The 228,325-nt window shown below is 42.8% G+C and overlaps 9 protein-coding genes and 1 long non-coding RNA gene across 17 annotated transcripts; 3 read left to right on the top strand and 7 right to left on the bottom strand.

Moving 5' to 3' along the window:
- The first annotated feature begins 25,293 nt into the window (after positions 1-25,293).
- On the top strand, positions 25,294-33,166 carry LOC110492236 (tripartite motif-containing protein 16-like). The gene is made up of 8 exons (XM_021566375.2): positions 25,294-26,145; positions 28,232-28,327; positions 28,656-28,889; positions 31,288-31,438; positions 31,598-31,657; positions 31,737-31,799; positions 31,935-31,988; positions 32,104-33,166. Exons 1-8 carry the CDS (start codon positions 25,531-25,533, stop codon positions 32,670-32,672), a joined length of 1,842 nt encoding a protein of 613 aa, XP_021422050.2. The 5' UTR covers positions 25,294-25,530; the 3' UTR covers positions 32,673-33,166.
- Positions 33,167-33,217: 51 nt separating this feature from the next.
- On the bottom strand, positions 33,218-59,155 carry plekhm2 (pleckstrin homology domain containing, family M (with RUN domain) member 2). 3 transcript variants are annotated; one of them, XM_021566373.2, is made up of 21 exons: positions 58,417-59,155; positions 57,231-57,337; positions 57,003-57,112; positions 56,466-56,565; positions 56,274-56,361; positions 55,858-56,023; positions 55,335-55,388; positions 53,357-53,636; positions 45,122-45,994; positions 44,612-44,681; positions 43,961-44,051; positions 42,117-42,181; positions 41,294-41,382; positions 40,889-41,021; positions 40,374-40,564; positions 39,397-39,462; positions 38,900-39,059; positions 37,864-38,043; positions 36,891-37,007; positions 36,589-36,733; positions 33,218-36,047 (listed from the first exon to the last, which is right to left on the bottom strand). In XM_021566373.2, exons 1-20 carry the CDS (start codon positions 58,474-58,476, stop codon positions 36,596-36,598), a joined length of 3,138 nt encoding a protein of 1,045 aa, XP_021422048.2. In that variant the 5' UTR covers positions 58,477-59,155; the 3' UTR covers positions 33,218-36,047; positions 36,589-36,595. The 3 variants fall into 3 exon arrangements, with proteins under 3 accessions (XP_021422048.2, XP_021422047.2, XP_021422049.2); XM_021566372.2 differs by having other exon boundaries at positions 33,218-36,733; XM_021566374.2 differs by lacking the exon at positions 55,335-55,388 and having other exon boundaries at positions 33,218-36,733.
- A 199-nt stretch (positions 59,156-59,354) lies between these two features.
- On the bottom strand, positions 59,355-64,621 carry ddost (dolichyl-diphosphooligosaccharide--protein glycosyltransferase subunit (non-catalytic)). The gene is made up of 11 exons (XM_021566378.2): positions 64,303-64,621; positions 63,646-63,756; positions 63,454-63,540; positions 63,242-63,345; positions 62,946-63,040; positions 62,742-62,835; positions 62,459-62,607; positions 62,174-62,321; positions 61,885-62,005; positions 60,003-60,109; positions 59,355-59,876 (listed from the first exon to the last, which is right to left on the bottom strand). Exons 1-11 carry the CDS (start codon positions 64,535-64,537, stop codon positions 59,727-59,729), a joined length of 1,401 nt encoding a protein of 466 aa, XP_021422053.2. The 5' UTR covers positions 64,538-64,621; the 3' UTR covers positions 59,355-59,726.
- Positions 64,622-64,939: 318 nt separating this feature from the next.
- zbtb17 (zinc finger and BTB domain containing 17) lies at positions 64,940-73,571 on the bottom strand. The gene is made up of 15 exons (XM_021566379.2): positions 73,378-73,571; positions 71,525-71,745; positions 71,090-71,266; positions 70,577-70,894; positions 70,400-70,489; positions 69,937-70,196; positions 69,576-69,718; positions 68,900-69,200; positions 68,676-68,763; positions 68,251-68,367; positions 67,951-68,071; positions 67,743-67,873; positions 67,058-67,330; positions 66,779-66,868; positions 64,940-66,524 (listed from the first exon to the last, which is right to left on the bottom strand). The coding sequence occupies exons 2-15, from the start codon at positions 71,727-71,729 to the stop codon at positions 66,160-66,162; spliced, it is 2,679 nt and encodes an 892-aa protein (XP_021422054.2). The 5' UTR covers positions 71,730-71,745; positions 73,378-73,571; the 3' UTR covers positions 64,940-66,159.
- An 887-nt stretch (positions 73,572-74,458) lies between these two features.
- Positions 74,459-76,504, bottom strand: hspb7 (heat shock protein family, member 7 (cardiovascular)). Its single transcript, XM_021566380.2, has 3 exons — positions 76,082-76,504; positions 75,087-75,220; positions 74,459-74,953 (listed from the first exon to the last, which is right to left on the bottom strand). Exons 1-3 carry the CDS (start codon positions 76,245-76,247, stop codon positions 74,774-74,776), a joined length of 480 nt encoding a protein of 159 aa, XP_021422055.1. The 5' UTR covers positions 76,248-76,504; the 3' UTR covers positions 74,459-74,773.
- A 4,101-nt stretch (positions 76,505-80,605) lies between these two features.
- On the top strand, positions 80,606-102,874 carry clcnk (chloride channel K). 2 transcript variants are annotated; one of them, XM_021566381.2, is made up of 19 exons: positions 80,609-81,111; positions 82,559-82,690; positions 82,891-83,019; positions 83,664-83,803; positions 83,948-84,025; positions 84,112-84,187; positions 84,428-84,553; positions 85,110-85,194; positions 92,572-92,673; positions 92,790-92,874; positions 93,031-93,192; positions 93,932-94,001; positions 94,290-94,400; positions 94,776-94,992; positions 95,330-95,463; positions 96,166-96,236; positions 96,367-96,447; positions 96,586-96,672; positions 101,214-102,874. In XM_021566381.2, exons 1-19 carry the CDS (start codon positions 80,946-80,948, stop codon positions 101,250-101,252), a joined length of 2,091 nt encoding a protein of 696 aa, XP_021422056.1. In that variant the 5' UTR covers positions 80,609-80,945; the 3' UTR covers positions 101,253-102,874. The 2 variants fall into 2 exon arrangements, with proteins under 2 accessions (XP_036803097.1, XP_021422056.1); XM_036947202.1 differs by lacking the exons at positions 96,367-96,447; positions 96,586-96,672 and having other exon boundaries at positions 80,606-81,111.
- Positions 102,677-114,157, bottom strand: fam131c (family with sequence similarity 131 member C). The gene is made up of 6 exons (XM_021566382.2): positions 113,856-114,157; positions 107,274-107,329; positions 106,095-106,185; positions 105,025-105,207; positions 103,512-103,610; positions 102,677-103,311 (listed from the first exon to the last, which is right to left on the bottom strand). Exons 1-6 carry the CDS (start codon positions 113,884-113,886, stop codon positions 103,037-103,039), a joined length of 735 nt encoding a protein of 244 aa, XP_021422057.1. The 5' UTR covers positions 113,887-114,157; the 3' UTR covers positions 102,677-103,036.
- A 9,888-nt stretch (positions 114,158-124,045) lies between these two features.
- LOC110492242 (ephrin type-A receptor 2) lies at positions 124,046-156,102 on the bottom strand. Its single transcript, XM_021566383.2, has 17 exons — positions 155,892-156,102; positions 155,047-155,126; positions 153,222-153,873; positions 141,099-141,254; positions 140,488-140,847; positions 140,142-140,269; positions 139,692-139,863; positions 133,165-133,264; positions 132,504-132,559; positions 132,267-132,392; positions 131,383-131,568; positions 131,168-131,229; positions 130,822-131,031; positions 130,472-130,621; positions 129,527-129,720; positions 128,503-128,658; positions 124,046-127,194 (listed from the first exon to the last, which is right to left on the bottom strand). The coding sequence occupies exons 1-17, from the start codon at positions 155,971-155,973 to the stop codon at positions 127,086-127,088; spliced, it is 2,979 nt and encodes a 992-aa protein (XP_021422058.2). The 5' UTR covers positions 155,974-156,102; the 3' UTR covers positions 124,046-127,085.
- LOC110492243 lies at positions 136,332-137,982 on the top strand. Its single transcript, XR_002468980.2, has 3 exons — positions 136,332-136,485; positions 136,606-136,749; positions 136,872-137,982. It is a non-coding gene; the product is annotated as an uncharacterized LOC110492243 (long non-coding RNA).
- Positions 156,103-171,170: 15,068 nt separating the features above from the next.
- Positions 171,171-220,489, bottom strand: spen (spen family transcriptional repressor). 5 transcript variants are annotated; one of them, XM_021566386.2, is made up of 15 exons: positions 220,076-220,489; positions 210,968-211,288; positions 203,801-204,394; positions 191,939-192,096; positions 190,921-191,136; positions 190,617-190,768; positions 190,375-190,500; positions 190,130-190,243; positions 182,733-182,846; positions 182,503-182,603; positions 174,581-182,399; positions 174,071-174,409; positions 173,717-173,911; positions 173,360-173,518; positions 171,171-173,181 (listed from the first exon to the last, which is right to left on the bottom strand). In XM_021566386.2, exons 1-15 carry the CDS (start codon positions 220,156-220,158, stop codon positions 173,050-173,052), a joined length of 10,623 nt encoding a protein of 3,540 aa, XP_021422061.2. In that variant the 5' UTR covers positions 220,159-220,489; the 3' UTR covers positions 171,171-173,049. The 5 variants fall into 5 exon arrangements, with proteins under 5 accessions (XP_021422061.2, XP_021422062.2, XP_021422060.2 ...); XM_021566387.2 differs by having other exon boundaries at positions 190,936-191,136; positions 191,939-192,099; positions 220,076-220,488; XM_021566385.2 differs by having other exon boundaries at positions 191,939-192,099; positions 220,076-220,488.
- Positions 220,490-228,325: the final 7,836 nt, after the last annotated feature.

Consider the following 228,325-nt stretch of genomic DNA (forward strand, 5'->3'; position numbering starts at 1 on the left):
AGCAAAAGATGAACGCTACAGCGGTAGAGAAAGAGAGAGAGAAAGAGAGAATGAGGGGTGAGAGAGCGATAGAAAGGAGGAAAGAGAAGTCGCCGAAGGCCACAGGAATATTTCAGAAGGGTGGGTAGGAGCAGAGGGGAGAGAATTAATTAACAGAACACCTGTCTCTCTCTGACTCCTAATAAATCAGAGGGATTTCATCTGGCTGGAGTTCTCCATTTCTGAGGGGAGTTTACGTTTCTGAGGGCGTGGGGAGGAAAGGGGAGCAGATAACAACAAAGTTCTCTGGCATCTTGAACTTGAATTTATTTCAGATTGACACCTTATTGGTTCTGTATCTCATTCATCCAACCAGAGTTATTTTCCAACATTTGAAATGCAAAACAGCTTGCGCAAAACGTGTTACACTTGTAGAAAGACTTCAATCGTATAGTACAGTACCAACAAGATAAGCAACAAGATTCCCAATATGTTCCAGGTCTATCTCATTACAAATATAGAGTGATAGTGTAGAAAAAACGGGACCAGTTTCACATATGTAAGTATACCTATGTGTATATATATACATTACAAGATCATCCATTTAGATGGCATAGCAGTTCAGACGTATTTTTGTCCTCGTCCTGTCGTGTCCCGTATATATATATATTTACAACTTTTTTTTCACATACATTTTTAATTTTCCAAAAACTCATCTTCAGAACACTCTCCTGCAATCCGTTTCACCAATTTATATTTATATAAAAAAGTATTATTTACCTCAGATCTGTGATCCTCCGAGAGGCTAGCCAGAAATTAGCCAGAAGCTAGCCGGGAGCTAGCCAGAAGCTGGTCCAGAAGCTACTCTGAAGCTGGTTCAGGGGCTAGTTCAGAAGCTAGTTAGCTTATTTACTGGCTAATCGTTGGTACTCAGCTGACCACGGTTTGTGGTCATCGGCTGTCCTTTGGCTCGAGAATCTATCGCCAGTTTTGTACGGCGCGGTGCAGCGCAGCGCGGCTCGGAGCGGAACATATCGGACCAATTTTTCTCTCCATGTCCCTGGATTTCGGCCGCTGGCTCTGGACGTCCATGCCTGGATCTCGCAGCTAGCTAGCTGCTATCCGTGTGACTATCGGCTTTCGTCGATTCCGGAACTAACATCAATTGTTCCGGAGCTAGCCAGCTGAAGAGTTCCATCAATCACTCCTGGGCTGCAGTCATCTATCCGGACCCGTTTTGCTGCCTACGCGGAGCCCCACCGGGCCTTCACGGCTAGACTGCCGACGTTGTCTACCCGAGGGAACTGTCCGGCTGGCTTCTCCGGCGCAATGTTGCCTGGGCGCACATCTGCGGCCTGCTAGCCGTTTGCTATCTTATCGGCTGCTATCTGAATAGACAATCGGACAATTTTTATTTTATTTTTATTTATTGATTTATTTTTCTTCTTGGGCCTCTATAACTATATCTATTGTTTTTATTTTTGTTGTTGTTGTGTGATTTGGATTCATCCCCTCTACCACACGGAAACCCACTAATCTACTGACGGAACGCAAGAGTTGGCTAATAACAGACCTCCATCTTATGCTAGCTTGCTCCTATGCTAGCTGTCTAAATCGCCGTGACCCCCAACCAACCTCTCCACTCACTGGACCCTTTTGATCACTCGACTGAGCATGCCTCTCCTTCATGTCAATATGCCTTGTCCATTGCTGTTCTGGTTAGTGTTTATTGGCTTATTTCACTGTAGAGCCTCTAGTCCTGCTCATTATACCTTATCCAACCTATTAGTTCCACCACCCACACATGCAATGACATCTACTGGTTTCAATGATGTTTCTAGAGACAATATCTCTCTCTTCATCACTCAATACCTAGGTTTACCTCCACTGTATTCACATCCTACCTTACCTTTGTCTGTACATTATACCTTGATGCTATTTTATCGCCCCCAGAAACCTCCTTTTACTCTCTGTTCCAGACGTTCTAAACGACCAATTCTTATTGCTTTTAGCCGCACCCTTATTCTACTACTACTCTGTTCATCTGGCGATGTAGAGGTGAATCCAGGCCCTGCAGTGCCTAGCTCCACTCCTATTCCCCAGGCGCTCTCTTTTGACGACTTCTGTAACCGTAATAGCCTTGGTTTCATGCATGTTAACATTAGAAGCCTCCTCCCTAAGTTTGTTCTATTCACTGCTTTAGCACACTCTGCCAACCCGGATGTTCTAGCTGTGTCTGAATCCTGGCTTAGGAAGACCACCAAAAATTCAGACATTTTAATTCCAAACTACAACATTTTCAGACAAGATAGAACTGCCAAAGGGGGCGGTGTTGCAATCTACTACAAAGATAGCCTGCAGAGTTCTGTCCTACTATCCAGGTCTGTACCCAAACAATTTGAACTTCTACTTTTAAAAATCCACTTCTCTAAAAACAAGTCTCTCACCGTTGCCGCCTGCTATAGACCACCCTCTGCCCCCAGCTGTGCTCTGGACACCATATGTGAACTGATTGCCCCCCATCTATCTTCAGAGCTTGTGCTGCTAGGCGACCTAAACTGGAACATGCTTAACACCCCAGCCATCCTACAATCTAAACTTGATGCCCTCAATCTCACACAAATTATCAATGAACCTACCAGGTACCTCCCCAATGCCTTAAACACGGGCACCCTCCTAGATATCATCCTAACCAACTTCCCCTCTAAATACACCTCTGCTGTCTTCAACCAAGATCTCAGCGATCACTGCCTCATTGCCTGCATCCGTAACGGGTCAGCGGTCAAACGACCTCCTCTCATCACTGTAAACCGCTCCCTGAAACACTTCAGCGAGCAGGCCTTTCTAATCGACCTGGCCGGGGTATCCTGGAAGGATATTGACCTCATCCCGTCAGTAGAGGATGCCTGGATATTTTTTTTCTTCCTAACCATCTTAAATAAACATGCCCCATTCAAGAAATTTAGAACCAGGAACAGATATAGCCCTTGGTTCTCCCCAGACCTGACTGCCCTTAACCAACACAAAAACATCCTATGGCGTTCTGCATTAGCATCGAACAGCCCCCGTGATATGCAGCTGTTCAGGGAAGCTAGAAACCATTATACACAGGCAGTTAGAAAAGCCAAGGCTAGCTTTTTCAAGCAGAAATTTGCTTCTTGCAACACTAACTCAAAAAAGTTCTGGGACACTGTAAAGTCCATGGAGAATAAGAACACCTCCTCCCAGCTGCCCACTGCACTGAAGATAGGAAACACTGTCACCACTGATAAATCCACCATAATTGAACATTTCAATAAGCATTTTTCTACTGCTGGCCATGCTTTCCACCTGGCTACTCCTACCCCTGTCAACAGCACTGCACCCCCAACAGCAACTCGCCCAAGCCATCCCCATTTCTCCTTCTCCCAAATCCATTCAGCTGATGTTCTGAAAGAGCTGCAAAATCTGGACCCTACAAATCAGCCGGGCTAGACAATCTGGACCCTTTCTTTCTAAAATTATCTGCCGAAATTGTTGCCACCCCTATTACTAGCCTGTTCAACCTCTCTTTCGTGTCGTCTGAGATTCCCAAAGATTGGAAAGCAGCTGCGGTCATCCCCCTCTTCAAAGGGGGGGACACTCTTGACCCAAACTGCTACAGACCTATATCTATCCTACCATGCCTTTCTAAGGTCTTCGAAAGCCAAGTCAACAAACAGATTACCGACCATTTTGAATCTCACCATACCTTCTCTGCTATGCAATCTGGTTTCAGAGCTGGTCATGGGTGCACCTCAGCCACGCTCAAGGTCCTAAACGATATCTTAACTGCCATCGATAAGAAACATTACTGTGCAGCCGTATTCATTGATCTGGCCAAGGCTTTCGACTCTGTCAATCACCACATCCTCATCGGCAGACTCAACAGCCTTGGTTTCTCAAATGATTGCCTCGCCTGGTTCACCAACTACTTCTCTGATAGAGTTCAGTGTGTCAAATCGTAGGGCCTGTTGTCCGGACCTCTGGCAGTCTCTATGGGGGTGCCACAGGGTTCAATTCTTGGACCGACTCTCTTCTCTGTATACATCAAAGAGGTCGCTCTTGCTGCTGGTGAGTCGCTGATCCACCTCTACGCAGACGACACCATTCTGTATACTTCCGGCCCTTCTTTGGACACTGTGTTAACAACCCTCCAGGCAAGCTTCAATGCCATACAACTCTCCTTCCGTGGCCTCCAATTGCTCTTAAATACAAGTAAAACTAAATGCATGCTCTTCAACCGATCCCTACCTGCACCTACCCGCCGTCCAACATCACTACTCTGGACGGCTCTGACTTAGAATACGTGGACAACTACAAATACTTAGGTGTCTGGTTAGACTGTAAACTCTCCTCCCAGACCCATATCAAACATCTCCAATCCAAAGTTAAATCTAGAATTGGCTTCCTATTTCGCAACAAAGCATCCTTCACTCATGCTGCCAAACATACCCTTGTAAAACTGACCATCCTACCAATCCTCGACTTTGGCGATGTCATTTACAAAATAGCCTCCAATACCCTACTCAACAAATTGGATGCAGTCTATCACAGTGCAATCCGTTTTGTCACCAAAGCCCCATATACTACCCACCATTGCGACCTGTACGCTCTCGTTGGCTGGCCCTCGCTTCATACTCGTCGCCAAACCCACTGGCTCCATGTCATCTACAAGACCCTGCTAGGTAAAGTCCCCCCTTATCTCAGCTCGCTGGTCACCATAGCATCTCCCACCTGTAGCACACGCTCCAGCAGGTATCTCTCTCTAGTCACCCCCAAAACCAATTCTTTCTTTGGGCGCCTCTCTTTCCAGTTCTCTGCTGCCAATGACTGGAACGAACTACAAAAATCTCTGAAACTGGAAACACTTATCTCCCTCACTAGCTTTAAGCACCAACTGTCAGAGCAGCTCACAGATTACTGCACCTGTACATAGCCCACCTATAATTTAGCCCAAACAACTACCTCTTTCCCAACTGTATTTAATTTATTTATTTATTTTGCTCCTTTGCACCCCATTCTTTTTATTTGTACTTTGCACATTCTTCCATTGCAAAACTACCATTCCAGTGTTTTACTTGCTATATTGTATTTACCTTGCCACCATGGCCTTTTTTGCCTTTACCTCCCTTCTCACCTCATTTGCTCACATTGTATATAGACTTGTTTATACTGTATTATTGACTGTATGTTTGTTTTACTCCATGTGTAACTCTGTGTCGTTGTATCTGTCGAACTGCTTTGCTTTATCTTGGCCAGGTCGCAATTGTAAATGAGAACTTGTTCTCAACTTGCCTACCTGGTTAAATAAAGGTAAAATAAAATAAAATAAATACATTTAACAAAGTGAGAACATCACAAATCATCATAGTTGAAGGACAGAAATCAAGTCATTAGCTCATAGAAAAGCAACAAAAACGTAACAACACAAACCAACTCTCACATATTGTAAACCAGGTGCAAACCACAATATTACCTGCAAAAGGCCTGTGTAGTAACACAGCTAATTCAACTAATCAAAGTCTTAATGAAAGACTATGGCAAATTGATCATTTGAATCAGGTGTGTTACCACTTGGCTGGAACAAACACCTGCAACCACACCGGTCCTTTGCAGATACGTTTGGCCACCCCTGCTGTAAACAAACATAAAAACTGACCATAGTGGATAGACAGAGAGCCATCAGGGAAACAAATTAATTGATGGGACCTGAAATGCAAAAGAGTCTCTTTTATCTCACTCTACCTCTCCTCCCTTCACCTCCCCATCGGTTCCGCTTCTTTTGGAAAATAAGTTATGCACTGCAGTCCTAACTCATGTTGCCAAAGGACGCGTCGCTTGCTTTGAGACATACAGTACAGTTTGGACGGGGAGAGAAAATATGGGTACAGCTTTGGTTAGAAAAATCGTAGCACACAAAAGCAGACAGACGGTAGACCCAAACAGACAGACGGTGGACACTTAGAGCAAGCACCTATCATGTTATGTTACTGAGTTACAGCATTAAACTCGTTTTACGAGACATCTTTAATGGATTGATTAACTTTACTCTAAAATATTATATATGCAGTGCCAGTCAAAAGTTTGGACACACCTACTCATTCAAGGGTTTTTCTTTATTTTTACTATTTTCTACATTGTAGAATAATAGTGAAGACATCAAAACTATGAAATAACACATATGGAATCATGTAGTAACCAAAAAAGTGTTAAACAAAGAGATTATTTTTAAAGCGATTCTTGTTCAACAAGAGATTCTTTGCATACTCTTGGCATTCTCTCAACCAGCTTCATGAGGTAGTCACCTGGAATGCATTTCAATTAACAGGTGTGTCTTGATAAAAGTTCATTTGTGGAATTTCTTTCCTTCTTAATGCGTTTGAGCCAAACAGTCGTGTTGTGACAAGGTAGGGGTGGTACACAGAAGATAGCTCTATTTTGTAAAAGACCAAGTCCATATTATGGAAAGAACAGCTCAAATAAGCAAAGAGAAATGACAGTCCATCATTACTTTAAGATGCTGAAATATTTCAAGAACTTTGAACGTTTCTTCAAGTGCAGTTGCAAAAACCATCAAGTTCTGTTATGAAACTGACTCTCAATGAGAACCACCACAGGAAAGGAAGACCCAGAGTTACCTCTGCTGCAGAGGATATGTTCATAAGAGTTACCAGCCTCAGAAACTGCTGACCAAATAAATGCTTCACAGAGTTCAAGTAACAGACACATCTCAACATCAACTGTTCAGAGGAGACTGTTTATTTAGAATTCAAGGCACACTTAACCAGCATGGCTACCACAGCATTCTGCAACGATACGCCATCTCATCTGGTTTGCACTTAGTGGGACTATAATTTGTTTGGGCTGCAATCTGAGGTGCAGTTAACTCTTATTAACTTATCCTCTGCAGCAGAGGTAACTCTAGCGCTTGATGGTTTTAGAGACTGCACTTTCCAAATTGACTGACCTTCATGTCTTAAAGTAATGATGGACTGTCGTTTCTCTTTGCTTATTTGAGCTGTTCTTTCCATAATATTAACTTGGTATTTTACTAAATAGGGCTGTCTTCTGTATAGCCCCCTACCTTGTCACAACACAACTGATTGGCTCAAATCCATTAAGGAGGAAAGAAATTCCACAAATTAACTTTCAATAAGGCACACCTGTTAATTGAAATGCATTCCAGGTGACTACCTTATGAAGCTAGTTGAGAGAATGCCAAGAGTGTGCAAAGCTGTCATCAAGGCAAAGGGTGGCTACTTTGAAGAATCAACAATATAAAATATATTTTAATTTGTTTAACACTTTTTTGGTTACTACATGATTCCATATATGCTATTTCATAGTTTTGATGTTTTCACTATTATTCTACAATGTAGAAAATAGTCAAAATAAAGAAAAACCCTGGAATGAGTCGGTGTGTCCAAACTTTTGACTGGTACTGTATATATATTACTTAGAAGCTTAACAGACTGCATCAGGGAGAATTTCTACTCACCCCATCCAGGACGTTCACGACAAGAAACAAAACTCCCACAATGGCACCGTCAGAACACGGGGACGCACACCCACCACCACACCATTTAAAGGACCACAACGAGAAACAATGGGTAAGCAAGCACCAGTCTTGTGCTGATGGGATGCGAAGAGAGAGAAAGAGGCTACACATGCCATGGGAAAATACTTATGGATGCAATAACTTAGGTTAAGGTTATATGGGTCTGGCTTTGAACACTTTAGCATTTCTATCACCATATTATGACCGTTGTAGTGAGCCCAGTCTTTAAACATTGTGCATATGTTTTTATTGAGTCTGAATCACAGAGCAAACAGGCTAGCTGCTGCTGACTTGAGCAGTGCAATGTTAGAGTTAAGGCTCAGGGGTCTTTGTGTGTGTGTGTGTGTGTGTGTGTGTGTGTGTGTGTGTGTGTGTGTGTGTGTGTGAGGGGGCTATGAAGTCTATAATAGGATATAAAGTCTGGAATTCATTTATGAAGATCAAATCGGTTTCTGTAATAATGTAATATGTAACTTATTAACACCACTGCTTGCACTACTTATACAGCAGCTTTAGAATCAATCAATTCATGTCTCTCTCTGGTTTCACCGCCCTTAATACTCCAGGAAATGTACACTGGATCCAATGGGATACTGCTGTGACCCAAGTGGCACCCTATTCCATATATAGTGCACTACTTTGACCGGATCCCTATGGGCACCCTTTCCAAAGGTAGTGCACCAAATAGGGAATAGGGTGCCAATTTAAATCCTTAATGACTCACTTTATGTGTGTGTAGTTTCAAATGAACAGGAGCCCTAGCTAATGAGTAACCACTAATATAACAGGGATACAACTGAACCGAAGGAGGAAAAGGGTGTTATACATACGCAATAAGTCACGATGGGGTGTGGTATATGGTGTGGTATATGGCCAATATACCATGGCTAGGGCTGTTCTTAGGCACAACGTTATTTAAACAGGGTAAGTCATGACAAAGGACAACACATTTTGTTTTGCAATAACAACCTGACCACCACAATGATTCTTTGCAGGAAAGCAGTGGGTGTGTGGTGAGGGTGTGTGAGCATCGCCATGTTCCACTGACCTGGGCTGGAGGCCGGGGCACGCTGACTCACCAAAAGGGCATCCTGATTGTCAGCCAGGGCCTGCTTAGCCAAGTAGCGCTCTCTCTTCATCTTCAGCTCCAGAGACATCTGGCACCATCCAGTCTATCGCTTGCAGGAAGAAAAACACTACAAGCTGGAGAGAGGGATGGAGGGAAAAGAGCATACATTGGGGGTGACAGGAAGGTAAATAAGGATAAATAGATAGTGAGACAGAGGGATGGAAAAGAAGACAGGGTGAAATTAGACAGAAACCTCAGTGGAAGAAGAGGGATTCCGAGGAGAGTAGTATCAATAGAGTAAAGGTGATAAAATATAAAATAGTAAAATACCATTGGAAAGCCTGGGAGGCAAAGATTAGCAAGCTTCAAATGATCACAGGTACAAAATAACATACACATGTAGTAGATAAGGGGGTAGGACAGAACAAGTAATGAATAGAAAGACGGATAGGGCACAGTATAAGGAGAGAATGCAAAAGGCGCAGGTTAAATAGAGGAGCAAGTAGAAAGCAAACAATGACAGAGACAGACAGTCAGTTCCTTGCATACCTCGAAAGCGATGATGAAGCCTAACCTTACAGCCAGGAGTTCCCAGTAAACCAGAGTGTAATTTCCATTGTTGTCCCTAAAGGCTTTATATCTACAGGCAACACATTCATGGTTGTCAACAACAGGTCAGGATTGTCAACATCACCAATTCTGCCCTCTACTGGAAAGACTTGAGATGAAATGTGAAACATGCTAAACAAGGGAGTTTGGTATAAATATCCTAATATTAGCATTTGTTGGCAGTGGCTAGTCTAACAAAACTAAAGTGTGGATTGCAGTTACTCCTTTTCCATAGACCGCTGTCAAGCTACGGAATCACATATCTAAACATTTCAATGAACTATGCCTTAAAGTATATACAACAGCTATACTATATCTACTATAGTGTGTTCCAGTGTGTATTTATGATCATTATTACCTGCACATGGGATGGCTGGTGGAGCTGGGTGGAGCATAGGCCAGAGTGAAATGAACAAATCAGTTCAGATTGTTGTCAAACTTTTACTGGTAAAGCAGTCGCGGTAAGAAACCTGATGTGAAGGCAATCAAGAAAGCCTGAAAGGGGTAGATTGACATACAAAAGCATTTTAGATGGTACAGTAAATTAAAATGAACAGAAATTATAAAAACACTACATAATCATATTATAATCCTTTCAATATACTGCTTAAAAGGACATTACAAAATGTAAGGTTATCAGATGTTTTCAGACAAAATATTTCCAGACCAATTTTGGAATTGAAAGAAATACAGCACACTGGTGATGAGGTCATCACTACACGACTCACATTGATTTTTTAATTTTCCCTTTATTTATACAGGTTTCTCTCACTGAGATAACATCTCTTTTCCAAGAGAGACCTGGTCCAATAGCAGCAGTGTCACGTTCTGACTTTAGTTCTTTTAACATGTCTTTGTTTTAGCATGGTCAGGGCGTGAATTGGGTGGGTTGTCTATGTTCCTTTTTCTATGTTTTGGGATTTCTGTGTTTGGCCTGGTATGGTTCTCAATCAGAGGCAGCTGTTTATCATTGTCCCTGATTGAGAACCATATTTAGGTAGCCTGGTTTCACTTTTGAGTTGTGGGTGATTATTTTCCGTGTTAGTGTTTGTTACCACACGGGACCGTTTAGTTTGTTTCACTTTGTTATTTTGTATTTCTGTAGTGTTCAGTTTGTCTTATTAAAATGGACACATACCACGCTGCAAATTGGTCCGACCTCTCTTACTCCTCATCAGAGGAAGACGACAAACGTTACAGAATCACCCACCACCAAAGGACCAAGCAGCATGGTAACGGGCAGCAGCCGAAAGTGCAACTCCTGGACATGGGAGGAGATTTTGGATGGCAAGGGACCCTGGGTACAGCTGGGAGAATACCGCCGCCCCAAGGCTGAGCTGGAGGCAGCGAAAGCAGAGAGGCGGTGGTATGAGGAGGCAGCACTGCAGCGCGGCTGGAAGCCCGAGAGGCAGCCCCAAAAATGTATTGGGGGGGAGCACACGGGGAGTGTGGCGAAGTCAGGTAGGAGACCTGCGCCAACTCCCCGTGCTTACCGTGGAGAAAGAGGGACCGGGCAGTCATCGTGTTATGCCGTGAGACGCACGGTGTCCCTGGTGCGCAGGCATAGCCCGGTGCGACACCTAGCAGCGCCTCGTATCGGCCGGGCTAGAGTGGGCATCGAGCCAGGTGCCATGAAGCCGGCTCAGCGCATCTGGACTCCAGTGCATCTCCTCGGGCCGGGTACATGGCACCAGCCTTACGCATGGTGTCCCCAATTCGCCAGCACAGCCCGAGGTGCGGCGAGGTGGAATAGCCCGCACTGGCCTGGCTACGGGGAGCATTCAACCAGGTAAGGTTGGGCAGGCTCGGTGCTCGAGAGCTCCAGTGCGCCTTCACGGTCCGGTCTATCCGGTGCCACCTCCACGCACCAGCCCTCCGGTGGCAGCCCTCCGCACCAGGCTGTCTCTCCGTCTCCTTTCTACAGGTGCTCCCGCCTGCTCAGCGCTGTCAGAGTCTTCTTCCTGGCAAGCGCTGCCAGAGTCTCCCGTCTGTCCTGAGCTGCCGGAGTCTCCCGTCTGTCCTGAGCTGCCGGAGTCTCCCGTCTGTCCTGAGCTGCCGGAGTCTCCCGTCTGTCCTGAGCTGCCGGAGTCTCCCGTCTGTCCTGAGCTGCCGGAGCCGCCCGTCTATCCTGAGCTGCCGGTCTGCCCGGAGCTGCCGGAGCCGCCGGTCTTTCCTGAGCCGCCGGACAGCCAGGAGCTGCCGGAGCCTCCGGTCAGCCAAGAGCTGCCGGAATCGCCCTTTACTCCGGAGCTGCCAGAGTCTCCCGCCTGTCCGGTGTTGCCGGAATCTCCCGTCCATTCGAGACCTGTGGCTTGGGTCCTCAGTCCAAGGTCAGTGGCGAGGGTCGCCGCCTTAGAGGCCACGGAGGTGGGTAAAGAGGCGGAGAAGGACTATGGTGGAGTGGGGTCCACGTCCCGCACCAGAGCCGCCACCGCGGACAGACACCCACCCAGACCCTCCCCTATAGGTTTAGGTTTTGCAGCCGGAGTCCGCACCTTTGGGGGGGGGGGGGGGGGGGGGGGGGGGGGGGGATACTGTCACGTTCTGACCTTAGTTCTTTTATTATGTATTTGTTTTAGTATGGTCAGGGCGTGAGTTGGGTGGGTTGTCTATGTTCCTTTTTCTATGTTTTGGGATTTCTTTGTTTGGCCTGGTATGGTTCTCAATCAGAGGCAGCTGTTTATCATTGTCCCTGATTGAGAACCATATTTAGGTAGCCTGGTTTCACTTTTGAGTTGTGGGTGATTCTTTTTTTGTATTTTTGTAGTGTTCAGTTTGTCTTATTAAAATGGACACTTACCATGCTGCAAATTGGTTCGACCTCTCTTACTCCTCATCAGAGGAAGACGACGAACGTTACAAGCAGAGGGAACAACGTTTCAGACAAAACAACTTACATACACTAAAACAACAGTAAACAAAACTATGAAACACACATACAGTACAACAAAAACATTTTACGTTAAAAACATGAAAGTCTTGACTAAAAACAGCTGGCCTAAAAACAATTACACTCTTCTATGATATATACATCGATCAAGTGTTTAAACTCCACCAATGATACTAGATCATCAAATTTTTAAATGTTCAGGAGAGAATTCCAGAACCACGGAGCTAAGTAACAAACTATTTCTACCATGACCTGTTCTAATTTTTGGTACTGTTAGAAGCAAATCAGAATGGGACTGTAATCAATATTTATTTACCGACTTGACTAAAAAAAAGAACATAGATAAATTGCATTTTACCCAATATGGCCTCATAAATCAGTGTATACCAGTGTTTAAGCCTACGCAAGGTCAATGACGACCAGCCAACAGCGCTGTAGAGATCACAATGATGTGTTAGACATTTTTGATTTGTAATGAACTTGAGGGCTGCACGATACACTGAATCAAGTGATCTCAGGGTGGTGGTTGAGGCTTGTATATATAACATCACTAAAATCTAAAACCGCCATTAATGTACATCATACCAGCTCCTTCCTGGCCTCAAAAGAAAAACAACTCTTATGCCGGTAATAAAAACCTATTTTCAGCTTGAGCTTCCTTATCATGTTCTCTACATGCACAGTGAAGCTCAGCTTAGCTTATCAACCCACACACCCAAATATTTGTACACTTTAACTTGCTCTATAGTATGTCCAGCCAATGTAGCAATGACATGATTAGTAACATGCTAGGCATTTGAAAATACCATGCATTTTGTTTTACCTGAATTTAGAACCAGCTTTAAATCATACAGATTCTGTTGTATGATGTTAAATGATCTTTGGGCATTTTCAAAAGATAAACTACTACCACTTGAATAAAGAACAGTATCATCTGAATAAAAATGAACAGCCGCTGTTTCAATAAGATTCCCAATGTTGTTGATATACAAAATGAACAACAGTGGGCCCAAAATTGAACCTTGCGGAACACCTGAGCACACCTCTATGGACTCAGATTTACAACCATCCGCCATTACACATTGTGTACAATTTGATTGGTTTATAAATTACCTATCTAGAGCATGACCAGTAATTCCACAACATTTTAACCTTTCCACTAACACAGCATGGTCCACGGTGTCAAAAGCCATTGACAAATTAATAAAAGACACACACACACAATGTAACTTCTTATCAAGAGCACAGTGGATGTCATTTAAAATCTTCAATGTTGCTGAAACAGTGCTGTGGCCAGATCTAAAACCTGATTGCATTCCATTTAAGATGTTTTCTTGGAAGTAGACCTTTAGCTGCCTACTAACTAAAGGACTCCAGTACCTTTGACAGTACAGACAATTTTGATATGGGTCGACAGTTGTCAAGTAGGGTTACGAAGGACACGAAGAGAGTAAAACTTAGTGTCTTACCATGATGATCATGATGACCATGGTGCAAGTGAGAATGCGGGACAGCCGGGCCTTGTCTGGGAAGTAGGGCTCTTTCACTCCCGTCACAGGGTTGTGCTCCATGGGGTCTGAAATTGACACCCTTGATAAAGATTAGCAATAATGACATATATATATATATATATATATATATATATAAACCTGTTGGATGCATTTGCAGTAAGTTTTGGTTGTGTTTGATGTGCCCAATAGAAATGCTAAATAATATATTGTGTCATTTTGGAGTCCCTTTTGTTGTAAATAAGAATACTTTATGAACACTTCTACATTAATGTGGATGCTAGCATGATTACAGATAATCCTGAATGAACTGTGAATAATGATGAGTGAGAAAGTAAAAGGGTCAAAGATCATACCCCAAAGACATGCTAATCTCTCACTATTACCAATAACAGGGGAGGTTTTCATCTTTTGGGAGTGTGACCTTTTGACTCTCTCATTATTCACAATTTATTCAGGGTGATCCATGATCATGGTAGCATCCACATTCTCATTTCCAATAAAAGTTACTCCAAAATGACACGATACACTATTTACCATTCATTTCTATTAAGCACAAAATAATCTGAAACAACCAAAACTAACTGAAAATGTATCCAACAAGTTTGGAGAGTCACGAGCTTTTTATAGTCATTACGTGCTGGGAATATTGGACCAAATACTAAACTTTTGACTAGTTCTATAAACGAATCTTTAGGGGTGTCAATCATTTTGACCCCTACCTTTTTGAGAAAAAAAGTATTACATGTTAAACTAATTCTCTTTCTCTGAACAATTGTATTAGTATGAAATCATTTAATTTCCCAAATGTTTTTAGCATACAATATACTGTAGCTCAGTATTTGAATTATTTATTTTATACAGTCATTATTGCTCATCTTTATCAAGATCGTCAATAACTTCGACCCCACTGTATGTAAGCACAGCAGTCGTCTCCATATCTGTGAACTATACTACAATAAAACTGATGTGACCAGTACTGTATGTGACCAGTTATTTGAAATGAGGCAAAAAAAAAATATATTTCACCTTTATTTAACCAGGTAGGCCAGTTGGGAACAAGATCTCATTTACAACTGTGACTTGGCCAAGATAAAGCAAAGCAGTGCGACACAAACAACAACACAGAGTTACAAATGGAATAAACAAACTCACAGTCAATAACACAATAGGAAAACAAAAACTGGGAGGTAAAATTTGGGAGGTAAGGCAATAAATAGGCCGTAATGGCGAAGTAATTACAATTTAAACACTGGAGGGATAGATGTGACTTGATGTGCAGAAGATGAATGTGCAAGTAGAGATACTGGGATGAAAAGGAGCAAAAAATAAATAAATAACAATATGGGGATAAGGTAGTTGGGTGGGCTATTTACAGATGGGCTATGTACAGCTCTGACAACTGATGCTTAAAGTTAGTAAGGGAGATATGAGTCTCCAGCTTCAGTGATTTGTGCAATTCGTTCCAGTCATTGACAGCAGAGAACTGGAAGGAAAAGCGGCCAAAGAGGAATAGGCTTTGGGGGTGACCAGTGAAATATACCTGCTGGAGCGTGTGCTAAGGGTGGGTAATGCTATGGTGACCTGTGAGCTGAGATAAGGCGAAGCTTTACCTAGCAAAGACTTATAGATGACCTGGAGCCAGTGGGTTTGGCGACGAATATGAAGCGAGAGCCAGCCAACGAGAGCATACAGGTTGCAGTGGTGGGCAGTGTATGAGGCTTTGGTGACAAAACGGATGGAACTGTGATAGACTGCATCCAAGTTGCTGAGTAGAGCGTTGGAGGCTATTTTGTAAATGACATCGCCGAAGTCAAGGATCGGTAGGATAGTCGGTTGTCTAGCCCAGCTGATTTGTACGGGTCCAGATTTTGCAACTCTTTCAGAACATCAGTTACCTGGATTTGGGTGAAGGAGAAATGGGGGAAGTTTGGGTAAGTTGCTGTGGGGGGTGCAGGGCTGTTGACCGTGGTTGGGGTAGCCAGGTGGAAAGCACGGCCAGCTGTAGAAAAATGCTTATTGAAATTCTCAATTATCGTGGATTTATCGGTGGTGACAGTGTTTCCTAGCCTCAGTGCAGTGGGCAGCTGGGAGGAGGTGCTCTTATTCTCCATGGACTTCACAGTGTCCCAGAACTGTTTAGAGTTTGTGCTACAGGATGCAAATTTCTGTTTGAAAAAGCTAGCCTTTGCTTTCCTAACTGTGTATATTGGTTCCTAATTTGATGCTAATGCAGTACGCCACAGGATGATTTTGTACTGGTCAAGGGCAGTCAGGTCTGGAGTGAACCAAGGGCTATATCTGTTCCTGGTTCTAAATTTTTTGAATGGGGCATGCTTATTTAAGATGGTGAGGAAAGCACTTTTAAAGAATAACCAGGCATCCTCTATTGATGGAATGTGATCAATATTCTTCCAGGTCGTTAGAAAGGCCTGCTCGCTGAAGTGTTTTAGGGAGCGGTTGACAGTGTTGAGGGGTGGTCGCTTGACCGCAGACCCATTACGGACACAGGTTGAAGACAGCAGAGATGTATTTAGAGAGCAGGTTGGTCAGGATGATATCTATGAGCATGCCAGTGTTTACAGATTTGGGATTGTACCTGGTAGGTTCATTGATCATTTGTGTGAGATTGAGGGCATCTAGCTTAGACTGTAGGACAGCCGGGGTGTTAAGCATGTCCCAGTTTAGGTCACCTAACAGTACGAGCTTTGAAGATAGATGGGGAGAAATCAATTCACATATGGTGTCCAGGGCACAGCTGGGGACAGAAGGTGGTCTATAACAAGCGGCAATGGTGAGAGACTTGTTTCTGGAAAGGTGGATTTTTAGAAGTAGAAGCTCGAATTGTTTGGGCACAGACCTGAATAGTATGACAGAACTCTGCAGGCTGTCTCTGCAGTAGATTGCATTTCCACCCCATTTGGCAGTTCTATCTATCTTGTCGGAAAGTGTTATAGTTAGGGATGGAAATGTCAGGATTTTTGGTGGCCTTCCTAAGCCAGGATTCAGACACGACTAGGACATCCGAGTTGGCAGAGTGTGCTAAAGCAGTGAGTAAAACAAACTTAGGGAGGAGGCTTCTAATGTTAACATGCATGAAACCAAGGATTTTATGGTTACAGAAATCAACAAATGAGAGCGCCTGGGGAATGGGAGTTGAGCAAGGCACTGCAGGACCTGGATTAACCTCTACATCACCAGAGGAACAGAGGAGGAGTAGGATAAGGGTACGGCTAAAAGCTATAAGGACGGGTCGTCTAGTGCGTTCAGAACAGAGAGTAAAGGGAACAGGTTTCTGGGCGTGGAAGAATAGATTCAAGGCATAATGTACAGACAAGGGTATGGTAGGATGTGAATACAGTGGAGGTAAACCTAGGCATTGTGTGATGATGAGAGAGAATTTGTCTCTAGCGACATAATTTAGAACAGGTGAGGTCACCGCATGTGTGGGAGGTGAAACAAAATGGCTAGATAAGGCATATTGAGCCTCTACAGTGAAATAAGACAATAATCACTAACCAAAACAGCAATGGACAAGACATATTGACATTAGGGAGAGGCATGCGTAGCCGAGTGATCATAGGGACCAGTTGGAGGCTAGGCGAGCTGGAGACACGGCGATTCAGACAGCTAGCGGGCCGGGGATAGCAGAAGGGCCTTAGGGGGGACGTCGCGACAGAAGAAAGTCTGTTGTAGCTCCCTCGGACGGTTACGTCCGCAGACCAGTCGTGTTGGATAGGCAGGGCTCCATGTCGGCAGTAAAAGGGTCCAGGCCAATTGGCGAAATAGGCATTGTAGCCCAAGAAATTGGCTGATGGTCCTCTTCAGCTAGCAGTCCGATATGCTCTAGACAGCTAGCGGGCCACGGCCAGCAGGCTAGCGGATGGGCTTTCAGCGAACGTCGCGACGGAGGAGCCTGTTGACACTCCTCGGGCGGATCATGTCGGTGAACCAGTCGTGGTGGAATCGTCAGGGCTCCATGTCGGCAGTAAAAGGGGTCCAGGCCAATTGGCAAAATATGTTTTGTAGCGCAAGGAGTGGCTGATGGACCTCTTAAGCTAGCCGGGGGCTGGGCCTAGCACGAGGCTAGTTCCAGGCTCACTGGTGCTTGCTTCGGGACAGAGATGTTAGCCAGGTGGGTAGCCACTTGGATAGCAGCTAGCTAGCTGCGATGATCCAGGTGAAAAGGTTCAGAGCTTGCGGTAGGAAACCAGAGATGGAGAAAGAGCAGTCCGGTAAGCTCTGGGTTGAAACGTGCTGTGCAGACTGGCAGGAGTTGACCAGCCTAAGGTTAGCTGATGACTGCTAACCGTTGAGCTCTGTTTTTACAGTATGTATGGTAACACATCACAGAATTACAAAAGTATAGAAATTGAAATGAATGAAAGTCCTTTAATGAATTGGCTCTAATCCAGACCATGCAGTCCATGCAGTCCCAGTGTTGAGCCAGGGTGGCCATCTTACGTTTTCAGTACTCCAGTAAGGTGACTGCCCAGAATGACATGAACACACTGAAGAAAACTGTCCAGGGTGGTCAAACAGGTAGCCCACCTGCCAACACAGACACACCACATGTATTTACATGTTTTATTTTACCAGTTAAGTTGACTGATAACACATTCTAATTTAAAGCAACAACCTGTTACAGAGGAGAGGAATGATTAGGTGGCCATGATGGTATGAGTGTCAGATTGGGAAATTAGCCAGGACACCGGGGTTAACACCCCTACTCTTACGATAAGTGCCATGGGATCTTTAGTGACCACAGAGACGGCACCCTAAACACATCCGCCTGCCATCTATGGATTTAGTAGTAGTGGGACGGCTAAGCTAAAATATCCATAAAGATTGTTCATTAATGTGATAAAAGCAACACATTTGGCATAGAGGTGAATGTATGTATTCTGAAAAGATTTAGATAAGCACATCAGACAGTCACTCATACCTTGTTACTTCCTATTAAATATAGCTTGTTTGAGTTGGGTTGATGCCTCCGAACATTAGGAGCGTACTTCCTAAACTGGATTACATCAAAATCTGGGCTATGCAGATGAATCCGGACATTCTGGTATTGACTGAAACTTGGATCTCTGGGGACATTCTGAACTCTGATATTTTATATTGAGTGTTATAATGTGTTCAGAGCTGACAAACATTTCGCTGTCTCTATACTGAAAACCATTTCCCTTCCCCAAATAGTTTTGCTGCTATATTTAAGCCTTTGTCTGGGGAAAAATCTAACTATTATAGGGGTCTACCATCCTCCCCCCACTAACGTTTATGCACTCGAGGAGTTAACTAGTTTATTAAATCAGAAGTTATTACCCTGGGTGACCTAAATTATGATTGGGATTTTCAGGCTTCAGACAGACAATCTAAACGATGTGTAATTATCTAAACCTAACCCAGCTGGTGACTACGCCTACACGGCCCAACCCTAAAGATCCTTCAAAGTCAACTCTGATTGATCTTATCCTAACGAATACACCAGAGAAATATGTTTCTACTGGTGTCTTCACCCAAGACATTAGTGATTATTGCCCGGTTGTTTGTGTCAGAGATGTGAGAATAAAAAAAAAACGAAGCCTTGTCACATCACAAAGAGGAACTTTAAAAACTTTTTTACATTATCTTTATTTCATTGACCTTGATTGTATTTCCTATCCCTGAACCTGATTTAGCTTTGAACCTTTTTGCAGATGTCTTCAATATTTTTAAATAATCATGCTCTCTTCAAAAAATGGAGGGTTAAAGGTAGATCGAATGACTGGTACACTTCAGAATTATCAGAAGTCCTTCATAAAAGAGACAATGCTTGGGTCAAGGTCAGGAACACAAGTTTAGGCCTTGACTGGCATGCTTTAAGCAACTGAGGAATCATTTTGTAAGACAAATCAAAAAGTCTCAAATCTGATTATGTAACCAACCGGTCTTTCAGATTGTAATGGGAACCCTGCTAAATTCAGGAAAACTGTCAAATTCCTGATGGGTTCTACTTCCTCCTCTCTGCCACAACAAATTAGTTGGCATCATTACGGAAAGAATGCAATCAATTGAGGTATTTAATCACCATTTTATTTCAGCGGGATCCATCTTTGTAAGAACTTCTAAGCTTATTCACAATGATAGTGTTCCACTTTTTGGGACCTACTATCTTCACTATTTAAACACCATCCGTCAATTTGTTAAAAATTGTAAACTTAATCTATATACAGATGTTACTATTATGTATGCTATTGCCCCGACTGTTGATCGGGATGTGTCAAAACTATAGTCTGTCATGCCTGCACCCGCTGTTCCCCCCTGGCGCTCGAGGGCAACAGGCTCATCAGCATTACGCACTCCTGCCACCATCATTTCGCACACCTGCCTTTCCACGTCACGCGCATCAGCGTATTATTGGACTCAATCACCTGTTTATTACCTCCTATATTTGTCAGTTCCCCATCTCTGCTCCCCGCTGCTGCATTGATTGTCGAATGTCGTTGTTTTGCCCGTGTGCCGACACTGTGCCTGTCTTGTTTCATGTCTGTTCTTCATTAAATGTTGACTCCCCGTACCTGCTTCTGGTCTCTGGCGTCGGTCCTTACAGAGTCAGATTTTATAGCTATGCAGGAATCCCTTTCTGATTTACAACTTGTGCTTAATACAGGCAAAACAAAATACATGTTGTTTTCAAACTCTCGTAAGAATGTTAAAGATGAACTACATTACTACTAGTCATTAGAGGGTTCTCCAATCGAACATGTTTCTGTCAATATAAATACTATAGGCATTTGGATTGATATGGATTTGACATTTATAAAACATAGATGAGCTGGTTAAGAAGCTAAGATTTAAAGTTGTTATTTTTCTACAGAAACAGATTGTGCCTTTCTCTAAGCAGTAGGAAGCAGGTTATTCAGTCAACCTTTTTATCTGTTCTTGATTATGGTGATATTATTTATTAAAAGGGCAGCTGTTTAAACCTTTGGATGCCATCTACCATAGTGCCCGTGGTTTTGTTGACAGGTGACAGTTTTGATCTTCATCACTGCATCCTGTATCAAAAGGCTGGCTGGACTTCGCTAAAGACCCATAGATCTCTATATTACTCCCTTTTTGTTTACTAGGCCCTACTTCATAATTTCTGTCTTACCTAACTTTGCTGTTGAAGTATAGACACCAGGGTTGTGTAATCAGTTCACAGGATTGGATAACTCGAGGTTCCTTGGGTCTCCACCGAGCTAGGTAGATCTGCTTTTAGTTTTAATGCACCGTATTCCTGGAACTAAATTCTAAATACATTTCATCTTGATGTTCTGGTTTCGTTTCGGCAATTTAGAGTATTGATTGGGGACTCATTTGTGGAGTAACTGTTTTTCTGGGTGATTTGATGTTTTATATATAGTTATAGTTTGGGCATATACAGGGCACATTTGTAAAGGAGACCTAGGTCTAAATATAAACAGTACAGTACCTTAGCCATGGGGCAGATATCAGACATGTTCCAGGGCTTGCAGGTCTTACAGAGAGGACACATCAGGTAGCTGTTCCCACAGCTACAGATCTCCTTGCTGTGGACAGTCAGGCACAGAATCACATACACAATTCACCACTCAAAAGTAGTGAAGTGAGTGCAATTTCAGACACATTTGAATTATTATTATCCGTTGATTGCTTGCTACAGAGTACATCATCAAAAGCTCTCTGGCTTTTATACAGTACAGTGATTGATATTACTAAACCACAATGAACATGAAGAGTTACACTAATGTCTTTGGGCCTGTAAGAGACTCAATGCTTTTCTTCCTTTAATCTTTAGACTCCCTATCTTTATGGCCTGGTAAATTGACTGAGTCCCCACCAAGCCATCAAACACTGGTCCCGAGAAAGTATTATCTCGTGGACAGATTCTGAGTGTAAATAAACGACGAGAAAACAAGTGACAAAGTTATGCACACATTTAACTACTGGGTAACGGAGATGACTGAGAAAACAATGGTCAGCAGTTGCCATGGAAACACATGGGAGACACAGGGAACATTGACAAGACATGGTAGCTCAGTTAGAAGAGCATGTTGTTTAAAACGCCAGTTCAATGCCTGGGATCGCCCATACGTAAAATGTATGCACGCATTACTTTAAGTTGCTTTGGATAAAAGTGTCTGCTAAATGGCATATAGTATATTATTATTTTCCCCCTGACACACGCATAGACGGACACACAAGCGCACACACACACGTTTTCACTCTCTCACACACCTTACTTCCTGGTCGAGGTTTGATGGTCAAACAGTGGGTGCGTTAGAGCGCATAGTTTGAGTGTTGCAGGGAAGCTAAAACATATGTTCATATTCCTGTGTTGTACAGAAGTTTAAAACATGGTTTACCACTATTATTGATGTGTGGATATGTATCATGTGTAATATATTTCCTAAATGTTTTTGTTGACCTTTTTCATGCCTTTATTGCAGTTAATTGTCAATTATGTAATTGGTATAGTTTGTGATGCATTCTGGGTGATGTTACTATAAGACACACACACAGCGAAGCAATGCATTATGTCCTAAGACTGGTACGTCTAAGACTGGTACTGGTAACTCAATTGAGCCTGTACATTTGCAGAGCAGAGCAGAGCAGCTCACAGATTACTGCACCTGTACATAGCCCACCTATAATTTAGCCCTATCAACTACCTCTTTCCCAACTGTATTTAATTTATTTATTTATTTTGCTCCTTTGCACCCCATTATTTTTATTTCTACTTTGCACATTCTTCCATTGCAAAACTACCATTCCAGTGTTTTACTTGCTATATTGTATTTACCTTGCCACCAAGGCCTTTTTTGCCTTTACCTCCCTTCTCACCTCATTTGCTCACATTGTATATAGACTTGTTTATACTTTATTATTGACTGTATGTTTGTTTTACTCCTGTGTTGTTGTATCTGTCGAACTGCTTTGCTTTATCTTGGCCAGGTCGCAATTGTAAATGAGAACTTGTTCTCAACTTGCCTACCTGGTTAAATAAAGGTAAAATAAATAAAAATAAAAAAAAAGAGCTCCAGACTGCGACTTACACTAGGCCACTCTGTTCCTCAAATTATACCGTAATTATATTGTAATAGCACCCCTTTGAGTGTTCTTTTGGTCTCGATTTGTAGTAAAGATAATTATAATAAGAGCTCTGTACAGTTTTCAAACCATGAACATTGATTACAGGCAAAGAAATGAATGTGTTAGAAAAGCATTGTAAGTGACTGAGTTTCAGGACTCATGCAGGAGTGTTGGTGCCCTCGGACCAAGCCTACAGAGAGGACCAAAGAGACAAGCGGGACCAATACTGCCTCTGGTTGAGCTCATCTGGACACACCTCATACTCTGGCAGCTCAAAGGGGCCCTGAGACACACACACAGGGATTCCCAGTTTGGGATTGGGATTCCCAATCACGCCCGGTTGTGATACAGCCTGGATTCGAACCAGGGTGGATCCTTGTGACGCTAAGGCCTGCTGGTGGCCTGCTGGTGGCCTGCTGGTGGCCGAAGATGCAGTGCCTTAGACCGCTGCGCCACTTGGGAGCCCCACTTCTCCATCTAGGTACTCACTTCTCCATCTAGGTACTCACTTCTCCATTTGACTTGCGAAAGGCACAAGTGTAGTAGTCCAGTGGCCTGCTGGTGGCCTGCTGGTGGCCTGCTGGTGGCCTGCTGGTGGCCTGCTGGTGGCCTGCTGGTGGCCTGCTGGGCACGGACTCAGCCATGATGCTGGGAATGCATAGCTTCCGAAGGATCCAGTCAGACGTATCGAAGTCTGGGTTTGGTTGAGCCTGATACACAAAACCAATGTTCTTCATAACACACCATAGTATTGGGATTACCGTATTCTATACTACTGTATTTGGTATTAGCACTCTTAGAATGAGCTCCTCTGCGTAATAAACCAACACATCCCAGGGTGCGCTAAGTTTCAGATAATGGATGGATTTTTTCCTCGCTCACTGTCTCCTCCTAATGCCCAAAAAATCATTACATTACAGAACAGTCACAAAATAATGAATTATTTAGTACAGTATGCCACATAAGCATTATTAGACTGACCATAGAACTGTCAGAGCATTAACATTAAGGAGCAATTGTCCTCTCTACGATAACATGCAAATATAATGTTATTGGGTAGGAAGACTAGATCTAACTACTTGTTGAGCTAGGTGATCTAGTGTACATCAAATGTACATCATATGTTACCTTTTCCAGCAGCAGGCCGGTATTCTGCAGGTTTTGGGTGAATTTGTCCCTCCATCGAGCCTTTTCTCCATTCAGACCTGCTTCTCTCCTCCTCTGGCCCTCCCCCGACCTCCCTGACTGCTGGTCTCCAATCTCCCCCTCTTTTGGGAGCGACACTTTCTCTGTTTCACCTCCCACACTAGAACAAAGTCTGATTCAGGTTCAGCCAGACAAAGACACGAGTTAGAATTTGATTGGTGGCATTTTCTTTATATTATCTGTTACCAAGAATCTGGACCAACTCAGTGGGCCTGTGGTTAGTGTTCACCCTGAGATTGGAAGGTTGGGAGTTCGATCTCCGGACGAGTCATACCAAAGTATGACTGCAAAAATGGGATCCAATGCATCTCTGCTTAGCACTCAGCATTAAGGAGATAGATTGGGGTTAATGAAGAGGAAGAATGGATTTGGTATTCCAGCAAGAGATGGAGGAGTGGAGCAGGGAAAGGAAATGATAATACTACCTCAGTGGCGAGGGGGCTGGGAATGGGAGGGAAGAGTGTGTGGATCTGCAGTAATCTCTGCCTTCTCTCCTCTCTCTCTGCATCATTCTCTCCTCCCTCCACAGGGACAGAGCTGAACAGAATGGTATACCGCAATCCTCCCAGCCAAAAAGAAGCAGAGTTTTTCTCCATCCCTTTCAGCAGAGGAAACATGGACATGCCCTTACACCAGTAAATAATGTAACACCTACTCAGTAAGATTTTAAAGGGTAGGGAGAGGACCAGCATTATCTTAGGGGTGGTGAATGCTGTAGGGCATATGAGAGGGGAGGGGAGTTTTCTGATCTTCCTGTCGGAGTGTATTGCCCCAGTCTTCATTAACACACACAATGTGTGTATTGGTTCTCTTACTGGCACATACTCATGAATAATTAATATTACCAATAGAAGAAGCCCAGCCCTTTCAGCTTGGCCACACCTCTCTCACAGCCAAGTCACTTATCGGTATTGCCAAATGTGCCAATACACCAGTACATAGATACGGTCTTAACATAAGGGACCAGGGTGGGGCTTTGTTAGTTGGATTGGGATAGATTTTTCATGCCTGAAAACTGCAGAGATGTTCTGATTCAGAAGAACACACGTGCTTCTTGGTTTTTGTTTTCCATCTGCTGCTTTTCATCTCTACCCCTCCCCCATTACCGCAGTCACAACATAGGGAGAGAGAGAGAGAGGTGGAAGGGGGTTGGGGTAGTGTGAAATATTAACAATCGCCAGAGAGGGGTTATAAAGCTGAGCTTCTAGGAAGCTTCTAGATTTGAGAGGGGGGTGGGAGGAGGAGAGAAGGGGAGACAGTGTCAATGCCACTCATGCCGGGACTCCTGCTTTTACAAGAGGAGGAACAACAGATCCTTTGTGCTCATTAAAACATGACACCAACCACTAGCCAAGAATGAGGAAACAAGCCAAAGCTTACACAGTACAACTGCATTCTAAAAGTGATGCGTGCATTCTCATGTGTCAGAAGGAGTTCCTTGTTTCCAGTAAGTTTAAAACTGGTTCATCACTCAGGAGTTCTGAATGTTACAAGCTGCCACACTTCTTGATAGGTAACATTAGTCACAAAACTTCATGCTGAACCAGTGTTATAAAACAACAGTATTTTTTTTTTTATACACTTGGACGAAATGGCCTCTAAGCTGTGGACAAAGGAGGAAATTAGCTGTCCAGTCTGTTTGAACACCCTAACAGAGCCTACAACTCTTCCATGTGGACACAACTTCTGCCTGGACTGTATCAAAAAATGCTGGGATGAGAGTGGTAGTATCAGCAGCAGAAGCAACGCGGTTTCCTGCTGTCCTTACTGTCGAGAGACATTCAGATTGCGCCCCACACTGACTAAGAACTCAATACTGGAAAATATGGTGGAGAAGCTAAAGATGACTTTACTCGATACCTCTCCTGGGTATCCGTACGATGGGCCTGAAGACGTGGTGTGTGACGTGTGTACTCTTCTAGGGTCCAGGAGGAAGGCAAAGGCTGTGAGGTCCTGTCGGGAGTGTAAGCTGTCCTACTGCCAGTCTCACCTTAGAGCCCACCTGGATATCCTTCTGTTACAGAAGCACACTCTGGTGGGTGTGGTGGCCAAGGAGCTGCAACTGGAGAAGCTGTGTCCCCAGCATGACAAACCGCTGGACATGTACTGCAGACTTGAGAGGAGGTGTATCTGTTCTCTGTGTGCAGTTGAGGAACACAAAAGCCACGAAACTGTCTCCGCTGAGACTGAACAGGCCAAGAAACAGGTGGGTTTTCATATCCAAAGGACATTCGATAAATATTGTAAGTGAGCTTCTAGACTTGAGAAAGGGATAGGGGGAGGATAGGGAGAGGGGTAGACAGTGTCAGTGCCACTCATGCTGGGTCTCATGCTTTTACAAAAAAGGAGGAACGATAGATCCTTTGTGCGCATTAAAAAAAAACTACGAGGTCATCTTTTCTATAGTTACCATGACACCAAACACGAGACAACAATGAAGAAACTAGCAAAAACGTACACCGTACAACTGCATTCTAAAAGTGTTGCATGCATTCTCGTGTCAGAAGGAGCTCTTATTTCCAGTAAGTCTCAAACTGGTTCATCCCTCATGAGTCCTGAATGTTACACTTCCTGATAGGTAACATTAGTCACAAAACTTCATGCTGAACCGGTGTTATAAAACAACATTATTTATAAAAAAATGTATACACTGTGACAAAATGGTCTCTAAGCCGTGGACAAGGGAGGACATCAGCTGTCCAGTCTGTTTGAACACCCTGACATCTTCCATGTCGACACAACTTCTGCCTCGACTGCATCAGAAAATGCTTGGATGAGAGTGGTAGTATCAGCAGCAGCAACGAAGATTCCTTCTGTCCTTACTGTCGAGAGACATTCTGCAGGTGCCCCACACTAAGAACACAATGCTGGAAAAGATGGTGGAGAAGCTAAAGTAGATTACTTTGCTCGACTGAAGACGTGGTGTGCACTCGTGTAGAGGCTGGGAGGAAGGCAAAGTCTGTCAAGGCCCGTCGGGGGTGTAAGCTGTCCTACTGCCAGTCTCACCTTAGAGTCCACCTGGATAACCATCTGTTACAGAAGCACCAGGGATGCAAACTGCTGAGAGCCCAAAAAGGTCACTGAAACATGCAAAAAATCCCTGCTTGGGGGAAATGCAGGTTAACTAATTAAACTAAAAATAATATGATTTACATGATCAGTCTGTGTGTAAAATAAAAAGTGGTTAATGTGAACCTAACTCACAGCTGAAAAAAATGTAAAGAAAGCAATCCAATGTTGTTTGTTGCCTAGACTTTACTGCAATTGAGAAAGAACAATACACAAATATTGCAGTTAGCCATGACATTCTTTATAATAGAACGCTTGTGACCACACGCATCTAAATATTGCACTATGGGAATATATATATATTTTTTTTAAGTAGAAATAGAATTAAACAAATATACTTTCTATTTTTGCTCTATAATAGTGGCCACTAGACATCGATCAAGTGCACAAAACTACATGTGTGCAGAAATAACGTTCACTGAGTAAAAAATGTAATAATCCCATTCACACCCAAGTGTTACTGTCAAGTTCAACACAAAAGCAATATCTTTGGGCTACACTGCAAATTATTACATTGTACACTTTCTGCCTATGGACATCTGTTCTACAATGTGCCAGCATTCTTTGTTGGAATAATTGATCTCTTTCAGGCAGAGAGTACAGCTGGCATACCCCTTCTTATCCACTGTATTGAAAAAGTGAGAAAGAGGGAAAGTCTATGGTGTTCCTTTCACCTCTATGGTGACATCCATCTTAAGCCAGGCCCAGCTCCAGCTACACTTGTTTAATAACAAGCAATGCCCAATTTTCACCTAATTATCTCATTCTGAAAATTAACCATATACTGTAGAGGGAAAACATTTGTTCACAGTAGTTTGTTTGTTAGCTAACTATAACTAGTTAAAATTTCACACAGATTGCCAAGGTCCAGTAAGCAACTAACGTTAACGCTTTATAACTTGAGGAACGGCAAGGGGTCATAGCGAATTGTCAATTGTCAAGCAGCAGGTGGGTTTTCATTTGTATGTGGATAATTAGATAAATATTGTCAGTGAGTAGCTCCATGAACAAGACCTCTAGATATGCACAAGTGTAACATTTAAAGTAAATTAAAGTATGATCTGTTGGAACGAGAGTGGTAGGTGTTGGACAGTATGCAATGTTTTGAATACAGTTCTAACTCAAACCTACTGTTCTTAGGTCAGTGTGGCCTACCATATTGCATGTTGGAGTGAGAATTATTATGGCCTTCTTAACTGAAATGTATGGGTTTGTTCCTTAAGGCACTGTTGGCAGTGGAACAGATCAAATCCAACAGTAAACTCCAGATGAAAGAGGAGCTGCTGACACAACTGGGAGAGGCTGCGGGATCTCTTAAAGTGAGTTACAAAAAAGTAGTTAACATTACTGAGCCACCATTCAGTTTGCCACCCTTCGGCATGCTGTGCCAGTGGAGGCTCGTCCAGGCAGGAGGATGGTCCTCCTCATTAACGTACCCTATGTTCCAAAATAGAGCCTTGATGATGACATAAAATTATTGACTAAACAACTAGGATGCTGTCGACTAAACAGAATATGACATGTAGGTTCCCATTCTCATACTAACATACCACTTAGAATGCATGCCCGGACCATTGCTAAGTAGTACTATGGTAGAGTGGATATTGGAATAGAGCCCATGTTTGACTGTACTCCCACTCCCTGTAGGGATTTGCACAAGCTGCAGTGGAGGTCAGTGACATGATCTTCGTTGAGCTGATCCACTCCCTAGAAAAGAGGAGAGCAGAGGTGAGGGACTCGATCAAAGATAGGGAGAAGACTCTGGCTGCTCAGGCAGCAAGAGCAGAGACACGACTGAGACAGGACATAACAACACTGCAAAGGAGAAACAGCGATCTGGAGAAACTCGCCCAAACACAAGACAGAATACTCTTTCTCCAGGTAACTTCCATTTGGGACACACACACATGCCATCCCCCAGGTGGTAGTGCCAACCGGGTCTCAATGCTGAGCCAAGTCTTTATAAGCTGACAGGTGCACACAATTAATGCTGCATTTAGATGGTATAAGGTAGAAAGCAAACAGGATGACATTGTTTTCAATGAGAATATGACGGTAAATGCCGTTGAGGCTGGCGGTGAATGGCGTCAGCAGCCACGGTAGACGGGAGTTGCCGCCGGAGTTAAAATATTTCAACATCTGCCTTAGCGTTGTTTTCTGCTGGGTGTTGATTTGCACTGTTTAAGGGAAATCACCATAGCAACGCGTACCGTCACGCTGGCTTGCTTTTGCCGCCACCTTCTCTTGTTTTCTTGTCCCCCATGCTGACTGTATGATGGTTTTTGCATCACTCATCTAAACACAGCCTCAGTCAGTTTTCCAGCTGGAAAAGCTGTGCGGCTGCTGGTTCTATGGGCATATTATATTGTACATATTTATGTTTCGTCACCATCTGAACAAATAATAATCAGCTTGGACTGACCGACCAACAGGTCAAGAAAGAGCTGGCCCTGGGCCTAAAGTAAAGTGGCAGTCTCATGGGTGCATATACAGTCATGGCTAAAAGTTTTGAGAATGACACAAATATTAATTTCCACGAAGTTTGCTGCTTCAGTGTCTTTAGGTATTTTGTCAGATGTAATTATACAGTATTCCATAGTAACAAGCATTTCATACGCGTCAAAGGCTTTTATTGACAATTACATGAAGTTGATGCAAAGAGTCAATATTTGCAGTGTTGACTCTTCTTTTTCAAGACCTCTGCAATCCGCCCTGGCATGCTGTCAATTAATTTCTGGGCCATATTCTGACTTGGCAGCCCATTCTTGCATAATCAATGCTTGGAGTTTGTCAGAATTTGTGGGTTTTTGTTTGTCCACCTGCCTCTTGAGGATTGACCACAAGTTCTCAATGGGATTAAGGTCTGGGGATTTTCCTGGCCACGGACCCAAAATATTGATGTTTTGTTCCACGAGCCACTTAGTTATCACTTTTGCCTTATGGCAAGGTGCTCCTTCGTGCTGGAACAGGCATTGTTCGTCACCAAACTGTTCCTGGATGGTTGAGAGAAGTTGCTCTCGAAGGATGCGTTGGTACCATTCTTTATTCATGGCTGTGTTCTTAGGCAAAATTGTGAGTGAGCCCACTCCCTTGGCTGAGAAGCAACCCCACTCATGAATGGTCTCAGGATGCTTTACTGTAGGCATGACACAGGACTGATGGTTAGCGCTTATCTTGTCTTCTCGGGACAAGCTTTTTTTTCCGGATCCCCCAAAGAATCGGAAAGGGGATTCATCAGAGAAAATTACTTTACCCCAGTCCTCAGCAGTCCAATCCCTGTACCTTTTGCAGAATATCAGTCTGTACCTGATGTTTTTCCTGGAGAGAAGTGGCTTCTTTGCTGCCCTTCTTGACACCAGGCCATCCTCCAAAAGTCTTTGCCTCCCTTTGTGTTCAGATGCACTTACATCTGCCTGCTGCCATTCCTGAGCAAGCTCTGTACTGGTGGTGCCCCAATCCCGCAGCTGAATCAACTTTAGGAGACGGTCCTGGCGCTTGCTGGACTTTCTTGGGCACCCTGAAGCCTTCTTCACAACAATTGAACCGCTCTCCTTGAAGTTCTTGATGATCCGATAAATGGTTGATTTAGGTGCAATCTTACTGGCAGCAATATCCTTGCCTGTGAAGGCCCTTTTTGTTCAAAGCAATGATGACGGCACGTGTTTCCTTGCAGGCAACCATGGTTGACAGAGGAAGAATTGATTCCAAGCACCACCCTCCTTTTGAAGCGTCCAGTCTGTTATTCGAACTCAATCAGCATGACAGAGTGATCTCCAGCCTTGTCAACACTCACACCTGTGTTAACGAGAGAATCACTGACATGATGTCAGCTGGTCCTTTTGTGGCAGGGCTGAAATTCAGTGGAAATGTTTTTTGGGGATTCCGTTCATTTGCATGGCAAAGAGGGACTTTGCAATTAATTGCAATTCATCTGATCACTCTTCATAACATTCTGGAGTGTTTGCAAATTGCCATCATTCAAACTGAGGCAGCAGACTTTGTGAAAATGTATATTTGTGTCATTCTCAAAACTTTTGGCCACGACTGTACATTCAATACCTCGTCACGCACGTTTACTTCTCACATTTATGCACACATCAAATTAGGTTACAGACAGTTAACTAAGACCCCTAGACTTAGTGAGTGCAACGATATTAGCAGGCCAGTTATTGGTTTCGTAACAGTACATAATAAGGAAGGTATGAGACCAAAAACTGAAATTATACCAAAAGAAGAAAAAAAAAAAACGGATTGATTAATGCTTCTCTGGTCTCTGTAGAGGTGGCAACCCATCAGCCTGCTGCCGGATTGTGAACCTAGTGTTATCAGTGAAAGACATTCATTTGGAGCTGTGATGTCAATTATCACTGAATTCAAGGAGCTGCTTAAGGACATGAATGTTGACTTCTTAGAAAAGATTAAACAAGCAGGTTAGTAAGGTAACTTAAACGTTTTACATGTGAAATTGGTGGCAGCGGTGAGATTTTCTTCAGTCTGTGAATGAAGGAGGGTTCTGTTTAAATGGAAAGATAATACAAGAATACAAACTTACAATAACCTATTTGGGCATTTCTTGATCCTCTTTGCAGTTGCAAATGTGGACATTTTGGAATCTCCAATACCTATGACCAAACCTCAGGGCAGGCAAGGTAAGATATTTGCCTCTATAGTCCTTTTTCCTGCACACCAAAAATGAAAATGAAATGGATTTTCCACTTTTTCTTCAAGTGAGAAGAGCCCATTCTGAATGCCAGCCAATGCCACCGGTGCGATTGCAAAAAGCATGGAGCAGTAAGTGCATCCTTATTTTCGTTGCAGAATATTATTTAATGAATGTTATTATTAAATGTGGACCCTAAGGTAGTGTCTCTACAACTAGTCGAATGCCCAATCTGTTAACTAAAATACTAACACTCGTCTCTCCAGTGAGCAGAGATTTCACATTTGGAATTCCAAAGACCAGACCCGACTTCTTACACTGTGAGTCATTGTGACAGAGTTATGGCTTTGTATGTACAGTAAGGCTAGTTTTAACAAGAAGGAATGTGAACGAGAATAACCTGAACAGTGAAGACTGTTGTCTCTTTTTGTTCAGATGCTTTTCAACTCACTCTAGACACTGATACAGCACACCGCAACTTGTGCTTCTCTGACCAGAACCGCAAGGTGACTCTGGTCAAGTCCAGAGGTCAATCCAGGACCAGGTCACGTCTCCCGAAGACCTTTGACTTCTGGGAACAAGTGCTGTGCTGGGAGGGCTTGACCGGTGCCCGTTACTACTGGGAGGCAGATTGGAGAGGCAAAGGAGTGTTCATTGGAGTGACCTATGAGAGCATTCAGAGGGGAGGCAGGGAACTAGCGTGTGGCCTGGGGTACAATGTAAAGTCATGGAGCTTACAGTGCTCTGACACCAGTTACTCAGCATGGCACGATAACATTGAAACCAAGATCACTGCCAAGGTCTCATCCCCTAGAATAGGGGTTTATTTAGATCACAAAGCAGGAACTCTGTCTTTTTACAGCATCTCTGACTCCTCCATGATTCTGCTCCATAGTTTTTTGTCAGAGGACTTCTCAGAGCCACTGTATCCTGGTTTTGGTGTTGGGGTACAATCCTCGTTGATACTTTGCCAATTGGGGAGACAACGACAATTGAGGACATAGACATGCCAATCACTCTTTGCAACTGACTTGTAAGATTGTTTCACATATTATTAGGCTATTTTGCATTCAGAACTACAATGATCCCAATCTGTAATGTATCAAAGTTTTGTATCAAGCTGCTCAGTGCCATATTTGTTATCCTTAGCTATCCAATCTTTTCTGATCTACAAGTTCAAAGGGGTTATGGGGGCTTCTGGACATGGTATCCCTCATGGTGTTGATCACAAGAATGCTTTAGTAGTAACCACAGTTAATAACTGTTACATTCCGGTACATAGATACATGGGATTTAGATAGCGCTTCCAAAGACCCTAAAAAAGGTGCCTTATATTAATTTCAAAGAAACTAAAATCCAAACAAAAACACAGCTAAATTAAACCGAAGCAAAACAGGAAACCAAAAAAAGGCTGCTGAGAGAATAGTCTAGTCCTTACTCTCCATAGTCATAGTTACAAGCCAGGCATCCACAGACGGCAGGGACTTTGTTCAATAACTTAGAACACCCGTGTTAAGGTCATTAAAACAAAGACTAGTTGTTGAAAAGCTATGGTTTGAATTTCTTTATTCATGTTGTTCTATTCACAAGGTTTTTTGTACATTCGTTATTAGCAATATAAAAACACTAAATACGTGCAGGTTTTAGTGTGATGATCACAGGTTATCATACAATAGAGCAATCCCATTAGTTTCATACATTTCAAATAAAAAAAGACAGCTAAACACAATACGAAGAATATATATAGATATAAAAACAAACGTAAAAACAATTTTATTTTCACAAGTAGTCAATCAAAAGAAGTAATCCACCATTGGCCAGCAATGTCCAACATTTAAATTACTGTTCATAAAGACAAACTTCACTTAACTCTGGATATGAATCCAAGATGCTTCATATTTCCTTTCCTCAATCAAATATTGACAAACCTTTCAAATACTTAAGTATCGCAATTGTACATTTCTCTAGAACATAATTTAACATTCTTACTTCCATTGAGCTCTCTAACTCCACTGCTTAGAAAACTAAGGGATAAGTACCAACAAAATAAAAGGGATATAAAATAGCGGAAGTCAGTTGAAACTAAAATGTAGGACATGGTTTCTCTGGCTTGAGGTGTTGGGTCTTTTCTGCATGGGATCTAGGCTACTACATTTAAATTATTTGTAACATTTCTAACCTGAGAAGCAAAATTCTGGGATGTCGGCTTCCCACGCCTACAGAAACAGTAGAATAGAGGCAAGACCACGTGGCACTTAAAATGCTCAAAGCAGAGAATGTTTAGTAATTACGCCTATTACTATAATGCAATTTGAGGACAGGGAACACACACATTGTGTATTCACAACCCAGCAAATTAATTTCACTGATTTTTAATCATGTTCGATTAGAAGCCAGCAGCAGTATAAGGCCACATTCAAGAGTAGTACTTTATTTGGTCAAAACAGGGCCTGAGGTCATTATCACCAATCAAATGAAGGTAATGAAAAAGGACGCGATTATTAGGAGCAACAGGCAATTAAACTGAAAGCCTCCAGAAACCTTCTCCTGATGATTGAAGTAAATTCCACAGTAACAGAGTGATCCTGAGACTCAAGATTTTTCACTTTAAAAAAATCTATGGTGAACAAAAAATTGATTGCAAAATTAAACAAACCATAACGACGACTTTTAAAAATGTTGATTGAAAATTTGACAAACACATTTACTGTTCAAGTAGATGTGTTTTTGTCAAATGTTCTGTGGAAATAGTTCAAAGTAGTCCTTGTGCAGAGTTGTATGGTTTGTTTAACTTTGCTATCACTGGTTTTTTGTTTGGCATACATTTTAAAGTCTTAGCATCACTCTGCCCTTGAGCAATTTCAGGATAGCCATGGCATTGGATAAATTCCCCTCTTGTCAACAGTAACACAAAAATCTTACTTTCACATAACATAATTAGCTACATTATCAAACAAATTAATGTGAGGATTTGCATTTAATTATGTGGGGGATACATTGTAAGGGGTAAATTGGATTAATGCAATGTCAAATCATATGAATAAAGTAGTGTAATCTCTAGTCAAACTGCTTTTTATTTATTTACTAATGCATATGGACTGGTTGTACTATAACTACTGGACTAAAAGCAATGGTCTGTCATTGCGCAACAGAGTCTCCAGAGCAATAAAACTACAGGTTGTGCAATAAAGTAGGGATGCACTGATGCCTCCACCTGTTGTAGAACATTGACATATCCCACATCTTGACCAGGCCACTTGCAACACATACAATGCAATGACAGACACTCCCCTCAAAGGATAGAGGTGTGTGCCAAATGACTAGAACAAACCACGCAAAATAAAAGCAAATATATCCCCTTTATAAATTGCATACAATTAGACTCGCATAACAAGTCGTGTTACAAATGAACAACTATTTGCTCCCATTTGTGCTTATATTTAAAAGCAGCACTGAACATGAACTTCGCACAGAACCCCAATGAACTTATCAATACCCTCAAATAAAATCACCACGGCTGAAACACAAAAGCAATGTGCAATCTCGCATTCAACAGCAAGTTACTCTCTCCTCTCATCCTTTTTGTTAAAAGTGTATCCATGCTAGGTTGAGACCATTCTCCGCTCTGATACTTTAATATTAACTTTGACCATCCAACCCGACATTACTAAAAGGTGGAAAACCCAATGGTAAACCAAGATGGCCGACCAAGGCAAGAGATGAGTGCTGTAACTAATAGTGTATGCCACTTCAAGTGACTGAAGAATAACTATCACAACCTTTGCATGGGAGAGAAGGGTTTTGTTTGAGGTATTTGACAACAGACAAACCTATAAAAGACTAAATCAATGTAGGTCTGGATTCATGGAGAGATGGGCAATGTACATTTGCGTAAGGATTGATAAAAATACAATACTATAATTCAATACTATACCGTGTTTTACATACGCACTAGACATGTAGTGTGTTGGTTAAGGTTCAAAAGAACCTCATATATGTGAGTGAACGTCTTATTCTATAACGAGTGCACCTCCTCCCCTGACGGCCGACTCAACGAGAAGAGGAAAGTCAAGCAGAACGTACATACATACATACATACATACATACATATAGGGCTGGCACAACTACTGTGTAATTGTGTAACTGACGATTACGGATGAAGACAATGATGAAAATAAAATAACAGTAAAAAATATGTATATATATATTTTTTACATTGAATGAGCCGACTGAAGACAGGACCACAGGCATTGTGCAGTTGAGTCCCTTTCAGAGGTAACATGGACTCTTTACAACATGATGAAACTTTGTTGCTCCTTGCTGAAAGAAGCAAGACGTTTTAGCAACAGTCTTTAGTTGCCTAGGCAATGACCCCATCTCTGCAGCAGCAGCACGTGCAGTAAGGAGCGAAGGAGAGGAGAAAATGAGTGTTTAAAAAAAAAATTATATAAAAAACATTTTGCTACTCAAACGATTAAAACAGTGACCAGTCATTTGCCTGACCAATAACCGTCATCCAAAATGCCATGACTGTCACAGCCCTACATACATATTTGTGAAGGCCAGGAGTGTGAACGGAGATTCAAACTGCTGTGTCTCGCAACATCCCATGAAGACACATCCTCATATGCTTAACTTACCGTATACTCTTCATAATGTAGACACAACAGAGAGTGCGTTTCCCTCTATCTATATGGCTGTTGTCATAATTATATGTAACAGGTTTGGTGTGAATTCCATTCAAACTCAGTCACCCAGTTGAAATTAAATTTGACAATTGAACAAATCCACATAGAAAATAATGGTATATTTTTTGCAGAATTGCAGAATTGCAGAATTGATAACATTTGAATGAAATTGACTACGACCATGTGTAGAGTAGGAATAGATAGGAGTGTTAGTGAAAGCCTGTCCATCCACCTGTCTGTCAGCACCAGGGCTCTCTCTGGGCACGTCCCCGGGCCAGGCTGTCACTTCTCTGCCAGGCACTCCTCATCAGAGCCAAGGCCTCGCCACAATGCTTCTGCACCGACGGCTCTGACACCCTCCTACGAGGCAGACACACCTGGATCACAAGAAAAGAGGGTTGAAAAGAAAGTGCGAGACAAAGAGAGCAAGAGAGGGACAGAGACACAGGGAAATCATGTTATTGAGCTGATCCTTTTTTACTGTTATCCTTGCCTGTCTCAAACCCCTTCCTCTTCGATCCTTCTCTCCCTTACCTGGAAAATGTCTCTCCAGGCACTCTCTAGCGCCTCCAGCAGGCGGTCTCTCTCCTCACATCCGCTGAAGTACAACACCCAGGGAGGCAGGAACTGAGCCCTGTCCACTGCAAACTCCTATATACAGAGATAATAATAATAATATAATAATTATGGCAAGAGCAATACAGACAAAGGCAATGCTACCAAATACTAATTGAGTGTATGTAAACTTCTGACCCACTGGGAATGTGATGAAAGAAATTAAAGCTGAAATAAATCTTTGACATTTCATTCTTAAAATAAAGTGGTGATCCTAACTGAGCTAAGACAGGGAATTTTTACTAGGATTAAATGTCAGGAATTGTGAAAAACAGTTTAAATGTATTTGGCTAAGGTGTATGTATGTATTCTCGGCCCTCACTAGCATGAAAACTAAATACAGGCACAGACTGTGTGCGGAAAATTAAATAAGACTGAGACTATCTCCAATACAACCCAACATTGCAAAGTTATGAGCATCATTTCAAGCACACCCTTCTCATTAACCTGTGGTGAGTTATTCACAATTTTCGATTAACAAATAAGGTTTTATATGGAAGATGGTTAAATAAAGAGCAAAATTATTGATTATTATTATATTATTATTTGTGCCCTGGTCCTATAAGAGCTTGTGACTTCACACGAGCCGAATTGTGACAAAAACTCAGTGTGTGTGTGTGGGGCAGGCTTACAATGATGGCAAAAAAACAACATTTGAAAGTGTGCTGACCCTGGTGCTAGAGGGGGTAGACAGCTGGAGGTTGAACGTTTGAAGGGGTACGGGACTACAAACAAAGTTTGGGAACCACTGATCTACAAGATTCTTCATATAATTAAAATGCTTTTATAGTGGTGGCATGTTCAATAGAACAAATTCAATTTTAATTGAGACAAAGAGAAAAGACTAGAGGGCACAGGCAAGTGAGGACAAGGCAGGCGTGAAGGGACTCACAACAACACAGTATTCTTTGTCGTCCTCCAGACTGACAGCAGTGACATCAGAGAGATCAGCTCCGCCCAGCGAGCGGAAGAAGCTAGTCTGGCAGTCCTGGTGGCATGTCAGCAGCTTCCTGTCTGTCACCACCAGGCAACAAGGAATACACGGTGTGGGGGCCACGCCCTGGGGGATCACCTGAAGACAGAAGGGAGGTTTAAAGAATAAAAACAGCTATGGTGGGGGGTGATATAGGGAAACCAGTCTAATTTATTGATAAAATACAGATATACTTAACCTATGTACTTCAGAGCTACTGTTAAAACGACAGGTTTTTTTCTGGACCAAAATCTGGCTTAGGTGGTGGGCATGGCAGGGTTGTGGCCAATGATGCAGTTTTAGATGCCCTCCTGTTGGCTGCAAAATGTATCTTTTAAAGCAAATTTCCTGCAATTTTTCAGATCTTTCCATGGGGCCGAGAGAAAATGTGCTATTTTAAAGCTAATTTCCTGCAATTCTACAAATTTTGCCATGGCTTATGCTATCCCGAGTGACTCAACATAAAATCAATGACAAAAATATTGTTCGTTCTCAAAGATCTTTTTGAAAAAGTATATTAGGTCCATTATGATTTCGACATACTTTATATCGTTTTAATCGTTTAAGTTTACACTGAAAACCTTTTTCTATCCCGGAAATGTTTATATAAAAAAAGATTGGACATAGACGGTACAAAAACAACAACAATTCTATGTAGAAAAACCATGAACTAAATGAAAACAAACATATTTCTGATTTAAAAATCAGAGAAAGATCCCTTGTCTGCAGTGAATCTTTGATTGAACCTGGAGGAACTGAACTCAATGTTGGGAGATAGGGAATGACATGGTGTGGGACAGTTCATGCAAAAATATGTTTTTAATCTAGTAGGGTTTTCTTCCCCTCATGGCTATAGCATGGCAAAATCTGCATGGTCAGCCATGCTCACTCTCATTATTCTCACGGTGCAGTGTGCATGTGTGTCAGAGTGCAGCGTGTGTGTGTATGCCCTCACCCCTTTGGAGACAGACTGGCAGAGCACCAGCATCCAGTCGGCCATGTCTCCCTCATTATCGGCGCTCAGCTCCAGAGGAGGCCGCTCTGTCAGGATCACCTGGAAGGCATGAGGCTGCTCTGTGCTGTTGGAGCGCCGGCAACCTCCACAGTACTCACCCCTGAGAGAGCGAGGAAGGGTGGGAGAGAGCACACAGAAGATGGTCAAACAATGAAAATAGGAAAAGTCAATAGCCTACTATTTACAAAAAATATATATATTTTCATAGCGATAGATACCCGACTATGGGTATCGACTATGGGTCATCAAATTATGACTTTGGAAAATTCAGCAAAATAAGTGCAATCACCTACGTTTGAACCCAGTGCATTTGTCCAAACAACTTGATCCATAAAAGCGCTAGGCACAGATCCATTCCCTTGTGGAAATAATCCCTTCATAAACAGACACAACACACATGTTGGAGGATGAGCAGTAACACGGCGTGCATGCCTTACCCCATAGTGATGGACATTAGTGGTGTCCCATCAGTCTTCTCTGTATACTGGTAGAGAACCCCTTTGCTGAACAAGGACAAGAGGAACACATACTGAAATATATTTAAGCAATAAGGCTCAAGGGGGTGTGGTATATGGACAATATACTACGGCTAAGCTGTTAGCCCCCCAAACCCATGAGGTGCCTTATTACCATCTTAAAAAGGTTACCAATGTAATTAGAACAGTAAATAAGTAGTTTTGCTTCATACCCGTGGTATATGGCCTCATATACCATGGCTTTCAGCCAATCAGCATCCAGGGCTTGAACAACCCAGTTTATAATCTTGCTTTGAGCACAATGAAATGTGCAAATGTATAATTATATTATTACATTGAATATTGCAGTTACATTAAAATAAGAACAGGAATGTGTTACTGTAGCTGTGCTTCAACCTGTTCAAGTAAAGTTACACATTACATTCTATAACAAACGTAATAGAAGGCAGATATATCAGTAACACTTCCTGGAAAACGCATCCAGGTACAATGCTTTATTACTTGTTATAAGCAATTCCGAGCCTGTATGATGTCTTATTATATGGGTTTATTAAAGGTGCAATATGTAGCTTTATGGGCAACCCAACCAAATTCACACAGAAATGTGAGTTATAGATCCGTCATTCTCATTGAAAGTCTTATAAGCGATAGATCTGTTTTATGGGTGTTATGTTTATGCTTACCGTCCTTAACTTTTGTTTTTGCGTCTTTTTTTACTTTCGATTTTGTACACTAGCTTCAAACAGCTAAAGATACAATATTTTTGGTTATTGAAAATATATTACACAGAGGTTTAGACGTTACAATGATTCTCTACACTGCTTGTTTCATCACATAAACAGAAATTAGGCAATCAGTTTAGAACTTTAGCAACCAGGCAATGGCAGAGTGATTTCAGCATATTGTTCCTCTAAAAGCCTATGACTGCCAATACATACCTCAGTACGAGGTAACAGCTCTTCCACAGCTCCTTGCCCAGGTAGGTGGTGCATGCTCTGTAGAGTAGGGGGCCCTCTTTAGTGCTGGACGAGTCCCCAGCGCCCACCAGGGCTGTCTGGGTGGCCAGAGTCACATCCATGGGGTCCTCCCAGTGAATCAAAGAATACAGGCGAATGATCACTTGAGATACCTACACAGACACAACGCATCATTACACAAGTGTATCCCTTGTCTATTACACATTGTTGTACATGTGTTGAGCATACTGATTGAGTTGGTGATGTCTGTGGCTAGTCATAGCTATGCCTATAACCACTCCATCAGATCCATGATTGATGAGAGTTAAGTGTGTATTGTAATGTGATTCCAATCAAAATAAGACTTCATTTCATGAGAGCATAAAATCAGTATACAGGCATTCTTTCAAAATGAAATGTCTTTATTTGTATATTTTAGAAATGAAGGATGTGTGCAGGCCCAGCTAAGTGAGACAGCAAAAATTGGTGGTCCTCACCTCACAGTGGGACTCCTGGGAGACAAACTTGGTGAGGGCCAGTTTCTCCATGGTGGCGTCAGTCAGCACAGAGGGGTAGGGGGGCTCCCTGCACCCCTTTATCATGGCCGACGTCAGGGCTGCCAAAAAACATCTGGGGAAGAGAGAGAAAGAAAGAAAAAAGAGGATGGTGGGTTAGAAGAGAGGGGGAGGGATAAAGAGTAACTTATTCTGCTTCTCTTCTCCTTCATTCGTACTGATATGGAAACATAAGCGAGAGCATGCCAACTAGGAAGTTGCTTTCCACAGTCCAGTCCTTTAGAATTAGCACAGATGGAGGAAAGGAGATGGGGAGAGGAAGCCATTTTAGACTGTGGAGATGACGCCAGGGAGAAGGAGGGAGAGCAGATTAGAGGAGGCACTCACACAGTAAGCGATGAGTCGGCCGTGTCCAGGAGGAACTGCCGTCTTCTGTTGGTGCACACCAGCAGGAATGTCTGCTGGTCCAAGCCCACCTGAGAGACGGACAGGGACAATAACACAGCACAACTTAGTGGACTGGACATTGACAATAATTTCCTTCTTGTCGTTTTCCCTTCTTCTGTCCATCAGCTTTTTAGGTGGAGGCAATGTGCAATATAAAAGTAATCTTTTCATTTTTTTAGACTTCCAGTCACTTCCCCAGAGTCAGTTCATCGGACTCTGGGGAAGTAAATAAAAGGCCCTCATAGCCAAAATCCCAAAGTATCCCTTCAAGGCATCTTTCATGCACTTCCCTCATACAGTCCAAAGTACTTCATAAAATGATATGGTGGCATCAACACTATTTGGAAAATGAAACTCATTACAAGACTCTAGTCCATAAACTAAGCGTTGGGATTTTACTTTTGGTAAATTGCTACCGCTGCACATATGTCTATGAAGGATCTACTACAATTTGCATTTGAACATTTGAATGACAGAAAGTCACAGTCAACAGTTTTCAAATTGGTTGCAAGATTGCCGGCCATCTTGGAATTCCCATAAACAATGACTGGAACAACGCGAATCTAGTAAACTCATCATGAACCATCTGACCTCATGAACATTGTGACACTGTGACCCTGAAGCTAAACATTGACCAAGACAACCCTAAAGCTAAAACTTGAAGAAAAAGTATTGTGTCCTTGCAGCCATTCGACATTACAAGAAACAATTCACAGACAATCCTGACACTAGACAACATATCCCAGCAGTATAGACAACTTACAGAGACAAAGTCCAACTCATTGTAAGAGATGGCATCCTCTACTGTATAGGGCTTTTCCGCTGCACCTGAAAGAGCAAGAGAGAGAGAGAGTGTTTAAGTGTGGGATGAACAGACAGACAGCTACAGTGCATTCGGAAAGTATTCAGACCCCTTGACTTTTTCCACATCTTGTTACGTTACAGCCTAATTCTAAAATTGATTACAATACCCCATAATGACAAAGCAAAAACTACTGAAATATCACATTTACACAAGTCAGAGCAAAATATTTATATTTAATGGCTGCCTTTTGACATTGCTTGTCACGCTCTGTCCTATCTATCTACAGTGCATTTGGAAAGTACTCAGTACTTTGTTGCAATTACAGCCTTGAGTGTTCTTGGCACACCTGTATTTGGGAAGTTTCTCCCATTCTTCTCTGCAGATCCTCTCAAGCTGTGTCAGGTTTCATGGGGAGCGTTGCTGCACAGCCATCTTCAGTTCTCTCCAGAGATGTTAGATCAGGTTCAAGTGTGGGCTCAGGCTGGGCCACTCAAGGACAATAAGAGACTTGTCCCGAAGCCACTCCTGCGTTGTCTTGGATGTGTGCTTAGGGTCGTTGTCTTGTTGGAAGGAACCTTTGCCCCAGCCTGAGGTCCTGAGCGCTCTGGAACAGGTTTTCATTAAGGAGCTCTCTGTATTTGCTCTGTTCATCTTTCCCTCAACCCTGACTAGTCTCCCAGTCCCTGCCGCTGAAAAACATCCCCACAGCATGATGCTGCCACCACAATTCTTCACCCTAGGGATGATGCCAGGTTTCCTCTAGACGTGATGCTTGGCATTCAGGCCAAAGAGTTTAATCTTGGTTTCATCAGACCAGAGAATCTTGTTTCTCATGGTCTGAGGGTCTTTTAAGTGCCTTTTGGCAAACTCCAAGTGGGCTGTCAGGTGTCTTTTACTGAGGAGTGGCTTCCATCTGGCCACTCTACCATAAAGGCCTGACTGGTGGAGTGCTGCAGATGGTTGTCCTTCTGGAAGATTCTCCCATCTCCACAGAGGAACTCTGGAGCTCTGTCAGAGTAACCATTGGGTTCTTGGTCACCTCCCTGAACAAGGTCTTTCTCCCCGATTGGTCAGTATGGCTGGGCCGCCAGCTCTAGCCAGTGTCTTGGTGTTTCCAAACATCTTCAATTTAAGAATGATGGTCACTGTGTTTTTGGGGACCTTCAATCGTGTAGAAATGTTTTGGTACCCTTCCCCAGATCTGTCCCTCAACAGAATCCTGTCTTGAAGCTCTACGGACAATTCCTTTGACCTCATGGCTTGGTTTTTGCTCTGACATGCACTGTCAAAAGTGGGAACTTAAATAGACAGGTGTGCCTTCCCAAATCATGTCCAATCAATTAAATTTACCACAGGTGGACTCCAATCAAGTTGTAGAAACACCAAGGATGATCAATGGAAACAGGATGCACCTGAACTCAATTTTGAGTCTCATAGCAAAGGGTCTGAATACTTGTGTAAATAAGGTATTTCTGTTTCTTATTTTTAATACATTCTGCAAATTTTCTAAAAAACGTTTTTCATTATGGGGTATTGTGTAGATTGATGAGAAAAAAAATGTATTTAATCAATTTTAGAATAAGGCTGTAATGTCACAAAATGTGTAAAAGTCAAGTGGTCTGAATAGTTTCCATATGCACTGTAGATAGATAGGATAGAGCATGACAAGCAAAGTCAAAGGCAGCCATTAAATATAAATGTAATGACCATCACACAAAGACAGAGAGACAGAGAGAGCGAGAGATAGATAGAAACAGTAAGAAAGAGAGTATCTGAGAGCGTGATGAGCAGTAAACCCTCACCTTTCCTCAGCAGGTAGATGTAACAGTCAGTCAGCAGCAGGTAGAGAGGCTGCAAGTCCCCCTCCATGTGACCCGTGCTCATCCTCACCATCTGGGAACAGACAGAACTAAACACTCAGGACTGCACCGCTCCCGAGTGGCACAGCGGTCTAAGGCACTGCATCTCAGTGCTAGAGGCGTCACTGCAGACCCTGGTTCGAATCCAGGCTGTATCACAACCGGCCATGATTGGGAGTCCCATAGGGTGGCGCACAACTGGCCCAGCGTCATCCGGGTTAGGGTTTGGCCGTCATTGTAAACAATAATTTGTTCTTAACCGACTTGCCTAGTTAAAAAAAGGTTCATATAAACTCTAAATATACACTGCAAAGCATACTAATAGTACTTGTTTATTCACCAATACATTTGAATAATTTTTCCCCAGTTATGTATTCAGAATGGACATGGTTGTGGCAGCGTCCCGATTCTCAATGCTTCTCCTAGTGTGCACACTCCCTTTTAAGGATTTAAATGCTTTGGATTGGAGGGAAGCATCTAATATTGTTAAATCCATGACAGGGAGGGTTTAAATCCAATGATAAATGCTCAAATTATCATAATGTATGCCCCCCCCCCCCCAACATAATATACCACAGTGAAACAGAGGCTTACCTTGAAGAGCTGCTCCTCATTCTCTCTGAAGACGTGGATCATGAGCAGCAGCAGGTGATTGTTGTCCACCCTGAAACGGCCACACAGAATCAGCACACCACTGTGGCTAAAGTATTGCCAAAAAAGATATACTTAAAAAGGTCCATTGTGTAATTTGGTGTGCGACCTGACTGATTTCAGATAGAAATGTGAATTATACATCTTTCATTATGATTGCTTCCCCTCCTCCGTAAGTTTCATTTTACTCATATCAGCTTCATACAGCAATATTATAAAACTATATTTCTGGTTATTAAAAATGTTTTTCTTAGCGGTTTAGATGGTACAATGATTCTCTACACTATACATTGCTTGTTATGTCACAACCTGAAATCAGACGGACATTAAAACATTTTAGAAACCAGAAATCTAAATTCGAAACCAGAAAGCTATATTTGACATATTGCACCATGAAAAAAAAGGTTTCATTCATGGTTCACCTAAAATTGTGTTAAGTAACCCTCAACTCACTTAAATTCTGCAGGATGAGAGTTTTCCGTTGGACTGAGCCTGTCCTCTTCCGTCTCCTCTTCAGTTTCTCCAGCAGCCAATCCATTCTCAACCATTACTGCCTCATCCTTTTCCTCCTCATCATGCTCTTCCTCCTCTAGGGAGGGGTCCTGTCCTGGCGGTGCCTCTGCCTCAACTTCATGGCCACCAAGAAGAGCCTGTGACTGGCCATGCCCTGCAGTGTCATGGTGGCCACTACGCAGGGCAGCAGCATCTGGACTGTGGGGGGTAAAGCAGTAAAAGTCTGCAGGAGCCGGGGGGGCCTGCAGGAAGTTGGGACTCGGGGCCAGAGCAGGGCGCAGCAGGGGGGGGTCCCTGGCTTCCGGGTCAGGCGGCTCACCCATCGAATCCCCTCGAAAGGGCTGCTGCCCCGGGGGCTGCGGGTTGGCTTCAAGGCTGGTGGAGGAGGGCCTTCTGGGGAGGGAACTCTGCTGGGTTTTCACCCCCTCCTCTTCTTCTTCTTCCTCTCCAGCTGGTCGCCCCCAGGTCTTCTCCCCATCCAGAGCACCGTTGAGCCGGTCCATGACGTCACGTAGGGGCTGGCCAACGCTGTCCATGGAGGTGTCTGTCATCTCCGGCAGCCGCAGGAGGCCCTCTGACTCTTCCTCCTCCCCTGTCTCCCTCCTGCTGCTCCTCCTCGCCGTCTCGGCCCCCCCTGAGCCCTGCGGCAACCCCACAGTGGGGCTCCAGGTGTCTCCTTCTGGTCCCTCACATCCAGCCGGGGCTCTATTGTCTGCCTCCGCCTGCTCGAAGGCCACATTGTTCTGGTCACCGCTCACTGTGGAGCTTTTCACGCTACAGCGCTTCTTGGATGGCTTCCTTCGTCTGGCCATCCTGGTGGAAAAGAAACAACCACGTCATAATGGGTAGTTCATGTGTACTCTTCCTGGGCCCATTGTATAAATTAACAAATCACATTTTCCAAGCCATAGAGCTACAAGGCTTGCTGACCTGTATGTGTGTGCCAATAAAACAAATCAAATATTTATTTGTCACATGAGCCAAATACAACCTGACAGTGAAATTTGGGATGCACTGATATGGCATTTTTAGCCGATACGCATATTTTCCTTGCCCCCCAAAAAGCGATACCAATAACAGATATGAAAGATTTTTGCGGCCTTTTAAGCATTCTAGTACAGTTAAAAAGTTCTCACACACACAGCGGACTAAGGCACTGCATCTCAGGGAAAAAAGCTCACTACAGTCCCTGGTTCGAATCCAGACTGTATCACATCCGGCCGTGGTTGGGAGTCTCGTAGGTCGGCGCACAATTGGCCCAGCATCGTCCGGGTTTGGCCAGGGTAGGCCGTCATTGTAAATAAGAAATTGTTCTTAACTGACTCGCCTAGTTAAATAAAAAAGGTCATAAACACACACACACACACACACACACACACACACACACACACACACAAGCATGGTGGCGACACAGTAGAGGCTTAGAGAGAATGGCACCGAATCGCTTGTTCACAGCCTCGAGTACTTTGTAAGTTTTAACCCCACGGTCTGTGTCGGCAGTTTTGTTGAGCAGACGTTTAAATGCCACGACAGAGGGTATCACGTCTGCTGCATACGTAGTTGATCAGCTTATTTCTCGAGTCAGGTGTTTGGAGCTAGGAGTATGTGTTACGGTTTTCTTCTATCGAAAGAGAGGCGGACCAACATGCAGCGTGGTAATTTTGATACATGTTTAATAACGAATAAACACGAACAATTCAAAACAAGAAACGTAACGCGAAAACCGAAACAGCCTATACTGGTGCAAACTAACACAGAGACAGGAACAATCACCCACGAAACACTCAAAGAATATGGCTGCCTAAATATGGTTCCCAATCAGAGACAACGATAAACACCTGCCTCTGATTGAGAACCACTCCAGACAGCCATAGACTATACTAGATAACCCTACTATAATACAATCCCAATACCTACAAAAAAAATAAAAAAGATAAAACACACCACATAATAAACCCATGGCCTGACCAAAATAATAATAAGACTAGGGCGTGACAGAACCCCCCCCCCCCCCCCAAGGTGCGGACTCCCGGCCGCACACCTAAATCCATAGGGGAGGGTCCGGGTGGGCGTCTGTCCACGGTGGCGGCTCCGGCGCGGGACGTGGACCCCACTCCAACAAAGTCTTAGTCCCCTTGTATCGCGTCCTTTGATTGGCGACCCTCGCCGCCGACCTTGGCCTAGTAACCCTCACCAAGGTCCCCACTGGACTGAGGGGCAGCTCGGGACTGAGGGGCAGCTCGGCACTGAGGGGCAGCTCGGCACTGAGGGGCAGCTCGGCACTGAGGGGCAGCTCGGCACTGAGAGGAAGCTCGGCACTGAGAGGAAGCTCGGCACTGAGAGGAAGCTCGGCACTGAGAGGAAGCTCGGCAATGAGAGGAAGCTCGGCAATGATAGGAAGCTCGGCAATGAGAGGAAGCTCGGCAATGAGAGGAAGCTCAGGCAGGTAAATGGCACTGGCAGATCCTGGCTGACTGGCAGTTCTGGTAGATTCTGGCTGACTGGCGGATCCTGGCTGAATGGTGGATCCTAGCGGATCTGGAAGATCCTGGCTGACTGGCGGATCCTGGCAGACCGGCGGCTCTGGCTGCTCCATGCTGACCGGCGGCTCTGGCTGCTCCATGCTGACCGGCGGCTCTGGCTGCTCCATGCTGACCGGCGGCTCTGGCAGCTCCATGCTGACCGGCGGCTCTGGCTGCTCCATGCTGACCGGCGGCTCTGGCTGCTCCATGCTGACCGGCGGCTCTGGCTGCTCCATGCTGACCGGCGGCTCTGGCTGCTCCATGCTGACCGGCGGCTTCTTGCAGACTGGCAGCACTGGCGGCTTCTTGCAGACTGGCAGCACTGGCGGCTTCTTGCAGACTGGCAGCACTGGCGGCTTCTTGCAGACTGGCAGCACTGGCGGCTTCTTGCAGACTGGCAGCACTGGCGGCTTCTTGCAGACTGGCAGCTCTTTGCAGACTGGCAGCTCTGGCGGCTCCTTGCAGACTGGCAGCTCTGGCAGCTCCTTGCAGACTGGCAGCTCCTTGCAGACTGGCAGCTCCTTGCAGACTGGCAGCTCTGGCTGCTCCTTACAGACTGACAGCTCTGGCTGCTCCTTACAGACTGACAGCGCTGAACAGGCAGGAGACTCCAGCAGCGCTGGAGAGGAGGAAGGCTCAGGCAGCGCTAAACAGGCGGGAGACTCCGGCAGCGCTGGAGAGGAGAAAGGCTCTGACAGCGCTAAACAGGCGGGAGACTCCGGCAGCGCTGGAGAGGAGGAAGGCTCCGACAGCGCTAAACAGGCATGAGACTCCGACAGCGCTGGAGAGGAGGAAGGCTCTGGCAGCGCTGGACAGGCGAGGCGCACTGTAGGCCTGATGCGTGGTGCTGGCACTGGTGGTACTGGGCCGAGGACACGCACAGGAAGCCTGGTGCGGGGAGCTGCCACCGGAGGGTTGATGCGTGGAGGTGGTACTGGATTGACCGGAGCGTGCAGGCGCACTGGAGCTCTTGAGCACCGAGCCTGCCCAACCTTACCTGGCTCGATGCCCACTCTAGCCCGGCCGATACGAGGAGCTGGTATGTAACGCACCGGGCTATGCACCCGCACTGGAGACACCGTGCGCACCACAGCATAACACGGTGCCTGCCCGGTCTCTCTAGCCCCCCGGTAAGCACAGGAAGTTTGCGCAGGTCTCCTACCTGGCGTAGCCATACTCCCTGTGAGCCTCCCCCAAGAAACAAACATACAGTCAATAACAGAGTAGAAAAATAAGTCTATATACAATGTGAGCAAATGAGGTGAGATAAGGTAAAGGCAAAAAAAAAAGCCACGGTGGCGAAGTAAATACAATATAGCAAGTAAAACACTGGAATGGTAGATTTGCAGTGGAAACATGTGCAAAGTAGAGATAGAAATAATGGGGGTGCAAAGGAGCAAAATAAATAAATAAATACAGTAGGGGGAGAGGTAGTTGTTTGGGCTAAATTATAGATGGGCTATGTACAGGTGCAGTAATCTGTGAGCTGCTCTGACAGCTGGTGCTTAAAGCTAGTGAGAGAGATAAGTGTTTCCAGTTTCAGAGATTTGTGTAGTTCGTTCCAGTCATTGGCAGCAGAGGACTGGAAGGAGAGGCGGCCAAAGGAAGAATTGGTTTTGGGGGTGACCAGAGAGATATACCTGCTGGAGTGCGTGCTACAGGTGGGTGCTGCTATGGTGACCAGCGAGCTGAGATAAGGGGGGACTTTACCTAGCAGGGTCTTGTAGATGACATGGAGCCAGTGGGTTTGGCGACGAGTATGAAGCAAGGGCCAGCCAACGAGAGCGTACAGGTCGCAGTGGTGGGTAGTATATGGGGCTTTGGTGACAAAACTGACGGCACTGTGATAGACTGTATCCAATTTATTGAGTAGGGTATTGGAGGCTATTTGCTAAATGACATCGCCGAAGTCGAGGATCGGTAGGATGGTCAGTTTTACAAGGGTATGTTTGGCAGCCAATTCTAGTTTTAACTTTGGATTGGAGATGTTTGATGTGAGTCTGGAAGGAGAGTTTACAGTCTAACCAGACACCTAGGTATTTGTAGTTATCCACATATTCTAAGTCAGAACCGCCCAGAGTAGTGATGTTGGATGGGCAGGCAGGTGCAGGCAGCAATCGGTTTGAAGAGCATGCATTTAGTTTTAACTTGTATTTAAGAGCAATTGGAGGCCACGGAAGGAGAGTTGTATGGCATTGAAGCTCGTCTGGAGGGTTGTTAACACAGTGTCCAAAGAAGGGCCAGAAGTAAACAGAATGGTGTCGTCTGCTTAGAGGTGGATCAGAGAATCACCAGCAGCAAGAGCGACATCATTGATGTATACAGAGAAGAGAGTCGGTCCAAGAATTGAACCCAGACGCACCCCCATAGAGACTGCCAGAGGCCCGGACAACAGGCCCTACGATTTGACACACTGAACTCTATCAGAGAAGTAGTTGGTGAACCAGGCGAGGCAATCATTTGAGAAACCAAGGCTATCGAGTCTGCCGATGAGGATGTGGTGATTGACAGAGTCGAAAGCCTTGGCCAGATCAATGAATACAGCTGCACAGTATTGTTTTTTATCGATGGCGATTAAGATATCGTTTAGGACCTTGGGCGTGGCTGAGGTGCACCCATGACCAGCTCTGAAACCAGATTGCATAGCGGAGAAGGTATGGTGGGATTGGAAATGGTCGGTAATCTGTTTGTTGACTTGGCTTTCGAAGACCTTAGAAAGGCAGGGTAGGATATATATACAGTGGGGCAAAAAAGTATTTAGTCAGCCACCAATTGTGCAAGTTCTCCCACTTAAAAAGATGAGAGGCCTGTAATTTTCATCATAGGTACACTTCAACTATGACAGACAAAATGAGAAAACATTTTTTAAGGAATGTATTTGCAAATTATGGTGAAAAATAAGTATTTGGTCACCTACAAACAAGCAAAATTTCTGGCTCTCACAGACCTTCTTTAAGAGGCTCCCCTGTCCTCCACTCGTTACCTGTATTAATGGCACCTGTTTGAACTTGTTATCAGTATAAAAGACACCTGTCCACAACCTCAAACAGTCACACTCCAAACTCCACTATGTACCGGTGCCCGACCAGTCGACGAAAGCCAACATCATCCACGACAGAGAACGGTTGATTGTCAAGGGCAATGAATTCCATTATCTTTGCGTTAAATGGAATTCGACTTTGAGTTGTCTCGCTGAAATGTTCTTATTCTTTCAAATGACTGCTCAACTTGAACTTCTTTAGTTGTTGGAAGTGTGTGCTTAGTATTTCTCTGCTTTTGTTCTGTGTAGCCCTGTACTTTTTGTGGCGTCATTAGGTCATCTACCTACGCTGTATAGGGATGCACGTCAGCTTTGACATCGGGTCGATGCCGATGTTGCCATTTTTAGCTAATATCTTCCGATTCCGATATGCTCACCGATAAATCGTGCATCCCTAAGTGAAATGCTTACTTACAAGCCTTAACCAACAATGCAGTTAAGAAAAATAAGTGTTAAGAAAGTATTTACTAAAATAAACTGAAGTAAAAAGAAAATGGAAAAATAACAAATAATTAAAGAGCAACAGTAGCAAGGCTATATACAGGGGGTACCGGTACAGAGTCAATGTGTGGGGGCACAGGTTGTTTGAGGTAATATGTAGGTAGAGGTAAAGTGAAAATGCATAGCTAATAAACAGAGAGTAGTAGCAGCGTACAAATGGGGAGGGAACAATGCAAATAGTCTGGGTTGCCATTTGATTAGCTGTTTAGGAGTCTTATGGCTTAGGGGTAGAAGCTTTTTGGACCTAGACTTGGCGCTCTGGTACCGCTTGCCATGCGGTACCTGACTAGGGTGGCTGGAGGCTTTGGCAATTTTTAGAGCCTTCCTCTGACACCGCCTGGTATAAAGGTCCTGGATGACAGGAAGCTTGGCCCGAGTAATGCACTGTGCGTACGCATTACCCTCTGCAGTGCATTCCGGTCGGAAGCCGAGCAGTTGCCATACCAGACAGTGATGCAACCATGCTCTCGATGGTGCAGCTGTAGAACTTTTTGAGGATTTGAGGACCCATGCCACATCTTTTCAGTCTCAGTCTCCTGAGGAGGAATAGGTGTTGTCGTGCCCTCTTCTCGACTGTCTTGGTATATTTGGACCATGATAGTTCATTGGTGATGTGGACACCAAGGAACTTGAAGATCTCAACCTACTCCACTACAGCCATGTCAATGAGAATGAGGACGTGCTCAGTTCTCCTTTTCCTGTAGTCCACAATCATCTCCTTTGTCTTGATCACGTTGAGGGAGAGGTTTTTATCCTGGCACCACACTGCCAGGTCTCTGACCTCCTCCCTATAGGCTGTCTCATCGTTGTCGGTGATCAGGCCTACCACTGTCGTGTCGGCTGCAAACTTGGTGTTGGGAGTCGTGCTTGGCCATGCAATTATGGGTGAACAGGGAGTACAGGGGGACACTGAGCACGCACCCCTGATGGGCCTCTGTGTTGAGGATCGTGTACTGATGTGGTGTACTCCTCAATGTCATCGGAAGAATCCCAGAACATATTCCTAGTCTGTGCTAGCAAAACAGTCCTGTAGTTTAGCATCTGCATCATTTGACCACTTCTGTATTAAGTGAGTCACTGGTACTTCTTGTTTTAGTTATTGCTTGTAAATAGGTTTCAGGAGGATATAATTATGGTCAGATTTGCTAAATGGAGGGCGAGGGAGAGCTTTGTACGCGTCTCTGTGTGTGGAGTAATGGTGGTCTAGAGTTTTTTTATTTTTCTCTGGTTGCACATGTAACATGCTGGTAGAAATTAGGTAAAACTGATTTTAGTTTCCCTGCATTAAAGTCCCTGGCCACTAGGAGCGCCGCCTCTGGATTAGAATTTTCTTGTTTGCTTATGGCCTTATACAGCTTGTTGAGTGTGGTCTTAGTGCCAGCAACAGTTTATGGTGGTAAATAGACAGCTACGAAAAATATAGATGAACTGTTAAATGAAACAGTGTGGTCTACAGTAAATAGTGTGGTCTACAGCTTATCATGACATACTCTACCTCAGGCGAGCAAAACCTCGAGACTTCTTTAATATTAAGTACTTGGTACTTCGTGCACCAGCTGTTATTTACAAATAGACACTGACCACCACCCCTTGTCTTACCGGAGGCAGCTGTTCTATCTTGCCGATGTACTGAAAACCCAGCTAGATGTATGTTATCTATGTCGTCGTTCAGCCACGACTGAAACATAAGTTATTACAGTTTTTAATGTCCCGTTGGTAGGATAGTCTTGATTGGAGCTCATCCAATTTATTTTTAAATGATTGCACGTTGGCTAATAGTGGGTAGGGGTGCCTTGTAAGGATCCAACGTTTAGTTGATAATCCGCCTCTAATGACAAGGCACCCCGACCTACGTCCCCGATATTTCCGTCTCTTCTTCATGCGAATGACAGGGATTTGGGCCTTGTCGGGTGTCCGAGGGCTTTGTTGATCTGATAACTTTAGCTTACAGACATCGAGATTAAGTGATAATGTGCCAATTGGATTCAACAACTCCAAGCTCTGTGTTGAGGCTGAGAAAAGTATGGGTAACATAAAAGGATAACCACCTAACTAGGCTAATTCCCATGTAGTTTAAGCCACAGAGGCTAATGTTCGGGGTGTGTGCTGTACCTGATAACCTCTAGCTCGTTGCTGATGCTCTCCATGTCGTCCCTGGTGTCGTGGTGGCAGCTGGCTGTGTGGACGGGTGTAATGTCAGCCGAGGTGTTGGTGTCCGAGTACTCGTTGAAGGGGTTGTGTCTGAAGGTGGGGCTGCGGGGCGGTGGCGGCGGCGTTCCCCTCACTGTGATGACGGCAGCGGCTGCCCGGAGAATCACAGAATCACTGAAGACCGTCTGAGGGTCTGAGGCATTTGAGCGAGGACAGCTGACTGGGTCGGTGAGGTCACCCTCTATGGAGGGACACACACACAGTCAAATGAATAGACGAACAGTCACACGTACAGTATGCCACAGGCTACTGAACACACTCTGGGTGTAAATGAATGAGAATAGATACTGGTGCTTTGGCTGGGACAGGGGTGAGAAGGTCACACAGGCAGAAAGACAGACATAAGCGACAAAGGCCTTGGCTAAACCATCCTACCATAGCTTACTGTACAATATAGTTGATAAAGCATACATAAGGGCACAAGTGTTTATTAAATTGATTTAGGATGTTTCATTATCTGTTCAAATTAGGTGCCTAATTGATATTGTTGAAGTCAATCAATGCAACATACCAGGACTTGCTTGGAGAAATTATACTTAAATTAAACTAGTTAGCCTATGTCAAGTGAATGAATGCAGTGCCACATGCTAATGTTGGTGACAAAAGCTATAAAGGCTGGGTTAAACCTAGACCAAATACATGCATTCCAATGTTTCCACAAAGAGAAAGAGAGAATATTCCACATATATGCCAGTAGATACCAGACAGAGTGAGTACCATTTCATTAGGCAATGCAGCTCTCATTAGTAATATTCCACATCAATGCTGCATTAGCTTTAGGATCACATCTTCAAAGAGAAACATGTTGCGTGATTCATTAAAACATGATCGTCAACGTCTAACAATTCACCAGTGCATAGACATTTCTACTTAGAAAATAACTTACCTGGCCATAAATCGTATTAAATGTTGGCAATAGTGCCACATCATAATTTATTGCATAAAGTTGAGCACAAAATGCCCCTAAAATTATATATACATAAAAAATGTTAACATCTAGGCATCATTATGATATTCCTCCTGTTGTACTCTACAAATGTAATGATATTTGCCAGCAGCATACCACCCTGCATACCACTGCTGGCTTGCTTCTGAAGCTAAGCAGGGTTGGTCCTGGATGGGAGACCAGATGCTGCTGGAAGTGGTGTTGGAGGGCCAGTAGGAGGCACTCTTTCCTCTGGTCTAAAAAAAATATATCCCAATACCCCAGGGCAGGGATTGGGGACACTGCCCTGTGTAGGGTGCCGTCTTTTGGATGGGACGTTAAACGGGTGTCCTGACTCTCTGAGGTCATTAAAGATCCCATGGCACTTATCGTAAGAGTAGGGGTGTTAACCCCAGTGTCCTGGCTAAATTCCCAATCTGGCCCTCAAACCATCACGGTCACCTAATAATCCCCAGCTTACAATTGGCTCATTCATCCCCCTCCTCTCCCCTGTAACTATTCCCCAGGTCGTTGCTGCAAATGAGAACGTGTTCTCAGTCAACTTACCTGGTAAAATAACGGAAAAATAAATATTAAGGAGTGATGCTTGATTCAGTAGTGTCTTCAAAGAGAAGTGTAAAAGCATTACCAATCCATTTAGCCTACTTCCCAAGAAACTAGCAGTAGATTAATCAAAAGCCCTTTGATTCCTTTCTCTACCATTCCCTCTTAGCATTAGCTAGCTGCTTGTTCTTTATCAGTATTGATATTGCAATTAAGATACTCCAATTAAACCACTGGCTACACAAACACACAGAGGACCAGCATGCATTCAGCACACACAGTGGGATGGCGGACATGCATGATGCTGTGAGACGGGCAAGGGGGTGGCAGGAGAGGTGAGGACGGAGACAGAGAGGGAGGGAGGATAGGGGACGGGTAACCATGTCCCACCTTCCCAGTCTGCACTTGGCTGCAACACGGGGAAGATGTCACCGAAATCATAATCTAAAAAAGGAGGGATAAGACTCAACATTAGAACAGGAAGGCCTGAGAGAGAAGAGACAATGGCACACACTGAAAACATGACATATGAGAGAAATATGATACACATATGATGATAACAGACACAGGTATGGCAAGGCAGACAGAAAACTACAATTAAAAAAAATTAAGACTCGATGGTTTGTGGAAAGTGATGAGAGATACTGTATGAGAACATTCACACCATACTGTGTTGGGTGCTCAATGAAAATCCCTTCAATGTGAGCACTAGACTATTATTTCTACGTAATAACCCATGAACGGGTTAACCTGATCGATCCAACATCAGCTTCAACACCCCATTACTCGACACACCGGCCTATGAATTAGGCTAATGGACCGCATAACACGGAGTGGGTGGAGACTGAAACCAAGGTAGAGAAAGAGAAAGCAAGAAAGAGAAAGCAAGAAAGAGGAAGGTGGAGCCCCTGACCTTCACTGGACGGGGCGATGGCGCTGTCATCCCATTCCAGGTTGGTGGAGGTGAAAGAGTGCAGGGACAGGCTGTCTGAGCTTGGGAGACGCTCCTCAAAGTCCAGAAGGTTATGGGGCTTGTAGTACTCCGGCATGTAGGGGGCCACGTCCAAGTAGGGGACATCCTAACACCCAGAAAACAAAACAATGGAGGTTTGAGAGTGTTGTTGATATTACATTATACATGTCTCTTTATTGACTGAATTATTTATTGGGTTTTACGCACCAACCATGTACTCTGTTTACATTCTTTGGTTAAGCCAAGTTGTACCTTCTTTTGTTACAATAAAGCCTGAACATTGAACTGTTGGACTTTTGTAAATTAGGGGTATTGATGTGAATTCTAATGGTTTCAAACAACGGTTTAATACTGACCAACTCCAGATCAAAGCGAATGAACTCCAGTCCCGACACCAAAGTGAGAAAGAGCGTGAGGTGATCATGGCTGCATACCAATGCATTTCTGGGGGAGAGATTCAAAGCAAATGGTGTATTTACAATAAGGAGACTAGCTACACGCATTAGTCAAAAGGAATAATATGATGCTCTTTAGGTCAGAAGACTCACTTGAAGTAATACTTCTGCAGCAATCCTTGGTTCTCTTGGAAGAGACGGAGGTAGCTTTCTAAGGAGCTCTCACTCAGTGCTAGGTATAACCAGGCACGACCTGCACAGAAACACAACAGAAAAATAATTGCTCAGTACGAGGGACATGGGTATAAGTAGATCATTTTTACAAGCACCCTCTATTCTTTCTTTCCTGTCTGAACTTGCAAATAAGTCAAACAAGTATACCTACAAAGAAACCCCTCTGTAAAAAGAGAAACAAACATGTGCAAACCACAGTGGTAATTACTGTAATCCTGACCTCAAATAACAGCAGTCTTGTGCTACATTTCTGGCATGTGACACAAGAGGAACTTACATTTGCCAAACCACTAACAAATGTCATTCACATTATGACAGTAAATGGGAGTGTATGAATTTATTTACAGAAATGGCATGTATTCGTGTTTACTACTATGAAATGTTTGTCTCTTAAGTTGCCCACAAGACTGATGTGAATGTGTGCGTAAGATGTGGTGAAAATTATTGTGTTCTTACTTCGCCCAAGGTTGGTTGCTATGTGCTGGAGCTCGTCTATCTGCCGGACCGCTTCCCTGCGGGTGAAGTGTAGAACCAGGACCCAATAACCTGAGGAGATATCCTGCAGCCTGCAATGCACAAAACAGGAGAGTTGAAGAACATAGTTCAAAACGTACAATCACAGACAATGTCAGAGTTAGGATGTATCAAAGTACTGAGAAGATTGGTCTCTCTCAGTCTCCTTACCCATAGAGCAGTGCATGGTCGAGGTGCTCACACAGCCGCTGTAGGACCCGGTCGTGATTCCGAATGGCTGGGGTTTCATCTTCACAGGCAGCAAAGTAACTCTGCAACTGCAGTCAGTGCACAAAACAGGTGGAACTGATTGATGTGAGTAGGCCCACAGCCAAACTAGAAATATGGTGATTTCTTCCCTAGTCATGAGACCCTGAGAGGAGTACGCCATGCATCAAATATTGACAGCTGACAAGCATGATTGTGCAACGTCTGTCTGAGGATACAGTATAGGCTTTGATGGAAGTATGGAGCCTGAAATTGGTTAAATGCTACAGTATATCTGATCCCCTAAATGGTATTACCATGACTAACTTAAATTAATCAGACTTTTGTGCGTCACCTCAGAAATGACCAGTTAAACAGCACTGACTGAATATACTGGAATGTAGAAATGTAATAAATTCCAGTCCCCTGATGGTAACGTGACCACGAGACAGACTGGGGACAGGAATTAACCAAATATAGGCAGAAGATGATTTGAATATCATATCAGGCAAGGTCTATAAAGCAGTGGTAGTCTGGCACAGCACAAATACTTTGGAAGGAAGGGACTCAATGTTACCACACTGCACAGGTTTATGCAAAGGGTGAATGTCAACATTCAAACAGGGTTCAGCCTAATTTATGAAGACACCTAGAAGTCAAATACTGAATGTAAATGTTTTCACAGTACTCATGTTAATCTGAAGCAAGTTTATTGAAATGTGTTTGGAAAATTAGCAACAATATGTTGTCCTTCAAATAGACCTAGCTAGCTACCCAAGGGTTGCTGATTCGACCATGACAAAGAATTTTAAAAGCAAGTTTATTACGTGACAGTATCGATATGCGGCATAGTTTTCACCAGACATTGAATGTCTCGACCAACCAATACAATACTAGTGACGTTAGCTAGTAAACAAAACACCCATGTTGATATACTTAATCCATATTTGTTAGCTAACTAAACAATGTTCAAGGACCTTACAGTCATCAACTGTTTTCTTTCATGAACCAGGCCTACTTATCCTAGCATGCGTTTATTTTTACGCCTGCTACGTAACTTAGGGTAATACTCATGTTTAGTCTTCAAACAAGTTAGCTAATCATGCTAGCATGAAGAATGTGTGCTTACGAGACATAATATCAAACTTACCTTCTTGACAGACAAAGAAATGTTTTCCAATATTCGGTCCTTGACTTTAAGTTGATCCATCACTGGTCTCCTTGGCTGCCTGCAGCTGTCAGCTGATTCACAGAAGTCTCGATGTGGTCTGTTGATGTTCTCAAAGCTAGACAACTGATAGCTAAGCTAGCTAGCCATTATTATTTAATGCTGGTACAGTAATTGGCTAGCACACAACATAAACCATCAAGCAAGCAGCTGGCTAGGTAACGATAACGTTACCGTATTAACGTTTCCGTAGTTAAACTAGCACACAAGACAGTGGCAAGTGCTAGCTACTAACGTTGACTAGTTTCCTAGCTGACGTTAGCTAGCTACGGTCTCAATACTAGCCTCGGAAACGCTTCGAATGACTATTCAACTAAACTGGCTAACAAGTTAGCTTGCTAGCTATCTAGCCAACGCGTTACCTTAGCGCTAGAGAATGAATCTCCCGCTGTCATAGGTTGCGTACAGTTTCGGTGTAGCTAGCTACCCAGTATTTTAATATCAGAATTGTCCTTTAATATATACACTTCTTCAAACTTACTTTTACTTTAGATAAACTTATCATTGTGAAATTGCGAGACCATGAGCAAGTTCAGGCCCAATGTTTAGTCTAGTGGAGGAATAAGTTCTTGACAATGATAAGCTCAGCAGCTAGCGATTCCAAGTTCTACGTCACTAACCGCCTGTCAATGAGCTCGTGACACACCAACAAAATTGTTGTAGACAGATGTGGGAACGGATATATTTTCGCAAAAAAATGTAATATATGTTCTGCCCTGTCCTGCTACAGGATATGTTATCGACTAATGTCATGTCAACATTTTATTGTAGCTTTCAAGGACTTGTTTAACTTTCTAGTAGTTTAAAATATGTTAGGCTTACCACAGAAACAGATTTTATAAGACAACTAAAATATTCAGTGCATTTCCATATCAATGTGTTTTTAATTCTCGTACAAGTGGGTGGGGGAAAAAAACAAATTCATGGAATATTTCCAAACAAGTGCTTCACCTGATATTGAGATCTGGACGCAACAACATCCAATTCCCAACTTAATTTTAGAATGCTCACAGATAATTTAAGTGATTATTTTATACATGAACGTTTTTTTTTTTTTGTACAAAAGCTGAGTAAGTTGGCCTGCAAAGCCCTAATTAAATGCCCCCACAACCAATATAGAAGCAACAATTACAATTGTCAACTCTTTTTGCAGGTTCTGACAGACAATTTAAGCAACCAAGAACCTTCACCCCCATTATCTACCAGCCCTCCCCTAATACACATGTATCACCCTAGTCTGACTTCTCCTTTTCTTTCATGTGAAGGAAGACTATGCTGAAGACAAAGAGTCCTCCCATCATAGAGAAGACACTGGCATAGTAAGGAAACGCAGAGGGGATGAAGCGGTCATACTGGGTGTGCTGCAGGGGTCGCACCGACACCTATGGAGAGGATGTATACATTAGCAAATGAGCCTCTTACAGTTCAGGACTATATTATGTTGTTTTCTTATAGGGTGATAGGTACCTTCCATTACAAAACATGTTTTAATGTAACAGTTCCCTCACCTGAGTGGAGGAGTACAGGTGTGTGTAGCCTAGCCTGTTATAGTCCACCTTGAACTGGAACACTCCATACACGTCAGGCAACTTAAACTGGACGCTGTACTTATCTCCTGTTAATTAAGGGGAAAAAAAATAAAAAAATAAAATAAACTAACATTTCAAATCAATTTGTATTAGTTACATGATTCGTAAACAGGGGCAGACTAACAGTGAAATGCTTACTTACGAGCCCTTCCCATCAATGCAGAAATAACATGAATAAATACACAATGAGTAACGATAACTTGGCACCAGTACCGAGTCAATGCGCAGGGGTATGAGGTAGATATGTACACATAGTTAGGGATAAAGTTACTAGGCAACAGGATGGATAAAACAGTAACAGCAGCATATGTGAGCAGTCAAAAGAGTTAGTGCAAAAAGTGTCAATGCAGATAGTCCATTGTAGATATTGGTTAACTATTTAGCAGTCTTATGACTTGGGGGTAGAAGCTGTTCAGGGTCCTGTTGGTTCCAGACTCTATGTATCGGTAGCAGAGAGAACAGTCTGACTAGGGAGGCTGGAGTCTGAATTTTTTGGGCTTTCCTCTAACACCACCAGAGGAAGGCCTTAAGAGGTCCTGGAAGGCAGGGAGCTTGGCCCACGCACTAACCTCTGTAGTGCCTTGCAGTCGGATGCCAAGCAATTGCCATATCAAGCAATGATGCAGCCAGTCAAGATGCAGCTGTAGAACTTTGAAAGTTTAAAGATGCACACTTTTGAATACAATTCTTTGATTTGGGTTATTGGAAAACTATTCTGGCTCGTGAGAAATACAACAAAAAAGAATTATGGAAATAATAATGGAAAAAGATTCATGTCCAACGTTCCCTCTATTTTTTTTGCCAGCACTGAGCATATTTCAGGTCTGTTGAGCAGAAACTTGAATGTTGTGAACATTTTGTGCAACGTCCGGCATGCGTTTACACTGAGCCTGTACCCACTAAGTTACCATTTTAACAGTAGCAAATTAAGCTACAGTGGCTATTTGATCATAATGTAAGTCTATCAGAATGGCCTACCATAAAAATAAAAAAATAAATGGAGAAAAGGCATCCCATAACATTTTCACATGAAAAAACAGCTATTCTATGACAGCCTACAGTAGCCGCCAATGTGTGGCGTTCAATATAGGCCTACATTCCATGAGACTTTTTAAAAACTTTATGCAGAGCTTGACATTAACCTTTTTAGCCACTTGTCCTTCAGACAAGTATGTGACTGAAAATGTATTGTATGATGCAAGAAACCACCTTATTCATTATTCCCATAACATTATATTAGAGAAGACAAAAATGTATGCTACCCTCTGCCCATTAGATTCTTCAAGCCCGTCTCAAAATACAATACTGCCCCTCTTAACCTGACTTACTTTTCAAAGATGGCTAGAAATGTACACATTTCATGCATTTTGTTGGCAGCAATCACTCCATTGCGGACCAAAAACTAGCTATAACTGGGATAATAACCTACTAACAAGCAAAGAATATCAACAAATGTGCACACGGGCTCTGCACCTTGATCTCAAAAAAAGAGCATCTAGGCTACTCGTAAGTTGCAGTCGCTCGTGCCTGTAAATCCCCATTTCGATACACTCTGCCTACAACAAAAACAATATTTCATAGTTTGCTTTATTTCGGTATGTTGCATTGAAAGGGGCTGATATTGAGTCGATCACAATTACCACAGTAGAGGGAAACGTTGCGCTGAAAAATATTGTAAACTAACAGTGTGAAAATCAAGTCAACTTCAGAGAAGTTGAATGTTGTGCATCTCTGCAGGGGCAGGTATTTTTTCACGGACTGCTTAAAGAGAACATTGGTCATGTCTGTGAAATATTCATACCATTTTTCTTCAGGTAGGTCCTGACGAAGGGGTCAATTCTCACAAACTCCAGCTGGATGTCTTTTCCGTCAAAGGGAACCCAACTGCCCTTGGACAGCTTCTCAATAACAACGCTGTACTCCTGTGTCGGAAGTAAGGGACAGAAACAATGCCATGCCACGATGAAAACTAATATCTTCATGCTCACTCATGAGCTCAACGGGCATATTTTCAACTTTGAATGTCCGTTAAACATAAAAATTGCTAAATACTGTCATCATAGATTAAATCATGGCCTTCAGTGCCTCACCACAAGGTCTGTGATTGTGTAGGCTGCAGGAGGGGTGCTCTCGCCCACAGGATGATGGGTAACAGCTCCCACCCGGAGTACGCCAGCCTCCTTGAACACCCATTGGGACAGAGCCTCAGCCAACTCCATGTTCCCAGTCTGAGCGTACCTTCAAGGAGGTGCAAGACAGGAATTAAAACAGTTCCATTTCTAGAAATACAAGGGTGATTATTGGACAATTAAAGTGAAAAAGTAGGGCAGGCAATTGCAGAGCAGATGATGAAAAGCACTAGGAGAGAGAGTTACCTTTGGGAGCCAGGTGTGGCCTTCTGCACAGCTGAGTTGAAGAAGGCGTCGCTGAAAAAGTACAGTGAGCCGCTGAATACCACACGGGCGTTGTTCCTGGCCTGGAGTCCAGCAATCAGAAGAGTGTTCTTTCCAACAGCATGGGGGTACTGTCCAGAAAGAAGGAGAACATAGTGTCAACCAAAATATAACGTTCCAGGGATAAACACCTTATACATGCACATAAGTTATTACATTTTCAAAGGAGAATGTTTGATAAGGAAGGAAACAGTGCTGGTATTACCTGAGAGATGGGGCGGTCAGGGAAGTAGGAGTAGGATGTGGAGGAGCCAGTCAGGATGTCCAGGACCAGGGGGTTATCTGGGTCTGCCACCATGCTGGGAGAAGATGACAACAATCCTTCACCATGGGAAACAACCAAATAACAGTGTAGTAATAACCCTTGTTAAGAGCAAATAATTGTTCTCCACTGTAATGATAGACTCACCCAACACCCTTGAAGAGGATGGGTTTGTCACTGGGGTTCCCAACAATAGTGGGAGCCTTCAGCAGATTCTCAGGATCAGCAACAATCAGGGTATGCTAGGGGAAAGAAAAACAGTTACATCTTATGATCATAACCCACCTCAAGTGCTCTGTAATTCAAATGGACACTCAAGCCACATCTTTTCTTGAGAAGTCTACATTACCAGACAGGTGTGCAAACAGTGCCTCTATAAGCAATTGCAAAAACTACAGCTTAAAGGTTCACATTAGAATGTCATCTACATCTCTTCTGCTTACCTCACCAGGGTCTGACACATCATAATGGTGGTGGTCAATTACAGCAGTCTTCTCCTCATCAAACTCAATCCCACATTCACTGCCCAGCTCTCTAAGTGGGTCACCTAGGGCAAAAGAGAGGACAAGACAATGGCACTAGTTCCAGAGTAAATGAAGAAGCCATGTGTGGTTTTTACACGCATCATGGAAGAATAATCCATCTTTGCACTTACCAATATCAGAGCCAGCAGCCACCAGGACATTGCCTCCACCATCAATGAATGATGTGATGGTCTCAACATTGATGTTGCCACCAAAGTCTTAAAGGAAAAACATATGCATTGAATAGTTTAAACTTTGTAACAAGAGTCACTGAGTAAAGTTATGAAATGCCACAAAAATGTTCAACTGCAATATTAACTAACCTTCCACGGATGGGGAGAAGATTATGAGGTGGTCATAGAGAAATTGGCCATATTTGATCAGGGATAGTGAAGGATCATCTGCAGTCTTGAATGAAAGGTCAAAACCACGATCTGCAAAAAGAAACAGCTACATCAGCCGGCTGCAAATGTATTTGCTTTACACATTTGATCCCCTAGGATATGCTGTTAACCAGTCATTTCTAGTGCATAAAAAGAATGCACTACTTTGAGGGATGCTTGTATTAAAAATGTGTATTGCCTTGGATATACATTTGGGAAACGTCATGTAACCGCACATGCGCAGTGGGGTCTAAAATGTGCAGGATGTAGCTCAGCAGTACACTACAATCACAATTAGTGCAAAAAGCTAACATCGTCAGGTGGACAGATACGAGCTATCTTCGTCTTCAACATCGACAATGGGAGCTAGCTAGGTACTATTTGACCAAAATCAATGCCACAGGCCCCAGCAGTGACACCTTTTCCTATGCAACGTTAACAAAAGTAGCTAAGATTAGCTAGCTAGTAGTGGACAGATACGAGCGCTAACTTGGATTAATATCTGAACGAAAACACGTTGTTATTGAATGTAATATTGCGAAACCATTAGCTACCTAAGTATCAATGATTGAGAAAAGCATGAGTATTCCTTCTCACCTGCCAGACTGCGGAAGAAGATTGAATGGGTGTCTCTTATGTTGAGGTTGTCCAACAAAACGAGTGTCTTTCCGTCAGCCAATGCCATGTGCATCATAGACGATATTGTTAAGAAGAAAATACAATTGTTTCCCAACAGTCTGGATTTTGTTTGAGCCATGCTTACGGTCCGTTTATTGGATAATAACGTAGTACTACCCCGGCTCGTTTGTATGTCTGATGTCCACGTCGCCATTTTGGGAAATAAGCCGACGTCAGCTTTAGCAGTAAACCTACCTTTGGCCTCAGAATTCAGCCAATCGCACACAAGAACGCGTCCATCGTGCATTCAAGTTTGACAATGAACACCACCAGGGCACTTTTATTTTATTATGAGGGATTGTGATTTTCTGTAATATCTGTGCGAATACTTAATTGTTTGTATTTTTTGTCAATAAATGATCTGCAATACTGTGCATAATCATAATTTAAAGACACAAGTGGGTCATACATTCTTGTCCCAATATGCAACATATAATGCATTATGCCGGTCAGTTTTCAGTGTTACTCAACTTTTTTATTCACCCAAGGAACACGTGTGGTGTTAGGTTCAACCACATACATTTAACAGTGAAGGGGGGAAAAACGAGCAGCTCAGTTCTGTTTTGATGTAGCCGTCTTTATTGATCAGTTTTTATACATTCTCCCCCTCACCCCATATTTAATCAGCCATTGATTTAATTTAAAACAGAAGGTGTATGTCATAATCTGTATTGTTCAACTAAAAAAAGATTTGCACGACCCAGTATCAACCAGGACTGAATATAATCATAATCTACACACATTGGTATGCGATGTTAGGTGTTCCTGCTGCCATTAAACTAAGCTTTCTCAAGGAAAATGTTTATTATTATTATTATTTTTATTCTAATATAGGCTAGCATACATAGTCAGTTAATGATTTCTTGTACTTCTTAATACCTGCCAAGTCAGTGCTACAAATCATTGAGGAATGACAGTGCAGGGCTGTTTCATGATTTACACAGGGATCAATTTGAAAATAATCTTGTCAACTTGTGGAATGAATCCACAACTTGTCATTTCTCATATGGATCCCACCAATAGGAAGTGATTTCAGTTTTCTAGTTATCTCCACAAAGAGTAATTATAATAGGTTAGTAGGAAATAGAACAAACGTCAACGTGCACAGCATTTACATTGTTTTCCTGTCGACCATGGACGTGCAATGTGAAAGAGAAACAAAATTTCTAGCAAATCCTTCTCACTCAAAATGCTAGTAGCACTACACAAAGTAGTCTATCAATCGTTTATGTACACTTGTGCTTTTAATTAAAATACTTCAATGAAGTATACTAAAATACCTAAACTAAGAGAGGAACATTTACACTATCTCAGTAAAACAAGGCAGGAATCTGTAGGCAATATTTTACTACCTATCTGTTTTTTACTGTCAGGGAGAAGAAAAACAAAAGTGGTGTGATGTATCAACTGACCTTCCTGCCCTGGGATATACCGCATGACGATTTTCTAAATGAATAGCCCATTTCTATATTTTATAATATACATTTTAAACATACAGTGCAAAATTGACTATAGCATGTTACATACTACTGCTACCGTCTAAAGAGATTCTAGAATTAGGGGAACTTATGTTAGAAGAGGCTGACAATGCTTTGCTAAATCTCTATAAATCTCTATTAATGATTATGTAAACTCGTGATTAGAAATCTTACTTTCCTTTTCCCACACAGGGCAGGAAATTGTCAAAAATTATGACTAATTACTCACTCAACGCACTGTAACTTGGGGTGTCATTGCACACCAGATATAATCAGTTCTTCAATGTACTTTTCTTCCCTAAGCCTCACACTCCATCTCTTCTCCCTCTGTTCCAGCCTCATCTTTCCCCTCCGGCTGGGAGTCAGCTTGGGCCACCACCTCCCCCCCCCCCTCCACCTCCTCCTCCTCGGCCTCACGGGTGTGGAAGACGAGCTCCCCTCCCTGGATGACCTGCTCGGAGGTGGGTTGCCAGGTTGTGGTAACAACTTCCCCCACGGCGGTGGCTCCTGCAGCAGCGGCGTACTGCTGGTAGAAGTCCGAGTCAGCCTGGAACATGACCAGGGCCTGGGCCGTGTGGATTCGCACGTGTTGGGCCAGCGAACTGGCATCCAGGAACTTGTCACCGCACGAGTCGCACGCATACAGGATCTGAGTGTTGGGGTCTGGGAAGAACAGAGAAGACTGATGGTGAGGATGTACAGTATGTGTATAAGGAAGTATCATCTATAGCCCCAGACTTTATTGTGTGTTATCCTCAATGATTTTATTCATGTGCATGAATGGCTTTTTAAGTTTTATGTGTGCTTGTTTTTTTTAAATGGTCTAATTAATAAACGAAAAAATACTGATATTACATTCCGTGTTATCCAAGTGATGAATAGTAATAGCTGATCAAAGCTGTGTTGGCCAGTCTCACCTGCTTCCTGCACCTTCTCCACAGCCTTGGTGATCTCTGCTTTTAGAGCCTCCGTCTCGTCTGCTGAGACAGATGAAGCCACAGGCACCACTGGAAACAGACAGAATCCATAGAAACGCACAACAGGAGAATTTTCTTCATTATTCCGAGTCCATTTCTTTCTTATTCTCACACAGCCACATTCCTTTCAACTCATTCATATTACAGTCACATCCACTGCATACCACCATTCTCCTCCCCCTATCTGAACTTCATTAACCAGCATGCTATCGGTCTGACCTGTCAGCTGGGCCACAGAGCTGCCAGCCAGGGCCCCTGTCGCCAGGGTGACGATGTCCTCAGTGGTGACGGTGACGATGTTGATCTCGTTGTCGTCCATCTCTGAGGCCGACCCACCGTGAAACCCGTCACCCCCATCGTCGCTGTCGCCCCCAGCAACCACCAGGCGCTTCATCCCGGCCTTACCCTGGTGGACGGTCTTGACGTGGGAGCGCAGGTTGTCAACGCGGTTGAACCCGCGGCCGCACTTGTCACACAGGAAGGGCTTCTCTCCTAGGGGATGGTGGGATGAAAAAATGACTTGAATGTAGACTAATGTTATACCTCAGGGTAAGGAGGTTGCAGGGACACTAAAGACAGAGGAGATATAATGTACCCAGATACCCAACAGCTTTGTTTTCTTCACTGGAAACATACCTATATTCCATTTTTTTTGTTACATATTATGTACTATTTTTTGACTATCCATTAACCTAATGTACAGTAGCAGACATAGAAAGATGCCTGAGCAGAGACCCAACTTCTGTTTTTCAGAGAAAACAGAAGTTAGGTTGAAAATACGGTTTCCCTGAAAACCAGAAAAAAAATCTGCTTTCTGTCAATGTCGCCACGGGTGTGGAATACATTAATATCCACTACTTCCAGGGAACCTCACTTTCTGCTCACTCACAATGGTACTTCCTACCTGTGTGAATGATGATATGCTTGGAGAGATCCCCAACGTTGACAAACGCCTTGTTGCAGATGTGACACTTGTGTGGCCGGATGTTGTCATGGTGACGGATGTGATTGGCCAGCTGACTGGACTGGACAAACCTGAAGTCGGAGAGAGGACATAAACGGCTCTATGTTATATCAATAGGATCATACTGTGTGTGTGTGTGTGTGTTTACCTTTTGCCACAGCGGTCGCAGACATAGGGCTTCTCTCCGGTGTGCTGGCGGACATGAGCGATGAGTGAACTGGCCTGGGTGAACCCCTTCCCACAGATCAGACACAGACACGGCTTCTCCCCTACAGGAGACACACACACACACACTACAGTTACATTACAGTCTCTAACCAATGATGCACTGCACAGGCATTTCCTGTTATTATGGCACATGTTTATGTTACACACATGTTAAGGCTACACAGTACAAAGCATGAGGTAAATGTGAACCGTCATATAAATCAATTTCTAGGACTGTTACCTGTGTGTATGCGCTCGTGTCTCTGTAGCGCCCCGGGGTCGGAGAAAGCTCTCTGGCAGTGCATACAGATATAGGGCTTCTCCCCACTGTGAACACGCAGGTGTCTCTTCAAATTCCCTGGGAAACAAAACTACAGTTATATACCAATACGAAGACCAGAGACTAGTTATATATATATATATCTCTCAACACAGAAAGCGACCAGGGCCTGTGTTCATAAAGTGTGTAAAAGTAAGAAAGAGTGCTGATCTAGGATCAGGTCCTCCCATGCAAACGTATTCATTAGAATCAGTGTTGCCTTTTAGATCATAATTAATAAGATTACATGAACAGTGAGGTCCTGATCCTAGATCAGAACTCCTACTCTCTGAGACGCTTAATGACTACAAGCCCAGAAGTCCACCTCTCGTCTAGTCTGGTGTTACCTGAGGTGGTGAACTGTTTGCCACACTCTTTACACTTCAGAGGGCCGTCTGTGATGTGGATCTTCAGGTGAGCCTTTAGATTCCCAGTCTGTCCAAACAGAGGAATAGCCAGGTTAGAGTACAGTTAAACATTTCAATGCAAGGATAGAGAGAAACTATATACAGGGTTGTACAAAAACACTACAACATTATCAGTGTAGTTGTGTTTTAGTAGTGGTCCTAACCTGGTTGAACCGCTTGTCGCAGTGCGGACACCTATGGCCCTTGTCGGCATCATGGGTCTCCAGGTGGCGCATCTTGGCAGTGGGGTCGGAGAAGGCCCGGTCGCAGTAGTCGCAGTGGTACGGCTTCTCGCCGCTGTGCACCAGCATGTGGCGCTTCAGGTTGCCAGACGTGGTGAAGAGCTTGCCGCAGTCTCTGCAACTGTATCGGGCCTCGCCTGTGTGACGCTTCCGGTGCAAGTTGAGCAGGCTGATCTGCCGATAGCTCTTCCCACATGAGGAGCAGCAGTAAGGTTTCAGGGGGCTACGGAGAGAGAGACATAAGATATATTTAAGTAAGATATAGCTACTTATATTTACTCAGGTGTTGAGTGGTTTGAGAGGATGTTGATGTAACGAAACTCAGATTTTTATGACTGTCTTGAATTTAATTCAGTATCAATTTGATCATCGTTATTATCAACAAGTTACAAGGGGATGTGTTGCACAAATCGCCTCGTTCATACAAAGTCTTGTTTTTAAACATTAAGAGAGGGTAGATCTCTTCAAGCAAATCTAAAATGAGAAAGTAAACCAATCGATCTGCAAAGAGAACATCAACAAGGCCCCAGAAATAGAACAAAGGGATTGGTTTGTCATTATGCCCATGAGAAAGACAGGTGATGAGCTTGATACGAACCTGTGTGTTTTCTCGTGAGCCTTGCAGGCAGCCGGGTCGGAGAAGGCCTTGTGGCAGTCACGGCAGCTGAAAGGTTTCTCTCCTGTGTGAATGCGAATGTGTCTCTTGAAGTTCCCCGTGTGGGTGAACTTCTTTCCACAGTCCTAGAAAATACATGGCACGTAAGTTAGAAATGCGCAACCCCCAATTACATGAGTGTAAATGCAATATCCTCCATTTGATAGGACAATATACAAACAGTTTAAAACAATAAGTCCTCTAATAGGGAATGGATCATGAAAAAACTTTCAAGCCGATAATTTCCATGTTTATTCACAGTGTGCAAAGTAACCACACACATAAACAAGCACGCGGTTCTCACCTCACACTTGTGAGTCACAGAGCCGTAGGACCGTGACTCGGTGCGGTCGGTGACAGCACCCAACCGTAGCTGCTTCCTCTCCTCTCCGCTCTCTGTCCCCTGGCCGTCTTCTCCCTCATCTCCTTCATCCTCCTGCTCTTCTACTTCTTCTTCTTCACCACCTCCCTCCTCTTCCTCCTCCTCCAGCTCGCCCTCCTCCACCTCTTTTTTCTCTTCATTTACTGTCTTTGGTGCGCTACTCCCCTCATTGGAGTCATTATCTATGAATAGGAATTGCATTACCATCAGACACTGTGGCCCACTGCAGTCAAATATTTAGAAAATATAGCCTTCCATCTTCCCTTACTTGAAGTAGTCACTGATCCGATATGATTGGATAGGAGAAAGCAAGGTAGCTTTAACCTATCCAGTCATGGCAGATCTGTAATTACTCCTAGGAAGGTCAGTCAATCTGTTTGTTTACCCTGTGAGAGGTTGCGTCGAGGAGCTCTCCGTGTCCTTCTTCTCCTGGTGCTCATGTAAGACCTACAGGCTGCAGACTTGAATGGCAACTCTAAGTACAAAATAAATATTCATCAGCACAGCAATATCAAACATACAGATCATCAATGAAAAGTATGAAGACAAATTATTCACATACTGGGCGTGTAGTCCGCATCCGAGGGGTCATCCTGAAACTCAGGCACATCTTTGGCGGTGCTCTCCAACTCCTCACTTTCAGCTGCAGCTTTTCTCTGTGTGGCGTAGGTGGAGGTTTTGGGGGGTCTTCCTCTCCCCGGGGTCTGTTTGTCTGGGGTTTTTCTGGAAATCTGGCCATCGTCCAGGGTGGTCTCCTTCGGGTCCTCCTGAAAGCCCTTTGGCCCTTCATCCTCTGCTGAGGGGTTTGGGATTTCCTCATCATGTGACCTTGTCTCTGACGGCTCCTTCTCCGTGTTTTGCTCTCCTTCCTCAATCTTGTCTTTATGGTTTGGAAGAAATTATGGGTGAGAACAATATTAACCAGAAATAGTCAATTTCCTGAAGAAAATCAGTGTGCCTGCTTCAGCTGTCCCAAAAAAATGTACTGATAACATTAGTGGTCTTGTTAAAGCGAGCATGCTAATGACTATGTACTAATAACCGCTGTTTGTGAACTGATCTGTACTGTACTCACGGTCAATTAAGTATTGTGTTGTCTGGGATGTGGAGACTGCCAGAGACTGGTAGGCAGAACAGGCATTGACTATCTCCTGCATCTGCAGGAACGTGGCCACCGCCACCACATCCTCCACATTCTGAGGACTCAGACTCAGCTTGGCCGTGTACATGAACTCAAGGACTTGGCCCAGACCTGCAGAATACACAGGGATGGATCCATGAGCCCTGCTGTGACTGAGGCAGGCAACCTAAGCATGATGTTGAACATGGTCTTGGATATTAAGGTAGAGAAAATAATTCAGTGTTTTCCCTCCATATATTTTTGTCTTAGGTGGGGAATACCATAATTCATAATAGTGTTATCATTTTCGAACAAGGCTTTTAGGGGCAACAGCAGACATCCACTTATTGCAGAAATCCTAACTCATCAACCAGGGAAAGGCTTATGTACCTGCTGCGTTGCTAATATCCAGGTGCACCACATCCTTCTGGTCCAGGAAGAGGGTGCGGAAGTAGGCGCTGCAGGCAGCCAGCACAGCCTTGTGGGCCTTGAAGTCCTCCCCATCCACCACAAAGGTACAGTCACAAAGCAGGCCCAGCTGACGCTGGTGATTGAGCTGTTCCAAAACCTTGCCACTGTGCCAGGGAAAGTCCATCCTGGAGAGTGGGCGCCTTGGGAAGCCATTGACACAGTGGATAGGGTTACAGTTGTATTGATACTTAGTCAAGCAGGTGAGGCAACACATTACCACTGTCAAACTAACCTACATGTTTGGAACTTTAAACAAAAACATATCTGGAGAGGGGATTCATTATTACTATTTTATTGTGTGTTACTATTTTGTTTTTTTATTTGTTAATTTTCTTACTTTTTAACTGTATAGTTGGGAAAGGGTTTGTAAGTTAGTATTTCACGGTAAAGTCTACACTTGTTGTATTCGGCGCATGTGACAAATACAATTTGATTTGATTCTCACTTAAAATGTGACTAATAATTATGATATAATCACCCACGGTTGGTTTATTCCTCAGTGCATCTATCATATGTAATTTAATAATTTGACATTTCCTGACAACTAAATAATCGGGGCTCACAAGATATAGAGCCCACAGTGGAGGTTTCATAATACCCACAAAACCTAGCGGTCAAACAGGGAAACAGTTCCAATTGTATTTCCACCATTAATTTTTTCCCATAAGGGACTTCAGAAACACTTAAAATAGGGGCGTAGGCTTACCCTGGCATGATGTTTTGATAACTCTCTCGGACAAGGTGATTCTTATCAATATATTTGTCTCTATTTACTCTCAGATTCAAAAATGCTAATTAGCATTAAAGTAGACATCTCTAGCTGACGCCTTTGCTAACAGGTATTGTGTCAATTTAAAACTTGCACATGACCATTCACAGAATTGCCAATATATATATTTTTTGTGCCAATTTATTGATTACTAAATTTAGCTAACAGATAGTTAGTTAATCCAGAGATTCTTACCATTGCTTTGATTTGGTAGTCTCGTCCAGATCATCATGGCATTTTTAGTTTTTTTTATGATAGCCCTATTAGCAGATAATAAACATTTATTTTTGGGGTGGTGAATATATTGTATTGAAACAGCAGGGAGCAGGTCTCGAACCCTCGACCTTCTAGCCCGAGGTCCGGCACGCTATCGACTGTGCCGCAAAAGCATGCTCGTGCGGCAGAGACGATTTCCGCGCTTATAAACCCAGGGTCGTTACAATATTCATAAAAGACATCAAACCGTCACGCTTGGGTAAGCCTACAAAAATCACAGCTCTTATTTGAAATGTTTCTAAAATCCACTATGGGGAAAATGAATGGTGGGAAAACGATTGGAACCATTTCCCTGTTTGACTGCTAGGTTTTATGGGTAATATGACTCATTCTGTGGTACTCTATGGTGTTGTTTTATTTAAACAATTATAGCAATGCAATATTAAACTTATCAAAATAAGCCAGGGTTGGCCTATATCGACAATTGACTGTTTAAAAGTCCTAGTTTAACCATCGATGCGACAGACTGTATACCAATGGTTCGCAAATCATTTGTAATTTAAGGAATTTCATGAATGTATTTTTTGACGATGCAGAAGATTGATTACGAATCCTATATCCTTCTACCCTCGCTATCCGGGATTAATTTAGCGTGTCTAGACATGCATGTTTTGGACAAACAAGATGGCGTTTGGCTATAGAGAGGCCTTTCTTTCTGCTAGTCCTTAGAGCCTCGTTCTGTACTTTAAGCATACGCCATCTTTCAAAAGGAGTGCATTAAAATTACCTCTCAAGAATCGCAGGTTTCTCCACTCCAAACGCTTGTTATGTTGTTGTTTCGTAATATTTTCTCACAATCCGTTGAATTTGTTCAATCGAGTTTTTCGGTGATCGATCTAGCCCCAAAGACTCGATTCACCGCCATCTTCCACTCTCTGATCGATTGATAGTGGCCGGGTGGATAGTTTACATGATGCGCATGCGCAGTTTTATTTCTGAGCGTGGAATGGTGTAAAAAAATGGCCACGTGATGGCGCACTAAACCTGGTCGTATTCAAGATGGTTCTCACAGTAAGAATTTCTTTCACTACCACGTTGTGCCTAAACTAGTATATGTTATTTTAATCCTCATAATGACATACTAAAAACAATGGACAGCTTAAGTGTAAATGTTTGAAAGGGGTAAGAAAATATAAATGTAGCTATGGCCATTCTTAGTGGTGTGCACTTTTTCTTTTTTCTGACACTGGCCTAGGTCTTCTGAGCCATGAATAGACAAACATGAAACATCAAACATTGATGCACACAAACGTTTATATTCTCTAAATGAAAAATCAATCAACTACTTTATTCACACAACTATTACAATGCACAATGGTAGCAGTATCTATAGAGTTCCGTAGAAGAAGTTACTTAGTTGATGGATGGATGTGTGTGTGCAGGCTCGTGGAAAGGGCTGGAGCAGAATAGGTGGAATGGTATCAAATACATCAAACACATGGTTTGATGCCATTCCATTCACGCAGCCCCAGCCATTATTATGAGCCATCCTCCCCCCAGCATTCTCAATTTTGTGTGTGTGTGTGTGGAGGGGATGTGTGTGTGTGTGGAGGGGATGTGTGTGTGTGTGTGGAGGGGATGTGCGTGTGTGTAGAGGTGATGTGTGTGGAGGTGGTGTGTGTGTGTGTGGAGGTGATGTGTGAATGTGTGAAGGTGATGTGTGTATGTGTGGAGGTGATGTGTGTGTGTGTGTGTGTGGAGGGGATGTGCGTGTGTGTAGAGGTGATGTGTGTGGAGGTGGTGTGTGTGTGTGTGGAGGTGATGTGTGTATGTGTGAAGGTGATGTGTGTATGTGTGGAGGTGATGTGTGTGTGTGTGTGTGTGTGTGTGTGTGTGTGTGTGTGTGTGTGTGGAGGTGATGTGTGTATGTGTGGAAGTGATGTGTAATAACTGGGAAAACACAAGAACAAATTAGGCTAACTGTTGTCAATCCAAGGCAGCTATTGGAGGATGTGGTATTTTGAGGAGGTGGTATGGCAGAAGAAAAAAACGTTCCAGCTTAAAGGGCAGAATGAACATATAATGATAAAGACATTAAATGAGAAAAACGGAATATAGCATTACAAAATACAGGCAGTGGGGGTTCAGGGGTCATGGCTCATGGGAGAGTCCTGTCTGTCTTCTTAGATCTTGATCTCAGTGCGGAAGGTCTGTGTGAGCTCATGCTTGGATGGGTTTCTACGGGCCTTGACTGTTAGCGTTCCCTCGGTGCCCAATGATGATGTCACAGAGGTGGGGTCCACATCCTCAGGTAGCTGGCACTTGTGGGTGAAAGTGTTCATCACTGTGCCATCCGCTGCCAACTGTTGAAGTGAAGATAGACATGAGAAAATGACCAAGATATTTTTCATATCTCAAATACTTCTAAAATATTTTAGAAACAAAATTCTCAAAATCATAGAGAATTTAATTGTCACTAAAAAGAGATATGCCCACCTTTTCTGCATGTACTTCGATCTGGTTGTTGGAGGTGGTGACAATGACGTCCTCTGGAGAGAAGTCTTGGACATCCACTGTGAACTGGTAGCTGTCTCCCATTGTCTTGATCTTCCCTGCTGTCCCTGTCCGACCTGGAAACACAACCAAGACATATGGTAATGTGCTTACTGAGAGCTATCCATTCTTGACTGGTTGAGTGCAGTCCATTCTTGACTGGTTGAGTGCAGCCCAATCACTCTTATCCTTATATAATAACTAAGATGATCATTCTTACTTAATTAACCTTAGATGCACCTTAAAAACATTAATATGTAAAATAAATTCACACACAGTCCAAAGGTTTGGCCTGTTTACTGTCTATGCATTATTTTATTTTTTTGAAGTGTTGTGTTAGAATGTAAATTAGTTAACGTGTGTCCCCAAATTGGAAATGAGCATTACGCTGTGTGAGCTGCCTGGGTGCCTCTTACTTGTCTGCTTTGGCTACATGATCGCCAGTTTGACAGTGTGTGTGTATGCTGGTTGATATGCAACAGTCTGGCCCGTCCTCTCCTACACCTCATCCCAGTCATTCTCTGTGTGTGAGGTCACGGCGCTGGCAGTGTGTCCAACATCCCCCCTCCCATCCAGCCCTGTCTTCCCTCCATCGGCAGCCACCTCCTCCTTTTTCCGGAGGCACGGGCATACCAGTCACAGCACCAAAATACCCTGCTTTTCCCTACTGCTAATACCCACCAAACAACCCTCCCATTTGCCCTGTGAAGTCCTGTTGAGTAGCCTTAAAGAGAGTTCAGCAGTCAATCTACACACATGAATACACGTGTGTGTGGCACAGAGACACATCTAATACATCATGAATTATCCACAGACAAATTCATTCAGCAATGGAATTTGATACTATATGTATGGAATAAGTAGAATATTACAACCTAATATATCAATCATTATGTTATGCTCGTCCAAAATTGGGAATTCATGTAAAATCAACTCACTGGGAAATCCCAAGGCATCCGTTCCAGGACGCATGAAAGAGCCAAAGTCCTCTGCAAAGAGCCCCCTGCTCTTCTCCATGTATGGGTTGTTGGAGGATGAGGAGGAGGAAGAGGTCTGCTGGAAGCTGCGTTCCGATCTGTAGGCAGAGGAGTTGGTCACACTCATTGATGGCTATCTGCCTGAGAGGTGGGAAAAGGATCCGCTTTTTAAAGAGAGAAAGGGAAGATATCCTTGTTGTTCAGTCTTGGCCCAGTCCACGCAGTTTACATCAGAGGGAAAGTGGGCAGATCTTTGGGTAGTTCGTAAAATGCTATCTTTACTTTCCCACTGTTTAAAAATGTGTGTCTGTGTCTATCTTTTGGATAAGTGTGTCGGTTAAGTGTGTGCACGAGCATAGCCAGTCAGTCACACATACAGGCTCTTATATATTTGGATCCAAGCTATGTTTTTTTTTGTGTGTGTGGTGGGGGTCACGTGTGCGTTTCTGAAGGATAACAGTGAGCTATATTTATCATGTGAGGGAGAGCGGGTCTGGGGTCGGAAAAGTTATGGGCGATGAGGGCTTGAGGTTAAGAGAGAGAGAGGGGGGCTCTGACAAAGAGAGAGAGAGACGGTGAGAGGAAGGCAAGAGAAGGGGATGAGTCAACAGTTGGCATTCCAGACACTCAATACCCCAAATAGTTATCTACTTCTTTCCTCTACTCTCTCTATCTGTTTTTTTTTCTCTGTAAGCATCAGTTTCCCTTTCTTGTCATGACATTTGATCATATTGTGGATCAGTGGTTACATAACATGTACTCTTGGCCATAAAACTTCTGCTGCCTGCTATTCACCCACATATTGGTTGCAATTGGTGTTATTATACTTATTTCAAGTAATTACTATTACAAAACTAGTGGTAACTGAACCAATTAGTACTTGGGGTTCATATCTAAATGAAGTAACTACTGTGTATCAGTTTCTAAATATGCTGTTTCTAATTAATTAATAAAGTGCAGCTAACCTTTGTATTCCTGTCCTTTGTTCTTAGTATGTAGGCTACACTGTTTGTTTTTTACTTCAGAGAAGAGGCAAGGTGGAAAGAATGCGCCTGAAAACAAAGCCTTTGGTGGAGGACTGATGATTGCACCAGGGATTAGGTGACATTGTTTGGGAGGGCACAGTAGCTATTAATATCTGTAGGGAATTCAGGACATCAATGGAACATTTTGAGTCTCTTTGAGCCACTCGTCAATGTTGATGATACTTTGCCCGAAAAAATCAACATTGTCCACTGAAATGGTTGTAAATAACAGTCTGCAATTAATTAACTAATTGACTTACTTTTCTCAGCTTCACTGCTCCTTAATCCACGAGGGGAAGCCCAAAATAATGGATGAATTAAGGGCAATAAAAGTTCAGCTCTGTATGGTCTCTTGCTCTGTCCTTTAAGGTCACGTAGAAGTGATTCCAATTATACAATTTACTGCACTGTGACACATCATATTCCATCCTATCAGTGTAAATGCTAAGTCCACTACTAATCGTCTAAATCCGGCTCAGCAACTCACCACCTCCCCACAGAGACTGACCATGTCTCCAGTCAAGAGACCTGTCTGAGTGGGCTTCTATTCTAGACAGATTAGTGATTTGGAGAGACAAGAGAGGGAGAGGGGAGTGGGGGGAAACAGGGAAAAAGATGAAGGGTGCTGGAGAGGGAGATATTTGGGAAGAGAAACTAACAAGAGAGACAGAAAGAGCAGTTTGCCAGAGAAGTGAGTGATTGAAAGAAAAAGAGAGAGAGAGAGAGACAGGGAGGAAGAGAGACAGGGAGAGAGAGAGAGACAGGGAGGGAGAGAGCGAAAGGGAGGGAGGGAGTGTTATCGTTCTCAGCATGTGCTGTTCTGAGGCATTAAGAGAGGGAACGCACATTAAAAGTGAACCTTATACACACAGCCCAGTAACTCATGTGTCTCATCAGTGACATTGAGTCACTTCTGGAGAGGTCACTGACGCCATTAGCTATGACCAGCACAAGGCATGTGTTTTGGATAGTGGGAAATGTGCACAGCAGATAGACCCATAGACATTCTAACACACACACACACACACACACACACACACACTAATATCATTCCTATTTTTGGGCATGTGGTTGTGTTTGTCTCAGCTGCCATGTATTATATAACACTCCCATTCTCACTCTCCCACTGTGTGTCTGACTGACTGACTGCCACTGGTCCCGGAAACAGATTAGAGCACTGAGTTCCAACCAAGATGATTTTGTATGGAAGTTACTAACTTGTAATATCATTTTTCACATTCACTTCATTGTGTTGTTTCCATGGAAACCAGTACGGAGTTGAGAAATCAGAATAGGGTGTCATTCACATACGTAGCTGTAAAATAATACTGAAGGTGGCTTAAAGTGCAACTGCACTTCCTGATTTGGCCTCATTTTAGATTTGGTTAATTAAGAAATGTACCATGGCATTATGATTGGATCACATGCAGCTGCACTTTAAATGGATGATTACTTGTGTTCTGCCAGCTGTGGGCAGGATTTATACAAACCCAACCTTCATTTAAACAAACCTTCAAAACTCTGTTTTGGATGAGACTGACTTTTCTTATTTACACGTTGTAGGCTGTTTTCTGAATGAGAAGTTGTTTTTTAGGAGCAGTTGCTCTTTAAGGGAAAGAGGAAGATACAAATTAACTTGTGTGTGGTTGCATATGCATCAGACCAATAATTACCTTCACCTTGAGTGGAGGTGGGTTAGGGAAAAAAATTGTCTGGGAGCCTGAATTAATTCCAGTCACAATTTCAAAGCGGACTACCAAAAACCAAACCTTTACACAAAGGCTCCCCTATTTCTCATGCACATTATTTCATATTGAAAGTGACTTGTGAGGTCTGAGGGGCTCACAAGTCAACACAGGGATGCTGGCCCATGTTGATTCCACTGCTTCCCACAGTTGTGTCAAGTTGGCTGGACGTCCTTTCGGTGGTGGACCATTCTTGATACACACAGGAAACTGTTGAGGGTGAAAAACCCAGCAGCATTGCAGTTTCTGACACACTCAACCCGATGCGCCTGGCACCTACTACCATACCCCGTTCAAAGGTACTTAAATATTTTGTCTTGCCCATTCACCCTCTGAATGGCACACATACACATCCATGTCTCAATTGTCTCAAGGCTTAATCCTTCTTTAACCTGTCTCCTCCCCTTCATCTACACTGATTGATGTGGATTTAACACAAGTCATTACACAATTACAGACAGACAACATGAAAAACTACAGGTAATCTAGTAAAAAAAACATAGAATTCACAAGAGTATAACAAAATCATAAAACAGCTAATTAAAAACATTGACAGGTCAGGGAATCAGCCTTAAAAAACCTTCATTAATTATTTAAAAACAAAAATGTAGGAAAGTTACTAACTTGTAATATCAGTTTTCATGTTCACTTCATTGTGGTGTTTCCATGGAGACCATTATAGAGTTGTTGAGAAATCAGAATGGGGTGTCATTTACATACGTACCGGTAGCTGTAAAATGACACTGACTGCTGAGTGTTCATTGAAAAAAAGTGAATGAAGGGGAAAAGGGTGACCGAAGGGGGCTTATGGGAAATAGGAAGAAAAATATTGTGTGTGTGTGTGTGTGTCACCTTGGGGGGGTCACCTTGAGCAGAGGTGAGAGAGAGAAAAGAGAAAGAGACATTGGGCAGGTTGCTTGAATAAATTCCAGTAACAATTTCAAAGCAGGTGACCAGAAACCAAACCTTAACACGAAGGCTCTTATATTTCCCATGCACATTCTTTCATGTTGAAGGTGACATCTGAGGAGCTTTAAAGCAGCAGTCTTTTATATGCACAAACAAGACACATACAGAAGGTCAACTAAGGTGTTCTGTTTCTATCACCTCTCTCCAGACTCCAACTTTCTCCCATATAACTTCCTTGCTCTACTACTCACATTCTCACCAGTGGTAAAGTGAGGGTCATATTGGATGTAACACGTTCTATGCTATGAGACATCACAGTCATACTGTGAGATGACAGAAGGCATTATATTTCATAAGAAATGTTACCCATATTAGATGTTGCAAATAAGACTTTTTCCAAATACATAATATCCATTGGCCATATTGGTCTCTTTCACACACTGAGACACATTGAGATAGAACATATAAACCATTTTTTACATTTAGTTAGCGCTGTGAGGCTAGTTCTGTTTTCAACAATCTTTTAGAATAATAAAAGCATATGAAACTGAAGTTAATCAAGTACAAAAATTGCAAATAAAAACTCAGGAATACACACCCTGCAGCAATGGCAGGTGAAGGGCATTCCTCACATTGGTGGCATACCTAATGGCACTCTATTCCCTATATAGTGCAGTACTTTTGATCAGAGCACTATGGGCCCTGCTCAAAGTAGTGCACTATAAAGGGAATAGGGTGCCATTTGGGACGAGAACATTGAGTTCTTTCAAATTGTTAATATATTCCAAATGGGGCCTTCCACCCATGACCAGTATGGTAATTCATTAGAAGTGGTCTAATTTGTGAATAGAACACACCAATACCACACAGGCATCTTGAAGGCAAGTCCTCTGTATTTTCATTCAATTGATGTGACATACTTGATTTTGGTTATTCTTTTAGTTCACAGAACACTTGTGAATTAGGTAAATGCATTTTCTTTCAAATATATATTAGTACAGAAATGTTCAGGTGTTTAAAATTAAATGTCATGATAAAATGATAGTTACACAGTTTAACCATTGAAATACCCAAGCAACTATATAAAATAGAACATTCAGAACACCTTTGTGGAACTTGAACAACTCCACAAACAGCTTCAAGCAAATGGACTGCGTCCAACATATTGACTCAGCAAAAGTCAATGAAGGAGACAAAAAGGACGTAGAGCTACAAAATCAAAGGGACAAATTCATAGAGGGACAAAGACTCCTAATCCTCACCGATGAGCAGCCGTGGAAACCATGGAAACGGTCCCGCTCCTGGGTAAAAGGTCAGGCAAAAGGGATTATTACATTATTTTTTTTACCGCCGATCAATGCTAAATATAATGTTACAGTTTTTCTCAATTGCGTACAAGCAATTTTTGGATCTCTATTGAAACGTATCTATAGCAGAACAGCAAAGATCAAATCATTTTCTTGTCTTTGTAACTGCTTTGCATATCTCCCGTTTTTTTTTAACCTTTATTTAACTAGGCAGGGGCAGAACGACAGATTTTTACCTGGACAGCCAGGGGATTTGAACCAGCAACCTTTTGGTTACTGGCCCAATGCTCTAACCACTGGGCTACCTGCCGCCCCAAAAGCTCACCTTTTGCAAAATACAAATGTCATCAGTGAATACAAAATTCACTGTTAAGTGTTTAGTTCACAGAACATTAACGCATTGTTTTCATCAGAAGAGAAATGTGTGTAAATGTGTTCACTGTTTCCGACAATCAGTAAATACTACTTTAATAAATTCTAAATCACCCCATTTGAGTAGTGTCATACAATGTACAATATAGGGAAGATCTAGGCAATAGGGACTGTCTTATTTTTATGATTCTTCACAATATTGTGGACATGCCGAGATGCAGAGAAAGTTGGTTACTCCTAAGTAACTTGACCTACTCCTAAGTCATCATCTCCAAACATTGTCACCTTCCATTAAAGAGATTTGCTTTGCTGAGGCCTATAAATTCATATCGGTTGCGTTCCTCCATTGTATTCACCTGTCCTTATTTCTTTAGTGGATTGTGTTTCTGTGCGCCAATGGAAAGTCTACAAAACTATTAGCAAACCAGCCTTTGTATTGAATACATGAAATTGGGATGTTATGATACCGATTAATAAATCCTGCACACAATGTGCTTCTTTTTTGTATATTTTTTATAAGTAATAATATTTTATTTGATGTGTATGAAATTGTTTGGTGAAATACGCATAAAATTAGAGTAATTGTCCATAATTCTGCAGCTTTGGATAGTTGTACTTCCAATTTTGATCATGTTGATTCACTGACTGCAAACTGTTTTTATTGATCTACTGGGATTTTTTTTAAACAAACTAACTTTCTGGTTTGTCTGCTTGGACTCTGGAGATGCTGTAAGTATGGTTGCATTAATCTTTTTGCAGGCAATTGTGTTCTTTTGTTGAATGTATTTGCAGTTTTGACAGTATAATACAGTTTTGATTATTTATGATGTATTTATGTGTTGAGGCAAGTATATTTTGAAACACATTTACTGTTTTGCAAAAGACCACAGAGTTCTATGTCTTGTGGGCTCAGTTTTGAAAATCGATATTGTTCCAAAAAATGCTTGTACGGGATTAAGAAATATTGTAAGTGCCTACTTCAAGGGTAATCTGCTCTTATTTCATGTATTGTCAGTGTGTTCTATTACCATTTAGTCTGTGGTAAGTCTGCTAAGTTAACACATGTTGCTCTTTGTCTAGACTTTCTTGTGAGGGTCAGATGTGTCATGGGTTCCCTGATGGGTATGGAGTGGTACTGTTTCGCTGCTCTCGGGATTCTGACCGCCTTCCTTAGTTTTCTCATGGACCTGAGTGTGGCAAAGCTGCTTCGAGGTTAGAAACACACACACATATGCACAAACATTCAGTATAGAGTATGTAGCTGGGTGAGTGATGTCTCTCTCTCTCTCCACATCTCTCTCTCTCTCTCGCTCTCTCCACATCTCTCTCTCCACATCTCTCTCTCTCCACATCTCTCTCTCTCTCTCTCTCTCTCTCTCTCTCTCTCTCCCTCTCTCTCTCTCATATTGTAGCTCACCAGTGGTTGTATAGTCAGTTGGAGGGCCACTGTCTCCTGCAGTTCCTGTGCTGGACCCTGTACCCAGTCTCACTCTCTGCTCTATCCACATCTTTCTCTCAAAGCATCTGTCCATTCTCAGCAGGTAGGAGTTTAATAATTTGTCCCGCCCTGACAATGTAACAAAGTCCAAACATGGTGTTTTTATCCAAGTTACATAAACGTTAACTGACAGGAAAATAAAACAATTAGGGTATTTTCCAAATCCACAGAATGACATTTAGAGCTATGTAGCCAACAGAAAAAGTCTAACATGATCTTATCAATTAACCTACTATGAAATAATTTGTGAACCTATGAAACAATACGTCTGGCAGGCAGAAAAAGTCAAACATCATTGAATTGATGAATCGACCCTGAAATAATTAGTGGCATTGTCCTAGTCAGTATTTCTCTGTTTCTACATTCAGTGCAAGGGATTGACAAGCTATTGGTCATCTCCTATAGGCTATTTGAGGACTGCTTAGATTCAAACTAACACTTGAGAATTTGACTGTCATCATTTGTTTGGTATAACTTTTTGCTACCATGTCCTAACGCATGTAGAAAACTGTGAAATATCATTGTGCAACAGGCTTTAAAAGAATAATTATATTGCATTTTTGTATAAAATCCCAGTAATGTGCAGAGTAAAAAATAGTTGGTTGGAAAAAATGATACCACACAGGTCCACTGAGGTTAAAGGTCTAAGCCCCTGGTTGGCTCCTGTCTTTGGCTTTCCGCCTTCAGGTTCTGGGGTTCCAGAGGTGAGGACCATACTGTCTGGTGTGGACATGCCACATTACCTGTCCCTCACCAACCTATTTGCCAAATACGTGGGTCTCATCTGCACACTGGCAGCCGGCAGCACTGTCTTCCTGGGAAAAGTGGTATGATACTCCTCTTTTTTCTTATTTTTTACTTTCTCTCTCTCTCTCGCTCTCCTCTCATGCACACAGACACAAATTCTGTTTTTTCCCGATCTATTAATTTCCTGGGTTTTTCTATGTTTATTTCCCCGTTCCAACTTAAAGGGTCCATTTGTGCATCTCTCCACCATGGTGGGAGCCTATCTGAACCAACTCTGCACTGTTCTCCGTGGTGTGAAGGAGGTAATACTGTGTTACAGAAGAAAAAAAATCCACAAAGGGGCAATATGTTGTGTACTCATGTCCTCTTCTCCATGTTTTTTCTATAGGAGAGAACTGAAGGAGCGATGCTGGTCGTGGCTGCTGCTGTTGGAGTAGCCAGCTGCTTCGGGGCCCCTATCAGTGGTGTGTATAGAAGCCACATCACCATACAGTATCTAGAATAGAGTATTAGAATTCCAGTATATTTTATTTAAATGTATCACCTCACTTCATCTGTCTCTCTCTGAGGTGTGAAATTGACATGTACATCTCTCCTCTCGATCCTTTCCCATCGCGCTTTCCCCTCTCTCTCGTCCTCCTTCTTTTTCTGTTCTGCCTCCCCCACACCCTCTCCCCTGTATCTCTCTCCCTCCTCTCTCCTAGGTGTGTTGTTTAGTGTGGAGGTGATGAGCTCTCACTTCGCCCTAAAAGATTACTGCCCATGCTTCTTTGCGGCGGCCTGCGGAGCGCTCACCTTCCATCTGCTCTCCATGTGGAGCGGCGAGCAAGGTGAGGTGACCAATATAATTAAATATAATACATGTTTGGAATGTATCCCTGACCAAGATGGCTTCCGTTATCACCACACCTTAGAGCTTTAGGCAGATTGGTTGCTTCGTCATCTCCAATATTTATTGAAAACATAAATAAAATTGCACAATGAGCACTTTTTGTTTCTCAAATACATCGTTACGGTTTTGGTTAGCTAGCTAGAGATTTTTTTTCCATATTAGCATAGACGTGACATCAGTCAAAACACCTCAAACCAAGACATCAAGACCAACTGAAGCAAGTTACTTACGATTCCCCACATGGCAGTTTCTTGTCATCAATATCTGGCATCCAGAATCACAACAACACACAGCCTTCTGCTCCACTGAAGCTTGCTTACCATTTTCGTGGCGTTCTCAGCTAGCCCGTCTATGAGGGTCAAAGCCTAATGTAATTGTTTTAGTACTGAATCGAGATGCATTATATAGTGATTTGATTACGAAAGGCCAAGAGAGAGTTGTGTGCAGTAGTATAGAGTGATAGGGTAGAAGACTGTGTTCTATGCCTCCTCCAGAGACTCTTCGGGCCTTGTTTCAAACCAGCTTCTCAGAAGACCTGCCGTTCTACCCACTGGAGATTCTGGTCTTTGCAATATTGGGGTAAGTCTGTTTTGTCACTATGTTGGTGAATCTTCTATAGTGGGGTAATATTTGATATGCGTATATATCCTGTATACCTCACACGAGACCCATAATACGACTATAAAGTTAATATGACAAAGTATAATAAATAAATTATCTGACTCCATAAAATGATTTAGTGATATACAACCAATACTCTTAAAGAGTTACAGGAATAGACTATCAAGAAGGGAATATGAATTGTCTATATCAAAGGCAGATGTTTAATATCATTGTAAAATTAATGAAATCACATACAAGGCATAACGCTCAAGTTACTAAGCATTAACAAGCATTACAAAGCATTATTCTAGGCATGACCGGAGAGTGAGAGAGAGAAGTCATAGTCGGAAAGGCCATGTCACCAGAGTCCATGGGGTGGAGAGAGAAAGAGAGAGAGTGTATCTCACCAGCACAGGTCAGGAACAAAGAAAGAGAGGGAGACAATGAAGCTTAGAACGTGTTATAAGCATCTGACTTGTTAAGTGAGTCAACTTCCATCAGTCCTACATGATTGAAAGACAACAAAACCTCTGCATCACAGAAATGGGGGAAAATGGGGGTTGGAGAGATATTCCTAAGCATTCCTAAGACAACACAAAGGAAACCTTGCATACAGTTAATGAGTCACTTTGGGGCTGTGCCGCCCTACATGTTCTATATTTATAGTTCATCTACAGTGTTCAAAATTGTTAAAATTGTTATTCATGTAATCGTTGCATCAGAGTAAGTGATGTTGTTCAGCTTTCATTAGATTGCAAATGTTAAACTTTGTCTTACCATCATACATGTTACCATCATACCTATGAGCTTTTCTCCACCATACCTTTTCTCTGGGTAGACTCTTACATTTCACTCTTTCCCTTCTCTCAATGACTTCCAACTGCCCATTGCTGCCTGTGCTATGGCTATATAAATGCATACAGTACCAGTCAAAGGACACACCTACTCATGCAAGTGTTTTTCTTTATTTTTTACTATTTTCTACATTGTGTAATAATAGTGAAGATATCAAAACTATGAAATAACACATATGGAATCATGTAGTAACCAAAAAAGTGTTAAACAAATCTAAATATATTTTAGATTTTAGATTCTTCAAAGTAGCCACCACGCCTTGCTGACAGGTTTGCCCAATCTTAGCATTCTCTCAACCAGCTTAATCTGGAATGCTTTTCCAACAGTTCTTGAAGGAGTTCCCACATATGCTGAGCTGTTGTTGGCTGCTTTTCCTTCACTCTGCGGTCCAACTCATCCCAAACCATCTCAATTTGGTTGAGGCCCGGGTGATTGTGGAGGCCAGGTCATCTGGCACTCCATCACTCTCCTTCTTGGTCAAATAGCCCTTACACAGCCTGGAGGTGTGTTGGATCATTGTCCTGTTGAAAAACAAATTATAGTCCCACTAAGTGCAAACCAGATGGGATGGCGTGTTGCTGCAGAATGCTGTGGTAACCATGCTGGTTAAGTGTGCTGTTAGAGCCGATTTGAACATATTTGTATAAAAGACTGAACATACCGAGCTCCATGTACATTTGTGTAAATATATTAAATATTAATGTATATGATGAAATATTAGGTACGTACCTTTATGATTTATATTTACCTGATTGAGATATATTCATTTGTTGTTAGTGTAACTCAGTTTTTGCCCCCCCCCTTGCCCATTCATTGTACTGTGTGTTCGGATAAAGGCAGGAAGTTGGGCCTTCGGGTGAAGGAGTCCTTGCTAGACGCGGGAGCGGTATAGTTTTCTGACCATACAGACAGGTCATAATATGGATTTTCCATATCAAGTATTCTATGCTTTAAGTTGATTGGAGAATCATTTATTTGTTAGATATAAGAAGAATAAACATTTTTGTTGCACCATATCCCTGGATGTCATTGAATTTTTGGCCGTTTGGAAACCTTGAGTGTGGACTGTATGCGTACCAAACAACCCCGCTTCAGGCTTGGGCAGTGGCTATGGCAAAGAGGAAAGGAAGCCACTACATGTGCCTTGAATTCTAAATAAATAACTGACAGTGTCACCAGCAAAGCACCCCCACACATCACACCTCCTCCATACTTTACGGTAAATTCCATATATGCAGAAATCATCTGTTCACCTAGCCTACCAAAAATCTAAAATCTGGACTCATCAGACCAAAGGACAGATTTTCCCCCGTCTAATGTCCCATTGCTCGTGTTTCTTGGCCCAAACAAGTCTCTTCTTCTTATTGGTGTCCCTTAGTAGTGGGTTTTTTTCAGCAATTCGACCATGAAGGCCTGATTCACGCAGTCGCCTCTGAGCAGTCGATGTTACTTGAACTCTGTGAAGCATTTATTTGGGCTGCAATTTCTGAGGCTGGTAACTCTAATGAACTTATCCTCTGCAGCAGAGGTAACTCTGGGTTTTCCTTTCCTGTGGTGGTCCTCATGAGAGCCAGTTTCATCATAGCGTTGGATGGTTTTTGCAACTGCACCTGAAGAAACTTTCTGCATTGACTGACCTTCTGTCACGACTTCCGCCGAAGTTGGTCCCTCTCCTTGTTCGGGCGGAGTTCGTTGGTCGACGTCACCGGTTTTCTAGCCGCCACCGATCCACTTTTCATTTTCCATTTGTTTTGTCTTCATTGTACGCACCTGGTTTCCATTCCCATAATTATATGTTCCTTATTTAACCCTCTGGTTCCCCCATGGTTTTGTGCGTGTTTGTTCGTTGTAAGTTGGTCTGTATTTGTGAGCTTGATAATTTTCCTTCTTAGAGTATTTGTTTTTTTGAGTAAAGTGAATTACTCATCTCTGTGTCCTGCGCCTGACTCCGCCTTACCTGCTACACCTAGACACCTTACAGAAACACGCACCTGAAAATGGAGTCAGCAGGTGCACAAAGCCCTCCTTTGTTAGTAGAGGAGCACATCCAGCAGCACGCGTTGCCATGTTGCATAGTCTCGGCACAGCCATGAATCGCGTGCTGCAAACAATGGAGTGATGGGAGAGAGGAGGTTGTCCAGCGCCCCCATCATCATCACAACAACTTACACCGCTGTCCACCCCTCCTTAACCTGGTCCCAGTGGGATTTGGCTCACGCTTCCGAGGGAATATGATGGGTCGGCTGCCGGGTGCCAGGTGTTCCTACTCCAGCTGGAGCTCTACCTGACGACTGTCCACCCGGCTCCTTCGGGATGCGAGAAAGTGTCCGCCCTCGTATCCTGTCTTTCCGGGAAGGCTCTGTAGTGGGCCCAAGCCGTATGGGGAGAGGACGACGCGACATTGGACCACTATGAGGATTTCGCCGCTTCCGGGCGGTTTTCGACCATCCGCCTGAGGGTAGAGCGGTGGGGGGAACGCTTGTTTCACCTAAGGCAGGGGACGAGGAGCGCACAGGACTTTGCTTTGGACTTCCGAACCCTGGCCGCCGGCGTGGGAGGGAATGACAGGGCCCTGATGAAACATTACCGGTGCAGTCTGCGCGAGGACGTTCGTCGGGAGCTGGCCTGCAGGGTCACCACCCTTACATTCGACCAGCTGGTGGACTTGTTCATCCGGCTGGATAACCTGCTGGCCACCCGGGGACATCCATATCGGGGTCCGCCAGTTCCATCCCCCAGCACCTCCGACACCCATGGAGCTAGGAGGTGCTGCTCTTAGGGTGACTGGAGGTGGGGCCATTCCCTGCACTATCTGTGGCCGTAGAGGGCACACTGCTGGTCGGTGCTGGGGGGGTTCCTCAGGGAGTCGAGGCACCAGACTCACCCGGAGCCCCCTGTTGCTCACATGTTTGTGTTTATAGAATTTTCTGAGTTTTCCCCGCATTCCCAGCATAAGGTGCTAGTAGATTCAGGCGCAGCTGGGAACTTTATTGATCATTCATTTGCCCATAGTTTAGGGATCCCCATTGTTTCTGTTGATATGCCCTTCCCTGTGCACACCTTAGATAGTCGACCATTAGAGTCAGGGCTGATTAGGCAGGCCACCGCCTCCACTATGCATGGTTACGCAGGAGGGTCATGAGAAGAGAATCAGTCTCTTCCTTATTGATTCTACTGCGTTTCCCGTGGTGCTGAGCCTACCCTATTTTGTGGCAACAGAGCTCTCAAGGGATGGTCATGAAGGTGCTCGGGGAGGTGTGTAGGTGTTTCCATCGGTGCGACTACGGTGGAGAGTCCAGACCAGATCTCCATCGTGCACATCCCCTCAGAATATGCCGATTTGGCTCTCCGATTTGACTCTACCACCCCATCGACGGGGGGTTGTGCGATAAATCTCCTGGTAGACACACACCTCTGTCACAGGAGGTGATGGCGGCTATGGAAACATATGTCTCCGAATCTCTGGGGCAGGGATACATTCAGCCATCCACTTCACCTGCCTCCGAGTTTATCTTTTGTGAAGAAGAAGGATGGAGGTCTGCGCCCGTGTATCGGCTATCAAGGTATCAATCAGATCACTGTGAGGTACAGCTACCCGCTGCCTCTCATAGCCAGTGCGATCGAGTCAATGCACGGGGCGCGCTTCTTCACAAAATTGGATCTCAGGAGCACTTACAATCTGGTGCGTATCCGGGAGGGCGACGAGTGGAAGACGGCATTTAGTACCACCTCTGGGCACTATGAGTACCTCATCATGCCTTACGGGTTGATGAATGCTCCATCAGTTTTCCAGGCATTTGTAGACAAGATTTTCCGGGACCTGCACGGGCAGGGTGTAGTGGTGTATATCGACGACATTCTGATGTACTCCGCTACACGCGCCGAGCATGTGTCCCTGGTGCGCAAGGTGCTTGGTCGCCTGTTGGAGCATGACCTGTTCGTCAAGGCTGAGAAATGTCTGTTCTTCCAACAGATTATCTCCTTCCTAGGGTACCGCATTTCCACGTCAGGGGTGGAGATGGAAAGTGACGGCATTTCAGCCGTGCGTAATTGGCCGACTCCAACCACGGTAAAGGAGGTGCAGCGGTTCTTAGGGTTTGCCAACTACTACCGGAAGTTTATCCGGGGCTTTGGTCAGGTAGCGGCTCCCATTACCTCACTGCTGAATAGGGGACCGGTGCGACTGCAGTGGTCAGCTGAGGCGGACATGGCTTTTGGTCACCTGAGGGCTCTGTTTACCTCGGCTCCCGTGTTGGCTCATCCGGATCCCTCCTTGGCATTCATAGTGGAGGTAGACGCGTTCGAGGCTGGGATAGTAGCTGTGCTGTCTCAGCGCTCGGGTACGCCACCAAAGCTCTGCCCCTGTGCCTTCTTTTAGAAGAAGCTCAGCTCGGCGGAGCGAAACTATGATGTGGGGGACCGGGAGCTGTTGGCTGTCGTAAAGGCTCTGAAGGTGTGGAGGCATTGGCTTGAGGGGGCTAAACACCCTTTTCTCATCTGTACTGACGACCGCAATCTGGAGTACATCCGGACGGCGAGGAGACTGAACCCTCGCCAGGCAAGGTGGGCCATGTTTTTCACCCGTTTTGTTTTCACCCTATCCTACAGACCAGGTTCCCAAAACTCTAAGGCAGACGCACTGTCCCGGGTGTATGACACAGAGGAGCGGCCCAAGGATCCCACTCCCATAATTACGGCTTCTTGCCTGGTGGCACCGGTGGTGTGGGAGCTGGACGCGGACATCGAGCGGACGTTACATACAGAGCAATACTCATCGGCAGTTACATACACTCCCACCCAGTGTCCAGCTGGGCATCTGTACGTTCCGTCTGCTGTCCGCGACCGTTTGATCTATTGGGCCCACATGTCACCCTCCTCTGGTCATCCTGGCATCGGTCAGCCACTGCCCTATCTTAGTGGGAAGTACTGGTGGTCCACCTTGGCTAAGAACGTGAGGGTTTATGTTTCCTCCTGCTCAGTGTGCGCCCAGTGCAAGGCACCTAGACACCTGCCCAGAGGGAAATTACAACCCCTACCCATTCTACAACGGCCGTGGTCACACCTGTCGGTGGATTTCTTGACAAATCTTCCCCCTTCACAGGGAAACACCACGATCCTGGTCGTTGTGGATCGGTTTTCTAAGTCCTGCCGTCTCCTTCCTTCCTCACCGCAGTGAGGCCCCGGTGTTCGCACCTGGTCTGGCTCTCGACCCAAAACCTGCCCCTCCGCCTGCCCTGCCGGAAACTGGGTCCGCGGTTTGTGGGGCCATTTAAAGTCCTGAGGAGACTGAACGAGGTTAGTTACAGGTTACAGCTCCCCCTGATTACCATATTAACCCCTCGTTCCATGTGTCTCTCTTCAGGCCGGTGGTGGCTGGTCCACTCCAGGAATCTGAGGTGCGGGAGGTTCCTCCGCTCCCTCTGGACATTCGAGCCATCATGGACTCAAGGCGTCGGGCGAGAGTCCTTCAGTACCTCGTGGAGTGGGAGGGGTACGGTCCAGAGGAGAGATGTTGGGTGCCGGTGGAGGACATCCTGGACCCTTCATTGGTGCGAGAGTTTCACCATCTCCACCCGGATCGCACTGCGCCTCGTCCTCCGGGTCGTCCCCGAGGCCCGTGTCGGCGCGCTGCTGTAGCCACGCGTCAAGGGGGGGGGGGTGTACTGTCATGACTACTGTCTCCTTGTTCGGGCGGCGTTCGGTGGTCGACGTCACCGGTTTTCTAGCCGCCACGATCCACTTTTAATTTTCCATTTGTTTTGTCTTCATTGTACACACCCGGTTTCCATTCCCATAATTATATGTTCCTTATTTAACCCTCTGGTTCCCCCATGGTTTTGTGCGTGTTTGTTCAGTTGTAAATTGGTCTGTATTTGTGAGCTTGATTATTTTCCTTCTTGGAATATTTGTTGTTTTGAGTAAAGTTACGTGAATTACTCATCTCTGTGTCCTGCGCCTGACTCCTCCTTACCTGCTACACCTAGACGCCTTACACCTTCATGTCTTAAAGTATGGACTGTATTTGCTCTTTGCTTATTTGAGCTGTTCTTGCCATAATATGGACTTGGTATTTTACCAAATAGGGCTTTCTTCTGTGTACCAGCCCTACCTTGTCACAACACAACTGATTGGCTCAAACTTATTAAGAAGGAAAGAAATTCCACAAATACATTTTTTACCAATGCACACCTGTTAATTGAAGTGCATTCCAGGTGACTACCTCAGGAAGCTGGTTGAGAGAATGCCAACAGTGTGCAAAGCTGTCATCAAGGCAAAGCGTGGCTACTTTGAAGAATCTCAAATATAAACACTATTTTGGTTACTACATAATTCCATATGTGTTATTTCATAGTTTTGATGTCTTCACTATTATTCTACAATGTAGAAAATAGTAAAAAATAAAGACAAACCCTTGAATGAGTAAGTGTGTCCAAACTTTTGACTGGTACTGTATCCTCCTGCAGCTCTAACTGTGTATTTCTTTATCTCCCCAATCAGGCTTCTGTGCGGAGCAGTTAGCTGTGTCTACCTATTCTGTCACCGTTGGATACTGCTGTTCATAAAGACAAACAAAATCCTAATCAAAGTCTTGTCGACTGAGTGAGCAACCTGTGTTTAGAAACACTCCATTGTATATTTTTCTGTGAATCAGCCATTTTATATTACACAAAAACATATGATAAGTTGGATGTTGATCTGTCTCTCTCTCTCTCTAGGAAGGCCCTATACTCCGCTATGGTGGTGTTCCTTCTGGCATCTGTGACTTTCCCTCTTTCTGCTGGTCAATATATGGCTTCCAAGGTGAGAAGGATTTTTATGAGACAACATTGACAAGACATGACATTGAAAGTATTGTCGCAGGATTGTTATTTTGAATGGATAAGTTGGAAGGCTCCAGCTTCTTCTTCTTCTTTGGTGAACCCTGCTGAAGGAAGGTGCTTTGTTTTTCTACCACAGCTCACCATTAAGCAGCTCCTCTCTTCCCTCCTGGACAGCAGGCAGTGGACCTCTCAATCCCACAATGCCTCTGTGGTTTTGCAACCAAACTTGTGTCCCTGGTCAGAGTGGATTCCTTCAGGGAATCCGTACCTCACTCTGGGATTCTTCCTATTCATGAAGGTACATGGGAGGAAAATAATAATGGATAGAATTGAAAGAGTAATCTATATATGAATAATGTGAAAACATTTGTAAAACCTTTATCTCGAATTCACAAGAGATGCTGTTAACGAAAGCAGAAGTGCAAATATATCAGCCCCAAGCTCCGCCAGGGGGCACAATTATTCCTTTAGTCATTTTCTCCTCTGGCGTCCCAACTTGATCTGCCACATAAAACATTATCTTAAGGGTCTGCATATTTTTCACAGGTTTTTTAGGGCTGTTCGGAATTAAAGATAGTTTAGGGGGAAACTGGCACCTTTGCAGCCTGAATGGAGGATGTTTCATGTGGCTGTTTGTCGCGAGGGTATCACGTCTGGGCAGATCCAGTTGGAACGCCATAGGAGAAAACGACACAAACCATAATTGCGCCCTCTGGCGGACCTTGGAGTTGGCACTATACATTAATTTGACCGTTGTGCACTACTCTGGCTTTGTACATGGACTGTATATCAGTACATCTGTGTGAAAAAGCTTTTATGTGGGGAAAAAATTGTGGAAAAGCTCATTTAAATGGTTCAATTGTGGAAAGCTAATTTAAATAGTTACATTTCAGCTGATTCTCAAGGCAATTTTCACACTCATACAGATTCCTATTCATATCACAATAATTACAGTCATTCTGACAGTTAAATGCAATTCTTGAATATTTGAGCAGAATGTTTGACTTCCACTGTCTTTCACTGTTTCTGTTGTGGAGCTGTGGATGTTGGTGTTGGCTTGCACCTTACCCCTGCCAGCCGGATACTTTATGCCTGTCTTTATCTATGGTAAGTGAGAGGGGTTAAATCAGCCTGGTCCCAGATATGTTTGTGCTCTTTTGCTAATGACAACTCCATTGCTGTCATTGTCAAGCCATGTCACTGTCAAGCCATAGTTAAAGCCATGTTATGATAGCACAAACAGACTGGCACTTAGGCTAGGGGAGAATAACCAAATCATGTGGCCAAACATGTGACCAAACTGCCGATGAGTATCGCCACCCAATACTAAGTAATGTGTGTTCATTTACATTTTTGATGTTAACAATTGTCCCTGTATTTGTTGCTGTTGGTCAGGTGCTGCTATAGGACGTTTATTCGGGGAAGGATTGGCATTTGTGTCCCTAAATGGTGTCTATTTAGGCCAGGACAGGAATCCAATCAACCCTGGAGGCTATGCACTGGCTGGTAAACTAAGTGTATACAGACATGTCATTTGAAATTGATAAATATAAACAATGGTATCTTTATTTACATGGTTAGCAGCTGGAAACAGAATGATGAACTAATCATTTCAGAAGGGAAATTCTGTTTGTTCTCTTTTGCCAACTCCTACATGCATCTGTTGTAACTCCAAACATGTTTGCCATGACAATTCCATAAGGATTTGGCCAGAGAGGACAAACAGACTGGGCTAAGTTCTAATTTGTTTGATCTAAATTAAGAATTTGGGGTGTTCAGCATACCTATCAAATAGAGATAGGAACATGGATGACATAAGGTTCCATCCTTTAAAGCATGGGCAATGAGCTATACTGTATTGTCCATGCTGTATCATCTAAGGTGCAGCAGCATTCTCAGGAGCGGTCACACACACGCTGTCCCCTGCTCTCCTGGCTCTGGAGCTGACCGGCCAGTCCACTCACGCCGCACCCATTCTCCTCGCCACACTGGTGGCCAATGCCCTGGCACGCTCTGGGCAGCGGCCATCCTTCTACGATGCCCTCTCCATCAGCAAGAAGCTCCCGCACTTACCCTCCCTGCTCAAGGTCTGCCCAAGGTGAGTCACACAGGACACATTACCCAGCTAGCACAGAACATTATCATAACATTCCCTAAAGATTTTATTTTGGTTATTCAAAGATGACATCTTTTTTAACACAACTTTCTGTCAACAAAATGTTTTAGCTCAGTAGCAACATGAAGCACTGAAGAAAGTGTATGCGAAAACCAAAGATTTTATCAAAGAGACACGTTTTCAAACCGCTCAAACATTTTACAGCCACCCACACATATTAATGGCTCCTCCTTAAATGATTGGACTACAGCTGCATTTCATAAGTGAATCAAAGTAAATACCCCAGTTATTGACATGAGAGATCTTGTGTTTCCCCCAGGCTCTTCTCTGTCCCAATAGGGAAGGTCCTGGATCCTGGAGGTCCAGTGCTGGAGAGGACAGCTGGGCCAACGGAGATTCAGCAGGTTCTCAACACCTGCAGCCAGACACAAATCCCTGTGGTTGACACACTGGGTGAGTGTACCCACTTCAAAACCTAGTAGAGATAATTAGCATAGCGGCAAGCCCCTGTCCACCTGATGGTGATAGAACAGCGGTTTGCCGCATGGGGGGTTCTGATGGCAAAACGACAGCTTGTTTACTGGGACAGACTTACAACATTTAAACCTAGTTTGAAGGTTTTTTGTCCAACATATGGTCGGGGTCCCTGTGACATTATTCCACAATAGTTAATGGCAACCCAACTCTCACTTATACGTCAACTGGCAGTCGCCATGTTGCTATGGGCATGAGATAGAAATGATGAACTATGTAAAAACTTTTACTGTCTCAGTTTGATATGACAGTGCTGTGATAGGAGATGGGGAATTAAGAAATAAGTGAGAAAAGGTCCATCAGGTCAGGTGAGATGTATGACAGCAATTAAATAAGTTGGAGGCATTTGTATGTATTCATTTGAAAGAGTATTGTGTTTCTCATAACTACACAATACTGCAGTTAATAGTAGTTTTGGAATTGTTAGCTAGATTACTTGTTGGTTATTACTGCATTGTCGGAACTAGAAGCACAAGCATTTCGCTATACTCGCATTAACATCTGCTAACCATGTGTATGTGACAAATACAATTTGATTTGATTTGATTTTAATAACACTGCAGTACTAATTGTGTTCGTCCCTGTCCTATGCTTCGCTCTTGGTTCGCTCTTGGTTTGAAGACTCAAGGATTCTGCTGGGATCAATTAACAGATCGGACCTGCAGACATTTCTATGCCACAACCACAATAAGGTCAGTGGATTGATTCAACCAGGAAACGAAGGAATGCTATGTGAGTCTATCACTCTTATTAGGTGTTTTGACATTGACAAGATGTCACATTCTGTTTTTAAACATGACGTACCATTACTTTATTTATCAGGTATTGAAGAAACAGTTGGTGGATATGTGTTCTATTCGGCCTGTTTCTGTCCAGCTCTCTCCTGATACCACTGTCCAGGAGGTGAGGAGTTTGAGGAGACACTCACTTGTCAGGGACACATCTGTGTAGGTGTATGGTGTCAATATAAGGCCAGCCTCCGTCTCAGCTGGACGTGTGTCAGTTTCATGTCAGTGAATTCTTCTCTCTCACTTGTGTCAGGCTCATGGCGTCCTCAGTGTGCTGTGTGGCGAGAGCTTGTTTGTGACTGAAAGGGGGAGGCTATCTGGTGTTGTCACATGGCCAGAGGTGACGAGTGCTTCCCGACATGCACCCACGCATGCACACACACATATAGACATTACCACGCCTACTACTAGCCTAGACAGCTACACATTATATGAGACATACAGTACCAAAGTTTGGACATACCTACTCATCCAAGGGTTTTTCTTTATTTTACTATTTTCTACATTGTAGAATAATAGTGAAGACATCAAAACGATGAAAAAACACATGGAATCTTGTAGTAACCAAAAAAGTGTTAAACAAATCAAAATATATTTAACATTTTAGATTCTTCAAGTAGCCATCCTTTGCCTTGCTTGACAGCTTTCCACACTCTTGGCATTCTCTCAACCAGCTTCACCTGGAATGCTTTTCCAACAGTCTTGAAGGAGTTCCCACAACATGCTGAGAATTTGTTGACTGCTTTTCCTTCACTCTGCGGTCCAACTCATCCCAAACCATCTTAATTTGTTTGAGGTCTGAGGATTGTGGAGGCCAGGTCATCCGATGCAGCACTCCATCACTCTCCTTCTTGGTCAAATAGCACCTACACAGCCTGGAGGTGTGTTGGGTCATTGTCCTTTTGAAGGCCTGATTCATGCAGTCTCCTCTGAATAGTTGATGTTGAGATGTGTCTGTTACTTGAACTCTTTGAAGCATTTATTTGGGCTGCAATTTCTGAGGCTGGTAACTCTAATGAACGTATCCTCTGCAGCAGAGGTAACTCTGGGACTTCCGAGGATACCGGGGAGCCGGGTACAGTGGCGATGCGCTTGTCGTCGATACCTGGAGGTAGTCTTGAGAAGGGCCGACCAGGATCTCTTCCAGGTACGACGACAGTGGTGGACAAACATCTGGGCCGAAGGTATGCCCGACCTCTTCCTCCTGCTCAGGAAAGAGTGGGGACTGATACCACAGGGAACACTCAGAGGGTGATAGACCCGTGGCAGAGCAAGGAAGGGTGTTGCGGGTGTATTCAACACACACTAGCTGCTGGCTCCAGGTGGTGAGGTTGGCGGAGACCAGGCAGCGCAGAGTCGTCTCCAGGTCTTGGTTGGCTCGCTCTGACTGGCCGTTGGACTGGGGATGGAACCCGGAGGACAAGCTGGCTGACGACCCAATGAGTGTGCAGAACACCTTCCAGAACCAGGACGAGAACTGAGGACCCCGGTCGGAGACCACGTACACTGGCAGTCCATGGATCCGAGAGACGTGCTGCACCATGATCTGTGACGTCTCTTTGGCAAAGGGTAGCTTTGGGAGAGGAATGAAGTGGATGGCTTAGGAAAACTGATCCACTACAATCAGGATGGCGGTGTAGACATCAGACGGGGGGAGACCTGTGACAAAGTCCAGGGATATGTGAGACCAGGGACCGTGAGGGACAGGCAGAGGTTGAAGGAGACCAGACGGAGCTTGCCGAGGAGTCTTGTTCTGTGCACAGATCGTGCATGCGGCGACGAACGAGAAGACATCAGGAATCATGGTAGGCCACTAAAAGCGCTGTCACACAAAGGCCAGTGTCCACCTGGAGCCTGGGTGGCAGGCAAGACTTGAGGAGTGGGCCCACTCCAGGACCGAGGAGCGGACTTCGTTATGAACAAACCTCCGGTTATCTGGGTCCCCACTGGGGTTCAGTCGCGAATGCTGCACCTCACAACCTGCTTCCCTATTCCCCAGCTGAGTGCCGTCGCCAGGCATGAGGTGAGAAGGATGGTCTCGGGTTCTGGGGTTGAAGCCGGGAGCTTGCCTGTAATTGAGGCGCTTGGCGGTGCAGAGATATTCCAGGTTCTTGTGGTCGGTCCACACAATGAACGGATGTTCCGCCGACTCCAGCCAGTGCCTCCACTCCTCCAACACAAGAAGGAGAAGAAGGCGCAGGGATGTAACTTAAGGTCCAGGGCATGACGCTGGGACAGGACAGCCCCCACTCCAATATCCGAAGCATCGGCCTCCACCCCGAATTGGCCGAACGGGTCAGGATAAACCCAGATGGGAGCTGTGGTGAAGGTGAACGCCCGGTCAGCAGCTGGGGACCACGTGAACGGAACCTTGGGAGAGGTGAGGGCAGACAGGGAGGAGGCCTGCATAAAGCGGCGATAAAAGTTGACAAACCCCAGGAAACAATGCAGCTGCACACTGGATGTAGCCTGGGTCCAATCCACCACCGCTCTCACTTTTCCAGGATCCATCTGTACACTCCCTGCAGCTATGATGTAACCCAGAAAGGGGATGGGAGAGGGATGGAATTCACATTTCTCTGCTTTTACAAAAAGCTGGTTCCCCAGGAGGCGTTGGAGAACCTGTCGGACGTGGAGCACGTGTTCTTGGGCGGAGCTGGAGAAGACAAGGATGTCATTGAGGTAGACAAAGATGAACCGATTCAACATGCCGTAGAGAATGTCATTAACCAGAGCCTGGAACAGAGCAGGGGCCAAATGGCATGACCAAATACTCGTAGTAACCGCTTGTCGTGTCGAAGGCAGTCTTCCACTCGTCCCCTTCCTGTATCTGCACCAGGTGTTAGGCGTTCTGTAGGTCCAGCTTGGAGAACACGGTGGCCCCCTGGAGCAGCTCAAAGGCCGAGGAGATGAGGGGTAGCGGTTCTTCACTGTGATGTTGTTGAGACCCTGGTAGTCAATGCACGGGCACAGGGGATTGTCCTTCTTCTCCACAAGAAGAACCCTGCGCCGGCAAGGGAGGCAGAAGGACGGATGACCGCTGCAGCTAGGGAGTCCTTAATGTAGGTCTCCGTCGCCTGGGTCTCTGGACCCGACAGAAAGTACAGTTGTCCCTGGGGCGGAGTGGTTTCTGGGAGAAGGTCAATCCCGCAGTCATATAGTCGGTGTGGCGGAAGCGAAGTGTCCCGGGCCTTACTGAACACCTCCAGGAGGTCCTGGTACTCCACGGTAATGGCAAAAAGGTCTGGGGCAACTTCCGAGCCACCAGGAAGACGTTCCGGGGCAGGCTGCGCTGACTTCAGGCAATGGGTATGGCAGAATGGGCTCCAGCCCATGATGGCACCAGCAGACCAGCTCTCATCGGCCCCAGAGATTTCGGCTGGTTCCCCCACAGCAAAATGGCATGAAAAGGGGTGCGAGTAAGGGGAGAGGAAAAGTTATCCGTATTGCCCGCCAGAGTACTCACTCCTACAGGTGAGCCTGGTCTTTTAGTGGACAGGTGGAGACAAAATGACCAGTAGTCCCGCAATACAGGCAACTCTTAGTGTGAAGACTGTATAGCCATTCAGCTGGAGACAGCCTAGCTCTGCCTAGTTGCATAGGCTCGGGAAGAGGTGAATTGGCAGTCTTCGGAGACTCTCAGGGGAACTCGGGCAAGGTGGAATCCTTGGACGGGCGAGTGAAATCAAATCTCCTCTCCTCCCTTCGTTCCCGTAATCGCCAATCAATTTGAATGGTCAAGGCGATGAGCTAGTCGAGATCCGTCGGTAGATCCCGGGCTGCATGCTCGTCCTTTACCTCCTCCAATACATGTGAAACAGCGCTTCCGGGTTCCAGGCACTCTCAGCTGCCAACGTGCCGAAATTCACTGCATAGTCTGTCACACTGCGGGAGTCTTGCCGGAGTAACTTCCGGGCAGCCTCTGTCCCGGACAATGGAGCATTGAACTCCTCTTGCCTGCCGTAGACCACGCAAGAGCCCTTCCGGACATCAGCGTGTTGAGGTACGCTATCTTAGAGTGGTCTGAGGGGAAGGAGGAGGGCAGCAGCTTGATGATGAGGGAACACTGAGCGAGAAATGCCCGACAGGTGCCCAACTCTCCATCAAAGTGTTCCGGGGGAGGTAAGCGGGGTTCCTGGGAAACCGGGGTGACCAGGTAGGCGGCACAGCCAGGTTACTGAGGGGCTGGGAGGTTACCGTCATGGTACGTTGCCTAACAGACAACTCGCAGAATTGCTCCAGCAATGTGTTCAACACTTGGTCAATGCGTTCAGCCAAGGTCTGGAACCCTTCCATAAGACCACGAAGCAACTGACTGACCTTCATGTCTTAAAGTAATGATGGACTGTCGTTACTCTTTGCTTATTTGAGCTGTTCTTGCCATAATATGGACTTGGTATTTTACCAAATAGGGCTATCTTCTGTGTACCCACCCCTACCTTCTCACAACACAACTGATTGTCTCAAACGCATTAAGGAAAGAAATTCCACAAATGAACTTTTAACAAGGCCCACCTGTTAATTGAAATTCCAGGTGACTACCTGACTACTAGCTTGTTGAGAGAATGCCAAGTGTGCAAAGCTGTCATCAAGGCAAAGTGTGGCTACATTGAAGAATGTAAAATATATTTCATCGTTTTGATGTCTTCACTATTATTCTACAATGTAGAAAATAGTTTTTTTTTTAAATATCAAAAACCCTTGAATGAGTAGGTGTGTCCAAACATTTGACTGGTACTGTATGTTTTTTCCATACACAGCCATACTAATACATATACAGTACATCTCCATCAGCTCTCATTCTTGTTTTCTCTCCCTCTCTCTCTCTCTCTCTCTCTCTCTCTCACTCTCTCTCTATCTCTTGTTCTATCTTTCTCACAGATGAAGAGAATGATGGCAGATTTGGCTGATGACCTCTAAGCTATTATTTACTCCCAACAAGGACCTATCCCTAACTACGCCGAATAATATTGATTCTCATAATGCTAATAATGATACTTTGTCTTAATTTTGTAATGATAAGCTTTTTGCTAATCACCAATGTTATGTTCTGCTGGAGGAGATGTAACTCCCTTGCAGTTTTGGACTATCTTGTTTACTGACCCAGAGATATCTCTAAGGACACTGTGATATTCAAAGTAATTACACGTCGTGCTCAAGAACATCCCTTAGCCTTAGTGTGTTATTTATCAGGATATTGCATGTGCTCTTATGCCTTATTGTGAGTTAGAGCAACTTCAACCAATAGTGGATTCTGTGATGCCGCAAACAACTTCTCTTCTGCTTCAGGCCATTATTTACTTATCCGTTGCTCCCAGCAATTTTCTCCCTTCAATTCAGTCCTTTTTCACTTTGAGCAGAAGGACCCATTGTTGTTGTACAGGTCTGATTTAGGGCTAGATTCTATGAGATCCACGGTAGCCGACACACACATAGTGGTTGTTTTGGCGGTGTCGCAAGTGAAACTGTGTTAGAGCTATCACATCCACAAGCGGCTTCCGGCATTATACCTAAAGCGGACATTGCCATTGGCTAAATGGAGTCGCATTAAGAGAAATCCCATGCAGCCTTGTTTACCTGTTCGAAATGTATGTAAATGTATGTTCAAAATTAGATGTAATCTACACCTCAATTAGGCTGATAGGAATCCTCATTATTTTGTTTAATGATTTTCAATTTGATATATAGCCTACACTTTCTCGTTCTGAACTTCTAACGCGAGTGGGACTGGTCTGGCTTAGTGACAATGACCCCACAAGCAGCTGCTCAGCGATTTGACAGCTCTAACATAGTTACACCTCTGCCATCTCCGCAATTGGACTTTGTAGGGCTGCAACAGGGGAACAAAAGCACAGACCCAATGTGTACTACAGCATTGTGTAAATGTCTATTGAAAGAACAAGGGGCGAGATAACGGTAATATTCTAGTCTCCCTTTATCTCCCTGTCTCTCTCTCTTTCTCTCTCACTCTCTCTTTTCCTTGGATCCTTCCTTCTGCTCCCTCTTCCCTTTCTCCCTAGCAGACAAGTGTGAATAATGTCTAATCATAGATGGGGACTCAGATAATTGGGTACACACATTATGTCTGCCACCCTACTCTCTCCCGCTCTCCTGTCTCATAGAGCTATAGGAAGACCCTGAGTGGAGACATTCTGGAGTGTAACGCTAATTCAAGCTTGACATTTCATTGTGGCAATTTTTCTGATTATCTATCTTTTCAGTCCATTTAATTGAAATTGGATTCAATCAAAAACTGCAATGTGAATGAGCAACTCCACCATACGTGTCACATAATTGAACGTATTATGGTACAATGAACACAATATATACACAAAGAAGAATAGTTATTCTTGACTGATGTATTTTCCTATGTACAATTCCATGGTTCACATGATTTGACAATTTACAATGTTGTACATTCAAAAAAGTTTCTCAAAGGCTACAGGTGGTTCTGCGTACACCGCATCTGTGTCTTAAACCTGTACATTTCAACAGAAAATAAATGTCTCACTCAGATATGTCTACGTCCCAATTCCTTGCGGTGGGATTATTCCTCTCCTTTCTGAGAACTGTTCCTCATTTTGTGTTTTAGATTACATGAATTTTGATCAGTCACCGGTCCAAAATTAGTGCTTCTGCTTCATCTCCATTTTTAAAGGTGGGGATGGAAGTGTCCCCCAAACAGTGTCTTCTCTTCTGTTCTGCTAGTTGTAAAAAACCTCATCCTCATATAGGGAGCTGCTGTCTACGTGTTGAACGGTGGTGGCCTCTGAAGCTCCAGTCCTCCCGTCCTCTGGGGGGCGCCGCTCACTGTCTGGCTGAGAGGGGGGAGATATGGGGGAAACAGAAAAGACGGGGTGTGGAGGCCCCAGGTAGCCAGCATCGTAGCTGTTGTTGTCCTTTGTGTGGATACTGTACAGCTGCTGTGGGAGCCCAACGCTGCCAACGTCTAACAGAAAGTTAGACACGAAGTGGCTGTCTGGGGGACAGGAAGTTGACAATACAGAAATTATCATTCAGGGGGTTTTACATGAGAGAACATGACAACATGGGCTAAAATAGTTAGTGAAACAAAGAAGTGGAAAGATGGGTTAGAAATTATATTTAACTAAATACAAGAAGCCTCCACATTTGACAAGGATTATTTTGATGTGGAACTGGTCAGTGAATGGTCAGTACCTTGCAGAGGGTCTAAGCTGGAGGATAGCTGTTCTGGACCTTCGTACATCGACCAGACATTCATGGCCGTTTCAGCCAAGGCAAATTGCTCTGCTACTCCTGAGAAACCAAGGGACATATGGGTAAGAAGACCGCCCGCTGGCTTACCGGCTCCATCCCTCATCAATGCAGGGCGCAACATTCACTGGGGACGGGGGTAAAACTGTCCCCCCAGTTTTATCATTGGAATGTGATAGGAAAACAAAGCTACGGTGTGCTTTAGGACCATGCGGACGCCTCTGAGTGGTCAGATAGCCTGTTTGGAGTGTTCATCCGACAGGATAAAAAAAACAATCTATATATGCCCCCTCCACTTCTAAAACCAAAGTTGTGCCCCTGCATCAGTGACAAAGTGAACCAGGAACAAGAGACACTGGTCTACCTCTGGTTTTAAATTTTACGTTTACATTTCAGTCATTTAGCAGGCGCTCTTATCCAGAGCGACATACCGTTAGTGTATTCATCTTAAAAGGATCGGGCCCTTTTTTTACACTTTCGCCTAAAATGAAATACCCAAATCTAACCGCCTGTAGCTCAGGACCTGAAGCAAGGATATGAATATTCTTGATACCATTTGAAAGGAAACACTTTGAAGTTTGTGAAAATGTGAAATTAATGTAGGAGAATATAACACATTAGATCTGGTAAAAGATAATACAAAGAAAAAAACATGTGTTTTATTGCTTTTCTTTGCTCCATCATCTTTGAAATGCAAGAGAAAGGCCAAAATGTAATATTCCAAGTTATGCGCAATTCAGATTCTGGCCACTAGATGGTAGCAGTGTATGTGCAAAGTTTTAGACCGATTCAATGAACCATTGCATTTCTGTTCAAAATAATGTATCAAGACTGCCCAAATGTGCCTAATTGGTTTATTACTACATTTCCAAGTTCATAACTGTGCACTCTCCTCAAACAATTGCATGGTATTATTGCACTGTAATAGATACTGTAAATTGGACAGTGCAATTAGATTAACCAGAATTTAAGCTTTCTGCCCATATCAGGTATGTCTATGTCCTGGGAAATGTTCTTGTTACTTACAACCTCATGCTAATCACATTAGCCTACGTTAGCGCAACCGTCCAGCGGTTGGCACCGATCCTGTAGAGTTAAGATAGCTAGGTGGGACAACCACTTATTTCAGTCATAATAAGTACATTTTTCCTCAATATAGTAGCTATCATCAAAGTGAGTGCTATTAGGAAAAAATGTAAATTGGGATTATTTAAGATACTCATTGAAGAGCTAGGGTTTCAAATGTTTTTGGAAGATGGGCAGAGATTATTTTCTCTTCTCTGGAGAGAGGGTAGAAAGAGAAGGATTAAGAAGGGAGGAAAAGGTGTAAAAGAGTTCCCTGAGGTTAGAGGCAGAAGCTTGAAATGTAAGGGTTGTGTTCCCTATATAGTGCACTTCTTTTGACCAGGGTAGTATATAGGCAGTATGGTGCCATTTGGGGCATACTCAAGCTAACCTGCGGCGAAGCGGGCCTCCTTGATCTCGTCGGTCAGGTGGGAATAGAGCTGCTCATCTTCCTGCAAGTCGCCGCCTCTTTCACACCCGCCCCCCCACCCATTCCACTCTATAAGGTGTGCAACACGCCCCTGGGCCATGGCCGTGGGCTTGGTGATGTGCTCCTTGATCATCACCACCAGTCCTGAGCGAGAGAGAGAGGTGAAAGGGTATTTGGGAAAAAAGGAGGGAGAGAACCAGGGAAGGGAATGGTGGAAATTACATAAGTAGGAAAGGTGGAAAGGCTTGATGGGACGGAAAAGAGGGAGAGGAAAGATGTAAAAATGGAAAGGGCATTTAGGGGAGAATGGGAGAGCATTTCAAGAAGAGTAATAGATGAAGGTGAAATGAAGACAGAAGCCATGGAGACTGTAAATGTTTTTCACAGCACAAGACTGAAGCTACTACATTAAGGTTACAAAGGGAGGGGATGTTACCAGTAACCTAAATATGATACAATACGTCTTCAAATTCTTCCTGACCCTGGTGATCTTACAAAACCTATTTATTGAATTCTCATCAGTTGAGAGAGCCTTTTGACAAAGCAATTTTCTGCCTTTTCTCAAAGAAGGCAGTCTTCATTAGAGGGAAAATCTATGAACCTTTCAGCAGTTACAGTAGCCCCTCAGCACTCTATTTATTGAATATATTAATATATTATGATTATAAAAGATTAAAGGGGGCTCTCTCTGGAGAAAAAGTTCAGAAAGCCAGAACACATTAGTCACAATGATTACCTTCCAGCTGGAGATTCTGAAGAGGTGAAGCAAAAATAAACAGATGGAAGGGTAAAGGAGTTTAGAACAAAGGGAGAAGAGACTAGGGAAGCAGAGAGCGAGTGTGTCTGTGAGTGTGTATGTGAGTGTGTGCGTGTGCATGCATAGAGATAGAGATATGACACATGGGGCGAGTGAAATTACATTAGCAATCTCCCAGAGAGACTGGCTGGCCGTCTCAAATGAACGATTCATAATGAAAACTAAACAGAGCTTGAGAACAGCATAAACAGAAGTCAATCTAAGCATGTCTCACCCATCAGGGAGGAAGTGGCCAACTCCCCAATGTCATAACTACTGCTGCTCTTCTTCTCTGACTTATTGCCGTTAGATGGAGCGTGGCCGCCCTGCACACACACAATACACCAGGGCAACTTTAGGCACTCACACAAATGCATAAGGTACACACACTCATACTAGAATATACATACATATAGAAATACACAAATGCACTCAAATATACTTACAGGTGTAGGATCTTAATTTGACCAGTTTCTCACAGCAGGAAAATAATCCTGCAGCAACAGGAAATGTGAATTATAGTGTGGGTTATAATTAATTTACATTTTTGTAGGGGTGAATACATTTTTTGTTAGGGCAAATCAAGTTTGACATTTTAAAGTGGAAATTACAACTTTTGTAAACCTTGAATACACTATAAGTTTGCATTTCCTGCTATGCAGGACATTTCCTGCAACAACAGGGTGGTCAAATTAAGATCCTACATCTGTGCACTCAAATAGACACAGACACCGACAAGGACAGACACATGCGTGCACACACACAAACACACACAGGCATGCACGCACACACAGGCATACATACAAGTACACCACAGGAGGTTGGTAGCACCTCAATTGGGGAGGATAGGCTCGTGGTAATGGCTGGAGCGGTATGGGTGGAATGGTATCAAATACGTCAAACATATGGTTTGATGCCATTCCATTTGCTCCGTTCCAGCCATTATTGTGAGCCGTCCACCCCTCAGCAGCCTCCACTGAAGTACACACACAAACACACGCGCACATGCACACAGACACCCAAGCTACACAGTTCCCAGAGGAAGAGGTGATAATGAGGAAAACAAGTGACAGTTAAAGCTCTTAATCTGCACTGCCGCTAACACGTAAAAGTGAGAAAGATCCAATTAAATTGTTGCAACAAAAACTCAACTAAAATATAAAATGAGGAATAGACACATCAATACTCATGGATATTCAATGACTAGACAAGACTAGACATTGGACAGACACTGGGGCTTTGACTAGAGTGAATTCTGAATGCTTTTTTAAAAGCAATATTGGGACGTTTTCTATGGTGATATTCTATGTTAGACTTGAACAATCTTTCAACTTTCAGTAGTTAAATAATGGCAATCAGAAAATAGTCTGGGAATAACAATGTTGTTTCGTTAAACAGTGTTGTGAGAACAGACCTTGACAGGCTGGGATTGCAGCACCTCCATGGGATGCTGGGGAGCACTCTGGAGATCTGTAGGGAATCAAACACACTGGTGTTATGTGTTTGTGTGCGTGCGTGCGTGCGTCAAAGGAGGTTGGTGGCACCTTACTTGGGTAGGACGGTCTTATGTTAATGGCTGGATGAGTGGATTGGTATCCAATGCATTAAACACGGTTTCCATGTGTTTGATGCCATTCCGTTTGCTCCGTTCCAGCCATTATTATGAGCCGTCCTCCCCTCAGCAGTTATCTGTGACATGTGTGCATGTAGAGTACCTGTGAAGAGGATGAGGTAGCCACGCTGAATCTACATGCAGTCATTTAGCTATAGCCACTTGGCACAATGTTCATCTTTAACATGGTCCCTCTGTGTTGGTTAATTGATGTTGATGAGATCTACAAGGGACATGAATTAATACGGTCCAAGTTTTCTCTGGGGTCTGTGTAATCAGATGAGGTACACACACGCACACACGCGCGCACGCGCACGCACGCGCACACACACACACACACACACACACACACACACACACACACACACACACACACACACACACACACACACACACACACACACACACACACACACACACACACACACACACACACACACATTGGGGGTCCCCCAGGAGTTGTTGTCAAGACAATTGGCTGTTGCTATGGAACATGGGAGCAGCAGAAGGAGAGTGATCCCAATCAATTTACTTCAGTCACGAACACACACACACACACAAACACAAACACACACAAACACGCATAAACAAATCGCTCCCAGCTGGATCAAAGATTTACAAATCTATCCCGCATCCATCCATACAGGCAGATGGGCTCTATCACACTCCATAAGGAGCTGTTTACACTTTGAAACCAATAGCAAGTCTGTTGTCCTTGTGGGGTCAAATTGCATCCCACACTAGTAATGGAAAGTGAAAAGTGTCTGTGGGCAATTGGGGAGGGCAGCCGGTAGCCTAGCGGTTAGAGTATTGGGTCAGGTCACTGGTTTGAATCCCCGAGCCGACTAGGTCAAAAATCTTTCGATGTTCCCTTGAGCAAGGCACTTAACCCTAATTTGCTCCATGGGTGACGTGCTACTATGACTCATCCTGTATAACAACATGTTCCACTCCACCTATCCGGTGTATGAGACAATAAAACATTTTGGACAGTAGATCACAGGAGGTTGGCAGCACCTTAATTGGGGAGAACGGGCTTGTGGTAATGGCTGGAGTGGTATCAGTGGAACGGTATCAAATACATATAACACATAGTTTCCATGTGTTTGATGCCATTCCATTTGTTCCAATCCAGGCATTATTATGAGCCTTCCTCCCCTCAGCAGCCTCCACTGCTGTAGATGTCCCCTCAAGATGCCCCCTAGAGTACACAAACACACGCATGCACACGCACACATACAGATGCAAACACACACACATACTGCAAAAAAGACACACAGTCGATAATGACAACCAACCCCCATATTCCATGTGACAATCACCCCTCCCGAATTAAGATGCTAGTTACTACATGGCTTGACCTAGATTTAGGTTTTGCATATGTTCATGGATACTACCATAATTCAAACCTTTACAAAGAAAACACCAAAAATGTAGTTTACTTTCACCTATGAAAAACACAAATTCCAATTACCTCAAAGAATTGACTAGGTGGATGAATTATTTTAAAGAATGTACACATTTTAACCATGAAAATATTACACAGTAATTAGCACTGTGGCGATCAACCCGTAAGACAACCCCAGTCTCCCATATATTTTTCTTGAACATTACTTGGAATTTCTGTTTTGCAGTCTTCTGTGAGGGTCTTGTATCTGTGCTTACAGTTGTATGTTGTATTACCGAAGCGGGACTCTTTAACATACCTAAACAATTGGAGGCCTCTTACACTTCAGCGTCGTGATGCAAAATGCTTAGCACATAGAATAAAAAAGGTATTGTCGGATATTAATCATCCTAATCAGACAGGTTTTTTACATGGACGATACATTGGAGGTAATACAAGACAAGTACCTGAAACAATAGAACACAATGAAAAATTGAGAAGGCCTTTGATAAAGCAAAAAACATGACTGGAGTTTATATATACAGTGGGGCAAAAAAGTATTTAGTCAGCCACCAATTGTGCAAGTTCTCCCACTTAAAAAGATGAGAGAGGCCTGTCATTTTCATCATACCTATGATGAAAATGACAGGCCTCTCTCATCTTTTTAAGTGGGAGAACTTGCACAATTGGTGGCTGACTAAATACTTTTCTGCCCCACTGTATATACCAATTGTGCAAGTTCTCCCACTTAAAAAGATGAGAGAGGCCTGTCATTTTCATCATAGGTACACTTCAACTATGACAGAAAAAATGAGAAAAGAAATCCAGAAAATCACATTGTAGGATTTTTAATGAATTTATTTGAAAATTATGGTGGAAAATAAGTATTTGGTCACCTACAAGCAAGCAAGATTTCTGGCTCTCACAGACCTGTAACTTCTTCTTTAAGAGGCTCCTCTGTCCTCCACTCGTTACCTGTATTAATGGCACCTGTTTGAACTTGTTATCAGTATAAAAGACACCTGTCCACAACCTCAAACAGTCACACTCCAAACTCCACAATGGCCAAGACCAAAGAGCTGTCAAAGGACACCAGAAACAAAATTGTAGACATATACATACATATACACACATATATATATATATATATATAGTGGGAAGATCAAGTATTTGATACACTGCCGATTTTGCAGGTTTTTCTACTTACAAAGCATGTAGAGGTCTGTCATTTTTATCATAGGTACACTTCAACTGTCAACTAAAACAAAAATCCAGAAAATCACATTGTATGATTTTTAAAGTAATACATTAGCATTTTATTGCATGACATAAGTAGTTGATACATCAGAAAAGCAGAACTTAATATTTGGTACAGAAACCTTTGTTTGCAATTACAGAGATCATACGTTTCCTGTAATTCTTGACCAGGTTTGCACACATTGCAGTAGGGATTTTGGCCCACTCCTCCATACAGACCTTCTCCAGATCCTTCAGGTTTCGGGGCTGTCGCTGGGCAATACGGACTTTCAGCTCCCTCCAAAGATTTTCTATTGGCTTCAGGTCTGGAGACTGGCTAGGCCACTCCAGGACCTTGAGATGCTTCTTACGGAGCCACTTAGTTGCAATGGCTGTGTGTTTCGGGTCGTTGTCATGCTGGAAGACCCAGCCACGACCCATCCCTCACCTTCCTCATGATCATTGATGCCCCATGAGGTGAGATCTTGCATGGAGCCCCAGACCAAGGGTGATTGACCATCATCTTGAACTTCTTCCATTTTCTAATAATTGCGCCAACAGTTGTTGCCTTCTCACCAAGCTGCTTGCCTATTGTCCAGTAGCCAATCCCAGCCGTGTGCAGGTCTACAATTTTATCCCTGATGTCCTTACACAGCTCTCTGGTCTTGGCCATTGTGGAGAGGTTGGCGTCTGTTTGATTGAGTGTGTGGACAGGTGTCTTTTATACAGGTAACGAGTTCAAACAGGTGCAGTTAATACAGGTAATGAGTGGAGAACAGGCCTTATTAAAGAAAAACTAACAGGTCTGTGAGAGCCGGAATTCTTACTGGTTAGTAGGTGATCAAATACTTATGTCATGCAATAAAATGCAAATTAATTACTTAAAAATCATACAATGTGATTTTCTGGATTTTTGTTTTAGATTCCGTCTCTCACAGTTGAAGTGTACCTATGATAAAAATTACAGACCTCTACATGCTTTGTAAGTAGGAAAACCTGCAAAATCGGCAGTGTATCAAATACTTGTTCTCCCCACTGTATATATACACATACACATATATATATATATACATACAGTTGAAGTCAGAAGTTTACATACACCTTAACCAAATACATTTAAATTCAGTTTTTCACCATTCCTGACATTTAATCCTAGTAAAATGTCCTGTTTTAGGTCAGTTAGGATCACCACTTTATTTTAAGAATGTGACATGTCCTAATAATAGTAGAGAGAATGATTTATTTAAACGTGTATTTATTTCTTTCATCACATTCCCAGTGGGTCAGAAGTTTACATACACTCAATTAGTATTTGGTAGCATTGCCTTTAAATTGTTTAACTTAGGTCGAACGTTTCTGGTAGCCTTCCACAAGCTTCCCACAATGAGTTGCGGGAACTTTGGAGGAATGCTCCTGGCAGAGCTGGTGTAACTGAGTCAGGTTTGTAGGCCTCCTTGCTCACACATGCTTTTTCAGTTCTGCCCACACATTTTCTATGGGATTGAGGTCAGGGCTTTGTGATGGCCACTCCAATACCTTGACTTTGTTGTCCTTAAGCCATTTTGCCATAACATTGGAAGTATGGTTGGGGTCATTGTCCATTTGGAAGACCCATTTGCAATCAAGCTTTAACTTCCTGACTGTCTTGAGATGTTGCTTTAATATATCCACATATTTTTCCTACCTCATGATGCCATCTATTTTGTGAAGTGCACCAGTCCCTCCTGCAGCAAAGCTCCCCCACAACATGAGGCGTTTGGAAATTGCTCCCAAGGATGAACCAGACTTGTGGAGGTCTACAATTTTTATTCTGTCTTGGCTGATTTCTTTTGATTTTCCCATGATGTCAAGCAAAGAGGAACGGAGTTTGAAGGTAGGCCTTGAAATACATCCACAGGTACACCTCCAATTGACTCAAATTATGTCAATTAGCCTATCAGAAGCTTCCAAAGCCATGACATAATTTTTGTGAATTTCCCAAGCAGTAAAGGAAAGTATTCAGACCCCTTGACTTTTTACACATTTTGTTACGTTACAGCCTTATTCTAAACTAGATTACATAGATTTCCCCTTCATCCGTCTACACACAATACCCCATAACGACAAAGCAAAAACAGGTTTTTAGATTTTTTTGCTCATACATTTAAAAAAAACAGAAATATCACATTTAAATAAGTATTCAGACCCTTGTATGACACTACAAGCTTGGCACACCTGTATTTTGTTTGTTTCTCCCATTCTTCTCTGCAGATCCTCACAAGCTCTGTCAGGTTGGATGGGGAGCGTTGCTGCACAGCTATTTTCAGGTCTCTCCAGAAATTTTCGATTGGGTTCATGTCCGGACTCTGGCTGGGCCACTCGAGGACATTCAGAGACTTATCCTGAAGCCACTACTGAAGCTCTGTGCTTAGGGTCATTGTCCTGTTGGAAGGTGAACCTTCACCCCAGTCTGAGGTCCTGAGAGCTCTGGAGCAGGTTTTCATCAAGTATCTCTATGTACTTTGCTCTGTTCATCTTTGCCTCGATCCTGACTAGTCTCCCAGTCCCTGCTGCTGAAAAACATTGCCACAGCGTGATGCTGCCACCACCAAGCTTCACCATTGCGATGGTGCCAGGTTTCATACAGACGTGACACTTGACATTCAGGCCAAAGAGTTCAATCTTGGTGTCATCAGACCAGATAATCTTGTTTCTCATGGTCTGATAGGCTTTCGGTACCTTTTGGTAAACTTCCAGCGGGCTGTCATGTGCCTTTTACTGAGGAGTGATTTTCGTCTGGACACTCTACCATAAAGGCATGATTGGTGGAGTGCTGTAGAGATGGTTGTCCTTCTGGAAGGTTTTCCTATCTCCACAGAGGAACTTTAGAGCTCTGTCAGAGTGACCATTAGGTTCTTGGTCACCTCCCTGACCAAGGCCCTTCTCCCCCGATTGCTCAGTTTGGCTGGACAACCAGCTCCAGGAAGAATGTTGGTTTTCCCAATTTTCTACCATTTAAGAATGATGGAGGCCACTGTGTTCTTGGGGACCTTCAATGCTGCGGACATGTTTTGGTACCCTTCCCCAGATCTGTGCCTCCACAGAGTCCTGTCTCTGAGCTCTGCGGACAATTTCTTCGACCCCATGGCTTGGTTTTTGCTCTGACATGCATTGTCAACGGCTGGGACCTTATATAGACAGGTGTGTGTATTTCCAATTCATGTCCAATCATTTTAATTTACCAGAGGTGGACTCCAATCAAGTTGTAGAAACATCTCAAGGATGATCAATGGAAACAGAATGCACCTGAGCTCAATTTTGAGTCTCATAGCAATGGAGTACTTTCGTAAATAAGGTTTTTCTGTTTTTATTTGTAATAAATTTGCAAACATTTCTAAAAACGTGTTTTCACTTTGTCATTATGAGTTATTGTGTGTAAATTGCTGAGGATGTTGTTTTTTTAATCAATTTTAGAATAAGTCTGTAACGGAACAAAATGTGGAGAAAGTCATCTGTATTTCCTTTTCAAAGTGCTGTTGATCTCCTAAAAAGTTACATTTGTACTGTGACGTTCCCAACAAAGGTTAGGTATCAGAGGGGTAGGTTTAAATGCGGAAGACACATTTCAGTTGAATACATTCAGTTGTACAACTGACGAGGTATCCCCCTTTCTCTTATATCAAGTCAGCACAGATAAATCAACACAGATCACTGGACAGAGAGGATAGACAGAAGGAGGGACTGACGGACACACAGAGGGATAAACATACAGAGGCACTGACCTTTGTGACCTTTGCATAGGCAGGCACCCATAGTGACGAGACGGCCGGTCAGTTATCGGTTTACCATCATGTCAGAGAGATGTGGGGATAAGGGGAGAGCGAGAGAGAGAGAGAAACAAACCAAATATGACGACTGGTCCAGGAAGAAGCTGAGGGGCAGCGAGAACAAAGTAAACTAAAGAGGGATGATACGCCAGGTCTATTTCTTGCAGTATGCCAAATCATTGCCTGTCATCTCTCGTACTGGAGAGGAGAAAGAATGAGACAGTGAGAGAAAGAGAGAGAGAGAGAGAGAGAGAGAGAGAGAGAGAGAGAGAGAGAGAGAGAGAGAGAGGAGAGTGTGAAATGGGGGAAAGCCTGAATGCCCGTTTGCTGCCGCCTTGGTGTCCCTCCCCTCCACTCTTCTCCTCCCCCTTTCTTTATTCTCTCTGCACCCTTTGGCTGCTGAGGCACCTGAGTGTATCCTGAAATATTCTTTCACACTCACACTTCCACCTCTGACTTATGGAGAGAGGAGACATAAAGAGATAGAGCTATGCCCACAACACTGCTGTGATGTGGTGATATGATTATACTAGTATCTAGCCACAGACAATATGCTTGATAGTTCTATGTTGTTGTCTTAGGTCTCTCTTGTCGTGATGTGTGTTTTGCCCTATATTTTTATTTTATTTTTTAATCCCAGCCCCCGTCCCTGCAGGAGGCCTTTTGTGTTCTGGTAGGCCGTCATTGTAAATAAGAGTATGTTCTTAACTGACTTGCCTAGTTAAATAAAGGTTAAATAAATAAATTAAATAATAATAATTAAGTTCACACACATTGACCATGAGCGTACATTGGATTTGAGTGCCAAATGTATCAGTAATGTGTCATACACATGGAACCATGACGGTAGCCGCGATTGCCAGTTGAGATTACAGTTTTATGGTGTCTGTCTACAAAATACTAAACTCCTAGATCCAAGTGTTGCATAGCTGTAAAATCTAGTGAGCGAAATTAACACAAGATGTTAACACACATGTTATATTCCTTTTGTCTACTTTGTCTCAACCCATCAAAGTTCCAACAAACCCTTATAATGTTCTAACTGGGTCTCCATGTGGTGACATCATCCCCTGCAATGGTTGAATCCTCCTCATTGGGAAAATCCTGTTCCCATGACAACCCCCTACTCTATGTGTTCCAGCTTTGCTGTGCTAGTCGGGTAAGGAGGGAGGAGGTGAATGTGTGATGACATGTATTTGAAGATGGAGAACTAGATTAGTTGTGATAAATTGAGTAAATACTGAAAATCTCCTGCATTCCTAGGATCAGCTAACTGAAAAGAGCCTGCAAAGATATCCTTTAAAGTAGCAAGATTAAAGCAGTGAAGCTTTGAAGGCGATGTGGCTAAGTTATATTATCTAAGTGGAAGAGGAGGAAGAATAGTGTGTAGGAGGAGCCTGACCTCTGCTGGTATTCAGATAAAAGTGCAGCATTTCCAACACTGAATAAATTAAATAACCACACACGCACGCATGCATGCACACACACACACACACACACACACACACACACACACACACACACACACACACACACACACACACACACACACACACGTGTCACCCAACTTTATGCCAAGGATTCTACTTGAAACATACACTCAAAGAATATGTCTTCTGGAGAAATCCCAGATGTGTCAATCATTGCCTTCCCTGGAGTGCACTAGCCTGGCCCTCAACTCTCCTCATGTCCTCTCCCCTCTATCCCATAACCTGTCTCGACCCCACGCCTTTTGTAAACCTCTTTCTAGAGAGCGTAGATACATAACTATTCTCAAATCCTGTGCCTAAATCAACAACTTTCTATTGTCAGAGTGTGTTATTACTGAGAAGCTTGAATTGACTCTCCATGTTCCTCTCTGTCGCCAGTGTGTTGACATGCTTCTGACGCCAAAAACGACACAAATGAATGGACAAAAATGTATCAGAAAGTTCATTAAAAGAGACTTTGTGGTTTTGACAACATATCCCGAGAAAGCCATGTTTCCGTGAAACAGAGAATGTTACAATCCTTGATGTCTCTCTGGAAGGCAACCCTTGCCCTAATTTCGTCCACCTTGTTGTCTAGAGACTGGATATTGGCAAGTAACATACTCGGAAGTGGTGGGTGGAGTTCAGGCCTTCGAAGTCTGATCAGGTGGCCGCTCCGTCTACCTCTCCTGCGGCGATGTTGTTTTGGGTCGGCCTCTGGGATTAGGTCCAATGTCCTGTGTGGTGGTCCGAACAAAGGATCCGCTTTGGGGAAGTTGTATTCCTGGTCGTAATGTTGGTAAGTTGACATCGCTCTTATATCCAACAGTTCTTCCCGGCTGTATGTAATAATTGGGCTGTATGTTTTCAGGGATAACAATGTAAGAAATAATACATAAAAAACAAAATACTGTTGTAACGGCTGTCTTGGGAAGAAGGTGAGGACTAATGCGCAGCGTGGTACGTGTTCATCTTTTTTAATGTAATACATAAAAAACAAAATACTGCTGTAACGGCTGTCTTGGGAAGAAGGTGAGGACTAATGCGCAGCGTGGTACGTGTTCATCTTTTTTAATGTAATAAAATACTGCTGTAACGGCTGTCTTGGGAAGAAGGTGAGGACTAATGCGCAGCGTGGTACATGTTAATCTTTTTTTAATGTAAACTGAACACTGAATAACAAAACAACAAAGAAAACAACCGAAACAGTTCTGTCTGGTGGAGACACACAAAGACAGAAAACAACCACCCACAAAACACAATGGAAAACAGGCTACCTAAATATGGTTCTCAATCAGGGACAACAATTGACAGCTGCCTCTGATTGAGAACCATACCAGGCCAAACACAGAAATAGAAAATCATAGACAAACTAACATAGACAACCCACCCAACTCACGCCCTGACCATACTAAAACAAAAGACAAAACAAAGGAACTAAGGTCAGAACGTGACAACTGCATAGTTTCCTCGAAGCCTCGAAGCGAGGCGACCATCTCTGCTGGGGCCATCTACTAGTTGTATTTAAAAAGTGCCATAATTCAAAAGACTGTCCATGAAGACCAGTATTTGCTCAGTCTTCTAACATCACAACTGCACTCTTTTCAGAGTTCACCGACACATAGGCCAAGCACATTTGACTGAAACAACAAAGAGTACAGATACATGACCAACATACATTAGCAACCCACCCCACATTTTTTTGAAAACATTTTTATATAAAAAGAAATAAAAAAGAAATAAACCTTGGTCTCTTTCTTGAGTAAGGCAGCTCCAAAATTCATGTGTTTCAGCCTAGCTCAGTGCTTTCTGTGGTGGTGGGGCAAGCCAGCAGGTAATACGGAGCATTGCGCCGTGATTGGCTCAGTGTTCTGTCACCCATGGGGACACTACGTCACCGCCGAGTCTAAGTGGAGACCTTGAAAATTCTCACCCCATGGGTGCTGCCATAGACTTACATTAGAAGTGCCTATCTAAGAAGGTTCAAGGTCGTTGGCCACAGATAAATTGACGTCAAATCATTTTATATTTACAGTAGCTTTGATTGGACTGACAACATCATACATGTCAACATCATACTTTCAAAATCTTAGCTAGCAGTCATCATCGTGAATAAAGTCGGCAAATCCTTTTAAATCCATGTCATATAAAGAGAAATTATAAATAAAACGTATCAGTGCTCATCATCCATAGGTCATAAACATTACACAACAAGTTGGAAATGGTTTGGAAGGAATCAATGACAGTGGCTCTTTGGTCCCAAATCTGGGATTAAGGGGATATTTTCCGTGTTTAAAATGATAAACATTCAACATTGGCCATGCTGTCAAGGAAGCATGATTTGTGCCGCTCTCAAAACAACTGTTAACTCTGAACTGAGAAAACTTGACTTCAGTGAGCTCAAGACAACTGGGAAGTCGGGAATAAACGAGCTCCGACTGGGAAAATACATTTTGAACGGTCATCCAACTCGAAATTGTAAATCCGGCCTCTTTCAAGAGCTACGACCTGAAGATCAATGACGTCATCATGATTCAACCTTGTTCCCAGTTGTTTTGAAAGTACCATAAATCCAGAGAATGCCAGACTTTGATGATAACATTTGCCCACGAAGGACCGCAGCGCCACCTTCCTGTTGAAGCACAACAAGGTGAATCCAAAAATATATTGTATGCTGCTGTATAAATATTGTTAGTATGCCAGGGATATATGTACACTGTAGTCAAGAGAGTAATACTAAGTGTATGTTGTGTAGTAAGATGTTAGTAGCCCATGTGCCTCACCCTAATAATTTGGTCTATTTACCCCTCTTAATTTCGCCTACTGTTCTGACTTGGTGGTGCACATGTAGCCTTTAACCTGTTTTAGAGAAATGTAATCATTGAATACTGTAAGATCTTTCATTGTCTGCTTATGTGCCCCCTTCATTTATCCTACGGTTCGGAATTGGTGTACAGGGAGAACACTGTAAGAATGGCCCATGTTTTGAATTCTGTCGCTGTACATTTCAAAAGTGCTATACAAATAGTTACATTGACTATGTCCGCCCTAGCTCGCTCATTAATGTCTTAATCTAAATTACGTATTGCCTCTTATCCGCTTGTCGTCCCCTTATGCCATAGCTTGTACATTCTAATTGTCATTAGAAACCATATTTGTTTAAGCAAGTCAGCCATATCAGCTATGTTTGTTTAAAAGTCAGTAAATGAGGCTGAATTAACTGTTTTGCTGCCATACAAAGCTCCTATGTTAGCCAGGTGTAGCAGCAGTAAGATGTTGGGACTGCTGTTGGGACAGCTTTATGTAGGCCCTAACAGTTTGTGGGCACCGTTTATCACCGTTAGTGCAATTAATGCAATTCATGTATTGTTTAGTGTTGTGTTGTGTACTGGCTTTGCTGGCATGCATCCCACTTTTTTTTTGGCCCACTAAGATTTACAGGGAGGTGTCTGTGGCTGTCCCAACATGTGGATTGCTACTGGAGAGTTTTACCCCATTTGACGTGCTGATGGCTTAGAACCGTGTTCCCTAAACATGCATAATGCTTCTATTGTTCCTAGCACAATGAAACCAAAACATTGACTCAACGATTGCAGGATGGAATTGAAAACCACTGGAAAGATTATCTATTATATTGACAAGATATTCAAGTGACCGCTTGAATACATGTCCTCAATGATGGAAGGCAGGCGAGATCAGGTGGGACCATTCTAGCCAATGAGAGGGCAGATGCGCGGGTGAACAACAGACACAACGAAGTTGTTTTTCTCAAAGTTGCTGGAATTCCACGTGCATCCACTTATATCAGTACATTTGTAACAGCTTAAACATTATGAAACTTCTACTCGATCAAATAAGCCTCATGTAATTAGAAACTCTCTCATATACCTCCATAAAAAAGGAGCTTATCTCACGTGGAGAGAATTGACTGTTCTCTTTTTCCCCTTCTCCTGTCTTTCCTAATCTACTTCTCCCTTTTTTCCCTTCCTCTCCAAAACTACGGGTAGCACTTTTAGCTCCGCACGACACGTTTCGATGACACAAGCCTAAATGGCCGTTTTGTCCTCAAACGCGTGGGCTTTTGGGCTATGATGCCTTGCCTGCAGCTAAATTGGCAAGGTCTTTGGTTGCACTGTCAGGAAATTGCATTAATCCAAAACTGGGCTGAAGTAATTTCCCTTGGTTCTTAAAGCGATGCCAGAGCCGAGGCTCAGTCCTGGATAACAGGGACAGGAGGCCTCAGGGCCAGACGAAGCCTCCTCCTCCATCTGCCTCCTAATTGGTTTAATGACTGTAATTATCTGGTGGAGTTCACATTGTGCACCAACGATTAATGGCCCCCAAAACATATGTAGACAGGAGGAAATTAGGGGGGGGGGGGGGGGGGGGGGGGAGGCTGCGCAAGACTGTGGAGAAATGAGAACGAGAAATGGAAGAATGGTCTTACCATTTTTGTGTTTCTTTGTTTTCTGTGAAATGTGCTAAACCCTGAAGGTTCCTATATCCAGAAGGAGGTAGCAACACTGGAGAGTGAATAATATTGAGGCGTAATTCTTAAAAGTCTAAACTGTTGGGGGAGGGGTGGGGGGTTCTAAGCTGACATATGGAATTGTTTTAAGATGGTCATACTATGGCTCATTTAGCTATTTGATTTTGAATTTTAGGACCCCTTTTGTTATAAAACATATATATATATATATATATATATATATATATATATATATATATATATATATATATAAAACATGTATTTGATCAAATATTGAATTTGGCCTTTACTACTATAGTTTAGAGAAATGCACTGAATAACACATTCATAAATGGCAAAAAAGACAGTCAAAATATAAATCATAAGAAACAAAGTTTTGAGGTGTCTGTGCTATATCTAGGCGATAGAAAAGCTCAGGAAATATATATTTATTTCTTTACACATATTTTACCCCTTTTTTGGGTAGGCTCAAAACTATCTTCATACTTCCTTTCATTTTTTAAACCGGTACCAGTTACCTTCAGGTGAGTCCCGTGACACTTGTGGTGATCGCAGAGCAAAACGGAGAACACTGCCATGTTTGGGAGAGTCACTCTCCCCTTTCCATTGAGTGGTGACCATAATAGTTTCTAGGTCAAACCATTCGGACGCTACAGAAGTTTTCATGAGAAGACCGATTTTCAGGATGTCTCATGGTCTGACACACTGCTCTTGCTCTGCCACCTTTCACCGCAGATGCGGAAGTGTGAAATCGGCGGATATGGTGGATTGAGACACATCCAAAGCAAAAAAAATGATATAGCTTAAACTGACAGATTTTGATGGGGATTTTTTTTGTGTGGGTTACTTACTTAGATGGTGCGTCAATCGACTCCAGGGGGTTAAATGGCTAATCCAAATTGAATATAATTTAGACCGAACCTGGACCCCATATGTACAACTATTTAAGACTATACCACCCAGGCTGTGTGTTGTTAAAATCAAAAGGCTTTTGTAGAGCAAAATCCTCCTGCGATGAAGCACCAATGAGACTCCACACAGACATATAAATGGCAATTAAACAGTATTCTGTAAAATAGGTAAAAGAAGTTCTGGAGTGAAGACTTTTTCAGAAGCACAGACTGAAACCTTTTGTCTCTGTTTTCTGGTACGAGCCTAGTACTAGACAACAGAGACAAAAAGTAGCTTTTACCTTCAGTATTCAGGCATCCATTTAAATAATGAATTGTGCTAGCAATCAGAAATACTAGCCTCCCAAGTGGCGCAGCGGTCTAAGGCACTGCAGTGCGTCACTACAGACCCAAGTTTGATCCCAGGCTGTGTCACAGCTGGCCGTGACCGGGCGACCCATGAGGCGGCGCACATTTGGCCCAACCTCATCCGGGTTAAGGGAGGGTTTAGCCAGCTGGGATTTACTTGTCCCATCGCTCTGTAGTGACTCCTTGTGGTGGGCCTGGGCGCCAGGTCGCAATTGTAAATGAGAACTTGTTCTCAACTTGCCTACCTGGTTAAATAAAGGTAAAATAAAAAATAAATAAATAAAAAAACCTGAAAGCTGACTTCGGTTGCCTGCAACACATTGGTGCGGCGGGCTTCCGGGTTAAGTGAGCGGTGCAGGTTGGCATGGCTGTGTTTTGCAGGAGGCATGCCTCTCCCGAGTCCGTAGGGGAGTTGCAGCGATCGGACATGACTAACTACCAATTGGGAAGAAAAAGGGGTAAAAGTACCCCAAAAAATGTATGCAATCGGAAACACTGCAATAATCTTATAGGACTTTTTAGATGAAAATGCAAAGAAAACTGGAAAATTGGGGAAAGAGAATCATTTTCAAAAGCATGAGAGTAAGGGAAAGAAAGGAGAGCTGAAATAAGAAGGAAGACCAATATAGACACAAATTGGAGGATGTGTTTTTTGGTCAGGAACCCATCTCTAAAATTAGTATGGATGTAAATTCCACGGTGTTGCCGGTTTTGAATCCACACATGAAAATGAGAGTATGGCAGAATAAAAAAGGAGTGGACGGGAGAAGTCATACATGAACAGTAGCATGGTCATTTCTTTTCCACAATGGCCATTTTCCAGAAGAACAGAGACATCTTTAAAGCCACAAAAAGCAGGAAAGCTAAAAAGAGGGAAAGCCACAGCGGGCCACCACACAGAAGAATCCACAGGGTAGGCTTTACTTTAACCATGTGTCCCATTCGCAGGCATCGACTCACAGCCTTCAACACAATCACCACACATACTATTGTGGCCTGCAGCTAAGCCGCGCACAAATATATGCATGCATGCACACACACACACACACACACACACACACACACACACACACACAAACGCACAATGAAATTACTCTACATACAGTCACTGAAAAGTTTCAAGTTTTAATGTCACATGTTGTAATACAGTCAAATGCCTTTCTTGCTCCAAACCCAAGAATGCACTAATCAATAACAATGTAATACTAAAAATAACAAGGTAGACCAAAAACACACGATATATAAATAAGAAAAACACGATAAAGTAAGTAAGCATACTTACAAGGTCAGTTCCAGTACCAAATTCACAATGTGCAGTTGTGGATCGATAGGGGTAGATATGTATGTAAGGTGACTAGGCATCAGAATAAAGGATAAACAGAATAAAGGATAAACATTTTTTTATTTTACCAGGCAAGTCAACAAATTCTCATTTTCAATAACAGCATAGGAACAGTGGGTTAACTGCTTGGTTCTGTGCAGAACAACAGATTTTTACCTTGATCTTGCAACCTTTCGGGTACTAGTCCAACGCTCTAACCACTAGGCTACATGCCGCCATATATGATGACTGTATGTGAGTGTGTCTAGGGTCATTATGAATGCATGTGCATATTATGTGTGTTTGAGCAAATGATGAAGTGAGTGTTTGTATGTGTGTTGGAGTATCAGTGTGTAGGGCCCTGTCAGGATACATAGACACAGCACAAAAATAAGAAAACAAATACAAAAGGTCAATTCAGTCTGTGTAGTCACAGCAACTGTTTGTTGGCTTAAACACATTCACATGGATTCCCACACAAACATCGATACACACATTTAGCAAAGAAATAGCTTGTGGTTCTGCTCTTGTTTTTCACTCTGGGACCATTTAAAGAAAGGTTCCACCACATATGAGAACCCTAAGGATGGAAAATGGTAGACTTTCTTGACCATTTCTAGGCATTGCATGCGCCTTAGAACACACACTGTGTTCTAGGCTAAGTCAAGGACAAAGACCATGACAAGGTCATGCTTACATGACTATCACTGTTCCCATGCTCGGTCTACCTGTTAGTTCTGTGTTGGCCAACTTTCCCAGCTATATTAATTCCGTATTTAAACATTTACATAACTTTTCTCCTATGTTCATCTTATCTAATGGAAGGCATTATAGGCTTCGTTACCTGCATTAATCAATCCCAGCTAATTCAAAATGGACAATGCCAGACCCCAAGGTCAGCCTGAATGAGATTAGGAGAGGCTTGGTCAACACCACAAAGTGCAATTTAGAGAAGGGCAGGTCTGGTCTTGCTAGACTGCATGGCACAGCGGTTTTCAGTTATCTGCATTTTGACCCGACTCATTAGAGATCTTAAATCTCGAAAAGTCAATGATGCCAGTTGAGTAAGTGGCTAATGATCGGTCTTATTATTTTGAGTTAAACATAAGCCTAAAGTTCTTGGGAGAAGTTCTGATACTACGCTGGTGATTTCCCAAATGGGGAAAGTCATTTAATTGTAGATCAAGATATCATCTCTTTTGAAACAAACAAAAACACAAGATAATGATCAAGAAATTGAGAATGTTTAACGTTTGGACCAACTGTGATTAATCTGTTATCAAGTCCAACTTTTCACTGTTAATTTATTTGCTATGATAATCTAATGCCCTTTCTATCTCAAATTATTTCAGTGATGTTGACACGAACTGCATTCATATCAAGCCAATACTGGAATTAAGTTATTGTAACGCTCTACTCTTTAACATAAGCAAATAGATGTTTGTGACTCAAAATGAGTAAACAGACACATTAAAATGCTATCCAGGTTTAGTTTACACATTCTTTCCCATGTAGCCAATCTGGGGGAAAAAAACAAGGATCCAGAAAACCTAAATCCTCAGTACTGTGTGTGTGTAAAATACAATCAATAAGTGAACAATGCAAAAGGAAGTCAAATTTCAGGCTTTATTGTAAGTGGTGTTTTTTGGCGCGTCAATCATTGGTCAACGGCAACGAATGGAATCAAATATGAATGAAGGGCAACGAATAGTTTATGACAAGACAACCTTCAATTTCAAATAAAGCCCAGCTCAGTGTAATTATGAACAATAAATACAAGTAAAAAATAAATAGACTATTAAATAAAGTATAAAACAAAGTTTACTTTTGAAATCAATAAATTGTTAATTTGTCTGTAAGACAGCAACAATAAGAGTGATGTAACTTTGATGAAAGTTACCTAAATTGAACATACAATTTTTAATTTTCCTATAAAAAGCAGTAAAATATGCTTACAAAGTTCAATTATACAAAAGGCAATAAACCCCTCCCCCCCAGAAAATCCCTTTTCCAAATGAAAATCTAGTAAACTAATAAAAAAAAGTACTATAGACTTCTATATTCATAAATGAAACAAGGAGCATAAGATGTGAAATAAGACGATCCAAAAAAGTTAAAGCAAAAAGTCAAGTAGTGAAGAGAGAGTCACTAACAAACCGTCATCTTTTTAGAGCATTGGGATAAATGATGCACACAGTCTTTTGGATATAGGCTGGTACCAGATCTGTTTGTGCTCTTGCCAACTCTATTGTTTGGTATGTTGGCAAGAGCACAAACTGATCTGGGGAAACTATTGGATATGGATGAGCTGGTCAATTAAGACTGAAGAAAACTGATACTTTCTTGGCATTGCCAGAAGCAAGCACTTTATCAATGAAATGCATTGAGAGGAAAAATAATACAATGGTATTATTATCTGCATTCTCAAAGCAAATTGTTCCATCCCATAAAACACTTGTTACTAAACACCAAATAAGAAATAAGGATAAAGCAATTAGAACAAGAAAATAATGGTAAATCTAAGTTGTGATTTAAAAAAAAATACTTTTACTGTCACATTGAAATTGCATATCAAACTACACTTTACATTCTCTGAAATCATCACAACAAGCATTTCTAATCCTAAATCATCTATTTAATTCAAACATGTTGGGCATTTGTATTTTCAAACCACTTTGAAAAAAGGCCTGTAATCCTGACTTGATAAAGCTTGACACAATACCTTTCAAAATTAAATCCATCATTAAATGGGTCGTTCCACCAAATAGGTACCTTTTGAGTAGCGTAACTTGGTGAAAATAAATGTTTTATTTCACATAATTATAACATTCCGTCATAAAGAGCACATGTTCAAATTATAAATATATATTTTAAAAAATCCCCATCTCAGAGGTTAAATTAAAAAATGACTATATTAACTGCTTATTAAGTGTCAAAAAGTAACAGGGTTGACGACTTAACCTTAAAGCAGCCATAAATCCCCTTGTGACAGAGGGAATGGAAGCTTGTGTGCAGCAGTGGCAATTTCACAGACCATGAAATTGTTAAAAGATTTCTAGCCTGTCTATCCATGGGTAACAGGGTGGACGTATCATACTCGACCCACTCAGTTTTCCAACACAAAACGGACAAATGAGTAGAACTAGCTCACCTGCTTCTCAGATTTGACTATTAAACGTTCAATGTCTCTTTTGAAACAATTTTTTTCCAACATGGAATAGTTTCACCATATTAAAACGAGAGTTCATTTCACATAACAGGGTTGACCATAAAATAAGGGACAGGTGTTTAAAAAAAAAAGGAAAAAAAAGTAATGCAATCACCAACATTAAATAAATAATACTCTTCAGAAATGACTGTCAAAGCCACAAAATAACTAGGGCTTACAATGATGGTGATCATTTGGACAAATGTTGGGGTTGAGCGGGTTAAAATCTTCCTAGGGAGTCAAAGAGGATAAACTGAGGGACATGTCAAAATGATGCATTTTGGCACTTGATCAAGTATTCATTCACATAAAAAAATCAGATTTGTTGTATTTTCCATGTGGTCTATATTAAATATAACATGCTTATTATTTGTGCACAATGTCTACTTAAAATATCAAAGGGACGAAAAAGAACTAATTTCGTGGAACGACCCAAATATAAACAAATTCTTTCAGCTGCCTCATTTTATTTCAAATGATCTTCCTATGGCATGATGATAATAATAATGGCAAGATAGATAGATGTTTTAGATGAGACAACTCATCCCAATTGTTACTTATTTAAGTGCTTCAATGTAAGTGATGTTCTTGATCCCAATCAATTAACACAAGCGTTTGCGGCCAGTTAAACTGAACATGAGGAGTACCTCATATCTTTTCACGTTATTTTCATATGATAGCTTAACATCTAAATCAAGCCCAGATAAGGCACAACAGCAGCTAACAACATCCCAAACTGGACTAAGACAATAACCTCAAGACTGTGGCATACACAAATGCACCATCATGTTAACATACGTCCTGCCCAGGCCCATTCAGGTCCACTCTCTGCTTCGAGTCCATTCTCATTAGTTTAGCAAGAGATTACATGGACCACAATGCATTTCACTGGCACAAACACCGCCAAACTCATACCCAAAAGGCCACAGCAGTCCACTTCACACAAATAATTGCTTTGGTGTAAGTGGTTTTGTGACTTCTTAATTTTCTCTTCTCAATATTAGTTGCTATGGAAACAAGAGACAACCTCGGTACAAGCTATTCCAAGACTTTTATGACTTGATTAGTTTCAGGGGAGAGAGGGGAAGCATGCAAACAAAATATTAACAAAGATTGGGGATTGAACTGTATCTATACAACTGACATGGATAATAACATATATACAGTATATAATATACACAGTCTAATCAATACATCTATTGTTGTAAAAATACTCCATTCCTTTTTTTTATTTTTTAGATACGCTTAACAAGTCTGTTAGAAATCTTTAAGATTGCACAGTATTGTCAGTCTCTTTTGGCTAGACCATGCCCCTAAGAAGTTTTCAGTTTGTCTGTCCAAAGCCGTCCCCGCAGCTCCGCTCCAGTCCAGTCCAACACAGAGTTCAAAGTTCAGTCAGAGTGCTGTCCAACTCAAATTCCTGCACCACTAGCATTGGGTCACACTGCAAATACACTCAGGGTGCTGGTCTGGTCTTTCAAGCCCAGGATGCTGTATGCAATTCTCTTCAGGTGGCCGGGCAGTCTTACGCCAATGTTCTTGATATCCCTGTGAAAAAGAAAGCAATTCAGATATAAAGCCACTGGATAGCAACGGAGGAATTCACACCTTGACCTGGTTTGGATTCCCTTCAAACTCATTCTTCAGTGTTCCCTTCCTTTAGGTAATATATATGAAACTGGATGTGAAAGCAAAGCTAGTACCCTATTGAAAATAACCTCTAGGGACTAGCCAGGAGGACAGTTTCTAATTTTCAAGAAAGGGCAAACATGAGGCAAACCCCTCAGACAGGCACACGTGACAGAATCTGGTGAAGGTGTGCCACATCCAAGTCCCTCATTTCCAGGTTTAATTACAGTCTTAATTAGTTAATGAGGATTCTCCATATCGCCTATGAATCAGTTGCCTGGCAAGTAGAGGGAGTGTCGTAAATAGTTCAGTCGAGTGCTTCCAGATGACAAGAGATGGAGCATGGGACCGTAAAATCTCACCATGGAATATGACACACACTTCAAAAGAGGTTTCCCGTTTCCGCACAGCCCTCTTTCTTAGGATTAAAAGGAAAACCTTGTCGGTAGATATGTTCTGTAGACTATCTACCTCCCAGATACTGTGTTTATTGAATGAGTGATATATTTCTGGTTACAGTGCCTTCGTCTGGGTATTTTGTTCATTTTTTGGGGTGTGCGTTGGTGCAAAGTCCTCTCCTTATCCACAAATGTGCTACGCTTTCTTAATTTCCCTTATCTCCACATTGCCCCTTCTAGTGTAGTGGCTGTTCTCTCGTCTTATCCTCCTCCTCCTCCTTTCCTTTCATGTTGCATAAGCCATGAGGGCCTTTGCCCTACACAGCCAGGACCAGCGGTTTCAGGCTGCTGCAGAAGTGCTGCCCCGGGCTGCTGGTGTGGGCAAAGGAGGGATGGAGGAATAATTGAAAAAAGGAAGGGAGAGAGAAAGAGAGGGGAGTGAGCAAATCACAAGTCACCACCACAAGGCCACCACAAACGAGCCTGCTCTTTCTCGCACTCCATTATTTTTTTCCATCTCACTAGTTTTCTTGAGTTGTAGAGAGGCCAGAGTTTATATTGTCCGTAAACGGTTCTCTGGCTGTCGAAAGCTCCTTTTTCAAAATCAAAAACCCCAAACACTTGGAAAACTAAGGACTTAGCTTGGGAACCAGTTGTTCTACATTGTGCAAATAGTGTATACATCTCTATTTAATATATTCCTATACTCTCATCCAATCTTAGATTTGTCTTGTTTGTGATCAATTGTTTTGATGAACATCATCATTAAGTGACAGACAGAATGTCCCACAAAAATCTAATAAAAAGCTTTAAAAAAAACACTACTCACACATTCTTCATCTGCAGCACCTGGTCCATGGTGACCACTCCAGCGCAGGTGAAGTTCTCACTGTACTGGCTCATCTTGATGGACTCCAGCCACTCTGACACCGACCTGAAGGGTAAGCCGTCCGAACCACTTGTGCTGGGCAGGCGGATGGATACGCTGGAGGAGGGAAAGTAGGGCAGAATGAGTGATCATCATCACCAGCTGCCCGACAATAGACAGAGATGACTGATTACCCAGCGAGGAAACAGTGAGATAAAAACCGGTTGGTGCAGCTATGGGGAAGCTGACAGATATTTGTCTTTTGTGTCTAAAACATGTTCAGACACCAGCACACATACAGAGAAGTCAAGTAGTATAGTGGTTAGAGCGGTCGGTCAGTAACCGAAAGGTCGCCAATTCAAATCCCGAGCAGACAAGGTGAAAAACCTGTCGATGTGCCCTTGAGCAAGGCACTTAACCGCAATTGCTCCAGAGTTGCCGTTGATTTTTTTATTTTATTTTTATTGAACCTTTATTTAACTAGGCAACATAACTTTGTAAGGCACTACATCTCAGTGCAAGTGGCATCACTATAGTTCCTGGTTCGAATCCAGGCTGTATCTCATCCGGCTGTGATTGGGAGTCCTATAGGGTGGCATACAACTGGCCCAACGACACTGGGCCAAATTGTGCGCCACCCTATGGGACTCCCAATAACGTCCGGATTCGAACTAAGTACTATAGTGATGCCTCTTGCACTGAGATGTAGTGCCTTAGACCGCTGTGTCACTCGGGAGCCCAAAGTAGGGCTGATGGGATATGCAATAAACACATTTCCAATTCACAGATGAGTGTTAACACACACTAGTACATGTGTGAAATTGGACAAATATAAGCACCCAACAAATTATTATTAAACATGCACACATTATGCTGCCACATTATCCTCCTAATAATTAGCTTTTTCTTGTGCTCCACTCGGTTTCACCGTTTCATGGATATACTTTGCTGTGTAATTTCCTTCTAGAGAGTAAAGGACTCATACCGGGGGTCGAAGTCTGCGATAGCCTTCAAGGACTCGGGGCTCCTGAGCAGCTTGTCCAGCAGGCTGACGATGTCCGGGAAACGGGGCCTCTTGGAGCGGTCCTGCAGCCAGCACTGCAGCATGAGCTGGTAGACGGCTGATGGGCAGTCCATGGGCGCTGGCAGCCTGAACGCCTCGTTGATGGCCTTCATCACCTGACAACCAGAGGCTAGAGGTTAAGTTTAGTTTATTCACACCAAAGAAAACAAGTAATAGACAACAATACAGAAAGAAAAAAAACAGAAAGAAATAAACAGTGTGCAGGTGTGGTTGGATGCCCAAGGGCTGATATGAAAGCCACACCACAAAACTATTATACAATACAAAAGTACACAAATAAAAAAGGTTTGTTAAAACAGATAACAAAACCTACAAATTATAAATGTATAAATTAATTGATTAGTAATCCACAAAAAATTAGACATATTTTTTAAAGCAGTGGTGGAAAAAGTACCCAATAGGTAAAATGACTAAAGTAAAAGTGAAAGTCACCCAGTAAAAAGTAAATATACTTTTAAGTATCAAAAGTAAATGTATGTGCGCGCATGTGAGTGTTAGGCTATATGGAGGAGATTACTGAGTAGTTTGTTTCATCAGGCTGACCCCCAGTCTTTGCTTGAAGTTACTGAGGGATGATGATGTTTTGGCAATGTGAAGATAATTCCAGAGTATGGTACCTCTCTATCTAATAGAGAATTGACTACGTGAAGTGCGGCAGTGCACTTTGAGACCCTACACTTGAATTGAGTTTCACTGAGCTGTTATGATAGTTGGCACTAGCATTCCAGTTAGCTGTTACTTCATGGGTTTCCATTGGTTTACGTTAGTGTCAGCAGTGTGGCTCTAATTGGAACTATAAGGCTTCCTGCCTTGTTTGGCTTCGTTAGCATTAGTATTGTAGTGTACCTCGCAGTTGCTCATGTCCCAGTAGGGGCGCTCGCCAAAGGCCATGACTTCCCACATGACGATGCCGAAGCTCCACACGTCACTGGCCGAGGTGAATTTTCTGTAGGCAATGGCCTCTGGGGCTGTCCAGCGGATGGGGATCTTACCACCCTGTTGGAGGGGAACCAAGTGTACAATACACTCAGGTCAGAGCCCAAAAAATACATTGTTTTGTTCAATTAAATTAAGGTACATCTAATTCAATGACAGTCCTCTATGAGCAGTTTACACTGAAATACAGTGCTAACAAGGCAAAGGTGTTTGCAAGAGCTGAGTAAAGCCAAACGTTGTAACATGCAATGTTAACTCACGCTGGTGGTGTAGGTGCCCTCAGGGTCGTCCTCCAGCACTCGGGACAGGCCGAAGTCAGACACCTTACACTCCAGGTTGTTGTTGACCAGGATGTTGCGGGCAGCCAGGTCCCGGTGAACGTAGCTCATGTCAGACAGGTACTTCATGCCAGCGGCGATGCCATGCATCATGCCCACCAGCTGGAAGGAGGGCATCTCGCCATCACGATCCTGAAGGGGAAACACATTGTAACGCACACATACTGTTAGAGAGAAATATTTTGAAGCTGTGGTAACTTGATCTGTAGTATGTCTGTCTTTCACTTATAAAGGTAACTTGCATACGATGTACTGTAGGCCTGGTCACCTTTAGGTACTTGTCCAGTGCGCCGTTCTCCATATACTCAGTCACAATCATGGCATGCTTGACTGGAACCAAAAAAAGGGCATAAATACTGTTAACTACTGCACAAAACAGACAGGAAATATATACATAGAATTTATATATAGACAGGTCAAGTGAATGCTTCACAGGAGAATACTATTCTTGGTAAAGGTCGTAGGCTAACAGAGCCTTCTTACATTTGGTGACGACTCCCTCCAGGCGAATGATGTTCTGGTGGGAAAACTGTCCCATGATGCTCGCTTCTGACAGGAAGTCCTGCCTCTGCTTCTCTGAGTAGCCCGGCTTCAGCGTCTTAATGGCCACCGCCCCCTCCTTCCGCCCTGGCGCTTTCAGAATACCACGGTACACCTCTCCAAACTCCCCTAGAGGCGTTGAGGAAAATGGTTTTAAAACCCAATGACAAGATTGAGCAATATTTCAAGCACCATCCTTTATAGGGATGTGGCTTGCAGTGTTTCTCAAGTCTCAGGTGTTTGGGAAATTAGTTAAGGGGAAAGTAAACAAGGAAGGTGTCATGAGTGATTTTGTCCCGGGGATATTCACAGAGGTGTGTTATTGTGGGATTGTGTAAAAAAATCGGTTGACGCCTGTGGCGTGTTTGGGAGCATGGGAATCAGCTGTCACACAGGGGAGGGCCGAGCACAGTCGTGGGAAGGGGGGGAGGGGGGTTGGGGGTTCAAAGGGCAGATGTGGTCACACTGCAATAAACCCATCATCTGAGAAGTAGGAGTTTGGGCCCAATGAGGTATAGTATAGCCTCTTAAATACTCAGTTTTCTGCTTCAGATACTTCTGTTTATCTTAATTATTATTGCGGATTTGGGTCTTTTGAGACAAAGCACTGGTCCCCAAAGCCAAGCAATTGCCACACCAAATTATGTCTAAACATGCAGGGTGAGGACTTAATCCATTGATACTAATCTGGATGGTCTACCCACTGTCACTCAAGAGCTCAAACTGTAGCACTAATGCAACTGAAAATAAACAGAGATTTACTTGGATTGAAAATCCCTTTAACACCTTCGTCCTAAGCACATTGTTTTAACTGGGTTCTCACTCACCTGCTCCAATGACTTTCTGCTTGGTCACATGGCTGGGATGGATCTCGCTGGCAAACTTGAGGATGGCCATGTTGGGGTCCTCGTACGTGTGCGGATCCACATAGGTCTTCAGCGGCTTCAGTTGCTCTGGAGAAGAATACGAATAGATGGACATTATTGAAAGAACGATACAAATACATGACAGACACAGGGGGGGGGGGGGGGGGGGGGGGGGGGTACTTATTTTATTTTGTCTACCTGAGCTAGAGAAGTAAGTATCCTCTGGTCCTTGTCTTGTATGAGATCGCCTTCTCCTGAATAACAGAAAATAAACATCAGTAATTATCATCTCCCTTCAAAACCCCAAAATTGTCAGTTTCTCTTTTTATCCTTTCATTTCCAGCTAGTTTCAAAAGGCACCTAAGTCATTGGTGTGTGCCACCTCGATTCACAGAGGGAACACTTTGATAAAAGACTGGAGCCTGTCTGTGTTTGCTAAGCTGTGTCAGAGACAGACCTGGAGGACACAGACAGAGATGGCGGTGTGCTGTTGTGCTGAAGGAGCAGGGTCACCTCTAGCTTCTACAGAAAGAGCCAACCAGCTCTTATCCTAAAACAATGTGCCACTTGGGCCCGCTTCAATTTAAATCCACTACTTGTTAGAGTACACTCACTGAGCAACGACAAGCCAAACTCAACACTAATTCTCCCCTAGTGAGTGCTAGATAACAGATAGAGTGAGAGTAGCATAAGAATAAGGGGAGAGAGGGGTGGAGAGGTGGCTAAAAGGAAATAAAGGTCATTTGAAGCATTGACAAAGGAAAGAGATGAATGTGAAAGGAAACCAGTGAAGGGGTGTTATGAATGTGCTTTAAAAAAGGACGAGGGGCAGAGGGGGGAAAATAAGGTTGTTGCTGACCGTTTGCGTATGAGCAGGACGACCACCACAATCATCAACATGGCCGCTCCGCCAACTGCTGCTCCGAATATGACCCCTGTGTTGCTCTGGGACAGTGGCACTGTGGCACAACAACAACAAACAAACACTTACACAATGGTAACACACTGACACACACAGCTGCACCATTGATTTTAACACACAAACACACACACACACAAAAGCTGCAGTAATTTGAATTAAATGAATAATTAAATGTACAAATAAATAAATACACAAATAGATAAATAAATGGATGAATGATTGCACACAGACAATTATTGAAATAATTAATCCCACTTTAATTTTATGTATGTTATTGTATTGTATTTCTTCCTCCAATATGATGAGATGGTGGTCAAGAAAACGTACACTACTGGTCATGAGTTTTAGAACACCTACTCATTCAAGGTTCATCTTTTATTTTTACTATTTTCTACATTGTAGAATAATAGTGAAGACATCAAAACTATGAAATAACACATATGGAATCATGTAGTAACCAAAAAAGTATTAAATCAAAATATATTTTATATTTGAGATTCTTCAAATAGCCACCCTTTGCCTTGATGATAGCTTTGCACATAATTGGCATTCTCTCAACCAGCTTCATGAGGTAGTCACCTGGAATGAATTTGAATTAACAAGCGTGTCTTCTTAAAAGTTAATTGGTGGAATTTCTTTCATTCTTAAGGCATTTGAGGTAATCAGTTGTGTTGTGACAAGGTAGGGGTGGTATACAGAAGATAGCCCTATTTGGTAAAATAACAAGTCCATACTACGGCAAGAACAGCTCAAATAAGCAAAGACAAACGACAGTCCATTATTACTTTTAGACATTAAGGTCAGTCAATATTGACATTTTCCATAACTTTTGAAGTTTCTTCAAGTGCAGTCACAAAAACCATTAAGCGCTATGATGAAACTGGCTCTCATGAGGACCGCCACAGGAAATGAAGACCCAGAGTTACCTCTGCTGCAGAGGACAAGTTAATAAGAGTTACCAGACTCAGAAATTGCAGCCCAAATAAATGCTTCACAGAGTTCAAGTAACAGACACATCTCAACATCAACTGTTCAGAGGAGACTGTGTAAATCAGGCCTTCATGTTTGAATTGCTGCAAAGAAACCACTACTAAAGGACACCAATAAGAATAAGAAGAGACTTGCTTGAGCCAAGAAACGCAAGCAATGGACATCAGACCAGCGGAAGCGTGCCCTTTGGTTTGGAGTCCAAATTGGAGATTTGACCTGGCCTCCACAATCCCCCGTCCTCAACCAAATTGAGATGGTTTGGGATGAGTCGCACCGCAGAGTGAAGGAAAAGCAGCCAATAAGTGCTCAGCATGTGTGTGAACTCCTTCAAGACTGTTGGAAAAGCATTCCAGGTGAAGTTGATTGAGAGAATGTCAAGAGTGTGCAAAGCTGTCATCAAGGCAAAGGGTGGCTATTTGAAGAATTGGTTTAACACTTTTTTTGCTTACTACATGATTCCATGTGTTATTTCATAGTGTTGATGTCTTCACTGTTATTCTACAATGCAGAAAATAGTAAAAATAAAGAAAAACCCTTGAATGAGTAGTTGTTCTAAAACTTTTGACCGGTGGTGTATGTGGGTGGTATCTAACATGCCATGGCGCATTGATCGACTGCTTTTGCGTGGGCTGCATTCAGTATGACAGAACATGTTCAAAAGGCCATGTTTCACATTAGAACCCCCCCCCCAACAATAATAATGAGCGCATATAGCTAGCTATTCATCAATATGTTTTCACTTTTTGAATGGAAATTTTGGATAAAATCTATTATAAACTGGGTGGTTTGAGACCTGAGTTCTGATTGTCTGAAAGCCAATGGTATATCAGACAGTATTCCACGGGTGATACATTTATTTTTACTGCTCTAATTACGTTGGTAACCAGTTTGTAATAGCAATAAGGCACCTCAGGGGTTTGTGATATATGACCAATATACCACGGCGAAGGGCTGTGTCCAGGCACTCCATGTTGCGTCGTGCGAACAGCCCTTAGCCGTGGTATATTGGCCATATACCACACGTCCTTGGGCCTTATTACTTAATTATATGCTGCGCCGCACGCGCATCATAGAAACACACAAAAATAACTAATGGAACATTGTCCTTGCTCGTCATAGAAACTGGTGAACCGTTTTGAAACACTGAGGCATTGGCTGCCTTCCTGTACCAGGTGCCTGTGTTAGTAGTGGGTTGGTTTTGACAATAAGCCACCGGACTACAGCCATATAGTTTTGAACCTAGAAGAAGACCAAGAGACGGGAGTAGGCAAGGAGGAGTCGACCGCGATGGGCGAGAGGAATGTCCAGTTGGCTAGAACAGCATGGTAAGCTAACATTACTGAGTATCAAGCTAGCTAGCTTGGCTACAACTGATAAAGTCGAGTTGGCTAGCTAGCTAGTTAACTGCGTTTTACAGCCAGACTCTCAGTTTTAACTAAACTGCAATTATCATAAACCATTCTTAGCTAGCTAGCTATAGTAACTAAATATCTGTCAGATGTAAAGCAAGCAGGATCGTGGCATGACATACGCAATGCATGTTGGCTAGCTCACGTTAAAACTAGATCACTTAAGCGAGTGTATTCTTAATAAGCTAGCTAACTACAGTTAAAAAAGGAGAAGCATGTTGTCATGATGGAAGTCACCTATGTGAAGCTAGCCACAATACTGATTAGCCACAAGTGTAATTTGCGGTTCTCCTTAGCAATTGTTAGTGAGATATGGTGCCATAACATAAAATAATATCTTAGCTAGCTATAAATTCACATGTATGCCATATAATTTGTCATAGCGTTATCACAAAATGGCATGCATACTTTTAAATCAAATCTATTGTTAAGTGCATACAGTGCTTGGTTGATTGAATTTACCACCTGTGGTAAATTCAATTGATAGGACATGATTTGAAACGGCACACACACCTGTCTATATAAGGTCCCACAGTTGACCGTACATGTCAGAGCAAAAACCAAGCCATGAGGTCAAAGGAAATTGTCAGTAGAGCTCCTAGACAGGATTGTTTTGAGGCACAGATCTGGAGAAGGGTACCCCAAAAAAAATCTGCAGCATTGAAAATCTCCCAAGAACAAAGTGGCCTCCATCATTCTTAAATGGAAGAAGTTTGGAACCACCAAGACTCCTCCTAGAGCTGGCCGCCCAGCCAAACTGAGCAATCGGGGGAGGTGACCAAGAACCCGATGGTCACACTGACAGAGCTCCAGAGTTCCTCTGCATCCATGTTGAGGCTTGCTACCAGCAGTACTGTCAGTAAGTCATGATATTGTTTTCCTTTACATTGCACGATACTAGGCAGGAGGCCCTGGGCCAGTGGGAGGTTGGGGCTTTCTCTCTTTCTAGCACTGACTACCTCTATCCATCTCTCTCCAGGTGCTAGAGACAGAATGGTCAAAGGACCTCCAGAGCCTTCTGACCAACTACCTGCGATCTCTCCAGAGCACAGAGAAGCTAGCTACACCCCGAATAGTATACTTGATGCACCATGTAAACCACCTCCACTGCGGCAGTCTGCCTGTGTGTTGACATATTACACAGCCACTGGTTGGATTGGATTTACTGTACTCATGCTCTCTCCCTCCTTTAAGAGTCGCCCAGACATATCAAAACTAACATGTGTCCATCCCCCTTTCCTCTAGGTGAGTCTGCTGGGCTATGGAACTCTAGTGCAGCACATCAGGAAAGCTGACAACAGGGTGGCAGGTTATCAGCAGACAGTTTCCGGAGTAAGGATGCAACTATCAAGGCTTTATTTCTATTTCAGCATATTGGATGACTGTCATTCATATTCCATTCACCCATCTCAATGTAACATCAATAGGTTTAGGTTACTACATGATACTCAAATATTCCCAAAACCCATCACGGAGGTTGCTATAACCTAATGAAAGTTTACAGCGTAGGTGCACAGGTCGAGGGGAAAATTTTAGTAATGGAGGTGAGACATTAACATTCAATACCGCCTTGCACAATATTGCCTGCATCTAGCTGATCTAGGGTATAATCAGTAGTCTGTGTAGAAATTCTTACACAGGGACACTCAGTCAATCTTAATTGAATCATTCTTTACTTGTCAGCGTGCTGGAAAGGTTCCAACCAACTCAATGTACCATAGTACACGTGTCAAGCAGGAGCTCTGCTTGGGCAGTCCCAGCAGTTATCTTATATATGGCTATACACAGACAAGGTATATTTGCATGATTTAGCATAATTAATTAATTGTTACTGTTTCATTCATGTGACCGACCAATACCTCATGAGGCTTCTCTCGAAGCTGAGACCTTGAAACTTTCGCTCTAAAAACAAGGTCTGGTCGTACTGACAAATTGCAGCTACTGATAGTGAGGATTCATTCAGTCAGCCACTTGCATGAAGGCAGAAATTGGTTTATAGAACAGGACATGAATAGAACACAGAAATTAGTTTTCAGGAAAGCACATGTATAATATTTCCATCAGTCAAACAGTTCCAAACAAAAGTTGCTATTGGACAATTAAGGTATGCTGATGCCTGTTTTGTTTGCTTCCGTTTAAGAAACATTTTTCGGCAGAATGAATACACCACATTTCACTTTCATAGCAGCCACATATAAACATGACTATTTTACTCGTTATAGATAGATAGACACACAGTCGAAGTTAGAAGTTTACATACACTTTAGCCAAGTACATTTAAACTCACAATTCCTGACATTTAATCCTAGTAAAAAATCCCTGTTTTAGGTCAGGATCACTAATTTATTTTAAGAATGTGAAATGTCATAATAGACCGAATGATTATTCAACTTCTATTTCTTTCATCACATTCCCAGTGGGTCAGAAGTTTACATACACTCAATTAGTATTTGGTAGCATTGCTTTTAAATTGGGTCAAACGTTTCAGGTAGCCTTCCACAAGCTTCCCACAATAAGTTGGGTGCATTTTGGCCCATTCTTCCTGACAGAGCTGGTGTAACTGAGTCAGGTTTGTAGGCCTTGCTTGCACACGCTTTTTCAGTTCTGACCACCAATTTTCTATAGGATTGAGGTTAGGGCTCTGTGATGGCCACTCCAATACCTTGACTTTGTCGTCCTTAAGCCATTTTGCCACAACTTTGGAAGTATGCTTGGGGTCATTGTCCATTTGGAAGACCCATTTGCAAACAAGCTTGAACTTCCCGATTGATGTCTTGATTTTGCTTCAACATATCCACATAATTTTCCTACCTCATGATGCCATTTATTTTGTGAAGTGCACCAGTCCCTCCTGCAGCAAAGCACCCCCACAACATGATGCTGCCTACCCCGTGCTTCACGGTTGTTCTTCGGTTTGCAAGCTTTTCCTCCCAACATAACAATGGTCATTATGGCCAAACAGTTCTATTTTTGTTTCATCAGACCAGAGGACATTTCTCCCAAAAGTATGATCTTTGTCCCCATGTGCAGTTGCAAACCGTAGTCTGGCTTTTTTAATGGCGGTTTTGGAGCAGTGACTTCTTCCTTGCTGAGCGGCCTTTCAGGTTATGTCGATATAGGACTCGTTTTCTGTGGATATAGATACATTTGTACCCGTTTCCTCCAGCATCTTCACAAGGTCCTTTGCTGTTGTTCTGGGATTTATTTGCACTTCGCACCAAAGTACATTCATCTCTAGGAGACAGAATGTGTCTCCTTCCTGAGTGGAATGACAGCTTCGTGGTCCCATGGTGTTTATACTTGCGTACTATTGTTTGTACAGATGTGGTACCTTCAGGAGTTTGGAAATTGCTCCCAAGAAGGAATCAGACTTATGGAGGTATATATTTTTTTCCCTCTGAGGTCTTGGCTGATTTCCCCATGATGTCAAGCAAAGAGGCACTGTGTTTGAAGGTAGGCCTTGAAATACATCCACAGGTACACCTCCAATTGACTCAAATGAAGTCCATTAGCCTATCAGAAGCTTCTAAAGCCATGACATTTTCTGGAATTTTCCAAGCTGTTTAAAGGCACAGTCAGCTTAATGTATGTAAACTTCTGACCCACTGGAATTGTGATACAGTGAATTATAAGTGACATAATCTGTAAACAATTGTTGGAAAAATTACTTGTCATGCACAAAGTAGATGTCCTAACCGACTTGGCAAAACTATAGTTTGTTAACAAGAAATTTGTGGAGTGGTTGAAAAACAAGTTTTAATGACTCCAACCTAAGTGTATGTAAACTTCTGATTTCAACTGTATACAAAAAATAAATATATATAGATATGTATAGAAAACGAATGCATGTCAGTATTTCTGTTTTCCCTTGCCCATTTATTTAGTTGTGTGGATTTATCTTAATTTAATTCTAAATTACATCAGGTTTGGTCCACCATCTCACACACTGGTTCTTCCATTTCAAAGCCCTGGGGTATGCAGCTGTGTCCCAATCATCTCAAATACTGTAGCATCCCTTCATTCTCCCTTCTCCTTATTAACCTGATATATGGCCATCTTCCTTACCTTCAGTCAGGGTCTCAAATTCATCCTCTATGCTGGATCCTCCAGGGTTGCCCTCGGGGCTCAGGGCCTGTACCCTGAATAGGTAGGCTGTGCCTGGGGACAAGTCACTGATCTGCACAGAGCTCTTCTCTAGAATCAGAACAGTGTACGTGGTCACATCCAGATTGTCATCCTGGTGGAGAAGGGAATTGAAAGATGAGAACACAGTGAACCAGCATGCCTTTCGGTAAGGAATTATAATAATAAGGTACACTTTTGTTGTGCGGTATTGCTCCCCCTGTGGTGTTTGTCATCCCCGAAGCCCCTCTCATTTTCTTAATTTTTTCCCACCCTTTCTTCATCCACTACCACAAAATTCCCTTTAAGTCATATTATGTTTCAAAAGACATATCCAAATAGAACATTGTAAACATTTTCAGCAGCTAGTTTGGCCTGGATGGTTTACTGTACCTTCTTGCGGTAAGTGAGTTTGTAGCGGGTGGGCTGGGGCACGGGCCTGCGGGGGGCTACAGCCCAGGACAGGGAAAGGCTGGTGAGGCTCCGCTCATCCAGACGCATGGACGTCACCTTGGGGGGGTCTGAGGAGGGAGGAAGGGAGATGTTAACAATTTTGGAGACTGCAATGTCCTTCACATGTTCAACCAAGAGCTTTTGAAATGCTTTCAATGCATTATGTTTGATGGAGTATTTAGTGATCGTGCTTGTATAAGGCCATACAACTACATTTCAGATCAAGCATAATATAAGAGTTCTACTACTACCACCACCACTATTACCCCCAAGTACAGTGACCCACCTGTGTAGTGCAGGGCAGTTGTCAATGTGCTGGTGGATGGGGGCCTGTTGGAGCGTGGCGTCCCCTGGCTGGCGAACAGCGATACTCCGCTGTGGGCCTCAACGGTGAACGTGTAGTTGAGGTGGGGCTCCAGTTCGCTCACTGCCACCCTGGTGTCCATCAGGCCTGAGCTGGCCGGCTCAAGGCGCACCTTCTCCCCGCATGGCTGGCACGCGGTGCCCTCGCAGCGCCGGCACTCCACGCTGTAGCTGATGTCACTGCGGCCGCCCGTGTCCTCCGGCGGACTCCATGACAGCTGCAGCTTGCCTGCCGCCAGCTGGGTGGTCGTGGCGACCAGTTCTCGCGGTGCTGAGGGCAGGCCTGAGGAAACAGGAGCAGGAAAATAGAAGCATGTGAGTTCATGTATGATTGATGTTATCATTAACATTATGTTAAACTGTAGCATTCTGGGACTTTCTCTTGCTGACGGTCATTCTAATCTTTTTAGTGTCATTATTTTTTGGTCAAGAGAGCACTTTGAGCACAATTAAAAGCAAATCTCTCATTTGTTTTCAGTGTAGGATCCACCAATGCTGACTGCATTAAAAAGTAATTTTCCAAAATGTCCTCACCTGAGCAGGGCCCTGTAGTTGGGTCATCGGGAGCACGATAGAAGTCTTCTGCACATGGACAGAACAGTGCCCCGGAGCTCAGCAGCTTGGTGTTAACAGGACAAAGCTCACATGCGTCGTTGGAGACAAACGCTTTGAAGAAGCCTGGCTGACAATCTGAAAACAACACGCAGATAGGGGAGACTTTCATGAGGACCTGAGGGGAACTAGTTGAGAAACTGCAAATGAAAATATGGCCAGGAAAACATGCAGTGTATGACCCAAATGGCACCCTATTCCCTATATAATGCACTGCCCTATGGGCCCTGGTCAAAAGTAGCACACTAAGGGAAGAGAGTGCTATTTGGGACGCAAACACAACATTGTTACGTAGATGACTAATATAGTGTTTTCCTACATCCGAGTAGGAAATTTGGTGCAGATTAGGCTCTAATTTATGGATTTCACATGACTGGGAATACAGATATGTATCTGTTCATCAGATGTTTTTTTTAAGTAGGGAACATGGATAAGAAAACCAGTTGGCATCTGGTGTGACCACCATGCCTCATGCAGCGAGACATTCACATAGAGTTGATCTGTTGATTGTGGCCTGTGGAATGTTTTCGCACAACCATTGAAGAGTGGGACTGGAACACGCTGTCCTACATGTCGATCCAGAGCATCCCAAACATGCTCAACGGGTGACATGAGTATGGTGAGTATGCAGGCCATGGAAGAACTGGGATATTTTCACCTTCCAGGAATTGTGTACAGATCCTTGCGCCATGGGGCCGGGCATTATCATGCTGAAACATGAGGTGATGGCGGCGGATAAAGGGCATGACAAATGGACCTCGGGATCTCTGCATTCAAATTGCCATCGATAAAATGCAATTGGGCTAGTTGTCCATAGCTTATGTCTACCAATATCATAACCAAATGGCCACCATGGGACACTCTGTTCACAACGTTGACATTAGCAAACCGCTCACCCACAACGCCATACACGCTGTCTGCCATATGCCCAGTACAGCTGAAACCGTGACTCATCCACGAAGAACACACTTCTCCAGCGTGCCAGTGGCCATCGAAGGTGAGCATTTGCCCACTGAAGTTGGTTACGACACCAAACTGCAGTCAGGTCAAGACCATGGTGAGGACGACGAGCACGCAGATGAGCTTCCCTGAGACGGTTTCTGACAGTTTGTGCAAATCCACAGTTTCATCAGTTGTCCGGGTGGCTTGTCTCAGACCATGAAGAAGCCGGATGTGGAGGTCCTGGGCTGGCGTGGTTACACGTGGTCTGCGGTTGTGAGGCCAGTTGGACATACTGCCAAATTCTCTAAAATGACCTTGGCGGCTTATGGTAGAGAAATTAACATTAAATTCTCTGGGAACATCTTTGGTGGACATTCCTGCAGTCAGCATGCCAATTGCACACTATCAAAACTTGAGACATCTGTGGCATTGTGTTGTGACAAAACTGCACATTTTATTGTGTAATGATCATGCTGTTTAATCAGCTTCTTGGTATGCCACACCTGTCAGGTGGATGGATTATCTTGGAAAGCGAATTTGTGCAGAAAATTTGAGAACCTTTTTGTGCATATGGAACATTTCTGGGATCTTTGGTTTCAACTCATGAAACCAACACTTTACATTTTTTTTTGTTCAGTGTACTTTGAACTCCTACACTTCCTTTAAACCATCCCCCTTCTCTCTCCATCGCTCTAAACTAATACAACTAGTCGTCCCACATTCCAGGACAGTATGTCAGCCATCAATACTTCACAAGGAGAGAAAACAGAGAGCAAGACAGAATCAAGTGGGAAAAGGCAGAAAGAGAGATAGAAAATGAAAAACTGAGCGGAACCATTGTGCATAATTCAGCCGTCTTTTAAAAAGACCCCTGTGCAGATATGAAACCGTATCGCTTAGATTAGATGTCTGCTGATTTCACACGTGGGAGAATATAGTGGGAGAGCTGCAGGTAGGCTCCAGCTGTGCACCAACAGTTGGGGAATCAGAGTAAGACGTCGTGAAATCTCTGAGGGTCTCATGGAGGAAAGTGAAAATGAGAAGGCCACCCTTAAACACTCCAAAAACATTCCAATGGCTGCTGGTCATGTCCTTGCTATATCCCCTTACATTATCACACACACTTGGAGAGGAAATCTGACTTCAGTGGAAGGATTACTGTTCTCTTCACCTCACACACCTTACTTTCATTCATCTATTTCCAGATCCTGCGGTACGGAGCTGTATCCCAATAATCTCAAATAGCAGCTCTTCCTTAGCCAGCTCTCTTTACCTAGGTTGACTTCATTGCTTTATCAGACATGAAGTCTGAGGCCCTAATTTAAGACAGATGGACAGATGAATGATATCATGTAGATGGATGATATGTTTGATGTGAGCAACTGTATGCAAAGTAGGTACCATGTAACAAGATGTTAGAAAAAAAGGACAGTTGGAGTGTGTGTGTGAACGAGAGAATGCTAAAATGAAAAAGAGAGATTACAGGCAATTGAGGAATGACCTGAGAAAGGTGTCATATGTCAAGAATAAATGACAGATGGTTTCAGTGTCTGCATCCAAAAGACGAACACAGGGACAAGTCAAGAAAGAAACAGATGTCTATTCTCAGAAAAATATCAGCTTTGTTCAGTTGCCGCCTTAGTTGTGGTCAGGTTTGGCTGAAGTTTACTTGGAAACTGCAAGTAACCTCACACTTGCCTGAAAGAAACTGCCTGCGTTTCATTTATTTCGAGGGTATTAACTCAAGTGACAGACATTCCCCTTCCTTTGCTCCATTCATCCTTTGTCTCGTAGGGGCCTCCAAGTTGCGGTCGAGCCATTTGTCAGCAATAGGAGGTGAACAAAGGATATACATTACAGCAAACATGGGCGGCAATGGTGCAATCTTAGTTTGACAGAAAATTCCTAGCGTGAAAAGAATTTGGATTGTGACTGACGTCCTGCATGCAGCCTGCACGTTGCTCATTATTTCATGTTACCCTTCTCTCTTTCTCTGCATTCTGTTTCTAGAACATTCACGACTACTCATTAACACCACCTTCAAGGCCAAAAAGAAATGGAGGGAGAGAAACAGAAGCAGAGTAGATTGATAGAAAGACAGAGGGGTATCGAATCCTGCTGGAGACTTAAGAAAAAGGGGGAGCGAGAGGAGAATTGCATTGAGTGGGCAAACAAAACAGCTGCTGTCTCAAACCCCAATTCATAGGCCTCTGCCTCCCCTCTCATAATCCCCAAATTCCTCTGTCCTCCCTGCTACTCCCTTCCAGCCTCACCAAAGGATTCCAGCAAACCCATTAGAATCTCCTTTCACTAGCAACCAGCAGGCAGGAGAATGCCAGACCATTAAACTCCAGAGTGGGGAAGAAAAAAAAAAACACTTGTTGCAAATAGTAGAAATGCCACATGGCAACTGAATAGAGGAGAATATGCTCTTTTTGCACAGCAGCGGCAGGAAAAACAAAAAAAAGTGGCTGCAATGTGTATGGTCAGGGCTGTGGTGAGATGGCCTTACACTAAGAGGCAGACTCTGTAATCAACAAGCAGTCCAGAATACACCACCCAACGGGAGGCCCATGGGCCTAGAATAGAGGTCTTCACGGTTTCAACAGACCCAAAATTCCGAGATCCGACCCGGGACCCGAGTGGGTCCGGGTACTAAATTCTGACATTTGTCTCGGGTCTGGCTCAGGTCTGATATAATTTCCACTGGTCTCTGGATATGCACCCCTTTCTCCCCAAGCCGGGTGAATGGGAGAGGAGTAGATTCACACCGACGGATGTGCTACATTACTAGGACTGTGTGCTGATGCTGAAAAATTGTGTGCTGCTGTTCTAGAAATGCTTCATTTGATTTACCGACGGGACCCGATTGGACCGTTAGTGTTTGTGTGATGAGAACTGCGCAAGCTTGTTCTCTGTCTCAGCCAACTGCAACACAATAAAATGTATAGCTTATGTCCAGCTGAAACTGGTTCTGGCTGCTCGCATCACGTGCCTGCTGCTGAGGAGAGCGAGTGAAAGGAGCCTTGGCCCAGGCTGTTAAAGATGGGAGACTTTTTTTTCTTTGAAATAAAACCCCAAAAAGTTAGGAAAAACTATTGTGAAAAGAAGCCGATAACAGAAATGTCTTTGGAGACAAGTTTTAGTGGACAAAGATGAGAACGTTACCTTTCATTTATAGATTTCCGTATTTATTATCAATTGTTTGGTCATTATTATTATTATTATTAAATTATTGGCCTATTTAAATAATTTAAACCCCTTCTTTAAATAGCCTATGTAAAAAAAAAAGTGCTTTGTTTCATTTTGTTAAGACATTTGTTAACTAAATGAAGCTCTGTCTAATTTTCTGCTTCATATTTAGTTTAAGGTTAAAAGTTGGTCTGTTGTAAAATAAATAGCATTAGCCTATTGATGTTATTTGTTGGGTAGGAAATTTGTTGGTAATAGTTGCAATATAGGCTAGCCTGTTCAAATCAAAGGTTTCATTCTGTTGAGACATTTTCGTTAGCCAAATTAAGTTGCAGCTGTAATGGTGTTTGCGGCAATAATATAAATACCGGTAGACCTACTATGCTACCTTCACTCAAACCATGAAAAGGAAAAATCAGAGGGCAAGATGCAAAACTTAATTTAATGCTGCAATCGTATTTCCCCTATAAACAATTACTTTCTTTTGAAATTACCCTAATAAAGTCAAGCAACTTTTGTCTGTTATAGCTACTGCAGGCCTATGAAGGCAGTGAGCACCGGCACTCCATTGGACTCCGACAGTTGAACTTGAGGTGAGGAAGAATGTTTTAGGCCTACCAAAGTTACTCCTTTAATCAAACAATATAAGGCTTGTCTTTATAAATCATATTCGGATAGAAAATTAACAAATTAGCCTCCTTCCGGAAGTCAATATCTGTATAGGAGTAGTAGCCTATCTGACAAATATTTTTAAAATCCATGTCGGTCGGGAACATGGCGCTGGCATCTCTTTCTCTAGGGCTAGGCCTAAGCTCTTCTCCTTATTATTCTAAATATCATACAGTGGACACCTAGGCCTATATGATTGCAATGGCCTGATGCATTTAGCGCTCAAATCTCTGACAGCTGAACCGTGAGGTAGACAGTTTAATAAGTTAGAAAAACAATAAGCTATGTTTTGAATAATTTGTTATATATAGGCAGTTTAAGAACAAGCAATTGTGGATCATTTGGCCAATGTCACTGGCAGCACCCAGGTTTCTTTCTACTCTCAGAACTGAACGGGTCTTTCAGATCTGAACTAGCACGGGTCTATTTGGGAATGTTTCCCACTGTTTTTTGCAGAACGGGTCTGACTGTACTCGGGTCCTTGTCTCAGTTTAAAAATATATATATTTATGCATATCAGGTCGGGTGGGAAAGGCAACTTTTTGGACCCGTGAAGACCTCTAGCCTGGAGACCATATACAGTGGGGCAAAAAAGTATTTTGTCAGCCACCAATTGTGCAAGTTCTCCCACTTAAAAAGATGAGGCCTGTAATTTATCATAGGTACACTTCAACTATGACAGACAAAGGTGCCATTAATACAGGTAACGAGTGGAGGACAGAGGAGCCTCTTAAAGAAGAAACTGCAGGTCTGTGAGAGCCAGAAATCTTGCTTGTTTGTAGGTGACCAAATACTTATTTTCCACCATAATTTGCAAATAAATTCATTAAAAATCCTAAAATGTTATTTTCTGGAATTTTTTTCTCTCATTTTGTCTGTCATAGTTGAAGTGTACCTATGATGAAAATTACAGGCCTCTCATCTTTTTAAGTGGGAGAACTTGCACAATTGGTGGCTGACTAAATATTTTTGTCCCACTGTAGTTCAGGCCCATTTCCTTTACTGCCTTTCTCTAGAAAGGTCAGCACGTGTAAACCGACTCACAATCATAGGAAATGAATCCAAAGAATGTGATCAAGAGGTATCGGTGACCACCAGCTGATTCGTTTTTGAGGAGGAATAGGAACTGAAGAAGGGTCAAGGAATGTTCCTCTGAAAGTGAGAGAGTGGTTCGTCTTTGCTGTTGGACACAGGAAGCGCGAGGCTAACGCTGAGCTTCCTTCCTCCAGCAGCCAATCATAGTATGCGAGGGAAGAGGGCCACAGATTGAGTCCAGGGAAAAATTAGGGGAGAGAGCTGAAATGTTGTTGGTAAAGAACAGAAGAGGGAGTAAGACTTGAGGAAAACCCAGTGCATTTCTCAAGTAAATAAAAGTCTGTCAACCTCTAAGAGTCAGACAGCCGAGAAACCTAAGTGAGAATGCCTCCTTTTTTTCCCCTTTGGGATCCCCTGGGATGTAGGCCCTGTTTGTCATTTGAGAGGCCCTGTGCCTAAAGAGCCTGGGTGTTTGTTTATAGTGAGTGACTGGCGGGTCCTGGTGGATTCTGGGTGTTGAGTGGGCTGGTTTGTCAGTCGGAGTTAAGCTGTATGAGATGGAGACGGGGATAAATGCACGGACTAATGGATGGATGGATGGATGAATGGGTACACAGCTACCGGACAACAGAAAGCCCTCAAGCCCTTGAATAAAGTGGGGGTGCGCTAGAGGAGAGGTGCAAAACAAAAAGCCTAAGTCAAGTCCTGGGCTCTTTTGGTTTTAAAGCATAGGAGGGTCATGTCTGCCCCAGGGTAGTAGTAAAATTGTCCTCGACTACAGGGAGTTGATGGCCTACTAAAACAAACACAGGAGAGAAGTGAGGGAAGGAGCAAGAAAGGGGAAACCACAGCTTGTTTCGCAGGGAGGGGGAGTAGACTAAAAAAGGGTATAAAAATAAAGCTCCAGAAAAGCAGCAATGTTGAGATGATAATGTCATGACTAATTGTAGATATCCAGGGAAAAGTCAGCATCCATCAGATTTTGCAGGTATCGGCTGTTTGAAGCAGGTTTTACTTGCAATGTTTGTAATATGTGGTAGTTTCATATACCTTGGTTGAATGCACTTATTTAAGTTGCTCTGGAAAAGAGCATCTGCTAAAATGCATTTTCTGCTCCCCATTTTCCCATGTGATGTCACTAATGCCATGTTTACATGTGCAGGACAACTTGTCATAGGTGTATTAGGGGGTGGTTGAGTAGAACAAGGTGTGTATCTGATGGGGGAGGGGTAGTGGTAACATGAAGCCACAGATGGAGGAATGGAGGTGTGTAGGGACATTAGTCAAAAGGATAAGCTGACCGATGGAGCAGCTGTAAGTGAATTACATCCGTTTTACAATTCCACTTAGGCTTTCATCTGGTTGTCAACAAACACAATAAATTCCCTAATACCCTTTTCTTCACACTCCTCTTCCCTTGTGCTGCTCACAGAGAACAGGGGAAGTGAGAGGAGTGCAAATGGGAATGAGAGAGGGGTACAAAAGAAAGCAGAAATGCATGCATTAAAACAACCATCACACAAACCAACAAATAGGTCCAACACAAAATAGATGTCATGGTCTGATTAAATAATATTCTTCTTTCCTTTCTATTCATGTCCTGTCGTTCGACTACACTGCCCAACAACAGCCACCACAGTCATCTAGGACACATTTCCTTTGCCTTTCCTAAAAGTCAAGGCCAGACATCCAGGTGGCCACGCAAGCTGGATTCCAACGTGTCTGCTTCCTGTTAAGAGGCCAAATTAATGAACCAATAAACAAAATGACTTATCAGTGGGCCGCAAAAACCAAAGGAGTGAAAGCAGACTGACTGCAGCGCAACAATGGAAAGCCCTGAGCCAACAGGTTGGAGAGTGGTTGAGGATTAGGTGGCGTCCGGTTTCCGTTGGAGCCCGTCCTGTCCGGTGGGGGGACGGAAAGTGCTGAGCTCACACCGGCAGCACAATACACAAATCTCCACAGCCCAACCACGTTGTACAGGAATGCCATACAGAGGAAATATGCACCAAAAACATGCCCCGGAATACCTTTTCAGCAAAGTACCAACATAGGGGGAAATGGAGCTACATGCCACCTAGGAGTAATTGTATGTCTGGATACTGTTAGAATAAATGGCACAAATGTCTTTGTATGAGAACACAGACACCAAAAAGTGTATTGCTCTGTGTTTTGTTCAAGTTACTCTGCTGTTGCACTGTCAGCCATACCAGAAAGTAGGAATCTCTTTGGTCTACATATGCCCAGAGAAGAGCCATCTTTGCTCATCCTCATGACTAGCCAATGCTATTATGCCATATTAAATGCTTCCTACGAGTTTCTAACCATAACCCTTATTTACTTATGAAATGTATGTCTGGATCAGAAAAGTAATAGGATTTGACATACGACATTGCAACCACAACATACAGGCCTATTGAATGAATTCTAAAGCAAAAGGCTAAACTTGCTAAATCAATTCAAAAATCAGTAAAACATTTTGAAATGCACAATTTAGATAAATAATGGCCACTACTCAGTTTCCTGTCATCTCTTATAGATTTCATTGAATTATAATGGGCACAAAATTCAACATGATGGTGTCGAGAGGCAATTTACTCAGTCCCTCCATTTTCTAGCCCACGCTCTGAACCTCCATGTGAGAGGTCAACATCAACTTGGCACAAGATCACAGAATCACATTAAAAGTAATCGCCGCCAATCTCCCAAAACTTCCCCATTTCCAAAGGTTAAGAAAGAAATGTGCTTTGATATGAGCATGCTGAAAGTGCAAAACTAGTCTGATAAGAAGATCCTTAATGATTTCTTGGACTATGAACACAATGTGATCATAGGCCTAGTAAATCCACAGTATCCATAATGATGACTTAAGCTATGGATCGCAAGGAGAGACATAAAGTGTATGTAACACTGTAGGTGTATGCACCCAATCTGATCAGGAACGAAATGTCACAACAAACCAGCCTGAGAGAGGTTCCCAGAGAGGTTTCCTTCCTTGGCTCCAGCAACAGAGACTGCACTGCTGATATTATGTTGCACCAAAATAACAATTGCGCTGGTCTTCTTCATAATGACTCTCCGGGGAGTAAACTGGGGTGAATCCTCTCATTTTGTCACGTATTCACTGAATCGTCTGTCATATATCAAGGCTGTAATCCCAATAAACATATTCAGAACATTAAAATATTTCAGTTCACATTTTATCAGGATTATAGGTTTATGTTTCTGGGTCAATATGTGAAGAATGGCAACAGTTTTTTGCTGCATGTAAGTGTATCCACCCAAAACTGTGGGATACATATAGGGAATACTGTTCAAATGTAAGGTCTGTTTATCGTTTTAAGAGACAGTTGTCAAATAAGCAAGAATACTTATTTATTTACTAGTATACACAGAACAGAGCAAAGTCTAAATAGTCAGTCACATATGGGTCGTGTGAAACGGGATGTTGCGATTCAAATAGTGTCACATTCAGGTCCTGCACACTGGCCAACCATAATAAAACCATAATTCAGAGAGAAATAGAAAAACAAGAAGGAATGTGGTCATCTTGTAGCTGGTTACAATAAAAACTCAGTAATGATGTTGCTTATGATCATAAACTCACAGGAGAGTTTCAAAATGGAGATGTGAAAAGAGGAGGGGTGGTAGAGCCTGGGAGCAATAAAATCTATGTAGAGAGAGCGAATGAATGAGGGGGAAGGAAAGAAAAAACAACAGAAGGAGCTAAATAAATATGGAGGCAGGATTTTACATTACATTTAGAGCATTCATCTTAAGATGGCTAGGTGAGAGAACCACATATCACAGTTGTAGTAGGTAAGCTTTTCCTCAAAGTAGCTATTAGCAAAGTCAGTGCTAGTAGGAACAGACAAGGGAATAAGAATGACTGAGACGTCTTATTTAAGATACTCTTATCTTATCAGGAAGACAAAGATGCAGGCAGTACCAGTAGTTACTGCACATAAAACACACACCCAAGTAATTTACTACCCACACAAATCACTCACCACATGGAAGGCACAGTCATTCAGCTTCAGTGTCACCGACAGTTTAACTTGACATCACTTTAGGGGGTAGGAAAACTAGGCCTAGATTACTGGAAAAGGGAACTCCTCCTTTGGGAGAAAATAACCTTACCAGAACTCATTTACTGGTTCTATCAGGATTTTTCCTACAGAAAGTATTCTAAAAAAAGAACCCAACATTGACTGAGTGTAAACACGAGCATTTGGAAACTGAGTGTGCGTCCCAATTCACAATATAGTGCTCTACTTTTGACCATAGGGTGCAATTTGGAACGCATATAGTTGGTCCTAAGTCATATTTGCCCAGCTCCGGGATGAGTGTGCACACGGCTTTACTGTGGGTGACAGGGTGTGGGCATGGACAGCTCGACACAATCCAAGGAGCAGCTGGGCCAGATGTTTATCTTTCTGTGGTAACACAAGGTATGTGTACTTTGTGCCAGCGAAGATTGTGTAAGGAAGGGCGTTCTTTTTAAAGGAGGAAAACTGTGTCAATGTCAACAGTGAGTCAACTGGAACACACAGCATGGGGGAAAAGGGGGGGGGGGGGGGGTACGTGCATGCGCGTGTGTGTTTTCATACGTATGCTTGCTTGCGTGTTTGTATGTGTGTGTACTGCATGCATGGTTGTATCCATGATTTTTTTCAACTCAAAATGCCAAGCTCATTCAACTTACACTGTAGCTGTCTGTATTCAACCTCCCATGGAATTAATATATCCATCTGACGCTATCCACTCCCTTTCTCAATCCATCACTTCAATTCATTGTCCTGTAAGATGGAGTACACTCCAAATGGCATTCTATTCCCCATGTATAGGGCTGTGGTCAAAAAGTAGTGCACTATATTAGATATGGTGCCATTTGGGATGCATTGCAGGAGTCCTCCCTAAGTCATTCCTCAGACCTGCAGTAATCTGGGAGGTTCCTCAGTAAATGGAAGAGGAATGCAGTGGAGAAGGGGAGGACGAGGGGAGCCAATGCCTACAGCTCAACACTGCACCTCACTGTTCTACCTTAACATTCCATTCCTCAAATTTTTATCACAACCTTCCTCAGTCTCTGTGTGCAAGTGTTTCTCACTCACCCACCCCACTATCCTTTCATCTAAAACTATGCCCTGACAGAAATAAAATGACAGGAAATATCCATTACCAATGGAGGGGAAGCTAAGAAAATGTGTGTGTGTGTTCCAAAATCAGTGGTGCAGTAACATGCCTCGTGTTCAGGTGATGATAGTTTTGTGGTGCTCTATCACAGAACATCTCCCAACAGGCCTGAGCATGCAAACACTCTCACACACACCCTGCTGCAGTACCACACATAACCCTCAAATGTTGAAACCTCGTCTCTCACAGCAGCTCTGAGATAGAGTGAAAAGTGGAATGTGAAGGAGAGAGTGATGAACAGAGAGAGAGAGCATGCCCAATGGCTTAAGGAATGCATATTTCTCTGATGCATGTAACCAACAAAGTCAGAGACAACCAGGGGGGGTTGTTTTCCCTCCTCCTCCTCCTCCTCCTCCTCCTCCTCCCCTGCCACCTAGAATAAGTAAATTCATCACCAGTATAGTCTCCGAGTTTGACTTGTGAACCTCCCATCTTTGATCAACATCTGTCATTTAGTCAGGACTCAGAAGTATGTAGACTAGAGGGCCTCTGATGAGGACTTGAATGCAACATGGTTGCAATGTAACTACAAAGCCCAGGGGTTGAGTGACGGTAAGACTACCTATGAGTATCTTAGAAAAGAGAATGAATGACAAATTAGTAGGAAACTAGCTTACGAGGGACAGAGGTCCTGATAAGCATGGCTACTACCAAAACTGGGCACCCCACAACCCGTTTCAGTTAAGAGGAAAATGTCTGACTTAAAAGTTTAATAAAAAGTACTTTTATCTTGATACATTTGATATCACATGCATGGCCTAAGAGTAGCTGAATTTAGTTACAATGTTTCTACATTGTAGTTTGGGTTCAAGGTCAGGGATAATGTAGTGACATGCATGTTTTATAACACAAATGGTAAACACCTTCTTCTAAATATCTCTATGAGACTCATGTCAACTCACACACGCACGCACGGGCAAACACAGCATTAGAGTCCATGATGCTAGAGGCCAGCTCTCAGAATGCCCAGCTGTCAGTGAGCCAAGAGAACACAGGAACATTATACCTTACCTCGACATGTGTCGTTGACGGCCTCGTAGCCGGGCATGCATTGGCACTGTCCAACAGGCACCACCCACTCTCCGTCCATCGTGCAGTAGATGCGGGGCGACTCCTCACTCACCGCGTTCTCCACGCAGGCCCCCGCTACTTCCCTCAGGGCCTGGTTCACCCCCCCACCCGCCACTGTCTCAGGGAAGGCTGCGAGGCTCTTGATGGTGGCGGGGCAGGTCTTGTAGTAGACCCTGACAGAGAGCAGCGCCATGCAGGCCCCAATATCCTGGAAGGCCAGGTAGAAGCCTTTCCTGCTGAGGCTCTCCACCACCCGTGTCTCTGTGTTGATGCGCAGCTCGTTGCGGCTGGTGATCTCGTCCGGCGCGATGGTGGCCACCTTCTTGAACTGGCCCTTGCGGAAGCTGGTGCCGATGTCGGCGTCCGACTCAGAGGAGAACAGGTTGAAGGTCTCCTTGCAGGTGAGCGACGAGCCGTCGAATGAGTTGCAGTCACGCACAATGAACTGCAGTTCCACGAAGATGCGAGAGGCTGACGGGCGGCGCTGGATGAAGGTGGTGCGCAGCCAGTTGTCTTGCTCATGCTCACCCACATTACACACAGAGTAGGTGTACAACTGGGAGCCATTCAGACTCCTCTGGACCACCTCCCACTGAAACACACAGATAGACCATCAGGACTCCAGTCACATACTGACTCTGGCGATACATGACTAAGAGTGGGCTGGAAAAAGTTAAAATGTTCAATGCCCAACTGCCCATGTTGACATCTTAAATGCTAATGGTGTGCCTTAATTTGTTATACGAGTTCCAAGACCCCCAGCACTCCTGTAATTTGAACCCTGGAGACAAAGGGAAAGCGTGTGAGAGAGTGAGGGAGACCCCAAAGGAACATATTAAGATATAAGAGTGGCAAGAAAAGACAAGGCCTTAGCAAAGGATTGAAGCCAGCTGATTTTGACAATGCCATTGAAATAACACTGAGGTCTGTCAACATCTTATACAACATATGTTGATCCATGCAACCAACTCTTGATGTCACAGAAGTTAGACATTTTAGTGAGAAGTCTTCAACGTTCAGCTTAATAGTAGCTGCTGAAATGCATGTGTCCACACAGGGGTTCTCTCTGCATGTTACCACTGCTATTAATTAAAGGAATGTGCTTTGTTGGCTGACTGTGTGGCATCACATGAACGGGAGCATGCAACAGGAGAGAGAGCGCCTCCATAACACTACAGAACAAGGGAGAGTCAAGCATGAATGACCACTTAAATGTAAATTAAACAAAGTGGGACCTAAGCACACATACTACACAAAAGCACACGATAGCAAAAAACAATAATCTGTTGTGTTTTACTGTGACGAAAGACAACATTTTCTCCTTATGAGAAAATTATAGCCATCTTAACTCACTACATCTACATTTCCCAAAAAGCACTATATGCTCCAAACTTTAGGTCAATTGCACCCTTACATACAATTCTGAAATGAGGGACTTAAAACCACAAGTATTCTCTACCACACTTGCTATAGCTACCATTCTCTCCCTTGGAATAGTCCTGACATGCTGCCATCTAAAACCCAACCCCCACTACAATAATGTGACCCTTTCACATATTCAACTTGAATATTACACGTTTAGTAATGTTTATACATGAGCACCAGGTTATAGCACCCATAAAAGTAGATACTGGCAAATAAGAGTTGTTAAAGTTGTGTGAAGGTAAGAAAGTCAGACATGGCATATTATGTGCTACCCCATCCATACTTACCCAAAGAGAAAAGTACAGAGACAGGGCAATGGAAAAAATGGATGGATACTGACCCCTTGCTTGGATCCTTGTTCATAGGGCCAGGTCAGCCAGCCTAGCTCACTCCCTGATGCCCTCATATCCAACAGCACCTCTGCAGAGGGAAAAATTCAATCAAATATGTCTTAACCTACTAAAATGTGATTGTCTTACCACAGAAAGCTGGGACATGTACATGTTGAAGTTAATACCTAATAGAAAGAAGCAAATTATCATTTGAACTCTAATATCTTACCCCAAGAAAAGTAATTGTCTAAATCCCCTACACTTCCTCAAGTGAGACTCAAGCATAGGCCTATGTTAGTGACTTTTACCATTTAAAAGGAAGCTTAGGGTGTAATCATTAACTTGAGATGGAATATCCTAACTTTCTCATCATTCAACTTTGCTGCGCAATAAGTGGTACCAGGCATGAATGTTCAGCCCAACCATGCAGATAATTATTCATTTTATATTGTTATATTTAATATGTTCACAATATCTTACTGATCTAGAGACAATATCAAAGTTCAAAATACCAACAGGTAGTGGCACTCTATTACGTAGCAAGACTGCTCTCAACACACCCTCATCTTGATAAAGAGATCAGCATAGATACCGAATCAAATACGGGCGAAACTTGATCTAATAAAGTATAAAGGATTGCATTAAAAACAGTTTCTGGTCAAAATCAACAAACTTAAAAACTTCTACAAGTTGCGACATTGTATTAATAGCCCATGTTCTTGCCCTGTGCTTTAAACATCCACTTCTTCGTGGTCCCACAGCCTGAACATAGCAGGATATACTTCTTGCAACAAGAACATTTCGATTTCAAATAGTTACCAAAGTTTGAAAAGTAGTCAAGACTTTCGCTTACCTTCTTTAGTTTGCAGTGTAATAAATATACCGTTAATTAATACATAGGAAAACAACAAGCGCTTAATTCCACGGGAATCCATTTGAGTTTGTTTTCTTCTTATTTCTAAGCTTGGTTGGGACCCTTCCACGCTCTCATCAGTTGCTACACTGAACCGTGAGCTCGCGAAAGCCTCATTCACAAATGAGGACGTCACCAACTCCGCCTGTTAGAATGTAATCAATTCCATAAAGGAGGGGGTGTGGCAAAGAGGAAAGTGTCATTGACATGGTTTTGATGGCCTCAGCCATTTACCTTAGCGAGAAGAGAAGCAGATATCAATACAATGTTGGCCTATTTACCTTTGTATTATTCTTTTTTTTGTGTACAAAAATAAGAAGAGAAAATTCTGCATGCAACTCATGATACAAGTTTGTCAATCACATTATTATCGTATTCATATGATCTCGAATCTGAAGCAAAGACAACTGAATCCATAGTGAAGAGAAATAAAATAGCAAATAATTGTACTAATTGGCTTTAGAGTTTGAAATACCATACTCTTGATGAATATAAGTGAAGTGATACATCTGTATTTTCAATGGGAAAGATAGAGAGGTGGGAGAATGGGGAGTAGGAGGGTGTGCTGTATGAGTATGAACATAGTGAATTAAACAATCCATCACCTAGCAACTCTTTCGCAAATTAATTTGGGAGTTAACCTCTGTCTACCTTCATTATTTGTTGTACAGTGTAACTATGTGATTTATGAATGCTTATCTGTATCTTGAAGTTTTCACTAAAAACCTCCTGAATATTTTGTCAACCTGTTAGATTTTCTTGGTAAATGTTTACCATTGATTGCGCTGTCTTCACAATAAATTATTACAATACAGTATGGCATTGATTTTGCATGGGTCACACCTGTGGGCCCAACTCTGTGGGAAAGATTGGGCTTCTCTCTGTTTCCCTGGCAGACGGGCCCCAGCCATGTGCGAATCCGACCTCCCCTTACCCCGGGGCTCTGGTATTATAAAGCCCCTCTCACACCAGGGAGAATGCCTGGAGCCTTATGAAATGCCACATAAGAGTGATTCCTCATGAAACCCAGACAAAAAAGACAATGGTTTTGGGAATTTTCGCAAAATGTAATCCATGGAATAGTCCTTTGCAGGACGGATTGTTGGCATATATTTGACATTTGTATCTAAAAGCATAATTAGAAAGAATTTATCAACGTTAGCTTATTTATGACATCTGTAGATTTTTTTATTTAACCTTGATTTAACTAGGCGAGTCAGTTAAGGACAAATTCTTATTTACAATGACGGCCTAGGAACAGTGGGTTCGGTTAACTGCCTTGTTCAGGGGCAGAACGGCAGATTTTTACCTTGTCAGCTCGGAGATTCAATCTAGCAACCTTTCGGTTACTGGCCCAACGCTCTAACCACTAGGCTACCTGCCAATGCTACAAATCTGTAGGGTATTGGGGGGTAATCAGACTACCAGATGAGGCTCTCACACATGCTCCCTTGGTCGGTCCACACTTTCTACTGCTGCTGCTGTGTGTAGTTGGGGCTGGGTAACAATGGGCCTGCTGTCCCCCAGTGAAGGGGGTTCAAGGGGTCTGACTTGGTTGGGAGAGCTGCCAAGCACAGGTGTTGTAACTCAACTCAGCAGCATCAGAGTGGGGGGGGGGGGGGGGGGGTGGCAGCAGGCCCATTGTTACCCAGCCCCAACAACACACAGCAGCAACAGCAGAAAGCGTGGACCGACCAAGAGAGCATGTGTGAGAGCCTCATCTGTTAGTCTGATTACCCCCCAATACCCTACAGATGATACCAAACACATGACACCGTTGATTTGGGCCTATGTCATACCTGTTTTTGGCTCTGTATACAACACTGTTCTCCACTGCCTGTCAGACTTACAACTATTCGGTTCCTAAGTAGTCAAGATATTTTTTTTTATACAATGATACCAAAGTGCAAAGTGCTGAGCAAACTATCTGTGGGGTAGCTAAAGACTGACAGGGTGAGTCAGGATTGAACACTATCATCCCAGCAATATACTATACACTATTCAGAAAGATCCCACTTGAAAAAATACTACAGTGTACTGTATACTATGGTAGGAATACTGTAGTATTCACTGCAGTGTTGTTGCTGAATTTACTGTAGTAGTGACTGTAGTATAATGTGGTATTTACAGAAATACAAAAAAATACTACAATACTATAAATGTTCCATAACCTGTAGGTAGGTAGGAAGGTAGATAGGTAAGTAAGTAAGTATGTAGGTCTGGGTTCTGAAAAGGGAGTTCAGAGCTTCTGCTCTTTTCTATAACCACAGGGAACACAATATATGGTCTATACTTGGCGTGTAGGTTTCTAACTTATGGGTGGCACAACTTTGGATTTGGAAGGGGATTGGGCAGGGTTTATGCAAATTACATACTGTAGTATTTACTAGAGTAAAAATAAATGTTGTGTTTTTGCGGACATTTCTGTAGTACTTACTACAGTGCTGTTTAAAAAAAGGAATACTACAGTATTCTACAGTATACTACACAATTCTATGCAGCGGGGGGGGGGGTATGGAGTAGGGTCAAGTTCCTTGAAGAGACTGATCTAAGGTCAGTTTTGCGTTATGAAAGTCTGGGACTGGAAAACACTCATGCTCTGAATAGAGAGGAAAGGATGGCATGGGTTTTTACAATCCATATGTCAACAAACCCAATACAAAGCAATCATTATTATACTGAAATACACTGAGTGTACAAAACATTGTGCTCTTTCCATGACATAGACTGACCAGGTTATTTCAGGTAGGAAAGCTATGATACCTTAATCTGTGTAGATGAAGGGGGACGAGACGGGTTAATTAAAGAAGGATTTTGAAGCCTTGTGACAATTGAGACATGGATTGTGTATGTGCCATTCAGAAGGTAAATGGGCAAGACAAAATATTTAAGTGCCTTTGAATGGGGTATGGTAGTAGCTGCCAGGTTTGTGTCAAGAACTGTAACGCTGCTGGGCTTTTCATGCTCAAGAGTTTCCCATATATATCATGAATGGTCCAATACCCAAAGCACATCCAGCCTTCTTGGCACAATGGGGGGAAGCATTGGAGTCAACATGGGCCAGCATCCCTGTGGAACGCTTTCAACACCTTGTAGAGTCCATGTCCTGACAGATTTAGGCTGTTCTGAAGGCAAAAGGGTGTGGAAATCAATATTAGGAAGGTGTTCTTAATGTTTTGTACACTAAGTGTATCTCCACACCTGTAACAAAGAGCTCTCTCTCATATTCAAAGTTCTCTAATCTTGTGCGAGAATCTGAGAATCATGACACAACAACAAAGTTATTCAGAAATCTCATCTAAATGAACTCCTCTTTGGAAATTACAGATCATCCATCCCCCTGGGCTGAAGTGAATAGGCGCTATATATTAATTCAGTCATTATCACAACATTCCGATGCCCTGAGCTGGAACACACTCATATTCGTTGCCTCCCTTTTTATTGGAGACACAGGTCACGCTAGAGAGGGCTAGTGAGAGCAGATGTTGTATTTGCTCACCCAAGTAGAATGAGCTGATCCTGAGGCCATGCGTACCTCCTCGATATCAAATGACACTTCTGGGGTCAGAATACATTCAAGACAATGCCTTGAAGGAAGTGCACTGGAGAAAGCGCATCCAGAATGTGTGAGATGGACCCCCGAGGGCTTAGGGCGGAAGAGAGGCATGAGGGGTGCCCATTGATAGCCACCTGTTGATTCTGTTCCAAATGACCTAAACTTTTTTTGATTACTCGATCATGTCTATGTGTGTGTTTGTGTGTGTGTGTCTGTGTCTGTGTGAGAGAGAGCGAGAGAGAGCAAGAGAGAGGGAATGAGGAAGAGAAAGATAAACATAAATAAATAATTAAAAGAAAGTGAGAAAAGGAAAGAGAGAGAGAGAGATGTAGTAGAGAAGTGCCAGGTTCTTCAGGGGGTTTCCAGGCAAAATGGTTGACGATGCTGATCAGTGATGTCATGCTGTTAGGCAGCACCTGTTCTTGTAGTTGCCCCTGCAGACCTACGGTGGTCTGCGGTTTGCTGAGGTAGGCATGTGAAGCATGTCTGACCCTCCTCCATATGTTACCGGCCCCCACTTCCTGGCAAAGAAGGAGGGTTGTGCCAGAGAAAGTGTTAGGACAACTATATAAAGTGTGTGTATGCCTGTGTGTGTGTGTGCATACATACACGCAAGACTGTTACCAAAAGTAAGAATTTCACAAAGTGTTGATAGTTGTTGTTGTGTAGGAATGTGGTACTTTTGCTCACCAGCAATTTGCCTTAAGTAGACCAGGAGAAGCAGGGTTGGTAAAAAGGTAGCTTCATAAATCAGGCTTATATTGTTACTTGGAAAGATTATTAAACAATCACTGCTCAGAGGGAAAATATTTCAGAGCCTTTTTGATTGAGATAAGTGGTGTTCTTATACTGTAGGCCTTTCAACAATATCATCTAATCATCTCATCATAACAAAGGCTTGTGTACTGTACTGTATATAATAGTTGCAGTGCCAAATAAGGCTATAGTTACCCAGGAGGATGTAGGGAGTGTGTGTGGCTAGAACCTGCATATGAGGAGATATCAATTAGTGTCCCTGTTTACAGACACACGGGTGGTGCCATACAGCTGCCATCTTCTTGGTCACCAGGGGAGGTGGTTTTAAAGCAGTGATGTTTCCATAGTCTTAACACATCAGGAAACACACACATACACATACACACCAACACACACACATGCACAGACACATGCACAAAAACACACACACACACACACATTTACTTTCTCATGCTGCTCTGCGGGTGAAAACAGACAGTAGATTTCAACAATTAGGTGACCCAATACAGCCGTAACCTCCAGTGAGGCAAGTGTGGGAGAAAGGGGAGCGAGCATACAAACAGGTGTTGCCCAGCCATGTGAGTGCTAAGCTAAGGGTCAATGGGACTTAGATAGTTATACAGTGCTGGGGGAACAAAGTAGTGTGTATGACAGCTGCCTGTGGAATGGCAGCTCATGTCAACGCTTGTCACTCCTCCAGCATGTCTCAGAAAGCTTGTCCCTGCTTGTCTGCTCTCTTTCAACAGCTCCCAGTTCCAAACCACAGAGAAACCTATATTTTCTCCAGGACAAGACAGAATTCTGAAAGTCTGTGAAACGGTTGGCATGTAAAGTGTGTCCTTCTGAGACGGCAGTGATTCAGTGAAAGCACGTGAAGAGAAACAGTTATGTAACACGTGATTGTTGGATTAAGCAAGCATGGAGTCCAAAGATCTTAGTCTGGACACTGTGCCCCAGTGCATTTTGCAAGGTGTAAATCACATATTTATGTAATAATCAGACAACAATACCAGACAATACCAGACAATGATAATTGTCTCAACCACGGTCAAACCACAGTGTACTTACTGCACATCAGAATGGGAGCGCTTTGAGGGATAGAATTGGTTTTGTGAAATAACATCAATAATATTTCATGATTACATCTACAGTTAGGCAAGTTAGCCCTGGCGATATGTGGGAGTTTTTTTGTATCGTCCCCAATGCTAATTCAATGAATACCTGACGTTCTACAGTCAATTCCTTGCATCTTGTGATGTTGATATCAAAACTCACTTGACCTTTTAATGTGAGAAGAAAATCAAACTGTGCAAATTGTGTTTGATGCCACAGTGGTCACCACGCACTGCGACGCAGCCAGGGAAAGGGAACTTTTCAACCCGCATATCTGCAAAGTGGACCTAACAAACAAATACTGATGGCCTGAACAGTCCAGTAAATGTTTCTGTCCCTTCCTAACCCCTTCACTGCTACCCACCGCCACCCCAACAATTTTCTGAAGAGCCCTGCACAAAACCTTCATTGGGGAATTTCAATTCTCCTCAAAAGTGCCCTCTTCCTACATATATGTTCTTTTTGACATCCACTTTACCTCATCCTGAAAAAATCCTTTACTTTGATCTTTATAATCCATCCTCAGAGAATATTTTGATAGATATGGATAGATAGAGAATTGCATAAGTCCACTCACCCTCTGCTTTACTGTAGATACAGCATCATCGGCATAATAGCCCTCTCACTATCCACTAAAAATACTGTGCTTTCTGGGCATAGACACTGAGTTACAAGGAAGTTGAAAAGGCAGTTAAAGTCCTGAGTTACAAAATGAAAAAGGTGATGTAAATCCTGCTTCACCTCCTACCTATAGTAAGAACCCAACAGAAAACACTCTCTCACACTCAATGTCACTGTCACTGTCACTGGCATATTGGGATTCAATTCTGGAGCGGCTATAGCCAAAAGAGAAGGGGCACAGAATTCTTAAATTCCATAGAACTGATAAACCAGAAATACACTATTTTATTTACAACAAAAAAAGTGAAACTGGTGCAAAACAAGATCACTTCCCCAAGTTCCCCCAAAGACACATCCCATTTCATCCCCTCCACAGCAACACAGGAGGAGGAAAACAAGAACCTAAGAGGGGTGATGACAAATCATATAATTCAGATAAATCTGTGTATTACTTGTATTTCAGTGGCATATTCATGTCAATCAGGTGTCTCAGAATTGGAGTGATGTGATCTAAGATTAGTTTAGGTTTAGCCTTTTAGATTACAATGAAAACGTTACATGGACATGGGGGAACTGATCGTAAATTAGCCCTCCTACTCCCCCCTATTGCTCTCCAGCCAGGGGAGCTGCACTGCCTATCACCATGTGTGTGTGTGTGTGTGTGTGTGTGTATACCGACTGTCCAAAATATTAGGAACACCTTCCTAATATTGAGTTGGACCTCCTTTTGCCCTCAGAACAGCCTCAATTCTTCAGGGTATGGACTCTACAAGGTGTCGAAAGCATTCCACAGGGATGCTGGCCCATGTTCACTACAATGCTTCCCACAGTTGTGTCAAGTTGGCTGGATGTCCTTTGGGTGGTGGACCATTCTTGATACACATGGGAAACTGTTGACCGTCTCCGCCCCTTCATGTACACTGATTGAAGTGGATTTAACAAATTACATCAATAAGGGATCACAACTTTCAGCTGGATTCACTGAGTGTATTTTCCGTGTTGACTCTACGTCATAATACATTGACAAATTACGTTGAAATAATGTTGATTCAACCAGTGTGAAGTATCTATTCTATTCTGAGATGCCTTGATACATATGGCCCAAAATCCAATTTTAGCCTGGGATGAGAGGAGCTGATGTAGCCAGATGGTGACACATTTAATGTATTCATGGTGACTCTGAGTCATCTGGTTAAGATCCATACCTGGAGCTCTCCCTCCCTGTCCCCACCTAGGAGTCTACTCTACAACATGTACTATGACCCCTTAGAGCTATTTGATCCATTTCATGATTCCTCCTGTGGCATTGTATTCGATATTCAATCAATCAATCAATCAAATTTATTTATAAAGCCCTTTTTACATCAACCGAAGTCACAAAGTGCTGTATAGAAACCCAGCCTAAAACCCCAAACAGCAAGCAATGCAGATGTAGAAGCACTGTGGCTAGGAAAAATTCCCTAGAAAGGCCGGAACCTAGGAAGAAACCTAGAGAGGAACCAGGCTATGAGGGGTGGCCAGTCCTCTTCTGGCTGTGCCGGGTGGAGATTATAACAGAACATGACCAAGATGTTCAAACGTTCATAGATGACCAGCAGGGTCAGATAATAATAATCACAGTGGTTGTAGAGGGTGCAACAGGTCAGCACCTCAGGAGTAAATGTCAGTTGGCTTTTCATAGCCAATCATTCAGAGTTAGAGACAGCAGGTGTGGTAGAGAGAGAGTCCAAAACAGCAGGTCCAGTTCAAGGTAGCACGTCCAGTGAACAGGTCAGGATTCCATAGCCGCAGGCAGAACTAGAGCAGCAGCATGATCAGGTGGACTTTGGACTGGGGACAGCAAGGAGTCATCAGGCCAGGTAGTCCTGAGGCATGGTCCTAGGCCTCAGGTCCTCTGAGAGAAAAGAGAGAGAAAGAGAGAAAGAGAGAGAAAGAGAATTAGAAGGAACATGTTTAAATTCACACAGGACACCGGATAAGACAGGATAGAAATACTCCAGATATAACAGACTGACGCTAGCCCCCCGACACATAAACTACTGCAGCATAATCTGGACCCCTATAGCAAAATCTGGACCCCTTCAAATCAGCCAGGCTAGACAATCTGGACCCTCTCTTTCTAAAATGATCCGCCGAAATTGTTGCAAACCCTATTACTAGCCTGTTCAACCTCTCTTTTGTATCGTCTGAGATCCCCAAAGATTGGAAAGCTGCCGCGGTCATTCCCCTCTTCAAAGGAGGAGACACTCTAGACCCAACTGCTACAGATCTATATCTATCCTACCCTGCCTTTCTAAGGTCTTCGAAAGCCAAGTTAACAAACAGATCACCGACCATTTCAAATCCCACAGTACCTTCTTCGCTGTGCAATCCGGTTTCCGAGCTGTTCATGGGTGCACGTCAGCCACGCTCAAGGTCCTAAATGATATCATAACCGCCATCGATAAAAGACTGTACTGTGCAGCTGTCTTCATCGACCTGGCCAAGGCTTTCGACTCTGTCAATCACCGCATTCTTATCGGCAGACTCAACAGCCTTGGTTTCTCAAATGATTGCCTCGCCTGGTTCACCAACTACTTCTCAGATAGAGTTCAGTGTGTCAAATCGGGGGGCCTGTTGTCCGGACTTCTGGAAGTCTCTATAGGGGTCCCACAGGGTTCAATTCTCGGGCCGACTCTTTTCTCTGTATACATCATTGATGTCGCTCTTGCTGCTGGTGATTCTCTGACCCACCTCTACGCAGACAACACCATTCTGTATACTTCTGGCCCTTCTTTGGACACTGTGTTAACTAACCTCCAGATGAGCTTCAATGCCATACAACTCTCCTTCCGTGGCCTCCAACTGCTCTTAAATGCAAGTCAAACTAATTGCATGCTCTTCAACCAATTGCTGCCCACACCTGCCCACCTGTCCAGCATCACTACTCTGGACGGTTCTGACTTAGAATATGTGGACAATTACAAATACCTAGGTGTCTGGTTAGACTGTAAACTCTCCTTCCAGACTCACATTAAGCATCTCCAATCCAACATTAAATCTAGAATCAGCTTCCTATTTCGTAACAAAACATCCTTCACTCATGCTGCCAAACGTACCCTCGTAAAACTGACTATCCTACCGATCCTCGACTTCGGCGATGTCATTAACAAAATAGTCTCCAACACTCTACTCAGCAAATTGGATGCAGTCTATCACAGTCTATCACTGCCATCCATTTTGTCACCAAAGCCCCATATACTACCCACCACTGCGACATGTATGCTCTCGTTGGCTGGCCCTAGCTTCATACTCGTCACCAAACCCACTGGCTCCAGGTCATCTATAAGTCTTTGCTTGGTAAAGCCCCGCCTTATCTCAGCTCACTGGTCACCATAGCAGCACCCACCCGTAGCACGCACTCCAGCAGGTATATCTCACTAGGTACCCCCAAAGCCAATTCCTCCTTCGGCCGTCTTTCCTTCCAGTTCTCTGCTGCCAATGACTGCAAAAATCACTGAAGCTGGAGACTCCCTCACTAGCTTTAAGCACCAGCTGTCAGAGCAACTCACAGATCACTGCACCTGTACATAGCCTATCTGTAAATAGCCCATCCCAACTACCTCATCCCCATACTGTTATCTATTTTATTTATTTTTGCTCCTTTGCACCCCAATATCTCTACTTGTAAACTCAACTTCTGCACATCTATCACTCCAGTGTTTAATTGCTATATTGTAATTATTTCGCCATTATGACCTATTTATTGCCTTACCTTCATTATCCTACCTCATTTGCACACACTGTATATATACTTTTTCTATTGTATTGGCCAGGTCGCAATTGTAAATGAGAACTTGTTCTCAACTTGCCTACCTGGTTAAATAAAGGTAAAATAAATAAATAAATAAATAAAAATTATTGACTGTATGTTTGTTATTCCATGTGTAACTCTGTGTTGTTTGTGTTGCACTGCTTTGCTTTATCTTTGCCAGGTCGCAGTTGTAAATTAGAAATTGTTCTCAACTATCCTACCTGGTTAAATAAAGGTGAAATAAAATACAAAGAAAAATAAATACTGGAGGCTGGAAAAGGTGGATCCTCAGTCTTTCACTGGTTCTATCGTGTTAGCATGACAACATTGACCTTTCTGACAACAAGGCCTCCGGACGTGAGCTCACTTATTGTGAAGTGTGTGGGATGGGTCATACATGTAGTATGCACCTTGGGTGGGCTGACACCTTTCTCTTATAACCAGGTAATAGGGACAAAAGAGGACTGGGAGGTACTAGACTGTACATAGAAGAGTGTATGGAGGTATAGCCATGTTCTACTGAGAAAAATCGGCCAAAATCAGGATTTAGAAAGACTGAGTCAGAGACCAAATGCAGTATTAGCAGTAGGCCTATTGGGCTGTGTGATTTTGTACATTTTGTGTGTTACTGAATAAATATGTATACACATGACCTTTGCTCCCTTGTACTTCCTGCTTCTGTTATTTTTCTGCTACCACAAGCAGCCTCTCATCTGTCTCTTTCCACATTGTCTGTGTTCTTTTCTAGGCTTTTGGATTAGCCCCCTAAGGTCGATGTTCATGACTCCGGGGACATCTAAAGAGCATAATAAAATAATCCCCATAAAAATTCCTACATTTAAGATAGACATGCGGTATCTGTTTTTTTGCATTGGATGCATCTGAAAGGTGACAGAGCTAGTGCAGTGTTTGTCAGACCATGAGACATCCTGAAAATCGGTCTGCTCACAAAATCGTCTGTAGAGTCAATACGGTTTCGCCTAATATTACCCCTCTGTGTAAAGGTGAGACTATCACAAACACGTACACGTGGGTTGTTTTGCTCTAGGACGCCCACAGGCCTCACAAGACTCATCTGAAGGTCCCCCGGTACCAGTTGAAAAAATGTATGTAAGTATAGTGCATTCGGAAAGTATTTAGACCCCTTGACTTTTTACACATTTTGTTACGTTAGTCTTAATTCTAAAATGGATTAAATTGGTTAAATACATGTCCAAAAAAATTAATGTTTGGGCTCCCGAGTGGCGCAGTGGTCTAAGGCACTGCATCTCAGTGCTAGAGAAGTCACTACAGACACTATTGTTTGAATCCAGGCTGTATCACAACTGGCTGTGATTGGGAGTCCCATAGGGCAGCGCACAATTTGCCAAGCGTCGTCTGGGTTTGGCTTTTGTAGGCCGTCATTGTAAATAAGAATTTGTTCTTAACTGACTTGCCTAGTTAAATAAAGATTACAAAAATAAAAATCTGATCTTTATTATATCTCTCAAATATAGGACAGACACTTCAGAAAAAAACTTCAATTTGATTTTTGGGGGACTATCTGTTGTTCCGTGTAGTGAATCTGTTATTCAATGCATTTCAACAAATAATTTTTTCACATTTGTTTTCGATACTTCAAGGGGTTTTAAAATTCTAAATCAAACAGCAAAATGATCATTGGTAAGACCTTAAAACAATTCCATATAACTGCTCCACCAAATGAGTCTGTTTTTGACAAGGACCTGGAACTCTCCACACCACCCTATTATCAAGTCCTCCCACACACAGTTAAGGGAGAGGCGAGACATGCCGCTAAAATCTCCCAACCCAGAGTATCCACCAACCAGATATGTAAAACACAGGCCTCTTTGGTCTAATCTCCCAAATGAAGAGCTTACTGAATAGTGAACATCCTCTCATTCATCATTTGGAGTCACAATGCTCTCCAGGGCACAACTGCTGCCCCCACTCTAGACCTCTTCCGAATGGTTCAGCGAAGGTTATTGTTCAGACAATTCCAATGCCAATGTGACAAAATCTGCAACATTATAAACAGAACATGTAAGAGTCTTCAAGAGGTCTTTATGATTTTGCTGTTGCATCCAGATCCAAATCAAATGTAATTTGTCACAGACAACAGGTGTAGGTAGACCTTACAGTGAAATGCTTACTTACAAGCACTTAACCAACAATGAAGTTTTAAGAGAAATACCTCAATTTTCTTTAAAGAGCAGCAGTAAAATAACAATAGTGAGGCAATATACAGGGGGTACTGGTGCAGAGTTGAAGTGCGGAGGTACCGGTTAGTCGAGGTAATTGAGGTGATGTGTGCATGTAGGTAGAGTTATTAAAGTGACTATGCATAGATAATAACAGAGAGTAGCCGCAGCGTAAAAAGGAGGGGGGGGGGGGGGGCAATGCAAATAGTCTGGGTAGCCATTTGATTAGATGTTCAGGAGTCTTATGGCTTGGGGGTAGAAGCTGTTTAGAAGCCTCTTGGACTTAGACTTGGTGCTCCGGTACCGCTTGCCGTGCGGTAGCAGAGAGAACAGTCTATGACTGGGGTGGCTGAAGTCTTGACAAATGTTAGGGTCTTCCTCTGACACCGCCTGGTATAGAGGTCCTGGATGGCAGAAAGCTTGGCCCCACTGATGTACTGGGCCGTACGCTCTGTAGTGCCTTACGATCGGAGGCCGAGTAGTTGTCATAACAGGCAGTGTTGCAACCCGTCAGGATGTTCTCGATGGTGCAGCTGTAGAACCTTTTGAGGATCCACCCAGGTTGATGCTCCACATTGACATAGATGAAGTGTGTTTACCCCTACATTATGTAACTTTAGGGTATCTCTAAGACCCAGAAGAAAGAATTTAAAAAATGCATTACATAATTGTAATGCTTCCCATCTAGTTGTGTTTATCATGTGTTGAAATGTGTCTGTGGATAATACATTCAGAGCAACGTCTGCATGGAATGTCAGCAAAAAGCCTAAAACCCAAAACATGAAAACAAGCACTTATCATTGTCAGAAAAAGCCAAAATCAGTATTTTCAAAGTTCTTTGCATCTTCTTTTAATAGCTCAATGTGGCCTTTGGAATGTAATGTTGTGGGCTAAGACTTCAAAAGACAGACTAAAATTACAGAAAGATGGAGGTGGTTGAGCAAGCATGAAGGATGCATAACTTTTTTCCTTCGTACTCTTCCTGCTGCTGCTTCCCCATCTCCTTTGTCATAGGCTAGGTCTGTAATTTCAGAGGGCAGGGTAGGAGGGGGGGACAAAGTGAGGAGAGGAACAGCATCTTGAGTTTCCCCTTTGCTCTCTGTGTTCTCTCTTCACACTGTGTTCCACCATCTCTGCTTCTTCTCATGCTGGGTCTCAATTAACATTCCTTGTCTTAGCCTGTCGAGGCACTATAAATCGCTTGCCCTCTTTTCCATGGTCACACTCCCTTCTTCCTCCTGTAATGAAAAGAGAAGGAGAGGAGAGGCGTGATGTGTCTTTGATGAGTTCCAGCATGATCCTCTTTCCCTCCCTCAGATATCCAGTGGCCTCTCAGTTTTAAAACCTTTATTTTCACAACTTCTCTTTGTAGCTGTTTTCTCTCTGATATAAAATACTGTTATGAAAAATTCTATATTATTGCATTAAGCATGTGGGACGAGTGTTTAAATAAGCGAAAACCACAGTTGACATTTCAGGAAGAAGCCACCATTTTGGAACTCTAGAACATCCTTTGATGGCTGAAATTGAGGGTTATAAAACCATAATGTACAGTTGGGGTACTTGGGGTCTCTTCGCTGCAGGCAGTCCCCGTTTGAGGACATTCATTTTAGCCTTTTCAGTACCTCCAAATGTGATGAGAGTCCACACAGGCCTGTCCGCCAAACATTCCTCACCAATAACTCCCAATCGGCATCCCTCTGAGGATTCTTCGGTGTGCTTTTGAATGTAACAGGAGCAGCAGGACACCCTAATGTTCAGGCATTAGTCTTAACATTTTTAAGCTATAGAGCCCTATAGCCTCGGGGAGGATAAGTACAAAAGTGCAACTTTAATTGCCCTTCCCTTGTGCCGATCCCAGTTTTAGACATACTTCTCCATAGTCACTTATCTTCAGACTGCTTCACATAAATGCAAAATATGGGCACATACTATCAGATAAATGTCTGGAGAAATCAACTTCTCTTCGCTCTCTCCTATGCATGTACACACAGCTGTACTGTGGATTTTTCATTGCAGTTGCTATGTTTACGAATTAGTGGTATTTTTTCCAAAACTCATTTATGATAGCCATGTCTACATAAACTAGGATTGTCAACTAATAGTGCAGTTAGAGGACTCTAACTCAAAAATAAACATAAAATGAGCATGGTAGCCATCAGACTGTTAAACAGCCACCACTAACATTGAGAGGCTGCTGCCAACACACTGACTCAACTCCAGCCACTTTAATAATGGGAATTGATGGAAATTGATGTAAAATATATCACTAGCCACTCTAAACAATGCTACTTAATATGTTTACATATCCTACATTACTCATCTCATATGTATATGTATATACTGTACCCTATATCATCTACTGCATCTTTATGTAATACATGTATCACTAGCCACTTTAAACTATGCCACTTTGTTTACATACCCTACATTACTCATCTCATATGTATATACTGTACTCGATACCATCTACTGCATCTTGCCTATGTCGTTCTGTACCATCACTCATTCATATATTGTTATGTACATATTCTTTATCCCTTTACACTTGTGTGTAGAAGGTAGTAGTTTTGGAATTGTTAGGTTAGATTACTCGTTGGTTATTACTGCATTGTCGGAATTAGAAGCACAAGCATTTCGCTACACTCGCATTAACATCTGCTAACCATGTGTATGTGACAAATACATTTGATTTGATTTGTAAGCTTTAGGCTACAGGCACTATAGAAGTACAAACAGAAATTTAAACAAAACAGTGTAATGACATTAAATTAATTTGGAAAACTGATTGGATTTGCAAAAGTCATCAACGTAAAGGAGTTGTCTTTTCACCCAATGTTAAACCTAAATCCAATGACAGGGTGATTACATGTTTAATTCACATTAGTTGATAACTCAGCAAAATGGAAATCAAAACTAAACATTGAACTGATGTCTGTGCCCAGTGGGTATTATCCTATGCTGACATCTTGTGACTTTTAAGGTGAACTGCAACATATTTCACAACAAGTAGTAACTTGAAGACGCTGCATATTTTCACAACAAGTAGTAACCTGAAAACAATGTTCTGCATAATCGGAGTAACAACTAGATACTGTTGGTAATATATCATACAGTAATGTATCTGCAGTGGAACAAGGCATACCAAGACAACAGGCAAAAGCAAGCAAACACAAATCAAGAGTGACTGACCATTTAATGATCTGTAGATGTTAAACAACCATTTATTTTACAGTTTAAAAATGTCCTCATGGAGGAACAGCAAAATACACTGAAAATTATGAAATAAGATTGATCAAAAGACAGTTTAAGATAAATAATTTTGTTTTTGGGGTATTTTCTTGTAATTTGTATACAAAAATTATAAGTGCTTTCAACATCACCATGAAAGTATTCAGCCTGCAGTCATAGAAATATTTACACCACAAAAACTGAGAATCAGGGTTTACTTCCTGTATCGGTTCACAACTAGCTTCGTCTTTCGGACTGCTTTGTTTTGTCACACAAAACATGAGGACCCTGAACGGAGACAGTAATAAGGGAAAGTACACAAGAGCACATATTGAGAACATGAGTATTTACAAAATTGGCTCAGGGAGACACTAGTTCAGGGAAAGGAAAGAGAGACCGTTTACACATCCATTCCCAGCATTGTTTAAAGTTTTAGTCACATTCGTTGCCTTACGGATTCTATTTACCCTTTACTTATTCAAGTTATGCATGCTACAGCTGTCATTGAGTAATTTGCTTTTTGACTTTGGGAGCACATATTGGTATCCAGGAGTATTTTCAGAGGAATGGTAGAGGGCAGTGGAGGACACAAGGAGAGAGACAGAAGGACTATGTTCACCATCATCAAATAGAACAGTTTATGGCACTCCATGGAAATGAGGACAGGATTTCACAATGGAGTAGTAGTCTGTATGCTGTAACAGGTTGGGCTGATGAAGAAAATATATTAAAAAAAACAAAGTACAAACAGAGGCTGGTACAGTAGATCTGAGTGACAACTACAAAGTCAAGTATGAAAATAGGTTCTGGGGGTTCATTGAAAAAGAGATTTTGGCACAGAATCAATTCTAATAACAAAAGCTTGTAAATGTCACTCCTAGGAGTTTTGTAGGGGTCCTTGCCAGTTGCCACCCCCAAAAGGTTGATAGTGATGAGTTGTCATATAATCCACTTGGCCTCCTTACATATTTTTAGTCTTTAAATATTTATAATATTTACAGTTTTGCAATTGTCTATGACACCTTGACTTGTATATAAGACAAACAAAAATAAACAAATTATATATATATATATATATATATATATATATATATAGGTCGCCTGTTGAGGCATTAAGTGCAAACTGTACAACTCAAATAGTAACCTCTGAGGATAGAGTTGACTCTGGAAATGAAGTAGAAGGAAATCAAGTTGGCCGATGGTAGAAGAGTAAAAGCAGTACAAAAAATTGATGAAGCAGACATTATTCCTTTTTCTATTTTTCTCTTGCACAAGTAAAGCTGGTCACTGGTGCATGTCTATTTTAATTGGTAGCATTTTATTCTCTAATCGGTACAAAGATCATGTTTTTTTTCTCAACATAATGCAATGACTGATTTGATCTGTTTTCTAAGAAAATTCCCAAAAGATGTAAATAAAATGACAATCATTATTTCAATGAGAGTAAAAACATCCCTTAGCAGTCTTTCTCTTTTCGTTCCTTCGTCTCCTCGAATGCTTTCAAAATCAAGACGCAATCCGGTTTACTTCCAACGATTGCAAAAGTGAAATGTATGATCATAGAATTGATCATGAAAACCCCCAATCCACCCTTCCGTATGCTCTCCGTAAAGGCAGGGAGTTGTGGAATCAGAGGTGGAAGGATGACTTAAGGACTTGGTGAAGAGAAGTAAGAGTGAGTGCATGTTTTAAAAACAACAAAAAAAGAGGTCAAACCCATCCAAACTGAGGCATTTCCAGTTTTCTAACCTGGATGAAAGTCCAAAAAGGCTGGTGTTGGCTTGATTCTGTTGGGTTCTAGAGAATGGAGTTTTTCTATTGGAGGTATTACACGGAGGCAATGACAATCATGATGTGAGGGGAGATGCTGGAGATACTGTTGAGAAGGTCGGGGGCGAGCCGCGACAGGTGGCTCTCAGAGAAATCACATGGCGGAAAGATCTGCACCACGTATGCCGGCTGGGGAAGGAAGAGACCAGACACGTGTCAGATGGGTTTCCAACCTCATTGTTTGAAATCAGTTCAGTACCATACTCCCATCTCCACCTAATATTTACTTGAATACAGAAGGGCCATCATTACAGGTCCATTTGAAATGGATGCTGATATGGCTTAACAGTCAGAACGCACCACATACCTGATTGGAGCCGGGGTTGGGGACATTGATGATCCCAGCTGCCTGTTTTTGCTGTAGGTAGGTGATGAAGCCTCCTTTCAGGAGAAGGGTCTGACTGAGAACGTCCTCCTGATCCCGTCCACATGGCAGAGCTAGCAGGAGGCAGTAGTCACTCTCCACCTATAAACAATAATCATCAAATCGGTTGTGCTTTCACCTGAAATGTTACTGAAATATTAAGCATGTTTACATTCACAGTTGTAATGATAACTAGTTGCCTACAAAGAAAACATTACCAAAGAGTGTCTTAGTTTGAAAACATTCTACAAGAACCGTGCTAAAACGCATAATTTCAATGAGAGACAACTAGCAACTCACCATCATCCTGCGAGCCACGCCCTCAAGCTGGGACGCTTCCAACCTCATCCTCTGTGCGATGCGGAGCGGGGCCCCTCCCTCCAATGGCGGCAGTGAACGGTGGGCCAGAACGTTGTTGCCAGAGACAAAGTGGAGCTGCACAGCAGCCGAGTCATTCTTCAGTGCCAGCAGGCCTTGCCATACTATGGGGTATTTCTGCACAAACAAAAGTGGAGCAAAGACAGATCAGAGAAATATGTGACATTTTAAGTATAAGCAATATTATCTAAACTGATTTCTAATTCTAATCTATCCTTACTAATGATGACTGAAAGTCTTCAGGATTGTTTTAATTCCCATGATCAGCCTCCTTACCATTAAAAGCTGCACCATATCGACGGACCGGTATCCTGAGTGCCCCAGTTTACTCTCAGGGTGCCACTGTGAGGAACTTGCGAGGGGTGCTACTGGAGGGCTCGGCATGAAGACTGGTGGTGGGCCCTTCTGCAGAGCTAGCTCTTGCTTGTGGGAGAGAGCCATGGGAGAAGTATAAGAGGGCGAAATGGTGTCCCTCTGCATCCGGGGCATGTGGGATAAGTCCATGGAGGCTGTGTGACGGAGGTGGGAGTTGTCCAATTTGGTTTCACTTCCTCCACCAAGTGACCCAGCAGAGAGTGACTGAGATGGCTTGCCCCTGTGGCTGAGATCACCATCCTGAAGAAGTAAATAAGACTTCAGTGCTATCTACATAGAAGTAAATGTACTGTAGGAGAGAAACGCTAAAATAATTGTCAAAGTCAATCCCAACTGAAAACACTGGCAAAAACACTAAACATCTGATAAACGAATGAACTAAATGTAAACATGAATGCATAGTTCTCTGACCTGGGAAGGTGTGATGCCGCGGGGAGCCAAGTTCAATCCCATCGAAGAGTGACTGGAAAACTGGGAGTGGAAGCCCTGCATATCCCGGTACACTGGGAAGGAGCCAGTGCCACCTGGATGAATCATCTGAACACCTTGAGGATGATGAGGAGACACCATAACAGGGACAGATGGATGGACCCCCATGATCCTGCTGCTCTCAGTATGAGGTGGGTGAGACATCTTTGCCTCCAATGTTTTAGGAATCTCCTTCCGCATCTGCGTCATTCCTTTTGGACTCTTAGAGGCAGCAGAGAGGTTGGTGATTGCGGTTGCTCCTGCCTCAGGAGTTTGTGACCGACGTCCCTCTGCAATGGTGTGCTCTCCTAGCTGATGGTGCATCAGGATGCGCATGTCCCGTATGTCGCGCATGTCTCTGATGTCTCGGGAGGCCATGCTGTACTGGTCCAGACGTAGGCCTGCATGATGCAGCCCTCTGTGCTGCTCTGCCTGCATCATCATCGCATCTGACTGGAGCTGGGGTGCAGAGGGTCTGCACAGCCCCTGGTGGTAGTGCTTCATGTTCTCTTCGGCACAGCTGTCTGAGGCTCCCCGAGTGGGGCCTGCATGTGACTGCAGCACCATTTCTCTGATGGTGTTGGCGTGCTGAGGAGGTCCAGTGCGGGGAGATGGCAGGGAATTTGCCCGTCTTCCATGACTCATTCCAGAGAGCTGTGGGGTATTCATCCTGACATCGCTGTGCAAGAGGTGACATATAGACACTGACTGGGTGACGCTGTGTGACACCGGGGTCATTATAACAGACTGCTCTGGGTGGGGATGGTGCATACTGGCAACATATGGAGACATCTCAGGCATGCCAGGATGCAAAACCATAGAGCTGGCATGGGGGGACATTGAGTTTCTGGGAGAGCAAACTTTCGCAAAGGGTAAAGGTGAGTGGCCCGTTGCTCGAGGGGAATGAGGCTCTTGCTTGAGGTGTGGGACTGACCGATCAGAAGGGGTACTGGGACTAGGACTCATGCGGTTTCCAGTCAAAGATGGGTAATGTGGATTCATGATTGGGCTGAGGTTGGATGTCTGGTGTGACTTTGCCATATCCACCATCATTGGTTTGGATTCTGCTCCAGGCTCTTTCTTTACATGCTGCTGCATCACAGCCCGATTGTACATCAATATTTGAGGACTAGTGACTGGTTGTTGAAACATCTTTACTGCGCTACCCTGGGGTCCAGTGTGATATGACGACTCTGACTTTTCAGAACCAGGACTCTCCTGCTTAATGGTGGAGATGACAGGCTGAGAATTGTATGTATGGCAAGTTAAGAGTACCCCTGGTTGTCCGTACCCTGTGGGTGTCAGGGGTCCCTTGGGGGTGCAAAGCTGGGATGGGGCAAATGGTTCTTGCTTAATCTGAGATTTAGACACAGACTGCTGAAACTCTATGTCGACTGCACTGGCCGGTGGGATCTGGCTAATTTTGGCGCTGATCCGTTGAGGTCCCTCTGTTTTTTGCCCTGAGTAACTTAGTACTACCACACCCTCTGATGTATTTACCCTGAGGCCACGACTGGAGCCTGTGTTGTAGGGTGTGCTCTCAACTACAGACCGTCCTCTGCAGTTTACATCCTCTACCACATCCACTCCATGGTAACAGTTGTTTTCGTTCATACTTGATCTGGATTTCTGTTTGGTTAGAGATAGGCCAGCATTACGGTTACTTAGGGAGATTCGAGGTGCTTCCTCAGTGTCAAAGGGCATTGGAATCCGGCTGATGACAGAGGTAGTAGGGGAAGAAATGACTGAATGCACCATCTTCTCTCCAAAGTTCTGCTGGGTCTCGGTGAGCGGGGATGGTTTTTGAAGAGTGAAAGGCAAGGGTCTGTCTTCAGGATGCATGTGCCTAGCAGCCATTGTGTCAGATGAGTTTTCATTCTCTGACATGCGAGGATCTGCCAGCGTTGTGGTTAGCACTGTAGTAGGAATGGCATTGCTGTTTGATGCTGACACATATTTGGGATCCATGAGGATCTTTCTGAGAGTGCTGGAGCTAGGGTCAATATCCGATGCCTTAGTATCAGGAGGCATAAGTGGATTTGCCGACTGGCTTCCAAGCGCTGTTACTGCTGGTGCAGAGGGAGTCAATACAGAAACTAGAGTTGCAGGAGTAGCATGTATTATACTTTCTTCAGATCTGTGAAGCCAGTCTGGTGAAACAGGCATCTTGCCTTGACAGGGTGGAGGGACATTCAATTGGGTTGGAGAAGGTGTGAGAGCAGGGGATGGAGAGAGAGCAGGGGCTACTGCGGATATTTGAAACTTTTTGAAATGAGGAAGTCTCTTGGTGCCAGAGTGAAAGGCTGATTCTTCAGGTACGGGTTGTTCCACAGCAGGTTGTTCTGCCTCCTTGGGAGTGTTCACAGTCATGGTGCATGTGATATCACATTTGCAGGTAGCAGCTGAGGTGACAACAGTGGCTGTAGCAGTAGCTGCCTTAGAGTTGATGACTTCAATTTCTTCAGGAATGGACTCTGGTAGCTTGAAGGGGGAGGTCTCAGCTTCTGATACCTCTTCAGCAGTCTCTCCCTTCCGGTTGACAGCCTTTCGTCCTCTGGACCTCTTTGGAGTCTTAGGTCTGACTGCTTTCCCTTTTTTTGCATGTGTTTCTGATGGAAGAGACTCATCTTCGGCAGAGGCCCCAGAGACTGTTGATTCAGAGGCTTTAGCATCGGTCATCAGGGGTTTGGCACTGGGAATCAAAACTCCCATCTCTGGGTCTGGGTCAATAATGTTGCTGATAGCCATGTGTGTTTCTGGTTCCAAGACATCATTGGCAGAGGGTAGGACCAGAGGCTCTGGGGTAGGAACAATTGCAGTATAAGTGGAAGGAGCTGTGAAACCATCTGTATCAGTAGATATGTCTTCAGCAGTAATGGAATCAATAGCAGCAGCTAGTTCGGTTTCACTGGCAGGAATAGCTGACTTCTCCCCCTCCATTTCATTCTCTGGTTCTACAGTGACAGGGGGCAGCAGGGTAGGTGGCTCTGCAGGTGGTTCCTTATAGGGTTGAAGAGGTTGCACAACTGTAAGTTTGGCAATATTCTCCACTGCCCGTTCCAGTTCCATCTGACGTGCCAAAATAGCGGCTGCTGGGTCTACCGTTTGTTCAGGGTCTAACAGAACATCTTCCTTTTCCTCTGGGCTGAACTCTGCAGCAGCTTTCAGATAACACTGAGTCCTTGCTTCTTCTTTATCTGGTACTCCTGGTTTGACATTTTTAGCAGTGGTCTCAAAAGATACAGCCTCATCCTCCTCAGAGCAAAGCAACCCTTTCACATCATCTACGCTTACACGAATCTCAAGGTTTCTCAAGCCATGCGATTTATCCTCTGTCACCAATTTGGCATTTCGTGTAAACCTTGGTGCATTTACTTTCCCACTCTTTTCAGATTGTCTTTTCTCCACATGGGTAGATTCTATCCTCTCAATGTCCCCTTCAGAATACTTTTTCTCAATTTGATCAGTTAGCACTTTGTCTCCTTCGTCTTTCTGTGTTGGCAAGCATTGCATTGCTTCCTCTAATAATTTCCCTGCTTCTTCGGACTCATCTTTTATTTTGGGCTCAGGCTCTTCAGTAGTTGTACTATCAACTGACTTCTCTCCTGATGATGTTTCCCTCTTGGATTGTTTGTCTACTCTACTTGCTTTCCTACCAATTGAAGCCCCAGTAAGTGAAGACACTTGAGCTGTCTGCACTTTCTGCATACGGGGTGAACACCACCCCTCAGACATTCTGGAACCCTGTCCAGTGTTCGCAGGCTCTTTCATGTCACTGTCTTCCTCTGATGATTTCTGCGAGTCCCCTTTCACTGGTGACACATCTTCCCCTCGCCTGCGTGACTTGGGTGGGCGACCTCGCCTTGTGTAGGTAGATGTGTTCAATGCATCCTGCTGCAGCACTATATCCTTGTCGACACCACACTTACGGGTGGAGCAGGAGGACTCCACCACCTCTTTACATGGTGGCTGGGCATCCCCTTCAGACTGTGTGGCATAAACTGACCGTACATTTCGTCGTCTGCTTCTTCCGTGGATTAGGATTGATTCATTCTCAGAGTCAGGGACATTAACTGGTGACTTGGCTATGGTTTTAGGTTCTGATGATGCCTTTAATACTTCTCCTCGTGGAGATGAAGACCTTTTCAGCTTCTCTCTGTCAATTCGCTCACTCTTTCGAGTTACTGGTTTCTCAGAGACAGCAGTTTTGGGGGGCTCCAGGATTTGTGTTACTGATACATTTGGCTTAGCTCTTTTACTCTTGGGTTGTTTGTGAATTGGCTTTGCTGGTTTGATTCCAGCCTCTGAGACTGGTATGTGAACCTCTTGGGAATCGTCAGATTTCTGAGGTTTGTCAAAGTCCTTAGAATATGGTTTCTCTGGTTGGGTCTCTATCTTTACCATTTCTATATTCTCGTCAACCTTGGGGGAAGCAGAACAGGTGAATTCAGCAGCATTTGCCTCAAAACTACTTAATGAGGCACCAGGAGTGGGAGGCTTATTATCAAGGAAAGATGTATGATCCACTGTAAGATTGCCTTCAGTTGTAACTCTGGGTTCACATAATACCTCTTTAGGTTCAACTTTAACCTCAGCATCTGAAAGGAAAGGTGATAAGGGTGTGATTAAAATTGAGGCAGGGGGTTGGATCTCTACTAAAGGAGATTGGGGTGGGAACACTTCAAGATTATGTTCTACTTTTTCCTCTTCAATCAGTGAAAGAGTCTGTTCAGAGGATGAAGTAGTTAAAACAACCTCTTTCTCCTGCTGTGGAGAAATCTCTCTCGGTGAAGAAAGAAACTGTGAAATTGGCAAGATGAGAGCAGGGCTGACTGATTTAATATCGGCCTTCTGCATGAACTCTAAAACCTTGGGAGACGCGTCTTGTTCACTCTCATCAACACTTTCAATTTCTTGTGGAAAGTGGCCCCATGATGTCTCCTTCTGTTGTTGAAGCTCCAGAAAGCGGCTATGAAAAAGAACTATGGGCTCTTGAAGGTCCCCTCCCCATGGCCCAGGTTGTCCTTTGACAGCATCTTGTTTGGCAGGATGTCTGCCAACTCCCAACTCAGGATCTTTGCGCTCAAGATGTTGTAGACGCCGTGAATCTTGCTCAAAGATTGAACTATGAAGAAAACGAGATGCAAACAGCTCCTGCCGTTCCAGATCCTCTGCTTTGGGGTCTTTCTTATTGTCATCCAGTTTACCTTCAGAGTCAGTACGAATCTTCTTCTTTTTCATGTACCAAGACGGGATAGGTCGTGGTACAGACTCTACCTTTTCTTTGTCTGAGCCACCGCGAAGACTGGCAAAGCGAGAGTCTCTGTCAAGAAAAGACCAATTATCCTCCCTTGCGGAGGACAATGACTTGGCTCGCTCAAGAAGTGCTTGTGTGTCTGGAGTGATAGTCTTGTCTAATGCAAAAGAATAGAACTTGTTCTTCTCCAGGGAGCATGAGAGCTTGAGGCCTGTCAACCTTTCTTCACGTTCCCCAAGGATAGAGGACAGTGAGGTGTTGGGCTTAGGGGAGTGGTTTTTGTTCCCACCATCATCATCTGAATCTGACGATACTTCTCCAGGCTCTAGTTCACACACAAGACGTTTGCAAATGCTTTCTTGTTTCACAATGCTACTGGGGAAGGTCATGTCCATTCGGAGGCAGTCAGATTTGATTCTACTCTCCCATCGTTGAAGTAACTGCTCGTTACACCCAAGCAATGCTGTTTTAAGCTTAGGAAATTCTGTGATAGGGGAACGGAAACGATTAGGTGTCATGTCCAAGCTGTATTTCAATGAATCTACATGCGAGTAGACTTTGTCCTCTTCTTTTGGAGAGTCTTTAGTCTTTTTATTGGTAACTGATTGTGCTAACCGGGAAGCACACTCTTCTTCATTTGAAGGAAAGGGACCAGAGCCAGATAAAGATATGACACTCAGGTCAAGGTCTTCATTTAATTCACAGGAAGACCTGTAGTTGCGGTCTCTCTTACCACTTAGCAAGTCGAAGTCAAAACTCTCGGATTTCTTACGTTTGCTAGATGGATAATCGTCTGTAACATCTTGAGGTGTTTTTCCTACCTCATGCACCAGACTGCACTGTTCAAAGTCCTCTGTGTCGCCGTCTTGTGGGCTTTCTGATTTATGTGATTTGTCAGGCTCTTGTCGGCTCTGTTCCATTTGTTTTCTGCAGGTCTGAGAGTGGTCAAGGTCAGACTCAAGTCGTTCTTCAGTCTCCCCTCTACTTTTGTATAGTCCTACACCCTGCTCGCCATTGTCTTGTTGCGGCAGTTGCGTGAATGCGTCCTGGTCAAGACTCCCATCAGAGATTTTCGTGAGACTTGATCCCCAAAACTGAATTTTCAGACAGGTTGGGTCTAATGGATCTGTTGCCTCTTCTGTTGGTTCTCCAAGTCGTGACTGAAGTTCCAAACTGAGTCCAAGCCCCATTCCCATGGAGACTATTTCAGACTCTTTTTCATCTTTAGGACTGCAAACAGTAACAAGTCTCTCAGATTTAGCCTTGCAATGCTCCATCTTATGCACCACTTTGCGCAATAGGCTCTTTTCACCCTCATTCTCCTTTGCCATAGCACTGTCAGGTGTCTTCCTAAGTCCCAGTCTACTGCCCTCTTCCGGACTCTCCCTCTTCAGTTGATCGGTCTTCCCCATGGAGTCTTCAAAACGCCTCTTTCGTGCAGCTAGACGGTCAACATCCACAGAGTTAGAACCATCATACCTAGGGTCAGCTTTCATATGTTTTTTGGCTTTCATTTTACCATCCTTGTCAACAACTTCAAGGTGGTTGTCTTTTGGCACCTTCCCATGCTTGACTATATCTCCTTTTTGCTGATCTATGCGGAAGGGAGGACTTTTCTGATCCCTTGAAGGTGATGCAAGCCGGATACTGTCATTCCCACCTCTAACTCTTTGTTTTTCTAGGACAGCATGACCAAGCAAGTTCACTTCCTTCTCCTTCACACGTGTTAGCTGCACCACACAAGGTGGTAGGTCTAGCCGTCCTTTGCCTGAGCCTTCTTTTTCCTTAAGGGGAAACTTGCTGACTTTGCTTCGAAGGACTGCATCTGGACTAACTTCTCTTTCCAGTTTAGGCACTGTCTCAGGCGATGGAACGCTGGGAGATTGCAATTTAAGCTTTCTCAGCTTCTGTTTCTCACCCTTCTCCTTGCGCCCAGACCACTTTTCCTTATCACCCCCAGTACCATGTTCAGTTTCAAATGGTCTATCCTTTTCTGTCTTATCACTCTTATTATACCGATCGGGTCGTGCCTTGTCAAATCTTGGAGGTGAGAGTGAACTGCAGCTGGCACTTCGCTCTGAGGATCTACAGCAAATGCGGCGATCAGAGTCATTTGGTAGACGCTCAGAGAGGGAGTGGGACGCTGTAGGACTGGCAGGGCGATGAGGGTGAGAAGGGCTCTGGCTGTGTTCCATTGTTCTCCGCCCATGGTCACGTTCACGGTCTGTTTCAAAGCGCTCACGCTCACGTTCCCTCTGCAAGTAACTGTATTTGCGGATGTCCTGCTCATAGGGGTCTCTGTAATCTCTGTACTCACGCGGATCATCAAAGTAACGCGGGTCATAGAAATCCCCCTGGTATGAGTCCCATTCTGTGTAGAACTCGCGGCCTCTGTCAGGTAACTTGCGACGGGGATCTTCTGTGAAGGTTCCTCCAGGTGTTCGTACACTATTGTCAAAGAATGGCCGTTCAGCTGTAAACTCATATTGCGGCCTGCGCTCATCCCTGATAAAAAAAAAAGAGGAACCAAATTCAAATTATTCAATGTCATTGGAATTTTTCAAATGGGGATATGTGACAAAATTAATCTAGTAAAAATGATACAAACCTTCGCTCAGATAGGATTTCATAGAAGTCGCGAATGTCCTGCCCAGATGCCTGCATTGAGTGATAGAAAGCCATCTGACTTTCCTGATTGGCAAAGTCCACCTGCAAGCAAAAACACATGGAAGTTGATAAATCAGAGACAAATATCATTGTTTGGACTATGGTCTTCAATCACCTGGCCTATTTCCCCAACTAACAGGGATTCTAATTCATAAGACATTTTTTTGCTACCTTAATTTTGTTGCCACCAATCTTCCACCCCTTGGTCTCCTTGACAGCTGCCTGTGCATATTCTATGTTATTATACAGTATAAGGGCCATTCCTTTGGGTCTGTCAAATACAACCTGTGGTGGGAGGGGAGAGAAGAAACATATTTAGTAAAAACCAAAATTATCTTTCTTATATACAGTGCATTCGGAAAGTATTTGACCCCTTGAATTATTCCACATTTGGTTAAATTACAGCCTTGTTCTAAAATTGATTAAATAGTCCACCCCCCCCCACCCACCCACCCAATCACTCTACACACAATACCACATAACTACTAAGGGAAAAACAGAATTTGTTTGCAAATATATATATATATAAAAAACTTAAATAAAACACATTTACTGTAAGTATTCAGACCCTTTTCTCAGTACTTTTGAAGCACCTTTGGCAGCGATTACAGCCTAGACTCTTCTTGGGTATGACACTACAAGCTTAGCACACCTGTATTTGGAGAGTTTCTCACATTCTTCTCTGCAGATCCTCTCAAGCTCTGTCAGGTTGGATGGGGAGCGTCACAACAAAGCTATTTTCCAGTCAGGTTCAAGTCCAGGCTCTGGCTAGGCCACTCAAGGACATTCGTAGACTTGTCCCGAAGCCATTCCTGTGTTGTCTTGGCTCTGTGCTTAGGGTCATTGTCCTGTTGGAAGGTGAACCTTTGCCTCAGTCTGAGCAGGTTTTCATCAAGGATCTCTGTACTTCGCTCTGTTAATCTTTCCCTTCATCTTGACTAGTCTCCCAGTCCCTGCTGCTGAAAACCATCACCGCAGCATGATGCTTCCACCACGATTCACCATAGGGATGGTGCCAGGTTTCTTTCAGACGTGATGCTTGGCATGCAGGCCAAAGAGTTCAATCTTGGTTTCATCAGGCCAGAGAATCGTGTTTCTCATGGGCTGACAGTCCTTTAGGTTCCTTTTGGCTAACTCCAATGTGCCTTTTACTGAGGAGTGGCTTCCGTCTGGCCACTCTACCGTAAATGGCCTGAATGGTGGAGTGCTGCAGAAATGGTTATCCTTCTAGAAGGTTCTCCCATCTCTGCAGAGGAACTCTGGAGTGCGGTCAGAGTGACCATCGGGTTCTTGGTCAGGGAGGTGACCCAGATCATTCTCCCCCGATTGCTGAGTATGGCTGAGCAGCCAGCTATAGAAACAGGATTGGTAGTGCCAAACTTTTTCCATTTAAGAACGATTGAGGCCACTGTGTTCTTGGGGACCTTCATTACTGCAGAAATGTTTTGGTACCCTTATCCAGATATGTGCCTCGATACAATTCTTTCTAGGAGCTCTACGGACAATTCCTTCAACCTCTTGGCTTGGTTTTTGCTCTGACATACACGGTCAACTGTGGGACCTTCTTGTAGACAGGAGTGTGCCGTTGCAAATCATGTCCAATCAATTGAATTTACCACAGGTGGACTCCAATCAAGTTGTAGATACATCTCAAGGATGATCAATGGAAACCGGATGAACCGGAGCTCAATTTTGAGTCTCATAGCAAAGGGAAAGGGAGATACCTCGTCAGTATTACAACTGAATGCATTAAATTGAAATGTGTCTTCTGCATTTAACACAACCCCTCTGAATACGAGATGTGCGGGGAGCTGCCCTAAATTGACATCTATGCCATCGGTGCACAGGGAACAGTGGGCTGACTGCCTTGCTCATGGGCAGAACGGGGCATTCAGTTGTAACCTTGTCAGCTTGGGGATTTGATTCAGCAACCTTTCGGTTACTGGCCCAGGGTCTGAATACTTATGTAAATAAGATGTTTTTTTAAATTTTGTAGTAAATTTACAAAAATTTCTAAAAACCTTTTTTCGCTTTGTCATTATAGGGTATTGAGGTTGAGATTAAAAAAAAAAGTGATCAATTTTACAATAAGGCTGTAAACGTAACAAAAAAATGAAAGAGGAATGGGTCCGACAACATTCTGAAGCCACTTTACGAATACACACTCACACAGTACCAGTGAAAAGTTAGGACACCTACTCATTCAAGGGTTTTAATTTATTTATTTAAATGTTCTACATTTTAGAATAGTGAAGACATCAAAACTATGAAATAACACTTATGGAATCATCTAGTAACTGAAAAAGTGTTAAAGAACTCAAAATGTATTTTATATTTGAGATTCCTCAAAGTAGCCACCCTTTGCCTTGACAGTTTTGCACATGCTTGGCATTTTCTCAACCAGCTTCATGAGGTAGTCAACCTGGAATGCATTTCAATTAACAGGTGTGTCTTGTTAAAAGTTAATTTGTGGAATTTATTTCATTTGATCCAATCATTTGTGCTGTGAAAAGTACGCGCTTCAAAGCCATGCAACACTCCTTCCGTGGCCTCCAACTGCTCTTAAATGCTAGTAAAACCAAATGCATGCTTTTCAACCGTTCGCTGCCTGCACCCGCACGCCCGACTAGCATCACCACCCTGGATGGTTCCGACCTAGAATATGTGGACATCTATAAGTACCTAGGTGTCTGGCTAGACTGTAAACTCTCCTTCCAGACTCATATCAAACATCTTCAATCTAAAATCAAATCTAGAATCGGCTTTCTATTTCGCAACAAAGCCTCCTTCACTCACGCCGCCAAACTTACCCTATTAAAACTGACTATCCTACCGATCCTCGACTTCGATGTCATCTACAAAATGGCTTCCAATACTCTACTCAGCAAACTGGATGCAGTTTATCACAGTGCCATCCGCTTTGTTACTAAAGCACCTTATACCACCCACCACTGCGACCTGTATGCTCTAGTCGACTGGCCCTCGCTACATATTCGTCGCCAGACCCACTGGCTCCAGGTCATCTACAAGTCCATGCTAGGTAAAGCTAGGTAAAACCTTTCCTTCCAGTTCTCCGCTGCCTGTGACTGGAACGAACTGCAAAAATCACTGACGCTGGAGACTCATATCTCCCTCACCAACTTTAAACATTTGCTATCTGAGCAGCTAACCGATCGCTGCAGCTGTACATAGTCTATCGGTAAATAGCCCACCCAATTTACCTACATCATCCCCATACTGTTTTTATTTATTTACCTTTTTGCTCTTTTGCACACCAGTATCTTTACCTGCACATGACCATCTGATCATTTATCACTCCAGTGTTAATCTGCTAAAATTGTTATTATTCACCAACCTCCTCATGCCTTTTGCACACAATGTATATAGACCTTTTTTTCTACTGTGTTATTGACTTGTTTATTGCTTACTCCATGTGTAACTCCGTGTTGCTGTCTGTTCACACTGCTATGCTTTTATCTTGGCCAGGTCGCAGTTGTAAATGAGAACTTGTTCTTAACTAGCCTACCTGGTTAAATACAGGTGAAATAAAATGTAAAAAATAAAAGCTGCTATTTGAGTTGTGAGGCGTCTGTTTCTCAAACTAGACACTAATGTACTTGTCCTCTTGCTCAGTTGTGCACCGGGGCTTCCCACTCCTCTTTCTATTCTGGTTAGGGCCAGTTTGCACTGTTCTGTGAAGGGAGTAGTACACAGCATTGTACGAGATCTTCAGTTTCTTGGCAATTTCTCACATGGTATAGCCTTCATTTCTCAGAACAAGAATAGGCTGATGAGTTTCAGAAGAAAGTTCTTTGTTTCTGACCATTTTGAGCCTGTAATTGAACCGACAAATGCTGATGCTCCAGACACTCAACTAGTCTAAAGAAGGCCAGTTTTAGTGCTTCTTTTCAGCTGTGCTAACAATTGCAAAATGGTTTTCTAATGATCAATTAGCCTTTTAAAATGATAAACTTGGATTAGCTAACACAACGTGCCACTGGAACACAGGAGTGATGGTCGCTGATAATGGGCCTCTGTACACCTATATATAGATATTTCATGATTCAAAATAAATAAAAAAATCTGCCATTTCCAGTTACAATAGTCATTTCCAACATTAACAATGTCTACACTGTATTTTTGATCAATTTGATGTTATTTTAATATGGACCAAAAAAAGTGCTTTTCTTTCAAAAACAAGGACATTTCTAAGTGACCCCAAACTTTTGAACGGTACTGTATGTATGTATGTATGTATGTATGTATGTATGTATGTATGTATGTATGTATGTATGTATGTATGTATGTATGTATGTATGTGGCAAGAAAAAGTATGTGAACCCTTTGGAAATACCTGTACTTCTGCATAAATTGGTCATCAAATTTTATCTGATCTTCATCTAAGTCACAACAATAAACAGTCTGCTTAAACTAATAACACACAAACAATACGTTTTCATGTCTTTATTGAACACACCGTGTAAACATTCACAGTGCAGGGTGGAAAAAGTATGTGAACCCTTGGATTTAATAACTGGTTGATCCTCCTTTGGCAGCAATAACCTCAACCCCAAACATTTTCTGTAGTTGCGGATCAAACCTGCACAATGGTCAGGAGGAATTTTGGACCATTCCTCTTTACAAAACTGTTTCAGTTCAGCAATATTCTTGGGATGTCTGGTGTGAACTGCTCGAGGTCATGCCACAGCATCTCAAATCGGGTTGAGTTCAGGACTCTGGCTGGGCCACTCCAGAAGGCGTATCTTCATCTGTTGAAGCCATTCTGTTGTTGATTTACTTCTGTTTTGAGTTGTTGTCTTGTTGCATTACCCAACTTCTGTTGAGCTTCAATTGGCAGACAGATAGCCCTACATTCTCCGGCAAAATGTCTAGATAAACTTGGGAATACATTTTTTGGGCGATGATAGCAAGCTGTCCAGGCACTGAGGCAGTAAAGCAGCTCCAAACCATGATGCTCCCTCCACCATACTTTACAGTTGAGATGAGGTTGGTGTGTTGTGCCTTTTTTTCTCCACACAGTGTTGTTTGTTCCTTCCAAACTGAACTGAACTGTAGTTTCATCTGTACACAGAATATTTTGCCAGTAGCACTGTGGAATATCTAGATGCTCTTTTGTGAACTTCAGACGTACAGCAATGTTTTTTTTGGACAGCAGTGGCTTCTTCCGTGATGTCCTCCCATGAACACCATTTTTGTTTAGTGTTTTACGTATCATAGACTTGTCAACAGAGATGTTAGCATGTTCCAGAAATGTCTGTAAGTCTATGGCTGACACTCTAGGATTCTTCTTAACCTCATTGAGCATTCCGCTCTGTGCTCTTGCAGTCATCTTTGTAGGACAGCCACTCCTAGGGAGAGTAGCAACAGTGCTGAACTTTCTCTATTTATAGACAATTTGTCTTATCGTGGACTGATGAACACCAAGGCTTTTAGATATACTTTTGAAACCCTTTCCAGCTTTATGCAAGTCAACAATTTCTAATCTTGGGTCTTCTGAGATCTCTTTTGCTAGAGGCATGGTTCACATTAGGCAATGCTTCTTGTAAATAGCAAACTCAAAAGGCAGGGCAGCTCTAACCAACATATCCACTCTCGTCTCAATGATTGTACTCAAGGTTAGCTGACTCCAATTAGCTTTTGGATAAGTCATAAGCCTAGGGGTTAACATACTTTTTCCAACCTACACTGTGAATGTGTTCAATAAAGACAAGAAAAATACAATAATTTGTGTTTTATTAGTTTAAGCAGTCTGTTGTTGTGACTTAGACGAAGATCAGATCAATTTATGACCAATTTATGTAGAAATCCAGATTATTCCAAATGGTTCACATACTTTTTCTTGCCACTGTATGTATGTACATAGGAGTTGAATTTGGAAGTTTACTTACACCTTAGCCAAATACATTTAAATCAGTTTTTCACAATTCCTGACATTTAATCCTAGTAAAAATTCCCTGTTTTAGGTGAGTTAGGATTACCACTTTATTTTCAGAATGTGAAGTCAGAATAACAGTAGAGAATTATTTATTTCAGCTTTTATTTCTTTCATCACATTCTCAGTGCGTCAGAAGTTCACATACACTCAATAGGTTTTGGTAGCATTGCCTTCAAATTGTGTAACTTGGGTGTAACTTGGGTCAAACGTTTTGGGTAGCCTTCCACAACCTTCCCACAATAAGTTGGGTGAATTTTGGCTCATTCCTCCTGACAGAGCTGGTGTAACTGAGTCAGGTTTGTAGGCCTCCTTGCTTGCACACGCCTTTTCAGTTCTGACCACACATTTTCTATTGGATTGAGGTCAGGGCTTTGTGATGGCCACTCCAATACCTTGACTTTGTTGTCCTTAAGCCATTTTGCCATAACATTGGAAGTGTGCTTGTGGTCATTGTCCATTTGGAAGACCCATTTGCAACCAAGTTTTAACTGAAGTCTTGAGATGTTGCTTCAATATGTCCACATAATTTTCACTTCTCATGATGCCATCTATTTTGTGAAGTCCACCAGTCCCTCCTGCAGCAAAACACCCCCACAACATGATGCTGCCACCCCCGTGCTTCATGGTTGGGATGTTCTTCACCTTGCAAGCCTCCCCCTTTTCCTCCAAACATAACGATGGTCATTATGTGCAAACAGTCCTATTTTTGTTTCATCAGACCAGAGGACATTTCTCCAAAAAGTACAATCTTTGTCCCCATGTGCAGCAAACGTTAGCCTGGCTTTTTTAATGCCGGTTTTGGAGCAGTGGCTTCTTCCTTGCTGAACGGCCTTTCAGATTATGTCGATATAGGACTCGTTTTACTGTGGATATAGATACTTTGGTATCGGTTTCCTCCAGCATCTTCACAAGGCCCTTTACTGTTGTTCTGGGATTGAGTTGCACTTTTCGCACCAAAGTACATTCATCTCTAGGAGACAGAACGCGTCTCCTTCCTGAGTGGTATGACAGCTGCGTGGTCCCATGGTGTTTATACTTGCGTACTATTGTTTGTTTGTACAGATGAAAGTGGAACCTTCAGGCATTTGGAAATTGCTCCCAAGGATGAACCAGACTTGAGGTCTACAATTTAATTTTCTGAGGTCTTGGCTGATTTCTTTTGATTTTTCCCATGATGTCAAGCAAAGAGGCACAGAGTTTGAAGGTAGGCCTTGAAATACATTCACAGGTACACCTCCAATTGACTCAAATGATGTCAATTAGCCTATCAGAAGCTTCTAACGCCATGACATTTTCTGGAATTTTCCAAGCTGTTTAAAAGGCACAGTCAACTTAGTTTATGTAAACTTCTGACCCACTGGAATTGTGATACAGTGAATTATAAGTGAAATAATCTGTCCGTAAATAATTATTTGAAAAAGTACTTTTGTCTTGCACAAAGTAGATGTCCTAAACGATTTGCCAAAACTATAGTTTTTTTTACAAGAAATTTGTGGAGTGGTTGCAAAACGAGTTTTAATGACTCCAACTATGCATATAGATATATACAAAATAATGACATGGGGATGTGTCACAAGAGAAAGGCTTAAACATGAATAAGGAGCAGGCTTACCTTGATAACATGTCCATAACGACAGAAATGACGAGTGAGATATTGCTCTGTGATGTTGGAGGCTAAACCATCCAACCAAACACAAGTTGTGGGCATACTTTTTCCAAATCCAAGCTGTAGAAAGATGGAAAATTAACATACCAACAATATTATCCTGTTGACATCACTCCAGTCAACAACAAAAAATCTCAGTTGTACATTCAAAAGATGTGTTTCGTGAAATTCTAGTTTTATGCTCTTCTCACCTTTAGCCTATTGTTGCCGAGGTACTCTCCATCCATCTTCTTTATGGCCTTACAGACACTGGTAATGTCACTGTACTGTAGAAAGGCATACTGAGGGGCACCATTAACTTTCTTGATGTCAATATCCTATGTGAATGGAAAGAAAGGCAACACTGAATTAAGAGAGGCAGTTTCGAATTTGGAAATGTGTTCCTCATAAAATCTCATTTGCAGCATGCAGATTCATAATGTATTTCACTTACCACTATCTCCCCAAAGCGCTGAAAGATATTGAGCAGATCATGGTAGCTGGTGGTCTTTTCCAGGTTGCCAATAAACAGAGTCCGTGTGGCTTTGGGGTGAAACTCATCTATCCTCTCATCCAGAGGCCGGAACTCATTCTCGCTTTCAGTCTCTGAAAAGAGAAATACATCTTTTCATGAACCTGTACAAATCATTAAAAAATATATATAAAATATATATATTTTTTTACATAATCTTAATAGAACCCAGAGATTTTCCTGGTCAGGTTACACGGTTAGGAAAAACTCAAGCCCCTTTATATACCAGTTGTGGACGCACCAGGGCCGTTCCAGGCAATGACCTCAATTTGCATGCCAAAAAACAGCTTCCCCTTTGATGCAGCCAGGGCCTTTTCCTGGTCCTCCTGCTGGCGAAAGAACACTAGTCCATAGCGCTCCTCTAAAGCTCCATGGATTTGCACAGACGTCACCTTCCCATACTTCTTGAACTCATGGAACAGGCCATCTTTTAGACTTGTATCTGAAAGCAGAGGGAACAAATACTAAAATAAACGTTGACTAAATACCTTCAAATGCATACAGAGTGACTCATTCTTATCTGCAGTACAAAAATCATCAACAATGTAATTAACTCAACAAATTATATTATTACCAAAACCTAGCAGGTTATTGCCCACATGTAGCGTGGAGTAGATAATATATGGTATATACACAGCAGCCGTGGTGTAAACTACTAAAGTATTTTTACTTTAGTAGTTTACACCACTGCTGCTGTATCTTGCCTAGTTCAATAAAATATTAAATACAAATAAGTCATTTTTGGGGGTATTTGTACTTCACTATTTATATATTTGACAACTTTTACATTCCGAAAGAAAATAATGTAGTTTTACTCCATACATTTTTCTGACACGCAAAAGTATCTGGTACATTTTGAATGCTTAGCAGAACAGGAAAATGGTACAATTGAAGCACTTATCAATTTAACATCTCTGGTCAGCCCAACTACTTATGATCTGGCGGACTCACTAAACACAAACGCTTCATTTATAAATGATGTCCGAGTGTGGCCCTGGCTATCCGTACATTTATAAAACAAGAAAATGAAGCTGTCTGGTTTGCTTAATAAGGAATTTTAAATTATTTATACTTTTGATACTTAAGTATATTTAAAACCAAATACTTTTAGACAAGTAGTATTTTACTGGGTGACTTAAATTTGACTTAAGTCATTTTCTATTAAGGTAACTTTACTTTTACTCAAGTATGAACTTTGGGTACTTATTCCCTCCGCAGCACAGCTTAAGGGATCAAATCCTCACCTGTCGAACGCACAGGAAGATTCTGGACCTTGACACCAAAGCTTTTTCGAGGCTCATCCTTGTCAAGGGCAGATAAAGGCAGAGATAAAGGTGCAGGGACGGCAGCAGACTGAACTGAACGTGCTGGGGAGCCATCACTTGAACTACTGCTGGAATCACTGCTGGCAAAGAGGAACACAGAGGCTTAATGAGAAATAGATTAGTGTGCATGTCACAGAATCTCATATATCCGTCATAAGAAGAGGAGTAAAATCACTGTAAAGAACTGATGACTCAGATAGTGTGCTTTTGTCTGAAATGTTACATTTAAAAGACATCTCTATGCACAAAGATATAGCTCACAGATGTGATATATATCGGAATCATCGTCAATCCATTATACGGGTGATTCTCACGAAACCAGTTTTAACCATGGCAGTAACAAATTGATGCATCTGCAACAACCAATTATCATTCTGAAGACTAAGATGACTAGTTTATGACACAGTGTCTTATTTGAAATAAATTGTACATTTTTTACTGAAATTAGTCCAATTAAATTTTCAGGTAACTTTATAAAATGTTGAATAAAACAAAATATGTTGCTGTAGTTTGTCCATAAATCATACAAGTTATATTTTTTACTTAAAACAGTGTCTGTGGATGTTTCTCATTACCGTAACACTTTTCAAGTTGCTATAAAAAATAAAAAAATAAATAAAGTGTAATTCACCCATGATGCATCATCTAGAGGAGTAGTCCTTAGATGAGCACAAGTTATTTTAATTTATATGCCTTCAGAATGAGGATCTTCTTCTCAAACATCCCTTTAAAAGACACTTGACCTTTCACCGAAATGACAAAAAAGCTCCAATTGGGAAAAACGTAGAAAACCATTACCTTACCAACATGGAGGCATGAATGGGCTTTAGTGATGGTCAATTGTTTGCTAACTCAATGTCTGTCTCCTATTACTTGCAGATTGAGCTTTCATTACCGAAACGCACATATCATTATTTAATAATTTGTCAGGTCTTTTTCGGTAATGATAATAATTAAATTCTAATGTATAGCCAATGGGTGTTTCTTATTTACTAGGACCACTGTTACAACTATTGATTATATATTTTTGTAAAACATCAAATTTTATTAGTCACATGCGCCGAATCTAACAGGTGTAAATTTGACAGTGAAATGCTTACTTACGATCCCCTAACCAACAATGCAGTTTTAAAAAATACGGATAAGAATAATAAACTAAAGTCATTAAAGAGCAGCAGCTAAATAACAATAGCAAGACTATATACAGGGTGGTACTGGAACAAAGTCAATGTGTGTGGGCACCGGTTAGTTGAGGTAGTATGTACATGTAGGTAGAGTTATTGAAGTGACTATGCATAGATGATAACAGAGAGAAGACGTGGTGTAAAAAAAAGAGGGGAAGTGGGACAATGCAAATAGTCTGGGTAGTCATTTGATTAGGTGTTCAGGAATTTTATGGCTTGGGGTTAGAAGCTGTTTAGAAGCCTCTTGGACCTAGACTTGGTGCTCCGGTACCGCTTGCCGTGCGGTAGCAGAGAGAACAGTCTATGACTGGAGTGGCTGGAGTCTTGGACAATTTTTAGGGCTTTCCTCTGACACCGCCTGATATAGAGGTCCTGGGTGGCAGGAAGCTTGGCCCCAGAATGTTACCTACCCTTAGTACCTGGGGGCGGCCAGTTAGGAAGACCAGGATCCAGTTGCAGAGGGAGGTGTTTAGTCCCAGGGTCCTTAGCTTATTGATGAGCTTTGAGGGCACTATGGTGTTGAACGCTGAGCTGTAGTCAATGAAGAGCACTCTCACATAGGTGTTCCTTTTGTCTAGGTGTGAAAGGGCAGAGTGAAGTGCAATAGAGATTGCATCATCTGTGGATCTGTTGGGCGGTATGCAAATTGGAGTGGGTCTTGGGTTTCTGGGATAATGGCATTGATGTGAGCCATGACCAGCCTTTCAAAGCACTTCATGGCTACAGACGTGAGTACTACAGGTCGTTAGTCATTTAGGCAGGTGTAGTGTTCTTGGGAACAGGCACTATGGCGGTCTGCTTAAAACATGTTGGTATTACAGACTCGGACAGGGAGGGGTTGAAAATGTCAGTGAAGACAATTGCCAGTTGGTCAGCGCATGCTCGCAGTACACGTCCTGGTAATCCGTCTGAATGTTGACCTGTTTAAAGGTCTTACATCGGCTGTGGAGAACGTGGTGCTCTCATGCATGTTTCAGTGTTATTTGCCTTGAAGCGATTATTGAAGTAGTTTAGCTGTTCTGATACTGGGCAGTGTCACTGGGCAGCTCTCTGCTGTGCTTCCCTTTGTAGTCTAATGGTTTGCAAGCCCTGCCACATCCGACGAGCATCAGAGCCGGTGTAGTACGATTCGATCTTTGTCCTGTATTGATGCTTTGCCTATTTGATGGTTCGTCGGAGGGCAAAGTGGGATTTCTTATAAGCTTCCGGGTTGGAGTCCCACTCCTTGAAAGCGGCAGCTCCTCCCTTTAACTCAGTGCGGATGTTGCCTGTAATCCATGGGTTCTGGTATGTACGTACGATGCACTTACTGATGAAGCCAATGACTGATGTGGTGTACTCCTCAATGCTATCGGCGGAATCCCGGAACATATTCCAGTCTATGTTAGCAAAACAGTCCTGTAGCTTAACGTCTGCTTCATCTGACCACTTTTGTATTGATCTAGTCACGGGTGTTTCTTGCTTTAAGTTCTGCTAGTAAGCAGGAGGATAGAATTATGGTCATAATTGTCAAATGGAGGGCAAGGGAGAGCTTTGTATGAGTCTGTTTGTGGAGTAAAGGTGGTTCAGAGGTCTTTTTCCTCTGGTTGCAAATGTAACATGCTGATAGAAATTTAGTAAAACGGATTTAAGTTTCCCTGCATTAAAGTTCCCGGCTACTAGGAATGCCACCTCTGGTGAGCGTTTTCTTGTTTGCTTATGGCGGAATACAGCTCATTCAATGCGGTTTTAGTGCCAGCCTCTGACTGTGGTGGTATGTAAAAAAAGGTGGTATGTCAATTTAGAAATGCATCTAAAATACCTTAGAATCACACATATCCACATCCTAAAGACCTTGGAGAAATTACAATTTTTTTTAACCTTATACTTAAGTCCACTTTTGAAAACACATGCACATAATTACAGTACTTATAATTATGCTAGAGTTATTTTACACAATCGCATTAAGATAATTGATTTTAATATTACGTAAAGCATTTGCGATTTACAAATGTACAGTTTTTCCAATGGCAAACAATGCAACACTAATTTCCGAAAACTGCTCATCATTACCATAATGCAGCCATATTTAATAAATATCACGAAAAGTAAAACGTATACTTCATCAGATTTATCGAAAATTCCTAAAGAACAAAAGGGACACTATCAAAAATGTGTACATAAAAATAGCATACATACCAGTTGAAGTCGGAAGTTTACATACACCTGATCAAAATTTAAACTCAGTTTCACAGTTCCTGACATTTAATCCTAGTAAAAATTCCCTGTCTTAGGTCAGTTAGGATCACCACTTTATTTTAAGAATGTGAAATGTCAGAATAAACAGTAGAGAGAATGATTTCAGCTTTTATTTACTAATTTCATCACATTCCCAGTGGGTCAGCAGTTTGCATACACTCAATTAGTATTTGGTAGATTTGCCTTTAAAATTGTTTAACTTGGGTCAAATGTTTTGGGTAGCCTTCCACAAGCTTCCCACAGTAACTTGGGTGAGTTTTGGCCCATTCCTCCTGACAGAACTGGTGTAACTGAGTCAGGTTTGTAGGCCTCCTTGCTCGCACACGCCTTTTCAGTTCGGACCACACATTTCCTATAGGATTGAGGTCAGGGCTTTGTGATGGCCACTCCAATACCTTGACTGGTCATTGGCCATTTGGAAGACCCATTTGCGACCAAGCTTCAACTTCCTGACTGATGTTGTGAGATGTTGCTTCAATATATCCATATAACTTTCCTTCCTCATGACGCCATCCCTACAACAGGATGCTGCCACCCCCATGCTTCACGGATGGGATGGTGTTCCCTCGGCTTGCAAGCCTCCACCTTTTCACTCCAAACATAACGATGGTCATTACGGCCAAACAGTTCCATTTTTGTTTCATCATGCCAGAGGACATTTCTCCAAAAAGTACGATCTTTGTCCCCATGTGCAGTTGCAAACCGTAGTCTGGCTTTTTTATGGTGGTTTTGGGGCACTGACTTCTTCCTTGCTGAGCGGCCTTTCAGGTTATGTCGATATTGGACTTGTTTTACTGTGGATATAGATAGTTTTGTACCTGTTTCCTCCAGCATCTTCACAAGGTCCTTTGCTTTTGTTCTGGGATTGATTTGCACTTTTCACACCAAAGTACATTCATCTCTAGGAGGCAGAAAGCGTCTCCTTCCTGAGCAGTATGATGGCTGTGTGGTCCCATGGTGTTTATACTTGTGTACGATTGTTTGTACAGATGAACGTGGTACCTTCAGGCATTTGGAAATTGCTCCCAAGGATGAACCAGACGTGTGGAGGTCTACAATTGTTTTTCTGAGGTCTTGGCAGATTTCTTTTGATTTTCCCATGAAGTCAAGCAAAGAGGCACTGAGTTTGAAGGTAGGCCTTGAAATACAGCCACAGGTACACCCCCAATTGACTCAAATTATGTCAATTAGCCTATCAGAAGCTTCTAAAGCCATGACATAATTTTCTGGAATTTTTCAAGCTGTTTAAAGGCACAGTCAACTTAGTGCATGTGTAACCAATGTGAAATGGCTAGCTATTTAGCAGGGTGCGCGCTGGGGCGGCAGGGTAGCCTAGTGGTTAGAGCGTTGGACTAGTAACCGGAAGCTTGCGAGTTCAAACCCCTGAGCTGACAAGGTACAAATCTGTCGTTCTGCCCCTGAACAGGCAGTTAACCCACTGTTCCCAGGCCGTCATTGAAAATAAGAATTTGTTCTTAACTGACTTGCCTGGTTAAATAAAGGTAAAATAAAAAAAATAAAAAATAAAAATAGCGTTTCAATCGGTGACGTCACTCGCTCTGAGAACTTGAAGTGGTTGTCCCCCTTGCTCTGCAAGGGCCGCGACTTTTGTGGAGCGGTTGGTAACGATGCTTCGTTGGGTGTCAGTTGTTGATGTGTGTAGAGGGTCCCTGGTCGAGCCCAGGCTGGGGCGAGGAGAGGGACGGAAGCTATACTGTTACACATGTAAACTAACTGGAATTGTGATACAGTGAATTATAAGATAAATAATCTGTCTGTAAACAATTGTTGGAAAAATTCCTTGTGTCATGCACAAAGTATATGTCATAACGGACTTCCCGTTAATTAACAAGACATTTGTGGAGTCGTTGAAAAATGAGATTTATTGACTCCAAACTAAGTGTATGTAAACTTCCGACTTCAACTTTACATACACAAGTAATTATGACAAAAAACAAGATTCAGAAGAAGGTTGTGTAATGAGATATATTACAAAATACATTAACTTAAGCCTTTTCATTAGGTGAGCAATGTTAAATATTACAAATTATATTTGTTTCCCACTTTGTTGGACTTCAACAACTGTTGTGGTAATGAGAGTTTTTGTATTGATAGTTGTGGAAATTGTGGTTAAATGCATAATATCTGAACAATAAACATAACAATAATTATGAAATAGATAACTACAGAAGCTAATCTTATTGATCCAAGAGGAATTATGGTGTAGAATCTATTTTTTTGGTAAAACATTTTTTTGTCACGTGCCAGTTGTGAGAATCACCCAGTACACTCAACAATCATGTTGAACAAACTTCTATATGAAGTTGGAAATAATGAAAGTTACCCTAGCATAAAGGAATATGTAATACCATTACCTGTCTTTGAGTGGCACTGTTCTCACAATTCATACAAATGGAATCAAATCTGTTGAGATTGTTTTTTTCTATTTATTTGTTGAAGCAGAATATTCTGTACATCTGTTCACCGTGTTTGTGAATATATGAGTTATCCATGAGTCCATTCAGCAGATCGTGCCCATATGGATTTGAATCAAATCCCCATGACTAACAACCAAGGTTTGAGAGCCGCTGAGAACTACAATAGATCACAAGTGCATAGATCCCAATTTTAGAAAACAATGACTCACCAGGTAGATGACAAAACGGAAAGACACTGGCTTTTATAGAGCAAATAGAGAGCAGTTTTGAAATTATAGTGCTTGTGTTGTTAGATGGAATAATATATTTTACAACAGAAGTAACAAAGGGAACAAAAAAAGGAAATGTTTTAGAAAATAAATATGAGCCGCAACCCTCATATGGCATAAAAATGAAACAATTACCTTCGTATTTTCATTGTACAGTTCTACCATTCCACTTCAATCTCTTGTGAGATGGTAATTCAGTTTGCTTTGCTAAATTATGCTCAAATAGTTTTTAATATCACAGTATACTGTCCCACAGTAGTAAACATGACCAGATATGTTCACACTTGCAATAGACATTTCATTAGCCGTGCATCCCTTTAGTAGAACACCCCACTATTCTCATGCCCTTCTCAATTTTCCAGCCTTCCCTTTGCCTCTGCTCCTCCTCCTTCCCTCAGACACTCCCATAAGTGCAGCTTATGGAGCCTGGCCTGTGGGAGTGGGCAAGGAGCCAGCAGTGGCTAGAAATGTCCAGTTCTAACTGGATCTCAGGGTGGGAGGGAGTGGGGGGGGGGGGGCAATACCCATACACAGAGGTGGGCAGTGAGAAAATACACCAGCAGTCTCCAAAAATTCCCTGTAGCATTTCTTCCTGAAACCACCAAACATGTCAAGCTACACAGTATGGTGTGTCAGATCGCAATGCTCTCAAATAACCAATGAAACTGCTTAAATTACATAACCTACTTATTCTTGCCGCGCTAAAGAAGTCTCCTTGCATATTTTCACTGTCATACCATATCAATTTCCTTTTTGAAGCCGGTTTTTGGAATTTGTCATGACATTTATACCAGATTTCCAAGGAGTTACTTCGGCTCAAGACTAGTGGGGCTTTAAATTCTAGCCCCCTCAAATTCAAAGCTGGACCTCGAAGCCAGTTCCACTGCTTTTTAATTTGTCACCTCTAATCAGGGACTGATTTAGACATGGGACAGCAGGGGGGTGCAATAATTATCAGGTAGAACAGAAAACCAGCAGTACTCCGGACCTCCCAGGGTAAGATTTGAATACCCTTGTTTTAGCATTTCACACCCAAATCTTTAAGGAATTTAGTGGGTCTGAGAAATTCACACAGAATAAGCAAGTGGAAATAGTATTGTACAATTAAAAAAAAACACAAATTAGAACCATTTTCTACTATTGAGTTCATTGCATTACATTCGTCAAAGCCAAGTTGGTGCACACTGAACAGGAGTTCCGATGCGAATAACGCTAACTAGCTTTAATTTCACTCAGACGTTTGTGAGCCAGAGGCGCTTAAACTACTATCAATTTGAGTTGAGTGAATTCAAATCATATGACACAAGTAAGATGAATAAGCTAGCCCTTTTAAGTTCTTGCGGGGACATGCTTTTCATAAAGCATTACATAAGGGTGATTCCTCACAACTCTAGAACAAAACACCACCATGATTTTGGGAATTTTCACAATTTTATCTATAGAATGGTCCTTTGGAGGAAGGATTGTATCTTAAAGGGATACTTCGGGATTTTGGCAAATTAGGACCTTTATCTACTTCCCCAGAGTCAAATGAACTTATGGATACCATTTATGTCTCTGCATCCAGTATGAAGGAAGTTGGAGGTAGTTTCCTTATAGCAGATACTATAGACTTCCAGCCCTAGTGAGCATTTGCCCTAGCGCTAGTGAGCATTTGCCCTAGCGAGCATTTGCCCTAGTGCTAGTTAGCAACTTCCTTCCATCTGCACACTACACATAAAAATGGTATCCACGAGTTCATCTGACTCTGGGAAAGTAGGGCCTCATTGCCAAAATCCTGAAGTATCCCTTTAACCTCCAAGGGATCGGTGACCCCCCCGCGGGACGGTTGAGCTAACGTAGGCTAATATGATTAGCATGAAGTTGTAAGTAACAAAAACATTTCCCAAGACATATACATATCTGATATGGGCAGAAAGTTTAAATTCTTGTTAATCTAACTGCACTGTCCAAGTTACACTAGCTATTACAGTGAAAAGAATGCCATGCTATTGTTTGAGAGTGCACAATTATGAACTCGAAAATGTATTAATAAACCAATTAGGCACATTTGGGGAGTCTTGATACAACATTTTGAACAGATATGCAATGGTTCATTGGCGCAGTAGGTAGCCTAGTGGTGAGCGTTGGACTAGTAACGGAAAAGTTGCAAGATCGAATCCCCGAGCTGACAAGGTAAGAATCTGACGTTCTGCCCCTGAACAAGGCAGTTAACCCACTGTTCCTAGCCAGTAATTGAAAATAAGAATTTGTTCATAATACAAAAATCAGTCTAAAACTTTGCACACACTGCTGCCAAAATCAAAATTTCACCTGGGCTGGAATAATACATTATGGCCTTTCTTACATTTCAAAGAAGTTACAAAGAAATTACATTTAAAATACACGTTTTTTTCTTTGTATTATCTTTTACTAGATCTAAATGTGTTATATTCAACTACATTAACTTCGTGTTTCCACAAACTTCAACGTGTTTCCTTTCAAATGGTATCAAGAATATGCATATCCTTGCTTCAGGTCCTGAGCTACAGGCAGTTAGATTAGGGTGTCATATTAGGTGAAAATTTAGGGGGGGGAAAGGGTTCGATCCTTAACATAATTGAGAAATAATTAAATGAAGCTGGAATAATTGTACTATTTTGGCCGCACCCAAGCCTCCTTTAAGACTCAATAATGTTTAATCTGTAAGTGCTACAAAGCACAAGTTGGTGTCATATAAAGCTTTACTGCTTGCTCTGTAATATGAGTAGTATTTTGATTTCAATTTTTTTTTTCACCTTTATTTAACCAGGTAGGCTAGTTGAGAACAAGTTCTCATTTACAACTGCGACCTGGCCAAGAATAAAGCAAAGCAGTTCGACACATACAACAACACAGAGTTACACATGGAATAAACAAAACATACAGTCAATAACACAGTTGAAGAAAATCTATATACAGTGTGTGCAAATGAGGTAAGATAAGGGAGGTAAGGCAATAAATAGGCCATGGTGGCGAAGTAATTACAATATACCAATTAGACACTGGAGTGATTGATGTGCAGAAGATGAATGTGCAAGTAGAGATACTGGGGTGCAAAGGAGCAAGACAAATAAATAAATACAGTATGGGGATGAGGTAGTTGGATGGGCTTTGTACATGTGCAGTGATCTGTGAGTAGCTCTGACAGCTGGTGCTTAAAGCTAGTGAGGGAGATATGGGTCTCCAGCTTCAGTGATTTTTGCAGTTCGTTCCAGTCATTGGCAGCAGAGATCTGGAAGGAAAGACGGCCGAAGGAGGAATTGGCTTTGAGGGTGACTAGTGAGATATACCTGCTGGAGTGCGTGCTATGGGTGGGTGCTGCTATGGTGACCAGTGAGCTGAGATAAGGCAGGTCTTTACCTAGCAGAGACTTGTAGATGACCTGGAGCCAGTGGGTTTGGCGACGAGTATGAAGCGAGGGCCAGGCTTGGGTGAGTTGCTATGGGTGATGCCGGGCAGTTGACCGGGGAAGGGGTAGCCAGGTGGAAAGCATGGCCAGCCGTAGAAAAGCGCTTATTGAAATTCTTAATTATAGTGGATTTATCAGTGGTGACAGTGTTTCCTAGCCTCACTGTACTGGGCAGCTGGGAGGAGGTGCTCTTATTCTCCATGGACTTCAGTGTCCCAGAACTTTTTTTTGAGTTTGCACATTTTAATAGCACATTTCTTAAAAATGAATGAATATTGAAAATAGACCATTTTGATTTTGCTCAAAATTTGGTCATAAAGGAGGCCTTGGTAAGGCCAAAATGGCACAAATATTCCAACTTAACTTAATGTCTCAATTATGCTTTAAGATACAAACGTCAAATATATGTAAACAATCCTTTCTCTAAATGTCCCTTCTATAGATAATATTATATGAAAATCAAAAAATGTATGGTCTTGTTCTGTTCTAGTTTCATAAGGAATCACCCATAACTAAACAAAAAAAAAATGAACGTCCCTTTATCAGGACCCTGTCTTTCAAAGATAATTCGTAAAAATCCAAATAACTTCAGATCTTCATTGTAAAGGGGTTAAACACTGTTTCCCATGCTAGTTCAATGAACCATGAACAAGTAATGAACATGCACCTGTGGAACGGTTGTTAAGACACTAACAACTTACAGACGGTAGGCAATTAAGGTCACAATCATGAAAACTTAGGACACTAAAGAGGCCTTTCTACTGACTCTGAAAAGACCTAAAGAAAGACGCCCAAGGTCCCTGTTCATCTGCGTGAACGTGCCTTAGGCATGCTGCAAGGAGGCATGAAGACTGCAGATGTGGCCAGGGCAATAAATTGCAATGTTTGTACTGTGAGACGCCTAAGACAGCGCCACAGGGAGACAGGATGGACAGCTGATCGTCCTCGCAGTGGCAGACCACGTATAACAACACCTGTACAGGATCGGTACATCCGAGCATCACACCTGCGGGACAGGTACAGGACAGCAACAACAACTGCCCAAGTTACACCAGGAACGCACAATCCCTCCATCAGTGCTCAGACTGTCCGCAATAGGCTGAGAGAGGCTGGACTGAGGGTTTGTAGGCCTGATGTAAGACAGGTCCTCACCAGACATCACCGGCAATAACGTCACCTATGGGCACAATCCCACCGTTGCTGGACCAGACAACTAGCAAAAAGTGCTCTTCACTGACGAGTCACAGTTGTCTCACCAGGGGTGATGGTCGGATTCGCGTTTATCGTCGAAGGAATAAGCGTTACACCGAGGCCTGTACTCTGGAGCGGGATCGATTTGGAGGTGGAGGGTCCGTCATGGTCTGGGGCGGTGTGTCACAGCATCATCGTATTGAGCTTGATGTCATTGCAGGCAATCTCAAAGCTGTGCATTACAGGGAAGACATCCTCCTTCCTCATGTGGTACCCTTCCTGCAGGCTCATCCTGACATGACCCTCCAGCATGACAATGCCACCAGCCATACTGCTCATTCTGTGAGTGATTTCCTGAAAGACAGGGATGTCAGTGTTCTGCCATGGCCAGCGAAGAGCCCGGATCTCAATCCCATTGAGCACGTCTGGGACCTGTTGGATCGGAGGGTGAGGTCTAGGGCCATTCCCCCCAGAAATGTCTGGGAACTTGCAGGTGCCTTGGTGGAAGAGTGGGGTAACAGCTCACAGCAAGAACTGGAAAATCTGGTGCAGTCCATGAGGTGGAGATGCACTGGAGTACTTAATGCAGCTGGTGGCCACACTAGATACTGACTGTTACGTTTGATTTTGAACCCCCATTTGTTCCCGGGACACATTATTCCATTTCTGTTAGTCACATGTCTGTGGAACTTGTTCAGTTTAATGTCTCAGTTGTTGAATCTTGTTATGTTCATAGAAATATTTACACATGTTAAGTTTGTTGAAAATAAATGCAGTTGACAGTGAAAGGACGTTTCTTTTTTTGCTGAGTTTGGGTTGCATTTTGAGATTAACATAACTTTGAATGTGGGTGGCTAAGTACTACATTTGGGTGGCTAACTATGCTTCTTGTTTAAGAAACATTTTAGATTCATTATTTCATTGAGCAAGTTGTACTCGAGTAAAACAGAAAGATGGGCACAGACACCATGTGATAACTGCAGGGGACAGAATGCATGAAAGTGAAACTAATGAGCACTCGCTCTACCTACCTGCCACTGGTGCTGCTGCTGGTACTGCTGACTGAGTCGGAACTGGAGGAACGGCTACGAGAGCCAGAGCCACTGTGGGAGCGGGGAGGCCGGGATGCCTGAGTCGACAACCTTTGTGGAGAGGGGTTACGTGAATGTGTAGAGTGTGGAGATCGGCTGCGACTGTCGTGGTAAGACCGATCTCTACGCCGACCTCCCTCTTCTTGGTACAAATCCCTGTGAACTACGCTGGCCAGTATAAATGGTTCTCTGGCACGAGGCTCATATCGAGGTTCTGGTGTATCAAAGTGGCTAGGGCTTCGGCTATGTGAACGATAGTATCCCACACCAACAGATGAAGATCCTCCACTTCCTCCAGCCACAGCCCCACCACCTGTTCCACTGATGCCAGCACCTACAACACCTCCACCAATCCCTGCAGAGACAGCCCCACCACCTCCACAGGCAGTTCCAGTCACAGAGTTAAGCATTCTCTCCCTGGTATCGCGGTAATAGTCTGTGTCGTAGTGACGCTGCCGGTCAAAGCTGCTGCTAGCACGCTCGTGATGACCATAGGCACTGTGATCATATGCTCGATCCCGACTTTCAGCAGTCCTGAGTGACAGGGATAGGGATGGAAGGAGAAAATGGTGAGAGACAAAGAGATACACATTATGCTTTTTGACACTAAATACAAAACTAGTTGAGCTTCACATGGTGGTAAATAAAAGTATATCAGGTTATCAAATAACTAAGACAGCAGTCAAGTTGAGTGTTCAAATGGGGTATCTGTTTGAAACGGTATACAGTAAACATTTCAATTGACATATCATACTTTACATTAGCAATATATTTAGTTTAAAATATTTGTAAAATGTTCTAATGAATTCATATCGCTCATTAATTTCTGCAGAATTTGTCACCTATAGTTGTCTAGATACTTTCAGGTTATCTAAATGAAAATGTTTAACTGCTACTAACTAGGCATGGCAATTTATATCAAATCTTTGGAAATGTATTGAAAACTGGTAAGAACCTAAATTAAAAGGAGTAGATATTTTAGACACCGTATTACATGTACTCGACTGAAAAGCAGAAAGAAAGTTGATATATTTTTATGGCCCATAATATAGAGCACACCCTGATCTGGAAAAACAAGAGTCTGGGGCATTCCCAATGGATTTAATGCTAAAACCTAAACGCAAAAAATGTATACACTACCATTCAAAAGTTTGGGGTCACTTAGAAACTAAAGAAATTTCATTTTTTGTCCATTAAAATAACAAAATTGATCAGAAATACAGTGTTGACATTGTTAATGTTGTAAATGACTATTGTAGCTGGAAACGGCAGATTTTTTATGGAATATCTACATAGGCGTACAGAGGCCCATTATCAGCAACCATCACTCCGGCGTTCCAATGGCACGTTGCGTTAGCCTTTTAAAATTATCAACTTGGATTAGCTAATTGATCATTAGAAAACCCTTTTGCAATTATGTTAGCACTGCTGAAAACTGTTGTTCTGATTAAAGAAGCCATAAAACAGGCCTTCTTTTGACGTGAGTATCTGGAGCGTCAGCATTTGTGGGTTCGATTTGAGGCATAAAATGGCCAGAAACAAAGACCTCTTCTGAAACTCGTCAGTCTATTCTTGTTCTGAAATATTAAGGCTATTCCATGCAAAAAATGGCCAAGAAACTGAAGATCTCGTACAATGCTGTGTACTACTCCTTTCACAGAACCGCGCAAACTGGCTCTAACCAGAATAGAAAGAGGAGTGAGTGGCCCCGGTGCACAACAGAGCAAGAGGACAAGTACATTAGAGTGTCAAGTTTGAGAAACAGACGCCGCACAAGTCCTGAACTGGCAGCTTCATTAAATAGTACCCGCAAAACACCAGTCTCAACGTCAACAACGAAGAGGCGACTCCAGGATGTTGGTCTTCTAGGCAGAGTTGCAGAGAAAAAGCTATAACTCAGACTGGCCAATAAAAATAAAAGATAAAGATGGGCAAAAGAACACATACAAGGGACAGACGGATCTAAGTTTGAGGTGTTCAGATCACAAAGAACATTTGTGAGACGCAGGAAAAAATAAAAAGATGCTGGAGGAGTGCTTGACGCCATCTGTCAAGCATGGTGGAGGCAATGTGATGGTCTGGGGGTGCTTTGGTGGTGTTAAAGTGGGAGATTTGTACAGGGTAAGAGGGATCTTGAAGAAGGCCATCACTCCATTTTGCAATGCCATACCCTGTGGACGTTGCTTAATTGAAGCCAATTTCCTCCTACAACAGAACAATGACCCAAAGCACAACTCCAAACTATGCAATAACTATTTATGGAAGAAGCAGTTAGCTGGTATTCTGTCTATAATGGAGTGGCCAGCACAGTCACCAGATCTCAACCCTACTGAGCTGTTGTGGAAGCAGCTTGACCATATGGTACGTAACTAGTGCCCATCAAGCCAATCCAATTTGCAGGAGGTGCTTCAGGAAGCATGGGGTGAAATCTCTTCAGATTACCTCAACAAATCGACAACTAGAACGCCAAAGGTCTGCAAGACTAATTGCTACAAATGGAGGATTCTTTGACGAAAGCTCAATAATAATAATAATAATAATAATAATAATAATAATAATAATAATCTACTGAGCTTGCCATTAGGGATGTCGAGAATAAGATTTTGATATTATGATAACTGTGTAATTGCGATTATTTTTTAAGGGTTTTCACTGTATTGTGCAAATAAGATCATAATGTTATTGCACAACTAGTTATTTTAGCTTTTAGGGAATTGCGCAGCGGTAGCTGCTAGCTAGAAATATACTGCACTCATCCATATTCAATTACTGGAATCATTACAAAAATGCAGCAGTTTCTAAAGATTAGATAGCAAGTTATCTTGCAGGATCAACTACAAAAATCACCAAACCTCCTAACTGGTAGATTGTCAAGGTGCGAGAGCCTTCATCTGTTGGAATGCCTAAAACAGTAAAAACACGATTCCAATTTTAAAGATTTTATGCACACTGAAATGTAATCATTTGCTCTGCTCTGCTGATGAATACTAATGTATGTTCTTAAAGCAGGTACACCACCACTTCAATTAAGAGGCAGTTGGGGTCTATCAAAAATGTGTGAGTTAACGAGATGGAGATTTATCAACAAATATTAGAGGGGGAGGAACACATTTAAAAAAATGTCATGCCTACTTAAAAATTTAACACAAAACAAGTTGTCTCCACTGAGAATAAAATGTAAGAATCACACTAACATGCTGACCAGACCGCCCGCATGTTGATTTTGTACACCCACACCAGACAACGATCAGGACACGCTGGCTGAACTTTCAAAAATAACTTTGAACCAACTATATTAATTTGGAGACAGGTTGAAAAGATTTAGCTAGCTAACTTGCTATTGCTAGCTAATTTGTCCTGGGATATAAATTTTAGCATTTTTCTCAAATGCACAAGGTCCTCTACACCGACAACTAAATCACAAATAAAAGGGTAAACAGAGTTTGTTTGCAGTAATCTCTCCTCCTTCAGAATTCTTCTTCTTTGGACTTTATATGGAGGTTGGCAACCAACTTTAAGGTGCATTACCGCCACCAACTGAACTGGAGTTGCGACCTCAGCTTATCTTTCAATCACCCGTGTGGATATTTGCGCCGAAAAACAAATGAGGGGATGGGAGAAGCAGGACTTGCAGCGCGTCACAAAACTTGCTTCTATTTCAGTGCCTGGCTAAGCAGACACTCGTTGACGCGCGCGAGCAGTGTCGGTGCAATGATTGAATAACATGTACATTTATTTTGTAAAGCCTGCGCACGTGACACGAGCGGTGTGGCCAGCATGTTAGATGATTAGTTACCCATTTCATACGTATGAGATGCAGTTTAGAAGGTGCTGGATCTAACTTCGGTAACACTTTATACAGCCTAGTTTAAGATGGTACCTTTAAAAAAAAACTGTGGTAACAATGGGATACGGTCTTTCTAGTACTTTTTGCACTTGAAGGAATAAAACAATTGGTAACTGCCTGGTACTAAATGGTAGATAGTGACACTTAAGACCATGAATCTCAAAGAAACCAAATTATAATGACTAAAATAACTACCTGGTACATAAGCCATCTGTAAAATAAACCTTCACCATAACTTCCTTTCTGAATACAGTGATGAGTATGATGGAAGTTTAATGATAAGTTTCAAAACCACACCTATTGTTAGGGCCTTATAAATTCTGTTTTATTTCTTGCGTAATTCTATTGATTTTTTCCCCCAAATTCCATTTAGTTTTTTCAGGTTCTCTCTAGAAATCACTTTAATAGAATAATAACAAAATTGGATGTCCTAAGTCCACAACAACGCTCAAATGACATCAGGAGACCACTTTAGAGATCTGGGAAAAATCTAAGAAAAATGTAAAATTTTTGGGGGTGTAGATACCCTTTAATTCAAGTCTGCACCAGCAAGAGACTTGTTTGGTTTGGGGAGTTTCTGTAGTGCACGTTATTACGGAGTTTGCTAAAAGCAACAAAAATAAATTGCCACTGGATTGATGCAAATAATCATGTCATTCTACCAGGCAGGCATAGGCTACTTTGTAGTTAACGTTTAATTGAGAAAGCTTTTCCATCTACCAGAAGACGGTTATCATTAGCATTATCCCTAACAGCTACACAAAGTGGTAAACAAACAGAAGGGGGCATTCCCGCTTTGCCTCTTCAGAAAGTTTAAGGAAAATACAAATCACTGAAGCATTTTGTTCACGTCTTGTGATAATCTTGGGCAAAGCATGCTAGCAGATTGCCCAATGACTGGAAGTCTATGGGTAACGCCAGTTAGCATTGGCTCGTACAACTACTTCTAACTTCCGTCATACTGGACACGGAGACATGAAAATGGTATGCACAAGTTAATCTGTTCCTGGAGATATCCTACTCTTTGGCTCAGAAGAAAAAGGTTCAGCCACTGACAAAATGAGACTTTGCCATAGCCTTCCAAACATTGTCATAAACCCTTTAGTCATGACAAATCTGACAGTGAACTGTAATATACAGTAGCAATTCAAATTAGGTTGAATCTAAATCTTATTTTTGTTAACTAACACAACTATTAAATATGATGTAATTGTTCATGGTTTAAAAAAAAACATTCCCGAGGTGCATCCCTCTGTTTAGAACATTTGATCTGTGTCAATTTTTAGTAACAAGGTACTATTGACTAGGGGATTAGGAGCTGGGAAGTGGGTCGAGTAGGTTCAGGGTGAGCGGGACAGCCGGAAAAAGGTACATAATCTGCAAATAACAACAAGAAGCAATTAAAACAGTCTGTTCAACAGCCATTTCTGTTAGTAGGAAATATGGAGAGAGACAGGGGTTCAAACTAGGGGTTAGAGAGAACAGCTAAAATACACAAGGCAGGATATACCAACCTTTTGAAACAGCGGTAACCCGATCTACAATTCCAAATACAATCTAGGGAGACAGAACTTTGTGAGCAAAAAGGAAAACTGTAGGGTTGGTATAAAAAAAGATATATCCCGGGCAGGTTTATGTTCAAAATAGTCATCCTCATCAGTATGGCGGGAATCGTCACTTGCTTTGAGGGACTGGAATATCAATATCAAAAATCTAATCCAATTGTAACAAGATTTTGCTGTGGTGGAAAATAGTCATAGGAAGTCAGACTAAACTATTCTTTCAAAAATGGTTACATAAAACGTAACGGATCAATTTTTAAATGTTCATGGAAAATAGGCAACATAGTCCAGTCAAATCAATGATCTATATACAATTGTCCAGCTTCTGTAAACAGTGCTCTATTGATTCCCCATGAGCAATGAGTCTGGAACATCATGGCACACAACTAGTGGGAAAAAAGTATTTAATCTTTAATAGTCCGCCACATTCTATGTGCAAAATTGAGAAATTGTCCAACTAGATCCATTGACGCAAAAATGATCTTGTAATAACACAGTTTATTTGTCAGTAGTAATCCATGTCTTAAACTCCATGATTCTCCCTCATAGGTACAGTTGCCTAATTATTTGATGTTGACAGGATGTTGTCTTTTCTGATTCTGAGAATAATTGTATCCAAGGATGGACAGATGTAGTTCCACATTCAGAAGGGAGGTAATCCACTGACAGAAGGCAGGTATCTCCACTGACATCCAGTACCATGTTCTTCGGACCCATATTTCCATGTAATTGTATTGATTTGTATGATTCCAAAATAATCCAATCCTCTACTACGCGATTCTGTTTAATGCTTCCCCCTACATCCATTGGAAAGTCTCACTCTTTCAAGAGCAAAATATAACAAATTATTTGAACCACCAACAAAAATTTGTTTGGATAAAAAAAAAGTGTATAATTTGCTCACCCTTTGTCGTTTCTCTACAAAGTTGATCAACAGTTGAGGTCTCCCAGCATTTAATTGTTAAACCCTGATATCAAACATAATCCCATCACAAAACCGGAAAACCCATACCTTTATCGAATGATAGAATATCCTTTCGTGATTGGCCAGTTTTAATCCAATAGGGGAATACATATCCGGGTTAGGTTATCCACATGACTCCGGACCACAAGGAAAGCGCTGCACTTGAAAACACCACTGGAAGGGTTGCAGAATGATCGAGAACCCAATTTCTATTCATCCAAAAACTAGTTAATGCGTCTTAAAATGTGTAAATATGTATTCTTGGTCGTTATACGAAAATAGGGTGACCCATTAATCCACCAAGGAGGGCACGGTACTCCAGATCAGGGAGATCCCAGGGAAGGCCGCTGGAACAAACTCTCTCCAGCATCCATTAATCCCAGGAATGTTACGATATCCAATATGCCCCGTACTCTCCGCAAATGGGATATCCACCTCACAGGAATGTTTAAACTCACAAAGATAATCCCCAACAGCCAATACGCTATTTACCACACACATAGAAGTACAATTGTGTGCATAATGTACATACATGCTCATTTACAGTGTAGCTTGGTGTCTACCATATCAATCCATGAGCGATGGCAATGCTCTGAGGACTTTAGAAGGGATGCCTACTGATTTAATCCTGTTTATGAACCTGCTTATAAATTAATAGATGGAAAAATGCTTGGGGGTAAGGAGTTATCAGAAACCAAGTTCCCCCTGCCTTCAGAGAAACTTTGTCCACTTACCCGTCTAGTCTGCGCTCATAGCGTCCCTCTCTGCTGTGGAGAGATGCAGGGGGCCCATACACCGGGCCCCCTGCCGCCCTTATGAACCCTGAAACATCCCGTCCACGAGAGCCTAAGGACAGGCTATCGTCCAGCCCTCTCACGGCACTAGGGATTGTGCCTGGCTCATTGTAATCAGTGCGCAGGTCTCTGTCCCCCATCTTGTTGATTGAATTATGTGCCTTCTGAGCACTTTTAATGTCCACAAAATCCACAAAGGCTGCGACTCCACCTTCTGACCCCCGCTTTGGAAGGACCTTGACACTCTCCACCCGTCCATATCTAGGGAGGAAATGGAGAATGAAAAGAAAACGGTTTATTTATTGATTTAAGTTGTATACCAATTGGAATGTGGAAATGGAAACAAGTCAATAGGTAAAGTAGACCTATGCATTTTATAAAATTGAGTCAAGGTGTGTATGTGCGTGCAGGGGGGTCCACAAAGGGGTGTCCTTACAAAATATTTGTTAGGCCACTATCATTTCCTAACCTCACCAGGCAACAGTAACCAAGCAACTACAAATCTTGGCACATAGCACGATATACAGGTAACTGCCAAAATAAAGGAAACACCAACATAGTGTCTAAATAGGATGTTGGGCCTCATTTGCTTTGAGATCTGGTGACAAGCACACGTAGTTTAAACTTCCTATGCTCTTCGAGGCCCTCTTTCAAAGTCACTGAGCTGTTTTCTTCTAGCCATGGTAGCCAAAGTAATGGGCAACTGGTCATTTTTAATCATGACCTTAAGCATGATGTTATGTTAATTGCTTAAGGGCATTTCCATCCAAAACACTTCTAAAACTCATTCCACTGAGGGCCGAGTGTCTGCGGGTTTCTACTCCTCCCTTATACTCGTTTGATGAAATAAGGTCACTAATTGGTAAGGAACTTCCCTAACCTGGTTGTCTGTCTTCTTTGAAAGGAAAACCCACAGACACTAGGCTCTCCATAGAATGCGTTTGACCCATGAGCACTAACATGTGAAGTTCATAGGAGAATGTCAAAAGAAAGCTAAGAGTATGTTTTAAAAATATATATAATTTGTTATATAACAACCAACAGCTTTAATTTCTGGTCAAACAGATGGAAAAGGGGTCTTTGACAACACCTACCAAAAAAAGTCTTACGGTATTAGAAATACATCAAAACACAATAAATGTTGAAGACCCCTGACAACTAATATCAACACTTCTATTTAGTTTGAGAAATTATTTGCCTTCTGTAAGTTTAAGAAACATTGCCTTGTGCACATATCTTTAAGATATTTTCTCATTTCTCTCCCTCAAGGGGGAGGATAATGAAAGTTCATAGAAGCAACAAGTGAAGGTAGACTGCCGATTAGTTATAATGATTTTACTGATATCAAGTTTATGAATTATTAAGTGATTAAAACTCGGAATTGTTACCAAATCAGTATCGGAATTACTGCAATTTAATTGGCTACAATGGGAAATCATACTAGAGACAAACCACAGTTGGGTGACCTGCTACTGTACTCCCTTCCACTGGCATACTGTTATGTTCAAGTCATAACTGTTCTGTTTCTCTTTCTGTCTACTGGTGGCCAAAGCAAGACTGTGAAAACCATCTGGACAATCTCTCCCTTCTTTCACTTTCAAGTTAAATGTTACCTCACCCAGCTCTTACTGGCACCTACCATGACACCTGTCCTAGTTACATGTACTGTAACAAACATCCTCAACTACTGAGCACCAACCAACGCTGGACTTCAAAAAGTAGTTTGAGTCAGTCCACCCTGGCCAGACCAAATCTGAACCAATCACAGACATTTATGTTTCACAAGTTTGGACAGCACCGTAGAGAACAGTACAGTAGAGCAGAGTTCAGTACAGTACAGTATAATGTAGATAGACTTTAAATGTACTCTACTGTGATGTCCAAACTTGAGAAACATAGATGTCTATGATTGGTCCTGACCAGACCAAATCTGAAACTAACAAAAGTGTTCTTGTTTTGTGGCAGAACTCATTACAATAATAGCCAGCGTGTCAAATAATACCCAGATATGCAAAAGAAGAATATTGCATATTTCTACCTTAGTGTACCATGATACATTACCATGAAGTAAGAGAATGATATTCATATCCGTAATTAGACATTTCTGTATAATACAGATCAGAGACCCATGATGTAATTCCGTTACCGGATGTGAATCCACTTCACCTACCATAGATCAATAGCCAAAAATAATAATAATGAAACCCAAGGTGTCACGTCATAGCTGACACCCCATTCTTTCTGCAGACATCTCTGAATCTTAATTCTGGGCAGATACTTAAGAGTTTATGGAAAACTTAGTCCCATAAACTGAGGGAGATTTTACTTTAATTCTGTTATCAAACTTTGCATCTGCAAAGTTCCTCCACTAAAAGTGTTTTTGTGAAATGTCCTGTTTAAATTGTTCAACGTAGTCCTTGTGCATAGAGTTGTATGGTTTGTTAAACTTTGTTTGGCATAGACTTTAAAGCTGAAATGTTTCAATTAACTCAGGAACCACACCTGTGTGGAAGCACCTGCATTCAATATACTTTGTAGGCCTATCCCTCATGACCTCAAGTGTTTCCTGTATTTTGGGAGTTACCTGTACATACAGTATATCACAAAAGCGAGTAAACACCTCACATTTTTGTAAATATTTGAGTATATATCTTTTCATGTGACAACACTGAAGAAATTACACTTTGCTACAATGTAAAGTAGTGAGTGTACAGCTTGTATAACAGTGTAAATTTGCTGTCCCCTCAAAATAACTCACACAGCCATTAATGTCTAAACCGCTGGCAACAAAAGTGAGTACACCCTTAAGTGAAAATGTCCAAATTGAGCCCAATTAGCCATTTTCCCTCCCCGGTGTCATGTGACTCGTTAGTGTTACAAGGTCTCAGGTGTGAATGGGGAGCAGGTGTGTTAAATTTGGTGTCATCGCTCTCACACTCCCTCATACTGACTGGTCACTGGAAGTTCAACATGCCACCTCATGGCAAAGAACTCTCTGGGGATCTGAAAAAATTAATTGTTGCTCTACATAAAGATGGCCTGGGCTATAAGAAGATTGCCAAGACCCTGAAACGGAGCTGCAGCACGGTGGCCAAGACCATACAGCGGTTTAACTGGACAGGTTCCACTCAGAACAGGCCTCGCCATGGTCGACCAAAGAAGTGGAGTGCACTTGCTCAGTGTCATATCCAGAGGTTGTCTTTGGGAAATAGACGTATGAGTGCTGCCAGCATTGCTGCAGAGGTTGAAGGGGTGGGGTGGGGTGGGGGTCAGCCTGTCAGTGCTCAGACCATACGCCGTACACTGCATCAAATTGGTCTGCATGGCTGTCGTCCCAGAAGGAAGCCTCTTCTAAAGATGATGCACAAGAAAGCCCGCAAACAGTTTGCTGAAGACAAGCAGACTTGGGACATGGATTACTGGAACCATGTCCTGTGGTCTGATGAGACCAAGATAAACTTGTGGTTCAGATGGTGTCAAGCGTGTGTGGCGGCAACCAGGTAAGGAGTACAAAGACAAGTGTGTCTTGCCTACAGTCAAGCGTGGTGGTGGGAGTGTCATGGTCTGGGGCTGCATGAGTGCTGCCGGCACTGGGGAGCTACAGTTCATTGAGGGAACCATGAACGCCAACATGTACTGTGACATACTGAGGGCAGTATTCCAACATGATAACCAACCCAAACACACCTCCAAGACGACCACTGCCTTGCTAAAGAAGCTGAGGGTAAAGGTGATGGACTGGCCAAGCATGTCTCCAGACCTAAACCCAATTGAGAACCTGTGGGGCATCCTCAAACGAAAGGTGGAGGAGTGCAAGGTCTCTAACATCCACCAGCTCCGTGATGTCATCATGGAGGAGTGGAAGAGGACTCCAGTGGCAACCTGTGAATCTCTGGTGAACTCCATGCCCAAGAGGGTTAAGGCAGTGCTGGAAAATGATGGTGGCCACACAAAATATTGACACTTTGGGCCCAATTTGGACATTTTCCACTTAGGGGTGTACTCACTTTTGTTGCCAGCGGTTTAGACATTAATGGCTGTGTGTTGAGTTATTTTGAGGGGACAGCAAATGTACTGTTATACAAGCTGTACACTCACTACTTTACATTGTAGCAAAGTGTAATTTCTTCAGTGTTGTCACATGAAAATATATACTCAAATATTTACAAAAATGTGAGGGGTGTACTCACTTTTGCGATATACTGTACATTCAATATATCATGTATTCTAGTTATGAGAAAGGTCCCTTAAGTTATTCAAAGATGGAACTCTGAGGTCTGCACAATGCAGCATATATACACACACGTGAAATTCTGGTTTGCTCTTCCGGGGCCTCATTTATAAATGTTGGGTACGCACAAAATATGCCCCAAAATATGTGTGCGCCTGTTTTCACGCAAAAGTTGGCATTTATACGTTTCAAGTTAACGCTGAGGCGTATTTCTGTCTGTAATAAAGTCCTTTTGTGGTAGAAAAAAAAATCTGATTGGCTGGGTCTGGTTCCCCAGTGGGTGGGCCTATGCCCTCCCAGGCTCACCCATGGCTGAGCCCCTGCCCAGTTATGTAAAATCCATAGAAAAGGCCCCAATTAATTTATTTAAAATTGACCGATTTTCTTATATGAACTGTAACTCAGTAAAATCTTTGAAATTGTTGAATGCTGCATTTATATTCTTGTTCAGTATTCAGTACCAGTCAAAAGTTGTCACCGACTCATTTTTCAGTTTCTTTATTTTTTACATGGTAGAATAATAGTGAAGACATCAGAACTATGAAATAACACACATGGATTAATGTAATAACCAAAAAAAGGTTAAATCAAAATATATTTCATATTAGAGATTCTTCAAAGTAGACACCCTTTGCCTTGACACGCTTGGCAAGTCAAATCTCTCGAGTAGACAATATTTAATTTAGAAACATGTACATTTTTCATAACCATTGCAGAATAAATTCCTCACCTTTTCTGGCCATGTTGAGACAGCAGAGTTCATATTCCCGAAGTAGCCATACAACAAATGACCATGTTCATCTCTCATTTAAATTGCGCCTATTAGAAAGGATATTATAATTTCAAGCTTTTGCTCTATGCATCGGGCAGGGAGCACAGTTTATAGTATACAGTAGAATGTAATAGGTGAACAGATAGTGGTAGCCTACACACTTCAATGCAAACTAACTAGGTCTACCCAAGTTCATTTTTTTCAAAGCGGAAAATGTTTCAGAATTCTCAGACAGTGCAGCATATTTAGGTTAGGGAAAAAGTGAATGCAAACATTGCTGCATTCAAACGATTTGTTAACAGGTCCACAACAATTTGCAATGAGTATTTATGCTGCAATAGTTTGTGTCAGGGGGCTAGGGTCAGTCTGTTATATCTGGAGTATTTCTCCTTTCTTATCCGGTGTGAATTTAAGTGTCTATCCCTCTCCCCACTACCTGGCCTGATGACTCCTTGCTGTCCCCCAGTCCACCTGGTTGTGCTGCTGCTCGTTTCAACTGTTCTATGGAACCCTGACCTGTTCACCGAACATGCTACCTTGTCTCAGACCTGCTGTTTTCAACTCTCTAGAGAAAGCGGTAGAGATACTATGAATGATGAGCTATGAAAAGCCAACTGACATTTACTCCTGAGGTGCACCCTCTCCAACCACTGTGATGATTGTGATTATTATTTGACCCTGCTGGTCATCTATGAATGTTTGAACATCTTGGTCATGTTCTGTTATAATCTCCACCCAGCACAGCCAGAAGAGGACTGGCCGCCCCTCATAGCCTGGTTCCTCTCTAGGTTTCTTCCTAGGGAGTTTTTCCTAGCCACCGTGCTTCTACACCTGCATTGCTTGCTGTTTGGGATTTTAGGCTGGATTTCTGTACAGCACTTTGTGACATCAGCTGATGTAAAAAGGGCTTAATAAATACATTGGATTGATTAATTGAATACAGCAAATGTCACTGGAAAAAAAAAAACGTTCTGCCAACACCTCCAAATAAATTTTAATCAAGTTCGCCATTGCCATTTCCTTTAGATACGGTCTTGGTCTAGTTCCAATACTTCCAAAGTATACAGGCTGGTTTTGTCACAACAAAATATTAATTATGGGCGTGTTTCAGGCAGCGTTATAATGCTCGTTAACGCGCGCAATTTTTAATGACAGGTTTGATTTATAACGGGAAACATGGGGATGTATGGCGTGCGCCATGTAAACAATTCTCAATATTTTTGTGCTCAGATATTTCGTGTTAATTTACTTAAAGGTTATAAATGAGGACCCAGGGCTCTACACTGAGTTTTGTTGTTGTTACAAGGAGCACGTATGCGCGTAAGTTGAAAAACGTAGGCGCACACAAATACATGCACAATAAAAAAATAACGCTTGAATCCTTAATTTGTCTAAGCGCACTGGTGCTCCTAAATTAAAATATCAGGTCTGAAAGCTATATGTATTTTGGCGCATATAAGAGTAAAATGGTCGCACTGTGGAGCCCTCCTCTTGCTTGTGGGTGCAAACCCGATGCATTACGCAATATGGGATCATTTCACTTGTCCTTCCAATAAGGCTTGCTAAAGAGAAATATAGCTATATGGGCTTCTACATTTTAATACGGAAAGTGCAACTGTTTTATGCAAGGAAAATTCAAGTTTATTTCACAGAGGAAAAAGTGATTTCAATCGTTTCCCTGGATATAGCCTATAATTAAAATGGGTTATTGCCTTAAAATGTATTTCCATTGTAGCCTATGGCGTCTATAAAACTGGAATATTACAGTTACGATGTTATTTCTGATTCGAGTTATTTGCCAACGTCTTGGGGAGCTTAGGCTACTCAATACAACACTTTTTTATATTCAGGGAGAAAATGAAAACCACAGAACACACATCTATCTATTTCTGCTTATTGTCCGACCGACACCCAGAGAATGCCCATAAGTGTAGACTCTAAGGTATGCCAGTTCCCACATTGAATAGCCTCCGACGCCATTTTAGAAACCCGTTCACACTGCTTACTCATTCTGCCGTCCCCCATCTTCAATGACTCCTATCACACACTCAGCTGTCATGCACCTGCATACGCTGTCTGCTTCTTTGTTTGTTACAATATAACCAGAAGCTGTTTGACGAGCAGTGAGCACCCGAAATGTTTTTCCATGCGCACTCATTACCTCGATGAATGCCTCATCTTCAAAACAAAATGTCAAAATGTCTGTGATCAATTGTCAAATTTAATAGTCTATGCATATTACATTTCTATGACATAATGCATGAAAATCATAAGGATGACATAAATGCACCGCAAGATTTGAAAAGCAGATAGGTTACCAGAATTCATGCATGCATCTGAACATAACATCAAAGATTAAGGATTAAATTCAATGAAACTAGGCCTAAATGAACATCCGTTTGAGATTAACCTACAAAATACAGTCAGAAATTGCCAGTCATAATGGTCTGATGAGAATACGCTGTTTGTCTCTATAGCAAAACCTGCGCTGGAAACTGTGGCAGAAATAGGCCACTTAGGACATACAGCCATAATGTTGTAACTTAAAAATGCAGCACTTCAGCTAACGGAAAGAAATAATACGGATATCGCGTATTTTAATTAGGCTACTCCTCCTGCCTAGCTCGACAGATAGGCGGCCTGTTTTTTCTTTGACAGCCAGTAGGAACTAGAGCGCACAGTGTCAAGACAATAACCAAATTTAGCCCAATTCAGATGTTGGGAAATGTTTGTTAAATGCACAAAAGCTATATAGTTTACCATCCATCACACAGTCTGATTTGACAAAAATTTTAAAAATGTGAAGTAATAATAATGGAGCGATGGCAATAAAATCGCCCTTTACATTTCAGAAGTGAAACATAATGTCCCAATAGCCTATAGTTTATATAGGGTTAACTATATCGACAATCATGTAGGCTACCAATAGGGAATATGATCAGTGCCTTAATCACCGTGATTCTTATTCCTACATTGACAGTTTAATTAGGGCTTATGGTCGTCATTATTGTCGTTTGTTTACACAATTTATGAATGCAACCAATGTAAAGAGGGGGACAATCTTGGAATTGTAGGCTGTTACCTATAGGCCTACGAAATGTTAGGCTATATTACTCATTTGAATAACAAATCATAGCAACCATACATGCATTCAATTAACATTTCAGTTTATTTTGAAAAACATGTTGATTGTCAACTGACATTTAATTCCATTATTTGGCTAATTGAGGCCAATAGTCACACACAGTATGATGCTGCTGGCAAGCCAGCTCTGCATCACCTCAATATTTTTGACGTTGCAGAGCCTCAGCGGAACTTGACACTTTGAAACTACTTGAAATTTGCAACAAATGTTGCGGTGGGGCCCAGCAATGGCAGTTGATCTCACAATGAACCATCACTTGGCTGAACAGCGAGCAGTTGCATCAAGGAAAAACATTGATGCGAAGTAGTGATTAACATGCTTCGAAGGTGTGAGTACATTGCACGTGGGCAGTATGTTTTGATTTTAGAACTATGATTGATTGCTGACAGACTTCTAGCCACTGCATGGTTCGTTACAATTCCATTGCTGGAGACACTCCACAACTAGCAAGTTTTAATTAGGCTATACCATGGCATAACTTTGAAACAAGCCAAGTCGCTCGGTCTTAACACACCACAACCAGCAGGCTGCTACAGTGGCACGATTGTTCAGTGGCGCTAGCTAGCTGTTTTCTAAAGTAATTAACTAGCTACCTAAGCTATTTCTAAGTCCACCGCGTGTGAGAAGTGGCTTGCAAAAGACCTCGAAATCCAGATAAATGGGCCATAAGATAGCAATTGGTAAACTCATGTTATTTAGTTAGTTATAATATCTATCTTCCTCTTCACCCGAGTTGTTTGCATTGGGTTGCTGGTTTGTTGGCAGTGGGTTAGCCAGGCTGTCACTTGCCTGGGCAATTCGATCCAGAATTGATCTCCCTGTGATTTAAGGGGAATCAGGCAGACAGATGCTGACAGTTGTGGGATAACGTTACTCGGTGAAATATTTGGCGTTACTCACCGTTTGAAATGTTCAATGATCTTCTCCTCTCGTACATTTTCGGGTAAATTTCCCACCCATAAATGTCTGGTTTCCCGGACCATACTGTGCGCTCCTGTCCCCCGATCATACAGATGAGTTTGATGTCCTTATCTTCTCCGATACAAAGTAAAATACGTTGTGAAATTGAGCGCAGCGAAGTATTGTGCGTAGATCATCGACTGCATGTTCTGGCCCAATGTAACCATTGGGGTTCAATTCTTGCACGCTGTTTGATTCCCTTTGCTGTCTAAGCGCGATCCGGGCTTACGAGCACGCGCTGTATTACTGTTCCCGTGACTAGGCGCGTCCCTGACACCATGCGACCCTTTGGCTGTCGAAAGAACGCTTGTAGCTACCTAAAAAAGATGCAGCAACCTTGCTCGTAATGAGGCGCACACAGCGCACGCGTGGCACTGTGTGAGAACTATTTTTTTCGCTTTCAGACGAGATCGCCTTTCGTCATGCGCATGCGTGGGTATCGATGTGTGAGTTTGGGGTTTGGGTAGGAGGGTGTGAATAGAATGTTTCACAGAGACAGATAGCACCTGGCAAGCAGTCCTACAACAGGCCACTGAATAACGTTTTACTTTGTGACATTGAATAGTGTCACAAAGTATACATAAGAAGTGGTATTAGAAGAAAAAAAAAGAACTGTAGGCTTCAGTTGCTATTCAAAGACCCAAATGACAAAAACAAACAATGGAGAATAAAACATTTATTAGACATTTGTACTAAGCTCATACGGTATTTCTAAGTTTATAGAAATGTATTATTTTCAAGAAATTCTTGAAAATAATAAATAAATGACCAGCCTAGAGCTGGTCTTACGACCAAACTGAGCAACCGGGCAAGAAGGACCTTGGTCAGGGAGGTGACCAAGAACCAAATGAACACTCTGACAGAACTACAGAGTTCCTTAACAATCTCTACAGCATTCCTCCAATCTTGACTTTATGGGAGAGTGGCCAGACGGAAGCCACTCCTGAGAAAAGGGCACATGACAGCATGCCTGGAGTTTGCAAAAAGGCATGTGAAAGACTCAGAGCATAAGGCAAAAGATGATGTGTTCTGATGAGACAAAAAATGTAACTCTGGCCTGAATGCAAAGCGCTATGTCTGGAGAAAACCAGGCACAGCTCATCACCCATCTAATACCATCCCTACTGTGAAGCATGGTAGTGGCATGCTATGGGGATGCTTTTCAGCGGCAGGGACTGAGAGACTGGTAAGGATAGAGGGAACAATGAATGGAGCCAAATACAGGCAAATCCTTAATGAGAACCTGCTTCAGAGTGCAAATGACCTTAGACTAGGGTGAACATTTACATTCCAACAGGACAATGACCCCAAGCATACAGCCAAAGCAAAGCTGGAATGGCTTCAGAACAAGAATGTGAAAGTAAAAGACCTTGAGTGCCCAAAGTCCAGACTTGAATCCCATTGAAAATCTGTGGAAAGACTTGAAGATTGCTGTTCACTGCTGCTCCCCTTCTAATTTAACAGAGCTTGAGAAAATCTGCAAGAAAGAATGCAAGAAAATCCCCAAAGCTGATAGATATACCCAAGACAACCCAATGCTGTAATTGCCACCAAAGGTGCTTTTACAAAGTATTCTCAGGGATGTGAATGGGATGTAAATGAGATATTTCTGTATTGCATTTTCAATAAATGTGCAAAGATTTCTAAAAACATGTTTTCACTATGTCATTATGGGGTATTATGTGTAGATGGGTGAGAATAGTTGTATTTAATCCATTTTGAAAATCAGGCTGTAACACAACAACATTTCAAATAAGTCAAGGGGTATGAATACTTTCTGAAGGCACTGTACCTTCGCTGTGAGACAAAATGAGACAGGATGTCGAATGGTGACAGAGAGGATGATGCATTACCACCAACAGCATCGGTGTGCAATTACATTTAAAATTAAAAGTAGCGCAGATAAGAGGTTAGTTGTCTATCTTTGCTAGTAGTACTAGCTATCCAGTGTAGCCAATGTATCAAGGTGACAGCTAAAGTACAAGCAACAGTGGTTGCATGGTTGTAGTGATTTTTTTGCATTAATAATAACATTGTATCCAAAAATTATAAAAACAATATATTCATCCTGAAAAAAGCTAGCTAGCTAACTCTCCCAACTTCAACCACTATGCTACTAAACACACTAACATAATGCCCTGGATCAGATCTAGTGTGCCGACTGATACAGTTGAAGTCGGAAGTTTACATACACTTAGGTTGGAGTCATTAAAACTTGTTTTTCAACCACTCCACAAATTTCTTGTTAACAAACTATAGTTTTGGCAAGCCGGTTAGGACATCTACTTTGTGCACGATACAACTAATTTTTCCAACAATTGTTTATAGACAGATTATTTCACTTATAATTCACTGTATCACAATTCCAGTGGGTCAGAAGTTTACATACACTAAGTTGACTATGCCTTTTAAACAGCTTGGAAAATTCCAGAAAATTATGTCATGGCTTTAGAAGTTTCTGTCAAGCTACTTGACATAATTTCAGTCAATTGGGGGTGTACCTCCACAAGTCTGGTTCATCCTTGGGAGCAATTTCCAACACCTGAAGGTACAACGTTCATCTGAACAAACAATAGTACGCAAGTATAAACACTATGGGACCACGCAGCTGTCATACCGCTCAGGAAAGAGACACATGTTCTGTCTCCTAGAGATGAACGTGCTTTGGTGCAAAAAGTGTGAAATCAATCCCAGAATAACAGCAATGGACCTTGTGAAGATACTGGAGGAAACGGGTACAAAAGTATCTATATCCACAGTAAAACGAGTCCTAAGAAGCCACAGCTCCAAAACCGCCATAAAAAAGCCTGACTATGGTTTGCAACTGCACATGGGGATGAAGATCTTACTTTTTGGAGAAATGTCCTCTGATCTGATGAAACAAAAATAGAACTGTTTGGCCATAATGACCATTGTTATGTTTGGAGGAAAAAGGGGGATGCTTGCAAACTGAAGAACACCATCCCAACCGTGAAGCACAGGGTGGCAGCATCATGTTCTGGGGGTGCTTTGCTGCAGGAGGGACTGGTGCACTTCACAAAATAGATGGCATCATGAGGGGGGAACATTTTTGTTGATATACTGAAGCAACATCTCAAGACATCATTCAGGAAGTTAAAGCTTGGTCGCAAATGGGTCTGAAAGAAATAAAAGCTGAAATAAACCATTCTCTCTACTGTTATTCTGACATTTCACATTCTTAAAATAAAGTGGTGATCCTAACTCACATAAAACAGGGAATTTTTACTCAGATTAAATGTCAGGAATTGTGAAAAACTGAGTTTAAATGTATTTGGCTAAGGTGTATGTAAACTTCCGACTTCAAATGTACGTGTTAATACTGATGCCCTGGAACACGTCACAAGTTCAGGTTGCACACATAGCAACTGAGACACAAAGATACCCTCTGAGACACACGTGCATGCGCATGGCGGGAAATTTGTTAAAAACTCACAAAGAGAGTAAAACCTTTTTACCAATAACAGCTAGTTTTCAGTTGTCCCCTTCCCACTCAGACCATTCCCACAGTCCTAGCAAAATTCTTGCTTGAGAAATTGCTCTTTGCTAAGAAGCTTTATTTTTTTTAGCATTTTAACTGAAAACAATCAGTTAAGTGCTTAATTGTTACAAATAAATTATTTAAAATTGAGATAAAAACGGCTGAATTGGACCTTTAACATTAAGAATTAAACAGATTTCTAGTCAAAACCACAATGGAAGGGCCACCAATTTGGTGGACAGTACCATCACCTACAAACCCCGATTTGAACCGTGAATAAGACAGGCTATACCTGAAAAATGCAGTATTGGAGTAAGCACAAACAGACTATACTTTTTTCATATCTGCAAGAACTAAACATATAACTAACTTCTGTTCTTCTGAATGAGCAGAACATAGTTTGAAATGCACATGAGGAACACAGAGTGAAAACAAGAGAAATATATCACACAATTGTCACGAGAGAGAATGGTTAACCGATACCTCTATAACAGTGATCATTGTACTGCTCAACTGCCCCTCAAGGATCATAACTTATGACAACCAATTATATAGTGGAGGGTGAACTTCATCCAGCACCTTTGTATTTAGTGAATATGGTGTCCCCAACCTATTTTTAAGTTGTTGTTTTAACGTTTTTTTTACCATTGAATCTATAACATACCTAGCAGTGTACAAAATATATCTTTGCCCTTTTGAATAAGTAAATGAGTTGCAATGCCATTTCAATTTAGTGCCTATACCACAATGTCAGTAATTAAACACTTTTGCCAGCAGAAATCAGGCACAACAAGTCCAAAAAACAAAGTATACAATGTGATAAGATATGATAGCCTATAGGTCAACGTCCATGGTTTTGCAAGTGCAGTAGGCTAGTTAAATATCAAATTGCTTGAAGGAATGATAGTTTACAGTGAAGGTTTCATGAAATCTAATGGACAGTTTGAATAAAGATTGATAACGAATTTTGAAAACGAGTTGGCCCTACGTAGGCATGCGCTGCAATGCGGTAAAAAAATGATCTGCATTTTGGAACAAGGACGCATGCGTATGGCATGCTACCAAGGGGTCAATAGAGACATTTCTAGAAATAAGCTACAGTAGAGTCCAGCCGTCAGAGGAGGTACAGGAAAATTATAATTCCCACAGTTTATTTTTAGAAATCCATACTTGAGCGCTGTTGGAAATAATCGTGTCCTTCCAGTAAACTCAACGAATTCATCGTTCTGATGAAAAAAGGAACAGCTTAATAAAGTCTACCAATAACATCGTGGATTGTAAAATGTTCGTATTGCCTAAAAACATTGTGGTGGAACTACCGAACCTATACCATGCCAATGTCCTTTACAACTTCGGTCTTGGTCGACCCTGGATTATTTTGAAAATGCGGCACCGTTTTATTATCCACATTTCTTCAACAGATCATGGAATAAATTAACGGAATAAACAAAGCCCCATTTTGGATGCAGGCAAATAAGTCACCCACTGTTAAATAAAATCGGCGCATATAAACAGTTTCTCAAAACAGCTATCAAATGATAAAGGACTGACAAAAATCTGGTTTGTGGGTGCCATAAATTTCGGATTTAAACGAGAACTGCATACAGCAAGGAAAACAGCGCCGAATAGGCTTTTTGTGGGAGGCATAATTGACATTTTAGTGTTTCGGTATATTCGATGTAATTATAGTCAATTTATTCATACACGTAATATACTTGAGTGTCTGAAGACACTCAAAACAATCAGAATTCAAACTATTAGATTTGACACTTTCTATGCAGTGAGTTATGGGATTGGTTTGTTCCTCTTTTCTGAAAATAGCCTGAAGAGTCATTTTGTATAACGCCATTTTGTGTGACTTACAAGTGCCAACATTATGCTTCAGCCATTTTGTACAAGTTTATTTTCAAGATGAGTTGGCATGGTTCACATTAATATACAGTGGCAAGAAAAAGTATGTGAACCCTTTGGAATTACCTGTATTTCTGAATAAATTTGTCATCAAATTTCATATGATTTTCATCTAAGTCACAACAATAGACAAACAGTGTGCTTAAACTAATAAACACACAATGTATCGTATTTTTGAATATGTTGAATACATAATTTAAACATTCACAGTGTACAGTTGTGGCCAAAAGTTTTGAGAATGACACAAATATTCATTTTCACAAAGTCTGCTGCCTCAGTTTATATGATGGCAATTTGCATATACTCCAGAATGTTATGAAGAGTGATCAGATGAATTGCAATTCATTGCAAAGTCCCTCTTTGCCATGCAAATTAACTGAATCCCCTGCCCCCCAAAAAATTTGCTGCATTTCAGCCCTGCCACAAAAGGACCAGCTGATATCATGTCAGTGATTCTCTTGTTAACACAGGTGTGAGTGTTGATGAGGACAAGGTTAGAGATCACTCTGTCATGCTGATTGAGTTCAAATAACAGACTGGAAGCTTCAAAAGGAGGGTGGTGATTGGAATCATTGTTCTTCCTCTGTCAACCATGGTTACCTGCAAGGAAACACGTGCCGCCATCATTGCTTTGCACAAAAAGGGCTTCACAGGCAAGGATATTGCTGCCAGTAAGATTGCACCTGAATCAACCATTTATCGATCATCAAGCACTTCAAGGAAAGCGGTTCAGTTGTTGTGAAGAAGGCGTCAGGGCGCCCAAGAAAGTCCAGCAAACGCCAGGACCGTCTCCTAAAGTTGATTCAGCTGCGGGATCGGGGCACCACCAGTACAGAGCTTGCTCAGGAATGGCAGCAGGCAGGTGTGAGTGCATCTGCACACACAGTGAGGCAAAGACTTTTGGAGGATGGAGTGGTGTCAAGAAGGGAAGCAAAGAAGCCACTTCTCTCCAGGAAAAACATCAGGGACAGACTGATATTCTGCAAAAGGTACAGGGATTGGACTGCTGAGGACTGGGGTAAAGTCATTTTCTCTCGTGAATCCCCTTTCCTATTGTTTGGGGCATCCGGAGAAAACCTTGTCCGGAGAAGACAAGTTGAGCGCTACCATCAGTCCTGTGTCATGCCAACAGTAAAGCACCCTGAGACCATTCATGTGTGGGGTTGCTTCTCAGCTCACTCACAATTTTGCCTAAGAACACAGCCATGAATAAAGAATGGTACCAGCACATCCTCCAAGAGCAACTTCTCCCAACCATCCAGGAACAGTTTGGTGACGGACAATGCCTTTTCCAGCTTGATGGAGCACCTTGCCATAAGGCAAAAGTGATAACTAAGTGGCCCGGGGAACAAAACATTGATATATTGGGTCCATGGCCCGGAAACTCCCCAGACCTTAATCCCATTGAGAACTTGTGGTCAATTCTCAAGATGCGGGTGGACAAACAAAAACCCACAAATTCTGACAAACTCCAAACATTGATTATGCAAGAATGGGCTGCCATCAGTCAGGATGTGGCCCAGAAGTTAATTGACAGCATGCCAGGGCGGATTGCAGAGGTCTTGAAAAAGAAGGGTCAACACTGCAAATATTGACTCTTTGCATCAACTTCATGTAATTGTAAATAAAACACTTTGACACTTATGAAATGCTTGAAATTATACTTCAGTATTCCATAGTAACATCTGACGAAAATATCTAAAGACACTGAGGCAGCAGACTTTGTGATAATTAATATCTGTGTCATTCTCAACTTTTGGCAACGACTGTAGGTTGAAAAAAAGTGAACCCCTAGGCTAATTACTTCTCCAAAAGCTAATTGGAGTCAGCTAACCTGGTCCAATCAACGAGACAAGATTGGATATGTTGGTTAGAGCTGCCTTGACCTAAAAAACACTCACAAAATTTGAGTTTGCTATTCACAAGAAGCATTGCCTGATGTGAACAATGCCTTGAACAAAAGAGATCTCAGAAGACCAAAGATTAAGAATTGTTGACATGCATGAAGCTGGAAAGGGTTGCAAAAGTATATATAAAAGCCTTGATGTTCATCAGTCCATGGTAAGGCAAATTGCCTATAAATAGAGAAAGTTCAGCACTGTTGCTACACCCTAGGAGTGGCCATCCTGCAAAGATGACTGCAAGAGCACAGCGCAGAATGCTCAGTGAGTTTAAGAAGAATCCTACAGTGTCAGCTAAAGACTTACAGAAATCTCTGGAACATGCTAACATCTCTGTTGACGAGTCTACGATACGTAAAACACTAAACAAGGAAGGTGTTCATGGGAGGACATCACGGAAGAAGCTGCTTCTGTCCAAAAAAAACATTGCTGTACGTCTGAAGTTTACAAAAGTGCACCTGGATGTTCCACAGCGCTACTTGCAAAATATTCTATGTACAGATGAAACTACAGTTGAGTTGTTTGGAAGGAACACAACACTGTGTGTGGAGAAAAAAAGGCACAGCACACCAACATCAAAACCTCACCTCAACTGTAAAGTATGGTGGAGGGAGCATCATGGTTTGGAGCTGCTTTTCTGCCTCAGGGCCTGGACAGCTTGCTATCATCGCTGGAAAAATGAATTCCCAAGTTTATCTAGACATTTTGCAGGAGAATGTAAGGCTATCTGTCCGCCATTTAAAGCTCAACAGAAGTTGGATGATGCAACAGGACAACGACCTAAAACACAGAAGTAAATCAACAACAGATGGCTTCAACAGAAGAAGATACGCCTTCTGGAGTGGCCCAGTCAGAGTCCTGAACTCAGAGTCCTGATTG

Source organism: Oncorhynchus mykiss, chromosome 16 (assembly GCF_013265735.2).
Source record: "Oncorhynchus mykiss isolate Arlee chromosome 16, USDA_OmykA_1.1, whole genome shotgun sequence".
NCBI lineage: Eukaryota > Metazoa > Chordata > Actinopteri > Salmoniformes > Salmonidae > Oncorhynchus > Oncorhynchus mykiss.

What these genes read in the sequence shown, in the direction of transcription:
- LOC110492236 (XM_021566375.2), top strand. Translation starts at nt 25,531, where the DNA reads ATGGCCTCTAAGCTGTGGACAAAGGAGGAAATTAGCTGTCCAGTCTGT. An exon ending in AGGCTGCGGGATCTCTTAAA is followed by an intron (nt 28,328 to 28,655) that starts GTGAGTTACAAA and finishes CACTCCCTGTAG; the next exon opens with GGATTTGCACAAGCTGCAGT. An exon ending in ACAGAATACTCTTTCTCCAG is followed by an intron (nt 28,890 to 31,287) that starts GTAACTTCCATT and finishes TGGTCTCTGTAG; the next exon opens with AGGTGGCAACCCATCAGCCT.
- plekhm2 (XM_021566373.2), bottom strand. Translation starts at nt 58,476, where the DNA reads ATGGATCAACTTAAAGTCAAGGACCGAATATTGGAAAACATTTCTTTG. An exon ending in AGCAACCAACCTTGGGCGAA is followed by an intron (nt 56,566 to 57,002) that starts GTAAGAACACAA and finishes GTTTCTGTGCAG; the next exon opens with GTCGTGCCTGGTTATACCTA. An exon ending in CATCTACCTGCTGAGGAAAG is followed by an intron (nt 42,182 to 43,960) that starts GTGAGGGTTTAC and finishes TTGCTCTTTCAG; the next exon opens with GTGCAGCGGAAAAGCCCTAT.
- ddost (XM_021566378.2), bottom strand. Translation starts at nt 64,537, where the DNA reads ATGGCGACGTGGACATCAGACATACAAACGAGCCGGGGTAGTACTACG. An exon ending in GACCTACCTGAAGAAAAATG is followed by an intron (nt 60,110 to 61,884) that starts GTATGAATATTT and finishes CTTAATTAACAG; the next exon opens with GAGATAAGTACAGCGTCCAG. An exon ending in ACCTGTACTCCTCCACTCAG is followed by an intron (nt 59,877 to 60,002) that starts GTGAGGGAACTG and finishes TCCTCTCCATAG; the next exon opens with GTGTCGGTGCGACCCCTGCA.
- zbtb17 (XM_021566379.2), bottom strand. Translation starts at nt 71,729, where the DNA reads ATGGACTTTCCCTGGCACAGTGGCAAGGTTTTGGAACAGCTCAATCAC. An exon ending in ACACGAGCGCATACACACAG is followed by an intron (nt 68,072 to 68,250) that starts GTAACAGTCCTA and finishes TGTCTCCTGTAG; the next exon opens with GGGAGAAGCCGTGTCTGTGT. An exon ending in TGCGACCGCTGTGGCAAAAG is followed by an intron (nt 67,874 to 67,950) that starts GTAAACACACAC and finishes CTCCGACTTCAG; the next exon opens with GTTTGTCCAGTCCAGTCAGC.
- hspb7 (XM_021566380.2), bottom strand. Translation starts at nt 76,247, where the DNA reads ATGAGTGTGACCAACTCCTCTGCCTACAGATCGGAACGCAGCTTCCAG. An exon ending in GGATGCCTTGGGATTTCCCA is followed by an intron (nt 75,221 to 76,081) that starts GTGAGTTGATTT and finishes TTGTGTTTCCAG; the next exon opens with GTCGGACAGGGACAGCAGGG. An exon ending in TCGAAGTACATGCAGAAAAG is followed by an intron (nt 74,954 to 75,086) that starts GTGGGCATATCT and finishes TCACTTCAACAG; the next exon opens with TTGGCAGCGGATGGCACAGT.
- clcnk (XM_021566381.2), top strand. Translation starts at nt 80,946, where the DNA reads ATGGACTGCGTCCAACATATTGACTCAGCAAAAGTCAATGAAGGAGAC. An exon ending in GTCAATATATGGCTTCCAAG is followed by an intron (nt 92,875 to 93,030) that starts GTGAGAAGGATT and finishes TTTCTACCACAG; the next exon opens with CTCACCATTAAGCAGCTCCT. An exon ending in CTGATACCACTGTCCAGGAG is followed by an intron (nt 96,448 to 96,585) that starts GTGAGGAGTTTG and finishes CACTTGTGTCAG; the next exon opens with GCTCATGGCGTCCTCAGTGT.
- fam131c (XM_021566382.2), bottom strand. Translation starts at nt 113,886, where the DNA reads ATGGGTGCCTGCCTATGCAAAGGTCACAAAG. An exon ending in TGCAATCCCAGCCTGTCAAG is followed by an intron (nt 106,186 to 107,273) that starts GTCTGTTCTCAC and finishes GTGTGTGTGCAG; the next exon opens with GGCGGCCACGCTCCATCTAA. An exon ending in GGCCACTTCCTCCCTGATGG is followed by an intron (nt 105,208 to 106,094) that starts GTGAGACATGCT and finishes TCTCTCGCTCAG; the next exon opens with GACTGGTGGTGATGATCAAG.
- LOC110492242 (XM_021566383.2), bottom strand. Translation starts at nt 155,973, where the DNA reads ATGGATTCCCGTGGAATTAAGCGCTTGTTGTTTTCCTATGTATTAATT. An exon ending in AGGGCACCTACACCACCAGC is followed by an intron (nt 130,622 to 130,821) that starts GTGAGTTAACAT and finishes CCCCTCCAACAG; the next exon opens with GGTGGTAAGATCCCCATCCG. An exon ending in GTGCTGCAGATGAAGAATGT is followed by an intron (nt 127,195 to 128,502) that starts GTGAGTAGTGTT and finishes TCTTTTTCACAG; the next exon opens with GGATATCAAGAACATTGGCG.
- spen (XM_021566385.2), bottom strand. Translation starts at nt 220,158, where the DNA reads ATGGTCCGGGAAACCAGACATTTATGGGTGGGAAATTTACCCGAAAAT. An exon ending in AGCGCTTTGGGGAGATAGTG is followed by an intron (nt 190,501 to 190,616) that starts GTAAGTGAAATA and finishes CCATTCACATAG; the next exon opens with GATATTGACATCAAGAAAGT. An exon ending in CCAACCCCGGCTCCAATCAG is followed by an intron (nt 173,182 to 173,359) that starts GTATGTGGTGCG and finishes TTCCTTCCCCAG; the next exon opens with CCGGCATACGTGGTGCAGAT.